The sequence below is a fragment of the Scyliorhinus canicula genome, chromosome 18 (genome assembly GCF_902713615.1).
Source record: "Scyliorhinus canicula chromosome 18, sScyCan1.1, whole genome shotgun sequence".
Classification (NCBI taxonomy): Eukaryota; Metazoa; Chordata; class Chondrichthyes; order Carcharhiniformes; family Scyliorhinidae; genus Scyliorhinus; species Scyliorhinus canicula.
Window position 1 is genome coordinate 96,209,057 of NC_052163.1, and position 288,358 is coordinate 96,497,414.

Consider the following 288,358-nt stretch of genomic DNA (forward strand, 5'->3'; position numbering starts at 1 on the left):
TAGCCATCTCTTTTATCACTCCCCAATTGTTTTCTGTTCAGGGTCTATCAATTATATTGTTCATATCATTTATGCTTTTTATTATCAAACCCACATGCATTAGTGTGTCTATCTAGATTTAAATAAATTCAAGCCAAATAATTAAGTCTAAGTCTCTGTAAGGGTAATCAGTCTTCCTTTCTGTTTGTTACACGTCTACAAAACCTGTCATCAGCAAATGTAATACTATTACTGTCCAAATCATTCACTAATATTGTAACTATCTCTGGAGCCATAACACATCCCTGCAAAATGCCACTGGTTACTTTTCCCAGGCATTATTTTCCACTTTCCACAACTCTGCCTATTGTTGCTGAATCAATTTTTAACCCATTGAGTTAATTTGTCAAATGATTGTGAACTTTAACCTTCCCTACTTGCCTCATAAGAAGGATTTTTACTCTTGTTCATGGTTTATTTACCTTTGTAGTTAGAAAAGAGTTTTTAAAGAAAGGTTTTCCCTCTCAATATTAAACTATATCTCAATATTGTACTATAAACATCATGTAGGTTCAGCTACTATTTCTGCAATAGGGAGAATGAAACAAATCCCAGTAGTAAAACATCATATAAAGATTGTAGTCAGTATGAGTGCAAGATTAATTGGATGCTGAATTATATTTTTTAAACTGCATCGTAGAAAGTTTACTGTATTTGTGGCTCATTTTTAAAAAGTTTATTTTAAAAATGTCAGATACTCCAGATATGTACAAAGTTCTCAGAATCAGAAATGAGAGAACAGACAACTTGAACAGGAGGCACAGTAGATTGCAAACATTGTGATGGGATCAGATATTCAAAATGCTCCAGTCAATCAAACCACATGTCAGATAGGCTTAAAGAGCAACAAAAGCGTTAGCCATTCTAAGGGTGAGAACTATGTTACATGATCAGTCACTTCACTAACTGCATAGATGCAGCAATTCCAATTGTTGACCACACTCTGGAATGCCCCAAAATAGAATGTGGGTCTATGCCTGTGACTTTCACTATACTGAGCTCTTGATTTCAATATGACACTGTGGAAGTTGTCAAATAATAGACAAGCTCCCCACAGGAAGAGGGGAACCAGGATTCCTTTTGAACTCTTAAATCCTATGTGAATTCCAGGATAACCACACTTGCTAACAGTATCATTGTTTGGTCAGAGGGTTGACCTGCAGTCCTAGTGATATTCCACAACTGGATAATACCATCCTAGGTGACAAAATGAGTCCATTATTGAGACAGAAAATGTTTATTGTGCTTCGAGTACAAGCCTCAGGCTTTTGGGTTCAATCAGGACAGGGCATGCTTCACAACCTGTAGAGAACTGGAAATGATTATGTCAGTATTTGAATGTCCAAGCTGTCTGTCTATGACTCCTCATGTGTCCACCACAGAGCTTCAGACCAGAGACAAGGTTTAAAGCCATGTTTCTTTTTGTTTGCCGATACACAAGATACTCACACAACAGATCTTAACCCCAATGTGGCAACAAGAGAACAGCCCTTTCCAAATCTTACAGTTCACAAAGTTCAAACAGGAAAAGCCTATGAAGAATTGGAAGCACAGGGTTCAAGGGGCCATATGTGGAATAAATATGTAGGGCAGTATTGTACTTACAAATAGGTTCTCAAAATGCAGACCAAACAAAGATGAAAGGAATATCTTCTCCAAAGAAAATGTCGCCTGGGCCCCCAATCCCAAAATTGAGTTAATCTGGAAAACGTATACTGGGGCCATTACTAGTTTGAGGAATCAACATAGTTAACAGGCCAACAAGGACGGTATAAAAGCAGATCGAGAAACATCGGACTTATCTGGACCTGACTGCGCAAGTGGGAAGAAGTGTGGGACACAAACACCCTGACCTCTGAATTCCGCAAAATACTTCAAATTAAACAGACTCCTAAATGGGACCACAACTGGAAATGCTTGACGTACCAGTACATTTTACCAAGTCTGTGAATGTCTCTATTGACATAATACCAACAAAAAACTGACTCTGGATGCCACATAATTTGCAGTACTTTCCCACTCCATCTGTTGCTACTTATGACTGCTTGGTCAGAACTTGCACTGAAAAATCATACAGGTCTCTATTGATCTTCTTCAAAGTTTTCACTTCATCTTCCAGCTCAACCACTCTCATTTTTGTGTTCTCGCCATCTCCCAGCATATGCTGCAAAGAAAAAGAAAAATGTATTTGAACAATTTATTATAGTCTTTGCCATATTTTTATATTAATTGTAAATATTTTAATGAGCTAATTTGAAAAGATAAATAATATTGAATAAAATCATAAAGCTGGAAGTAAAATCCAGTTTTTGGAAATTGAAACAGGAAAGTGTCAAAACCAGGTTGATCCTTTGCACTAGAATGTTTTGATCCTTGGAAGGCTTTGCACCCAAAACATTCTAGTGTTTCTCTTTAAAGATGCTGATCGACTTGCTGTTAATTTCCAGAATGCTGCATTTGTTGCATAAGAAACTATTCCTTGGCCATGAGAGAAACAAATTTATGTAGAAAAAATTTCTAAGTGAGATATAATGACTGTTGGGAGAACTTTTGACTGAATTGACCTGAATTGCCAAGCAACTTATATTCGGAAACCCATCAGAAGGGTAGCAACATTGTTTTACAAGCTTGTCAGGGAAGGGAAGACCAAGGCAAGTGAGGATTTCTGCATCTGGTGTCCTAGGTGGCAGTTAGGTAAAGCTTGACCTCAACACAGTGAGGATATAGGAAAGGTGATTATTGTGTGGAACACATTATTTAAAGCTTACAGAAAAAGAGGAAATATAGGTATACAGTAGTCCCCCGTTATACCGCGCTCCGCAATACCGGGGTTCGCGATATACGGCGGGGGGGCTTATGGACCCTAACTTACTTGACTCATTTTAAACTCTTTTTGAAACAGCACCTTTTTTAGCCGCCATGATTAGACCGATTAGCAGCGAGGATTACCCGCGATGATTAGACCGATTAGCAGCGATGATTACCCGCGATGATTAGACCGATTAGCAGCGATGATTACCCGCGATGATTACTGTAGAACGATTAGCCGCGATGAGTAGCCGCGACCGATTAGCCCGGTTACCCAGCCATAAAAGGGATACCTTTTCCAGTGCAGGTATCTTCGAGTTCAGTTACTGTCGTTCAAAATGTTTAAGCGCAAGTCTTACACGGTGAAGCAAAAGATACATTTGATAGACCGGCTTCGAAACGGGGAAACAAAGGCAAAATTATCCAGAGAGACTGGTGTACCAGAGTCAACCCTCCGTGGGTGGGTGAAAGATGAGCCCAATTTAAGAACATATGTTGGGACAGTTTCTCAGAGTGAAGGGCTTACCAGGAAAAAGGCAAGGAACGCTAGTGACATTAACTTGGAGAAGGCTGTGTTCACCTGGTTTGTCCAGGAACAGTCTGGTGGCACCCACCTATCTGGACCTATCATCAGGACTCAGGCTGAGAAGTTCCATCACCAGCTCAACCCAGAGGACAGCAATTTCGTAGCCAGCAAGGGTTGGCTCCATCGGTTCCAGAAAAGACATGGGATAGGTGCAGTTACCATCAGTGGTGAACAGAGATCCGCCGACTCAGGAGCAGCAGCAGCCTTTCCCGACATCCTCAAGAACTACATGGTGCAAGAGGAGCTGACCCCAGAGCAACTCTACAATGCAGATGATTCAGGGCTCTACTGGAAGATGCTGCCTGACAAGACCCTAGCTGTCAAGGATGATGCCCACAAGACTCTGGGGTACAAGCAAGCCAAGAACAGGCTCACCATCCTGTTTGCCAGCAATGCCACGGGAACACACAAGCTGAAGCCATTGATTGTGGGCAAATTCAAGTCTCCTAGATGCTTTCACCACATCAACATGGAGAACCTACCCATTACCTACCGGAACTCTGGCAAAGCCTGGATGACAGCTTCCTTATTTGAGGAGTGGTTCTTCAAGTTCTTCGTACCCAGTGTCAGGGACCACCTTAGTGCCCGAAACTTACCGCAGAAGGCCACACTCCTACTGGACAACTGCTCAGCCCACCCTCAGGGAGATGTTCTCAAGACCAGGGATGGGCAGATCCAAGTGCTCTATCTCCCAAAGAACACCACCAGCAAGATCCAGCCATGTGATGCTGGCATCATTCAGACCTTCAAGTCTGTATACAAAAAGGAACTGATCCTGGAAATGATAGACTCTCCTCTCACTGTCCCAGATTACCTGAAAGCCATCACCATCAAGGATGCCTGTTATCTGGCAGGGAAGGCCTGGGGAGCTGTGATGGAGAAGACCATCGCCAACTGCTGGAACAAGGCCCTAGGAGCAGCACTCCCACGACCCCAACATTACCCGGATGAAGAGGACTTCGTAGGCTTTACTGAAGCAGAGATCAGGGCAGCTGAGGAGAGGCTAGAGGACCACCTGGATGAGAACTTAACACTCCAGGATTGGGTGAACAGGTGGGCAGCAGCAGAGGGTGACATGGCACCCGCAGAAACATTCACAGAGGAGGAGATCATCGACCAGGTCACCCAAGAGGAGGCAGAAGAAGAAGACCCCCAACGCGCAGTGGCAAAGAGCCACTCGGATGCCATCACGCACCTGAAGTGGCTCATAGCATACACAGAGCAACAGGACTTCGACCCGATATACATCCTACACCTGAAGAACCTCCAGAGGCAAGCACAAGTCAAGATGAGGAAGGGGGTGTGCCAGAAGAAACTCACAGACATTTTTAAATGATTTTTAAAAATATGCTTGTAAGTACAATTTTAAGTATATTATTGTATGTATATATTATTGTATATATTTTAATAAATTTAAAACTTGATTTAAGACTTGAACGGACTTTGATGTTTTTTATTTAAAACACCCTTCCATTCAGCAATGTTCAGCACAGTCAGCGATGTTTCCTCTCGTTCATTCATTTGGATATCCGCCATCTTGGATATCCGCGGCTCGGATACAACGCGGGTGGCTGTCTTGGACCCGAACACCCGCGGTATAACGGGGGACTACTGTATAGAGAAATACAGCACAGAACAGGCCCTTCGGCCCACAACGTTGTGCCGAACTTTTGTCCTAGGTTAATCATAGAATTTTGGACACTAAGGGCAATTCATCATGGCCAATCCACCCAACCTGCACATCTTTGGACTGTGGGAGGAAACCGGAGTACCCGGAGGAAACCCACGCACACACGGGACGATTGAAATATAGTTCAAAGTTTTCAATGCTGTTGCTAAAATAGCAAGAAACAAAAATACTGAGATGGGGAGAACAATGTTGAGGATAAAAGAGAAAAGTATCAAATTACTATAGAAATAGAGTTAACGTTTCAAGTCTAATATGACTCCAGATGAGTCATATTGGACTCGAATGTTAACTCTTTTTCCCTCTCCACAGATGCTGCCAGACATACTGAGACCTTCCAGCACTGTGCTTTGCCAGAGATGCTAGAAGAGCCATCAAAAAGTACAGAGTTTTGCATGCATAATGTGCCTTCATATGGAAAGGTTTCCCCCCCGACAAGTTATCCTTTATATTGTTCAACTGATGACGAACTCAGATGTTTGGGTTGAAGAACTGAAATATGTTTTCATATGGTATGTTTTGTATTCTTCAAGGCTAAGTGAAAGGGAATGCTTTCTTACTTCAGAGACCCATGATCGCCAACAAGCACTCTTATGTCAAGTGTGGCACGTTTTACATTACCCATCAAGCACATCCTAAGCCAGGTGAAACACATATCAGATGAAGAGTGAACTCCTTTTCAGCTCCAATAAAGTACCTTAGGTCCACCCGGAAAAGGGTGCCCACTGTAACGCAGGTGATATTTTTTCATTGCCATGGAAATCATTGTGTTTTCTCAGTGAGATTGCCTGTCAATGCTGAATTCAAGCCTGTTTTGTTCTGAGGACCAATGTCCACTCGAAAGTCCATTCAAACTGCGGAAACTAATTTAAAAAATAATCTTTGGAATCGACTGAGGAAGAATCTGGTACAGAGTTTAATCTGCACATGACAAAGAACCTATTAAAGCTAAACCAACCTTATCTGCAGCAGCACACATAACAGAATACAACTCCTCAGCTTTTTCCAGGTAACTTTCCTGAGCCTCCTGTTGAAAAACAGAGGAAAAAAAAATCAGCATTGAATTTTGAGTGATTTACACTCTAATTGAGAGTAGAATTACTCCAAAGGAGCTGTTGCATGATGCATTATACTCAGCAGAAAATGCCCAGATCACCGAACAGGCTATAAGTTACAGTCAGATATGAACATCCTGTTGAACAATGTTTGGATGTTGGTGAGGGGATTGTTTCCAAACAGCAAACAATCTTTAACACTTCAAAACAAAGTTACTTCTTGAAGCTGATGGGGTGGGAGATGACCTCTTCTAAGTGGTTTCACAAATTTTTGCTGAAATTGAATCTCACTGTGATGATGGTTATTACTTCCGGTTTTACTCCAGCAAGAACTGGCACCCAAGGGACTGTACTCCAGAACTGTATCCCTTTGGAGTTTCAGAATTTTGAGAAGATTTTTGGAAAAGAATGAATAAATTACAATCAGAGATGACACAGGAGGAGGAAAGTGACAGTGGTACTTAGTGTTATTTGGAGATTAAGAGGAACAAGATGAGAAAGCAGAGAAGCAATGACCATAATAATATTGCTAGAACAAAAATAGAGACGTGTGTGACAGGTTAAAATAGAGAAAAGTACAAGTCTCTGCAGAAACTAGTAATCTTTAAAAAGATATTAAGTTATTAGCTGAATGACCCGCGTTTTAAAACTTTTAATGTAGCAAATGACTAAACTATTGGCGAAACACTATTCTTTTTGTAGGCAACTTGTACAATAACTACAGAAACTGGCATTCCCTAACTATATTTCATAGAATCCCTACAGTGCATGAGGTGGCCATTCGGCCCATTGGGTCTGCACCGACCCTCTGAAAGAGCACCCCACCCAAGCTCACTTCCCCCACCCTATCCCTGTAACCCCACCTAACCTGCACATCTTTGAACTTATCACCCATGGCACACACCGCAGAATTAGTCTTTTCAACAAACAGTCCACAGCTGCTCCTAGCTTCCTGTATCCTCGCTTCATGTATCCAGCCTCCCCGAACAGGCGCTGGAATGTGGCGACTAGGGGCTTTTCACAGTAACTTCATTGAAGCCTACTTGTGACAACAGGCGATTATTATTATTATTCATTTAGTAAATTATTTTTAAAAAAAGTTTTCATTCGTTTTCATATTTTGCGTTTCACACTTCAGTTCATAAGTTACATGTTGCATACCCATGCACAAAAGGGAAAATTAAAATCACAAACAAAAGAGGGAGAGAAAAAGGGAGGAAAAAGACAAAAATAAATTATCACATATATGGACATATCTCCTCTTGCTGTGGCTGTGCTCGCCTTTTAGCCAATCTGCTTCTGTTATAATCCCCAGTGTGGCCTGAGCATGTATTTACAGGTGTCTTCACCTTTGCTTTGGTTTTCAGCATGCCCTCGGGCCCGTCACCTGTGTTTTTTTGTTTCCCTCGTCTCTCTTGCCTACTTTGGTTGCTTTTACCCCCCCCCCCCCCCCTCCTCCCTCCGCCCTCTCCTTCTCCCCTTCTCCCCTTTGTCTCGCGGCTTGTTTGCAACTCCCCTCCTGGCCCCTCCACCTACCCTCCCCTCCCCTCAGTCGACTGGTTGCTGGCTGTGAACAGATCTTGGAACAAGTTGGTGAATGGCTTCCATCTGGAAGCCCTGTTCTGATCCCCGGATGGCAAATTTTATTTTCTCCAGCCTGAGAAATTCCACCAGGTCAGACAGCCAGTCTGCAGTTTGGATGGTGCTGCTGATCGCCATCCAAGCAGGATTTTCTGGCGATTAGGAAGGCAAAGGCAAGGGCGACGGCCCCCTCCCCATAAACAGTTCTGGCTGCTCTGAAACCCTGAAGACTGCCACTTTTGGGCATGTTTCCACACTCATCCCCACGAACTTGGATATTGCCTCAAACTAGATCATCCAGAACCTGACAAGTCTGGGGCAGGCCCAGAGCATGTGGGTGTAGTTAGGCGGGCCTCCCTGGCACCGTTTGCATTTGTCCCCACCTCCAGAAAGAACCTGCTCATTCGAATTCTGTTTAGTTGCACTCTGCGCACCACTTTAGCTACGTTAGGCTCAACGTTAGGAGGCGGTGTTTGCCTTGTGCAGTGCTTCGATCCAGAGTACTCCTCCTGCTTCTATGCCTAGTTCTTCCTCCCATTTTTCCATCGTCTCGTCCAGTGGGAGCGTATCTCCTCCAACAGTTGACCGTACAGGGCTCCACGGTTCCACAACCAGTGAATGGCCTGGTATCGGGGGGTACGTCAGCGTTTCCTTACAGAGGAACTTTTTGACGTGTCTTAGTTTGTTTCCTTTTGGTAGTTGGAACCTCTCGATGAGTTCCTCCAGGGTCGCTACTCTATCGTCCGTGTACATGTCCTTAACCATCAGTGTCCCATTGCCGCACCTTCTCCGCACCTTTAGGGGCCAAGCCCTCACATTGAGGGGCTAGGCCCGCGCCGGAGTGGTTGGTACCACACCGACTGGCGGCAAAACCGGCAACAACGGCCTTTGACGCCCGCGCTGGCCGAAAGGCCTTCGCCGGTTTGCGCATGCGCTGGTGCGTCAGCTGTGCTGACGTCACCACCGGCGCATGCGCGCTGGGGGATTCTCTTCCGCCTCCACCATGTTGAAGGCCGTGGCGGCGGCGGAAGAAAAAGAGTGCCCCCACGGCACTGGCCCGCCCGCCGATTGGTGGGCCCCGATCGCGGGCCTGGCCACCGTGGGGGCACCCCCGGGGTCCGATCGCCCCACGCCCCCCCCCCAGGACCCCGGGTGCTCGCTTGCGCCGCCGATCCCGCCGCCACCAGAGGTGGTTCAAACCACGGCGGCGGGAGAGGCCTCCCAGCGGCGGGACTTCGGGCCATCGCGGGCCAGAGAATCGCCGCAGGGGGCTCGCTGATCGGTGGGGCATGATTCCCACCCCCGCCAATTCCTGGGTGGCGGAGAATTTCTGCAACGGCGGTGGCGGGATTTTCGGCGGCCCCGGGTGATTCTCCAACCCTGCGGGGGGTCGGAGAATTTCGGCCCATATCACATGGCCCCCTTCATTCATCCTAAATTTAAACCTACAGTCGAACGTTTCCGACAAGACTTTCATATAGGATACTTATAATGCAAAGAGAGAAATGGGAACAGGGAAACAATCCGATTACAGCGGGACTGTGTAGACATGAATTTGAGTTAATCAATCTCATAGGAATGCAATTTTATGAAACTGCGTTGAATATTCAGAGACTCCAGCATTTATTGTTTTTAATTTTGAAACAACCTCCTGAGGGCTTATATATTCACAGCAATGTTAATTCTCTCTCAGTAAGCAATCCTTTAATTTCCCTCCCAATTTTCTTCCCTCTCCTGAAGTCACAGTTTGTGCCGGGATATGTGTTTCAAAGCTCTCTTTCTCTCTCTCCCCCCCCCCCCCCCCCCCCCCCCCCCCCACTTCTGCCCCACACACTCAGCTGCACGCGCACGCTAACTAAGTTACCAGGAAGACCAGCTATTTTTTATCGATAGCCTACTCGATTGAAATATGCTCCATAGCTGAATCTTATCTTGTCTAAAGCACAGTTTCCAGCAGGGGCCACTGGATAACAATAATGGAACATTCTGGTTGCTATTTTACCTCTTGGCCCAGCAGCATGGAGGGCATTGTAATGCACATTGACTATCCAGGCTGAGATAAGTTAACAGAGCATAGACCAGGAATTGAACTTGGATCCTACTGCTCATATGGTTTTATGCCCCACTGAGCAATGTCTTGATTCACAAGACAATCCTCTTGCAATAGCAATCAGCCTCATGGTATTTCCCTAAACTGACTCGCGTGCTTAAATTTCTTGGTGTGAACACAGTGCTCAAGTTGTAATCTAACCACAGCACTGCAGTTCAATTGTAACTTTTCTTGACTTTCACCCTATTGCCGTGCCTGTATATAGCTCAGCATTCTGCTTTAACGACTGCAATGATTGAATGTATTCAGCTGAAAAGCACCATATCTCAACACAGCACAGAAAGAGCGAGACCCAGTGCAGAGCCAGGAGGATAAAAGAGCCTGAGAAAGAGCGACTCTGAGTGCGGAGCGGAAGAGATTAAAGAGCATGAGAAAGAGTGAGATTATGGACAGAATCCAACAGCCAAGCTGCACCAGAAAAGCAGCTCGCTGCGCGCGGCTCAGCTTGGCCGTTGAAAGCCGGGAGACACGGCTCCCGGGATCTACGCTGCTCACCACGCCTTGGGAGATCCAATGGGATCTTGAGAACATTGCAATGTGAATCCCGCCACAAAAGCTGGATCTCTTTTTGGCAAATCTGCAAATTGAGCAAGGCAGTAAACCTCACTCTAATGTGCAGAATCCCGAGGCTTTGGGATTCCACCCCTTCGCCTCAGAGAGCTCGGACAAGCGCCGTTTAGCACTGGTCCCCACAAACGGAGAGCAGAAGGAATGGCACACGTGGGGGGTCTCCTCGGGGATTGGAAGCCCCCAGCTGCATGCCCTTTGAACAGGGTGGTTCCCTGGCACTGCTGGTGCCACCTGGGTGCCAGCCTGGTACTGCCAAGGTGCACACGTGGCACTGCCAGCTGGCATGGGCAATTCCAGGTTGGCATTACCAAGTTGGCATTTTCTTGCACGCATGATCGGGCCAGGGTTGCCCGCCGTGGGTGTTTGGGGGCTGGGAGAGAGAACGGGGGACCGTCGCATAGTGCATTTGGGCTGGGTAGAAGTCTGGAATCGTTTTGGGGCCCTCGGAGATCGGGATGCCATTTCTCTCACTACAATGGGGCGTTCAGGCGAGTGGGGCTCCCACTGCACAAAACGGGGATATGTGCGGCCTCTGCCATCCATTAGCTGTTCAAGCCCCTTATTCAACACGGGTCGGGTTGAATAGCCAGGTGTTTCTCAGCTCTGCGAGTGCCGAGAAACACGCTGCTAAACACACTTGCTATGGGACTATGTTCCCTTTTGTGAGAATCGTACCCCAAGAGTGAAGCAACGATGAGAAAAGAACATGAGAAAGAGCAAGGCAGAGTGTCGAGTTGAAGAGATCAAGGGCGCGAGAAACAGCAAGATTGAGTGTGGAACTGGGAGGGAGACCATGAGAAGGGGAGAGATGGAGAGTGAAACCAGAGGGGAGAGTACGATAAAGAGGGAGATTGAGTGTGGAACCGGGAGGGAGAGCGCGAGAATGAGAGAGATTGAGTGTGGAGCCAAGAGGATAAAATAGCATGACAAAGAGCAAGACTGAAAGTGGAGCCGGGGAAATAAAAGAGCATGAGAAAGAGTGAGACTGAAAGCAGAGCCAGGGAGTTAAAGAGTGAGACTGAAAGTAGAGCCAGGGAGATAAAAGAGTTTGGTAGGTGGTACTGGGTCTCAGTTGCGAACTGGATTTGGAGAAAATCAAGTGTGATATCATAATAAGAGATTGGTTGGTGAGTATCTTACTTGTTTTCCTTATGTATCTTTTAATACTGATATAATTTACTGGCAACTGTAAAGTGGTCTTTAAAACAATATTATTTTAAATTTAGTAGTGTTTAAAGTACAAGAATCAAAGTAAAGTCGTCTGTATATATATCTAATATTATTTAAACCAGAGGGAGTAAAGGTAAAGGGAGTAATTTAAGGCAAAGAGATGGCAGGGCAGATCGGCCATGTTGAATGCTCCTCCTGTGAGACGTGGGAAGTCAGGGACACTTCTAGTGTTCATGGCAACCACGTGTGCAGTAAGTATCCAGCTACAGATAGTCTGTGTTTCAGAGCCATAATAATGGCTGGTGTCACAGTGGAGAATCCACAAGACTGAGATCTTTGTGAATAGCCTTTACAGTGACATGGTCACACCACAAGTAAAGAGTCCATAGGTAAAGAGTGCAGAGGCATAAATGGGATGAGTGACAAATATACAGAATAATAGCACGAGTCAAGGAGTGTAGCAGGCCCCTGGGTCTATCTCCGTATCCAACGAGTTTTCTGTTTTAGATACTTCTGGGGAAGATGTTGTCTCAGGGGAATACAGCAAGAGCCAAATTCATGGCACCATGAGAGGCTACTCAGTCGGACGGGGTGGGGGTTGTGAAAAAGAGTGTGAGAGTAATAGTGATTGGGGATTCTATCATAAATGGAACAGATTGATGTTTCTGCAACTGCAGATTTGACACCAGAATGCTGTTGCTTCCCTGGTGCCAGGTGCAAGGATGACACTGAGCAACTGCAGGACATTCGGAAGGGTGAGGGTGAACAGCCAGAGGTCATGGTCCATATTGGATACCAACGATGAGTAGAAAGAGGGGCTGGTTTAGCTCACAAGGCTAAATCGCTGGCTTATAAAGCAGACCAAGCAGGCCAGCAGCACGGTTCGATTCCTGTACCAGCCTCCCCGGACAGGCGCCGGAATGCGGCGACTAGGGGCTTTTCACAGTAACTTCATTGAAGCCTACTCGTGACAATAAGCGATTTTCATTTCAATTCTGGTCGCCACACCACCAAAAGAATGTCAGGGCTTTGGAGAGAGTGCAGAAGAGATTTACCAGGATGATACCTGGTAAGAAGGGCAATAGTTATGAGGAGAGGTTAGATAAACTTGGTTTGTTCTCACTGGAACGACGGAGGTTGAGGGGTGACCTGATAGAAGTCTACAAAATTCTGAGGGACATTTACAGAGTGGATAGTCAGAAGCATTTTCCAAGGGTATTTACCAGGGTCAAGGGTCAATTACCAGGGGACATAGGTTTAAGGTGACAGAGACAATGTTTAGAGGAGATGTGCGAGGGAAGTTTTTTTTACACAGAAGGTAGTGGGTGCCTGGAACTCGTTGCCGGAGGAGGTGGTGGAAGCAGGTACGATAGTGATGTTTAAGGGGCATCCTGACAAATACATGAATAGGATGGTAATAGAGGGATACGGGCCCTGAAGTGTAAAAAGCTTTAGGTTAGATGGGCAGCATGGTCGGCGCAGGCTTGGAGGGCCGAAGGGCCTGTTCCTGTGCTGTACTTTTCTTTGTTCTTTGTAAAGCTAGCCACATCACTTTATCGGGATTTAAGCATTTAATTTGAAATGTAATTTCCTCAAAAAAATCAACGAGGTTGGTTAGGCCAAATTTTCCCTTTCCTAGCTCATGCTCAAGCTTTTAGTTAGGATATTACTGTAGTTAATAATTGCATTATTTTATACTCTAAAGAAGATTAATGCATCCGGACTAGATTGCATCTGCTTCATTATTCGTCTGTTATTAATCTACTGGAACTTCTCCAGTGACTCCATAGCACAATGGTTGATGCCTCACAGTTCTTGCCTCTCTCAAGACCCTGTGATAAATACCTATTATCCCCAGGGATTTATGCAAATACATTAAATTGCCTGAACCTTAAAAGGGGAGCATATGGCTATCACGATAGGAAAAAGAGCAGTTGGTAGGCAAGACTATAAAGGAAGTTCAAAGCAGGCCAACAGATGAATAAAAGGGATCAGTAAAGACTTTTATTAGTTGATAAAAAAAACTAACAATTAAAGAGTGGCACCACTCAGGAATGTAAAAATAAATTTAGTCATGCAGATGAAGATATGGCACATATACATAAATTAGGTAAACATTTAAAAAAATAAATTTAGAGTACCTAATTCAGGGGCAATTTAGCGTTGCCAATCCACCTACCCTGCACATCTTTGGGTTGTGGGGGCGGAACCCATGCAGACACTGGGGAGAATGTGCAAACTCCACACGGACAGTGATCCGGGGCCGGGATCGAATCTGGGATCACGGCGCCACAAGGCAGCAGTGCTAACCACTGTTAGGTAAACATTTTAAGGGAGAATTTATATGAGGTTTCACCACTGTAATTTTGGTGGAATCAGTGGAAAACATGAAGAAACAGATGATTTTAGCCATTTGCAGAGATTTCATTAATCTCCAGCGAAGAACTCCTTCACAAGTCCTCAACGCCGGGGTCACTGTTCACAATTGACAAGGGATGAGAGAATGTAGCTGCATGAAAGAAAAATATGAAACAATTGTCAGTTGCAGACAACCAGAGCCTATAATTCATGATAAAATTATGAGTTTGTTTGTATGAGTTTGTTAATGGTCAGTTGTGCTTGACAAATTTAACTGCTGTTTTTCAAGCTATCAACCAAGTAGACAAAAAAAAGGAAAGCAGTAAATGCGCTGCATAATAAGCGTCGGAATATGTTCCATAATGTGCCTTACAGAAAGCCTTTGGATAAAAGTTCAAGTGTATGGTAAAATAAAAAGGTGGAACATGGATAGATGGTTAATGGACAGAAAATAAAGGTGAATCAATGTTCCCTGGAATGTAGAATGCTGCCGATGCAACCCCAGAGAACAATGTTGGGCTCATTTCTGTACCTGCTATATACATATAAATTAAGAATGTAAGAAAATAAAACTGGAAATTCCCTACTTTTGTGCCGTCAGCAAATTTGATGCTATGCCAAAATCCAAAATAAGTTCTGAAAAGACTTCACTGAGGAGCTGCTACAAGACTGTTTCCTCTGGCCTGAAGAGTCTGTAACTAGGGGTCATAATTTCAGGATGAAAGGTTGGCCATTTAGTTCTGAGATGAGGCGAAATTTCTTCACTAGAGGGTTGTAAATCTTTGTAATTCTCTACCTCAAACCAGAGGAGTAGGTCATTCAAGATCCTTGAGCCTGCTCTTCCATTCAACAAGATCATGGCTGATTTTTCACCTCCATTCCACTTTCTTACCATATTCCCTTTCGCATGGATTCCAACGTGTCTGAAAATGTATCAATCTTGAGTTCAAATATACTCAATGACACAGTCCTCTGGAGACAGGGAATTCCAAAGATTCACAACACTTAAATGAAGGAATTTCTCTTCATTTCAGTCCTAAACAGCCAACCCTTTATCTTGAAACCATCCATGATCGCGAGGGTTTCAAGTTCCGGGCTCCTGAGCTTTGGATTCAGGGGCTACCCAAAAGATGTACTGGGGAATCCCTCTTGGAACTTCTCAGGTGAGCATTTGCAGGGCAATTGTCCAGAGCGCTAAATTCCTCTGGACAATTGTGCTACGCTGGGAACCATCTGACAAAACGAGATAAATCACTAACTTTGGATGGTTCTGCCAGGGTTACACTCAGTTACTCAGAAAATGTTCGAAGAAATAAACCCTCTTACAACTATGGCGTAACTGTTTTAAATACCCAGACTGATGATTCCCACACGTGGCTCTCTCCACACCCCTAGGTCCTCCATCACCCCTCCATGCTATTCCCTCACCACAACCTTTGACCCACCTCGCCATTCCCCACACACACTCGACCTCTGACCCGCCCACCCTCAATTGCCATCCACTTTACTTGGACACTTATCTTCCCCCAGCCCCGTCAATTTCACTGGGCCCTTTATACGTACCTGCTTTACGGCAGCTTGGGCAGTAAAAAGTGGGGCACGGTCTTCTTGAATCCCAACACTGCTGAGCCTGTAGAGACACTTTTGATGCACCTATTGGAGGTTTCAGCACAGTTTTCAAGAGCAGGTAATGTGCACTTTAAAGTTTTGTGATTCCAGGTGGCCATCAGTTTCCAACGATAGTTTTAAGTTATGGCCGTTAGTTCCAGGCTCTGCAGCCCGAGGAAACAACCACCCAGCATCTACCCTGTCAACTGGTTAGCCCTGCTGTCTCACGGCGCCGAGGTCCCAGGGTCAATCCCGGCTCTGGGGCACTGTCCGTGTGGAGTTTGCACATCCTCCCCGCGTTTGCGTAGGTTTCGCCCCCACAACACAAAGATGAGCAGGGTAGGTGGATTGGCCATGCTAAACTGCCCCTTAATTGGAAAAAATGAATTGGGCACTCTAAATTTATTTTTAAACAGGCAGGTGACAGAAGTGTGAAATGTTGGGTGGGATTCTCTGGTCCCCCAGCCATGTGTTTCTTGGCAGTGTGCCGTTCGCAGGTGGCGGGACTGTCCCTTCCTGCCGCTTGTCAATGGGAATCCCATTGAAGCCACCCCACACCATTGGGAAATCCTGCGGGTGGTGGTGCGCTGCCAGCGGAAAAAGAGAGAATCCCAACGGCTGGAGAATTATGACTGTTTTAGATGATTCACAGATTGCTGGAATACAACTTCTAGTTTGGGATTCAGGTTTAAAAAAAATAAGAGAATGGAAGCACCTGGTTTGGGAAGTTGGTAAACAGATTTGAATTAATTGCAATTCAAAGGCTGGCATATGTTTATTTGATAAGGACAAAGTTGCAAGTGTGAAAACACAAAAGAATGGGTGACCCGAATTTGAGATTTGTAATGGAGTCAATAACAGATTACAGTTGTCTCCAAAGAGATTTGAATTATTCACATGGGTTCCCAAAACAAAGGACATGCTTATAATTGGAGGTATATGGTTCTACAAAGATGCAAGAAAGCAGACAAGATCCCGAAAGGGCTACAGATCACAAACCCACCAAAGTCAACCTACAACACAGACCAAGCTGAGAGACTCAGCTCTCTCTCACACTCCTCAACCACCTCGTACACCAGCTCAACAGCAGACGCCGCAACCTGGAAACCAAGATAGACACCGTATTCTCAACTTGCGTTCAGGTCGCAGCAGACCAGCTGCGGAACACCACCAAACAGATGAGATAAAGATACTACGCCACCTATATGCACACCAAGAACAGGTAGTTTGAGAAACTCGGCATCACCACCAGAGGCAACCAAGCCTCTCCCGGTACACAGTAGAAAACAACACAGGGAAAGCTATTGTCAACTTGTCGGACTACACCCTTCAACCAGACGAAATCGAAGTCCTCAGCAGAGGGCTCAATTTCTGCACCAGCACCAAAATGGACCCCATCAGTCTCGCGGCTGACACGGAGAAATTCATCAGGCGAATGAGGCTCCGGTGGTTCTTCCACAGACCAAAAAAGGCTGACAATGAACCCAATGAGTCAACCAATGAACTGGAACAGCAGACCGAGACATCTGCGGTGCGGCAACCGAAGAGGAAACAGTCGAATTGGACCCCTCCGGAAGGCTGCTGCCCTAGACTCGACATGTATGCTCAAGCCGTCAGGAGTCGTGTCAATGCCAGATTCATCAGTCGCATTCACAAGACAGCCCCGAATGTTACCCAAGCACAATGCAACACCATCCGCTCTCGAGACCAACCGCAACATCGTCATCAAACCAGCAGACAAAGGAGACACCGCCATACTGAACAGAACGACTACTGCAAAGAAGTGTACCGACAACTCAACAACCAGGAACACTACAGCCAGTTACCCACAGATCCGACCAAGGAACACACCCGCGAATTCAACAGACTGATCAAGACCTTCAATCCAGACCTTCAGAGCACCCTACGTGCTTTCATCCCACGTACTTAGAACATAGAACAGTACAGCACAGAACAGGCCCTTCGGCCCTCAATGTTGTGCCGAGCCATGATCACCCTACTCAAACCCACGTATCCACCCTATACCCGTAACCCAACAACCCCACCCTTAACCTTACTTTAATTAGGACACTACGGGCAATTTAGCATGGCCAATCCACCTAACCCGCACATCTTTGGACTGTGGGAGGAAACCGGAGCACCCGGAGGAAACCCACGCACACAGGGGGAGGACGTGCAGACTCCACACAGACAGTGACCCAGCCGGGAATCGAACCTGGGACTCTGGAGCTGTGAAGCATTTATGCTAACCACCATGCTACCCTGCTGCCCCCCATGCTACCCGCGTTGGAGATCTCAACACCGACAACTGCCAATCTCCAGGCGCAATTCTGCAATTCATCCGCTTCATTCTGGATCACAACGTCTTAACCTTCGACAACAAGTTCTTCATCCAGACGCATGGAACAGCCATGGGGACCAAATTTGCACCTCAATATGCCAACAACTTCATGTACATGTATGAACAAGACCTCCTCACCGCGCAGGACCTTCAACCGGCGTTATACAACAGATACATCGATGACATTTTTTTCCTTTGGACCCACGGCGAAGAATCACTGAAACCACTACACAATGATATCAATAAGTTCCCTCCCACCATCAGACTCACCATGGACTACTCTCCAAAATCGGTTGCATTCTTGGACACACTCATCTCCATCAAGGACAGTCACCTCAGCACTTCGCTTTACCGCAAACCCACGGATAACCTCACAATGCTCCACCTCCAGCTTCCACCCTACACACATTAAAGAAGCCATCCCCTATGGACAAGCCCTCCGTATACACAGGATCTGCTTAGATGAGGAGGAGCGTAACAGACATCTACAGACGTTCAAAGATGCCCTCGTACGAACGGGATATGGCGTTGACTCATCGATCGACAGTTCCAACGCGCCACAGCAAAAAACCGCACCGACCTCCTCAGAAGACAAACACGGGACACAACGACAGAATGCCCTTCGTCATCAGGAGCGGAGAAACTACGACATCTTCTTCGCAACCTTCAAAACGTCATCAATGAAGGTGAACATCTTGCCAAGGTCATCCCCACTACTTGCCTTCAAACAACCGCGCAACTTCAAACAAACCATTGTTTGCAGCAAACTACCCAGCCTTCAGAACCGTGACCACAACACCACACAACCCTGCCAGGGCGATCTCTGCAAGACGTGCCAGATCATCAACATGGGTACCACCATTACATGTGAGAACACCACCCATCAGGTACATACACAAATGTACATACTTGTGCGACTCGGCCAACGTAGTCTACCTCATACGCTGCAGGAAAGGATGTCCTAAAGCGTGGTACATGGGCGAGACCATGAAGACACTGCGACAACAGATGAACGGACATCGCGTGACAATCACCAGGCAGGAATGTTCCCTTCCAGTCGGGGAACACTTCAGCTGTCAAGGGCATTCAGCCTCTGATCTCCAGGTAAGCGTTCTCCAAGGCGGCCTTCAGGACACGCGACAACGCAAAATCGCCGAGCAGAAACTTATAGCCAAGTTCCGCACACGAGTGCGGCCTCAACCGAGACCTGGGATTCATGTCCCAATTCATTCATCCCCCACCATCTGGCCTGGGCTTGCGAAATCCTACCAACTGTCCTGGCTTGAGACAATTCACACCTCTTTAACTTGGGTTACTCCTATCTCTGGATCTGTAAAGACTTAATTACCTGCAAATGCTCACATTCAAAGCATTGTCTTGCATCTTTGACTTTGTCTCGCTATGTTTCTGGAACATACCTCTTCATTCATCTGAGGAAAGAGCAGTGCTCCGAAAGCTAGTGTTTGAAACAAACCTGTTGGACTTTAACCTGGTGTTGAGACTTCTTACTGTATTCTATTTTGTGTTCATCCTTAGTTTCAGCTTTATCTGAATGTTGTTTTGTGGTCCTCTCCTCTTCCCCAATTGCTCCTTCACTGCTTTAATAATTTTTATTTTTTTTATAAATTTAGATTACCCAATTATTTTTTCCAATTAAGGGGCAATTTAGCGTGGCCAATCCACCTACTCTGCACATTTTTAGGGTTGTGGGGGCGAAACCCACGCAGACACGGGGAGAATGTGTAAACTCCACACGGATAGAGACCCAGAGCCGGGATCAAACCTGGGACCTCAGCGCCGTGAGGCAGTTGTGCTAACCACTAGGCCACCGTGCTGCCCCACTGCTTTAATAATAAGATGTCTTACTGTTGTGTTATTCCTCTGCAGCAATCCTACTTTCTTTCTGGCCCTCTGACCACCCTTTTAACTTGTTTATAAACCGTCCTATTTCCCTAATGAACCTCCAAACCATTGTCCAACGTGGTTTTGAAGAGGTTCTTCCCGTTTTGCTTCTGATTCATTTATTAATCCATTTAGGGTCAGATATGCTAACACCTTTAAAGTTATCCCATTTGTCCTCTTACTTACATTCCCATTTAATTTATCCAAACTGCTCCTATTTTGTTTAAAGTTATTTTTAAAAAAAATTATATACCTGGTTCCTGGACATTGGTATTTGAGTCCCTGATCATGTTGAGCTCGATCATCTATCATCTAGTCCTAAAGGGGACTTTGAATTTTTTAATTTTTACTGCATCGCTACTCTTATCAAGTCAAGATTTGTATTGCCTCATTTGGCTTCCCAGACAAAGTGGTCCATGAAGCAGTCCAATTTGGACTCTGACTTACTTGGGCAACTCCAATTTATATTTGATTGATTGCACGTCTCACTGAAATAACTTTCCACTATTGAAAATAATGCTCAAATGTTATCTGTGTTTTTTCTTTCTCAGTCACCAGTTTACTAAATATAGTCAAGAGGAAGTCATAATTCAAATTCAAGGACTATTTGCATTTTGTAATTTTGGCTTGGGGGAAAAATAAAAAGATATCACACTGCTGCATGGTTGGAACTGACAAAGCCGTTGGGGCATAATACAGGGACTTTACTGTGCAATAAATGGGCTAATATTGATGGTGAATACTGATTATGAGATTAGGTGCCTCATTCCACTGCATTACCATTCCTCATCTGAAAGAGGGCAACATGAGGTTAATTCAATGAACTTCCCTGGCTGGAGGGGAAGTTAGCATGAGTTGGAGAATTTGTTACAAATATATATAGCCCTAACTGACCAATATACAGTCTTATGGTGCAGCGCCCAGCTGGAAGCATGTTGTTATTAAATTTGTTTTTACACTTTAGCTTCGCAGTCATTTGCACCTGCGAGTCAGAACTGCAATACCTCAGCATGTAATCTGGGATGACAGTTTAGTACAGCAATGATGGAATGTTGTGTCATTAAAGGTGCCATTTTCTGGGTGAGAAATTCAAACCTATCAGCTCATTCAGGTGAACAATAAAGAAATATGGTACTATTTGAAGTGGAGTAATGCCTCATGTCCTGGTCAACATGGACCCCCTCAACTAACATCTCCAAAAAAGGTAATTTATCTCAAAGGCTGTCTGTGGGACTTGGTGTGGCAAATAATTTGTCGACTGTACAGTGTTTCAAAGGTAATTAATTGGCTAGTATTTTGAGTGTCAGATTAGGTGCAATACAAATTCAAAATATAGGAGATCACATTAGAACAGGGCCTCGGTCAGCTGCCCACCGAACGGAGGTAGGCAGCCAATTATCATATTTAAGAGAAAGTATTAATTCCTCTCAAGGGGAAACCGAAGATAACAGTGGGGAACAAAACATACGGCAGAGCTCTTGCTCCTGATCACGGGCCCTATTGGAAAATACCTATGTACTGTGGCTGAGTAAGAAAGAGACCAAGTTTGATTGTGACGGCATGCAGAAATGCACTGCCTGCTGATGCTCACTGTGGTCTCACAGAGCCTAATTTGGAAGTAGAACCAGCGCCTGTGGGTCAATAATTTAGGGCAGCAGACAAAATTAAAAGGAGATTGTATTTTTCAAGCACAGGAATAATACCAATTGTGATAAGACATGGGATTGGTTTGGCTTGGGATGGGGAAGAGTTGGAAATGTCATCACAAACTTAAAAAATGAACAATAGGATCAAAACCTGTTGCAGCCCAAACCTTCCTACACTCCAGAAAAGTGCATCCACCTCAAAATTGGTGTGGAAAGGGCCCTGGCCAATAAGTACACAGTGTTTGTTTGTTTGTTTGTTTGTTTATTGACCGTCCTCCTGACTTTTATTAGGTTGCTGGAGTGATTACCATAACTACCCCTGTCCTACAGCTAATGGTATAGCAAATAAACTAATAACGTATTTACTCTACTAACCACTAACTGCTGTGTAGCAGTGTTTTTATGTTACCTGTCTGATGAGTGATAGTTTGCAACCCGTGATATACTGTATTAGTGGTTGCGGATTTCTAATGAATTGGATATTCATAGGATCATGAATTAAACTGTGAAAACTGCAGGGCAAACACAATGAGAGGCTCTCCAGATCAATGTTGCAAAATGTACCAGTGCAAGATTTGAATCTTTTAAGCTCTGCTCAGATTAACTGCCTGGTCAGGGCATACTTTCCTTTTACATCCCCTCCTATTGATTGGAACAGTTTTTGCAGTTGTAATGAGGGTGAAACTGTCAGCATTTGCACTCATTACCTGTGCAAACGATAGCAAATTCTCATGTCCACACATGTGCAGTTAAACTTGCAATCCAGTAGTTGCTCTGAGTGATTCTCCACTCTTATACAGGGTGTGTTCTTGGAAGAACATTGTAGATAGTGATCTCAGAAATGATAGAAATTGATTTGAATTTCCATTTTTACACTATAATCTGTAATCTATAATTATAATCTATAATCTATCATTTATAATTATAATCTATAATCTATAATTAGGGCAGCACGGTAGCATAGTGGTTAGCATCAATGCTTTACAGCTCCAGGGTCCCAGGTTCGGTTCCCGGCTGGGTCACTGTCTGTGCGGAGTCTGCACGTCCTCCCCGTGTGTGCGTGGGTTTCCTCCGGGTGCTCCGGTTTCCTCCCACAGTCCAAAGCTGTGCGGGTTAGGTGGATTGGCCATGCTAAATTGCCCGTAGTGTCCTAAAAAGTAAGGTTAAGGGGGAGTTGTTGGGTTACGGGTATAGGGTGGATACGTGAGTTTGAGTAGGGTGATCATTGCTCGGCACAACATCGAGGGCCGAAGGGCCTGTTCTGTGCTGTACTGTTCTAAATTCTAAATCTGGCTGTGAAAGCCTCTGAAAATGTTGAGCATTGTTGAATGAGATGTTACTGGGCTTTTAATAGTGTTCTAAATCATAGTAGCTGCTGTACAAACCCTCTGGCCTTGAAAACTGCATATTCGTGGAATGTCAAATTTCTTCATTATGAATAACATTCCATGGATTTTAAAATATATATTTGACTTATCAGTTTCAACCTTAATCCCGTTGCGATAACTTGAGGCAGGTTTACATTTGTTAGCAACAGACCGGCTCCTGTCTCAAATGATCACACTCAATCATTATTTTGCTTTCTGTACAATTTATAAAAAGTGATAAAATTACTTCCTGCTTTGCCGTCTGTGTAAATTCTTCAATCCTACTGGCTACTTAGCCTGTTTGATGGCATGATTGTTGTTGGACACCTGGAAATCCCTATGCATGACATCAGAATTACATGAATGTCGGGAAAGCTGAAACCCATGCCACAGAATTTGCTAGATCAAGGTCGGCTCTGAGCACAATCACTTGACCGTGGACTGAAAAATCTGGGCCATTTGCTTCTTTGTTAGTATCCCTTGGGGACAGGTCTCTTGCCATCAGGACCTCACCCTAATGGTCACATTCATGCGTGAGCCTAATCAGTTGCTGTTGGCAAAGATATATGATCGTGGATGGCTTTAGATAGAAGCCCATTACTGCCCTCACCCAGTGCCTGTAAGCATACTTGTCCCAGTGAATCACTAGTGGTCGGGAACTTGACCTCTAGCTGTTTTTTTTTTGCTCCATTGTCAGGATCCTGAGGTCATTTGTAACATTGCTATCGCTTACCCAGTTGAAATTATGCGAGCATGGAAACTGGGATTTTGCTAGTTTATGTGGTTCTAAATTTTTCCAGATTCCACAGAGAAATTGGGGAGTCAAGAGTAACATTTTCTTTGCAAAATATGGTCAATGCCAACACAATGCTGCTGTGCCCCAAGGGCAAGATGATGGCTTACTAAAGCAATCTATCAGTATGTGGTGCCGTAGACTGGTGGACGCAGTTAGAATCCAAGACGTGACACAAACATGCACACTGTCTCCTTAAGTTAAAAAAAACCCTGCAGTTATTTACATAGTTCCTTCAACTACATTAGGGCATCCCAGAGCACTTCATAGTCAACTAAATAGTTCTCAGGTGTAGGGAAATGTAAAATCAGTGTGATGATCTGGGCGAGTTAAAGATTTGAATTTACAAGAGTCCACCTTTGGAAGAGGATGAAGATTAGAGATTAATCCCAATATTATCAAAATGCGTGCTGCGAAGAGGAGTCAGAAGGATACAAATAGAATTAATGTCAGAAATCAAGAGTACCCCAAGGCCTTTTTTTCACTGGATCGATCATAACAGTGGAACTTTTCAACTTCACATATCTTCCTCTCCTCCTGGCAAGGAACTACAACTCCCTGATTTACCTCACTTGCTCTTTCTCAGCCATGGTGATATACTGCACTATGGATATAAGTCATTCAACTAAGATTTTAATAACACAGCAACTTGCATATATATGTATCAAACCATTAATGTAGTAAAATCATTCCAAGCCACTTCACAGGAACAATTATCAATCAAAATTTGACATGCAGCCACATAGAGAGCTTCGGACAGATGCCCAAAGACTTAAGCAAGAGGTGGGCTTTCAAGCGCAACTTAAGGAAAGGTGTAAAGTAGTGAGGCAGAAAGGTTTGGGAAGGAATTCCAGAGAATAGGGCATTGGCAGAGGAAGGCAGGTCACCAATAGTAGCATGTACTATGGGTAAGCGTTATAGGGGTTCAAAGATCTCGGATGACTGTGCAGTTGTTGGGGGTTGCAGAGACAGGGACGGACAAGGCCATGAAACACTTGAACACAAGGACAAGATTTTTAAAATCAAGACATTGCTTAACCATCAGCCACGATTGGTCAGCAAGACCAGGAGTGATGGGTGGAGAGAGCTTGTTGCAAGTTAGGATATAAGCAACAAAAATTTGCATGAATTTGGCCGGAGTTCTCTGGCCATTGGAATTCTCTGTTCCTGCCGGTAGCACAAGCCTGCCCACGGGTTTCCCAGCAGCGTGGGGTGGCTTCAATGGGAAATTTAATTGACAAGCGGTGGGTGTAGAAAATCTCACCCATCAGTGAATGGTGCGCCGCTGAGAAGCAGGTGGCTGGTAAACCGGAGAATCCAACCCTTCAAGGTGGAAGATTTTTTTAAAAATGTGATCTTGGGATGTGGATGTCACTGGCTGGACCAGCATTTGTTGCCCATCTCTAACTGCCCTTGAACTGACTGGCTTACTAGGCCTTTAGGGAAGGCAGTTGCAGTGATATTGCCACTGGACTAGCAATCCAGAGACCAAGGGCATGATCTAGGGACCCGGGTTCGAATCCCACCATGGCTGATGTTGAAATTTGATTTCAGTACCAATCTGGAATTAAAAGTCATGAAGATGATCATGAAACCATTGTCGATTGTTGTAAAAAACAAGCTGGTTCACTAATGTCCTTTAGGAAAAGAAATCTGCCGTCCTCACTGGGTCTGGCCTACGTGTGACTCCAGATCCACAGCAAAGTGGTTGATTCTCAAAAGCTTTCTGAAATGGAGGACAGACAGGGAACAACAAATGCTGGCACAGTAAGCGATGCCAACAATGAAGGTCATTAGTGAACCAGATGGGTTTTAACGACAATCAGCAATGATTTCATGGTCATCATTAAACTTTTGATTCCAGATTCTTACTGAATCGAAATTCCACCATCTGCCAGCTTGGGATTTGAACCGTTTCCCCAGAGCATTACCTTGAGTCTCTGAATTACTAGTCCAGTGACAATACCACTACGCCACCGCCTCCTCTGATGGGGAGACAGCGAGGAGAATGTGGGAACTGTTACGTTTAGAAGTATGGAGGCATAGTTGATTTCAGCAGTGGATGAGCTCACCCAGGGGCAATATTACAAAGACGGAAGTAGGAGGACTTGGAGATGGCAAGGATATGAAATCGGAAGGAATACGATATATTGATTTGAGATCTGTAAATAGCAAGAGGGTACAAGTGACCACTTACAGACCATACTTAAGCTTCACTTTCTTTCTGAAGCATAATGAGTTTCATAAACACAGAACCTGAGTCAGCAAGAAAAAACTGAATTAAATTTAAGTCTAAATCCAAGCTCTTACTTTTATTAATCAAGAATATTTTATCTTTTGTTTAAAATCCAATTTTTTTCATGTCCCCACAATAAATGCCTCAGGGAAAGTAAATTAGCAAATACTTTAGTTAACCTGATTAAGCAGAAATATGTTCTGAAGTCCATCATTGTTTGAACAAGTTGACAATAAACAATGGTAAATGTTAAAAAATGCAAGTCACTGCAGCATTTCTAACAAATAACCATTGTAGCTTTATAAAGACAAAATGTGGCTCATGTTCCAATTTTGTTATTCTGGGAAATGGCAAGAGAGACAGCGATGACTGTTTGTTGGAGAATTAATGCAGAATCAGCATCCTGATGTGGTGCCTGGCACATTTGGCATTCTGAAAACCTGCATGCATCCGAGACATGGACAAGAAAATTGTTACATGGTCTAAACCCTGCAATGGTGTAAAATGTTCAAGCAGTAAGATCGCAAACCCTCCCACCCCCAGTATTTCAATTTGAAACATTGTGTATATTAATACCTTTTTTGAAGCTCTGCCTTACTGTTCGCTTGTTTTTGGAACATGGTTTGTTGGCACATTCAGTGCCAGTGATTGAGGAAGGGGATTTTAAATCCAAATGCTGGGGGCCAGTGCACCAATATAGATCATCGAGGGCTCATCTACAAATTGATAGCTATTAAAAAGCCTGATGCCACAGAGACAATCAAGGGAAATGGCAAAGTATTCCAGCCGTGCAACATCTGTATACTCTGCACTGTAACCACTGTCATGTGAGAGTGCCTTTAAGAAATGGGTGTTTATAAATGGGTATGTATATAAATATCTGTAGTGAGAGTACCTTTAAGAAATGAAAAAAAATGAAATGGAAATCGCTTATTGTCACAAGTAGGATTCAAATGAAGTTACTGTGAAAAGTCCCTAGTCGCCACATTCCGGCGCCTGTTCGGGGAGGCTGTTCTGGGAATTGAACCGTGCTGCTGGCCTGCCTTGGCCTGCTTTCAAAGCCAGCGATTTAGCCCTGTGCTAAACAGCCCCTAAACAGAAATGGGTGTTTACCACTGCAGTGATGTCAGAGAGTGAGTGGAGCTGGGCTAACTGTCAGCTTTTTACTTTCATTATAGGCTGTTTGCTGCAGGGTGTGTTTCAGTTTCGTTTTCAGAGCTGGATAGCTGCAGTCACAGCGAGAAGATGCATGCATCTCTCTCTGTAATCTAAAGACTGTAAATCGATACTGGCGATTTAAAACTAATAACAGTAATGACTTTAACCTGATGTGTTTATGGTAAAAGGTGTTTCAAGTAATACGGATGCTAAAAGAAAGCAAAAGGATAACTTAGTCTTGTATTCTTTGGCGGTTGTATTTGAATTAATGGTTGCTAAGATGTTCACTGTTTGTTTTAAAAAGGTTAACTTGAATTCATAGAATAAACATTGTTTTGCTTTAAAAAATACTTTTCCATTTCTGCTGTACCACACCTGTAGAGTGGGCCTTGTGTCCCCCATACCACAATCTATTAAAAGTTGTGGGTCAGGAACTCCATGCTACACTTTGGGGTTCTCTAAACCCTGGCCCACAACAAATTGGGGGCTCGAGGGGGATAAAAGTCCATCTATTGGACTGGCTTAGTGAACTTAAAGACAGTGAGGGGTGAGCATATTGTGGTTGCTTTTCAGGTGTGGTATATCAGTTAAGTAGGGAGGTGTGTTGTGGACAATAGCTCTTTCAGAGGCTCTGACATTTTTGTGGGTGGAAACTGTCACACGCAGTACCTTACAGACAGAGACTAAAAGCAGACTGTTAGATTTGGCAAAAACATTGCAGTTAACATTACCTGACAAAATGCGAAAAGATGAGGTAATTATGGCAGTGGTTAACCATTTAAAGTTGCCTGAGATACAGTTTCACTCACTGGAAATGGCAAAAATTGTTACAAATTAAGCAAATGGAACATGAGAAAGAATTAAAGCAGCTTGAATACGAAAGAGAGGGAAAATAAGAGAGCGGAAAAAGAAAGAGAAGAGAGAGAAAGGAAAAATAAAAGGAGAGAGAAGAAAAGAGAAAACAAATAATAGCCCTAGCAGAAAAAAAAGAAAGGGAAATACAGATCAGGGAAAAATATAAAGAGAGAGTTTGAACTTCAGAAAATGGCCATGAAACATGACAGTCAGTTAAAATTGGCAGACGTAAAGGGAAACGTAGTTGGTTGATAGTAATGAGGATAGTGAGAAAGAGCGTCATAGTCGGGAGGCTTGGTGGGGATCTATTTAAATATGTCCAAGCATTGTCAAGGTTTGACAAGAAGGAGGTGGAAGCCTTTTTCATTTCATTTGAGAAGGTAGCTAAACAAATGAAATGGCCACAGGACATGTGGGTATTACTGATTCAAACAAAGCTGATATGTAGGGCTTGTGAAGTGTTTGCATCACTACCGGAGGAGGTATCTGGGACGGATGAGGTGGTGAAAAAATCCATCTGAGGCGCATATGAAATAGTGCCTGAAGCTTACAGACAATGGTTTAGAAATTTAAGGAAATAATTTGGTCAAACATACATGGAGTTTGAAAGGCTCAGAGTAATTTTGATAGGTGGATAAGGGCTTTGAAAATAGACCAAACGTATGAAGCTCTCAGAGAAATTATACTTTTGGAGGAGTTTAAAAATTCAATTCCTGATGTAGTGAGAACTCATGTGGAAGAGCAGAGGGCTAAAACTGAGAGATTGGCAGCAGAAATGGCAGATGATTATGAATTAGTTCATAAATCAAAGCTTGGTTTCCAAAATCAGTTTCAGCCGGTGAGGGATAGAAACTGGGGATATGAGAAATACTCAAGTGGTAAAGGTAAAGGTGATCTGATGGGAGATAATAAGGAGTGTATCTCAGATTAAAAAAGAAATCCAGGAGGGTGGAAAAGAAATGAAAAGTTTCAAATGTTTTCACTGTAATAAACTAGGCCATGTAAAGTCACAGTTTTAGTGGTTGAAGAAAAGCTCTAGGAAGGCTGATGTGGTAAAACAGGAGAAGACAGTGCGGTTTGTTAAAGTGGTAAAGGAAAGCCCAAATGAAGTGAAGGAGGGGCAAAAGATTGTACAGCCTGATCAAGAAGTGATTGATAAGAAGGTGCCAGATCTCTTTAAAGAATTTACTTGTGTGGGTAAAGTTTACTCATGTGTATCAGGAGGAGCAGGTAAAGAAGTCACAATTTTAAGAGATACGGGAGCTAGTCAATCTTTAATGGTAAGAGATGAGGAATTAAGTAGTTTGGGAAGAATGCTGCCAGAAAAGGTGGTAATATGTGGAATTCAGGGTGAGAGGAGTAGTGTTCAATTATATAAGGCAAGGTTGGAAAGTCTAGTGAAGAGTGGTGAAGTAGGTAGTAGGAGTAATAGAGAAACTATCTTGTCCAGGAATACAGTTTTGGGTAATCTTGGGTAATGATATAGCTGGATCGCAGGTGGGAGTGATGCCAATTGTGGTTGATAAGCAATTGCAAAATCAGACAAATGAAGTGTTGAAGGACGAATACCCTGGGAGTTTTCCGGATTGTGTAGCAACAAGGTCGCAGGTTAAGACAAGAGGAGAAATCAAAGAGTGAAGATGAAGTTGAAGTGCAATTATCAGAGACGGTTTTTGATCAGATGGTTGAAAAAGAACAAGAACAGGCGGAAATTTTTAGTTCAGGAAAATTGGCGGAGTTACAACAGAAAGATATAGAAATAAAACGGATGTATCTGAAAGCATACACAGAAGTCTATACCAGAGTGTTATTACCGTAAAAGTGATGTCTTGATGAGAAAATGGAGACCATTACATATGCAGGCAGATGAAAAGTGGGCAGAAGTTCATCAAGTAGTATTGCCGGTAGGGTACAGAAAGGAGGTGCTGCGAGTTGCACATGAGGTACCAGTGGGAGGTCATTTGGGAATAAGGAAAACTCTAAGCTAAAATCCAAAGCATTTTTATTGGCCTGGACTACATGAAGATGTAGTTAAATCTTGTCAATCATGTCACACATGTTAAGTGATAGGGAAACCTCAAGCAGTGATAAAACCAGTGCCCTTAATACCCATTCCAGCATTTGAGGAACTTTTTACAAGGGTCTTAATTGATTGCATAGGACCACTTCCGGAAACGAAAAGTGGGAATCAATATCTTTTGACGATAGTGGATGCGTCTCCGAGGTTTCCAGAGGCCATTCCAGTATGTAATATTACAGCAAAAGGAGTGTGGAGGAGTTACTTAAATTCTTTACTAGATATGGACTTTCACAGAAATACAATCGGATCAAGGATCAAATTTTATCTCGAGGTTAGTCAAAGAAGTTATGGATAGCTTAGGAATAAAACAATTTAAATCAACTGCGTACCATCCAGAATCGCAGGAAGCGTTAGAAAGGTGGCATCAGACATTAAAGACAATGTTGGGGGCTTATTGTCAAGATTATCCAGAGAACTGGGATAAAGGAATTCCATTTGTACTGTTTGCAATTAGGGATGCACCGATTGAGTCAATCAAATTCAGTCCTTTTGAACTAATTTTCAGTCATGAGAATTGATTAAGGAAAAATTGGTGAGTGAGAAATCAGAAATTACATTATTGGATTATGTGTCAAAATTTAGGGAACGATTAAATAGAGGTGAATTGGCTAGACAACATTGAAAAGTTGCACAAAATGTGATGAAATGGGTAGCGGACAAGAAATCCACAGTTCGTAGTTTTGACAGTGGAGATAAAGTTTTAGTGTTGATCCCACTGGTAGGTAAACCTTTAAAAGCAAGGTTTTGTGGACCGTATCAGATTGAAAGGAAATTAAGTGAGGCGAATTTTGTGGTAAAAACACCAGATAGAAGGAAGACTCACCAAGTGTGTCATGTGAATATGCTTAAAAGGTACTTTGAAAGGGAAGGAGAGAAAAAGGAAGTTTTTATGATTCTAACTCAAAGTGACGAACCAAATCCAGATGACTTGGAATTTGACATACCTCAATTTAAATTGGAAAACGTGGATGTTCTTAAAAATTGGGATAAATGGTCGAGTTACTTTCCGGAGGAAAGACGGACTGACCTGAAAGAGTTATCGATATCACGTGGACAGGTTTTTAGAGATAAATTGGGAAGTACTAAAATGGCTATACATGATGTAGATGTGGGAAATGCTGTTCCAATCAAACAACATCCATATAGACTTAACCCGTTAAAATTGGCACAGATTAACAAAGAGATTGAGAGTATGCTTAAAAATGACATAATTGAAGTGGAGCTCACTCATAGTGATGGTACCTAAACCAGATGGTACCCAACGGCTGTGTGTGGACTATAGAAAGATTAATGTTGCTACAAGAACGGACTCTTATCCTATCCCACGTTTGGAGGATTGCATTGAGAAAGTGAGACAATCAGTTATTATTTCCAAATTGGATTTACTTAAAAGGTTACTGGCAGGTACATTTATCCGAAAGGGAGAAGGATATTTCAGCTTTTGTGACTCCAGATGGTATATACCAATTCAAAGTTACGCCATTTGGCATGAAAAACACACCAGCCACATTTCAATGGTTAACTAACAAAGTTGTTTCAGGATTACCCAATTGCGATACATCAACGATCTGGTAGTTTTCAGCCAGACATGGACCGAACATTTGAAACATCTGATGGAGTTATTCAATCGACTTCAGGAGGCGGGTTTGGTGATAAACCTAGCCAAAAGTGAATTTGGAAAAGTCCAAGTCACTTTCCTTGGCCATACAATTGGACACGGTCGAATGGTCCCACGGGATGTGAAAACAAAAGTTATTGGGGAGTTTCCGATACCCTCGACACAAAGGGAAATAATGCGATTTCTTGGTATGAGTGGATTTTACCAGAAATTTGTACCCAATTTTAGCAGTGTGGTCGCTCCACTGACTGACTTGCTCAAAAAGCGTAACAAATTCCAGTGGACAGCGTAGTCTCAACAGGCATTTGACGGCCTGAAGGCTGTGTTAACCACTGCTCCTGTGTTAGCCATCCCAAATTGTACGAAACCATTCAAAGTGGCAGTTGAAGCGAGTGATGTGGGTGTAGGTGCGGTGCTTCTAAGATGACAACGAAGGGCTAGAGTGGCCTATTGGTTATTTTTCAAAGAAATTGAATTCTCACCCGAAAAAGTATTCCATGATTGAGAAGGAGACTTTGAGTTTGGTTCTGGCTTTGCAACATTTTCACATTTATGTGACCAGCAATCCGTCTGATCATAATCGGTTGACGTTTTTGGAGCGATTCCGGAATAACAATGCAAGGCTGTTAGGCTGGAGTTTATTGTTGCAGCCATTTCATTTTAAAATAATACATGTCGCGGGACGAGAAAACGCGATAGCCGATGCTTTATCACGAATGTGATGAACGGAAGCAGTTTCATTTGGACGAAGAAGAATGAAAAACAAAAGGACAATATTGTTATACCTGCTTGCGTGTTTTTTGAAACAAAAAAGTATATTTACTGTGTGCATTTCTTAAAGAATAGTGAAAAGATGAAAAATGAAACTATCTTGAAGTTGATGGGTTTTCTTTTTCCTTTGGGGGGGGGGGGGGAGGTGTCATGTGAGAGTGCCTTTAAGAAATGGGTGCTTATAAACGGGTATGGATATAAATATCTGCAGTGAGAGTACCTTTAAGAAATGGGCGTTTACCACTGCAGTGATGTAAGAATGGGTGGAGCTGGGCTGTCTGTCATCTTTTTAATTTCATTTTAGGCTGTTTGCTGCAGGATGTGTTTTAGTTTCGTTTTCAGAGCTGGATAGCTGCAGTCACAGCCAGAAGGTGTATGAATCTCTCTCTGTAAGCCAAAGACTGTAAATCGATCCTGGTGATTTAAAACTAATAACAGTAGTGACTTTAACCTGTTGTGCTTCTGGTAAAAGGCATTTTAAGTCATATGGATGTTAAAAGGAAAGCTTAAAGGATTACTTAATGTTGTATCCTTTGGGGGTTGTATTTGAATTAATGGTTGCTAAGATGTTCACTGTTTGTTTTAAAAAGGTTAACTTGAGTTCATAGAATAAACATTGTTTTGCTTAAAAAATACTTTCCATTTCTGCTGTACCACACCTGTAGAGTGGGTCGTGTGCTCCCCATACCACAATCTATTAAAAGTTGTGGGTCAGGTGAACTCCATGCTACACTTTGGGGTTCTCTAAACCCTGGCCCATAACACCACGCTCCAATTCGATAGAAATGTCAGCTAACCCTATGCTATAAATGATGGAAAAAGCAGGTGGTGACCAATGATGCATCCAGGAGGAATTCCAGAAGTGAGAATGTAGGGGTGTGAGAAGTTATTGCTGGATTTGCACTGAGAATTCAATAGCAGCTCCATGAAGCTCTGTTATGGCTCAGGTGGCAGAATAAGGTGTGGTCACCCATGTTGACCCATGGAGGGCAAGGGTGGGTAAGTTTATCATGTTGCAGTCAAATTGGGGGCAAGTGGACCAGAAGCATACCAACAGCTTGAGATAATTAATATTAAGAGTTGAAACTGAATCACCACAGCATTCCAGTTCTGCTCTCACGTGATTGTTAAAAATGCTGAAAAACTTTAGCAGCTCAAATACCCATACGGTTCTTCAAAATATATCTCACATTACATGGGGCATCATAATGTGGGTTGATGACCCTTCATATCAACTGTCATTGTTTTTGGATATGGTGGATGGATTTACAGCCAGAAGGATTATTTCCCTGTTGCTAACCCTTCCCATTTATCCAGGCTGGAGGTCGGCACAAATACAGACTGATTATATATTCAAGGGGGAACTACTTTGAATTGATAATGCATATACATTCATACACTACCCTGCGGTACTCATACATATACATTGCTTTATATGTTTCAGGAATGTCATGCTACTAAGTTGAAGATGTGTCACTAAGGCCACAGTACAATTATTTTTAGATTAGATTAGAAAATGCTCTACGTTTTAGACTGCAGCAAATCTATCCAGTATTAAATGATTTTCGGTTAGAAAAGCAAAACAAAAAGCGCAGTGCCTGGGCTGTGTAACAGGCAGTAAATATCATGCAGTATCCGTCAAGAGTGGCTCAACCAAGTAAAATGTCCCAAAATGCTTCACAGATTTTCAAACAAAATTTGACACATTGGGATATTAGAACAGATCACCAAAAGATTTGTTAGAGATAGGTTTTAAGGAGCGTCCTAAATGCTAAAGGAAAGGCAGGGAAGTTTACGTAGGGAATTTCAAAACTTCAGCTACAAGCATCAAGGGTGGAATGATTAAAATCAGGGATGCCCTTGAGAAACGCTGATATCGCAGAAGATTGTACGGCTGGAGCATGTCACAAAGATGGGGAAGGATGAGGCCATGGAATGATTTAAAAACAAGGATCATAGAATTCTTAGAATTTACAGTGCAGAAGGAGGCCATTTGGCCCATCGAGTCTGCACCGGCTCTTGGAAAGAGCACCCTACCCAAGTTCAACACCTCCACCCTATCCCAATAACCCAGTAACCCCACCCAACACTAACGGCAATTTTGGATACCAAGGGCAATTTTGGACACTAAGGGCAATTTATCATGGCCAATCCACCTAACCTGCACATCTTTGGACTGTGGGAGGAAACCGGAGCACCCAGAGGAAACCCATGCACACACGGGGAGGATGTGCAGACTCCGCAAGACAGTGACCCAAGCCAGAATCGAACCTGGGACCCTGGAGCTGTGAAGCCATTGTGCTATCCACAATGCTACCGTGCGGAGTTTAAACGTCAAAGTGTTCCTTAACTTGAGTCAATGTAGGACGGTGAGTATTGAGGTGAGTGATGAACTAAACAAAGTGCAAATTACGATGCAGATCACAGATTTTTTAGAAGATATCAAGTTTATGGAGCATGGAAGATAGGTGGCTGGCCAGAGGTAGAAAGGCATGGATGGGGTTTGAGCAGGAGTTAAGTGGAGGCTCTGGAAGTAGGCAGCCTTAGTGAGGTTTGGAAATGTGGTTGGAAGCTTATCTCAGGGTTCAATACAACATCAAAGTTGTGAGCAGTCTGTTTCAGCTTCAGACACTTGCTAGGGATGGAAAAGGAGATCATGGTTTCAGTTTCCCAATTATTTAATTGGACGAGCAGCTAAAGAATGTAGAGACAGTGGAGTGGTCAAACGTGGTGGGTTTAGGTGCCAGCAGTATGCATGTGGAACCAGATGTTGCTTAGGGGAAGAATGTAGGGGGTGAAGCCATCGCAGGTAACTGCAGTTCCACAAAGTTGGACAATGGAAGAGAGACATTGGAAGACTGGGGCATTAAAAAAAAAATCAGTTCATGGGATGTGGGCGTCACTAGCTGGGCCAGCATTTACTATCCATCCCTAATTGGACTCGAACTGAATGACTTGCTGGGAAATTTAAGAGTTAACCACATTGCTGTGGGACTTGAGTCAGACCAAACAGATTTCCTTCCCTAAAGGTTTTTACGACAATCGATAATCTCATCTTGACTTTTAATTCTGCCAAGTTGGGATTTGAACCCAGGTCCCTGGAGCATTATTCTGGGTCCCTCGAGCATTACTCTGGGTCTCTGGATTACTAGTCCAGTGACACTACCTTCCATCTGGCACACAGGTGGCAGGCAATGACCATCTTCAATAAGAAAGAATCCAGACATCACCCCTTAACATTCAGGCATAGCCATCACTGATTCCCCCACTATCAAAATCCCGAGAGCTTACCATTGACAAGAAACTTAACTGGACCAGCCATATAAAATGTGGCTAGAAGAGCAGGTCAGAGGATGGGAGTCTTGCGGCGAGCAACTCACCTCTTGACTCCCCAAAGCCTGTTCGCAATCTACAAAGCACAAGTCAGTAGTGTGATGGAATACTCTCCCCTTGTCTGCATCAATGCAGCTCCAACAATACTTAAAAAGCTTGACACCATCCAGGACAAGGCAGCCCGCTTGATTGGCACCCCATCCACAAACATTCACCCACCTCACCAGCGACAGCAGAAGCAGCAGTGTGTCCCATCTACGAGATGCACTGCAAGAACTCACATCTCCTTAGACAGCATCTTCTAAACTCACAACCATTGTCATCTAGATGGACAAGGGCAGTGAAACGTCAAAAGATAATATGGAGTAAAATCCTACCTTGTTGTTGTGCTGAAGGCGTAGAGTAACAACACCTCCCTCTTCATTCTCTGTGATTTCAGAGGTGTGTACGTGCCTGCTAAATTTTGGGAGACTTATACTGGGCTTGCTGTCAGGGTTGAACATATTAGCCGAGGCAACCGTCAGAAAAGCATTTGTCACTGGCCCTAGGGATAAATATGAGAGCATTGTTAACGTGGACAGTATTTAACATACTGCATTGAAAACCTATTAATTATTTACCAGGGCTTTGATTCAAACCAGTAGTTACAGTCAAGCATTATTATTTTTTTGTCAAAAATTAAATATAGTCAGATAACATCTCATTTAAAGAACAAGCTTAAATTCTCTAACTTTTGTCTTCTTAATGCATGATGCAAATTAAATTTTGTGATTTTTTAAAAGCAGATCATGTTACTGCTGAGAAAGGAACAACGCGGAGCAGCGAATGGAAGAAAAGGGATATTAATATTGGGAGATATGACACTTTACCATTTCAGGTGCCCAATATCAATGTAGAAAATTCCTAGATCAGTTTCGATAGAGGAATGGACGTTTTCTGTGCTCTCTGACATTGATGTGTTGCTGAATTGATTGTAGTTCAATGCATTAACCCATATTCCTACTTTTCTTTCCTAGATCTCAACTTAAGGAATTGGCACCAGTGGTTTGCAGCTCTCTACTATCCCACCTATGGTCATTCATCAACTATGAATTCATGCAACATATATCAACTGGTTACTTGACTTTGGGGCAATATTGGATAAGTCCTATCTTCACCTATCATCCATCCATATTGTATTTTCAGCTGTGAACACAGGAGAGCATCTGGGAGACAGATAGGAGGAAAAAAATCAGAACCACAGCTCATCTTTCAACTCCTCAGCTAAATCATGGGGTAAATGCTGCCTCCTACTGCTCCCCAGTTCAGCATAGATCGGGTAATGAAACTGGGACCTTCTAACCCATTAGTCCATCAGAAGTGCCATTCAATAGGACTTTGAAAAGGATTACAAACATTTCCACCAAAGTTCTTAAGTCCAGACCTTCAGAGCAGTGGCAATGATTGTCGGATTGCTACTGAGGTTGAAAATTCCCTGGTCTTGATGTTGCTACACATTTCTACCGGGACTTTTCAAGCCTAGTTTCCCTGGAAGCATGTGGTGCAGCATCCATCGAGGAGCTCTGTCAAAACGAAGTAGAGTCAGGGGAAGACAGGAAAAAATCCTTTTTACAACACTAGTTGCCTGATGATAAGTTTAAAGATCCAGTTTGAATGTTAGTGAACAAATGTTAGTGGAAAGGTGAATGAGTGGGTGGGCGAGGTAGGTAAGAGGATAGGTAAGTGGATGAGGTGGCAGGTAGCAGAGGTGCCAGGGGTTAGTCAGGTCTGAGGAGGGTCAGGTGTTTGAGGCATAGTCAGGTAAGGTTGGGTCGCAGGATAGTTAGGCGGGTGAAGGGTTCTCAGGTCAGGGGGTTGGTTGTGTCGAGAGATTCGGGTGTTTGGCAGATAGTCTGATTGTGTTGGTGGTGTGGGGGGAGCGGGTTGGGGAATAATTAGGAGGGATCGCTTGTGGAGTTATCCAGATGTTAGACTAGGTTTTAATCTAACATTTCATAGGCGACTATCAAGGTAAAAACCATGGAACTTTCTGACCCTAGCTCAGAGATCGGGACTTTAGGGAGCAGGGGAATTTCCCATCAAAAGTTGATACCTCTTAGGTAATTCCCACAGACGTTGGCATGTCAGGTCAGAGGGCTCCAATGTGCATCTTTAGTCATATGTCTGGCAGCTGTACGTCCAATGTCTGATGCTTCAAAAATCATAAGATTTGGAACTTAATATTTCATCAAGTCTCACTTACCAGTTCAATATTAATTCACTCCTCTGTAGGATAGAACTTTGTTTAAACTCTTTCTGTTCAGTTTATTACCCAGTCTTACACACAGGGCATGATTTAAAGGAAATGAAACAAAGTCCTGTGTCAAGGACATTTAGCTGGGTATTTCCATCCGGCAGTGCCAGGGTAACAGCCAGGTGCCAGGGTGCCCAGGTGGCATCAGGTGTGTCGGGTACCACTGTGCCCAGAGCCTAGCCACCCAGGGACCCCTGATCCCGAGGCTTCTTGTGAGATTTACCGGCCGCGTTGCACCCCAAGTCGGGCACAGTGCGGCCGTTAGATCACGTCCATAATCTTTCTATGGTGAACAGAGAAATAACTTGGAGTATTAAAAGAACTACAAATATACATCAGTCGGTATTTGAAAGATATTAACTTTATGTTCTTGGTGGAAACTGTCTCCTACAGTTAACCCATTTCTGTTGCTTAAGTTCTCTGTTAATTATGAAGGACCAAAATGCTTGATCACATTCAATTATTGATGAAAGTCAGGTGAACTCTGTTTCAGTTTTATACACACTTAAGTGCAGCCTCTAAAGCTCAGTGTTAAATAAATTAGTTTGCAGAATTAGCACCTGAATTTTTAATGATCTGGAAAATACATTGCCATCTGTATTTTCATTTCTACTTCTGTTAGTTTTCTCTCTTCTTCTAAAGGTGTTGACTCCTGCTGGGCTCTAGTTCCACAGGATTTCCTTCAATACCTTGTCCATGTGACCATGAATCTAGGCAAGTATCCCCAACTGATAATTGTATGGGACATTCCTCCAGTGCCCGATCCTGTCCTCTGTTGACATACACAATCACATGCTTTCCACAGCATGTCACTGGGCATCAGTCCAGAGAAAAGTTCCTGACTAATTTTGAAACACCCCTAACCCAGTGGCAGCAAGGCATTATCACTGTAGGCGAGATACTGACCAACAGCATAGACTGCGAATCACCCCTGGGGGCCTCCAGCATCAAGTCCACATTCTCCATGACTTAATATAATAACCTGTTATACAGAAACTCATTCAACCTCCGTATTAATCCAACATGATGCCCAGTTAGCAAGAAACTAGTCAAAATTACACAGGGTAACTATAAACATCAAGTCATCCCCAAAGGCATAAGGAACCTATATGTGAAGCTGGTGTCAGAGATACTAACGTGACATGGATCTATCTAATCTAACAAAAGCATTAGGCGCAGCATCAGTCCAATAACCAGCTGTGTTTGATTACCCAATTAAAATTAAACTCAAGACATATAAACCTGGAGTCGATAAAGAATGCTTAAATGTATAACTTTTCTGCTCTCTTGTGTATTAGGTGTTAAACTTATTTAATTAGACATTAGCAATAAGCACATCGAGAGCGGCACGGTAGCACAATGGTTGGCACGGTTGCTTCACAGCGCCAGGGTCCCAGGTTCGATTCCCGGCTCGGGTCACTGACTGTGCAGAGTCTGCACGTTCTCCCAGTGTCTGCATGGGTTTCCTCCGGGTGCTCCGGTTTCCTCCCACAAGTCCCGAAAAACGTGCTGTTAGGTAATTTGGACATTTTGAATTCTCCCTCTGTGTACCCGAACAAGCGCCGGAAAGTGTTGACTAGGGGCTTTTCATGTTAACTTAATTGCAGTGTTAATGTAAGCCTACTTGTGACAATAAAGATTATTACTTTAAGTCAGCAGAGAATTCAACCTCTCAGAAAATACTTAGTTCTTTTGCACATGCTAAGTTACAGTTTTTTCAAAAGAACATACTTAAGGTGACAGAACAAGGCTATTTGCCTTCTGCATGGCCATCCGGAAAATATCTAAACCCATCGCAAATGTAATCTAGGGTACAATGCTGCTGGTCATTTCCGTAAGCAATCTAAGTATCTTGCATTGGTTGTGTGGCTGTCCTGCTCAATATCTTGCATGATAGCATAAATCAAGGACCTGGACTTCCTCGGAGTGGTAACCAGCATTGAATTGCCAATCCATGTCCAAATGGTACATCACTTTTCCCCCAGTCTGTCTCGCTACCTTCTGCTTCAGGCTGGATGAGATTCAGGCAATGCAGCACTTACCCGGGCCCCAGCGTTGAAGTTCAGTAGAGTCAAAATTAATGAGCCGCTATAAACTAAGCAAATTTAAAGATCCGTTGAAATTTAAAGTTCTTTGACAGGATGTGGACGAGTACCTAAGATAAGTAGATAGGATTTAGTGGGGTGTATTGGGCGTTTGAGGGGGTGGGGATGGTGGGTGGTGAGGGAGGGGGGGGGGGGAGGAGGAGGAGGTGTATCGCAGGTCAGGGATAAGGATTGAAGGTCGTGGGGAATGATCAAGGATCGTTGTGGGAAGATCAGGGGTTGACCTGGGGAGAGGGAGATCGGGGGTCGACGTTGTGGTGGGGGGGGGGGGGGAGAAAGAGAGGATCGGGGGTCGGCCGGGGTGGGTCAGACAGGGGGCCTTCCGAGGTCGGGTTGGGGGCTTCTGAGGTCGTCAGGGTTGGGATTTCTTCAAGCACTCAGTGGAGCACAGGCTGCTCCTTCTAAAGAGAAAAATCTGAATCCATTAGTTGATCTTAGGGGCTGTGGTGGGGATGTTAAAATTGGTCTTCACACACTGGGCGAAGATTATGGTCGCCAAGACCTCTGCTCCTGACTGGAAACTGCAATATGTGTTTATACCAAGTTAAGACAAGTTTGGCTTCAGCTCTGATGCCTCCTTCCCACAGTGGAATGATGGATAATCACTTGGAAGAGGTGCTCATAAAGCCAATACAGTGAAGAAAATGGGAGAAAACCAGCAAAATAAAATATTCTTCCTGGATAAGATCCAAAAGTGGTTTTGATTATGAGGTATATATTAACAGTCCTAAAAATGTCTGTGGAAAAGGGTTTACATCACCAGTCTCCATGTTTGGGGGCATTAACCATTTAGCTGCAGAAGATGTGGGTATGATTCATATTGACGCATTACTGCAAAGTTAAATGGAGCCCAAAAGATTTAAGGTTCCCTTTCCAGCATAAAGATGGGAATGGAGGGTGAAGGAGGGAGGAGAAATTGTGTAGAATATACAGCACAGTAACAGGTCATTTGGCCCAACTGGACCTAACAGACATTTATGCTCCACAAGAGCAACAATCAAGATAAATCTCTATTCCCTATATCCAATATCATCCCCACAATTTGATGTCATCTACAAACTTAAAATTGTGTTTTTGTTTCCAAAGGCTTTGCCTTCTATTGATTAATATTATCCTCTGTGAGCTATCGAAGCCTCATCATGTTGGGTCAACCTTATTCATTTTGAAAACAAGAGCTAGTTGTTGGGGACCTCCACCAGGAGCAGACAAGGATAGTGTTGGCGTCAAGCCCACAATTTCCTGTTAAGAGGCAATCATTTTTATGGGGTATCCATGGTAGTACAGTGGTTAGCAGAGTCCCAGGTTCGATCCCTGGCTTGTGTTACTGTCTGTGCGGAGTCTGCATGTCCTCCCGTGTCTGCGTGGATTTCTTCCAGGTGCTCCGTTCACTCCCACAAGTCCGGGAAGACGTGCTGTTGGATAATTTGGACATTCTGAATTCCCCCCTCAGTGTATCCAAACAGGCACTGCAGTGTATTGACCAGGGGATTTTCACAAGCCTACTTGTGATAATAAAGATAATTTAAAAAAAAACACATGCCCTGTGTAAGTCTTACAGAGTGGAGTAGATTAGCAATCCAGAGACCTAGACTACTGCTCTGGAGTCCAAGGTTCAAATCCCGCCACTGCATATGATGAAATTTGAATTCAATAAAAATCTGGAATTAAAGGTCTAATGCTAACCATGAAAGCACTGTCAATTGTCATAAAAGTCCATCTGGTTCACTAATGCCCTTTAGGGAAGGAAATCTGCCATCCTTACCTCGTCTGGCCCACATGTGACTCCAGACCCACAGCAATGTGGTTGACTCTTAACTGCCCCTCAAGGGCAATAAATGCTGGCACAGCCTGCATGAACGAATAAAAAAAATCTAATGACTGAAACAACATAGCTTTTGATTCACAGCTGACGTCGAAGATGTTTTGATACAATGTGGAAAAGTGTAGTAACTTGGGAGTCAAATGGTTAACGCCCCCAAACAATGAGATACTGAATAGTTCGGGCGAACACTTGATTAGACAAGCTGTGGAGCTGCGTAATTTAATATATTCAAAGTTGAGATATAGCTTTTTGAACTAGAGGATGCAAGGATAGGGGGAGCAGGCAGGAAAGTGGAGTTGACACCAACATCAGATTAGCTATGATCTTACATTATGGTAGAGCAGGTTCGAAGAGCCACATGGCTTATGCCTGCGCCTAATGTTCTTATGTTTTATGGAAGGTCTGTTTATAGGAAAGATCATAAAATATTTTTAAAACCCTGAAATTTATTACACAGAAACAACTCCTGTGCTAATATAAAACAGAAAGGCATTCAGAAAGAAGAATTGCATCTAAACATCTCACACAATGAATTACGTTCAGCAAGGTCAGTGAGAAAATGATTAGAATCTCTGCTGATTATTTTCTCAGCGCTCCCAAATTTCATGCCTCCCCATAAGGCATCTCCTCCCTCACAAGGATGCCATTGCATTGCTGTAGGTTGCCGACCTTGATGAATGGGTATATTAATAAATGAGCTTTGACAATAAGCTATTCATCGAGCGCCACGCTCACTGAATCAATCAATCAATCTGGGTCTGCTGTGTACCATTCAGTAGCAAGAGCCCCAGAGATTTGCCCCTTCCCTAATCAAGAGGACTAATGGCATGTAGGTATCCAATACAGACAAGGAACCAAATCAAAAAGTCTGACTGGATCCTATGTTTCAGAAACCGAGTCAGTGGGATGACAGATCAGCACTTTTTTCAAAATTTCTTTACTGTTCTGAATATGACTGCTAAATTAACTATCATCTTAGGGAAGACATGCCCTGTGCCCAAGCAAAATGAAACTGTAATGAGGAGTTTAACCAGGCACCATCCTTATTTAACTTTCAATGAATGCATCAAATGCACTTAGGAATCTGTCTTTTTAAAGTTAATGGCTTGGAGACACTATCAAACATTGGCAGCAGGCAGGACTGGTGATGCAAGGTGCATTCTGTAAATTTAGAAGACTATTTTCATCTCTCTCTACCTCAGATCAGAAAACAATTTGTTTCAAGGGAAGCAATGGGCAGCACGGAAGCGCCACAGCGCCAGGGTCCCAGGTTCGATTCCCGGCCCGGGTCACTGTCTGTGTGGAGTCTGTATGTTCTCCCAGTGTCTGCGTGGGTTTCCTCCGGGTGCTCTGGTTTCCTCCCACAAGTGCCGAAAGAAGTGCTGTTAGGTAATTTGGACATTCTGAATTCTCCCAGTGTGTACCCCAAATGTGGCGACAAGGGGCTTTTCACAGTAACTGTTCACTGCAGTGTTTATGTAAGCCTACTTGTGACAATAAAGATTACTTTGCTTTAAGCTCAAGTGGATGAAGCTAATCTCAAAACATACATTTCTCCTTTTAACTGTGATCTATTCCCAGCTATCCTTCGGCTCCGTTATCTTCACAATTAAAGAACATTCAGTTTTTGGACAGCAGTGCATGCAGATTGCTTTCTTGTTTGTTTACATTTGAAGCAGGGAGCTGATCGCCACCAACGTACTGGCTTCCATATTCCATGTGAAGCCTGAGTAGACAGCAAAGGAATAAAAGAACAAGAAAATGTGGATGCTGGAAATCTGGAATTAAGACAGAAAAATGCTGGGAATACTCAGCAGGTTCATCAGTATTTGTGGAAAGAGAAACAGAAGTTAACATTTCAGGTCAAAGACCTTTCATCACAAATGGGGAGAATTTTGAAATGTAATAGGTTTTAAAGCAGCTTAAATGGGGAAAAAAGAACAAAGGGGCATAGCTGTGATAAAACAGGACTCTAATCCGTCCCCTGAAGAATTAGTTATGCAGGGCAAGGAATGATAATGGGACAAGAAAAGAAACCAACAAAACAAATGCTATGGAGGGAGGATGTGTGAATTAGAATTGCAGCCAGTCAAAGGTATAAAAAAATGTCTGCCCGAAATGTGCAAAGAAAAAGAAACAAAATGGAGGCAAAAATTACTGGCTGAAATCATTGAACGCAATGTTGAGTCTAGAAGACTGTAGAGTGTCTAATCGAAAGTTGAGGTGCTGTTTCTCAAGCTTATGTTAAGCTTCACTGGAGCATTGAGGACAGAGAGAGCAGCAAGAGGGCAAGGTGGAGAATTAAAATGACAGACGACTGGTAGCATGGAGTCATTCTGTGGACAGCAATATTCTGTGAGATGGTCACTCAATCTGCATTTGGAGTTTGGGGCCTTGGCCAGTGAGGAGAGGAGGTAGAAAGGCAGGTGTTGCATCTTACACATGCATGGAAAGGTGCTATGGAACGCTGTTCAAGACCACAAACATTCCTTCCAGGTGAAATTGCAATTTGCATGCACTTCTTTTAATTTAGCGTACTGTATTCACTGTTTACAATGTGAACTGCTGGACACTGGGGACCAACACTGCATCTCGTAATTTCAGCCCATTATCTCTGCCCCCATTTTAATAGGACTGCAGTTGTTCACACCAACTCTAAGCACATCTTGTGTTTCTGTACTTGCCCTTTATCACTCCTTTTGTCCTGCTGCATGAAACTCTCAGGTCTTCCACCTGATCACAGACCTTCCCTTTCTCCTGTTTGCCACCCTCCCTCATTTCATCTGCTTAAAATCTATCACATTTCTAACTTCTCATAGTTCTGATGAAAGATCATTGACCTGAAACATTAACTCTATTTCTCTCTCCACAGTTGCTGCCAGGCTTGCCGAGTATTCTCAATCTTTACAGCAAAGGAGTAAAACCAGCTCAATTATCAATATGAATAAATTGCATGCTCACATTTTCATGATCCTTTCTGGAATATGCAAAGTGTGGACGTTGGGCTAATGCAGATTGGAACTGCTCCAATGGTCAAACATTTTGCTGGCAACCACTATTACACTTTGAATAAAATACTAGAAATTTGGGCAAGGTACCAGAAAGTTGTGGTAGAACCAATATCGAGTAAGAGTCAGAACATTCAGAAGAGGGGAGAATATTCTAGATGAAATGAATGAAAAACAAAAATCTGCACAATATTCTGCTGCATCATAGGTAACTGGAGGGTACTTTCAACTGTGATCCAAATTTCATTGTTAAAAACCCTTATACATTGACCACTCCTTCATTCTGATTCCAACAACAATAAAAGATGGCAAGAGAAACATGGACAAAATGATAAGGACCAAGAAGGGGAAAGAAAAAAGAACTAGCACTTCAATATGAAAACTGGGCCACTGATTCACAGTGAATGAATGTCAAATTCTGTTCTTTAATTATATGGAATTATAAGATTAAGGGGTATTTTAAAGATAGAATTCTGGAAATCTGTATTTTAAAAAAAGTATAAATCTGCATCTTGAAATGAAGACCAAATATTGCTGATGGGACAAATGGTTGTTTTATTCTGAAATAGAATACTTGGCAATCTTGAGGTTATTGGCCCCTTGCCTGTCAGTGGAGTATTTTTCTACTCCAAAACGTGTACTTCTAAGTGATCTATACATTGCACTTGGCAAGTATGAATTGTATCTGCACTGCCAGTTTAATGAGCCTTCCAAATTCCAATGGCGTTTTAAGGATCAACCATCAGCCTCCTGAGGGACACCACAACTGAAGGTCTTGGCTTCAATCCCCAAGGACTCCTGCTCTAGTTTTTAGCGTTGCATGGGGTTTAAAAAGGAATTTTCCAGATTCCTCTCTCCCTAATTTGCCATATAGATTTTTAAAATCAGCCTCTCTGGGGAATGTGCGGCTGTTGGCAAGTAGGGGGTGGCTAATCATGATGCTTCAGGCATGACAACTGTGTGGACCAGATGGTCCTTTGGTAACTTGTCATATTCATATGGCCATTTTAAGTTAATCCACTTTCAATATTCTAGGCACAAACATATGTTGGACTAAAAGCTCATTTCCTACACCTCCCTCCCCCGCAAATCATCAATTGGGACTTAAGACAACCAGGTGTGAGAGCCAAGTCCCAATGTGACATAACCACGTATTCATTGGAACTAATTTGGACACCTGCAGTGTAGAGAGTTATATGCAAGAAACTCCAGCCCTTTTCTCCCAGTCAGTACATTTTGCAATTGAATCTTAATGATCAGTCTATAGAAACAGCTTCTTTATGGTGACAAATTAGCCATTTGTAGATGTCATAACCTGCCGCAAGGGACTTATGGGGTGGGGATGATGGTCTTCTCCTTGTCCATTGCGGAGTACAAGCTCCCTCACTAAGGGGCGGGGAACTTGTATATAAGGTCGTTTAGCTCGTCACCGATCGTTAAGACCCAGTTGGGAGCTGCGTATTATAGCCTTGTAAATAAACTTACGTTTCTTTGATATAACTTTATGTGGACTCTTCATGACCTATAAAAGTAAGCTTTTTTTTCTTGAAAGATATTTTTATTCACATTTTCAACATTTTTCCAACTAATAAACCCAACCCCAATGACGGCAACCAGATCCCCAAAATATAACAAATCTCTGGTGGACCGCTCATTTGCCCCGCCCAGAGCAAATTTCAACCGTCTCCAAATACAGGAATTTCATTAGATCCCCCAGCCATGCCGAGGTAAAGGGGGGGGATAAGCTGACCTCCATCCCAACTGGGTCCGCCTGCGAGCAACCAACAAGGTGACGGGTAAAACATCTGCCCTGCATCCTTCTGCAACTCCGGCAGGTCTGACACCTCGAATATGGCCTCCAGGGGACCCGGCTCCAAATCCATTTGCAGAACCTCAGACATAATGCTGAAAAATGACCTCCAAAATTTCTCCAACTTCGGGCAGGACCAGAATATATGGACATGATTGATTGGGCCCCTCCCACATCTATCCTCCATCCCGTCAAACAGCCGGCACATCCTCACCTTTGTTAAGTGTGCGGGCCCGGTACACTACTTTTAATTGAATCAACCCCAGCCTCACGCACGAGGCCGAGGCATTGACCCTTCAAGGCACCTCGCACCATAATCCTTCCTTCAATATCATTCCCAAGTCTTCCCCCCACTTGGTCTTAACCCCTACATAGACTCCTTGTCCTCCTCCATGATCCTACCGTAGATTGCCAAAACGACCCCACTCTCCAGCCTCCCCGCCGCACTTCCTCCAACAAGGAGGACGGGGCCACCAGAAAGTTCGGAAAGACTTTTCTTGCGAAATTCCGCACCTGCATATGCCTGGAGCCTTCCTCACACTGGAGCCCAGACTTCACACCTAACTCCTCCAAGCTTGCGAACCACCCCTCCAAAAACAGATCCGTCATCTTTTTCACTCCTTTCTCCTGCCATCTCCGGAACCTCACATTCATCCTCCCTGGCTAATAATAATAGTATTATTATTATTATGAATATCACCCTTGAACCTGCCCTCAACTTGAATGGCTATCGGAATTGTCTGCAAATCTTCAGTATGGCTACCACCACAGGAGTACCTGAATATTTCCCCCGGGGTGAACGGTAGCTGCACCGTTGCTAGCGTTCACAAACCCGACCCTTTACAAGGACGTGCCTCCATCCGTAGCCACAAAGCCTCCGTCTCTCTATTCCAGCCCCGCCTCCGCATTCGCCGCCCAGTAATAGTGTAACAAGTTCAGAAGGACCAAACACCCCCCCCCCCCCCCCCCCCCCGGAATTCTTTATCCTAGCTACTTCCCTGCCCACAACAACGGGACCAGCCTATCCACCACTTTGGTAAAAAGACCAGCTCAGGGCAGCACAGTGGCGCAGTGGGTTAGTCCTGCTGCCTCACGACGGCAGAGGTCCCAGGTTTGATCCCGGCTCTGGGTCACTGACCGTGTGGAGTTTGCACATTCTCCCCGTGTTTGCGTGGGTTTCGCCCCCACAACCCAAAGATGTGCAAGATAGGTGGATTGGCCACGCTAAATTGCCCCTTAATTGGAAAAAAATTAATTGGGTACACTAAATTTATTTTTAAAAAGACCAGCAGACACTGAAACAGAAATAAGAGCCTTGGCAGAATGTTCATTTTTATTGCCTGTGCCCTGCCTGCCAGCGACAAAGGGAGACTATACCATCGCACCAAGTCCTCTTTCACCCTCCCCACCAGGTTCCTGAAATTAAGCTTACGAAGTCGTGCCCGGTCCCACGCTACCTGCACACCCAAATAATACAAATGAGTTGTCGCTAGCCGGCATGGCAACCCTCCCACTCCCGTCCCTACACCTGGAGAAGGCACCACAAAGTATTTGCTTTAACTTATAACTTATATAATTTAACTTATACCTCGAAAACGCCCCAAATATTCTTAGCAACCCCATTATGGCCCTCATTGATGAGCTCGGGTCCGAGATGTATGGCAGCGGATTGTCCGGGTGCAGAGACACCCTATGCTCCGCCTCCCCCTCACTATCCCCTTCCATAAGTCTGAGTCCCACAACGCAATGGCCAATGACTCAATCGTCAGTATGAACAGAAGAGGAGACATGGGGCATCCCTGCCTCGTTCCCCAAAATAGTGGAAAGTGCTCTGAATTTCGTATCATTCTTCTGCACACAAGCTGTCGGGTCCTTGTATAACAATTTCACCTATGCCACAAACTTAGGCACAATCCCAAACTTCTCTAGCAACGCAACAAATAACTCCACTCCACTCTTTCAAATGCCTCTTCTGCATCTAATGCCACCACCACCAGCTCCCTCTGCTGGAGAAAACACCGCATTCAGCAGCCATTGCACATTTAACAGCTGCCTGCCCTTGACGACCCAGTCTGATCCTCTTGCACCATATCTGGAAGGCACTCCTCCAACCTCACCGCCAACACCTTCGACAACAGCTTAGCATCCACGCTCAGTAGAGAAATGGGCCTGAACGACCCAAACTCCACCAGATCCTTCTCATTTTTGAGTAATAGTGAGATGGATTTCGGTCTCCAGCAACACTCCTTTTACCATTGGGTCCTCCCCCCCCCCCCCCCCCCCCCCCCCCCTTCCCCAACGTGTCGGTGAAGTACTCTGTAGGCCTCCGGCCCTCCAACCCCTCAGGCACAGCCATGATCCTCAGAGTCTGCCTTCAGGACCTGTTCTTCAGGTCTTCTACTTTGGCTCACAGCCTCCGTTGATCTCTGCAACCTACCGCAATTCCTCACCCATCGAGGTGATTGGTCGCTGTGCCGTGACAATGCCTCCTTCACCCCCTTCAATTTTCTCTCCTCGCTCCCGCACCCCAATCTTCACCAACCCCTCTCTCATCCCGACTAAATTTTAAAAACAAAAAAAAACAAAGGGAAATGTGAATTTCTCTACTGTATTTCACTACCTGAGAGTAAGATAACTTGGAGAGATGCGGTCTCAATTCTGTTTTGCCGTTAAGTGATGGGAAACTAATCAAGATTGGTAGCAACTGGTTGATTACAAATCAACCTGCCCCAGCAGGTATTCAGGTCACTTGTCAACTTTTCCCTTTTTGTTTCAAATGTCAAGTGCCACTTGGGATTCTGTCAACTGTAAATTGAGCTCAAATAGCTGTGAAACTTGCATAAACCTAGTACCAGGGCGAACCCAAGACCTTGCAGAATTATTAAGCAGATGAGACAAATCAAATTAATGCTCAAAACTTCAATATGATATAAAAGACGCCCTGTTGACTTTTTAATTTCTTGTAAGCCAGCACTTCCGAAAGGGAGTCTAACTTCCTGCTATCGTCAGTTCAATGCTGCTTACCTCTCTTCGTTACTCCTAAAGACACTGATTCTTGATATGATTTGGGATCTGGAGACCCTCAATAATTTTCTTTCTCTTGTGTCGCTCTTTGGTAAACATCAGTTTCATTAAATTTTGAACTTTTCCCAGCTCATTTAAGTGGGCACCTGTCAAGTGTGAGAATGGGTGCCAATGGGGCTGGTTTAGCTCACTGGGCTAAATCGCTGGCTTTGAAAGCAGACTAAGCAGGCCAGCAGCACGGTTCGATTCCCGTAATAGCCTCCCCGAACAGGCGCCGGAATATGGTGACTAGGGGCTTTTCACAGTAACTTCATTTGAAGCCTGCTCGTGACACTAAGCGATTTTCATTTCATTTCATTTTCAAAGGTGTCGGTGCTAATAACCTTGCTTTTATTAAATTTAGCATTATAAACATTTAGAATGCTCCAGTTTTGGGCGGCATGGTGGTGCAGTGGTTAGCACTGCTGCCTGAAGGTCCTGAGGACCTGGGTGCGATCCCAGACCGGGTCACTGATCCTTGTGGAGTTTGCACATTCTCCGTGTGTCTGCAGGGGTCTCACCCCACAATCCAAAGATTTGCAGGGTAGGTGAACTGGCCATGCTAAATTGCCCCTTAATTGGGGAAAAAAAATGAATTGGGTACTCTGAATTTACATTAAAACAAAATGCTCCAGTTTTAATTTTCTAGATTTATAGATTTAAAGTTCAAAATTTAATGAAACTGATGTTTACCAAAGAGTGACACAAGAGAAAGAAAATTCGTTATGGCGAATGGTTGAAATGAGCAGCATATTAAAATCACGGCTCAGTGGTAGCATTTTCAACAGAGTAAAAAAAAAATGGAGGACTCAAGGTCCCTCCAGAATTTGAGCATATAGTCTAATATGTCACTTCAGTACTGTGGGGAGGAAGGTGAGGTACTGTTAGGGGATTCTGTCTTTCAGACTACAATAAACCAGGACCGTGCCTGCTTTATCAGCTGGATGAACTAGGCTCCATTCAAAGAGCATGGGAATTTGCCTGGTGATGTGGCCAACATTTGTTCCTGGCCATTTAAATCACTGCTGCTTGTAGAGCTTTGCTGTGTGCAAATTATCTCCAATTTTATGCAGTCCTAAATTTTTTTATATATAAATTTAAAGTACCCAATTCATTTTTTCCAATTAAGGGGCAATTGATGCTGCCAATCCACCTAGCCTGCACATCTTTGGGTTAAGGGGGCGAAACCCATGCAAACACGGGGAGAATGTGCAAACTCCACACGGACAGTGACCCAGAGCCGGGATTGAGCCTGGGACTTCAGCACCGTGAGGCAGCAGGACTAACCCACTGCGCCACCGTGCTGCCCTTGTAGTCCTAAATTAATGGATTGCAAATGTTTGGGATGTCCTGAGGACCCAAAATGTATATTAATGCAAGCTCTAGTTTATTACTGTACTAGCAAACTGCATTGAAACAGAAAAGATAAATCATTATACAGAGATAGACAGAGAGTAATGCATAATATCTGGAATGAATTTGCTGCATATTAAACCGCTCGATTGAACTCATCCTGACTGCTTTGGAATCATAGCCTGTGAAGTCAATATAGAAGTTCCTGTACAAACAGAATGCTGTTTGTATTCTTCAAATAGACTGTGCCATTCGGTGAATTTGCTGCCACATCCTATTCTGTTACAATGATGTGCAGCAGCTGAGTGTTGTGAGCTTACTAGCATCTCTCAGCACCTTGTCAGAACGATGGAATGCTTGACACCAAATGCATTACTAGAAAATGCAATCTCTTGTGTCAGAATAAATAATTCCTCTACATAATGTACCACAACTGACATGCTATTTGTATTCCTTGCTCCCAAAGGTGAAAGGATGAGGAGCTTGAGAATGTTCCAGGCACTTCTCACAAGGGACAAATGCTCAGAATTGGAGCCAACACATTCTAAATGCTCACTCCTGGCAAGTCTGAGTTCCTGTGCAAAAAGGCTGGTGAGCTAGTGCTCTGGATGCATTTGCCAAGAAGCAGAATGATGTTGTGCCTTTGTAATTCTCCACAGTAAATTCCTGAATTCAGCTGAGGTGCACAAATGATCGAGGTGTAAAGAAAAAACGATGTGCAAATTGCTATCCAATGACCCAGCTGAAAATGTAATGTTCTAATTCTCAAGACTTTCGGCGAGGGCAAAATGAATCACGGTGGAAGGCCAGTGACTGAGGGGACAATTTAGGAATTTAGGTAATTGTGTTAGAGAAATTAGACAATATACATATATATCCTGCAGCAATAGAACCATCCTAAATATTGCTGAGGTCTGTTAGGCAGTCCACTGACATTTCACTATGAACTCAACAGTGACTGACTGGTAAGCCAGCACATTCTTCATGCTTGCCTGGAATTTGGAGCATAACAATGATATTTAGCTCCTAAATGACCCACTCCTTTAAATCCTTGCTTTAGACAGGTAAATACAGGTAATTATAGCTACTTATAAACTGCATGCCTGAACACAATGGCCCAGGTTTTGCAGTGAGTAGCAAAGGAACGTCGTCACCATTTATCACTCTTATTGCCAGCTTCCCACAGACTTTTCAGCATCAATTTACCACCCTACATATCATTTTTCATAGCAATGCCTTCTACAGGGGATCTATAGTGAGAGCAGATTCAGCAAACAATGCAGTTTGTCAACCATGCCCAAATCTCATGAACGAATAAAAAAAAACAGATTGAAGATTCATCGACACAGAATCTGAACCACGATTTTTTATTCAGATATTTAATTCATTACAAAATCATACAGAAAATAAAATAAAGAGGAAAAGAAAGATGGAATAAGAGAGATAAGTGACAGATAAAAAGATAAATGTTATTTAATTTTTCTAAAATGCGACGATAATTACATTCTGAAGAAATGAGACTCATTTAAGAAATTAAAACTTTAGCACGAGATAGTTTGGCAGTCAAGGCTTACTTGGCCAATAAAATCAGAGCAAATCGAACATAAACTTCCAGATTTCTATATTTAAAAAAGCCTATGAGTGGACTGAGTTGTTGTCCAATTTCCAAGGGTGGCATGGTGGCACAGTGGTTAGTGATGCGTTGGGTAAGCTGGATCAACGAGGACTGCGTTTGATGCAGTAGAGAGAGAGACAGGCTTCCAACACTTGAAGAAATGCAAAACAATTTTATTGAACAACTAACTAGAATACATGCTTGACTGTGGGTTGACACTATGCTGACTTGACGGGAGACCTACGGTTAACCTGACCAGACTATCTTACTACCACATGGTGTTTGTTCTAGTTGCTGCTCACGAGCTCCAACTGTCTCAGAGGCTGGATCCCGAGAGAGCAGGAAAACTAGTGCCCTCTGGCTTTATAGTGGTCGTGTCCTGTCTGGTAATTGGCTGCTGTGTTCTGTGTGCTCACTTGTCATCCTGTGTGTCAATCACTGCCTGTCTGCACACCATCATGTACCTGGATGTATATTATGACAGTTAGCACTGCTGCTTCACAGCTCCAGGGACTGAGGTTCAATTCTGGCCTCGGGTGATCGTCTGTGCGGAGTTTGCATTTTCTCCCAGTGCCTGCGTGGGTTTCCTCTGGGTGTTCCAGTTTCCTCCCACAGTCCAAGAATGTGCAGGTTAGATGGAGTTGCCAAGATAAATTGCCCCTTCGTGTCCAAAAGGTTAGGTGGGGTTACCGGAATAGGTGAAGGCATGGTATTAAGAGCCGGTGCAGACTCGATGGGCCAAATGGCCTTCTTCTGCACTTTAAATTCTATGAATTTAGCTACATAACAATGGTGAATAGCAATAGCCTCAATATCTAAAACATGCCTGTGCCACTTCTGTTTCTACTGGTTTACAGACACAGTATACCATAGATGATCTGTTGATCTTTCAACTGGTGGGACTGTAAATATTTGCACCCAAAACCAAAATAAACTACCATTTTTGGCCATCATGCAAGCACAATAACATGACCGTCAACACACAATCATGGACTCAGAAACAGAAATATGTCATTTGGACCTTTGAGCCTGCTCCACCATTCAATAAGATCATGGCTGATCTAGATGTGGTTTCAACCCCATGTTCCTGGCTTCCCCCCAATAATCTTTGACTCCCTTGTCTATCAAAAATCTATCCAACTGAATATATTCAATAACAAACTTCCACTGTTTTCTGGGGACGGGAATTCCACATACTAACAAGCTTGAGAGAGAAAATTTTTCATCTACTTCTTATAAAGTGAGACCTCTTTTTCTTGAACTGTGTCCCCCTAGTTCTGGTGTCTCCCCAACAGGAGGAAACATCCAGTATCCACCCCATCAAGTCCCCTCAGGATCTTCTGTGTTACAGTAAGATTATCTCTTCTAAACTCCAATAGGTATAGGCCCACCTGTTTAACCTTTCTTCACAAGATAAGGTCTTCACCCCAGGAATGAGTTAACTATCTCTGAACTGCTTCTAACGCAATTATATCCTTTTCCAAATTAGGCCAAAGCCGTACACAGTACGCCAGAAGTGGTCTCACTGAGGCTCTGTACAGCTGCAGTAAAATGTCCCTACTTTTATATTCCATTCCCCTTGCAATAAACATCAACATTCCATTTGTCTTCCTAATCACTCACTGAATGTGCACACTACCCTTTTGTGATTCATGTACCAGGACACCCAGATCCCTCTTCCACAGAATTCTGCCTCATCTCCATTTAAATAGTATTCTGCTTTCCTATTCTTCCTAATTCTAATATATTACCTCCTACACCATCTGCTCTTACTTTTTTTGAAGCACCCTATCAAACCTCTTTAGGAAATCCAAGTACAGGCACCCCATTAATCATGTTACTTCCTCAAAGAATACAAATAAATAAGTCAAACATGATTTTTCTTTCACAAAACCATATTGACTGCCTGATTGCTTTAAGATTTTATATCTGCCCTGCTATAACCTCCTTAATAATAAATTCTAGCATTTTCCCTATGACAGATTTAAGCTAATTAGTCTGTAGTTTTGAGCTTTCTGTCTCCCTCCTTTCTTGACTAGAAGAGTTCCATTTGCTATTTTCCAATCTGATGAGACTTTTCCAGAATCCAGGAAATGTTGGAAAATTACAATCCATGCATCTATCATCTCCACAGCCACTTATTTTCTGACCCGAGGACAAAGTCCATCAAGTCTTCGGGACTTGTTGTCCTTTAATTCTAATAGTTTTTTCAGGTCTTCTTCCCAGCAAATTGTTTTAAGTCCCCCCCCCCACACCTTTACCTCTTGATTTATAAGTATTTCTGGGATGTTGTTTGTGAAGACAGACACAAAATATCTGTTCAATACTTCCGCCATTTCCTTATTTCCCATTATTAGTTCCCCAGACTCAATCTCTAGCAGACCTGTTCTTTTTAGTTATTCTTTTTCCTTTTCAAATATTTGTAGAAACTCACCATCTGTTTTATATATTTCTGGTGAGTTCTCCCTCATATTCAAATCTCTCCCTCATTACTTTTTTTCATCATTCTTAACTGCTTTTAAATTCTGTTTGATCTTCTGACCTACAGCTAATCTTCACAGAACTGCACATTTTTTCTTTTAATTTGATACAATCTTTAACTTTCTTAGTTAGCCACAGATGGTGCATCCTCCTCCTAAGAGTCTTGCTGTCTGACTGGAATGCATCTTTTCCAAGTGTTATAAAATACCTCCTGGGCAGCACGGTGGCACAGTGGATAGCATTGCTGCCTCATGGGGCCGAGAGCCCGGGTTTAATCCCAGCCCCGGGTCACTGTCCTTGTAGAGGTTGCACATTCTCCCCGTGTCTGCGTGGGTCTCACCCCCACAACCCACAAAGATGTGCAGGTTGAATTGGCCACATTAAATTGCCCTTTAATTGGAAAAAAAGAATTGGGTTCTCCAAATTGAAAAAAAAATCCTTAAATACCTGCCACTGCATCTCCATTGTCCCACCCTTAAAGCTAATTTTCAAGTTCACTTTAGCGAGCTCTGTCTTCATACCCTTGTAATTGCTTTTATTCAAGTTTAAAATACTAAATCATAGAACACTTGGAAAAGATGCATTCCAGTCAGACAGCAAGACTCTTAGGAGGAGGAAGCTCCATCTGTGGCTAACTAAGAAAGTTAAAGATCGTATTAAATTAAAAGAAAAAATGTGCAGTTCTGTGAAGATTAGCTGTAGGTCAGAAGATCAAACAGAATTTAAAAGCAGTTAAGAATGACTAAAAGAAATAATGAGGGAGGGATTTGAATACGAGGGACAACTCACCGGAAATATATAAAACAGATGGTGAGTTTCTACAAATATTTGAAAAGGAAAAGAATAACTAAAGAGTGCAGGAAGCCAATAATCCCATCGAGTTTGCATCGATTCTTCAAAAGACCATTTGGCCCAATTCCCTGCTCTATTCCTGCAACCCCACCCTAAGGGGCAATTTAGCATGGCCAATCCACCTAACCTGCACATCTTTGGATGTGGGAGCAAACTGTAGTATCCGAAGGAAACCCACACAGACACAGGAAGAATGTGCAAACTGCACACAGTCACCTGCGGTTGAAATCAAACTGGATCCCTGGGGCTGAGGCAATAGTACTGACCACTGTGTCACTGTGCCACCCCAGTCTTAGACAAACTAGTCTCAGAGCCGCTCTTCTCTCCCTCCTTAGGTTCTGCAAGTGGGCTCCCTGTAGCATTTACTTATTTCTTTATAAAGCCTGTGAAATCACATTGCCTTCCCTTCCGTTTCATTTGGCAATCTCACTTGGGTCACAGGATGGCCGGTGTGGGAAGTGAGGAAAATGCTGCACTGGCTTGGTATGGGATGTTTGTCCAGGGTTAGTCTCAGGCAATTACGAGGATAATGTAAAATGAGCCGAATCATCTATCTGACCTGTGCTGAACATGATTTGAGAGTGTTTGATGAGACATTGGGAAGGGAGTTTTACCACAACCATATTAGCACAGTGGGCTAATCAGCTGGTTTGTAATGCAGAACAATGCCAGCAGCGTGGGATCAATTCCCGTACTGGCCTCCCCGAACAGGCGCTGGAATGTGGTGACTAGGGGCTTTTCACAGTAACTTCATGGAGGCCTACTTGTGACAACAAGCAATTATTATTATTATTGTGTCTGGACTGTGAGACTCCATGAATGTATATGATGTTTGAAACGGGGAAATATTCTATTCTCTGCACTTATCTTGATGAGCAGGACATTAACAAAAAATGGGCATTCCACAATTATTGTCACAAATAATTTATACTACAATTAATGTGAAAATTAGAATGAGAAGCCCCAAAGGTTATTTAAGTGAATTAATTACACCATCACCACAAGTTTCTCGTCGGTGACTCATTCAGTTAAATATCCTGCCAGCAGTAACTGCACAAGCTCGCATATGAAGAACTGTCACTCGGATGAAGTATTAGAGCTGGGCCTCAGGTACTGAAGCCCGATGAGAAACTGATGCTGCAGGAAAGGTGGGGAAAAACTGGAAGGAAAAGAAATTAACTACTAGCATGCACAGCAGAAGTGGCCAAACCCTCTCCAATAACAACGTCACAAGGAAAACTACTGCCAGTGCAGTCAGGTAAGCTTAGCAGGTTTATTAAGACCAAAGGTACGAGTGTGACTGCAAATTGGGTGAATAGTTTTCAACTTAACATTTCCAAGAAGAATCAGCAAGGAAACAAAGTTCATTAATCCTTTCAAAGTTACTGACACAAAATTTATATTGTTCCCCAAGTAGAAAAACAATTTCAACATGCTCATACTAATGTAAATCCAATTTAACAAATCAAGCTAATGTGTTTAATAATGCAGTGTCTAAGCACCTTATTTGGCTTTGACAGATTAACTACAGAATCTGAATGTATTTGTATCACTTTGGCTAGGCAATTGCTCCCAATCCAGATGTCATAAGCAGCGGTATTTCCCGATTGATACTGCAACAGGGCAGAAGATGCAGGTAGGAAAAAATATAGGAATGGTACAATTCTGTAGATTACAAATGAAGACAAATGGACATCTACAAATGCTAGACATATGAAATAATAACAGAAAATGTTAAAACCTTTAGCCTGATGTTCTCATAGTTGCTGAAATGCTATTGAAAGACATAAACCTTTGATGCAGTCAGTTGACTACCAAAAGCCAATTGAGGGTTGTCTTTTTCAAATTTCAAGATGTGACTAATCAATCACATCTAGCGACAGATCTGCCTTTTATGAACAAGAAGGATCACATTAAAATGAAAGCCATACTTCAGAGTGAATACAGAAGTAGGCCAGAGGAGCCACCCACCCAGGCAGAAGGCTTCCAAGGTCAGTAAAGATTGACATGGAATGTTAAAAGAACAAAAGATTCAGACGTTGATGGATGAACCGAGGCTTCAGAACAGAAACAACATAACTGTTGAACAAATTTTAATTAAAACATTGGACCACCACTGGAACAATCAACATTTTCAATTTGGCTCACTCTAGGTTTTAGTGGCATTTGGTGAAGAACCCAAAGGTTGATATGCAGAACATTCGAGATCTGCAGCTCCCGCTCTATTGCAAATTTTCTTTCAGTCTCCTTTTCCTGTCGTTTAAACCATAGAATTCCTACAGTGCAGGAGGCCATTTGGCCCATCGGGTCTGCACTGACCCTCTGAAAGACCACCCTACCTAGGCTCACTTCCCCATCCGATCCCTGTATACCCATCTAACCTTTTGGAAACTAAGGGGCAATTTAGCATTGCTACTTCTCCTAACCTACACATCTTTGAACTGTGGGAAGAAACTGGAGGGCCCGGGGGAAACCCATGCAGACACAGAGAGAACCAAGTTCCACACAGACAGTCACCCAAGGCGGGAATTGAACCTGGGTTCCTGGCGCTGTGAGGCAGCAGTGCTCATCAGTGGGCCACCGTGCAACCATTGCAAAGCACTGTATAAATAACTCTTCATATTCTTGCAAAGTTTAGAAGCCAGATGAACGCAAGAGATTCTTCATGGCAGCAGTTATTAATGTCACTCTGTGACTTCAGGAACGCAATTCAAATAGATAATTTAGATAATGACAGTTACCACAGGATAGCTATCTACACATCTCACCCCACCTAGTAACCTGGGCAAAAGAAAATTGATACACCCATGATGACCACTGGTCAGAGCATACCGTGTGAGGATTTTACAGAAAGGAAGGAAGCAAAGTGGGAAAATCCTGCATTTTACATAATGCCTTTTCATATCCTCATGGCATCCAAAATGTTATGAAGCCAATTGGATATTTTTGTGCAGTCACACTTGTTTTGAAGGCCATAGCCCAGTGGTTAGCACTGTTGCTCCACAGAGCCAGGGTCAAATGTTGGATTCCTGGCTTGGGTCATTATCTGTTCAGAATTTGCACGTTCTCCCTGGGTTTCCTCCGGGTCCTCCAGTTTCCTCCCATATGTCCCGAAAGACGTGCTGTTAAGTAATTTGGGCATTCTGAATTCTTCCTCTGTGTACCCGAACAGGTGCCAGAATGCGGCGACTGTCATAATATGCACCCATGCACATCATGAGGTAAAAGCAGGCAGTGACAGACACCCAGATGAGCCAATCAATATACAGAATAGAGCACGACGAATCACCAGACAGAACACCCGAGGGGGGCTTCCAACTATAAAACACACGAGACATCAGCACTCTGCCTCTTCCACTGCTGACAACCGTAGTGACAGTCAGGGTGTACAAATCATTCAACATCTTCTACACGTGGATCAGAGGTAGCCTGGTCTAGATAGTTAGAGTTAATTTACTTAGAGTAGTAGAGAGTCAACCCACAGGCAGCTGTGTGCTTCATTACTGAAGTTCAATAAATCTTATTGAACCAACGCCTACGGTTGGTGTATACTTTGTCATTTAGCTGCATCGTGTTGCAGTCCGTGTTACCCCAGGGTGAATAACACAACATGATACCAGGAGTCGCTACTGCTTCGAAATAATTTACCTATGAAAAATTCACTGACGTCCAGCAACTGCCTTCCAGTGGCATGGAAAAGATCCAGGCACCTGCACAGCCCCGGATCTCTGGGAACGTTGGTGCCAACTGGTGGGTCTTCAAGCAGAAATTTTCAAAAGTACGTTCGATGCCCGAAAAATCGCACTGCTACTGTCGACTGCGGGGGACCAGGCCATCCAAATCTTCAATTCGCTCACTTTTGCCGACGGTGAGGCCAAGACCAAGTTCCAGACCGTCTTAGCCAAATTCGACAGTCACCGAGGTCGAAACAAGCAAAAACTTTGAGCGTTATGTATTCCAGCAGCGCCTTCAGGGTAAGAATGAGCCTTTTCAGTCTTTTCTCACTTCAGCTTCGCATTCTAGCACAGTCCTGCAACTACGGTGATACCGCTGACTCCCTCATCAGGGATCAGATCACGTTCGGTGTCTACTCAGACGCCCTGCGGGAGCAGCTTCTAAACAAAAAATATGACCCCGGCAGTAGCCATCAAGACGCGCAAAGTTCACGAACAGGTGAAAAGTCGCTATTCCCGCCTTAAGTCGGCAGAGCAGGACCAACTTGCCTCCCACGAGGCTGAGAGTGTACAGGCCATCGCCCGAATGCGGCGCCTGAGCATCGATGAAGACGGCCATTTTGCACGCTTTTCCAGGGGTCCCATGCATGCGCACCACGGTCAGGAGAACGAAGCAGCCGAAGACTACACTGCGCAGCTGCGAGCGGCGGCTGACCGCACTGCGCATGTGCGACGACGCACCGAGTTCACAACATCAATGTAATGATGTGCCCCAACTGCAGCACTGCCCATTTAAAGCGGCAATGACCTGCAAAAGGAAGGCGATGTCTCAACTGCAAGAAGCCTGGCCATTATGCGGCTTTGTGAAGGTCTGCACCTCCGATAGGGGGCCAGCGATCCCAGTATCAATGTGTTCTAAGTGTGCAGCAAGGGCTGCTGGATTTGGAACCTGATACCCTCACGGATCCGGGGGACGACTGCCCGGAGTCCCCATATCGAGTGGGCATCATCACCATGCATGACAAGGCCTCCTCGCATTCAGCAACACACACACCCATCCTCAATGTGGATTCTGCGGACAAGTGGCGTGCCACAGTACAAGCCAACCATTGTAGCATCCGGTTTAAGCTGGACACCGGTGCTTCGGCCAATCTAATATCCCAAGCAGATCTTGCTCGCATCCAAATGCAGCCAACAATTCTTCCGCCGGCATGCCAATTGCTCGACTACAATGGAAATGCCATCACGGCATTAGGGTCCTGTCACCTGCATGTATCCAACAAGGTCATCAAGGCCACTTTGCAGTTTGAGATCGTCAAGCCCGGCAAGGCTTCTCTGCTGGGTGCCCATGCATGCAAGCTACTCCATCTAGTCCAGCTTATACATACCATGTCCTCTGCCAACAGCACTCTTCAAGCCGACATTGAGGAGCTACTATTGCAATACCCGGATGTGTTCAGTAGGATGGGAATGTTGCCCTACCGCTATAAAATTCTGCTCAGGCCTGATGCCATGCCTGTCATCTATGCACCACGCCGGGTGCCGGCACCCCTAAAGGACCGTCTAAAGGCGCAGCTGCAGGAGCTCCAAGATCAGGGTGTAATATCCAAGGTGATGGAACCAACTGACTGGGTCAGTTCGATGGTCTGTGTCAAGAAGCCCTCTGGAGAACTGCGCATTTGTATCGATCCCATGGATCTGAACCGTCCTGAACCATAACATCATGAAGGAACACTACCCGATCCTAAAGCGGGAGGAGCTGACGGGTGAGATGGCACATGCCAAATTCTTTACAAAGCTGGATGCATTGTGTGGCTTCTGGCAGATACACTGGACGAGTCCAGCAGGAAGCTCTGCACGTTCAATACACCTTTCGGAAGATATTGCTACAGCCGCGTGCCATTTGGCATTGTTTCGGCCTCTGAAGTCTTTCATCGAATAATGGAGCAAATGCTAGAGGGCATTGAAGGTGTGCGGGTTTATGTTGACGACGTCATCATCTGGTCCACGACCCCGGAGGAACATATTTCTCGTCTTCAACAAGTCTTCAGACGCATAGATGCCAATTGCCTGAAATTAAATAAAACCATAAGCTCCTTTGGCATGTCGTCAATTAAGTTTCTGGGTGATCAGATCTCCCAGCACAGCGTGCAACCAGACTCGTACAAAGTCAAGGCCATCAACACAATGAAGACCCCAGAGGACAAGAAGGCGGTCCTGCACTTCCTGGGTATGGTAAATTTTTTGGAGAAGTTCATTCCCAACCTTGCGTCATTCACCACGGCCCTCAAGTCATCTGGTGAAGAAGTCCACCACTTTTCAGTGGCTACCCGGACATCAAGCAGAGTGGCTTGAGTTGAAAGCAAAGCTAACCACCACCCCTATTCTAGCTTTTTTTGACCCAGCGAAGGAGACTAAAATCTCCATAGATGCCAGCTAGGACGGCATTGGGGCGGTGCTCCTCCAGAAGGACGACACCTCGTCCTGGGCTCCAGTAGCCTATGCGTCAAGGGCCTTGACCCCTACTGAGCAACGATATGCTCAAATAGAGAAAGAATGCCTGGGCCTTCTCACTGGCATCGTGAAATTCTATGATTATGTCTATGGTCTCCCAACCTTTACAGTAGAGACGGACCAGAGACCCCTAGTTCACATTATACGCAAGCACTTAAATGACATGATGCCCAGGCTCCAGTGCATTCTCCTTCGACTCCGCAGGTATGATTTTGAACTGGTTTACACACCTGGAAAGGAGCTAATCATCGCGGATGCCCTGTCGCGTACCATCACCTCGCCATGTGAGCAGGTAGACGTCACACACGACATGGAGGCGCAGGTGAAACTGTCTGCCAGCACCCTCCCGACATCCGACGAATGACTCGTCATCATTCGAGTTGAGACCGCCAAGGACCCTCTTATGCAGCGGGTCATACATCACCTCACAAATGGCTGGCAGAAAGGGCAATGCCCCCAATACTATAATGTAAAGGATGACCTAACTGTTGTCGAGGGGATCCTCCTGAAATTGGATCGCATCGTCATTCCGCGCAGCGTCCAGAGCTTGGTGCTTACACAGATACACGAGGGGCACCTCGGTATTGAGAAGTGCAGGTGTCGGGCCCGGCTGGCTGTCTATTGGCCCGGCATCAACTAGGATATATCAAACATGGTCCTCAATTATGCGACCTGCCAGCACTTCCAGGCTGCTCAGCCAAAAGAAACGCTCCACCAGCATGAGATCATGACCTCTCCGTGGTCTAAGGTGGGAGTTGATCTTTTTCACGCCAACGGGCGTAACTACGTCCTGATAATTGATTACTTCTTCAGTTACCCCGAGGTAGTGAAACCGTCCGACCTAACATCCAGGACTGTCATAAAGGCATGCAAGGAGGCATTCGCCAGGCATGGAATCTCACTCATGGTGATGAGCGACAATGGTCTCTGTTTCTATAGTCAAGAATGGTCCAACTTCGCAAAGCAATACCAGTTCCAGCGCATCATCTCGAACCGCATTACCCGCAATCTAATGGGAAGGTCGAAAAAGGGGTGCATATCATGAAGCAAATGCTCTGGAAGGCTGTGGACTCAGCTTCGGACTTTAATCTTGCTCTTATGGCGTACAGGACAACCCCTCTGTTCAACGGTATGTTTCCAGCACAGCTCCTTATGAATCGTAACCTGCGGACGACTGTATATCCATGTACCTGACCTGGATCACCTTCCAGTGCTGCAAAAGATGCAACAAATCAGAACCTGGCAAAAGCTGACATATGATTCTCATGCTACTGATCTGCCCGCGATCTCTCCGAAGGACGCTGTTCGAATCAAGTTGCCTGGTGGAGGCTGGTCAGCTCCAGCTGTTGTTGTTCGACAGGCTGCTCCCAGGTTGCTTGTGGTTCGCATGGCTGATGGATCTATTGTAAGGCGCAACAGAAGGGCACCACGCAAACTTGCCTGCCCACCACCGGATCTCACGTTCCCAGATGTTGTTATGCCTTACCCGGACACCTCGCTCCACAAGGCCATCAATCTGGCTGCATGCCAACCTGTCAAGACACCATCATCCCCACCTCCACCTCTCAGGCGGTCCACAAGAATCCGACGACAGCCCCAACGGCTGGACTTATAAATAGTTCCTTTGTATATATACAAATATATATGCACGCTAGACACCTTACATGTACATACGCATTCACTCTCCAATTGCTGTAAATAGTTACTTTTGTTAATATTCTGGGTATGTTCTAAGCAGCCGACAATTTTTTTTTTTAAAAAGGGGGATGTCATAATATGCACCCATGCACATCATGAGGTAAAAGCAGGCAGTGACAGAAACCCAGATGAGCCAATCAACATGCAGAACAGAACACGACCAATCACCAGACAGAACACCAGAGGGAGGCTTCCAACTATAAAACACACAAGGCATCAGACTCTGCCTCTTTCCACCGGTGACAACTGTAGTGACTGTCAGGGTGTACAAATCATTCAACACATTCTATACGTGGATCAGAGCTAGCCTGGTCTAGATAATTAGAGTTAGTTTACTTAGAGTAGTAGAGAGTCAACCAACAGGCAGCTGTGTGCTTCGTTACTGAAGTTTAATAAATCTTATATTGAACCAACGCCCACGTTTGGTGTATACTTTGTCGTTTAACTGCATCGTGTTGCAGTCCGTGTTACCCCAGGGTGAATAACACAACAGCGACAAGGGGCTTTTCACAGTAACTTGATTGCAGTGTTAATGGAAGCCTACTTGTGACAGTAAAGATTATGATTTTAAAAATGTGGCAACCAATTTGCAAGGTCCCTCCAAAAGCAGAGATAAATGCCATGTTATTCTGATTTTTTGTATTATTGCTTAAGAATAAACAAAATATAAATAAAATAACTCCCATTATCTTCAACAAATCGTGCCATGGGATCTTTCAAGTAAAAGGATGGCACAAGTTGGATTTAACATTTCATCCAAAAGATTGAACTCTCAATAAAGCAGCACTCCCACAGTATCGCATTGAAGTGTTACTCTCGATTGTCTGATACTACTCTTGAAGTGCCTCAGGTCAATTAGTTTGGTAATAGGTTCATCAATCCTACATTTAATAAAAGACAAATTGGTTTGTACAGCAATTCACTGAAGATGGTGTATTTTGTGAAAACTGAACTTAATCCATTTGATAAACTCAGCAGCACACTGCCACTACAGCTCTCTCCAACAAGAAAGTAGAGCTGTATGGTCGGCACGGTAGCACAGTGGTTAGCACTGTTGCTTCACAGCACCAGGGACCCGGATTCAATTCCCGGCTTGGGTCACTGTCTGTGGAGCCTGCATGTTCTCCCCGTGTCTTCATGAGTTTCCTCTGGGTGCTCCAGTTTCCTCCCACAAGTTCCAAAAGATGTGCTTGTTAGGTGAACTGGACATTCTGAATTCTCCCTCCGTGTACCCGAATAGGTGCCGGAGTGTGGCGACTAGGGGATTTTCACAGTAACTTCATTGAGGTGTTCATGTAAGACTACTTGTGACACTAATAATGATTATCATTTTTGTTGAGTTGAAGCAATAGCTGCAATCAACTTCAGTACCTGTGGAGACCGGGAGAAGATAAACAAGACAAGTTACCGACACACCATCCAAAAACTACTGATGTGAAATATGTGTACTGAAGTTGCCAATCCTCACTGTCTTCACATGGACAACGAGTGGCTCTTGTGAAAAATGAAAATGAAAATCACTTATTGTCACGAGTAGGCTTCAATGAAGTTACTGTGAAAAGCCCCTAGTCACCACATTCCAGCGCCTGTCCGGGGAGGCTGGTACGGGAATCGAACCGTGCTGCTGGCGTGCTTAGTCTGCTTTAAAAGCCAACGATTTAGCCGAGTGAGCTAAACCAGCCCCTGTGACAGATCACACAGGATGTCAGGTGTCTGTGAAATTGGATCACAGAAAGGGAAGGAAATATATACCTTATGCTATCCCACCTAAATAAGGATAAAACAGGGACATTTTTTGTTTAATCGCATAATTCAAGCTACAGATAAAACCATTTTACATCAAGACTCAGTTTGAATAGGAAAATTTAAAAATCCTGATCTTAACCAAAATATGTTTGGGCAGCATGGTAGCATAGTACCAGGGTCCCAGGTTCGATTCCTCGCTATGTCACTGTCTGTGCGGAGTCTGCATGTTCTCCCCATGTCTGCATGGGTTTCCTCCGGGTGCTCCGGTTTCCTCCCACAGTCCAAAGGTGTGCAGGTTAGGTGGATTGGCCATGCTAAATTACCCTAAGTGACCAACAAGGTTAGGAGGGGTTATTGAGTTACAGGGATAGGGTGGAAGTGAGGGCTTAAATGGGTTGGTGCAGACTTGATGGGCCGAATGGCCTCCTTCTGCACTGTATGGTCTATGATCTATGTTACGATTGAGTTCAATTGTAACCCATGCTTTGAAGGTATCAAAGCAGTTTAGTCTCATTTTATGTGCAACCACAATATTAATGCTTCTTGGACATTGTGACCTCCTGCAGACGTGGGCAACACCCCAAGCCTTGACCCTGGAGGGGCAACATTACCTCCATCACCAAATGTCCAGGTCCCCACGCCACACAGGCATGAGTGTGACCCCTACCCCAAATTCCATCTCCATTGGGGAATTCCTCATTACCCTCCCCCACCCCCCCAAAGTGAGTGATATCCTGCTATGGGCCATGAGAGCCCCAACCCCCTTTCAGGCCCTGTTCCCCCCCCCCCCCCCCCCCCCCACCGCATCAAGATTATGGCCTCTTTTAGGCCCCGCCCCTCGCCAAGTACCCCCTAGCACCAGCCATGCTGGTGGGGCGGGCTCTGATTGAAACCAGCCTGTCAGCAACTTAGTTCTTAAAGATTGGGATGCTGTTTTTAAATGCCGCCCCGATGCACAAAGGTTAGCGGCAGGATTCCCGTTATATTGCTGGCAGGGAGCGAGGACAATTGCGCTGAGATTTCCCACCGAGGTAAAATGCATTTTGGGTCTGTCACACTTCCGTCACCAAACCTACCCAAGAAGAATGGAAACGGGGAAAATTCCAGAATGTCCCTGGCAAGTCCACTCATATTCTCTTTCCTTATCAATGTCCTGGTCCTCCTTTGTTGAGTTCTAACATCCTCAGGTTACTGCTGTTTTGGACACCATTGTAAGTCGCTTTCTTTGATCTAATATTATTTTTAAACTCTGCCCACAAGCTACAGTTGGACCACTTTTCCTGTGGAGTTTTTTGAAGAAATGTATGGTTTAATATAAATTTTGTACTAATTCTCCTACCTTTTAATGTAGTTTCTTGATCCACCCTAACCAATTCTGCTTTAATTAGATTTTAAACTATAGTTTCAGACTTTACTAAATCATTTTCAAACTCAAATAAAATTCTTGCATACGATGATCGCTCACCCCTAGAGGCCCCCATATTGCAAGTTAATAAATTAATCCCCTTTCAATGCACAATATTAGATCCGAAATAGCCAGCTCCCTTGTAGGTTTCTTAACATACTGATCTAGAAAACTCTGGTATACATTCATGAACTCGTCCTCCAAACAATTACTGCAAATTTGGTCTGCCCAGTCTATATAAAGGTTAATGTCCCACACAATTACTGCATTGCCCGTATTACGTGCACCTTGCTGACTTATACTCTTGGCCCTGCAACACAATTTTCATAGAATCCCTACAGTGCAGAAGGAGGCCATTTGGCCCATCAAGTCTGCAACGACCCTCGGAAAGAGCACCCCATCCAGGCCCAATCCCACATAATCTTTGGACACAAAGGGGCAATTTAGTATGGCCAATTCACCTAACCTATACATCTTTGGACGGTGGGAGGAAACTGGAGCACCCGGGGGAAACCCACACAGACACAGAGAGAATATGCAAACTCCACATAGACAGTCATCCAAGACTGGAATTGAACCGCAGTTCCTGGTGCTGTGATGCAGCAGTGCTAACCTCTGCCCCAACATGCTGGCCCTTACTGTTATGGGTTCTGAAAACACCTTCCTTCAATGTTTCCTATCTTCACCATTCCTTAGCTCCACCCGACTGATTTGCCTTTATTTTCTGAGCTGAAATCCTTTCTCTCTACTCTCCCCCATCCAACCTTTCCTACCATTTATCTTACTTATCTTTTCTAAAAGATAACTATCTCAAAATTTCCAGTCCCAATTTTGGTCAGTTTGTTCAGTAATGTTTGTTAGGTCAAGCCCATCAAGTTTTATCTGTTATCAGTTAACCTAATTTTCTGCAAATACTTTGTGTCTTCAGTTTTGACTTTTAATTTTTTTTTCCTGATATCAGTTTAGTCACTAATGACCTATTAACTTTCTCATTCTCAATGTTCCTTCCTGATTTTTTTTGTTCTCAAGCTTTTGACGCTTCCCTTGCTGCTTTTGAATATACCCTTTCCCGAATCCTCCCACCTCCATTGCAGCTCCTCCCCCACAGCCTCCACCAATTTGTTAGCTTAAAGCCCTGACTCCTGCCCCAGATAGCCACTTGCTAGGACACTGGTTCCAGCCCAGTTAAAGAGGAGGCATTCCAAAAGAACAGCTTCTTCTTTCTCCAGTTCTGGTGCCAGCAGTCCAGGAAGTAAAACCTTCATCTCAGATACCACAACTTCAGCTATGTATTTAAGATTCAAATCAACTTATCGCTATGCGAATTGACATTATGGCTCAATTAGTGACTTAGAGATTATTACTTCCGAGTAAAAATAAAATACTGCAGATGCTGGAAATCTGAAATAAAAATAGAAAACACGGGAAAATTTAAGTAATCTGGAGAGAGAAATAGAGTAATTGTTTTGAGTCTGTATGACTATTCAGAGCTGAAGAGAAGTAGAAAGGTGATTGTTTTTTTTTACTATTGAAGAGTGTGAGTGGAGCAAAATGGAAGTTCAGGGATAGGTTTTTAAAAATTTGTTCATGGGATGTGAGCATCGCTGGCTGGGTCAGCATTTATTGCCATCCCTGAGGGAATTTAAGAGTCAACCACATTGCTGTGGATCTGGAATCACATGTAGGCCAGACCAGATAAGGATGACAGATTTCCTTCCCTAAAGGACATTAGTGAACCAGATGGGCTTTTAATGACAATCGACAAGTTTCTTTTGGTGGGGGGAGGGGGCAATACATCAAAATGGAGGTCAGAGTTTCCTCAGCAGAACATCATTCCTAGATCTACTTAAATAGTTGGTTCCTACATGAACCAAGACAACTGAATCCTCCCCCTTCCACTCCCAAGTACTCTAAAGACAGAAGCGATATCTTTGCCCCAGGCAACACAACCTTCACAGCTGCTGAAAACAGTACCTATTCCCCAGAGTGTAGTATCACCTATCACAAAGACCTTTTCACAACCCCTACTTGAATGTCCTCTGGCAGCCTGGTGTATGATCAGTTTTCCCATCTACCTTGCAATGCTTGATCTCATCTGCGCACGTAGCAAATACCTCATATCTGCTAATATGAAGAAAGAAAAGCTCTTCCAGATTACATCCTGGATTTCCATACCTGCCTGACTTCTGTCACACCCTTTTGCCTCTGGCCATTGAACAACTCCATAACATAAGAGGGGGTGACTGCTGCCTGGAACGAAGTGTCCAGGTATTCCCCCTCCTCCCTCGTGCACCGAAATGTTTGCAGCTCAGACTCGAGCTCATCAGCTGAGCTAAAGTTCCTCAAGTTGCAGACAGTTACCATAGATATGGCTGTCTGGGATAGCAATACCGTTCACAAACTCTTACATGCTGCAGTTCAGACGCACCATCTGTCTTGAATTGTTTATATAATCTTATGTATTTATGTAATTGTTCAATTAACATTTTTATCGGGGCGGGGAATTAAAAAGCGACACCTCCTTTTTGCTCTGCACCAAAATATCGATATTAGCATTGTTAAAAAAGCACTCTTTCAGGACCAAGATGAAATCTCTCATTTTGAGCAAAAAAACTTTATAAAAGATTTATAAATGCTTCTTAATGTAATAAAATATCATCAGCTGCTTCAGAGAACAAACATGGAAACATAGAAAATAGGAGCAGCAGGAGGCCATTTGGCCCTATGGGACTGCTCCGCCCTTCATTATGATCATGGTTGTACATTCAATTCAATAGACTGATCCCCCCCAATACTCTTTGATCCCCTTCGCCCCAAGTGCTATATATAACTGCCTCTTGAAAACATGCAATGGTTTGGCCTCAACTGCTTTCTGTGGGAGTGAATTCCGCAGGTCAACCACTCTCTGGGTGAAAAAATTTCTCCTCATCTCAGTCCTAAATAGTCTACCGTATCTTCAGACTGTGACCCCTGGTTCTGCACACCTCTTCTTGCCCTGTCTCGTCCTGTCAGAATTTTATAGGTTTCTATGAGATTCCCCCTCATTCTTCAGAACTCCAGCAATGCAATCCTAAATGACTCAATCTCTTCTCATAGGTCAGTCCCATCATCCCAGGAATCAGTCTGACAAATCTTCTCTGCGCTCCCTCTTGAGCAAAAAAATCTTTCCTCAGATAAGGAGACCAAACCTGCACACAATATTCCAGGTGTGGCCTCACCAAGGCCCTGTATAATTGCAGCAAGAAACCTCCGCTCCTGTACTCAAAAACCTCTTGGGAAGTAGTGGAATATTTAATAGGTGACCCAAAGTATGTACAAAAAGATCATCAGTTTTGATGAAACTTTTAGAAGTGAAGGTGGAACTGGCAAGTGGTTTAAGGAGAGCATTTCAAACAACATGGTTCGGATAGTTCAAAGCTCTTCTTCCAAATCTTAAGAGCACAAAGACATCAGCTCAAATATAACTGAATAGTCTATTTTAAAGAGTAGTGGACTAAAATTCTCCGAAGCCTAATATTTTCTTCGATAAAATGTGACAGCAGACTAAACAGAAAATATTCATTGCTTCCCCTGCAAGAAGCAACTAGTTTTATAAAACCTTTTTAAAAACATTTTTTAAATTAAGGGGCAATTTAGCGTGGTCAATCCACTTACCCTGCACATCTTTGGGTTGTGGGGGCGAGACCCACGCAGACACGGAGAGAATATGCTAACTCTATTAAAAAAAATTTTTGGTTACCAATTCATTTTTTCCAATTAAGGGGAAATTTAGCGTGGCCAATCCACCTACCCTGCACATCTTGTGGGAGCGAAACCCACGCAAACACGGGGAGAATGTGCAAATTCCACACGGACAGTGACCCAGAGCTGGGATCGAACCTGGGACCTCAGCAACATGAGGCAGCAGTGCTAACCACTGCACCACCGTGCTGCCCTGAGAATGCAAACTCCACATGGATAGTGGCCTGGGGCCGGGATCAAACCCGGGTCCTCGGCGCCATGACTGTGCTATCGTGCCGCTCTTAGTTTTATAAAACGTGATCTGAATTCATAATCAATCTGGGCATAGACAATCACGGGATGGGGAGATAATGAAGGTGTGAGGTGGGGTTGATACGGTTATACAGTTGGGACAGGAGGGAAAATGCTGGTTCCTCCCGGCCCACAAGCAGCTTTGCAAAGAGATTCACCTGATGGATCGGGCCCTTCTCACCCCCTCTTGCCTGCTGAATTTCCCAAAACAACATGAACTTATGATGATGGCATACAGCCTCCTTAAAGGTTTCCATAACTGACCCATCTTTTCACCAGGAATGATCACCTACTTCTTGCCCTGCCTTTATTAAAACAGTTCAAGGTGAGTTGGAATATTGCTTTGTTTTTTTTTTCATTATAATTTCCTAAATGAACCAAATCCACCCATTTTTGGAGGGTAAAATTACCCCCAATATCTTTCTCTGATAGGTTTCTATGCAGCCCTGAACATAAGACACTGTTCAACGGCGCAGCTTCCCTCTGGACTCCGCACAATTGTCTCCCAGCTTACTAATGTTTTAGTCCATTTTCAATACTTACTTTGCCAAAGCAGATTTTTCTCAGTAAAATATTGTAAAGATTCTTCCTGTTTCTTCCCTGTTTATTCCCTTATTTTCCCAGTTATTTTGCTGTTACATTTTTGATCCATGGATTATTTATGGACATGTGTCTTTAAGACAGCCTGTATCTTTAATTCAAGCAGAAGGAAGCAGTGGCCTGTTCCTTTAATTCAAGCAGAAGCCTGTGCTGGTTTAAACTGCAGTATAGAGGGCTGGCACCAATGACAAGAGATTGGCTGAGTTATCCGTTTGATTGATTTGGCTGATGGCTAATGAATTGGCCCAGAAGGATGTGTTGGTCAGGTAACAGGGGGTGATTGGATCTGATCCTAATGGAATGTTTTCAGAATCACAAGGTTTTCAGTTTGACTCTTGGCAGCTTAGAGAGAAGACTCTCTCTCTTCTCTCCATTTTTCTCCAGAAAAAGCTGTGTTTCTGCCCTGGCAGGGAGCTTGGACGAATCAGCTTACGGGAGAACCATTATAGGCTGTGCAGGCAAAGTTCAGAATTTGCTAACTCTCCCCAAAGAAGTTGGTGTGAATCGACTATCTTTCTTCAGAAGGCCGGTTGCCTGCGAGTTCTGCCTTTGATGAATCAGGGCCGGAAGACAGGCCACAAACTGAAAGCAAAGTTTGATGAAACAGGGAATCGATCTCTCCAGAAAAGGTGCGATTATAGTGCTTTTTAAAATTCCAGGAAAACCAGAACAGGCTACAACGTAAAGACTGTAATCTACAAGCCTATTGTGAAGAAAGCATGCTGGGAACCATTATCTGAAGCAAAGATTCTTTCCTCTTTCAGTCACCTCCTTCCCCCCCTTTCCAACCCTCTATGTTTGTCTGTCTGTGCAGAGGTGGTTGTGAGTGTGTAAAGGGTGGGAGTTAAGTTAAAGTCGGAGTTAAGTTAAAGTCGTAGTTAGGTACTTATTAATATTTGACCAACTGTATCTACTGCGTATTTCATCACATTCTTGATATAAATAAACATAAATTGTATTTACAGTTATAAACCTGGGCAGCACGATGGCACAGTGGGTAGCAGTGCTGCCTCACGGCGCTGAGGTCCCAGGTTCAATCCCGGCTCTGGGTTACTGTCCATGTGGAGTTTGCACATTCTCCCCGTGTTTGCATGGGTTTCGCCCCCACAACCTAAAACATGTGCAGGGTAGGTGGATTGGCCACGTTAAATAGCCCCTTAATTGGAAAAGAATTAGCTACTCTTAAGTTTAAAAAAAAATTTACAACCTTGTTGACTGTAAATTATTGGGCAGCCATCAGCCAAAGACTTCGGGTATTTTTGTTCAGAATTATTGGTTAATTCATTTGTGTTGTGACTCCAGGACGAGTGGGGCTGGAACTGACTGCACACTTGCCCAGGGTGCTGTAACAATATATGTTTAAGACACATTGTATTATGGGAGCCTTGCATTGTTCCATCAGGTTACTGGTGATGTTGACGAGTTTACATAAAATTACCAATAAATGCAATTCTTTTCAGAAGTCCAAAAATTAGAAGACAGAAATACTGTTGTATTGTTCAAAAGACTGCAAACGCCTGATTGATAAAATCTGCTGAGATAGAATTGTACATCAACAGCTACAATTCTAGAGATGGACTCAATGCGGTATTCTTTCTTTCCCTTGTTGAATTTCTTACTCTGAATCGGCTTCATTTCATGGATACTTATCAGCACTGTTTCTTTACCCAAGTGACAAATCGATTGTGACCCTAGACTGAGTATTTAGGTTATTTAACTGTGCACAGTATTGTAGTCTAGCTTGAACCAGCTCTCAGACATTGATCACATGCAGTCACTTTCAACAGAGGTCACATTATAGTAAACAGGAGCAGAAATTATTATTGAATCCCTCCTTCCTCCCCACATTTCACTAAACTAGGGATGGCAGGCAACGGTAGCATCCTCATCACTACCTCAATCAGCAAAATGAGCAGTGACCTTGGATGGAACCTGGGACTTGCCTGATCTGATGCATAATTCCACGCTGAGCTCATTTATTCATCAAATTATCACAGAGGAACTTGCTTCCATACAACATTTGAAGCAAACACCCATGGAGCTATGAGAAAGCTCCAAATTTTCAGGAAAAACAAAATGAAAATGAAAACTCAGACAAACACAGATAGACAAACATCAGTCAAGGAAGATAAGATCAGCAAAGGCCACTTGAGACAATGTAGAAAATAGTTAATCTAACAGATTCTGCCCAATAAGAAACAGTATCCTACTTATCACAGAATCCCTACAGTGCAAAAGGAGGTTGAATGACCACACTACCGAGGCCCAATCCCCCACCATATTCTTGCAACCCCACCCTAAGTGGCAATTTAGCATGGTCAGTCCACTTAACCTGCATACTTTCGGTCTGTGGGAGGAAACCGGAGCACCTGGGGGAAACCCGGGGTGAATGTGCAGACTCCACACAAACAGTGACCCAAGATTGGAATCGATCCTGGGTCCTCAGCGCTGTGAGGCAGCAGTGCTAACGAGTGCGCCACCCCCAGAAAATTCCATTCCTGACGTATTCCCAATGTACATATGAATCAGCTTAACTGACGGCGTAAACATTTGAATTAGGACAAAAATATCAGTTCCGTAATTAGCACTAAATCATTATAGCCCTTTAAGGTTGCTTTGTAAAAAGCCAAATCTTCTGAACAGCAATCAGCTGTAAAATACTATCTCATAAGCTTTGTTAAATATCAAACAATCAAACAAAATCATCCCTGGAAAACAATAGTGCCTTGAAGGTTTGTATTTAATCATTCAGCCATCAGATTACTGATTAATTTAATACATTCCACAAATTACATTTCCACAGTTATCTCTGAAATTACATTTCCTCATTTTCTCAGTTTATGAAGCCAATAAAGCTACTTACGATAAGAACTGCCACCTGGAAGCTAATCATTTTGTCAAAATAAAATTTAATATCACATCATTTAGGACAAAAATACTGTGATCAAAATGCAGCAGTACAATCTGCATAATACCCTTGTATTACAAAAAGTACGAGCAGGGGTATTTTATAGTCCTCTGTTGGTTTCTTCTATCTCACTTATGAAGGTGCAGATTCTGACAGGCTATGGGTTGTGTGTGTTTCAGCTGCCTTCTTCAAGTACCAGTCTTCATCTATAAGCCAAGATAGTATTTGGCAGTTATTAACTGTAAACAACTAGCCAAGTCCAGCCAGGTCCTGATTCAATGTTTATATGGAGGCACATTTCAGCAGGAGTCCATCTGATTTTAATCAGGAACAGTAACTGCCTCTTTATTCTCTCATTAGTCCTCAAGTGAATGTCAGTGCCCTAACTGAGGTCAGCTAAATCAGCTGAGACAATGCATCACATCTCTGACTTATGTCTGCACAGCTTGTCAGAACTGTAGCATTCTCCATTTGCGTCCTTCAATGCCAAAATTGTAATTTATTCATCGGTCAGTTTGTCTTCCTCCATTTTACAAATGGTAGCTTGGAAAAAGTAATTATCTCATTGGTGTAAAAGGAGCATGCTTTTTGTGATCCTGTCTTAAACTTAAAATAATCCAGTGGAGCTGTAAGGAGTTAGAAATAACAGGCCACCACCAAGCAGTGGAGACAAGAATTGAAAGCAAGATTCCAGCAAAGAGAGGAGAAGGTGGTATCCATTGTTTGTTCCTCTGAAAAAATTCTGTTTTTAAAATGGCGCTTGAAATATTCTGTTTATCTGTCTACATGTAGTCAGAAGGCTCTATGGCACGTAAATGCTTTTGGACATTCCTGGCTTTAATTTGGGAAACCATTCAGGGAACTAATAATGATGCATCACATCAGAGAATAGTATCTTCGTATAGGGTTAGTGGCACCAATTAAAGGCGCGCTAAGAGTTGCCTCCATGCTAGTTACTTTAAATTAATGGTACAGAATTATGCCACACCGCAAAATGAAGCAGCGCATTCAAGAATGCGCAATGGGGTGAGGCCAAAACAAATTCAAATTGAAGTTGGCAAAATTTTAATAATTCCAGGTCTTTCGCCAACACACCTTTGAGCAGTAATCACTGCATAATGATCAGGATTAAAAGCCATGACTGATGTTTTTTCTCCCTTCCAGACTTTGGCCATGTGCTTCCCTGGTGTTCAACAAGACATTTAGACAATTCCATTTCCAGAGAGTACATACTCAGCATGATCCAAACCATCAGACATCTATTCTGCAGCTGAACGGCAATTAAAAACATAACGAATGTCATCTGGAATTACATAGCAATTGGTTAATACCCAAATGATTAGTGCTGCCCTGTTTATCTGAAATAAGACGTGAGATTGGTGAAATGACCTGAACAGTGAAAGCAGGAATCACTGGGAGCATTCCAAACTTGGACCAGGATTGTTCATTTGATGACTGTTAAGATTCTACTGAACATAAGTGAGGACTATGGAATTACATGAACTGAGTGTTGGAACAAGCTCCCCTGCAAAAGTGCACAAATAATACCACAAAATGAATGTGAAGCTCTCAAATGTGCTCAAACACCTCCATTTAACAAACATTGTAGCTTTACCTTTATGATTAATTGTTCGCAGGCACTGCTTGCTTTGAACATCCCATAGTCTCACTGTCTCATCGTGTGATCCTGAAATGAGCAAAGTCCCATCCATGGAGACCGACAAACAAGTCACCTGGTTTCTTGAAGAAAAAAAACAGTTTCCAGTTTAAGTTCAATGTCGAGCAACTGCAGGATTCAAATAATTTCCCCCACCCTCTCCTCACTATTTTCTCTTCCTCTCCTGCCCTTGAACCTTAATGGGGTTTGGTTCCAGCAGCACTAACCGCCCTCACCCAAACAGCCACTTTCCATGTATGAGCCGAACTGCAAGTGATAGGTTACTGTACCATGAAGAGAATCACAATAGAACCCAATACTATCCTCACATGCAAATAGGTCAATAGAAATGTGAATCTTGGATGATTCCTCGCTCCCCACCCAAGGTTCTGGGATTGAGTGACTTTCTTACTCCTACTCTAAGCAAGGCCAAACGACTAATTCAGTGCTGGCAGGGTGGGCAAAAGGAGAGAGAGGGCAAGGAATAAACATGGAGTAAACTTCCAACCCATTATCCTGACATAGAAGTGATGCTGCAGATTGACCACCAAATCTAGAAACCACATGAATTGATTTGAATGGGAAGGAAAAATGAGCAAAGCCAGTTTCCCGTTCAAGTGGCAAACTGAAAATCTGTTCCTGAGAGATTTAGGAGAATGTAACAGGGCACAGAGGGAAGAGAAGGAGGAAGAGAGATGAAAGGAAGAGGGGGCAGAGAGATGAAAGGAAGAGGGGACAGAGCAAGTGTCAACAGAGTAATGTTTTTAAGTGAGTTGGAGGCCTGGTCACTGGAGGAGATGTAGGAATTCGGATCCTCTTTCAATTTTTGCATCTTTAGAAAGTTAATTTGATTTTTTTCACGATTAGCATGTTAAACCTATGCTCAATGCCCCTTTTTAAAAAATAATTTTACACTGAAACAGGCTAGAAAATATGCTAGCATTCCACTGGCCCATAGACTTGGCAAGCCTGTGTACCACTTTAGCTGCGTCAGTTAATGGAAAGTACTACAGAATTAATGTATTATAGAGAACATAGAACATAGAGAAATACAGCACAGAACAGGCCCTTCGACCCACAATGTTGTGCCAAACTTTTGTCCTAGGTTAATCATAGATTATCATAGAATTTTGGACACTAAGGGCAATTTATCATGGCCAATCCACCCAACCTGCACATCTTTGGACTGTGGGAGGAAACCGGAGCACCCGGAGGAAACCCACGCACATGTATGACAATGGTGCAGATAAGGAGTAATTAACATGAAACTGCCCCTGAAGTCCTAGTTAAATGTCAGAGTCATAACTTGGGATGGTGTATTTGGGTCAGTTACCAGAGGACTGTTCTCAGGAACAGATTTTCAGTTTGCCACTTGGAAATTGGCTGATTATAAAGGCTGGTATCCTGAATGCAGTGAAGCTGTTGCACTTTATGGAAAAAGGTCAACAAAGTGACCTAATTTGGACAATAATGAATATTAGCTATTTAGATTTTTCCTGCTTTGAATCCTGGGATGAACAAGTTGCCTTGTGAGGAAAGGTTGAGCAAGTTAGGTCTATAATCTTTGGAATTTAGAAAAATGAGAGGCGATCTGTTTGAAACTTCTCGAAGCCTGAGGAAGCTTGACAGGGTAGATGCTGAAAGGATAGTTCCCTTCATGTGGAAATCTAGACCTAGCTAATATTGTTTCAAAAGAATGGGTCGCCCAATTAGGACAGAGATGAAGATGATTTTTTTCACAGTCATCAGTCTTTGAATTCTCATCCACAGAGAGCCATGGAGGCTGGATCATTGAATATATTCAAGGATGAGTTATACAGTTTTTTGACTAGCAAGAGAGTCAAGGGTTTGGGAGTGTGGCAGGCAATAAAATGGAGTTGAGGCCACAATCAGATCAACCGTAATCTTATTGAATGGAAGAGCAAACTCGACGGCCATATGGCCTGCTCCTGTTCCTAAGTTTTTATGTTTACAGTAACATTACGGGCTGGCACGGTGGCGCAGTGGTTAGCACTACTGCCTCACAGCACCAAGGATCCGGGTTCGATCCCGGCCCCAGATCACTGTCCATGTGAAGTTTACACATTCTCCCTGTATCTGGTTGGGTCTCACCCCCAACCCAAAGATGTGTAGGGTAGGTGGATTGGCCATGCTAAATTGTCCCTTAATTTGAAAAGAATAATTGGGTACTCTAAATTTATTTTAAAACACCACAAGCGTCAGTCTGGCTCAGTTGTTTGCACTCTCACTTTGAGTCCGAAAGTTCTAGGTTGGAGTCCCATTTCAGAACTTAAACATATTCTCGGATGACATGCTGATGTAGTACTGTGATGCAATGCCAGAGTTTCTGTATTCACATAAGATATTAAACCAAGGCCTGTCGGCCTTCCATGATGTTTCTGGTGGATGTGACATTACACCAACTTAAAAGAACTAGCAAGTTCACCCAATGTCATAGTTCACAATCCTCCTCAATGAACATCAAATACAGATTACCGTCATTCCTCTTTTGCTGCCTGCAAAAGACATGGTGTTCGCCAAAATAGAAAGTTTTGCAGTACTTTGAAGTCATTCAAATAAATCAGAGGATGTGATCAGATGCCATATACATGCAAATTTTACCTTCAAATGAATAGGGGATTTAAAATATTTAAAACGTGCTTTTGTATCATTCTGTAGCTACTAACTCCATAATATGGGCCTCCCACACTAGTAAACCCGTTAGAATTTCATGCAGACATAATGGGCCAAATGGCCTCCTTCACTATAACATTTCTGTGATTGTTAGTTTTTTTTTTAAAGTGAGAAAGATTCTTTTTTTTCTGGGTCACCCCAGTTGACATTAGTGTTAATGGGACAGTAAACACACTACTGCACCATCATGCACAATGTGATTATTGTTTTACTCAATGGTCTCTGCATGCTACTCAGAACATCTCTTTTTCCACAGGTTTAATTCACGATTTAAAAACAAACTTGGGAGTGCTGCACCATAAATGTAAAATGGACATTTGGGCAAAGTACATTTGGGTCGGACTCTGGCATCTATGAACTGCACCCAATGAAAAATCGGTGCCTTCAGATGGGGCAAGAAACAAAAGTAACAAAAATATGCAAGCTAATGCTGTGCTAAACTCTGGAAGAAATTGTTACAATGCAGAATGTATTGTCACAATAGTGAAGATTCATTGTCAGTGTCAGCAATGTAATAAAGCAAGGCGACCAGAGGGGTAGAGATGGGAAACTAGACACTTAGTCATGCCTCCCAACAATGATTAAAGCAGAGACATTTTCAGAGTTTTGAATCATTTGCCTATTTCCCCAGCTGGAGACGGAGTTGGGCTACAATTAGTCTGAGGTGTACTTTAATTTCAGATATGAAAACACTTTACAAATGCCACTTTCCAGAACATTCTATTGGTTATAAGGCAGCAAAAGTATTCTCTTAATACCTCCGGCAGAAAGTTTGCAGACTTAAGAGTTGAAATTTTAAAAGATCAACTCGTCAACGGGTACTTTTGCTACAGGCTATCCTGGCGAGTGAACAGTAGAAAGATGTGTGTAAATTTAGAAAAATGGATAACATCTCTGCTGAAGATTCCAATTCCCACACTTCAAAATACCATGGCTAAGCAACATTTATAAATCTGTGCACCTGGCTTTGTTCTTTATAAGGAAGGTGTGGAATCTGGTTATCAGACATCTCAAAATTAAAGTAGAATTTTCAACCAACTTTTCCCCTCCCTGCATTTCTATTTGCTGTCCTATTGAGATAAATAACCTGTACCATTTATGTTTTAGTACTGGACAGCATGTGAGTGAAGTCTGGGGTGGTGTGCTGGGTTTTTGTTCAGTCCTACATACCACTGCAGCACATACCTAACTATTTATGTACCTCAGATGAAAGCAAGGAGCAATATCAGTATTCTCAAGTGTTTTAATGTTCCCAAAATTTCAATTCCATTTTTCTCACAAGACTGAAGAAATGACCTGGAGTTTTCAAACAATAGATTCTGATTTGTTACGATGAAAGAGGATTGAATAGTTTCCATATAAAAAATTCCTAGGCATGCTAGTTTGATAGAAGAAAATAGGACCTACTTTAACTTTTTAGCAATATCAGCAATAAATTCAATGATGCAATGTCCAGCAGATGATAGTGGAGAAAAATGATCGTGCCAAAAATTATTTCCTTGGTAGTATGGGTGGGGAGGAGGAGGAGGAGGAGGAGGAGGAGGAGAGGAGGAATGTATTGGACATTCATTCTATCTTGTCCAAAGTGAAACTGCCTGCAAGCTTTATTACTTGGAGGGACCCCCTAAGACATTGGTGAAAATTACTCAATTGCAACATTTATTTAGGCTACGTATTTGGATTGTCATGATGAAAAATTAATAAACAATTCTTTACCGATGTCCCTTAAAAATCTGGCTGCCACCTTTCTCAGTCTGAAAGCTCTTTTCCCTCTGATCAGGCTGCAAACAAGCACAATTCATTATTAACGTATCAGTTGTGGTACGAGTCAAATGTTTATGATGAACTTGCATGTTATCAGAAATTAAACAAACACACTGTTTAAACAATAATTCAGAAGTTTCACAACACCACAGTTGCTGTGATGACCACCAACCTAAACATTGCAGAATGCGAATAATCCCAACCAGTGTAACATACTCTCCCCACTTCTCCCCACGCCTCCCCCCCACCCCCAAATCGCTTTGAGGAGTACTCGCAAAGTCTGCAACAGACCAGTCGTCCCTCTTGGGGTGTGAAGAAGAGAAGGGAAAAACTGCATGGGCAGTATGCCCACAATCAGGAGAGCCTACCTTCCCACCAGAATTCAAAGATGAGAGATAATTGAAGCTAAGATCCACTTGTGCTGAGTGTAATGCTCAGTCAATTCAACTCCTGTCTCCCATTCTCCCAAGGTAAAATTATACTTTTACTACTTCCCAGCCAGAAATGGCACAAATTGATCAATTTATAAATAATACAACTGCCTTTAACTAGAACAAAATGCAAAGCTACAAAAAGTGAAACAATTTCTTTGAAAGAAGCAAAAGTATTTCCAAAATTGAAGAATTAAGAAAATCAGGTGGTTTTCTGCAACTATGAATTGCACCCCAAGATGAGGAACAAATGTGGACTTTCCTCAGGAGTAAGATATGCACTTAAGTTATTTTCAGTAAAGAGTTATGAGGTTTCAAAGGATGTTGGAAAAAATATCACATTATCATGAATTCTCAACAGCTTAAAAAAGGGGACACAAGAAGATAGTGAAAGTGAATTAAAAGAGATCTGCTATTTAAAATTGGCATTCCCTGCCACCTCAGACGTCTTTCCCCAGTCCCCATTTCCAGGTTATTTCTCCTCATCTCACTATTTCAAAGCAAAGGCTGACCAACACATTTCACTTGCAGGATCGGTCTGCTTTTGTGCCCCCATATGGTCAGTGTCCCTCTACTAATTCCAAGGAACTGCCAGCCCTAGTCACATCACATCACACAGCGGGTGGCACGGTAGCACTGCTGCCTCACAGCACCAGGGACCCGGGTTCAATTCCGGCTTTGGGTGACTGCCTGTGTGGATTTTGCATGTTCGCTCCGAGTCTGCATGGGTTTCCTCTGGGAGCTAGTTTCTTCCCACTGTCCAAAGATCTGCAGGTTAGGTGGACTGGCCATGTTAAAACTGCCCCTATGTGTCCAAAGGTTAGGCGGGGCTATGGGGATTGGGCAGGAGAATGGGCCTAAGTAGGGCGCTCTTTCAAAGGGCCGTTGCAGGCTCGATGGGCTGAATGTCCTCCTTCTACACTGTCGGGATTTCATCAGTGCTGTCTCCCAACCCTCTCCCACACCCACATACACCAAGCAATTCAGGATTAGTTTTGGGGGAGTAAATGAGCATGACAGGGAGCTACAGCAGCTGCACAAATCAAAAACTAATCATCACAAAGCACAATCCCGACACTCCAACAACAGTGAATGATAAATGGTTACAGTTTCTGACTTCGTTATACCACTGTTCAGAATGAGAGTCAGTTCAGTCCCAAGCATAGTAGTTCCTGTCTGAGCAAAATATAAAACACTTATTCTGCTTCATTTTAACCTTCTTTAATCCACATTGCACGACTCCTTCTTTAGTTCAGCACTTCCATTATCCAACTTTGATCTTTTGATTATCTGTCATCCTATGTGTTTAACAGGCCACTTTCATCACTATCATGTATTTGCCTTTTCAGCTCTTCTGTCACTCCCTCAGCAGTCATAAGAACATAAGAACATAAGAACTAGGAGCAGGAGTAGGCCATCTGGCCCCTCGAGCCTGCTCCGCCATTCAATGAGATCATGGCTGATCTTTTGTGGACTCAGCTCCACTTTCCGGCCCGAACACCATAACCCTTAATCCCTTTATTCTTCAAAAAACTATCTATCTTTACCTTAAAAACATGTAATGAAGGAGCCTCAACTGCTTCACTGGGCAAGGAATTCCATAGATTCACAACCCTTTGGGTGAAGAAGTTCCTCCTAAACTCAGTTCTAAATCTACTTCCCCTTATTTTGAGGCTATGCCCCCTAGTTCTGCTGTCACCCGCCAGTGGAAACAACCTGCCCGCATCTATCCTATCTATTCCCTTCATAATTTTAAATGTTTCTATAAGATCCCCCGTCATCCTTCTAAATTCCAACGAGTACAGTCCCAGTCTACTCAACCTCTCCTCATAATCCAACCCCTTCAGCTCTGGGATTAACCTAGTGAATCTCCTCTGCACACCCTCCAGCGCCAGTACATCCTTTCTCAAGTAAGGAGACCAAAACTGAACACAATACTCCAGGTGTGGCCTCACTAACACCTTATACAATTGCAACATAACCTCCCTAGTCTTAAACTCCATCCCTCTAGCAATGAAGGACAAAATTCCATTTGCCTTCTTAATCACCTGTTGCACTTGTAAACCAACCTTCTGTGACTCATGCACTAGCACACCCAAGTCTCTCTGAACAGCGGCATGCTTTAATATTTTATCGTTTAAATAATAATCCCGTTTGCTGTTATTCCTACCAAAATGGATAACCTCACATTTGTCAACATTGTATTCCATCTGCCAGACCCGAGCCCATTCACTTAACCTATCCAAATCCCTCTGCAGACTTCCAGTATCCTCTGCACTTTTCGCTTTACCACTCATCTTAGTGTCATCTGCAAACTTGGACACATTGCCCTTGGTCCCCAACTCCAAATCATCAATGTAAATTGTGAACAATTGTGGGCCCAACACGGATCCCTGAGGGACACCACTAGCTACTGATTGCTTTCTATTAATTAACCAATCCTCTATCCATGCTACTACTTTACCCTTAATGCCATGCATCTTTATCTTATGCAGCAACCTTTTGTGTGGCACCTTGTCAAAGGCTTTCTGGAAATCCAGATATACCACATCCATCGGCTCCCCGTTATCTACTGCACTGGTAATGTCCTCAAAAAATTCCACTAAATTAGTTAGGCACGACCTGCCTTTTACGAACCCATGCTGCGTCTGCCCAATGGGACAATTTCTATCCAGATGCCTCGTAATTTCTTCCTTGATGATAGATTCCAGCATCTTCCCTATTACCGAAGTTAAACTCACTGGCCTATAATTTCCTGCTTTCTGCCTACCTCCTTTTTTAAACAGTGGCGTCACGTTTGCTAATTTCCAATCCACCGGGACCACCCCAGAGTCTAGTGAATTTCGGTAAATTATCACTAGTGCATCTGCAATTTCCCTAGCCATCTCTTTTAGCACTCTGGGATGCATTCCATCAGGGCCAGGAGACTTGTCTACCTTTAGCCCCATTAGCTTGCCCATCACTCCCTCCTTAGTGATAACAATCATCTCAAGGTCCTCACCTGTCATAGCCTCATTTCTATCAGTCGTTGCTCTTAGAATAGGGAATAGAATAAAGGAGTAGCTGTAAACAAAAGATTGTTACGACATACACTTCCTGAATAACAATATCACACCCACACTATTCCAGCAAACAACACTAGGCCTGCACTCTCCCAGCACACCACCCCAGGCCTGCACTCTCCCAGCACACCACCCCAGGCCTGCACTCTCCCAGCACACCACCCCAGCCTGCACTCTCCCAGCACACCACCCCAGGCCTGCACTCTCCCAGCACACCACCCCAGGCCTGCACTCTCCCAGCACACCACCCCAGGCCTGCACTCTCCCAGCACACCACCCCAGGCCTGCACTCTCCCAGCACACCACCCCAGGCCTGCACTCTCCCAGCACACCACCCCAGGCCTGCACTCTCCCAGCACACCACCCCAGGCCTGCACTCTCCCAGCACACCACCCCAGGCCTGCACTCTCCCAGCACACCACCCCAGGCCTGCACTCTCCCAGCACACCACCCCAGGCCTGCACTCTCCCAGCACACCACCCCAGGCCTGCACTCTCCCAGCACACCACCCCAGGCCTGCACTCTCCCAGCACACCACCCCAGGCCTGCACTCTCCCAGCACACCACCCCAGGCCTGCACTCCCCCAGCACACCACCCCAGGCCTGCACTCTCCCAGCACACCACCCCAGGCCTGCACTTTCCCAGCACACCACCCCAGGCCTGCACTTTCCCTGCACACCATCCCAGGCTTTCACTCTCCCAGCACACCACCCCAGGCCTGCACTCTCCCAGCACACCACCCCAGACCTGCACTCCCCCAGCACACCACCCCAGGCCTGCACTTTCCCAGCACACCATCCCAGGCTTCCACTCTCCCAGCACACCACCCCAGGCCTGCACTCTCCCAGCACACCATCCCAGGCTTTCACTCTCCCAGCACACCACCCCAGGCCTGCACTCTCCCAGCACACCACCCCAGGCTTTCACTCTCCCAGCACACCACCCCAGGCCTGCACTCTCCCAACATACCACCCCAGGTTTCCACTCTCCCAGCACACCACCCCAGGCCTGCACTCTCCCAGCACACCAACCCAGGCCTGCACTCTCCCAGCACACCACCCCAAGCCTGCACTCTCCCAGCACACACCCCAGACCTGCACTCTCCCAGCACACCACCCCAGACCTGCACTCTCCCAGCACACCACCCCAGGCCTGCACTCTCCCAGCACACCACCCCAGGCCTGCACTTTCCCTGCACACCATCCCAGGCTTTCACTCTCCCAGCACACCACCCCAGGCCTGCACTCTCCCAGCACACCACCCCAGGCCTGCACTCCCCCAGCACACCACCCAGGCCTGCACTCTCCCAGCACACCACCCCAGGCCTGCACTCCCCCAGCACACCACCCCAGGCCTGCACTCTCCCAGCACACCACCCCAGGCCTGCACTCTCCCAGCACACCACCCCAGGCCTGCACTTTCCCAGCACACCATCCCAGGCTTCCACTCTCCCAGCACACCACCCCAGGCCTGCACTTTCCCAGCACACCATCCCAGCCTTCCACTCTCCCAGCACACCACCCCAGGCCTGCACTCTCCCAGCACACCATCCCAGGCTTTCACTCTCCCAGCACACCACCCCAGGCCTGCACTCTCCCAGCACACCACCCCAGGCTTTCACTCTCCCAGCACACCACCCCAGGCCTGCACTCTCCCAACACACCACCCCAGGTTTCCACTCTCCCAGCACACCACCCCAGGCCTGCACTCTCCCAGCACACCAACCCAGGCCTGCACTCTCCCAGCACACCACCCCAAGCCTGCACTCTCCCAGCACACCACCCCAGACCTGCACTCTCCCAGCACACCACCCCAGACCTGCACTCTCCCAGCACACCACCCCAGGCCTGCACTCTCCCAGCACACCACCCCAGGCCTGCACTTTCCCTGCACACCATCCCAGGCTTTCACTCTCCCAGCACACCACCCCAGGCCTGCACTCTCCCAGCACACCACCCCAGGCCTGCACTCCCCCAGCACACCACCCCAGGCCTGCACTCTCCCAGCACACCACCCCAGGCCTGCACTCTCCCAGCACACCACCCCAGGCCTGCACTTTCCCAGCACACCATCCCAGGCTTCCATTCTCCCAGCACACCACCCCAGGCCTGCACTCTCCCAGCACACCATCCCAGGCTTTCACTCTCCCAGCACACCACCCCAGGCCTGCACTCTCCCAGCACACCACCCCAGGCTTTCACTCTCCCAGCACACCACCCCAGGCCTGCACTCTCCCAACACACCACCCCAGGTTTCCACTCTCCCAGCACACCACCCCAGGCCTGCACTCTCCCAGCACACCAACCCAGGCCTGCACTCTCCCAGCACACCACCCCAAGCCTGCACTCTCCCAGCACACCACCCCAGACCTGCACTCTCCCAGCACACCACCCCAGACCTGCACTCTCCCAGCACACCACCCCAGGCCTGTATTCTCCCTGCACATCACCCCAGACCCGCTCTCTTCCAGCATACAACCCCAGACCCACACTCTCCCAGTACACCACCCCAGACCAGCGATCTCCCAGCATGCCACTCCAGACCTGGATTATCCCAGGATACCACCCGAGACGTTTTACAGCACAGAACGAGGATCTTGGGCATCAGCCATCAAGCATCTATCTATTAGCCAAGGACCCGGGTTCAATTCCGGCCTTGGGTGACTGCCTGTGTGGCGTTTGCACATTCTCCCAGTGTCTGTGTGGGCTTCCTTTCGGTGCTCCAGTTTCCTCTTTCAGTCAAAAGATGTGCAGGTTAGGTGGATTGGCCATAATTAATTGCTGTTTAGTGTCCTCAAAGATTAGGTGGGCAGAGGTAGAGTGCTCTTTCAGAGGGTCGGTGCAGACTCAAGGGGCCAAAGGATGTGATTCCACTAGAAAGGCTGCAGGGGCAATTCAACAGGATGTTCTTTGGGCTGGAGCTGTTTCAGTTATAAAAAGAGGCTGGTTGGGCTAGGGTCGATCGTCTTACAGCAGAGAAGACTGAAGGGTGGGGGGGGGGGGGGGGGGGGGGGGGGGCAGAGGGGCAGAGACCTGATTGAGCTGCACAGAATTATGAAAGACAAAGATAGGGTAGATAGGAAGAAACTTTCACCCATAATTGAGGATCTAAAACCATGGGGCACAGATTTAAGTAATGGGCAGGAGATTCAGAGGGGACTCGAGGAAAACCCTTTTCGCCCAAAGTGTGGTGGGAATCTGGAATTCACTGTCTGAAAAGTTTCCTTCTGCAGGGATCCATGTTCCATTCATGTTTCCCAGCACTTGGTCTGTAACCTTGTATGCTATGGAGTTTCAAATGCCCAACTAATGTTTCTTAAATGTTGCATGCTCCTGCCTCTACAAACCTTTCAGGCAGTGGGTTCCAGATTCCCACCACACTTTAGGTGAAAAAGTTTTTCCTCAAGTCCCCTCTAAATCTCCTGCCCATTACCGTAAATCTGTGCCCCCTGGGTTTTGATCCTCAATTATGGGTAAAGGTTTCTTCCTATCTACCCTATCTTTGTCTTTCATAATTGTGTACAGCTCAATCCGGTCTCCCCACTCCCCCCTCAGTCTTCTCTGCTTTAAGGAGATCAAACCCCAGCCTAACTAGCCTCTCTTTATAACTGAAACACTCCAGCCCAAACAACATCCTGTTGAATCGCCTCTGCACCCTTTCTAGTGCAATCACATCCTTCACTTTTTTAATAAAGTTCAGAGTACCCAAATATTCTTTTTGCAATTAAAGGGCAATTTAACATGGCCAGTCCACCTATCCTGCACATCTTTGGGTTGTGGGGGTGAGACCCACGCAGACAACAGGGAGAATGTGCAAAATCCACATGGACAGTGACTTGAGGCCAAGATCGAACCTGGGTCCTCGGCGCCGTGAGGCAGCAGTGCCAACCATTGCACCACCGTGCCGCCCCACAACCACCTTATGGTGTGGTGACCAGAACTGCACACAGTACTCTAGCTGTGGCCTAATGAGCGTTTTATACAGCTCCATCATAACCTCTCTTCCCAGCACACCACCCCAGCGCACAGATATCTATTCATAAACTCTCGAGCGGAAAGTTGTCCATGGTTTGCATCCAGAACGGAATTAAGAGAAAATCAAATTTAACTATTTTTAAGGTAATTGGCGAAGAATCAACAAAAAGGCAAAAGGAAATCTTCATTACACAGTGAATGGTTAGGATCTGGACTATGCTACCTTAAAAGGGTCAATCATGCCCTTCAAAAGGGTATTAGATAAACACCTGAAGAGAAAAGAAATTGCAGGGCAGAGAGCAAAGGGCAGATGAATGTTCAGTTTTGGTCTCTTTACCTGAGAAAGGACATACTGGCACTGGACGGTGTGCAAAGGAAATTAACTAGGTTAATCCCAGAGTTGAGGGGGTTGGATTACGAGGAGAGGTTGAGTAGACTGGGACAGTACTCATTGGAATTTAGAAGGATGCGGGAGGATCTTCAAGAAACATATAAAATTATGAAGTGAATAGATAGGATATATGCGGGGAGGTTGTTTCCACTGGCAGGTGAAAGCAGAACTAGGGAGCAGTGCCAACCATTGCACCACCGTGCCGCCCCACATATAAGTGGAAGTAGATTTAGGACTGAGTTTAGGAGGAACTTCTTCACTCAAAGGGTTGGGAATCTATGGAATTCCATGCCCAGAAAAGCAGTTGAGGCTCCTTCATTAAATGTTTTCAAGATAAAGATAGATAGTTTTTAGACGAATAAAGGAATAAGGTGTTTGGGCGGGAAAGTGATGCTGAGTCCACAAAAGATCAGTCATGATCTCATTGAATGGCGGAGCAGGCTCGAAGGGCCAGATGGCCTCCTCCTGCTCCCAGTTCTTATGTTCTTACTGGGAATAGTTTCTTGCAGAGAGTTGACTTGGTCTTACCCTATCAAATTATTGCTTTCTGCGGTGTGCTTATTCTATGGTTGTTTTGTGTTTCTTGGAACTTTCCTCATCTCTTCTTAACCGTAAATAGTCTGTCCTACGCATATCCTCCGCCCTATAACCTCATACCATTGAAATTCAATGTTACTGCATCACTTTGTGCTCTAACCAATTCTTTCCAAGGGCTCAAAACTATGAAAATCGCTATCTCCTTCAGTCTTCTCTTCCTCCTCCAATTGAAAGCTTTTCAAAACAGCAACTTAAGAGACAACGTCTTGATTTACCAGGACGGTGTCCTGTGCCAATTGCCTTGGCCCTCGACCTGGGTTTTAAAAATGGGCTCTTGTGCTGACATTGATAATTGGGTTCTGCTATATATCTCAGCTCAATATTTAAGCATTAAACCTTTGTCATTGAACTGCTAATTTCCCTTTTGCTGTTCCACTGATGTCGGAGGTTGAATAGTATAGGTTTATAGAGCGTGACATCAATATTTCTCTGCAAGGCATTGGAGACACGCTTCAGAAGGGACACCACCAGCAAGTTTGACATATGTGGATTAAAGTCTTAAATGTGCCTACTCCATGAGGGTCAAAGCTCCAGATTACCCTCCTGCAGTATTTGCATTTGCACTTAATTAGATTTCAAGAACCCCTTACAGTTCTGATTAATTCCACCCGGTCCTATTCCCTGATCTGTACCCAATATAGGAAGCTGCCAATACCTGGCTAATTTATGTACCAGATACAGCATTTCTAAGGGCAAATGTAATTGGAGGGTAAATAAGTTAATCATTCAAACATTCCATCAAATTCTACATTTAAAATGTTTAAAAGGAACAGTTTGCTGCTTTACTGGTCACAGGAGGAAGCTATAATGTGGCTTTTCTTCCTTTAGTATAATATTTTTATGCTTGTCCTTTTCCATCACTATTACTTACAAACATTCTCTGGCCTTCCAAATTATTTTACTTTTCAACAGAAATATTCCAAGATCAAATGAGCTCATTTCAGCTGGGTTGGGGAAATTATATTCCCAATGCTCCCAAGCTAGGATGGGGCAAAAAAGCCAGCAAGGGTTCCCATTCTTTACCACCACCCAATGATTCTGAGCACAAATTATTAGCGTTGATGTTGGGCAATGACGTAATTAGACCAATGTGATGCATCTTCTATGTATTTTACTATCATTCATTGTTTAGGATCACATTTTTAAAAAATTTTGAGTATCAAATTTTTTTTTCCAATTAAGGGCCAATTTAAGGGTCTGGTTTAGCACAGGACACAATCGTTGGCTTTGAAAGCAGACCCAGGCAGGCCAGCAGCACGGTTCAATTCCCGTACCAGCCTCCCCGAACAGGCGCGGAATGTGGCGACTAGGGGCTTTTCACAGTAATTAATTTGAAGCCTACTTGTGACAATAAGCGATTTTCATTTCATTTCAATTTAGCATGGCCAATTCACCTACCCTGCATACCTTTGGGTTGTGGGGTAGACCCACACAGACACGGGGAGAATGCGCAAACTCCACACGGATAGTGACCCGGGGCCGGGATCAAACCCGGGTCCGCGGTGCCGTGTGGCAGCAGTGCTAACCACTGCGTCACTGTGCCGCCTTTAAACTCATACATAAAACAATGACTATTTGGAACAATGATGTGGAGATGCTTGCATTGGACTGGGGTGAGTACAGTAAGAAGTCTGACAACACCAGGTTAAAGTCCAACAGGTTTGTTTCAAATCACTAGCTTGCGGAGCACTGCTCCTTCCTCAGGTGAATGAAGAGGTTAAGTTCCAGAAAAATTTATATAGACTTTGACTTTGTCTATATAAATGTTTCTGGAACTTACCTCTTCATTCACCTGAGGAAGGAGCAATGCTCTGGAAGCAAGTGATTTGAAACAAACCTGTTGGACTTTAACCTGGTGTTGTAAGACTTCTTACTATTTGGAACAAGTAATTGGAAGGTAAGAACAACACCCTTTAAACTTTACCAAGAATTGGTACCTTCAGAAGGGGAGAATCAGGGAATAAATTTTATATAGTGTTTCTAGAATTAGAACAGTACAACATAGATTTATTAATATTCTAGATCTCAGAGCAGTCCTTAAACTAAATGTATAAATAGCAGTGAAGTATTATCCCCCATAGCCTTAGAAACCAACTTTAAGGAACAGTCTCCAAATGCTCATCAAGGGACTTTGCAGCAGCAGTTTTGGCTACCGTGTCCTACCGCACTCATCACTTAATTTAATTTCACAATTTGGGTCTCTGTTATATCAACTCTATTGCTCCTGGCAGGGTGGTCCATAAACAATAGTTTACAATGCATTAAATAACAGCTTTGAGGTCAGCAATGATAGTCAAGCGCATGCAGTAAAATGCTACTAAAACCTTTCAACCTATGCTACTCTGCAATTTCCATCTACATTAATAAAAGTTCTGAAATCAAACTTGTACAATCTACACAGCTTAAAAATCTTTTAATTCACTGTGTCCTCCAAATATTTTTTTAAATGGAGGTGATATAATGGTACTTATAGCTACAGGATTCCTAAGGCAATTAAGTTAGTCAGCTGTTTATTTAAAAAATTAAGAAAATCCATCTGTTGTTTTGAATTATTTTAAAAGAAAATTAATTCATGTGATGTGGGCATCGCTAGCTAGGTCAGCATTTATTGCTCATCTCTAATTGCCCTTGAACTGAGTGACCTACCAGGCCATTTCAGAGGGCATTTAAGAGTCAACCACACTGTTGTGGATCTGGAGTCACGTGTAAGCCAGACCAGGTAAGGATGGCAGATTACCTTGCCTAATGGATATTAATGAACCAGGTGGGTTTTTATAACAATTGGCAAGGGTTTCATGGTCATCATTTGACTTTTAATCACAGATTGTTATTGAATTCAAATTTCACCATCTGCGGTGATGGAATTTGAACCCGGGTCCTCAGGGTCTCTGGATTACTAGTCCAGGGACGATACCACTACACCACCCTCAAATAAATTAACTGTGGAATGCAGCTTTCTCCAAATAGGTGTAAATATTGTTCCAGCATTGTGTCTTGAAAAGGACCACTCAAGCAAGACACTGGTTTGCACAAGGAACTACTTCACAAGTTTTCATCAAACTCTGTCCAATTATAAAATATATCATAATGAGATGCAGCGAGTGCCTCTGCATAATTTTGCGATTGACATCACAAGATTTGGATGTATCTAGGTGTGACAGAAGATCACGAAGGTTGAATATCTATGCTCAGAAGCCTGAAAACAGAGAATGTTGAATAATGCAATCTAGAGATGATAGAATACAGCACACATCTCGTTCCCATTAGTGTTCTTGCTTTCACTCCTCACCAACACTTGCCCAATTTTAATTAAGAAAGAATGCGTGAAAAAAAAAATACAATCCTCCTATTAATTTGAAAGATTTTCCAGTTAGAGGAGTACACAGCTGAAATCTGCAGAAACTAGGGGCACGATTCAAAGTTCATTTGTGGCGGGTTATTCAAGGAGTTTCCCGGTATCTCTGCCAACAAGTTCCTCACTGCTATTCAATGACATTTAGTCACTTGTTTGGGCCCGGGGGAGTTTCTCATCGGTTTAGCCCACACTTCGTATTTTCTTTTGGAATGAGATGAACTCAAGAGATCTGGCCACCATTTTGAAAGGGTTCCCCGATCTCTAAGTGAGCTTGTGGGTCCCCCACACCCCCCCCTCCCCACGCACGTGGCTACCCTACACCCCAAGTGAGGACACCCACTATTGTGGTTACCCCTCTTCAGGCCCCTCCCAGCCCACTAGCAGGGCCCCTCTCCTTCCAGGAACCCCAGCCGTCACACCCCCAACCACCCACAGGCCCCTACATACCTGCCCTGCACATAGCCACCCTTCAATTCCCCCCCCCCCCCCTCCTTTCAGGGGCTTGGCCCTCCTCGGACCTGGAACCTTGGCAGTGCCACCCAGGCACCTTTGCAGTGCCAGAGTGGCAGTGCCAAGTCACTAGTGGGCAGTGCCAAGGTGTCTGCATTCCAGGGGGAGGGCCAGAGCGCCACCCTGCACTGACCCTGACGACCCAGGGGTCTCCGATGGCCTGAGAAACCCCCTGGGTGCTGTTCTGCCTGGTCCACACAAACGCGTGGACCAGTGCTGAACTGCTTCCGGCTGCGGCCTTGCTGGGGAAGCTGGTGGATCTTGGGTAAGTTCGGAGAAGTCAGTTTAAATCCGGCTTCGGTGCGCGGCGTTTGGTCACGCCCGTGTGGGCATGTTTCTGACTCCAATGCCTAGCGGGGCTTGGTGGATCCTGTGAGGCGTGAAGATTTCTGGGAAACCGTGAGGCCTCTCCCGACATTCACTGGCCGAACCCGCTCAAACGCGAGTGCAATGCGGCTGGTGGATCTCACAATCATAGTGGCGACGTTCCAGCTGGCATTTACATCATGCAAAATGCAAATTGCTTTCTTATAATTCCCCTAATAAGGCTAGGTTGTGACAGTGCTAGACAATAAATGGTGCTTGGGTTTGGTGGGGTTAAGGAGGAGGGTAGGAGTGAAAAGAAAGGGAAGTGGGAGCAAAAACAAAATAAGTGAAATATATTGTGTAATCTTCCAACTTGCTAGTGGTTTTCCTGAACGTAATATTAATAACAAATGTAAGAATGACACAGCATACTAGATGTTTTTAAATTACATTTAGGACTAGATTTAAAGGTAACTGAGGTCTCCTGGCTTCAATGCAGTCCTGAGAAAAAGGAAACTATAATAATATCACAAGTTTGTTTGGGGACTCCCCTCTTTTATAATAGGTCTGCCATACCATTTAAGACCCAATATATTATTCTACTAGAATAGAGTGATGTTTAATCTTGTCTGTCCCTTTAAAGGCACAATGCTGAAAAAAAACAGCCACAGTCAATTATCATTTAAGCTGTATGGAGAAGGGAATTTTTCAAGGGCTGGTTTACAACAGTGGGCTTTACAGCTGGCAGAACAATGCCAGCTGCGTGGGTTCAATTCCTTTACCTGCCTCCCTGAACAGGCGCCGGAATGTGACGACGAGGGGCTTTTCACAGTAACTTGTGACAATAAGCGATTATTATTATTATTCTGATTGGAAGCGGCTTGGAATCTCTGCAGGTCAGAAAAAAGCAATCTGAATTAACTCTCACCTACATTTTGGCAGCACCTGTATATTTTTCATTTCATTCTGGAGAAAAAAAAGGGAGTTTTAAAATTCTTCTGACAACGTGAAGAGTAATCTCTGGACAATTGCTGTGGCATTGCGCATCAGGAGTCAGGACTTCAGGTGAAGTAGGTTAGGTAATCAACGTGTCAGGCTTTACAGACGGAGATAGTTTATTCTCTCCTTATTTTGGTATTTCCCTTATAAATTCCTTGTCCACATTTAAAACAAGTTGCCTCAGGAAAATTGTCATACCACATTTCTCTGCCACTGCATGTATACCGTGACAGAGAGCTACAAAAGTCAGGAAGACTGCAGATAGTAATATGCTGAGTAATCTGGCCGTAGCTATGGTGGTAGTAGAGATGCTGCAATTGGACTTGGATTTTCAATTTTATATTTCTTCCCATTTACAGCCCCACTGCTATATGGTGCACCCACTTCAAGCTCCCCCTCTTAGCCACCTTAGTTAGATCACTGGAGGTATGGCTTTACTGAAGGAAGAAAAATTCAACTGTTGATAATTCAGACATCACGGTATGACTGTGGAATTCATCCCACTTCAACATACTTTAAATATGTAGTTCTAACTTTACTCCATAAACTATCCATTGCCCCTCTGCTTAAACTAACCATTGCCCTTCTGCTTAATACATACAGAATATCAGATAACAGGTTATAACTGGCAATATACAAATGTAATACAATGCCCACAAGGCAGAAAACGACCCAACAACTCCTGACTGTCAAACTATGGCTCAACTAACTATTAAATAAATTCCTCCTCAGCCCAAAGGACCGTAGATCAATTGCAGGACTGACTTGGTTAACTTAATTAATGCAGGTGCTTTGGAGATTTTACGGTGGGTTTTGTGAGATGGGTGTTGTTTGTGTATATTTCTTTTTTCCTGGAACAAATTAAGTTGGATTTGGGTGGGGGGGCTGGTCGGCGTTATGAATTTTTGTTGCTATACTCTTCTCCTCCCCCCTCCCCTCAACCCCCACCCAGTTAACTGGAGCAGAGGGATAGAGTAACTACAGCTCATAATGTGGGGGTTTTTTTTCAGCATGAGCTTACATGTTTTGTTTTCATTTTGATTGGGGAAGGGGGGCAGTTCTTTGATGGTGACTGTAAACTTTGCTTTGTTCTGTCGTGATGGAGAATTGGCGGCCATATTGGTGTGTCTGGTGTCGGCCCTAGTTGTTGGACTGTCCCACAGGGGAAGAGAGAGGGAGAGGAAGAGAGAGAGATGGTAGTAGACGACTACCTATTCGGCTGGTCACTTGGAATATGAGGTTGTTAAACGCCCCGTAAATAGAGCTAGGGTGTTCGCACACCTTAGGAGTTTGAAAGCTGATGTGGTGCTGTTGCAGGAGACCCAGCTGCGGATTAAAGATCAGTTGGGTAAGGCGTCGAGCCCGGATGGATTCCCGATTGAATTTAATAAGAAGTTTGCAGGTCAACTGCCCCCATTGGTTTTCTTTTTAAAATATTTTTAATCGAACATTATTTAATGAATACAGAACAAAACAAAACAAAACACACCCTCAAACAAACCACAACCCCCCCCCCCCCCCACACCCTCCAACAGCTGATCGTGACTAGCTCTTTAAAAAACAGAATGAAAGGTTGCCACTGTGTTGTTCCTTGTGTCTTAATAAAGCTTGTAGTCTTAAAGTTGAAGTAGATGCTATATTGTAAGTTTGTTTTCTCTTCAGTGCTTAACTTAAAGTTACATTGATGCTGCTTGTCTATGTCTTGCTACCAGTTCCCGTTCTGTGAAGTGTGCCCTGACTTCCTGTTCGTCTGTATTTATATTTCTCCCGTGCTCCCTCTAGTGCTTGCTCAGTTGTATTGCATCTGCACAGATGTACAATTACCACAGCCACCTTTTATAAAACCCCTCAATTGTGACCCTTAACGTATATTGAATTTTACCAAGATGCAAAAACTCTTGACGGCGGCATGGCAGCGCAGTGGTTAGCGCCAAGGACCCGGGTTCGATCCTGGCCACGGGTCACTGTCTGTGTGGAGATTGCAGGTTCACTCCATGTCTGCATGGGTTTCACCTCCACAACCCAAAAATGTACAGGTAGGTGGATTGGCCATGCTAAATTGCCCCTTAATTGGAAAAAATGAATTTGGTACTCTAAAAAGAGGATGGGTGCGGAGTGAAGCTCTTCACAGAGTCAGATCCACCACATCTGCTAGGCTCACCTTGATTCAGTTCAAGGTGGTGCATAGGGCACATCTGACCAGGGCATGGATGAGTGGGTTTCCCCCAGAGGTAGAGGGTAGATGTGAGCGGTGTTCACGGGGTCTGGTCTTGCCCTAAACTTGAGCTTTTGGGTTTCCTTCAGGATTATGTCAGGAATTCTTGGGATTGAGTTGGTGGCTATCTCTGGGGTTTCGGACAAGTTGGAGCTGCAGACGGGGATGAAACCGATGATCTGGCCTTCGCTTCGCTGATAGCCCATTGGAGAGTTCTGCTTGGGTGGAGGGTTCTGTTTCCGCCCAGAGCTTCGTTGTGGTTAAGTGACCTAATGCACTTAGAAAAGATCAATTGTTAGGGGTTTGGCAGAAGGGTTTGATTTGAGGTGGCAGCTATTTATTTCTTATTTCAGGGAGTGGTCAACATCAGATATTGAGAGGTGGGGAGGTTCGGGATTTGTTTTGGGTTTCCGTCTTGGTTGTTTGCTTGGGGGGCTGGGGATGTTGAGTCTAGAATTGTAATTGTACTTGTACTTGTTATGTAATATGGTCTTCATGGCGTTATGTTGAAAAACAATTCTTAATATTTTTATTTTTAAAATCCAAGACATTTATATAAATTGTTATCAACTGAGCTCCAGCGCCGATCTCTGTGACACGCCACTCGTTACATCCTGCCAACAAGACCCATTTATGCCAACTCTATTCCCCGTTAGCTAATTTTTTATCCATGTCAATCTGTTAACCCCCACACCACGAGTTTTTTATATTCTGCAATAGCCTTGTGTGTGGCACCTTAACAAATGTCTTCTGGAAATCTAAGTACAGTGCCTCCACCAGTTCCCCTTTATCCACAGCACGTGTGACTCCTTCAAAGAGCTTCAATAAATTAGTTAAACGTGATCTCCCTTCCAATACATCACATTGATTCTTCCTGATTGCCTTCATTTTTTTCTAAATGCCTTGCTATAACATCTTTAATGATAGTTTCTAACATGTTCCCATTGACAGATGTCAATAGCCTGGAGTTTCCTGTTTTCTGTCTCCCTCCCTTTATTGGTCAAAAAGTTACATTTGCTATTTTCCAATCTAATTGAACCTCCCAAAATCAAGGTGAAATGTTACGATCAATCATTTGCTTCCAGCATAATTTCAATATAATTGGCCTCTTCTAAAAATTGTGAAATAAAAATTATCCAAGTTGTGGAACCTGCATTGTATCAAATCATGAAAAGATTAAACACCTAAAGTACAACCAATAAATATAATTTGTCATTCATCATGGACGCGGATACAAAATTCATTAAATTTCAAGCCTCGCTGATCATAAAGATCATTTGCACCATTTATTGGAGATTACCAGCATATTGTTATTGGTCTGAACCAGAACCCCAATTTTGGTTAAGATCCATGATTAGAACCCAACCACTTGCATTTGGTAAAACTGTGAGGAAATGTAACTGCACCACAGGAGCGATAATACTGATCAGTAGACAGCTTTTATATTAAAACACATTTGAACACAGAATTAAGCACATTAGCAACAAAGAAACAGCGTTACAGTTCATAGTTACAATATCTTAACTTGTTTCCTGAAACCTGCCTCTGCATTCCAATTAAGCAAGCCCATGTATTTCAAATACCGGTTATGTACAAAGTTAACAACCGGGTTTTAATTGCTTATCTTGGTGCAGAGTCCTTGGAGAGAGAAACTGATCAGGCTGAAAACCTTCTGCTCAGCTGAGCCCTGGAAGCAATTCCTTTGTCCAGACAGACTTGGCCCCTCCCATTAGCTACACCAACTGCACTTGAAGCACACAGCATTCTTTTTGTCTCTCATTACAAAATGTGCCTTGATTTGTTTAGCCAGGCTCAAACTATTACAACATTACATTACCTCTCTATTTGCAAACAAGTAAAATGGCTTTCAATATCTATTAGCAAACCCCTTCCCCTGCAAAAATCTGATTATCTTGCATTTAATCACAGCTCTAGCAGACATACTGTCTGAAAGCATTTTAACCTAGGTTTTAAGAACATTATTGCAAAAATACAACCATAAAGTATGCCAATTTCTTGTATTCATCACAATACGTTGACAGTGCATGCAGACATGTTTTTTAAGGAGTGCATCCTAATTGGCTGCATCTGATGCTGCACCTACAGCGGTCGGATCCGCCTCACATGTACAGTTAGAGTGCCTGTGATGTCATTAACAGTGATACGCAGTTCCCTGCATCAGAGATGATGTAGTTCAAGCAAAGAAAGAAAAGAACATACACGAGTGTTCTCGTTTCCTCCAGCTTGTCTCCACTCTCTTTGCCGCTCCGAGCATCTGCCTCCGATGTTGTCCTGCTCCTTTCACTACCCTGTCCCATTTCCCATTTATTTTGCTGCTCCCTCCTAACCCTGTTGTCTACCTCTCTTCGCCATTTGCTCCTGCTCCATCTCTCTTCGTTTTAGTCTTCCCCTCGCTGTTCCCTCCCATCCCTATTGTCTGCCCGCTCCTACTTCCCGCTCTCTTCCCTCCACCCCAGTTGTCTACCTCCCCTTGCCACTCTTCCCTGGTTCTTTTGCCATTCCCCGCACTCTCTTCCAATTCCCCTCATGCCTTCTGCTTCATACATCCCCTGCTCTCTTTGCTGCTTCCACCGACCCTGGTCTCCACCTCCCTTCATGGAAAGTGCAACAGATGGTAGCAAGCGGGAGGCCACTATAAGAGGTTTCAGGAAGTGGTGCACCATAGTGACATCAGTAGGAGAAACCATAGATACACCAGCGAACAGAGTAGGAGGCAAGTTGCTATTCTCCTAATCACAATCATCTGAGAATTGCAGCAAGCTGGTGGAAATAATTGAAAAAAATATAAATTTAAAACTATTTTTCCCATGAAGTTAATAGTTTGGTCATGGGATAAGAATTTGATTTAAAACACAATAACGATTGACACACACATTATCAACTTTCTGATTCCAACTCTTCACTATAACTATGGGTCAAATGTTGAAACATAGGTTGAGATTTTTATTGTGCATTATAACTCATCACAACTAGTAACAATGCTACCCGAAGAGCAAGAAAAGCTCTACAAAACAAGATATACTATGGCAGGATTTTGAATTGTGTTTACATAAATGTTAGTTTCATGTTTTACAGTCAATGTACAATCGTACAATGAGAACAGTGAAAATACAAGATTTGAAGCTGAAAATTTCTTCTTCTTTGGTAATCACGCACTAACAAGTATGATTGTCCAACTAAGAAATTCCGTGTTACTTATCATGGCTGATGAGCCCAATCTCAAGAGCCGCATCTTCAACCGTACACATGGCACGTGTTTCCAGGAGGTACAATCAGTCTTTGGACACTAGACCGTTGGTATTTCTTTCTCACGCTTCTTTGCCGGGCCTCCTCTTGCCATCGGTTGTCCTCGAAGAATTCTGTCCCTCCAATCAGGAGGTTCCTCCAAGTTCTGCTGAGCAAGAGTACCCAGGCGTTGACGTCTATGCTGCATTTCTTGAGGTAAACTTTCAGGATGTCTGTGAAGCGCTTCCTATGTCCTTTTGTTTGGAAGCCTTCCTTGAGCTGGGCAAAGGAGATTTGCTTTGGCAATCGGGACTGACAGCTTAAGCACATGGCCGGTCCTGTGGAGTCTCCACTCTCTCAGAAGAGAATCGCCAAGCCATGCTTGACACCTTCACGGAAGCATACATAGACATAGAATATACAGTGCAGAAGGAGGCCATTCGGCCCATCGTGTCTGCACCGACCCACTAAGCCCTCTTCCACCCTATCCCCATAACCCAATAATCCCCCCAAACCTTTTTGGACACAAAGGGCAATTTAGCATGGCCAGTCCATCTAACCTGCACGTCTTTGGACTGTGGGAGGAAACCGAAGCATCCGGAGGAAACCCACGCAGACACAGGGAGAACGTGCAGACTCCGCACAGTGACCCTGCGGGGAATAAAACAGGGACCCTGGTGCCGTGAAGCAACTGTGCTAACCACTGTGCTACCGTGCTACCAAAGAATTAGTCTCAGCTGTAACTTCAAGACGACTCTAATCCTTTACCAACATGCCCCAGGACAAGATTTGGTCTCTCCCTCCATCAAGATCAATGAAGAAATCCTACCAAACGTTGAACATTTCCCATACCTGGAGAGCTACCACTCCTCCAAGGCTGATATCGCTGCAAAGATCCAACATCGTATCCAATCTGTGAGCGCCCCCTTTGGATGACCAAGGACGAGAGTCTTTGACGACCACATCATCTGTGCTGACAGCAAGATCCTAGTGCACAACACGGTCATCCTCCCAACTCTTCTATATGGTTCAGAAACTTCGACTACGTACAGACTGTACCTCAAAGCCCTGGAGTTGTATCATCAATATTGTCAGAGACAGATTCTCTGCATCAGCTGGGAAGACAGGCGTACTAACATCAGTGTTCTTAGAGGTGCCAAGGGCACTAGCATCGAGGTCATGATCATTCGAGCTGAAAACTGACAAGAATGTAGAAGATGCACTTTTTCCATTCTTTCCCCCACCCCACCACCCAGCCGTCACTTTTGTTGTGTGAGCTAGTTTTTCTTTAATAAAATTACAAGCTGGTTTGGAACAATGGTTTTATTCCAAAAACCATGCCTAATTTGTGAGAAATCAGATCTCAAAATGAGATAGTATCCACATTCTTTGTTAATAAATAAAGAGGAACATGCAGCTAGAGGATTTCTATAGTGCACAAGCTGGACACATACATTAAGAAATTCTCACTACAGAAGAATAGCCAGGTAGCCAAGAATCAGGGGAAAGCAGCCAAAGCATGTGAGGGTGAGATAGACCGGGAGAGGGGAGGGGGGGACAGCTCAATCTGAGAGGAAGGAAAGGCGAACCACAGGGGGAGAAGAGACAGGGAACAATAGAGGAGAGCCAGGGAGGTAGGTTGTGGGGGGGGGGGGGGGGGGGGGGGGGGGGGGGGGGGGGAGAGAGACGTTAACTAACTTGACATCCACAGGAACAGAGAAAAAGGAGAATACAGGCCGGCTGAAGCGGCAGTGTGCACGAGAAGACAGCGGCGGCGAAATCCTTCCGGGAGAAGCAAGGGGCAACACCGGTACCAGACCCATTCGAGGATTGCCCTCCGGAATTGTCTTTCCGGCACAAACAGATGCCTACATATATATATATATCATATCCTGTGTACATAACGGCAAATATACTTTGTTCATAAATCCAATAAAAAACATTTATATAAAAAGAAAAGAAATTCTCACTACAACAGCAAATAGTATTGAGCAAAATCTCCTTTTTATTCACAACAGCAATCTCAGAGGCACCAGGGAGTGCTTAATAGCACAGAGCAGAGGGAATTTTATTCAGCATCGAGCCTGTTCTCGTCATGGCCCAAGAGTGCTAGGCAAATGTATGTAGATGGAGCTTTGTTCCAGGTCTGATCTATTGGCATGATGAACCAATTTTTCCCAAAAACTTAAATCATGCCGCACTTCATTTCCATTTGTGGTTGTTCTAAATTTCCGGTTTCAAATTCTCAGAGACACTCTTCTTATTAATGGACTGAAGTCACTTTAATGACTAATAAATATTGAAGTAGTCAATGTCAACGAAAGGAAGTGTCGCCCTCTGTCTGTTACTACAACAAATTTCTGCAGACCATGTTTCAATTAGACAGGAAGTAAACAACAACCTCTGATTCTCATCCAACTCTCATGAGGATTGACTATTCGAGCTATCATTTCAAGCTGCAACTACTACTTAGGTGTGGTGTCTAACAACTAACTCTACCCACTAGGCTCACATGATTGAATGGTGTGTGGATATACACTGGGTTATATTAATGAATCCTTGTTGTCTCAAACTGATATTAATTCAGGAAATGCCATTTTCTCCTGGTTCAACTGGATCTAATACACATTCCCAACTGCTGGGTATATTCTGTGCATTTGATGGGGTAAATTCTACTTTGCAGAATAACATTGATACAAATCAATGTAATACTCTCCATGGCCAAATAGTAAAAACAAATCAAAATATGAAAACAATCTTTATTCAGCTATATTACACCAACTTGGACCCAAGAGAGTTTGGTTGGTGTGTGGTGTTGAGCTGAAATGATCACTTCACTTTTAATATTATAAGAGTATATGACGGGTCAGCCAAAAAGGAAGGGGAGTACACATATCAGGGCAAGGAAGGGGTTCCAACTCCAACTTATGAACAATTAAATGTGGGAAAGTTGCATATCATCAGTCTCACTCTTGCATCCTGATCTATCTTAGTCCAGTGGCAAGGCACGTCTAGATGGTTGCAGATAGATCCAGATTCAGATCAACCAGTGGGTGATCAGGATATACTCTGTCTTGTCGAGCTCTACGCGTTCCACAACACAACGCTGACCAATATTCAAGGCTGCTGGACTTTCCTCTCATCTATCCAGTTTGTCAGAATCAATTTTCATATTCAAGGGTAGACAATCCCCAAGTCAACAAGGGTAAGAGACTCAATAGCTACCCTCACCTGGTTTGGCTATCTATCGAAGCAGTGTATCAGGCATGTGGTGAATGTCACATGCTAACAACTACATGGAGCTATGAGTGCTGGGTGAAGCCAAGCACCAATGCAGGGTAAGCTATTCCAAAAGTTGTGGTGAGACGGTCTGCGAGAGGTGCTATCCCTCACATACACCTCACTTTGTGATTTCCTGTTTGCCAATGACTGACACCAATTGCTGGTCCAGAGCAGGAAACTATGCACTTGTTCTCCAATGCATGAAGGATTCACTTAGGAGTTCTGATATTGACTTTGACTCCTGGCAGAAACTCACCCAGAATTGCTGCACCTGGTGCAACCCAATGAAAAACACACAACTCTCCTTTAAAAGCAAGTCCATACCAGAGGCTGAGGGAACACGCAAGGAGGAAATCCCGAGTAAGCAACACGCCCAAAACTGAATCATATAGAACATAGAACAGTACAGCACAGAACAGGCCCTTCGGCCCTCGATGTTGTGCCGAGCAATGATCAACCCCACGTATCCACCCTACACCCGTAACCCAACAACCCCCCCCACCCCCTTAACCTTACTTTTAAGGACACTACGGGCAATTTAGCATGGCCAATCCACCTAACCCGCACATCTTTGGACTGTGGGAGGAAACCGGAGCACCCGGAGGAAACCCACGCACACACGGGGAGGACGTGCAGACTCTGCACAGACAGTGACCCAGCCGAGAACCGAACCTGGGACCCTGGAGCTGTGAAGCATTTATGCTAACCACCATGCTACTGTGCCGCCCTTACTGCTATCATCTGCGGTTTCATGTCCTATTTTCAACAGAACCCTATGGGTGCAGATCTCCTTTAGTTGTCATCTATGTAGCACTGGAACCCGACCAGACGACTACGGTCATCGTTGCCTTGAAGGATGAATATGAACGAGTGAACAACACCCTAACTCCTTAGATCTCCACATGCTGACGGTGTCTTTCATAACACTATATTCAAAGTCAAATTGTCAGGTAGGGTTTTTCAGTATTAACAATCCAAACATTAAAATTTAGGTTAATGCTTTTGCCACCATATTCTGCACTACACAATATGCCTCTATTCGTTTTACCAGGAACTTTTGTGCCCTTGTTCAGGAGTAGGGGAGGAATCTACTGCCCTTCTTGCTAGCAGGATCTTCTGGTCCAACCGAAGTTGACTCCCACCGCGACACGGGCAATGGACACCAATCGTCATCGACTTCATCAAGACCAGAAGATCCCGGGGGGGATTCTACGCTAGGTCTTAGTATCAATGACATAAACACACTCCATCTGGGCATAAAATCCCTGCAGATTGTGGGTTAATACACATTACTCAAAGGATGAAAAGCAAATCAAACATGGCAGAGAGAGAAAAAGATGTAAAATCTTAGCAGAGTAAAAGGTGCCAGCAATGTCACTTTTGAGTGAAGAACCTGAAGCTCTCATTCCAGATTCAGCTTCTAGCAGTTTTGTTTATCCTTAAAGACAAGGTGACCGCTTGAATACTTATGGGCGATTATAACATTTCCTCCAAAGTGAAACTATAAGATTCAAACACAAGGAAATTGCATTAAAGGAAATCGCCGGAAAATACAAATGAGAATTATCCATGCTGCCAGATGACCAAAATATGTTGCCTAACAAGTTAATATCAGTTTAAAATACTTCATAATTTGGCACAGTGGTTAGCACTGCTGTCTCACGGCGCCAAGGACTCGGGTTCAATCCTGGTCCCGGGTTACTTTTCATGTGGAGTTTGCACATTCTCCCTGTGTCTGCGTGGGTCTCACCCCCACAACCCAAGATGTACAGAGCAAAGATTGGCCACACTAAATTGCCCCTTAATTGGAAAAAAATAATTGGGTACTACAAATCTAAAATCTCTTTCTGAAGGATTGCCAGATACCTCACTATGCCCCTTCCCCACAGGAACTTCACCTGGACAATAAAATTTGCTGTCAAGATAAACACTCGACACATAACATCTCAGAAGTGCTTTCTCCTTTTTGGGACTTTTATATATTTTTCAATAAGTTACCTGCTTTTTCATAGCTGGGTGGAGTATAGTTTTGAAATTAAGACAATTAAGTAAAGCAGAGGGATTGGGGACGACTGGATTAAGTCTGGCCCAAAGCTACAACAATTGCGTCTTTAAAAATGTCTCGAGACATTATTACGCAGGAGTTTTATCATATAAAATTAGACAACCAGCAATGTAAGGAAACATTCAGACAGATGAACAAAATTTTGATCAAAGAGATATGATTTAAGGAGCAGAGAGGTTTAGAGAGATTACCAGAATTATGAGCCTAGGCAGCTAAAAGCAGCGATCTTAGAGTATTTTAGGTCTAGTAAAAGTAGAGGTGAGGAAGAGCAAGGCACAAGGCTAATATAACATGTAGAAAGTAGAGTTACTTGTGCATCATAGCAATACTAAATAAGGGGCTCGTCACTTTGCCTTCCTTAAATATCAGTAACAAAATGGTCGCTCAAGACTAGCGCAGAGAAACGGTCACCATGTTCATCACCTGCTTGCCTTCCCATCTATTACACATCTCTTTTATCATCTTTGGTTTCTGAACCATTCATTTGACATCAGGAACTTAGTTGGGAATTCAATCGGGAGCAACATTGTATTTGCTTCAAAGTTCCAAAAAAGTTCATCGCATTTGCCCCAAGAACGTGAATGTTTAGCCCAGTGAATATTGGAGAATTTCAAAATCAAATTGAAAAAAGCTTACTATGTATACTACGTAACGTTATATAGTTTATAAAGGACCAGGTATGAAATTACACTGATATTGTATAAATAATCTTTGTACAAAATTCCATTGTGAATTTGTGTTCAAAATTTGTTTGTTTAAACTTATACTACACTACGATATCAACTCTATTGTACAAAATTATACTGCACTATGATATAAACCCTATTATACAAAATTATACAATGGAATATTATTGCACAAACTTGTGAAATCTCAGTTCTCCATTTTAACAGAAGCAAAAATCCAATTCAATAGGTGTTCACATCTATTAAATAGGCAAGTCCTTTCATACGGTTTCTACTGTGCGATTTCTAGTTGGAAGCTGAAACTCAAAGCTCCAAATTAGAACAATATCAAAGCTAAAGATGAGGTAAATCAATACTGATGAGATAATATCAAGTCTCTGTTCTGAAAACCTAGAGTGGGTGCTTCTCAAACTATTTTACAATGTGACCCTATTTTAACACTTGAAAATGAATGTAACCCTACAAACCAGCAGAAGCAAAACAGCACTAAAGCAGTATAGCAACATTCAGTGTTTCATTTTTAAAGTTTGAGTATTATTTGGATCAACAGATAAATAAATCATATAAATATGAAAATCTGTGTTCTAAAGTACTTGCCCAAATGAAGCCCCTCTCCCCACCACGCACATTTTCTCAACCCCCTTCTCCTCCTACCCTCACCAGCACACCCACCAGGCCTCCTCCCCCACCTTACGCACATGTACACACCCTGCTTTTCTTCCTAGCCCTCTCCACCCCACTCATACACACTCTCGAATCCTTCTGCCCTTCTTCTCTCTGGGTCCAGGTGCTGGTGAAGCAGAGTCGCTAGCCCGGGGTGGGGATCTTGTACAAAAGCAGACAGGAGCAGAAACATAACAAAGTTTGAAGTTGCCACTCACCTTCCCAGCTAAGCCATGTAACCTTCCAGTTTCCCCCACCCAGTCGTTGACTGTGTTACACTTGTTGGCCTCGAACTGCACCATGTCAGACTGAATCAGACCAAAAGAAGGTGATTTGGTTCATCAAGTTCACCCTTCACTGTAAATGCTATGTAAGGAATTCTCCTGAACCACCTCACTGTACACAGGGAAAATGATGACTGCTCCATTTCTGTCTTTCTGCAGTTTAAAAATGTCCTTTCATAATGGGTCTCATGTGAGTGGGTATTATGGGCTTTTTAGGGATCAACATGCTTCGACTTAATTAGTTTTACAGTCATGCATAATTGAAAGAAGATTAGCAGCTGATGAATTTCTTGCAAGACTGTCTTCATGTTGCTGGCAGAGGGTAACTGAATAAAATGTATCAATAACTCACACTGAGAACCAGATTTGTTTTTTGTTGCCAATCTTTCAGCTCCAAGATCACAGCAATCCATAAAAGTGACATGGATACAATGTCCAGCAACCTAACGCTGAGAATCCAATTTCTACCATTGAAAACTGTGAAATCGAATTTAATAATCAGATCATTTGTGGACCAGTGGCAGAAAGAAGGACCACATTGCTGATCACTATAAAAACCCAAATGTCCTCCAGGGAAGAATATCATAGATTATCATAGAATTTACAGAGCAGAAGGAGGCCATTCGGCCCATCAAGTCTGCACCGGCTCTTGGAAAGAGCACCCTACCCAAGGTCAACACCTCCACCCTATCCCCATAACCCAGTAACCCCACCCAACACTAAGGGCAATTTTGGACACTAAGGACAATTTATCATGGCCAACCTAACCTGCACATCTTTGGACTGTGGGAGGAAACCGGAGCACCCGGAGGAAACCCACGCAGACACGGGGAGGACGTGCAGACTCCGCACAGACAGTGACCCAAGCTGGAATCGAACCTGGAACCCTGGAGCTGTGAAGCAATTGTGCTTCAATATCTACCCAGTCCATTTAATAACCTCAGGACAACTAAGAATGGGCAATAAATGCTGCATTACCAATGTTACTCACATCCCACGAACAAAGGAGCAACCCAAAGTACTTTGCTCGCACTAGCCTTATACTCCATCTATTACAAAGTTGTTTTTTTATTTTAATGTTCATTTGAATAAAAAAAAAGGTAAACATATTCAAATTGACTGATGCCTCTAGGGTAATTGGCTAAACGACATATTTCTGTGTGTATGATTCTACCAGGTGAGGCACTACATTCATAGAATACATAGAATTTACAGTGCAGGAGGCCGCCATTCGGCCCATCGAGTCTGCACTGGCTCCTGGAAAGAGCACCCTACCCAAGGTTAACACCTCCACCCTATCCCCATAACCCAGTAACCCCACCCAACACTAAGGGCAATTTTGGACACTAAGGGTAATTTATCATGGCCAACCCACCTAACCTGCACATCTTTGGACTATGGGAGGAAACCGGAGCACCCGGAGGAAACCCACGCACACACGGGAAGGATGTTCAGACAGACACAGACACAGACAGTGACCGAAGCCGGAATCGAACCTGGGACCCTGGAGCTGTGAAGCGATTGTGCTATCCACAATGCTACCGTGCTGCCCTAAATTTATTCAACCGTAGGATTTCCTTCTTTCTCCATCACTATAGACTGTTGCCTGTCTGAACAGGCCACGTAACCCTAGAACGTGCTTAAAGCTGGTCACAAAGTAGTGAACATGAACAATCAAAATTTTCTGCTTCTGGTCCAGCTCAGAATGCAGTCTTAGATTGCAAGATAAATAGAAAAGATGATCAATCAGCACACCTTACTGCGTCCATTAAGGAAACCCTTAAAGTTCTTAACCAATCATCATTTTTGCTTCCACTATCTAAGGAAGCCCAAGAAACACTCTGTATTTCATTCTTAAAGCTGCCCTTTGTCCTCCAATCACTGTTGATTTTAGCCATGATATGGAGATGCCGGCATTGGACTGGGGTGAGCACAGTAAGAAGTCTTACAACACCAGGTTAGCAGAAGCTTATAGCCAAGTTCCGCACTCATGAGTACGGCCTCAATCGGGACCTACAAACCTGTTGGACTTTAACCTGGTGTTGAAAGACTTCTTACAGTGTTGATCTTAGAACAGTGTTATTATCTCCAACATCAGAAAATCTTCACCTATCTTTATCAAGTTTCATGCACTGCCCACCACAAGTGCAATTGTTTTTCTACAGAATGGATTAGCCTGATGCAACCTGTAAACAGCTCATACGTCCATAATGTCTGAAGCATCGGTCTTTTGCAATCCCATTTAGTTGAATTTGGAGCTAAAAAAATTCAACTTTTAAGCTGCCGCTGAGGTCAGGTTGATTTTTCATTTCACTGTGCACAATCCCCATGAGTGAAATTTAATCACTTACTGATCTAAACTCAAATATATCTCTTAAAACTCTTACCCCAGGAAACCAGTAAAAGAAAACTACCCAAGCGAAATTTTCTGATTTATGGATGTTTTAACTGTTTTAGGTGGGGGACTCCACACAAGCACTTACACTGTCCTGGGTGGATCTCTCCGGGTATTGACACACACTCTGGGAGACCCCCTGCAAATATAGACAGATTGCTGGAGATCCACATCCTAATTTCTAAACAATTTGAGCTAGTCTAAATAAAATAATAATTGTAGAAATTATTTAACAGTATGCAGCAATTAAGATACTGCACTATTCAACAAATACAAAAAACATAGAACGACGAACATGGGACCCATTATAGTCAGATAAACCAAATGAATTGTACTGCATTTACAGACATCATGCAGATTCCAATTTCAATGCAGTGCAGGCAAACAACCACTTGTGTATTGTCAATTCACCCTGGAGTCAGGGCAGGGGGCTCCCAGCTATGAATCCCAAACCTACAGCCAACACTTTTCAGAACTGAAGATAAAACCAATTTTTTTTTCATGTATCAAAGGGACAGGGACATCCACAGGGGAATAAACACAAGGACAGAGGCACACTGGCAGCATTTAGACTGCAACTGAAGCATTGCAATCAATACTAGTTCACTTACCATCAAAGGGAGAGGTTTCTGTCTATGGGGTGGTTATTTCTAGCAATACGGTCATGGATATTGCATCGGCAACAGGTAGATCAGCAAAGATGAGATCAAGCAGGTTTTCCCTCTTTGGTTCTCTCGGCACCTGCCGCAGACTCAGTCTGGAAGATATGCCCTTCAGACTCAAACAGTTCAGATGGTGATGGATATCGAAGTCCCCTACCCAATGTGTACTTTGCACCCTTGATAATCTCAAGCCTCTTCCAAGTGGTGTTTAACATGGAGTACTGAGGGCGGCATGTGCCATTCGTTAGCACTGGGACTCTGGCGCTGAGGACCCGGGTTCAAATCCCGGCCTGGATCTCTGTCCGTGTGGAGGTTGCACATTATCCCCGTGCCTGTGTGGGTTTCACCCCCACAACCCAAAGATGTGCAAGTTCGGTGGATTGGCCACGTTAAATTGCCCCGGAATTGAAAAAAAGATAATTGGGTACTTTTTTTTAAAAAAAGGGTCTTCCCTTCTGACGGGACAGCACATATCTAAGAGTGATGATCATAGGAGACATGGTACATTGGCTATAAAGTGTGATTTGGTCAGTATAACTATGTCAGACTTTTGCTTGAGTTGTCTATGGGATAGCCGTTCTAATTTTGGTACAAAACTTCAGATGTTGATGAGAACTTTCCAAGTTAATCTGGACAAGGTGCGTTTTTGTCGTTTCCGATGCCTAGGTCAATGTCAAGTTTTACTCTCAAACTTCTTTTCTGCAGAGTGTCATGGGAGAGTACCTTTAAGAATGGGTGTTTATAAATGGGTGTGTATATAAATATCTGTAATGAGAGTACCTTTAAGAAATGGGTGTTTACCACTGCAATAATGTCAGAGAGTAGGTGGAGCTGGGGTGTCTGTCAGCTTTTTACTTTCGTTTTAGGCTGTTTGCTGCAGGGTGTGTTTTAGTTTGTTTTCAGTGTTGGAGCGGAAGCCAGACAGAGCAGGTGTACTGTTGATCTCTCTGCCATGAAAAGACTATCTCTTGATCATTTGGTGAATTTAGAATTATAAATGTTCTCAGCAGTGAATGTAAATCTAATGTGCTTCTGTTAAAAGGGGTTTCTTAAGTCTTCTGGATGTTAAAAGGACAGCTTACGGATTACTTAGTGTTGTATTCTTTGGGGGTTGTATTTGAATTAATGGTTGCTAAGTTGCTCACTGTATGTTTTAAAAAAGGTTAACTTGAGATCATAGAATAAACATTGTTTTAATTTAAAAGTACTGTAAAGCTCTGTTTGCACCATACCTGTCGAGTGGGCCATGTGCTCCCCATACCACAATCTATTAAAAGATGGGGGTCAGGTGAACTCCATGACACACTTTGGGGTTCTCGAAACCCTGGCCAATAACAAGAGGTTTAATACAACTGAGAGCATTGTGAGACCGTTTCAGAGACCAGTTAAGAGTCAACGAGATTGCTGTTGGTCATGAGTCATAAATAAGCCATAATGATAAGGGCAGATTTCCTTCCCCAAAGAACATTAGTTAATCAGGTGAATGTTATACTTCCGGTGGCGGCTATGGAGGAGTCAGTCGCACATTTGATAGCTCTCGTTCCGGTCGGACTTTTGGACCTTTTCCCCCGACTTTTTTGTACCTTAGAGTGCTAGTTCGGAAGGCATACGCACTCGGGCACTGACTCCAGATACAGGTTTATGGAATTAAGAAGCAGAAAGAATCGCAAATAGTTGAAGAAGTGGGAAAACAAGGGCAGTGTAGAAGCTGCTGCTGAGGACAATATGGCCGATGCCGGACCCCGGTGCAGACAGCCCACCAACAATGGAGCATCTGTTGAAGGTCATCCAAGAGGGCTTTACTGCTTTGAAGCAGGACAGTTTAGACCCGGTTCAGAAGTCTATCGAGCGCCTTGAGCACAGGCTGGATGCCCAGCATCGTACAATCCAGAAGCTGGAAAAGGCGCTGGAGCAGCAGGAGGATCACCAAACGGTGGTAGAGGCCGAGGTGGAGAGGCTGAAGGACCAGCAGAAAAGGCTCCTGATAAAGGTGGATGACCTGGAAAATAGATCTCGTCGGCAGAATTTGAGAATCGTTGGTCTCCCAGAGGGGGCCGATGGAGAGGATGCCGCAGCGTAGGTGGCGGACATGTTCCAAAATCTGTTGGGGGAATTATGTCTTCCCGAGCCCAGTGGAGGTGGACAGGGCGCATAGGGTGCTGGCGAGGCAGCCTTGAGCATCCCCCGTCCCCGAGCGATGGTGGTCCGGTTTCACAGATTCCTGGACAAGGAGCGGGTGTTACAGTGGGCCAATTGCACGCGGAGCTGCCACTGGAATAACAGTGTCTTGCACATCTACCAGGACCTGAGCGTGGAGGTGGCCAGAAGAGGGCAGGCTACAGGCTAGTCAAAGAGATTCTGTTTAAGAAGCAGATGAAGTTTGGGCTGCTGTATCCAGCGCGCCTATGGGTCACACACGAGGGACGGCACCATTACTTTGGGGAGCCGAGGATGCGATGGACTTCGCCGAGAGAGGAGGGCTGGTGCCGAACTGAGGACTTTTTGGACTTGGGTTAATAAGACACGGAGCGATTTTTTCACATTTTTCTGGTGCTTTGTGTTTTTCTTTTTCTCGTCCTTGTTTTTCTGTTTCCCTCCTGGGATAAAAGAGGGAGGTTAAGGTATGTGGTTCTGGGGGCTTTTTGTGTTTGGATGGGGGGGGGGGGGGGGGGGTTTGGAAGTGCCTATTACTTATTCTGTTTTATTTGATTTGCACCAGCGCTGGAGTTCTCTTTGTTTCTCGTTTTGTTTGTTTCAATTGCTCGAGAATGGCTAGTTTGGGGAAGTGGTGTTGTTGGGTGGGGGGATAGGTCAGAGGGAGACTTGTTGGCGCCAGAGTTGAGAGCCACCAGGCTAGCTGGGTGAGCTGGTCTACGGAAGCAAGGTGGGGGGGGGGGGGGGGGAAGAGTGTATTTAGTTAGTTTATGGCAGGGGGTTAGGTTACAGGGAGTTGTTGCTGGGGGAGGGGTAGTTGTTCTGCTGATGAGAGAGGGACTTAGGTGCGGGATCATGGAGGAGGTCGGAGATGGGGCTGCCAGGAGGCGGGCCAGGGGAAGTGCGACACAGGGGCTGGGGGCGGCCCCAAGAAAGGGGATGGCTGATCGGCGGGGGGGAGAGAGAAGGCACCATGCCCCTCAAACAGGCTGATCACCTGGAACGTTAGAGGGTTAAAAGGGCCGGTAAAGAGGGCACGTGTGTTCGCGCATCTGAAGTCACGGATGTGATAATGCTTCAGGAGACTCATCTGAAAGTAGCTGACCAGGTCAGATTAAGGAAGGGCTGGATTAGCCAGGTTTTCCATTCGGGGCTGACAACTAAAACCAGAGGGGCTGCAATTTTGGCCAACAAATGGGTGCAATTTGAGGCAGGCAGCACAATTTACGATGGGGGGAGGCAGATTTGTCATGATGAGTGGCAGGCTTGAGGGGATGAGGGTAGTTTTGTCAATGTATATGCCCCAAATTGGGATGATGTGAAGTTCATTAAGAGACTGCTGGGGGAAGATACGTGACCTGGACTAGCACAGGCTGATTATGTGAGGGGATTTTAACACAGTTCTTGATCCCGCCTAGACCAGTCGTGTTCAAGAACGGGTAAGATGCAGGCAATGGCGAAAGAACTGAGGGGGTTCATAGAGCAAATGGGGGGGGGGGGGGGAATTGATCCATGGAGGGCTAGTTGGCTGACAGGGAGGGAGTTTTCGTTCTATTCACATATTCTTACGGTGTATTCCCGAATTGATTTTTTCATCATGAGCAGGGATTTGTTAGCGGGAGTGACGGACGTAAAATATTCGGCGATCGCTATTTCGGACCATATTCCGCACTGGGTTGATCTGCAGGTCTGCAAGGATAGTTTTCAGCGCCCTCAATGGAGGCTGGAGGTCGGTTTGTTGGCGGACGAGGCGGTTGTGTGAGAGGGTGAGGAAATGTATGCAAAACTACCTGCAGGTCAATGACACAGGGGAAGTCTCAGCTGCGGTGCTTTGGGAGGCGCTGAAGCCAGTGGTGAGAGGGAAGCTGATCTCGATTAGAGCACATAGGGGTAGGACGGACGGGCCAGAAATGGACCGGCTGGTAAGGGAGACCTTACAGACAGACAGACAGGAGATATGCGGAGGCCCTGAGGGCAGAGCTATTAAGGGAACGACGAAGGCTACAGACTGAGCTTGGGGTGTTGTCCACAGGTAAGGCTGTGGAGCAGCTTAGGAAGGTGAGGGGTGCCGGGGAGAAAACCAGTAGAATGCTGACACAGCAACTGAGGAAGAGGGAGGCGGCCAGGGAAAAAAAGTTCTCCGAGATAGTGGGCTGGTGCTGGCTAGGGTTTTTAATGAGGCAAGAGACAGAGGGATGTTACACCCGACGATGTCACAGGCCACCATCTCCCTGATATTGAAACGGGACAAAGACCCGGAGGCATGTGGGTCCTATAGGCCGATCTCTCTGCTCAATGGAGATGCTAAAATGCTGGCCAAGCTCTTGGCTGCTAGGATCGAGGACGGTGTGCCAGACGTCATTATGGAAGATCAAACCGGGTTTGTCAAGGGCAGGCAGCTGGTGGTCAAACTAAGGCGGCTGCTGAATGTGATTATGATGCCCCCGGGGAGTAAGGAGGTAGAGGTAGTTGTGGCAATGGATGCCGAGAAGGCTTTCGACCGGGTTGAGTGGGACTATCTATGGGAGGTGCTGGGACGTTTTGGGTTCGGGGAGGGCTTTGTCGATTGGGACGGACTGTTGTACCAGGCGCCGGAGGAGAGGGCGAGGACGAACAGGATGACATCTAACTATTTCAGACTGTACCTTGGGACAAGGCAGGGGTGTACCCTCTCCCCACTGCTGTTTGCGTTAGCAATAGAGCCGCTAAGAGCTTTTAGGGGCTGGTACGGGGGGGGGGGGGGGGGGGGGGGGGAACCACAGAGTTTCATTGTATGCCGACAACCTGCTCTTATACATTACGGATCCAGTGGCTGGGATGGATGAAATCCATGTTCAGGGAAACCTGAAGGAATTCGGCTGGTTCTCAGGGTACAAACTGAACATGGCAAAAAGCGAGATGTTTGTCGTCCAGGCGTGGGGCCAGGATGGTAGGTTGAGGGGGCTGCCGTTCAGGTTAGTAGGGGACAGTTTTAGATACATTGGGATACAGGTGGCGTGGGACTGGGACCGTAAGCACAAGTTGAACTTGTCTCGGTTGGTGGAGCAAATGAGGGCTGAGTTCTGGAAGTGGGATGTGCTTCTACTGACACTAGCGGGGAGAATGCAAATGGGTAAAACGACGATCCTCCCGAGATTCCTGTTTGTTTTCCAGTGTCTCCCCATTTTCATTCCATTGTCTTTTTTCAAGAAGGTTAATAAAATGATTATGGGATTTATGCGGGCGGGAAAGTCCCCGCGGGTGTAGCTCGAGAGGAACAGAGGGGAAGGGGGGCTGCGCTGCCAAAATTCAGTAATTACTACTGGGCGGCAACATAGCGATGGTAAGGAAGTGGATGGTGGGTGCGGGGTTGGTTTGGGGGCGGGTGGAAGCCGCTTCATGCAGGGGGACCAGTTTGGCAGCCCTTGTTACGGCACCCTTGCCGCTCCTGCCGGCACGGTACTCCACCAGCCCATAGTGGTGGCGACTTTGCGGATCTGGGGCCAATGGAGAAGGCACGTGGGGAGAGTGGGAGCATCGGTCTGGTCCCCAATCTGCGACAATCACCGATTTGCCCCAGGGAACATGGACGGTGGGTTCCGAGCATGGCGGAGGGTGGGGATTGAGAGGATGGGGATTTATTCTTGGAAGGGAACTTCCCGAGCATGAGGGCGTTAGAGAAGAAATTTGTGCTGACGCGAGGGAATGAGTTCAGGTACCTGCAGGTGCGGGACTTTCTACGCAGACAGATTCCATCCTTCCCACACGTGCCATTCAGGGGGATCCAGGACAGGGTAGCGTCCAGTGGATGGGTGGGGGTGGGGAGGGTCTCGGATATATATATATATATATATATATAAAGAGCTTATGGGAGCGGAGGAGTCACAGACCGAGGAGCTGAAGCTTAAGTGGGAAGAGGAACTCGGAGGTGAGATAGAAGAGGGCTTATGGGCGGAGGCGTTGAGTAGGGTAAACACCACCGCAACATGTGCCAGGCTCAGCCTGATTCAACGTCGTCCACCGGGCCCACATGACAGTGGCCCGGATGAGTAAATTTTTCGCATTGGAGGACAGGTGCGCCGATGTTCAGGAGGGCCAGCGAACCATGTCCACATGTTTTGGGCATGTCCAAAACTCAGGGGATACTGGCAGGGGTTCACGAATATCATGTCCCTCGTACTGAAAACAGGGGTGTTGAGGAGTCCAGAGATGGCTATTTTTGGGGTTTCGCAGGACCCGGAAGTCCAGGGGGAGAGAGAGGCTGATGTTTTGGCCTTTGTTTCCCTGGTAGCCGGTGACGAATTCTGCTGGCATGGAGGGACTCAAAACCTCCAAAGCTGAAGGCCTGGCTATCTGATATGGCGAGCTTTCTTGGTCTGGAGAAGATTAAGTTCGCTTTGAGAGGGTCACCGTGTGGGTTCACCCGGAGGCGGCAACCATCTATTGACTTCTTCGTGGAAAATTAATCGTCAGCGGGGGTGGGGGGGCGGTAGTTAGGCTGATCCATGTGGGAGGGGAGCTGGGTTTCTTGCACTATAATGATTGTTTTTTACACACTGTTTTATATTATTGTTGTTTATTGTGCCAAAATGTCTTAATAAAATTGTTTTATCAAAAAAAAATAATCAGGTGAATGTTATGAATATTAGTTTCATTGCAAAGGTACTGAGACTGGCTTGCAATCAGATTTATTAATTAATTAAATTTAAATTCTACCAGTTGCCATGGTCTCCAAAGCATTCTTCCTTTTGATTATCAAGTAATCATACCCATCGAGTAAAACTACCACTGTGCTACCATTCACGGAGGGGAGATGAAGAGACCCTGGGAAAGAATGAGGTGGAAGAAGAAATGTGTGGCAGCATGGTGGCACAGTGGTTAGCACTGCTGCCTCACGGCACCGAGGTACCAGGTTTGAATCCCGGCCCTGGGTCACTGTCAGTGAGGAGTTTGCACATTCTCACCGTGTCTCCATGGGTATCACCCCCAGAACCCAAAGATGCGCAGGATCGGTGGATTGGCCACGTTAAATTGCCCCTTAATTGCAAAAAATAATTGGGTACTCTAAATTTATTTTAAAAAAGAATAAGAAATGTGCGAACAGTCCACATTTCAACAACGAGAATGCAATTAAGTTATTATTTTGAAAGATATCCAATTTACTTTGCTGGCTATGCAAAAAAAATCTTTGTTAATAATGTGCCACACACTTCAGATAAAGGGTCTTGTTTGCAGATGATTTATTTATTTATTCTTCAGATACAGAAGGTTAAATTGGTAGGGTGTGAAGCCAATGCAGTTATGATGGATGCTTAACAAGTTCATCAGAGTGGCTTAGCCCTCCTATCTGGCTCAGTCTCAGAGTATGGTTTAAATGAAGTGCCGAGAAACGTGACATATCAAACACATGGGAGCTCAGATTCATTATTAGTTCAGCTGGCAGTATATATAAACCAATTAACTGCATAAATAATTATCAATGCCATTATCATTTTAATTTTCTCCTCATTAACACCTTCCAATATTGCTTCTGTGATGCCTAAAACAGTAAACTTAGTTGGGGGTTTCAGACCAAGATTTTTAAATTCTCAGTTTTAGCGCAATGTGTGAAGAGTGAGGGAGAGGAAGCGGGTGGGGGGGGGGGGGGGGGGGGGGGGAGAGGGGGAGAGAGAGAGAGAGAGAGAGAGAGAGAGACAGAGAGCGAGAGAGAGGGGGGGAGAGAGAGAGACAGACAATGGTGACGGAGAACAACTTGCAAAAAATGTAGTAAATTCAATAGGTGATCATCATCAACAACAACGGTCATTTATATAGTGTCTTTAATTAAGTAAAATCTCCCAGGGCACATTATCAAATATAGTTTGACATCAAGCCATATAAAATGAGGGCAGGTGACCAGAAGATTGGTCAGAGTTTAAGGAAGGTTTTAAAGGAGGAGGAAGAGAGAAAGACAGAGGTTTAAGGAGGGAAATCCAGAGCTTAACTGCGAGATAGCTGAAGGCATGACCACCAACTGTGTAATGATTAAAGTCAGAGATGAATAAGAAATTAAAATTGGAAGGGTTTAGATACTAGGGAGGGTTGCAGGTTGCAGGGCTGGAGGGGTTACAGGGATAAAACAGGCAAGGCACTGCTCAACTGGGAGCCAAAGTGGCCTGCAGTCTAGAGCGAAAATTATTGTTTTTCCCCCTTCCAAACCCAGCCAATACTGAGGCACTTAACACACTTTCTGACCCAACAAATGCCCTTAAAAAGAACAGATTTGGAAATTGCTTCACCCCAATACAGCAACAATGTGCCTTTATATAATGCCTTTAACACAGAGAAATAGCCCAAAGACATTTTACAGAGATACAATCAGCCAAAATTGGAAACAAAAACAAACAGAAATATATCTCGGACGGATTAATAAAAGTTTGGCAAGAGAGGGATTTTTTTTTCATTTAGAGCACCCAATTCATTTTTTCCAATTAAGGGGCAATTTAGCGTGGCCAATCCACCTAGCCTGCACATCTTTGGGTTGTGGGGGCAAAACCCACGCAAACACGGGGAGAATGTGCAAACTCCACACGGACAGTGACCCAGAGCCGGGATCGAACCTGGGACCTCGGCGCCGTGAGGCTGCAGGGCTAACCCACTGCGCCACCGTGCTGCCCAGGAGATGAATTTTAGGGAGAGGGAAGTGGAGTTACAGAAGGTTGGGGAAAGAATTCCAGAACATCCAGCCCCAGATTGCAACTGGTAAGCTGAGTTGAGATAGAGGTTAAAACCATTGAGGATGAGGAGTCATTCAATGCAGAGGATGAGGGAAGAACTTTAACAAATTATTGGTGACAAACTCTGGTGGATCTGCAAAGGAGCTGCAAGATTGAGAATATTAAAGTAGCTGAGAGTGGTGGAACAATGTGAGATGCTTGAAAAAGCAGAATGGACCAGTCGAATGTAGACTACGGTACAATTAGTGATGGGGCCAAAGTGATCATATGAACATATGGTAGAATATATAGCAGGATGTGAAGGTTTCAATAAGGAACAAAATATCACTGTTCATTAAGGAGAAAAAGCACAAGAGAATATTACAAGGGGAAACCATGCAAAGCAAAAAAAAAGACATAGAAGTAATGGAACAGAGGGTAAAATAAGCTCATGAATGGGCAGAGGCCATTAAAGACTACAAAGACTTGGCAAAGACTGGAGAGACATGTCAGAAGTTAATATGAAAGTGTCCAAAGGTAAATTCAACAGAATGTAAAATTGAAATCATAACAATAGAAGAACGTTTAGGTATATAAGGTGTCTATAAGGCTTAACAACCCGCTTCTTTCCAATTCAAAAACAAAGTACTGAAGTTGTCGGAAATCCGGAGAGAGAGAAAATGCTAAAAATACTCATCAGGACATGCAGCACGTGTGCAGGGAAATGGAATTGACATTTCAGGTCAATGACCTTTCACTGGGCCATAATCCTCAATGCTAGTTTTCCAAAAAACATATTGAATTGCCTCTTAAACTCATTTCTGCTTCAAAGTCCTTTGCCGGTAACCATTTACACAACTCAATTGTCCATTGCTTTAAAAAAAAGTCTTCTATCTACTTGCTATCTTCCTTTCCTACTCTTAATTTTATCCATAATCTACATCCCTGGACCTTTCAAATTCATATAACCCTTCTATTCTTATTTACCAAACTAAAGTTGACTGCACTCAACAATACAAGTCTGACATTTGCATCAGATAACGTTTTAATTGGAAGAAAAACTGAAGGAAGACAATTCTGCAATGTTCCAGCTGTAAAGTTACAGTGACTGAGCCATATTGACCAGAAGATTTGACTTGAGATTCCCGGTCTCTGCTAAATTGGCTGACTAGAGTTCCTGCTTGTAATCATGAAATTCTGGGACCTGGTTCAGAGAAACATGTGAGCTTTCAGCCTTGAAAGGAGATGAATGAGAGTAACCTTGTTCAGGTTAAATAAGATATTAAATAGTAATTGAGAAGGTATATCCAGGAACTTCCATCAACAAAACTGTGACAAAAACAGGTCGCATGTTAGTGCCCAAAGGAACAAGTTCAAACAAGGAATGAGCAAGCAAACTAAGGCCGGCATCAGGTTAAGAATGACCAAAGCATGGAATAAATTCCAAATGTTAAAAAATTCTGGAATCATTTGAAAAACAGCTGGATGCACTAATGGAGGAACTGGAGAGTCTTTCAGAATGAATAAAATAAGATTGTCCAGTGGCCTTTCTCAGCTTGTGATATCAGCAGGATGCAATAAAAACATGGCATTACTCCATCAAGTCCAAACTATGTTGGGCAGCTTTGTCTCAGCAAGTTTCAAAACAAACAAATAGTTAGAAGTTAACAAATGGTATTGTTTAAGACAAGTCTCACCAAGCGCTGGAATCTGCATAAAGTCCGGCTTTTCTTTTCTGAGAATTTTTCCTGACTTTTCTTTTCTATGTCGTGATGACCAGAATTGGAGAAGTGCACGTATTATCTAGCCCCAATACTAAATCGGTTGTACCATTAGTTTAATTTACTCCCCAAAATGGCTATTGTTTACCTTCGCTATAGGTAACCAGAATAAAAGTGACTTTAAGCAAGCTTCTATCTATAAACTCAGAACGATTGACTTATTAGAAAACTAAACTTATTTTTAACAAGTTGCAAGACTAGTTAACACGCAATTGTAATCAGGAAGTTTAATTATCTACCTCTTTTCAACAATTCTCCTGGGCGGCAAGGTGGCGCAGTCGTTAGCACTGCTGCCTCACGGCGCTGAGGACCCAGGTTTGATCCGACCCCGGTCACTGTCCATGTGGAGTTTGCACATTCTCTCAGTGTCTGTGTGGGTCTCACCCCACAATCCAAAGATGTGCAGGGTAGGTGGGTTGGCCACGCTAAATTGCCCATTAATTGGAAAAAAGAATTGGATACACTCAATTTTTAAAAAAAAATAATTCTCCTGCACTCACAAAAGACACACAAGCAGTCTCTGCAGAGATCAGCAGTTAGGAAAGAAAGCTTTACAAGAACAAAGTTCTCAGAGGTTTGATCCTGTCAATCTGGAGCTCCCTCATGCGAAGATCCAGTGCCGGTCGATGTTTGGAGATTCTCACCAACAAAGCTTTGGCATTATGATGATCCCGGACCAGATCCCAACAGAGGCTAGGATACGGGATAGAAACCCTAATATTTTCATTTTGCAAGACTGCGAGGATAGGACATCTCGCACCAGGAATGATCACTTGAAGAAATAGGGGTGTGGTATATTAAAACAAACTTTATTACTAACATAGTATTAACATATCTTTAACATCACAACAGAAAATAGCTTACAATTACCCCTTAAACAATGCTAATCAAACAGTGAATACAGTGACCCTTAACTGCTATCTTTATTATCACTCAAACAAGAAAGAGAAATCTCAGCGCTCAGTCAACTTTCAATACCATTAGCACTTGTGAATGCCTATTTTACAGAGATGCTGAATACTCAACTTTGAGAAAGAGAAATCTTTAAGAACCACAGAATTCCTACAGTGCAGAAGGAGGCCATTTAGCCCATCGAGTCTGCACCCACCCTCAGGCCCACACCCCCGTCCTATCCCCGCAACCGCATAACCCCACCTAATCTGCAAATTTTTGGACTGTGGTGGGAGGAAACCGGAGCACCGAGAAGAAAGTGCAAACTTCACAGTCACCCAAGGATGGAACTGAACCCGGGTCCCTGGCGCTGCGAGGCAGCAGTGCTAACCACTGTGCTGCCCTGCCTTGATACTGCTTCAAAGAAATGATCTGACTCCTGTCAGAAACATACAGCCACTTGCGGCTGTATTTCTTCAAAAGAGGCTTTTCAGCTTCTTTTAGCTCACCTTTCCAGCCACATTGCTAATTTGTCTACGGACGTATCTTTTAACTGAACTGCAGTAGGAGCAAAATCTTGACTTATGCTCACAGCTCCATCTAACTCACAACTGTACTCTGCTTGATACCGTGGCTCCGTCTTATCAAGCAGAAATGTAATGAACTCCACAGGGAATGCCCCTCCCTTAATCCAAACAAAACTGCATTAGCCTAAGCTTTTCCGATGCCTTAATTGGACCCCTGGCCCCCAACATTTCAAACCAGGATTCTTTAAAACACTTCTGCAGCACTCAAGCACACTCTAACCCGGCTTTTAACCCTGACTGCTCCACATACCTACAATACAGTATATCTGGAATTACCACATTCTTCACAGCTTAGAGGAGCATATAGAGATGGATCAATTCTTCTCATCTCAGTCTGTCATGTATCCAAATGAACACAAGTTACACTTATTTGAGGATTCTCTGGCTACAAGTTGATAACCACACACAAACTTCAGGCAAGGCAGGGAGATAGAGAGTCAATTATGGTAGCCTTTCATCTTAGCTTATCGCACAAAGACCGAGTTCAAAAGCAACAGGTCCAAAACTTAAAAGCTGGTTTCCGTCATATGTTTTCCAGTAAGTCACTAGCTGCTGCCTTTTTTCCCAATTTTACCCCCCCCCCCCCCCCCCCCCCCCCCCCCCCCCCCCCCCCCCCCCCCCAATTAGTTAAAGTGATCACACTTCAAAACAATCAAACAGCTCTTCCCATCAAGTATCATGCTGGTCAGGTGATTTCTTTGTAAATGAATTGTTGCTCCCAGTCCAAAGGTGAACTTATGATCCTTTCATTAAAAAAAGGTGTCCAAATAATGCAATGTACTTCCAAATTTTAAAAGGGAAACCAATTTGTGAAGATATGGTTTTCCTAATAATCAGCAATCTTACTTAATTGCTTCTGTTCGATGTCTTAAGCAGCATCAAAATATCGGTCATGAATTTTTAAATTTTTTTTTCAACGTGAATTTTGCACTCCCAATAGCACACCTCAGAAAATCAAAGAGGACCGCAACAGCTGTTCTTTACAATTCATATTTTACTAATGAGTAAATTATTATTCAAGCTTCCGATTGGCTTATTGGCTCAATGGTGTGCTACTGCTCAGCAATGTTATCTGGTCTGGGTTATTAATAGCAGGTGCTCTGAAGTTTGCCAGTCAGCCCTCAGTCTCAGCAGACAATAATGATTTAGTGCTTCCACCCCTCAGCACTATCCGGTAAGCCCAGCTGGAAGGGAGGGTAAGGGACAGCCAGACAGATTTGTGGGTGTCTGGTGAAGACCTGACCAAATTCAGTTGTAGTATTCCAATTGTCATATGGCACACCAGTACTATCGTCATTCAGACAACAGGCTACTTGGGTAAGGTATTGTCATTGACCATGGAACAATACTTTAGCATGTCAGTATCTTTAGAACAGAGGAAAGAAATATATATATGTTTCTGGATGAGTAACTCAGTGAACACAAATTCAAATCCTACTACAAGATATGACAGTTTGAGAATTTGAGTTTAATTTTTTTGAAATCTATAAACAATAGGGAGCAGTAAAAGTGACCATGACGCTGTCTCATTGGTGGTGTCCAGCTGGTTCATCATATCCAGATGAGAAGGTACATTAAGTCTAATATTTCAATCTAACACCTCATTCCAAAGGCAACGTTTCCGACAGACCTGACCCCACAACCTTCTGACTCAGAGGTAAGAATACTGCCACCGAATTACTGATTATGTACAGCTAGGAAGGCTCTGCAACACTGTGGGCCCAAGCCCGCTGCCTCCCCCAACACTCCATTCCCTTCTTGGCTTGGCATTGGAGGAAGTCCATTTCCCTTGGGTTCCAACTGGCAAGCTGCATCAGGTGTCTGATTGTTATCTGTAGTTCTCGTACGAGCACGCGCAAATAAACATATGAATTAAGAGCCGGAGTAGGCCAATCAGCACCTCAAGCCTGCTCCGCCATTCAATAAGATCATGGCAGATCTGATTGCGGCCTCAACTCCACTTTCCTGCTTACCCCCAATAGCCTTTGACTGACTTCCTTGTTAGTCCAGAATACCCTTAACTTCAAAATGTTCGATAACCCAGCCTCTCCCACTCCATGGGGAAGACAGTCCCACAGACTCACCACTTTGAGAAAGAAATTCGCTCATCTCCATCTTAAATGGGAAACTACTTATTTTTTTAAACAGCGTTCCCTAATTCTAGTTTTCCCCACAAGGGTAAATCCTTTCAGCATCCACCCTATTAAGTCCCCTCAGTATCTTATATGTTTCAATAAGATCATTCTTCTAAACTCCAATGGATACAGGCTCAACCTCATACGGTAAACTTCCCTCGTAAGCTAAGACCCCATATCCGAGGAATCAGTCGAGTAAACTTTCTCCAGTCTTATGCGGATGAGATTCGAGACCCTCAATTAAAATGAGCCTCCAGATGAGATCTTCAAATGCACATTCCAGCCGCACTGTCCATTCATGTGCATTTCCATGGTTTCACAAAGCTTACCCCAATCAATGCAAATTTCGGTGTTTAATTTGGATTAGTTGTATTTTCGAATTTGCCATTTAAATTTGATTTCATTTTTGCAAAGACTTTTTGAAAATATTTTAATAAATCTGTTTTTATTCTCCACTTAAATTGCATGTTAATGTGTGATAGACAGTTAAAATTATAAGCTTTAATTTTTGGCTTTATTCAAAAGCCTTTTTAATGGTCTTACTTTTGTGCAATGGACTTGTACTGTGGGGACTAGATAAGGCTGTCTAATATTGATAACACTTGGACCGATATAGCCAGCACTGCAAAGTGCTTTGAGCCACCAGTCTGGGATACATTCCAATTTCGCTTCAGAAGTGAAAAAAACAGTGCTGAAAGCCACCTCACCACCATTGATAAACAACTCAAAAATCAACTTAGTCAAATGTTGGGGAGTTCCCCAATTCTTGGCCAGCACACTTGTGAAAATGTGCCAGAAAAAGACAATTGATTTGTTATAGTTGTTCTATGCACATGTCCACCTACTTTAACTAAGTGGCTTGTTTCCATCGGCAGAATTTGAAATAATGCAAAGCTGGCCTTGCAAAGAGTTCTAATGCACAGTGAAAATATGTCAGTTTTGCATTGATTGTAACCTAAGCACATAACTATCCCATGCACTTAGTGCCTCACTGTGACTTAACGTGAAAATAAATCTAGGAAAACATCAGACCGCATTGCAGATTATTTCCTGAACCCAAAAGGGATACTGACAGGTTAAAAAAAGCAGAAGCAAATCCAGCAAAGAATCTGCTTCAGGGAAATAAGCAAAACGAAATGGTGGATCTGCATCCAAGCAACAGCCTAATGAAGGCACGTGTGAATTAAATTCCGAAAGCCACCGGTGCTAAATGAGCACCTCAAAATTGAAATTCCTCAGCCAGCCAGAGATGAAAACTTGCAGGTTTGATGCCTCATCAAAGTTAGCTCAGGGTGACTGTATAAGCGTCTCATAAGGAGTGTCAACGTCCTTGAAATGAGAGGCTGGGTAGCAATCACCCTGTTTTAATCAGCTTTGCAGATTGAAAAGTGTGTTTGTGCTTTTGGAAACTCAGTGGCTTAACAGATTATGCTAGTTAGCCATAATATGGTCTCTTCAGCTCTATCAAGCACAGGCTTGATAGATCAAGTGTCTTCCTTCTGTGATGGAACCATTCCATGGTTCTATAAAATGTCTCAGGGACTGATACTTTCCTACCAGATTCAATATAGTGCAGACTCCTCTCTGCGAAAACAACTCCCGGCACAAGGGGCATTTAATACAAAAACATGCAATCGTAAATATTTAAGCAGCATGATTAAAATATACTGGTTGATCAAAGTGCTTATATCTTAATTGAAATTGTGTGGGTCCACTTCAGATCTTGAGAACTTAATCTACATGGGCACTCCAGTGCAGAACAGGGGAATGTTCCAACATTGCTGTGATTCTTCAATAGGACACAAAACTGTTCAGATGGATATGAAAGGCTTTGTCAATATTTGAGGAGCAGTGAATTGTCAGTCCTGGCCAACAGCCCTTCCTCACTTAATACTACTAAAATTAGATCAGCTTGTAATTTTGTCCTAGTTGCTGCACGTGGAGTATTATTGGCAAAGAATTGCTGCTGTTTGCTTTCATGCCAAAAGCCACTGTACCCAAGTAATTCATTGTGTGAAGTGCTTTGAAATATTAACACAGCATGATCAGGATATACAGAAAAGTGTTTCCCCCCAAATGTACTTTTCTTCATTTCTCTAGCAGAACGAATTTCAGAGCATTGTGTTTTCTTTCTCTTAATCACATACAGGTGAAGGCAACATTTGCATGTTCTAACAAATAGAAATAGCAACTCTACTGCCTGCTTGAAACCACGCAGAGTGTTGAGATTTCAGGTTAGAAGCTCCTTCCTTCTCATATACACCTGAAGAAATTTCTTCTCTTATGCATCTGAAACTGGAACACACCCTACTGAAATTGGTTGACCAAAATTACCTGCCAGGTTGGATTATATTAATTTGCACTGATCTACCAACTTATCCTCGTGATTTTGGTCAGTTGTAAATTAGTAAAAGAACTAGAGCTGGCAGCAGAGGGGTCTCATTTACAATCTCCATGGTTCGCTGCTCTGTTTCATTCTGGTGCCATGGGCACAGCTTGACAGGTAACTACACTGGGGCGAGAAATAAATCATTCATCCAAACATTTTAAAGTAGCAGTCGCAGCGGGCGGCTGGCAGCGACCAAGGTTAAAAGTGTCAGAATTTATCAAGTCTTAAATTTTCAACCACAATGGAAGATGATGTTCCTGATTCACCAAGGCGTTCTCCATTTACAACAGAAATAGATTAAACCTAACCGTTACATTTGAATTGTTTCTTCTTTAAGAAATGCCCTAATTCACAAGAAATTTCAGTGCAAGGTCTATGATGAATAACTCCTCATAGCTTAGAAATGAAGGATCGGCACAAAACATATAAATTGACATTTAAACATACAAGTCTTCTTGTATCTTGTCAAAAGTGTGCAATTCCAGTCATTCAAACATTTTCAGTGTCCTTTCTACTCCACTGTCTCTAGATTAAACATATGTAAAAGCTTTTCCCGTCATCTCCTACACAAGAAAGAAGCACTTCATTGCACACAAAATACCTAATTTACTCACAATATGACTTAAAGTTGCAATGGGAAGTGCATAGAGCACAGCTGTCTAGAAGTTTGAATATAAATTAAACGGATGCTCCACATCTTTAGAATGATTTAACTCATCTTCAAGGCTTATGTAATAGAAATGGCAATCAATGGCTTCAATTACTCAACTCCTTGGTGATTCAGTGAATAACTGCACTAACCATAATAGAACTTAGTCAAATGGGCCAGAAGGGAGCAGAGTAATTCCCAATTTGTGCTATTAGGTATTCTCAGTCAAGGAAGCAGCATAAACCTCCAATTGTCCTCGTTCCACCGGCATTTGGGAAATGATGTGGGGAGAATAAAACCTGGAGTTCCATTTCCTAATCCGCATCCAACAACTATTGGAATTCACACATCATTCAGAGAAAATACTTTACTCAGCCCAACTAGTTCTCCCAGTGTCCATGCTCCACATAAGTCTCGCCCCATCCTACTTCATCTAACCCAATCAGTATATCTTCTATGCCTTTCTATCTTAATGTTTATCTAGGTTCCCCATAAATGCCATCTCAACTACTCCTAGTGTAGCAGATTCCTCATTCGAACCGCTCCCTGAGTAAAGAAGCTTCTCTTGTATTCCTTTTGGATTGGATAATGACAGCATTATATTTATGACCCTTGTTTTAGACTCCATGCATGTGGAAACATCATTGCTACATGGAGGCTTTTGGGGAAGGACAGAATTAATTTCAGGCGTCATTGCTTCTACCCTGCCCACAACCGAATATCCCGCCAGCACATGCTGAAACATGAGGGATGGTCCGTTGCAAACCTATGGAACTGTGCCACAGCACGAGTGGTGAAGGAGAAAGAAACAGTCTGATCAAAACAATCATAGACCTTCTTTTAACTGCAATCATGTCGAGACCTTCTTATAGATGGCAGAATATGGCAACATATCTGCTGCAGTTGCGAATGGTCACCTCAGGCATCTGGACTGTTACAACCAAGAGATGGTTATGTTTTAAACTGCTGCTTTAAATTTAAAGTAAGGCAGAATATCCTGGAAAGAGGAATGGTAATCATGTTGAAATCTTCCCAGAGCCATGCCTATGCAAACTGGTTGACATGGCACAGAGGTTCCGGTCAAAAGCAAATGTTGTTCGTGGTGTTTATTAATGATTTGGAAGAAAATGTAGCTGGTCTGATTAGTAAGTTCGCAGACGACACAAAAATTGATGGAGTTGTGGATAGTGAAGAGGATCGTCAGAGGATACAGAAGGATATAAACTGGTTTGAGTCTTGGGCGGAGAAATGACAGATGGAGTTTAATCCGGACAAGTGTGAGGTAATGCACTTTGGAAGGTCCAATGCATGGAGGAATGACACAATAAATGGTAAAACTCTTGCGAGTACGGACAGGCAGAGAGATCTGGGCGTGCATGTCCACCGATCATTGAAAGTGGCAACGCATGTGGATAAGGTGGTCAAGAAGGCATACAGCATGCTGGCCTTCATCGATCGGGGCATTGAATATAAAAATTGATAAGTCATGTTGCAGCTGTACAGGACCTTAGTTCGGCCTAATTTGGAATATTGTGTACAATTCTGGTTGCAACACTACCAGAAGGATGTGGATGCTTTGGAGAGGGTACGGAAGCGGATATTGCCTGGTATGGAGGGTATTAGCTATGAGGAGAGGTTAGATAAACTCGGTCTGTTCTCACTGGAACGACGGAGGTTGAGAGGTGACCTAATAGAGGTCTACAACATTATGAGTGGCATGGACAGAGTGGATAATCTGATGCTTTTTCCTGGGGTAGGAGATCAAACCCCATTAAACCTATGGGGACATAGGTTTAAAGAGCGTGGGGAAAAGTTTAAGAACAGATGTGCGTGGCAAGTTTTTTTTTTTTTTTTACACAGAGGGTGTTAAATATATGGAAAGTGCTGCCTGGGGAAGTGGTGGGAGCAGGTACAATAGCGGCATCTAAGGAGCATCCACACAAATATATGAATAGGGAGAGAATGGAAGGATATGGACTCCGCAAGTGCATACGGTTTTAATTTAGGCATGTACCATGGTCGGCGCAGGCTTGGGAGGGCCGAAGGGCCTGGTCCTGTGCTGTATTGTTCTTTGAAAGTAAGATGCAAGTTTTAGACACAAAAGAAGAGGCAACTGGCCTTGCTGTGTGCAGATCACAAGAGTCAGTCAGACAGATTTGGGGAAGACAAACAAAAACAGGTGGAATTTTCGCAAGCAGAGGAAAATGACTGTTTTTCCATTTACCACAAGCAGAGTACTGAAGAAGACAGATTCCCGTTTGAAGAGACGAGACTTTTGGAGATAAAGACTAAGGAGTCACCAGAGAGTTCCATGCTACTCAAAGCCCAGTCAATTACGCTTAGAAGATTAAGTGAAGGGTTTTCTGAAAGGACAATGGAAGATGTATGCTGATGGTGCAAGAAGACATCCTGAAGAAGCTGGGAGAAACATGGGACCTTATATACAAGACTATATTTCTGCTGAGAATGTTGTGTAGAAACTTAAAAGTTCCAGTATTTAGCAAATCACCTACAAGTAAATAGGCCCTACTCACCTCAGTAAACAGGTTGACATGAAATATGGATCCGTCATTTCCTCCACAGAACAGGTAATATTCACAAGGATCAAGGGTGACAGACATGATTCCAACGTCAAACAGCACAGACATCAGCAGCTCCCCACAGGATAGTTCCCAAAGCTTGGTTGGTCAGTGTGTGGCGGGTGGGGGGGGAGAAAGAGAAAAAAAAAATCAACATTAATGATGGAATAATTGAGCATCAGAAAGTTTCTAACGATCTGAGAGGAAGGGAGATAGAAAAGGATGGGAGGGGAAGCAAGGATGGGAAGATTTAATCTCAACCAAAGAGCTAGATTACTGGATTGTTATCATAAAAACTGGAAATCAGCTAGAATTTCTCAAAACAACCAAAGCAGAAATGTAATGCTGCATTCATATTCTGGAATGAGCTGAAGATTTGGTTCTGCAGCATTACTTCAGGGCCTAGCTGCTGTTTATATAATGCAGTAAATTCAAATGCAGTACATGCATGCTTGCAAACTCTCGCTCTTTGATTACTTTAGGCCAACATACATTCTTCAGTGGTTGGGTTATGCCATGTAGACTGGTGAACGCACAATTGCTTAGTTGGCTTGTATAGGTAGAAGCAGAAGGCAGAAAGCATAGCTGTTTCCAACAGCAGTGGTACCATAAAGTGCCTATCAATACCACTCCTTCTACTGGGCCTTGGGCCCTCTGGAGGCAGGTGCCTACATATATTACATTATTGGTTGTTAACAAAAATGCATTTTCCAGAAAAACATCATTGCTTAAAGCCGTCAGGGAATCCTATACTTGAGGAACAGGATTCCGCCATTCACCCTCATGTACCACAATTCAAGCAGAACATGGCTGCCAGTACTTCAATTACATATACCCAAGTTTGCTCTATTTCCCTTGATACCCTTATCCAATGACAACCTATTGATCTCAGTTTTGAAAATTTCAATTAACGCAGCATCCATAAAATCATCGAAACCCTGCAGTGCAGGAGGCCATGCAGCCCATTGAGTCGACATCTACCCTCAAAAAGAGGACCCTGCTACCTAGGTTCATTCCCCCACCCCTATTCCTGTCACCCCACCTAACCTGAACATTTGTGGACATTAAGGGCAATCTTAGCATGGCTAATCCACCTACACTGCGCATCTTTGGACTGTGGGATGAAACCGGAGCACCCGGAGGAAACCCACGCAGACATGGGGAGAACGTGCAAACTCCACACAGTCACCCAAAGCCAGAAGTGAACCCGGGACACTGGCGCTGTGAGGCTGCAGTGCTAATCATTGTGCCAACTTGCTGCCCTTTCTGGAAGAAAGGTGTTTCAGTTTTACCACCATGTGTGGAAAAGTGCTTTCTGATTTTACTCTCGGTCATGTAAATGGCGTCCTTCAATTAGCTCAGACTATTAAACACAAATAAACCAAGTGTCATCCTCACAATTGAACCATTTAAGCCAATTTTTGTTCATTTGCATTGTACTCTTCCCACAGCCAATACATCCTTTCTGCAGTGCAGTGTCCAAAAGCAAATCAAGTACTTGAGAGGGGTCTGAACAATGTTGTGTGTAACTTTTGTATTCCAGTCCCTCGAGATAAAGAACAATTATTCTTTTTGATAACGCTAGTGCTTCTGCAGTAGCTTGCAGTAATTTGAGTATATTGACACCAAATCTCTTTGCTCCACCACCAGCCTTAGTTTTTCACCACGTAGAATATATTCTGATTTGTCATTCTTGGATCCAGAATGAAATACTTCACAATTCCCCACATTGAACTTCATCTGCCACAGTTTTGCCCATTTAATCTGCTGATAGCCCATTGTAATTTCCTGCTCCCACCTGCACAGGTTATTGTGCGAATATGTGTAATCTAAAAATCTGGAAATGCAACCCTCCATTCCTTCAACCAAATAATCGGTGTATACGGTGTAACGTTGAGGCTCCAGTTCAGATCCATAGGGAACAGCATGAGTCACATTACATTATTCAAAGTACATCCAGACATAGGAACAGCTTCTTCCCCACAGCTACTAGACTCCTCAACGACTCCCCCCAGACTGACCTGTTCCCTATAAGGACATTAGTCATGACGCCCTATGCTGCTCTTGCTCATATATTTGCTTTGTCTGGCCCTTGTTCCGCACTGTAACCAACCACTATTTGTCAATGTACTTTGTTGATTATTCTTTTTCCTCTACCGTGTACATTCCCTTGACCGCAGAAAAATGCTTTTCACTGTACTTCAGCATATGTGACAATAAGTCAATCAATCAACTTTCCTCCTTTCTCCTTGTTCCCAGCCACACCACTTTAATTCTCGCCTATTCTTTATCCGTGGCTATTTTCCCCCTCTCCTCTTCTTTCTCCTCCCATAATTCCCCTTTCCACCTGCTCCTTGTTATCCCCATCCCCTAGCCATACTGGATCTAAATACTGGGCATGGTCTTGACTGTGCAAGGAACCTCATTTAAATTCTTGTCTGATCCTATTTCCCTTTAATGCCTCTCCTTCTTGGTTTTGAACTGAAATTCCCCATTCAAAGCTTCTATTTTGACCCATGCAAACCCTTTGATGCAGTGTGCTCTGTGGCATAGCTTGTGATTTCATTTTGATGGACTTGGCTGGCAGCCAATCCCCTCCTCTGAAACTCCAAAACATTTCTGTTTTCGATTGGGTTTGGTAGATCCTGGAGCAGAAGACAGATTCCATTTTTGCTTTCAGTTTCATTCTGCGAAGGAGCTGAGCTGAAGCCGGTAAAATATATCTTCCAAAACGGCTTGAACTTTTTCTCTTTCTGATATCTCAGCTGGAGTGAACAGGTCTGGACATGCTATTAGGCCGATGGGGCCTCACGGTAGCATGGTGGTTAGCATCAATGTTTCACAGCTCCAGGGTCCCAGGTTCGATTCCCGGCTGGGTCACTGTCTGTGTGGAGTCTGCACGTCCTCCCCGTGTGTGCGTGGGTTTCCTCCGGGTCCTCCGGTTTCCTCCCACAGTCCAAAGATGTGCGGGTTAGGTGGATTGGCCATGCTAAATTGCCCGTAGTGTAAGGTTAATGGGAGGATTGTTGGGTTACGGGTTACGTGGGTTTAAGTAGGGTGATCATTGCTCGGCACAACATCGAGGGCCGAAGGGCCTGTTCTGTGCTGTACTGTTCTATGTTCCCGATTTAAATGCTGCAAGCATCCTTTCCAGCCAGGCATTTCAAGTTAAACCTCTTTGTGAGGTAGGCTGGGAGAAGGCTGGGAGAAGCCTAGGCTGATATCTGGCATGAGAATCCAAAAAGGGTCCTGAAGTTCAAACCCGTTTCCCTTTCTCTATACCACAGTCCGAAAGTCTGCACAAAGAACAAGCATTCCCGAGGCAGAGTGGATGGAAAACCCCGCCTTTAAACTCTCAGGTAGAGAATTCTAGTACCATCTCAGTGAGACTGAGAGTCAATCTGATGAAGGCCTTACAGGAGGAGATGACTCCCCAGAGGAATTCCTGCAGCCCACGAGGTCTAATTGAAGGCAGATTCTAAAAGATCCAAACCAACCAATGATTTTGAGATTGGAGATTCCAAAGACTGTCACCTCAGCAGCAAAGATTCATCTCAACCCTTTTAATCCTTATTTTTTTTTAAACCTTTCCTTCCCGCCTGTGTGTCTCTCTTGTGTGCATCTGGGTGGAAGGTGGGACAGGGTCCGGGGAATGGTTAGATTAGTAGACCATTATTTTATTATTTCTATTACATGTTTATCTCTAAATTGGTTATAAATAAATCATTTTTTAATGTTTTACTTACAAATCTGGTGCCTGTAGGTTATTGGAGCAGTCAATGGCCAAATATTTCAGGAAAATATACAAATAATTGGTTAATTCACGCATGTTGGGACTCCGGGTCTGTTGGGCTGGATTGACCGATCAAAGAAGAACAAAGAACAATTACAGCACAGGAACAGGCCCTTCGGCCCTGCAAGCCTGCGCCGATCCAGATCCTCTATCTAAAACTATCACCTATTTTCTAAAGATCTGTATCCTTCTGCTCCCTGCCCATTCATGTATCTGTCTAGATACATTTTAAATGACGCTATCGTGCCCGCCTCTACCACCTCCACCTCCCCTTGCCCAGGGCGTCATAACAACCGTCTTATACATTACAACAGGAGTTTGACTATAGTAGCTTATAATAGCGAAATGGTTGAACTATTTGAAAGTTGAAAAAGCACATCGGAAACGGGCAGAAAATTGGGTCGAAGTCGATATCTTTTCAGAGAGGCAGGTCAATTGTAATGGTGTGAATGCCTCCCTCTCAGGGGTAAAGCTCTATACTTATACTGAGGTTTAATTATACTGCTGTCCACTGGAATCCTTTAGAAACAAAAATTATTTTCTCATAAATAATCTATCATTAATTCAGCATTTCAGTCCTGGTAAATACAATCACGACATACAGTATAAAAATGATTATATATATATACTGACAATAAATGTCCCAGCTTATACTGTGAATGCCAATTTCTATAACATTTTTGATAGATAAATGTTGAAGTATTCATTTGGTGATTGACGGAACATATCAAGTGTCTAAGTTCTCTAGTGTGTGGGAGGGACTCAATAAATCGAAACATCCACTGGCCAAATAATAGCTTTCCCAAAGTGCATTTATAATCTATGAATTATAGTGGTAGCTTCCAAGATCTGGAAAGTTCTGCTTCAATTCCATTCCCTGAAAGCTAGAGAACTAAATCACGTGTCAGTGGCAGGAGTTGAACAGTCCCCCCTCCTATAAAGCAAACAGCCTCAATCTAATATCTTGTATCCTTTTTAGATGACATAGTTTTCTGCTGTTGGCAAAAACACAAACGACAATGATTTGATGGGCCTTTGGACAGAATGGCGAAATTCCTTTTTTGCTTCTTGCCTCCAACTAAGTGTCACTAGTGGCAAAGTTCAACAGAACAAATTAGCAGCATCGGAGGTATCATGTCGACATGGGTATGTTGCTATCTCAGCCGCCCTGTACGGCCAGCATTGTACTTCAACTAAGTGCAGTTACATTATACAGGAACCGTGTCTCAAAACCGGCAACCTCAGGACTGAGACCTTGTCGGATTTCAGATTTTGCCCATAACCTGGTTGGGCGCGGTGAAGGGTTGCTTGAACTGCAAGAATAGAGTAGAAGGCAAGCAACAATGAGGATAACCAGTCAGGTGTCACGTCATGCCAATGCAGCATCTAGCTGAATTGTCGAGTTAAGTTTTTTTATTTTACTGAACTAAAATAGAAGCACAGCACATTTAAAAAATGTCCAATTTTCAGTCCACACCTTTTTTTTTTGAACAGCACATTTGAGATACTGTAATGTATTGTAACCTACTCTCACGTGACTGTGTTGCAATCCACAGCATTAATGAATACATTCTGCAACACAAACTGGAGCAATGTAGCACCAATGGGTTTAGCTCAACAATATTAAAAGGGGTATTTGGTGCTTTTTTGTTTGGATTTGTTAGAGCATTTGAGAAAAACAGTCCAAAAAATAATACAGGTCAGCTCAGTACAGAAAAGGACATCCTGCAGCAAAATAAATTTGGAGCCAGGATCTGGGTTAAATGAAAATTTTAGAATAGACCATCAAATTCAGACTGATACATGTTTTAGTAATACTAATCTAAACTTCCAGTGTTGCGTCAAATTTCACAATAGCTTCTGGGAATGTTGTGTTGCAGAAGGTAAACAAATTGACAAATTGGCCAAAAACGACATGGTGCTGTGTTTTCTTTTTGAGTCTCCCATGATTTTGCACATCAGGAATACCTACCCTATCAATGGCAGGTCAAGGATTTATTTTAATTTCTGTCTGGATTATCTGTAATTTTCATCTGAAGTGTGATGAAACAACTCACCATTCTTTAAAATTAAATCCCCCCCCCACCGACTACAACAACGATTTGTCCATTCCACAAGCAGGTTTCAGCAATTTGAAATAGCAGCAGTAATTAGCCTTGCTTCCATCCCAGGATATTTGATTTAGATTATTTCCTGCAGAAAGCCCTTGAGCATTTGCTTTAAAAAGGTTGGCTGGGTAATCAGCTAAAGGTCACAACCACGCTCAAATCCCCAGACTATGCCTGAGAAAACTACAGGAGAGCAATTTTTAAAAACTCTTTGGGCCACGTAAGCAAATCTGATGGGAAGGTGGCCATTGCTGACTATAGCTTGTGTCTAGTTGATTCCTCCAGTACTGATTCAGTATTGCACTGTAACCTTGAATAGATTAACAAATTAAAAATGACCAATAGAGATCACTAGGGAGAAAGAGCAAAGGGTTCACTGGAATGAATACAAGAGCATGCACATAGAAGTTAAACAGATCATCAAAGGAGACAAGACACACAAGTCAAATTTCCTTTTATTTATCTTTTCCCCCTTCTTTAATGTATTGTGGAATAGTTTCTTCATTAAAGATGGAAGTTGTTGTTGAAAACAGAAATCTCTATTGAACCATTAACCAAACACAAATATTAAATCAGCTTCACGTTTAGAATAAAAGGGGCAAATGAAAAAAATAAAACATGAGGATGCAGTGGAGAAAGAAAAAGAATCACGGAAAAGCTAAAGGAAGACATCATATTCATATTGTGGCTCTCATGATCTCAGAACTGCCAATTAAGTACTTTTGAAGTGTAGTCATTGTAATATTGTACCGCCGATTTGCACACAATAAGATCCTGCAATGAAAATTATTTTTTTTAATTTTAGAGTACCCAATAATTTTTTTTTCCCAATAAAGGGGCAATTTAGTGTGGCCAATCCACCTACCCTGCACATCTTTGGGTTGTGCAGGTGAGACCCACGCAGACATGGGGAAAATGTGCAAACTCCACAAAGACAGTGACCCGGGGTCGGTCCTCAGCGCCGTAGGCAGCAGTTCTAACCACTGCGCCGCCCCTAAATAATGATTGTTTTAGTAAAAATATTAAAAAGTTAAAAATATTGACCAGGATAAACTCCAATGCTCTTCTTCAAAATAATGCCCTGGGATTATTTATATCCACACAAGAGAAAAAGAGGAAAGAAGGGGCTCTGGTTTAATGTATCTCTTGAAAGATAGCACCCGTGGCTGTGCAGCACACACACAGTACTACAGGGGAATGTCACATTAGACAAGGTGCTCGAGTCCCTGGAGCAGCCTCCACTCCATTGGATTACGAGCCAGATGTCAGACGTGGAATGCTACTTCCAGCCACATGTTACACAGTGATCCCCTGGCAAATCGTTCATTGCAAGTTAAACAGATCATCATTTAATGCAAAGAGTATAAATATGTATAATAAAAATGTTATAACAGGTTATAAATGTTATAACATTGCATTACTCTTCTCTTTAAAGTTGCAAAATCTAACTGCTATTACATAATCCAGATTAATTAAGAGGATATAGATATTCCAGCTAAAATATTTTATGTTCCCAGTAATTTCTTTGTTTCTGGAAGGAGGGCATGACAGGTTTACATCAGAAGTATAGGAATTTATTACAGAATCACAAAAAAAAAATCGTAATTTTAAAATAAAAACTGAACTGCATTTCCATATCCTGGGTCCTATTATGTCCTTGACCCCTAACCCACCTTATGTGAAGACATTTCTTAATCTTGGCTCTGCACAGGGGACTAATGTACACTAATTTAGGGACAAGATAAAGCATTTATCAGAATGCAAGTGTAGTGTCACCGAAAATACACTTTCAAAGAAAAGTGTACAGAGGCTGAGGGCAAGAGAGACCAAAAGGTAGGCACATGAAGACATACACATCGTAAGAAAATGAGTGAGATATTCGGAGGATCGACCAGAGACCAAAAAGTAAAGATAACAACAATATTGGCAGAACTAACAGTTAATTATAATGGTAGAACAAGAAGTATTTATTAAAACACCAATAAAGCCCTGTAGAAAATAATCATACAAATAATTATTTTCATAGTTCAACTAAAATCTCGTTTGCCAGGGTCATTAATATATTGAGATACAAATCTAGAATCAAAAACAGAAAAAGACGACAACATTTTGCTGCGATCTAAACTTGCAGAGTAATGCATGTGTAAAATTATGCAGCATGCTGGAACAGCATTTATTTGAAACAGTCCCCAAGACACCAACTTGGTTCAGTTTCCAGCATTCTTGTCTCCAAGCCTGATTTCTATGGGATCCCCCTTGAGTTTGAATATGCCATCCAAGGTGACACTCCAGAACATCCTTGAGGAAATGCATCGCCAGAGCAAACATTGGTTAAGTTAATGAGCTATTCAAAGATCATGAGGTTCTTCCAGTACCCTGGCCCTTCCTCCCTGAACCAACATTAAGGTCATACATCTCACGTGTAGGTGCGGCCTTGCAAGTGCAAAATGTCTGCTATATTTTCATATATTACATGAAAGCTATGATACTTTTCAACGAGGCATACACTTGCGACAAGCCTGTAGTCAAGTTTTAAATACTTCGACAAGTTAGTGCCAAACTGGCACTGCAGCAGGAATACAGTACAGCCAGTTTGGATTTTTGACTCCAATATTTTTTTTCTGCTGGTTCCATAGCCAAATTAATAACTGCAGGATACTGAACAAACACTCCCATAGTCTTTGAATATCTTTAAGGCAGAACTAGATAAGATTATTGATTAGCTCGGGGGTGAACGGTTAGCATAGGGTAGGTGAGAATGTGGAATTGAGTTTACAATCATATCAGCCATGATCTTATTGAATGGCGAGCAGGCTCAAGGTGCCAAGTGACCCCCTCCTGCTCCTAATTTGTGTTCCTATGTTCCAAAGCCATGTGAACACAATAGAATTTTTGAGGGTTTCTAGCATTGAGTCTTTTTAGAATTCTTCATAATCCTTTTTCCTGTTCAACCTCTACTTAAATCAGAATAACTTACATTCAGAAGACTGATTAATCAAATAAATTACATTAACAGATTCAACTGCTAAAGTAACGTTACCTGCCTTAAGTATGAAGGGTGATCTGTTCAGGGAACCATTGCTAATTTACACCACTGAGTGAAATTACTAATTCTATTCCTCACTGTAGGGTACAAGCACTAGAAAGCAACTTAGCAGTAATATAAAATAGTCATGTTTTCGTCTGTTCTCCGAATTCCCTCCAGTGTTGCTGGGGGGAAAGATCTTCTGTCTAAAACCTCAGTATCATTCAGATAAAAGGGATTACAGGGATCATTATGCACGTTAGGTTTGACACACAGATTCTCGAGCACATAATCAAAAAGCCACAGAGCAGCCACATTACCAAGAAGATTAGACAGAACTGGTATTTCTTGTGTAAGGTTATCAACATGCAGCTACTTGCGGCATGCACTTATAACCTGTTCCTTCTCCAAAAAGAAACATTGCAGGTTAAAAGCGGTAAACTTTCCCGGAGGCAGAGAGCAATTCAACGTGTTAATATGCTTGCTCACTTTTAATTCAATAGCTTTTCAAAACTACAAAACAAATTCCACATGCACAACATTGTTTTGACTCAGAAAATAAAATTATGCACGCTCAAAATCAATGGTGTTCACTAATTTACAGAAATAATATATATTCAATTGCAGTAAGTGTGGGGAACTCGCTTCCATGGGGAGTGTTTGAAGAGAGTAGAATAGATGCATTTAAGGAAAGTTAGACAAACATTTCGGGGAGAAATGCCTGAGAACATCACCACCTGCAAGTTCCCCTCCAAGCCACACAATATCCTGAAATGTAGCGTTATTACCATCACTGTTGCTGGGTCAAAATACTAGAACTCCCTTCTTGGCAACATCGTGGCACCTACACCACATGTACTGCTGTGGTTCAAAGTGGCGGCTTATCAACACATTCGCAAGGGCAATCAGCGATGGGTAATAAATGGTAGCCTAGCCAGCAATGCCCACATCCCATGAATTAATTAATTGTACAAAGGTTTGTGGAATGCCATGGTATAGAGGGGTTTGGGTGTACACAGAACGTTAGCATGCAGGTACATCATGTAATTAAGGTGGCAAATAGGGTGCTGCCTTTAATTGTAAGGGAGGTGGAGTCTTACAATGACTGTTCAGGGCATTGGTGAGACCACACCTAGAGTAGTGTGTGCAGTATTGGTCTCCTTACTTAAAGTAGTATATACTTACATTGAAGCAATTTAGATAAGGTTCACTAGGCTAATTCCGGAGTTGAAGAGATTGTCTTATGAGAAAGGTTAAACAGGTTGGACTTATACTTATTGGAATATGTGCTGCCTGAGTATGTGATGGAGGCAGGTTCAATTGAGGTATTCAAAAGGGAATTAGTTGTTATTTGAAAAGGAAGAATGTACAGGTTACAGGGAGAAGATTGGGAAATGACACTAGATGAATTGATCATTTGGAGAGTTGGTGTAAACCTGATGGGTTAAGTGGCCTCCGTCTGTGCTGTTGTGATTCTGTGAATTTAGAAGAATGAGGGGTGATATTATTTCAGTTCAAAATCAGCAGTGTGGTCTTCACCCCTGATCTCTACATGTCTTTCTTCCACCACATTCATGGACCGTGGAACCTTCATAACTTCGTCAAATATTCAGTGTTTTCCCCACTATCTGCTTAAACCATTTACTCATTCCTTAAGACACATCTTTTACATCCCCCAATATCTTCCCCTTTTCCTTTGCATCACTTGATATTTAATTATCTCTTGTCCTCCACCAGATCAGAGACTTCTCCGTGTGTCTGCCATTCCAGCTTTTAAGTTGTTGCTCTGTAATATCTTTCAGTTCTTACAAATGATTGGCAACCTGAAGCACCAGCTCTGTTACACACTCTACACGTTCTGCTTGTTTTCTAGCATTTTCAATTTTTAAAAGTTTTCCAGCATCTGTAGTATTTTATTATACTCCATCATTAGATAGGCACAAATGGTACAATATAGTGAATGTTTGTACACAGCTTCCTTTGGGAGTGGCCCCAAATTTCCAGCTACATGTACCCCTGGTTTTTCATTATGTAATTGCTATCCCCAAGACACTGAACATTCATAATCTTAGATTTGGCAAGGTGAGTTCTATACCATCAATTCAAGATTATGCCTCATTGTTAGTACTATATGTATTATTGCAAAATATTAATACATTTTTAAAAATATATAAAATGCAGAGAGAAGGGAAAGCATTTGAACAAGATCAGCAAGAATTAATTTGGTCAAATCTGCACAACATTTGAAAAATGGATGCACCGCGCACCAATTAGACCGGGTGGCTACAATTATGCATTCATCTTGCCTGGCAGTTAAAAGCTGAAATTGAGTTGATGATTCAATTTAATTAAAAGATTGTGTTGAAAGCTTATTCAAAAGGTTTTTTTATTACATAATGCTGTAAAAAGATTAATCAGCCAAGAAGCTTTCTGTGGACTAGTTGCTAACGCTGAACCACTAAAATAAAGTGAACACACATAAGAACAACTGGCTGAGAATGTGACAGAAGACTGCACTGAGAAAGGGAGAGAGTGAGAGAGAGTGTGTGCACAAGATCATCAGTAAATGGAAAAAAACTAGTTTCGAGTAATTTATAACGGTCCTTTTTTTTAAAAAACAGAGCAAGTTGCTGAGATAGGCCATCTCAGCCAAAGATGCACTTGGGGACCTACATGTGCTCAGCCATACTTGTGTCATCTCCACACTTGACTACTCCAATGAACACCTGGCCAGCCTGCCACAAACCGAAGTACATTCTGCTGCTGTATTCTTACACACACCAACTCCTGTTCATCAATCATCCCTGTTCGCGTTGACCTACATCAGCTCTCGGTTAAATGCTTCAAAATTAAATTTATCATGTTCAAATCCCTCTATTGCCTTGACTCTCCTTATTTCAGTAAACTTCTCTAGCCCTATAACCTTCCAAAAACTCAGTCTTCCTCCAACTCTGGCCTTGTGCATCCCTCATTCCCTTTGACTCAACACTGGCACCCATGCCTTCAACTATCTAGGCTTTAACCTCTGAAATTCCCTTGTGGAATAGGTTTGTTTCTATCCCTTTTCTTTCCTTTCGGAGGTTCTTTAAAACATGCTTCCTTACCTATCCTAATGTCTCTTTCTTTGCTTGGATTAACTATTATCGGATTATGGGCTTGTGAAGCACCTTTCAGTGTTTCACTACATAAAGGGCACCATATAAACACAAGTTGTTGTTGGTTGCAGTCTGAGGTAAAAGGGGGGTTCGAGATTGTAATTCTGCTGACATTCAATTACATCCTCTGGAACTGTACATATGGATTTTGAGCGTTGAAGTAATTAGTATGGATGTATTTAAGAGAAAGCTAGAAAAAGACGCGAGGGATAGAAGTATATGTAGAAAGGATTAGGTGAACTCAGGTGGGAGAAGGTTTGTTTGGAACATAACACTGGCACAGATCTGTTGGACCAAAAGGCCTGCATTGCAAAATTCTATGGAATTTTATGCAAGCGAACGGTCAGTAGACACAGAGCATAACTTTAAACTAACAAATGGCAAATTCAGGATCTAGCTCAGGGGAAATCTCCTTCACACAAAAACTAATACAAGGAGTTAGCTTTGTGGCAATGCATTAGGGACAAATCTATCATTTCACAAACTCTCAGATGATCTGTTGGGAGGACAGGAGGGCCTTTCTCAATGCAAAAAGAGAAGATTAGTGAAAACAGCCTTCCTAGTTTTATCTTTCTGGAGATTACAAGGTAGAATTGCAAACCGTAGTTAATTCATACTCACCTCCTCCCAACAAAACACATTATTTTGTGGCACTCCTGAGCCATCAGGAAAGCAAGAAAACCAGTGCAGAAATTTCTCCATGCTTCAAATATACATTTGATGCTGAATTTGCCTTTCAGAATAATATCCGTGTTGAACATCAGTTGAATGGTAATGTTTCAAAATTTCAAAAAGGTTACAATTAAAATATTTCCTTAGTGTGGGGAAAAGTTCTATTTTGAACCGCAGCCATTCTGACATCAATAGATATTACAGAAGGAGTAAAACAACAGGATGACAACTGGAACCTAACAGCAATTTAAAATCAAGCACGAAGGAACTTGTAAATAGTTTTCTGAGAACCTCCCAGCTTAATAGCCTGCATTCATTTTCATTCCAAGTTGGTGACTGTAGCCACCTAGGGTGGCCACTGCCCAACACAAAATGGAAGATTGCAAGGAATGCAGGGAAAATGGACATGTTGTAAAGCAAGCAGCTTGCAAAGCGCTTGTATATTTGGACTGCTGCAGAAACCAGTTTTGACTGCTGCAGAAACCAGACAGCACTGTGAAAAGAAACCAGTTAACATACTAATGAGGCGATACCGGGCGATCCCCAGATACAATGGAAACAAGTTAAACACAGATCGATACATTGAATGGAAGGCCAGACCTTTCGGCGCCAGAGAAGCCCAAAACAATAAGTCCCAAGAACCGCCCCAGTGACCGAGGAACTGCCCCATTATTGGGGGATTCAAACATATTGATTGGGAAGAGACCCAATCAATTCCAAGCAGGTAAGGGAGTCCGCCCAAAGGGGCACGGATCCCCTGGGACCTATAAAAGACAAGTCCCACACATGGTTCAGTCTTCTGATCCAGCCCTTCTCTCTCTTTGACTAGCACTCCTCCGTGGACCAGCACCTCGACCAGCTTTTGCCAAGAAGGCCTTGAACGAGAGAGAGGAGAGGGTTCGGACAGTAGCCGCCAGCAAGTAAGTGCCTCACAACGATCGCTACCAGAGATAGACACTCCTGACCCCTTTTAACTTATACCAACCTGAAGTCTGCAGACCAGAGCAGAGCAAGAGGCCTTGTTCCCTGACCCGGCAGTTCCTTCGAGATAAGTATTAGTTTATTTAGCGGTAGGAATAAGTTTAATCCTTTTAGCGTGTGTATGGGTAGTTATTATAATTGTATTATAATAAACTCAGTTGTTTGGACTTACTAATTGGTGTATGGTTTTATTGCTTTGAACTTCACCTTGACCTTGTGGCGGTGTCTTAACGATACCTGGCGACTCCAGAGCTAAGTAAAGAAACAGAGCCAAATTGAGTGTTAAGCACATTCACCCAGAACGACCAACATGACACACGCAGACTCCCAAATATCACAGAATTGTTATGGTGCAGAAGGAAGTGGCATGGTGGTACAGTGGTTAGCACTGCTGTTTAACAGCGTCAGGAACCCGGGTTCAATTCCAACCTTGGGTGACTGCATCGGGTTGCATGTTCTTCTCATGTCTGTGTGGGTTTCCTCCGGGTGCTCCAGTTTCCTCCCACAGTCCAAAGATAAGCACATTAGGTGGATTGGCCAAATTAAATTGTCCCCTTAATGTGAAAGTTAGGTGGATCGGCCGTAATACAATTGCCCCTCAAGTGTCCAACAGTTAGGTGGGGTTATGGGATTACAGGGATGGGGCGGCAGAGTGGGCCTGGATGGGGTGCACTTTTCAGAGGGTTGGTATAGACTCGATGGGCCAAATGGCTTCATCCTGCATTGCAGGGATTCTATGATGAGTTATCTCTATGACGAGCCTAAGAGACGACCATTTGGACCATTGTGTCTGCATCAGCTCTACAAACAAGCATCATGGCTTGGTGCCATCCCCCTGCCTTTTCCCCGTACCCCTGCACATTGTTTCTATTCGAGTAATTATCCAAGGTCCTAAAATGCCTCGATTGAACCGGCATCCAACACATTTCCAGGCAGTGCATTCCAGGCACAGTGGAAAAGCTTTTTCTCACATCACATTTGCAATATACATGAGAACTGGCCTATCAAGTTTCAGCCACAAGGTACTTTCAGCTTCAATATATATTTTCTTTTAAATCTTTTGATTGGCATTTCTCATATTTATAAACAATTGGATATATACATTATACGTTTCTTACCCGTGTAAATTTACTTTATTGTACTGAGAGGTTTATTTTGTCCCTTGTTTAATTGACCCTATATACATTTTGCCGCCCTCTGGATCGGTTTATAGTTCTCCTCCCTCCCTTCCTCCTCCTCCTCCCTTCCTCCTCCTCCTCCTCCTCCTTCCCCTCCCTTCCTCCTCCTCCTCCTCCCTTCCTCCTCCTCCTCCTTCCCCTCCCTTCCTCCTCCTCCTCCTCCTTCCTCCTCCTCCTCCCTTCCTCCTCCTCCTTCCCCTCCCTTCCTCTTCCTCCTTCCCCTCCCTTCCTCCTCCTCCTCCTCCTCCTCCTTCCCCTCCCTTCCTCCTCCTCCTCCTCCCTTCCTCCTCCTCCTCCTTCCCTCCCTTCCTCCTCCTCCTCCTCCTTCCTCCTCCTCCTCCCTTCCTCCTCCTCCTCCTTCCCCTCCCTTCCTCTTCCTCCTCCTCCCCTCCCTTCCTCCTCCTCCTCCTTCCTCTTCCTCCTTCCCCCCCCTCCTCTTTCCCCCCCCCCTCCTCTTCCCCCCCCCCCTCCTCTTTCCCCCCCCCCCCTCTCTTTCCCCCCCCCCCCTCCTCTTCCCCCCCCCTCCTCTTTCCCCCCCCCCCCTCCTCTTTCCCCCCCCCCTCCTCTTCCCCCCCCCCTCCTCTTTCCCTCCCCCCCCCTCCTCTTTCCCCCCCCCTCCTCTTTCCCCCCCCCTCCTCTTTCCCCCCCCCCTCCTCTTTCCCCCCCCCCTCCTCTTTCCCCCCCCCTCCTCTTTTCCCCCCCCCCTCTTTCTCCCCCCCCCCCCCTCCCTCTTTTCCCCCCCCCCCTCTTCCTCCTTCCCCCCCCCCCCTTTGACTTCAGCTGTGTTTTGCTTTTATTTTCAGGGAAAGGGGGGACGGACGGGTTATCCCCCCACCTTTTCTCTTGTGGTTTCCCCATCTTTCTTCCATCCCCCATCCCCCTCCGTGCTCCCGGTTGCGCAGTCCTTTGGGTCCTCGTCTATCTTGGTTTTTCATTCTTAACCTACTCCTCGTTGCTGGCCTTGAGCTTCAATATACTTAATGCAAAGGCAGATCTATGGCATCCAAGCATCTTGCTGTTTGAATTTTAAACTATTCAATTGCACAGTATAGATTTTTAATGTTATTTTCAGTGATTTTAAAAGCAGAGTTTACTCACTGTTGGAAGGCATCCTTATGAATAATGCTCATTTTTAGTGAATTATTTGAGAGATTAGGAAAAGCAACACTGGTTCATTTTCATTTTCTAATCCAGGAGAACCAAGGCCCATCGACTGCCACCTGAAACACGACAAGCCTGGAAGCTACCTGTGCTGTCTAGCTCAGTTGTTGTGTCTTTACGAAAGCTGATACTTTGCAAGTCTATAAGTGCTTTTGTGAAACGCTTTTGTGAAACCAAATTGATCTAAAAGGTGAAAATTCTCTAACTGCCCAGGTATCTTTTGCAAAAGGTCAATGCAATTGATATTTTAAACTCCATCCTAATTGGACCAGGAAGAATCTAAAAGGTGGCTGAAAGTGCCAGTGTAGCACCAATTATTAATGCTGTGTCAGTTTGCTTATTTTCATTTTATAAATTGTGTTGTTACATTGCAATTATGGGATTAAGAAATAAAGACAGGAAATGTTATTTAGCCCATGGTCTACTGCCAAGAGGATTTACAATACCCCAGCTACAATTTAAAATAGATCGAGCAATTAATCGCCTTTGTGAATGCACTACCATTAAAAACATTCATGTTGCAACATATTTAAACGGTTCCCCGAGTGATCGTTCAAGTCCCATTTGAACCTCCAGAAGATAAGGCGGCACTATAGGTTCTTCATGTTTTGTAAATTTAGGTGGAATGGTTGCACAATGGTTAGCACTGCTGCTTCTCAGTGCCAGAGACCCAGGTTTGATTCCTACCTTGGGTGACTGTGTGGAGTTTGTACGGTCTCCCCATGACTGCCTGGGTTTCCAAAGACGTGCGGGTTAGTTGGTTTGGCCATGCTACGTTGCCCCTTAGCGCCCAAAGGTTAGGTGGAGATACGGAGATAGGGTGGGGGAAATTGACCTAGGTAGGGCGCTCTTTCGAATGATCGTGCAGACTTGACGGTCAAATAGCCTCCTTTTGACCAGAGCAGCATGGGGAGAGAAAGAAATGTACTTGTAATTGGGGATTGTTAAGGGCATTGGCACAGTTCTCTGTGACCAGGATCGAGAATTCTGAAATTTGTGTTGCCTGCTGGGTGCTCGGGTTCGGGATATCCCATCTGGGCTGTCGAGGAACTTGGAGTGGGAGGGTAAAGATCCATTGCCGTGGTCCACATAGGTACCAATGACATAGCTAGAACAGGAACAGAGGTTCTGCTAAGGGAGTATGAACAGCTAGGAGCTAAATTAAAAAGCAGAACCAAAAAGATAATAATCTCTGGAGTATTACCTGAGCCACAAGCTAATTAGCATAGGGTCAATAAGATTAAGGAGGTAAATACGTGGCACAAAGATTGGTGTGGGAGGAATGGGTTGAATTCATGATGCTGTGGGCATCACAGAGACATGGCTGCAAGGGGATCAGGGCTGGGATCTAAATATCCAAGGATATGTGTCCTATCGAAAAGACAGGTGGATCGAAAAGACAGGTGGATGGGCAAAGGGGGTGGGACTGCATTGTCATGAATGAAGTTAAATCGATAGCAAGATGCAATATAGGATCAAAAGGCACAGAATCTCGGTGAATAGAGTTGAGGAATCACAAAGGCAAAAAGACCCTGATGGGATTATGTACCTCCTAGCATTAGTCAGGATGTGGGCAGAAAATAAACCAGGAGATAGAAAAGGCATGTAAAAAAGGCAATATTACAGTACTCATGGGGGACTTCAATATGCAGGTGGACTGGGAAAATCAGGTTGGTAGTGGATCCCAAGAAAAGGAATTTGTTGAATGTCTAAGATGGTTTTTTGGAGCAGCTTGTGACAGAGCTCACTAGGGAACAGGCAATTCTGAATTTTGTGATGTGTAATGAGGCAGACTTGATTAGGGAACCCAAGATGAAGGAACCCTGAGGGGGCAGTGACCATAATATGATAGAATTTACTCTGCAGTTTGAGAGAAAGCTGGAATCAGATGTAACTGTATTACAATTAAATAAGGGTAACAACAAAGACACGAGGGAGGAGCTGGCCAGAGTTGATTGGAAGGGGAGCCAAGCAGAGAAGACAGTGGAACAGCAATGGCAGGAGTTTTTGGGGGTTATTCGTGAGGCAAACAAAAATTCATCCCAACGAGGAGGAAACATGCTAAGGGGAGGACGAGACATCCATGGCTGACTGACAAGGGAAGTCAAGGACTGCATAAAAGGAAATGAAAAAGCATACAAGGTGGCAAGGATTAGTGGGAAGCCAGAGGATTGGGAAGCCTTTAAAAGCAGGGAGAGGACAATTAAAAAAGCAATAAGCAGGGAGAAGATGAAATATGAGTGTGAGCTAGCTAGTAATATAAAAGAAGATAGAAGAGCTTTTTCAATATATAAAAGGTAAGAGAGGCAAGAATAGACATTGGACCACAGGAAAATGAGGTTGGAGAAGTAGTAATAGGAAACAAAGAACTGGCAGAGGAACTGAATAGTTACTTTGCATCAGTCTTTACGGTAGAAGACACCAGTGGGAAACCAGGACTCCAGGAGAATCAGGGGCAGAGGTGAGTGTAGTGGCCATCACTAAGGAGAGAAGGTTCTAGGGAAACCGAAAGGTCTGAAGGTGGATAAATCACTTGGAGTGGATGGACCACCACAGGGTTCTAAAGGAGATTGTGGAGTCATTGGTGGTGATCTTTCAGGAATCATTGGAGGCAGTGAAAGTCCCAGAGGACTGGAAAGTGGCTGATGTAACACCCCTGTATAAGAAGGGAGGGAGGCAGAATACGGGAAATTATAAGCCGGTTAGCCTGACTTCGGTCCATTATTAAAGATGAGATTGCGACTTCCGGTAGCTGTGATGGAGTAGGAAGCCACACATTTGGGAGCTCCCGTTTTAAAGAGACTTTTCGGCTCTTTTGAGAGCCCAAAACTGAAATTTTTCGACGTCTCCCGGTGGGGGAAGGTGTGCTGAACGACTTTCCCCGCAGTCCATGCCTCAAACTCGGAGTGGAAAGGGGGAAAAAACAGCAGCAGCTCCTCAGAAAAAATGGGGGAAGGGATCCAAGATGGCCACCGACAGAGCTCCAGAGGAATGGAGGCTCTGGGCCCAGGAGCAACAAACTGATCTCCTACGCTGCTTTAAAGAATTCAAGGATGAGGTACTGAGCTCTCTGCAGGAAACGAACAGAAGGCTGTCAGAGATTCAGTCCACCCAGGGTCCTGCCATCAAGGAGTTGCAGACGCAGGCCACTGAACGAGAGGAGGAGGCCGTGGTCCTCATGAGTAAGGTGGAGGGGCACGAGGCACTCCACAAGAAGTGGCAGGAACGCTTCGAGAAGCTTGATCACCGCATGAGGCGGAAAAACCTGCGGATCTTGGCTCTTGCGGAGGGGCTGGAGGGATCGAACCTGAGCCTACGTGGCTGTAATGCTGAATTCGCTAGTGGGGGCCGGGTCTTTCCATCTGCCCTTGGAGCTGGAGGGAGCGCACAGGGTGCTGGCCAGGAGGCCCAAGGAAGATGAACCCCCGCGTGCGGTGCTGGTGAGGTTCCACCGGTTCAGTGATCGGGAGTGCGTGCTGCGCTGGGCCAAGAAGGTGAAGAGCAGCAATTGGGAGAATGGGGTAGTACGGATCTACCAGGACTGGAGTGCGGAGGTGGCTAAGCGGCGGTCCGGATTTTAATCGGACAAAAGAGGTGCTTTATAGAAAAAAGATAAAGTTCAGAATGTTGCAGCCCGCGCGCCTGTGGGTAACTTATTTGGACCGGCACCATTATTTCGATTCCCCGGAGGAGGTGTGGGCCTTCGTGCGGACGGAGAAACTGGACTTGAACTAGGGGTTGGGGGTTGCGAGGTCGGCTGTAAGATATTAGTGCTGGATTCTGCTGTTGCTGTGTTCTCTTTTTCTTCTGGTTTTTTTCTTCTTGTTTTAGTACTTTTGCAATTTTGATATGGTTATTTACGGAGGGGTTGTTCTGCTATGTTCTTGTTCTTGTGCTGTGGGGCATTGTTTGGGCTGTGTACCTTGAGGGGAGGGGAGGGGGGGTCTGTTGTATTCTATGTCGGAGTGGGGGTATGGAGTGGGGCTGATATTTGGGAGCTGCGTCAGAAAGGTGTGGTGGAGCAGGGCGAAAGCGCGGGCTTTCCTCTGGTTTCCCGCGCTGCGGGGGTGGGGGGTGGAGACGGTGACGGGGGAGGCGGGGCCTTAACTGGTTCTTCCCCGCGCTGGAGCGGTGCCTGGAGGAGGGATAGATTGGGGGATGATCCCACTTCGGGAGGGGTCGGGCTATTGGCGGGAGTTTCCGGGGTCAGCAGAAGTTAGCTGACCCACGGAAGTACAATGGAGGACGGTTCGCGGCTGGTAGGGTCCCTAGCCTGGGGGGGAAGGGAGGGGGGAAAAGGGGAATACCGGGTTGCTGCTGGTAGGGTCAAGAAGGAGCTGGTGGGGGTTGGGGGGACAGAGGTGAGGGGTTGTCGCTATGGGGACGGGGTCGGGCAGGGGGTGCTGGCCTGGGGCGGGCAGTCGACGGGCTATGGCTAGCCGACGGGGGAGGGGGGCGGGACGCCCTCTGATCCGGTAGGTCACCTGGAATGTGAGAGGACTGAATGGGCCGGTGAAGCGGTCGAGGTTACTGGCTCACCTGAAGGGGCTAAAGGCAGATGTGGCAATGCTTCAGGAGACCCACCTGAGGGTGGCGGACCAGGTCCGCCTGAGGAAGGGATGGGCGGGGCAGGTTTTCTACTCTGGGTTGGATGTGAAGAACCGGGGAGTGGCGATTCTGGTGGGGAAAAATGTGTTGTTTGAGGCATCGGAGGTAGTGGCGGATAAGGGGGGTAGGTATGTTATGGTTAGGGGCAGGCTACAAGGAGAGAAGGTGGTACTGGCTAGTGTGTATGCCCCAAATTGGGACGATGCGGGCTTTATGAGGCGTATGTTGGGACGGATCCCGGATCTGGAGGCAGGAGGTCTGACTTTAATACGGTGTTGGATCCTTCAGTGGATCGGTCCAGCTCTAGGTCGGGTAGGAGGCTGGCGGCGGCCAAGGTACTGAGAGGGTTTATGGATCAGATGGGTGGAGTGGATCCATGGAGGTTTGGTGAGGCTGAGGGCACGCGAGTACTCTTTCTTCTCCCACGTACATAGGGTCTACTCTCGGATAGATTTCTTCGTGGTGAGTAGGGGACTGATTCCGAGAGTGGAGGAGGCCGAGTATTCGGCCATTGCAATCTCCGACCACGCTCCGCATTGGATAGAGTTGGAGATGGGGGAGGTACGGGGCCAACGTCCGTTGTGGCGGTTGGATGTGGGGTTGTTGGCGGAGGAGGAGGTGTGTAGGAGGGTCCGGGCAAGTATTGAGGGTTACCTTGAGGTGAATGATACGGGGGAGGTTCAGGTGGGGATGGTCTGGGAAGCCCTGAAGGCAGTAATTCGTGGGGAGCTGATATCCATCCGGGCACACAGGGAGAGGAGTGAGAGGCGTGAGAGAGATAGACTGGTGGGAAAGATGCTGGAGGTGGACAGGAGGTATGCAGACGCACCAGAGGAGGGACTGTTGGGGTGAGGCGCAGCCTGCTGGCTAAATTTGATTTGCTGACCACTAGAAAGGCGGAGGCACAGTGGAGGAAGGCACAAGGGGCAGTGTACGAACATGGTGAAAAGGCGAGTAGGATGCTGGCTCATCAGCTCCGTAAGCGGGATGCGGCTAAGGAGATTGCTGGAGTGAGAGACAAGAGTGGGAATGTGGTGCGGAAGGGGGTAGAGGTGAATGAGGTCTTCAAGGACTTTTACGGGGAACTGTACCGGTCGGAGCCAACGGGGGAGAGGAGGGGAATGGAGAGGTTCCTTGACAGGCTTTCTTTCCCGAAGGTGCAGGAGGAGAAGGTGGAGGGGCTGGGTGCGCCGATTGAGCTGGAGGAGCTAGTTAAGGGGATCAGGCAGATGCAGTCAGGGAAGGCACCGGGGCCGGATGGGTTCCCGGTGGAATTTTATAAAAAGTTTGTGGACCTAGTGGGCCCCTTGCTGGTGCGGACACTCAACGAAGCGTGGGAAGGGGGGACTTTGCCCCCGACGATGTCGCGGGCGCTGATCTCGTTAATTTTAAAGAAGGACAAGGACTCCCAGCAGTGTGGTTCATACAGGCCCATATCTCTCCTCAACGTGGATGCTAAGGTGCTGGCAAAAATCCTGGCCACCAGGATAGAGGACTGTGTGCCAGGGGTTGTGCACGAGGACCAGACAGGTTTTGTGAAGGGAAGGCAGCTGAACACGAATGTGTGGAGATTGCTGAATGTCATCATGATGCCGGCAATTGAGGGGGAGGCAGAGATAGTGGTGGCGCTGGATGTGGAGAAGGCCTTCGATAGAGTGGAGTGGGGGTACCTATGGGAGGTGTTGGGGAGGTTTGGATTTGGTGAAGGGTTCATTAGATGGGTAAGGCTGCTATATGAGGCCCCAATGGCATCCGTGGCCACGAATAGGAGGAGGTCGGAGTACTTCCGGCTTTACCGAGGGACCAGGCAGGGTTGCCCCCTGTCCCCCTTGTTGTTTGCACTGGCAATCGAGCCGCTGGTGATGGCATTGAGAGATTCAGAGAGGTGGAGAGGCTTGGTGCGAGGTGGAGAGGAACATAGGGTGTCGTTGTATGCCGACGACCTGTTACTGTATGTTGCGGACCCGGTGGGAGGGATGGAGTTGCTAGCCGAGTTTGGGACCTTTTCAGGTTATAAATTAAACTTAGGCAAGAGCGAGGTGTTTGTGGTGCATCCTGGAGACCAGGAGGAAGGAATTGGTAGGCTCCCGCTTAGGCGGGCAGGGGAGCGCTTTAGGTACCTGGGGGTGCAGGTGGCCAGGGACTGGGGGACTCTTCACAAGCATAACTTCACCAGACTGGTAGATCAGATGGAGGAGGAGTTCAGGAGGTGGGACATGCTGCCATTATCGTTGGCGGGGAGGGTACAGTCCGTCAAAATGACGGTGCTTCCGAGGTTCTTGTTCCTTTTTCAGTGCCTGCCCATCTTTATCCCCAGGGCCTTCTTTAGGGGAGTGACCAGCAGTATTCTGAGCTTTGTGTGGGCACATGGGACTCCGAGAGTGAGGAGGGTGTTCCTGAAGCGAGGAAGGGATAGAGGCGGGCTGGCGCTGCCCAACCTTCTGGGGTACTATTGGGCAGCCAATGTGTCAATGGTACGTAAATGGGTGATGGAGGGGGGAGGGGCGGCGTGGAAAAGAATGGAGATGGCGTCATGTAGAGGTACGAGCCTGGGTGCCATGGTAACGGCACCGTTGCCGCTCTCCCCTAAGAGGTTTACCACGAGCCCGGTGGTGGCGGCGACCCTAAGAATCTGGGGACAGTGGAGATGGCATCGGGGGGAAACAGGGGGCTCGATGGAGGCTCCACTGGGTGGCAACCATCGGTTCACCCCGGGGAACACGGATGGGGGATTCAGGGGGTGGCAAAGGGCGGGCATCAGCAAATTGAGGGACCTGTTTATTGGCGGGAGGTTTGCGGGCCTGGGGGAACTGGAAGATAAATTTGGCCTTCCCCAAGGGAACATGTTCAGATACCTGCAGGTAAAGGCGTTTGCTAGGTGACAGGTAGAGGGATTCCCTTTGCTGCCCTCGCAGGGGACGATGGACAGAGTGCTTTCGGGGGTGTGGGTAGGAGAGGGGAAGGTGTCTGACATCTATAAGGTAATGCAGGAGGTGGAGGAGTCGTCAGTGGAGGAGCTGAAGGCTAAATGGGAGGAGGAACTCGGGGAGCAGATAGAGGACGGGACTTGGGCGGAGGCCTTGGAGAGAGTCAACTCTTCCTCCTCATGTGCGAGGCTTAGTCTCATCCAATTTAAGGTGCTGCACCGGGCCCACATGTCCGGGACTAGGATGAGTAGGTTCTTTGGGGGTGAGGACAGGTGCACCAGATGTTCGGGGAGTCCAGCGAACCACGCCCATATGTTCTGGGCATGCCCAGCACTGGAAGAATTCTGGAAGGGGGTGGCGGGGACGGTGTCGAGGGTGGTTGGATCCAGGGTCAAACCAGGGTGGGGACTCGCGATTTTTGGAGTTGCGGTAGAGCCGGGAGTGCAGGAGGCGAAAGAGGCCGGTGTCCTGGCCTTTGCGTCCCTAGTAGCCCGTCGAAGGATTGTGTTACAATGGAAGGATGCAAGGCCCCCAAGCGTGGAGACCTGGATCAGTGACATGGCGGGATTTATAAAATGGGAAAAGGTCAAATTTGCCCTGAGAGGATCAATACAAGGGTTCTATAAACGATGGCAGCCTTTTCTGGACTTCCTGGCTCAGAGTTAGGTAACTTGGTCAATAGCAGCAGCAACCCGGGGGGGAGGCATTATTGTAGTGTTTATTCTGTAACTTTATAGTGTGTTAATTTGCGTTGTTGTTAAAATACTGGGTTGTTCATGGGTTGGGGCGAATGTATATGATTGTTAATATTATTGTTATTTTCGGTATTTTACTAAGGTGCGTCAATGTTGTATAAAATCAAAATTTTTCAATAAAATTATTTTTTAAAAAAAGATGAGATTGCAGAGTACTTGGAAGCTTGGTAGTGCATGATAAAATAGGACTGAGTCAGCACAGATTCGTCAAGGGGAGATCATGTCTGACAAATCTGTTAGAATTCTTTCAGGAGCTAAGAAGGAAGTGAGATAAAGGAGAACCTGTGGACGTGATCTATTAAGATTTCCAGAAAACCTTGACAAGGTGCCATATAAGCGGCAGTTAAGTAAGTTAAGATCTCATGGTGTTACGGGTAAGATGCTGGCATGGATAGAAAGATTGGTTGACTGGCAGAAGACAGAGAATGGGGATAAAGGTGTCTTTTTCAGGATGGCAGCCAGTGACTAGTGGTGTGCCTCAGGGGTCAGTGCAGGGACCACAAATTTTGACAATATCCATTAACGATCTGAAAGAAGGAACTGAGGGAATTGTTGTTAAGTTTGCAGATGACACAAAGGTATGCAGGGGGACAGGTAGTATTGAGCAAGCGGGGGGCTGCAGAAGGACTTGGACAGGCTAGGAGAATGGGCAAAGAAGTAGCATATAGAATACAATACAGAAAAGTGTGAAGTTATGCACTTTGGAAGGAAGAATGGAGACATTTTCTGAATGGGAAAATGCTTAGGAAATCAGAAGCACAAAGGGACTTAGGAATCCTATTTCAAGATTCCCTTTAGGTTAAAGTGCAGGTTCAGTTAGGAAGGCAAATACAATGTTAGCATTCATGTCGCGAGGGCTAGAATACAAGAGCAAGGATGTACTTCTGAGGCTGTACAAGGCTCTGGTCAGACCTCATTTGGAGTACAGTGAGCAGTTTGAGCCCCGTATCTAAGGAAGGATGTGCTGGCATTGGAAAGATTCCAGAGGAGGTTCACAAGAATGATCCCTGGAATGAAGAGCTTGTCATATGATGATGGACTCTGGGTCTGTACTCGTTGGAGTTTAGAAGGATAGGGGGGGGGGGAATCGTATTGAAACTTACATGATACTGTGAGGCCTGGAAAGAGTGGTCGTGGGGAGGTTGTTTCCACTAGTCAGAAAAGACTGAACCCGAGGGCACACCTCAGTCTGAAGGGATGATCCTTTAAAACAGATTAGGAATTCCTTGTGTTAGAGAGTGGTGAATCTGTGAAACTCTTTGTCGCAGAAGGTTATGGAGGCCAAATCACTGAGTATCTTGAAAATGTGGATAGGCTCTTGATTAATATGGGGATCAGGGGTTATTGGGGAGAGGCAGGAGAATGGGGAAGAAAAAAATATCAACCATGATTGAATGGCGGAGCAGACTTGATGGGCCAAGTGGCCTAATTCTGCTCCCATGTCTTATGGTCTTATACACTGGAGGAATTCTATAAATTATTTACTTTGGTGGAACTTCAAGTGGTGTTCCTTCTGTACATGGCAGTTCAATGGAAGAGTGCCAAAACCATACAAAAGCAATCACTGTGGAAACTGGAAATCAGAAATAAAAACAGGAAATGCTGGAATACCCAGTAGCTCTGGAAGCATTTATGGGAAGAGAAACAGTTAAATGTTCCAGGATTGTGACTCTGATGAAAGAAGTGTTTAAATTTGAGGTTTCTTGAATCATTGTGGTGTTATGGCCAGGCCATGTGCGGAATGTATTCAATTCTGGCCACTGAGGTCCAATCAAAAAATGAAGGCCTTAGAAATTATGCAAATGAAGGCCAAGAGACTGATCCCTAATATCGGAAGACTGAATCATGGGAAGAGATTAGAAAAATTTGGGCCTCTTTAACTGCATCCATGCCTTTGTTACCTTTAGGTTAAATAATTCCATATTTTCCTAACCAGGCCCACCTTACACCATCTATAAATTTGAGTTATCCAAAAGCCTATCACACTTATCCTAACTTCCGCCAAATGTGCAATGTTCACACCTTACCCACTGGGCTCACTGATCTAAATTGGCACCCGGTCTGGCAAAGCCACAATTTAAAAATTCTAATGCCCGTTTTGATAATTCCAACATGGTATCCATCTTGCTCTCTCCATCTCTGTAATCTCTTCCAGCCCCATAACCCTCAGAAATCAATGCTCTCCTTCTTGCTTATTCTATATGTCCTTTGCTCCATCATTAGTGACGGTGTCATCAGCTGCCAAGGTCCCACAATCTGGAATTCCTTCCCTAAAGCTTTCTGCTGTTCCACTTCTCTCCCTTCCTTTAATATATTCCTTAAAACCTATTTCTTTGATTAAACATCATTACCTGTCCTAATATCTCAATTGGTTCGGTGGTAAGTTTTGTCTCAAGCACCTTGGAGCGTTTTACTATGTTAAAGACTCTTTATGAATGCAAGTAGTTGATGTTGTTGGAACAAGAGTAAAATATAGCCTTAGAGGTATGTAAGATACCATGGGGTAGAAATTTGTCTACAATGAAACAGGTGATATCATATAGGCTGCCCATTTTATTCCTCACCGTTTGTTCAGTTCAACTGACTTCAACAGAGCAGAATACGGAGAGGAACAAGCAGCTCATGCAACACTGCTAGATTTAGCCCAGGTCAAATTTTTCAACCCAAGTGTCCTTAAAGCACTATATCAAGGGCACAGAAACAAAAATGGCCCACTAGATCATCTAGCCAAGGCAGCATGGAGTCAGTGGTTAGCATTGCTGCTTCACAGATTTGATCCCAGCCCCGGGTCGCTGTCCGTGTGGAGTTTGCACATTCTCGACATGTCCGCTTGGGTCTCACCCCCACAACCCAAAGATGTACAGGGTAGGAGGATTGGCCATGCTAAATTGCTCCTTAATTGGAAAATAAAGAATTGGGTACTTTAAATTTATTTTTAAAATCATCTGGCCTGTCCCATATGCATCATGATACAGATACAATAACTCTAGTATAAAATAGTAAAAGTCAGATGCAAATAATGCCTGGAAACACAAGGAGTGGTTGATATGTGGAATGATCATTTTGGGTGGGCTACTGGAAGCAAAGAATAACTTCATCATTCAAGATGGAGTTAGATCCAGTATTCACAAATGTAGGTTTTGCTGAAAGAATTAGCTATAAGAGGTCAATAGGGCATAAGTGAAAGTATTTTGAAACGTGCCAAGTCACCCAGACACTTGTCTTTCACTTCTGGGATTTCCGAAACAAAGTCTCACTGTCTGGCTCACCATTGATATACACTGAACAGCATAAAGTTGCTGCACTTCTACAGTAGATAAGAAACCAAACTTGCCCTAAAGGTTCTCATATATTTCAGTCTAAGACCTCTTGCAGCAAAATTATTAAGTATTAATTACTGCCAGTCACCAAAATGTAACCAACGTGAAGTCTCATTCTTTCAAGTTTCAGATTCCAAAAAGATAACATTAAAAACTTTTCTTTTCTATCTCTTCTCTCAATGCCATCTTCCTTTCCTTTTCTTTTTGTCCCCAATTTGCCTTGAATTCATCCACTTGGCTTCCTGCTCAGTCCTTGCACTACCAACTTCATTAGCTTTCAATTTGCTTTGTTCAAGAGATCCTCAACTGCTTGCCATGTTGATTCATATCCCAGATGTCCAATTTCCCTTGCTGTATTGCTATCATCTCGCATATCCGGAAACCTGCCTTGTAAAAAAAAAACCCTAAATGTACTAGTACAAGTCTAATGAACGGCAGGTACAATTAGATACACTCTTCCAAAGGCGGCACTGTGTACGGTGGTTAGCACTGCTGCCTGACGGCGCAGAGGACCTGGGTTTCATCCTGGCCCTGGGTCACTGTTCCTTGTGGAGTTTGCACATTATCCCCATTTCTGCGTGGGTCTCACCCCCACAACCCAAAGATGTGCAGGGTAGGTGAATTGGCCACGCTAAAATTGCTGCTCAATTGGAATTTAATTTTTAAAAGATACATTCTTCTCGCATATTAGACCAATGTGTGGAAATTTTTTACGTTGTAACAAACAAGAAAGGGCTGAGGTACAATGTAGATGAAACCTTAAACTGCATCTAACCTTGTATTATCTGATCTGCATTGTTAGTCCTGGCTGCTTTCTCAGAAAGAGAAAATGTTCCATTCCACAATGTTATTAGCCCTCACCTCAATGAGCACTAAATCCACAATTGAAAGCAGAACAGATATAAAAGATTTTTATAACACATCACCATTAAACTTGAGGCACTAAATGATCTGAATTCCAAACTATTATATGCTTCTGTACATTTCTACCATTGCGTTGTAAACCACTCAACACTGCTAATGGAGTTCAAGAGAAAAATGGGAGCTGATTTTGAACCAGATAAGGTCATTCAGTACAGTGGAAGCACTAATAACTATAAAACTAGTTTGGCAAGGAACAATGTGCGTGGATCAGCATTTCTGTAAATTGCTTATATTAAAGGGCCAAATTGTAATATTTGTACCCCTTGCCATTTCCGTAATCACTCATCCTCATGACTGACTTCATTACATGAATTACAATCTTTGACAATAATTTGCAGCGTTTGAATGACTGACACGTTTGGCAAGCTACATTCAATGTAGTTTAAAATGAACACTAAAATATTGTTACCATCGAGCGTTTCCTGTTTAATTCATAGTCATTGTATTTATCTGCTAATTCTTCTAATCTGAAAATAACAAAATAGGAATTATTTGTTAACTGAAATTCAATATTTCAACCCATTGCATATTTTGCACAGCCCAATAATCCCTTGGATTTAAAAGCAAATCATGTTTAATGATTGTTTGGCTTCTGTCAGTAACCCTTTCTGAGTGATGTCCCTGAGCTGTAAATAATCACACTTAAAATAACTTTCAGACAAAAAAAAAAATCAATATTGAGTGTTTTCTTCTCAATTTCAGTCAATGCTGCAGGTGTCCTGCGTGGAACTCACTTTAAAACTCCCTTTCTGGAGTCAGCTTGCCCACATTTGGAGTTTGACTACCGTCATAAATTTTAGAAACTACTGATCATCATCAGATTTTCAACAAAAGTGCAGAATACTGACAAAGGCTTGATGAAACTGAGGAAAGAATCCCGAAAGTCGAGAATGTAGCTTCCTCAGCTGAAGGTTCTGGAAGCAGTGAGGTGTGGTGGGACCTGGCTCCTTTTCCAGGACTCCTTGGCGGGGACACAACTGAAGTGTTGAGGCTTCGATGTAGTTAGAAAACAGCTCAAAGGAGCTGGAATGAATTATACCGTACTTTAGTTTGATAATTGCTAATGTGGTTGCGGTTTTATTTTTATTTTTGTTGTCTCGGGGTTTGTATGTTGTTGACTGAATCCTACAATGGTACAGACAACTCCTTTATCCGATTGAAGGACATGTGTATACACACACACACATGCACAAACCCCCCCCTCATCAATGCCATACCCAAAGTGACAATTTATTGGTACCTACAACAATTCTACATTTGTTATCCTTCTGCTCTACAGGTAGCATTGTGATCTCTTGTCTTCCTAGAGTTTTTACCCGAGGGCTTGCCCCCTCAATTAAAGCCATAGCGTTTCAACCTCGCTGCTTAGGGATAAAGCCTTTACTATATATATTTTTTTTTGAAGACTCAACTGATGAGTGAGCTACGCTCCAAAAGCTCGTGATTCCAAATAAACCTGTTGGACTTTAACCTGGTGTCATAAGACTTTTTACTGAACATAATTTTAAGGAGTTCAAGCTTTTTTACTTTGTTAATTCCTCTTCAGATATGGCCCCCCTCTGCTTAATGGGAGACCTGCAAGGCTTATGCTAGGGGGTTGGTTATTTGCTGTACAGTCAACAAAAGACAGAGAATGCTAGAAAACCAGCGCCAGTTAGAGATTAGATTGGCTGAAGTGGAGAAGGAATATAAGAAGAATCCTAGTCAGCAGTTGTTGAGAGACGTCAATGCACCTCAGATATCCTAGATTCCTTGCTGTCTCAGTGGGCTGAGAGGAGTCTAAAGTTATCAAAGCAAAAATTGTATGCGTTCGGGAATAAGCCGAGTAAATACTTGGTCTTTTTGACTCAGAAAAAGGCTGACTTTAGGACTATCCCCATAGTACATGGCTCTAGAGATAACAGATTAATGAAAACTGAAGCATTAATAAGGCATTTAGGGACTTACATTGAATTATATAAGTCGGGGCAGGCTGATTATGTGCTGACACGTGGGACGCGCATCTTCTCTTCACTCAAGATTCCTGTGGCTTCAGGGATCAAAGCTCAGTCCTCAATGCTCCTATTTCTAGATGCGAGATGGCTGCGGCCATCAGGGAGCTTCAGCCCAGTATAAGCCCTGGGCCAGATAATTTTGGGTGTGAGTTCTACAGAAAATTTAAGGACCTGTTAATAGATTCACTACTTGGTGTGTACTGCCATTCATTTGAGGCATGTCCGTTGCCACCAATGCTCTGGGAAGCAAATATTTCTCGGATTTTGAAATCAGGCAAGAACTGTGTGCTTGCCAAATGCCAATCTTGCTCTTGAATATTGATTTGAAATTGTGCATTGGTGTAATGGTTAGAGGGGTTCCCCGATGATCATCGGAGGGACCTGAATGGGCTCATAAAGGGTCAGTTTTCTAGCAATAATGTCAGACGGCTATTGAATGTGATCAGTTTTCCAAAAATGGGTGCTGGATGGTTTAGTGATCTCCCTGGATGCGGAGAAAGCATTTGACAGGTGGTGTGGAGGTATCTGAAATATACATTACGGAGATTTGGGTTGGGTGAGGAAACTGCTAAATAGATTCAGGTGTTGTGTCATAAAGCCTTTGGATATGAAATCTTGGCCTTCAGAGGGGAACTAGGCAGGGCCGCCCCTATCTTCCTTGCTGTTTGCTTTGTCCATGGTCTTTGGCGGAGGCTATTAAGCAAGATCCCTTAATATCTGGGCTGTGCTGTGTGGAAAGGAAGAATACAAACACACTTTATGCTGACGATGTGCTGCTATTTGTGTCGAAGCCAGATATTTCAGTTCCAACCATTATTGACTTGGTTGGTAGATTTAGGTGGTCCCCAACAGGGTTTACTATTTGGGTATTGTAATTACCCCAGCCCCTTTTTCAAACAACTATATGAGGCCAATTTCGCTCCGTTAATTGCATGTATTAGGTGGGACCTGACTCGGTGGTCCTCCTTGCCGATATCATGGCTGGGTAGGATTGCTTTGATTAAGGTGAAGGTTTTGCCTAGATTATTGTAAACCTTGCAGATGCAACCAATCTTATTGTCTGCTAGAGTTTTAAAGGAGATTAATGGAATGATTAGCTCGGCTATATGGAATAGAACCTCATCTGAAGTTCTCCAAAGTGAAACTGACTGAACCAAGGTACATAAAGCAAAGTTAGGGTAAGATCAAGGAACTCAGAGACGTGGCTGATGTCCCTGGCTCCTTCATGTGTGGGAAGTGTGTCCAGCTGCAGCTGTTGTTAGACCGCATGACGGCTCTAGAGCTGCGGATGGACTCACTTTGGAGCATCCGCGATGCTGACGAAGTCGTGGATAGCACGTTTAGCGAATTGGTCACACCACAGATTAGGTCACACCACAGATTAGGACTGCTGAGGGAGAAAGGGAATGGGTGACCAAAAGGCAGAGAAAAAGCAGCAAGGCACTGCAGTCATCTCCCTCCAAAACAGGTATACCATTTTGGATACTGTTGGGGGAGATGGCTCACCAGGGGAAGGCAGCAGTAGCCAAGTTCATGGCACCGTGGCTGGCTCTGCTGTGCAGAAGGGCAGGAAAAAGAGTGGAAGGGCTATAGTCATAGGGGATTCAATTGTAAGGGGTGTAGATCGGCGATTCTGTGGTCAAAAACGAGACATCCGAATGGTATATTGCCTCCCAGGTGCACGGGTCAGGGATGTCTCAGATCGGCTGCAGAACATTCTGAAGGGGGAGGGTGAACAGCCAGTTGTCATGGTGCATATAGGCACCAATGATATATGTAAAAAACGGGATGAGGTCCTACAAGCAGAATTTAGGGAGTTAGGAGCCAAGTTAAAAAGTCGGACCTCAGAGGTAGTAATCTCAGGATTGCTACCAGTGCCACATGGTAGTCAGAGTAGAAATGAAAGAATAGGCAGGATGAATTTGTGGCTTGAGAGATGGTGCAGGAGGGATGGGTTCAGATTTTTGGGACATCGGGACCGGTTCTGGGGGAGGTGGGACTACTACAAATTGGACGGTCTATACCTGGGCCGGACTGGAACCAATATCCTTGGGGGTGCTTTTGCTCACGCTGTTGGGGAGGATTTAAACTAATGTGGCAGGGGGATGGGAACCAAATGAGGAGGTTAGTGGACAGTAAGGAGGTAGTAACTAAAGCCTGTAAGGAACTAGATCATGAAGTCAGCGTGACTAAGGGGAAGAGTAGGCAGGGAGCAGATGATGAATGCAAAGGGACTGGTGGTCTGAGGTGCAAGAAGTGTAGTAGGTAAGGCAGATGAACTTAGGGCTTGCATTAGGACCTGGGACTATGATGTTATTGCTATTACTGAGACTTGGTTGAGGGAAGGGCATGATTGTCAACTAAATATCCCAGGATATCGGTGCTTCAGATGGGATAGAGAGGGAGGTAAAAGGGGTGGAGGAGTTGCATTACTGATTCAGAGAGGATATCACAGTTGTGTTGAAGGAGAGCACTATGGAGGACTCGAACAGTGAGGCGATATGGGCAGAGCTCAGAAATAGGAAGGGTGCGGTAACAATGTTGGGGCCGTACTACAGACCTCCCAACAGCAAGCGTGAGATAGAGGTACAAATATGTAAACAGATTATGGAAAGATATAGGAGCAACAGGGTGGTGGTGATAGGAGATTTTAATTTTCCCAACATTGACTGGGATACACTTAGTGTCAGAGGTCTAGATGGAGCAGAATTTATAAGGAGCATCCAGGAGGGTTTTCTAGAGCAGTATGTAAATAGTGCAACTCGGGAAGGGGCCATACTGGACCTGGTGTTGGGGAATGAGCCCAGCTAAGTGGTTGAAGTTTCAGTCAGGGATTACTTTGGGAATAGTCATCATAATTCCGAAAGTTTTAGAATACTCATGGAGGTAGCCCGGCAGAGGATTCTGTTGCAGTGGAAGGATGCGAGGCCCCCAAGAGTGGAAGCCTGGATCAGCCACATTCGATATGTGGGAAGCTTTTAAAGAGAGGTTGGTTAGAGTGCAGGACAAACATGTCCCTGTGAAAATGAGGGATAGAAATGGCAAGATGAGGGAACCATGGATGACAGGTGAAATTGTGAGACTAGCTAAGAGGAAAAAGGAAGCATAAGGTCTCGGTGACTAAAGACAGACGAAGCTTTGGAAGAATATTGGGAATGTAGGACCAATCTGAAACAAGCAATCAAGAGGGCTAAAAAGGGTCATGAAATATCTTTAGCAAACAGGGTTAAGGAAAATCCCAAAGCCTTTTATTCATATATATGGAGCAAGGGGTAACTAGAGAATGGGTTGGCCCACTCAAGGACAAAGGAGAAAAGTTATGCGTGGAGTCAGAGAAAATGGGTGAGATTCTTAACGAGTACTTTGCATCGGTATTTACCGAGGAGAGGGACATGACAGATGTTGAGGTTCGGGATAGATGTTTGATTATTCTAGGTCAAGTCGGCATAAGGAGGGAGGATGTGCTGGGTATTCTAAAAGGCATTAAGGTGGACAAGTCCCCAGGTCCAGATGGGATCTATCCCAGGGTGCTGAGAGACGTGAGAGGGGCAATAGCTGGGGCCTTAACAGATATCTTTGCAACATCCTTGAACACGGGTGAGGTACCGGAGGACTGGAGAATTGCTAATGTTGTCCGCTTGTTTAAAAGGGTAGCAGGGATAATCCAGGTAATTATAGACTGGTGAGCCTGACGTCAGTGGTAGGCAAACTGTTGGAGAAGATACTGAGGGATAGGATCTATTCCCATTTGGAAGAAAATGGGCTTATCAGCGATAGGCAACATGGTTTTGTGCAGGGAAGGTCATGTCTTACCAACTTAATAGAATTCTTTGAGGAAGTGACAAAGTTGATTGGTGAGGGAAAGGCAGTAGATGTCATATACGTAGACTTCAGTAAGGCATTTGATAAGGTTCCCCATGGTAGGCTGATGGAGAAAGTGAAGTCTCATGGACAAGCTAGATGGATAAAGAACTGGCTGGGCAACAGGAGACAGAGAGTCGTAGTGGAAAGGAGTTTCTCAAAATGGAGGACTATGGCCAGTGGTGTTCCACAGGGATCCGTGCTGGGACCACTGTTGTTTGTGATATACATAAATGGTCTGATTAGCAAGTTTGCAGATGACACTAAGATTGGTGGAGTAGCAGATAGTGAAGGGGACTGTGAGAGAATACAGTAGAATATTGATAGATTGGAGAATTAGGCAGAGAAATGGCAGATTTAATTCAATTCGGGCAAATGAGAGGTGATGCATTTTGGAAGATCCAATTCAAGAGTGAACTATACGGTAAATGGAAAAGCCCTGGGGAAAATTGATGTACAGAGAGATCTGGGTGTTCAGGTCCGTTGTACCCTGACGGTGGCTGCGCAGGTCGATAGAGTGGTCAAGAAGGCATACGGCATGCTTTCTTTCATGGGAAGGAGTATTGAGTACAAGAGTTGACAGGTCATGTTACAGTTGTATAAGACTTTGGTTCGGCCACATTTGGAATACTGCGTACAGTTCTGATCGCCACATTAACAAAAGGGTGTGGCTGCTTTGGAGAAGGTGCAGGGGAGGTTCACCAGGATGTTGTCTGGTATGCAGGAAGCTAGCTATGAAGAGAAGTTGAGTAGATTAGGATTATTTTCATTAGAAAGACGGAGGTTGAGGGGGGACCTCATTGAGGTCTACAAAATCATGAGAGGTATAGACAGGGTGGATAGCAAGAAGCTTTTTCCCCCCAGAGTGGGGGACTCAATTATTAGGGGTCACGAGTTCAAGGTGAGAGGGGAAAAGTTTAAGGGATATATGCGTGGAAAGTTCTTTACACAGAAGGCGGTGGGTGCCTGGAACGCATTGCCGGCGGAGGTGGTAGAGGCGGGCACGATAGCGTCATTTAAGATGTATCTACACAGATACATGAATGGGCAGGGAGCAGAGGGATACAGATCCTTATAAAATAGGCGACAGTTTTAGATAGAGGATCTGGATCGGCGCAGGCTTGGAGGGCAGAAGGGCCATTTCCTGTGCTGTAATTGCTCTTTGTTCTAAATGGAAACCAAAATTGAATGCAGATTTGAATGAGATATAAAAGGGAACCAATCTAGGTAAACTGGTAGGAAAAGATCTCACAAAATACATTTGGCAACCAAGTGGTTTAGTGTATAAACTAGGCATATCCTTATAGGAAGTCAAAGAGGAATGTAGCAAAAGGTTGATTTTCTTCCATCAATGAAGACATTCAAATTAAAAGGAGACGTAAAAAGGTATATCAGAAACAAAGGGCTGTAAATAAAAGAAAATCAAACAGTATAGCAAATATAGAGGATTAGCAAGAAAGGGTAGGGCTGCTAAAAGATGAAAGGGACAATTTTATGAATAGCTAATATACTAGACGAATACTCAGTTTTCACAGAATAGTTCAGTTGAGAACAAAACGGTACAAGAGGATGAATAGAGCATCTAATATAACTATAAAACAACACCAATGAAATGTTAATGTTGAAAAACAGAAAAAAACACTGGAATATGATGTTAACACATCTAAAATAATGAGGGAAGTTAGAAAGTAAATAAAAGAGGCTCTGTCCATAATTTTCCAAATCCCTTTGGAAATAGAGGAAATGCTAATTATTTGAAAGGCTGCCAATGTAACACATGCCAATGATCTGTAAGGGAGAAAGAAATAAACCAGGTAAATAAAAGCCATTCAGCCTAAGTTTCACCAAAAGGCAAGTACAGGATGAAACTAATGATCACCTAGAACAGATTAGCTTCATAAGGCAGTTTGCATGAAGTTATATAAGGGAAATCATGTTCTACAAGTATAAGGGTTCCTTGAGGAAACAACGGAATGTGTAGACAAAAGAAGTGTAGCGAATGTTACGTATTTGGATTATCAAAGGGCAAGTGACACGTAGGAAGCTTGTTGATAAAATAAATACATGTGGTAATTAAGGTAAATTGTCGAAGCACAAATATGAAGTTGATGGCAATACTAAGCCTATAAAAATATTGCTAGTGTTACAGTCAGAATAGTGGGCGAAATTCTCCGACCCCACGCAGGGTCGGAGAATCGGCCGGCAGCGGCGTTATTCCCGCTCCCGCAGGGTTTTTAAATCTCTGACCGGCCAAAAACCGGCGCTGTGCAAATCCCGCCGGCAGCCTCTGAAAACAGCTGGCGCCGGCGGGATTTCATTTTTTTTTTAGTTGCCACAAATCTCCGGCCCGGATGGGCCGAAGTCCCGCCGACGTGGCCATGGGTCACGTCGACGAAAATCACAGTTGCTTTAAAACGGCGTCAACCATTGACGATGGTTGACGCCGTTCAGTGTCGGGGGGTGGGGGGGGGGGTTGCGGCATCGGGGGGGGGGGGGTGGGTTGCGGCATCGGGGGGGGGTGGGTTGCGGCATCGGGGGGGGGTGGGTTGCGGCATTGGGGGGGGTGGGTTGCGGCATCGGGGGGGGTGGGTTGCAGCATCCGGGGGGGGGGGGGTTTGGGGGCAGCGGCGTGCAGAGAGGGGGGGGTAGCGGCGTGCAGAGAGGGGGGGGCGACGGATGCCCGGGGCCAACGCACCATCGCCCACCCCCTCTGTACGCCGCTGCCCCCTACCCCAACCACCCCCCCCTCACCACCCCTACCTCCCTCCAACGCCCCTACCCGCCTCCCCACCACCCCTACCCCCCTCCCCACCACCCCTACAACGCCGCCCCCCATCTCTCGCAACGCCGCAACCCCCCACCCTCAACGCCGCAACCCCCCTCATCGCCACAAATCTCCGGCATCACAGTTGCTTTAAAACGGCGTCAACCATTGATGATGGTTGACGCCGTTCAGTGTCGGGGGGTGGGGTTTGCGGCATCGGGGGGGGTGGGGTTGCGGCATCGGGGGGGGGTGGGTTGCGGCATCGGGGGGGGGGGTGGGTTGCGGCATCGGGGGGGGTGGGTTGCGGCATCGGGGGGGGTGGGTTGCGGCATCGGGGGGGGGGGTTGCGGCATCGCGGGGGGTGGGTTGCGGCATCGGGGGGGGTGGGTTGCGGCATCGCGGGGGGGTGGGTTGCGGCATCGGGGGGGGGGTGGGTTGCGGCATCGGGGGGGGGGTGGGTTGCGGCATCGGGGGGGGTGGGTTGCGGCATCGGGGGGGGGTGGGTTGCGGCATCGGGGGGGGGGGGTTGCGGCGTCGGGGGGGTGGGTTGCGGCATCGGGGGGGTGGGTTGCGGCAATCGGGGGGGGCGGGGGGGTGGGTTTGCGGCATCGGGGGGGTGGGTTGCGGCATCGGGGGGGGTGGGTTGCGGCATCGGGGGGGGTGGGTTGCGGCATCGGGGGGGGTGGGTTGCGGCATCGGGGGGGGTGGGTTGCGGCATCGGGGGGGTGGGTTGCAGCATCCGGGGGGGGGGGTTTGGGGGCAGCGGCGTGCAGAGAGGGGGGGTAGCGGCGTGCAGAGAGGGGGGGGCGACGGATGCCCGGGGCCAACGCACCATCGCCCACCCCCTCTGTACGCCGCTGCCCCCTACCCCAACCACCCCCCCCCTCACCACCCCTACCTCCCTCCAACGCCCCTACCCGCCTCCCCACCACCCCTACCCCCCTCCCCACCCCCCCTACAACGCCGCCCCCCCCCATCTCTCGCAACGCCGCAACCCCCCACCCTCAACGCCGCAACCCCCCTCATCGCCACAAATCTCCGGCATCACAGTTGCTTTAAAACGGCGTCAACCATTGACGATGGTTGACGCCGTTCAGTGTCGGGGGGTGGGGGGGGGGGGTTGCGGCATCGGGGGGGGGGGGGGGTGGGTTGCGGCATCGGGGGGGGGTGGGTTGCGGCATTGGGGGGGGTGGGTTGCGGCATCGGGGGGGGTGGGTTGCAGCATCCGGGGGGGGGGGGGTTTGGGGGCAGCGGCGTGCAGAGAGGGGGGGTAGCGGCGTGCAGAGAGGGGGGGGCGACGGATGCCCGGGGCCAACGCACCATCGCCCACCCCCTCTGTACGCCGCTGCCCCCTACCCCAACCACCCCCCCCTCACCACCCCTACCTCCCTCCAACGCCCCTACCCGCCTCCCCACCACCCCTACCCCCCTCCCCACCACCCCTACAACGCCGCCCCCCCATCTCTCGCAACGCCGCAACCCCCCACCCTCAACGCCGCAACCCCCCTCATCGCCACAAATCTCCGGCATCACAGTTGCTTTAAAACGGCGTCAACCATTGATGATGGTTGACGCCGTTCAGTGTCGGGGGGTGGGGTTGCGGCATCGGGGGGGGTGGGGTTGCGGCATCGGGGGGGGGTGGGTTGCGGCATCGGGGGGGGGGGGTGGGTTGCGGCATCGGGGGGGGGGTGGGTTGCGGCATCGGGGGGGGGGGGGGTGCGGCATCGGGGGGGGGGGTGGGTTGCGGCACCGGGGGGGGTGGGTTGCGGCCTCGGGGGGGGTGGGTTGCGGCATCGGGGGGGGTGGGTTGCGGCATCGCGGGGGGGTGGGTTGCGGCATCGGGGGGGGGTGGGTTGCGGCATCGGGGGGGGGTGGGTTGCGGCATCGGGGGGGGGTGGGTTGCGGCATCGGGGGGGGTGGGTTGCGGCATCGGGGGGGGTGGGTTGCGGCATCGGGGGGGTGGGTTGCGGCATCGGGGGGGGTGGGTTGCGGCATCGGGGGGGGTGGGTTGCGGCATCGGGGGGGGTGGGTTGCGGCATCGGGGGGGGTGGTTTGCGGCATCGGGGGGGGGTGGGTTGCGGCATCGGGGGGGGGTGGGTTGCGGCATCGGGGGGGGGTGGGTTGCAGCATCCGGGGGGGGGGGGGTTTGGGGGCAGCGGCGTGCAGAGAGGGGGGGTAGCGGCGTGCAGAGAGGGGGGGGCGACGGATGCCCGGGGCCAACGCACCATCGCCACCCCTCTGTACGCCGCTGCCCCCTACCCCAACCACCCACCCCCTCACCACCCCTACCTCCCTCCAACGCCCCTACCCCGCCTCCCCACCACCCCTACCCCCCCTCCCCACCACCCTACAACGCACGCCCCCCATCTCTCGCAACGCCGCAACCCCCCACCCTCAACGCCGCAACCCCCCTCATCGCCACAAATCTCCGGCATCACAGTTGCTTTAAACGGCGTCAACCATTGACGATGGTTGACGCCGTTCAGTGTCGGGGGGTGGGGGGGGGGGTTGCGGCATCGGGGGGGGGGGGGGTGGGTTGCGGCATCGGGGGGGGGTGGGTTGCGGCAATTGGGGGGGGTGGGTTGCGGCATCGGGGGGGGTGGGTTGCAGCATCCGGGGGGGGGGGGGGGTTTGGGGGCAGCGGCGTGCAGAGAGGGGGGGGTAGCGGCGTGCAGAGAGGGGGGGGCGACGGATGCCCGGGGCCAACGCACCATCGCCCACCCCCTCTGTACGCCGCTGCCCCCTACCCCAACCACCCCCCCCTCACCACCCCTACCTCCCTCCAACGCCCCTACCCGCCTCCCCACCACCCCTACCCCCCTCCCCACCACCCCTACAACGCCGCCCCCCCATCTCTCGCAACGCCGCAACCCCCCACCTCACGCCGCAACCCCCCTCATCGCCACAAATCTCCGGCATCACAGTTGCTTTAAAACGGCGTCAACCATTGATGATGGTTGACGCCGTTCAGTGTCGGGGGGTGGGGTTGCGGCATCGGGGGGGGTTGGGTTGCGGCATGGGGGGGGGGTGGGTTGCGGCATCGGGGGGGGGGGGTGGGTTGCGGCATCGGGGGGGGGGGGGTTGCGGCATCGGGGGGGGTGGGTTGCGGCATCGGGGGGGGTGGGTTGCGGCATCGGGGGGGTGGGTTGCGGCATCGGGGGGGGTGGGTTGCGGCATCGGGGGGGGGTGGGTTGCGGCATCGGGGGGGGGTGGGTTGCGGCATCGGGGGGGGTGGGTTGCGGCATCGGGGGGGGGGGGTTGCGGCATCGGGGGGGGTGGGTTGCGGCATCGGGGGGGGGGGGTTGCGGCATCGGGGGGGGTGGGTTGCGGCAGCGGGGGGGTGGGTTGCGGCATCGGGGGGGGTGGGTTGCGGCATCGGGGGGGGTGGGTTTGCGGCATCGGGGGGGTGGGTTGCGGCATCGGGGGGGGTGGGTTTGCGGCATCGGGGGGGGTGGGTTGCGGCATCGGGGGGGGTGGGTTGCGGCATCGGGGGGGGTGGGTTGCGGCATCGGGGGGGGTGGGTTGCGGCATCGGGGGGGGGTGGGTTGCGGCATCGGGGGGGGGGGTTGCGGCATCGGGGGGGGTGGGTTGCGGCATCGGGGGGGGGTGGGTTGCGGCATCGGGGGGGGTGGGTTGCGGCTCGGGGGGGTGGGTTGCGGCATCGGGGGGGGTGGGTTGCGGCATCGGGGGGGGGTGGGTTGCGGCATCGGGGGGGGTGGGTTGCGGCATCGGGGGGTGGGTTGCGGCATCGGGGGGTGGGTTGCGGCATCGGGGGGTGGGTTGCGGCATCCGGGGGGTGGGGTTGCGGCATCGGGGGGTGGGTTGCGGCATCCGGGGGGTGGGGTTGCGGCATCGGGGTTGCGGCATCGGGGGGGGGGGGGGGGGGTTTGCGGCATCGGGGGGGGGGGGTTGCGGCATCGGGGGGGGGGGGTTTGGGGGCAGCGGCGTGCAGAGAGAGGGGGGGCGACGGATGCCCGGGGCCAACGCACCGTCGCCCCCCCCTCTGTACGCCGCTGCCCACTACCCCAACCAGCCCCCCTCACCACCCCTACCTCCCTCCAACACCCCTACCCCCCTCCCCACCACCCCACCCCCCTCCCCACCACCCCTACAACGCCACCCCCCCCATCTCTCGCAACGCCGCAACCCCCCACCTTCAATGCCGCAACCCCCCCTCATCGCCACAACCCCCACCTCTCAACGCCGGGTCCCCCCCCCCCCCTCAACGCCGGTACCCACACCCCGTCCCCCTCCCTCTGAAGGCCGGTACCCACACCCCCCCCCCCCCTCTCCTCCTCCCCCCTTCCCTCCTCCCCCCGTTAGTGGGGGGGGGGGGGGGGGGGGGGGGGGGTGCGGCGTTGGAGGGGGGGTGCGGCATTGGAGGGGGGTAGGGGTGGTGAAGGGGGTAGGGGTGGTGAGGGGGGGGTTGGGGTAGGGGCAGCGGCGTGCAGAGGAGGGGGGCGACGGATGCCCGGGGCCAACGCACCGTCGCCCCCCCTCTGCACACAGCTGCCCCTACCCCAACCCCCTCCCCTCACCACCCCTACCCCCTTCACCACCCCTACCCCCCTCCAACGCTGCACCCCCCCACCCCCCACTAACGCCGCACCCCCCCCCCAACTAACGGAGGAAGGAAGGGGGGGGGAGGAGGAAGAAGAGGGGGAGGAGGAAGAAGAGGGGGAGGAGGAAGGAAGGGGGGGAGGAGGAAGGAAGGGGGGGAGGAGGAAGAAGGGGGGAGGGAGGAGAGAGGGGGGGGGTGTGGGTACCGGCCTTCAGAGGGAGGGGGACGGGGTGTGGGTACCGGCGTTGAGGGGGGTGGGGGACCCGGCGTTGAGGGGGGGGGGGGGTGGGGTTGCGGCGTTGCGAGAGATGGAGGGGCGGCATTGGAGGGGGGTAGGGGAGGGGGGTAGGGGTGGTGGGGAGGGAGGTAGGGGTGGTGGGGAGGGGGGTAGGGGTGGTGGGGAGGGAGGTAGGGGTGGTGGGGAGGGAGGTAGGGGTGGTGAGGGGGGGGTGGTTGGGGTAGGGGGCAGCGGCGTACAGAGGGGGGGGGGGCGACGGTGCGTTGGCCCCGGGCATCCGTTGCCCCCCCTCTCTGCACGCCGCTGCCCCCAAACCCCCCCCCCCCCCCCAAACGCCGGGTCAGTCTCTCTCCTCCTCCTCCTCCAAACGTATCGCGTCAGTCATCTGCTGGCCCCTCCGGGAACGGAGAATCGCCGCCTAAAAGAAGGCCCCCACGCCGGAGTCATCTACTCCAATTTTGCTCGCCGGAAATCGGCGTTACGACGGTCTGCAGAGAATTTCGCCCAGTGTGTCTATTGTTGGGCACACTACTTTAGGAAAGAATATCATGGTCATGAAAAGGTGCAGAAGAGATCCACTATGATCAAATGTTTCAGAGGCTATCATTATGAAGACAGACTACAGATCTTAAGGTTATTTTCACTAGAAGTAAGAAAGTTACAAGAAAATGTAGCGATTCCTTCCAAATTATGAATGGTTTGATAAGGTAAACAGGGGGGAAAAAGCTATTTTCATTAGTTATGTGAATCAGAAGGAGGACCCATATGTTTTATAAGGGATGTGAAGTTTTCAAGTATGGAGAAACGGAAGAAGGGATAAACGTCTTATTAAAAAGCAGGTACAGTACAGATAGGTCAGTTGAATTCTGTGCTCTAAAATTCTGAGTCAACGAAACAGCCTTATACTCAACAAGACAAAAGGATCACAAAAATGCTACAGCCAGAGGTAGAGAAAAGACTTTATTCCAATCAGTCTGAGTTAGAAATGACCTCAAATGCCAGAGGGAATCACGCACTCCCTAATCTATTATGGTACAAGGCAAATGAACAGCAAAAGAATCTGAAAGGACTCAAACCTGCAGCAAGAAGCAGGGTTTTTCACTTCCTCGGTTTTTACTCCAAACCTAAAATAACATTTATTTGCATATGAAACGAGTGAAACAATTTTCTGTAATTGTGTATTTTGCAGCAGAAAATGCAACAGAAAATGTTTTCCACAAAAATATTTTTTGCAACTGGTGCACTCTCTCTAATGGCTCAGTGGATTTCTCCAGTTAGTAGTTGATCCAATCAATACACATCATGAAAGGTCCAGGTCTGATCTCTGGGCAGCGTTGAATTCGCTATTTCAATAGGATGGCAGCTGCAGATTTGAATTTAGTCTCAAATGGCCCTGATTTATTTTGCAGGGTGGGTGAACAAAAACAGGAACTGGAGATGTTCATAAGGGATTCCTGCCCTCACAGTTATCCTATGAAACCTAATCAAAGTGCTTGCATGTAAACTGCAGGAAGAACAGTGTAAAGTTCATTCTCTACAGGCTTCCAAGTGAATAATGGTCACTTGGGGATGGATAGCAGGGTCAGTAATATATGTCGTTATATATGTGGGTTGTTATTGCTGTCTTGTGACATGGTCACTGATGTGTTGGGTAAGCTGGGTCTGCGTGGACAGTTTGACCACTTCGGGATAGTTGGAAAAGTAGTCCATGAGGAGGACATAGTCACGCCCCTTGGAATGGAACAGCTCAACACCAACTTTGGACCATGGGGAGGTCAAGATTTCATGCGGCTGTAGAGTCTCTTTAGGCTGAGCCGGCTGGAATCTTTGACATGTCGGGCAATTGAGGACCGTGCTGGAGACATCCTGGCTGATGCCCGGCCAATATGCTGCCTCTCGGGCTCAACGGCGACACTTTTCGACCCCCAGGTGACCCTTGTGGATTTGGCCGAGGACCAAATCTCGCATGCTCTGTGGGATCACAGTTCTGTCAAGCTTCATAAGGATGCCGTCTACCACTGTTAGATCGGCCTTGACATTATAAAAGTGGGGACACTGCCCCTTTTGCCAACCATCCGTGAGGTGCCGCATGACCCGCTGGAGCAGAGGATCCCTGGCCATCTCACGAATTTGCACGACCCTCTCATCAGTGGCCGGAAAGTTGGAGGCACAGAACTGCACCTGCGTGTCTATTTGACAGACAAAGTCAGTCTGCTCACACAGCGGGGTGATAGATCTGGAGAGTGCATCGGCAACAATGAGCTCTTTGTCCGGGGTGTACACCAGGTCGAAATCGTAGCGGCGGAGCTTGAAGAGGATACGTTGTAGTCGTGACGTCACGTCATTGAGGTCTTTTTGGATGATGTGAACCAATGGCCTGTGGTCCGTCTCGACCGTGAATTTGGGGAGGCCATACACATAATCATGGAACTTGTCGATCCCCATGAGGAGGCCCAGGCATTCATTTTCAATCTGAGCATATCGTGGGCTCTAGAGGCATATGCAACTGGGGCCCAGGAGGAGTCGTCGTCCAGTTGGAGCACTGCCCCAATGCCAGCCTGGCTCGCGTCGGTGGATATTTTCATTTCCTTGGTGGGGTCGAAAATTGCCAGCACCGGGGCCGTGGTGAGTTTCGCCCTGACCTCACGCCACTCTTGCTCATGAGCGGGTAGCCACTGGAAGTCCGTCATTTTTTTTACGAGATGGCGGAGGGCTGTGGTGTGTGACGCCAAGTTGGGGATGAACTTCCCAAGGAAGTTGACCATCCCGAGAAAGCGGAGGACCGCCTTCTTATCCTCCGTGGTCTTCATGGCGTTGATTGCCGAAACCTTGTCCGCATCTGGCTGCACGCCGTGCTGCGAAATGTGGTTGCCAAGGAATTTGATTTCTGATTGACCAAACGAGCATTTGGCTATGTTGAGTCGTAGGCCATGCTCCTGGATCCCGTGGAACACCCGCTTGAGGCGATCGACGTGTTCTTGAGGAGTTGTGGACCAGATAATGACATCGTCGATGTACACTCGCACCCCCTCGATGCCCTCCATCATTTGTTCCATTATGCGGTGGAACACCTCTGAGGCGGAGATGATGCCAAAGGGCATTTGGTTGTAACAGTAGCGACCGAACGGGATATTAAATGTGCACAGCTTTCGACTGGACGCGTCCAGCTGTATTTGCCAAAACCCCTTGGAGGCGTCCAGCTTAGTGAAGAATTCGGCATGAGCCATCTCGCTGGTTAGCTCTTCTCGTTTAGGTATTGGGTAGTGTTCCCTCATGATGTTGCGGTTCAAATCTTTGGGGTTGATACAGATTCGAAGTTCCCCTGACGGCTTCTTGACGCAAACCATGGAGCTAACCCAGTCCGTGGGTTCAGTGACCTTTAAAATGACGCCCTGGTCCTGGAGGTCTTGCAGCTGCTGCTTGAGGCGGTCCTGGAGGGGTGCCAGCACCCGACGCGGTGAGTGAACCACAGGAGTGGCATTTGGCTTCAATAGGATTTTGTATCGGTATGGGAGTGTGCCCATACCTTCGAACACGCTATGGTATTGCGCTATGATGTTATCGAGTTGAGCCTGGAAGTTATCATCTGGCGAGGCTGTTGCCTGTGCGGACGACATGGTGTGAACCCGCTGCACCAGGTTCAGGAGTTTGCAGGCCCGAGCACCGAGCAGGGAAGCTCTATTGGTTCCTACGATTTCAAATCGCAGCATTGCTTTTAATGACCTATTGGACACCGCATGCTGGCATGAGCCACTGGCAGCAATGGCATCGCCATTGTAGTCGAGGAGCTGGCAGGCCGGTGGAAGAATGCTTAGTTTGACACGGATGGTGTCGAGGTCAGACTTTGAAATGAGGTTTGCTGAAGCGCCAGTGTCCAGCTTGAAACGTATGCGAGCCTTGTTAACCGTAAGGGTGGCACACCACTTGTCGTCCGGATCAATGCTCAGAATTGGGAGTTGTTTCATTATCGTTGAGAAAGGCAGCGCATGCTTGCTGATGATGCCCACCCGGAATGGGGATTTGAGGCCCTCAGCGTCGTGATCTGGTAGGCTGTCGGGGTCGGAGTCTGTCACGGGTTGCTGTACTGACCGGACGCTCCTGCGCGATGGCTGGGATCGGTGAGTGCTGGGCAGTGGAGCAGATCTGCAAAGGGCTACGTAGTGGCCAAGCTTGCTACACTGGAGACAGCGTCGTGATTTTGCCGGATATTGCCGCTTTAAATGGGCGGAGCCACAATTGGAACACGTCATGACGCCCAAGTCAGGCCGTTCCGTGCGCCACCACGCATGCGCAGTGCGGTCGAACGACGTGTGCACTTGCGGGGGCTGGTCGTCGGTCTCACCGTCTCCTCGGTCGTGGCGCGCATGCGCTGGAGCCCGGGAAAAGCACGCAAAATGGCCACTCTCATCCAGCCTTGCTGTTTCTGCCGCCCTGATATGGGAGTACCGGTTGTTAGCGTGCTCGTGGAGGACGCAGGTTTCGATAGCGATGGTAAGGGTGAGCTGCTTAACTTTTCGGAGCTGCTGGCGAAGGGAATCGGAGTGGACCCCAAAAACGATCTGATCCCGGATCATGGAATCAGTTGACGAGTCATAGTTGCATGACTGCGCGAGGATGCGGAGATGGGTTAAAAAGGACTGAAAAGGTTCATCCTTACCCTGAAGCCTCTGCTGGAAAACGTACCGTTCAAAGCTCTCATTGACCTCAATGTCGCAGAGGCTGTCGAACTTCAGCAGGACCGTTTTAAACTTTGTCTTGTCTTCGCCTTCAGCAAATGTGAGAGAGTTGTAGATGTGGATAGCGTGGTCCCCGGCTGTAGAAAGGAAGAGTGCTATTGTTCCTGGCAATCTATGCGGCCTCGAGGTCGGTGGCTTCAAGATATAGCTGGAACGTCTGCTTGAAAATCTTCCAGTTTGCACCGAGGTTGCCGGCAATGCGGAGCTGCGGAGGAGGGCAGACGCTGTCCACGTTACTGGGTGGCTGATCGCTGGTCAAAGGCAGATTATCTCAAGGTAGGTCCGTCAAACTTCAGCATTACTCACTGGTACCATGATGTGTTGGGTAAGCTGGGTCTGCGTTTGATGCAGTGTAGAGAGAAACAGGTTTCCAACACTTGAAGAAATGCAACACGATTTTATTGATCAACTAACTATAATACATGCTTAACTGTGGGTTGACTCTATGCTGACTTGACTGGAGACCTGAGGCTAACTTGACCAGACTATCTGACTACCACATGGCGTTTGTACTAGTTGCTGCTCACGTGCTCTGACTGTCTCAGAGGCTGGATCCCGAGAGAGTGGGAAAACTGGTGCCCTCTGGCTTTATAGTGGTCGTGTCCTGTCTGGTGATTGGCTGCTGTGTTCTGAGTGCTCACTGGTCATCCTGTGTGTCAATCACTGCCTGTCTGCACTCCATCATATACCTGGATGTATATTATGACAGTCACTATAAGAGTTTAATCACATGATTGATCATCGGTTACTTTTCAGGCCTTGAGTCAGTCTAGACTAAGCCTTTCTACAGTTCACAAGCATCTAATGAACCTCTATTGATTAATGCGTTCAACCCATGTGCTTCAGCATTTCCATTATTTTATTCTGCAAGTCCAATACACCAATAAAATTTCCAAGTTTGCCGATCACACAAACCTGGCGGGAATGTGAGTGGTGAGAATGTCAAAGAGGTTTCAAGCGATTGAGACAACTTGAGCGAGTGGGGAAATAAATGTGATACAGAGAAACATATGGCAGAGTATTACTAAAATAGTGATAGGCTGTGAGATGTTGGTGTACAAAGGCAAGTTGGTGTCCTAGTATACCAGTCACTTAAGGCAAGTACGCAGATACACCAAGCAGTTAGGAAGGCAAATGGCATGTTGACCATCAATGCAAGAGGACACGAGGACAGAAGCAAGATGTCCGAGATTGGGTCGACTGGGCGTGTATTCACTGCAATTTAGAAGAATGAGAAGGGATCTAATTGAAATGTATAAAAGTCTGACAGGGTTGGACAGACTGGTGGCAGGGACGTTGTTTCCTCTGGCAGTGGGAGCCTAGAACAAGGGTCTCAGGATATGGGTCGAATATTTAGGACTGATGAGAAACGTCTTCATTCAGAGGGTGGTGAACCTGTGGAATTCTCTACCACTAAGACTATGGAGGCCAAGTCACAGAATGTATTTAAGAAGGAAGTAGATAGATTTCTACACTATTAAGGTAACAAAGGGCTATAAGGAGATCACGGGTATATGGCATTGAGAGGATCAGCCATGATCGTACTGAATGAGGAAGCAAGCTTGAAGGGCCCAATGGCCTACTCATTCTCATATTTTCTATGTTTTTATCCTGGAAGGATGTTGCTGAAGTTTCACTCATCAATCCAAGAGGAGAACGTCCTATTACATTCACATTCCTTACTTGTGTTTTGTAGATGGTGGAAAGGCTTTGGGGAGTCAGTTCATATATACATGTCGCTGACTCGGCCAGCATTTATTGCCCCGAGTAGGTGGTGGGGAGCTACCTTCACAGGCCTGCTCTTGTAGCTACAGTAATTAGATGGCTAGTCTAGTTAAATTTCTGAGTCATGATAACCCTCACAAGGATGCAGATGATGTGAGATTCAGGTGGCACTGAATGTCGAACGTGGTTAGATTCTCTTGTTAGAATGGTCACTGTCTAGCACTTGCATGGAGCAAATGTTATTTGCCATTTATCAGCACATGCATAAATGTTATCCAGGTCTTGCTGAATGGAGGCAGGGACTACTTTATCTCAGAAGTTGCAATTGGAACTGAACACAGTGCAATCATCAAGCATTCCCACTTCTAATCTTATGGAGAGAACGTCATTGATGAAACAGCTGAGGATGACTAGGCCAAATACATCACCCGGAAGAATTCCTGTACTGCTGTCCATGAACTGGCATTATTGGCCTCCAACAACTACAACCATCTTCCTTTGTGCTGGTAGATTTATGCCAGTGGCAAGTTTTCCCTCTGATTTCTGTTGATGTCAATTTTACTTGGACTCCTTTCTGACACAGCCAAACACTGTCTTCATAACAAAGGCAATCACTGCCACCTCGTCTCTGAATTCCACTCTTCTGTCCATGTTTGAACTATGCTTAGATAGGGTCTGGTGCCAAATAGTCTTGCTGAAACCCAAACTGATCAGAGGTGAGCAAATTATTGATAAATTCACTAACATGTCGACAAAATCTTCCATCATTTTGGTGGTGCGAATAAATTGACTGAAGGGGCTGTAGTTGGATTAGCTTTGGTCTGATTTTTGTGGCCAGGACATAGCACAGAAATTTCCAACTCTGAACTGAAATCCTTGTAAATGTAAACCGGCAAGGAGCTAATGTCTTGCAAAAGGAAAAACTGATTTGAAAAGTTCAAGCTGAAAAGGTTACTTATATTCTTGAAAGAGTAATCAACAATCACAGCACCTGCTGTCTACTTCATGCCATCCAGCTGGAGCTTATGAATATTTTACAAGGTCAAATTATTTGGAATCGACAATAGTGCTTCTTTTTACACAATAAATGGCAAATAAGGCAATAAGATTATTTCATACTTTATTCTGAATTACTGTAAAGATTGTGCATCCCCATATCTGCGCGAGTCTCATCCCCACAATCCAAAAAGATGTGCAGGGAAGATGAATGGGCTATGCTAAATTGCCCCTCAATTGGAAAAAAAAAATTGGATACTCTAAATTTAAAAAAATATATTATATGGATTGTGCAATTCTTCCAGTAGCCTGGGGTTGGTTGACAGTATGCTCGGGCCAAGTATAAGTATACATTTTCCTCAGACTGTTATTTTCCTGCCTCTCAATAATGGAACTAACAAATGAAAACCATTATTGATCACATAATGCAAGGGGATCATGCTGCTCCCAATTATAACTTAAGATAGGTTGTTTCATATGAATGTTTGAAATGCATCAGTTATAAGATCCATTATGAATGATGGGACCAGCAGACACATTGAGCTCTGATTTATTGAAAACTTCTCTACATTTTGGACAAGAGTGGAAATGATTGCACGGCGTTGACTGACTTTGTCTCTTCTCAGTCCTAAAGCAATAAATATCTATCCTATCAAAACATCAGTTATCCCCAAATATTAACATACTGAAGCTTTTAAAGGGAATAGCTATTTTTTTTTAAACTCATCTTTATATATCCATATTTAGCACTAATGGTATTTTTATTAAATGCTATTGTGTTCTATTGGTGCAATGTGATTTTTAAAAAATTAACTTCCTATTGTCAATTTCATGAGACATTGTCTAGCCCAATGGCTGCCACCTTTAATAACTGAAAAGCTTGTCACATTAGTTTAATACTAAAAAGTCCTGGTTCAGCTAAATTCACTGCCATCCTTGTTTGCGTCTGTCAGCTCTGGCGTAATAACTACTTAGTCTGAGGCTGGTTTTCAGTGTTGGCAAAGAGGTGAAAATGTGAACACCACTACTTTTGCTTGATTTCATCTCTAGATGACTCACATCATTGCATTCAGCATTTTCTTTTCATCCAACTTGGCTTACTCACCGCGTTGGATGCAAGAACTACCTGAAGTAAACTGAAGTATAACAAATACTGTACCTTGCTCACTCACGTGGAGATGAAGATACATATTTCTACACACTGTGTTTCTTCAACCAGTTCCTGCAAATACCAAGCTGAAGAGATGAAGAACCATAATCTACCTGGATGAACTAGTTATGGGAAGTTTAGTATGAGAAAGCCAGGGGGTGGTCACTTTTTTCAGGAATGCAGGATTCTGCAGCACCTCTTAAACACTAAGTCAGAGACCCGAGATTATCTGAATTAAAAATTACTTTTGAGAGTCAAATTAGTTGTTAAAACTGATTTCAGCCAATTTGGTGCCAGGGTTACATTCACAGAACCAACAAAACTTGTAACTTACTGAATCAAATCAAATATTAAACACAATGTAACTGCATCTTTTAAAAATCACCATAGTATCAAAAGGCCTTTTTACAGTTAATTATAGTTGGTTTTATCACTTTTATTTTATAGTTGGCGATAAAAAAAACTTTTTTTATCGCCAACTATGAAGTCCCTAGTATTATTATATCACTATATAATAGGTGACCAGTCAGCATCATCACTTCCTGACTTCTATGAAGCTGTCCAAAGCACCAACTTGCCCTTTACTGCAACAGTGGTCCTGGGCACAACGGTGGTTGGCACTCCTTTGTAAAACATTTCACTGGAATAGTGCCAGATGTGAGCAGAAAATGGGAACGGATCAGCACAGGAGAAGAATATTAGTCACTGCACTGAATATACCTCCTACCATCAGAGGTGGCCAGTTCTCTTTCTCAGAATCACAAAACAGTTTGATCCGTTGCGTCTTTGCCGGTTCCAATTAGTCCCACCCCCCACTTCTCATTGCAACTGTTCCTTCAAATATTTATCCAATTCCTTTTTGACCAAAACAATTGAATCTGCTTCCACCACCCTTTCAGGTAGTATATTCCAGATCATAATTCACTGCATAAAATCACTGCGTAAAATCAAATTCTCAGGACGACAGTGTGGCACAGTGGTTAGCATTGTTGCCTCACAGCGTCAAGGACTGGGTTCGATCCCAGCTCTGGGTCACTATCCTTGTGGAGTTTGCACATTCTCCCCATGTCTGCGTGGGTCTCACCCCCAGAACCCAAAGATGTGCAGGTTAGGTGGATTGGTCATGCTAAATTGCCACTTAATTGGAAGAAAAAAAACAAATTCCCATCCTTTTCCCTAAACACCTCCCATTCTTTTGCCAGTTATCCTAAATCCATGTCCTCTGGTCTCCATATTTACTTGATCAACATACTTCATTATAATCTGCTAAATCTTCCTTTAACCTTCTTGGCTCTAAGAAGAATCCCAATTTTAAAGTTTCCTCCACTTAACTAAAGCCCCGCATCCTTGATATCATTCATGTAAATTTCCATTGCACCCTCTCCAAGGCCTTAACATCATCCGCAAAGGATGACGTGCAGAATTAGTCCAATACTCCTGCTGAGCTGTGATTAAGATCACAGCATGTGGAACTAGGAAACAAGCAGCAGAATGGATAGCAAGCTGACTACAAAACACAAATCTGACAGCAAGGGTTAAGGGCAGCAACTTGGGAAGGCAAATTGATGAGAAGTGATGTGCCCTAGGAATTAATGGTGCTAGCCGTTCCCACTCTACCCGCTCCCACACCGACCCCTCCCCGACTACCCACTTCCTAACCATCGACATGTTAGCTGCCTAGTTATAGTTAATAAAGTTCGGAAGGGCCAGAGTGATAGAATCAAAAAGCAGAAAAGTCATGTTACCCATGCTATATAGCTTTGTTCAACTACACAGTGTTGTACACACTTCCTGTCTCAATATTATAAAACGGATATCGAGGGTGCAAAAAAAAAAAGGGTGGATATCTAAAATGAGGGGATACAATTATTACAAAATGATGGGATTAGAAAATGATAAGTCTTTTAAGATTATAAAAAGGCTGGCAATGGGGGTTGGGACAGCAGAGTGCATGCACATAAATGAGGGTGGCAAGACATATTGAAAGAGTGGTTAGCAAAGCATATGAGATCCTTGACTTCATAAACAGAGGCACTGAGTACAAAAGCGTGGTAGTTATGCTGAACTTGTATAGCACATAATCCACAACGACAGTACTGCCTCCAGTGCTGGTTACCTCACTTCAGGAAGGATGTGAAGGTCCTTGAGAAGGTGCAGAGGAGATTTACCAGAATGGTTCCAGGGTTAGAGGATGTTAGCTATAAGGTTTGGTTGGAGAAGCTGTGACTATTCCCCTTGGAGCAAAGAAGATTGAGGAGAGATTTTCTGGAGGTGTACATGATTGTGGCAGGTTTGGATAAGGTAGACTAGGAAAAACTGTTCCTATTAGGTGATGGTACCTGGACTAGGGGACAGAGATACAAGGGTTTAGGCAAGAGACACATCGGAGATGTGATAAAGAACCTCTTTTGCAGCGAGTGATAATGACTTGAAACTTGCTGCCCAGAACGGTAGCGGAAGCACAGATGATCAATGATTTCAAAAGGAAATTGGATAAACACTTGGAAGGAAATAAACTTTCAGGCATACAGGTATAATAGAGAGGGGAAATAGTAGTAAATTGCTCTATGGAATGCAAAAGTATGCTTAATGGGCTGAATGGCATCCTTCTGCGCCACAAATTACTCTCCCATTTTTGCACAAGTCCAAAACTAGAGGCCACAAATATCAAAATCTTTACTGAACAAGTGGTAAGCATATGGAATGCGCTGCGACAGAAATTTGGGGGAGGATTTTAAGGATGGTGAGCACCTAATGCACAGACATCGACTCTCGAACTCCCACTGCCATTTAACGCTCACTTGAGCATTAATTGGCAATGGGCAGGAGTTCCGTCCGTTCTTAGAAGGAAGTCTCACCCATGAGATTGGCCGAGAACTATTCATCCAGGTCCGGCACAGCGTTTCAATGGCCACAAGCAGCGCTGTGCCTGGAACCATGTCCTAGAACCTTTGAAAAGTGAATTCCCGGGGGCTGGAAGGTAGGGGGCGGTTGGGAGGGTCTGAGGATTGGGGGCAGTTTAGAATTCAGCAAAGAAGGATGAAGGGATTGATTAAGAAGGGGAAAGTACAGTACGAAAGGAAGCTTGCAGGGAACAGAAAGACTGACATGAAGAGTTTCTACAACAGATATGTGAAAAGAGATTGGGAACGAGAAATGTAGGCCCACTGCAGACAGAAACAGGGGAATGCAGAATAAGGGACATATAAGGAAGCAATTAAATACATACTTTGGTTCTGTCTTCACAAATAAGGTCACAGAAATGTTTGAGAATGAAAAGTTTAGTGAGAAGGAAGAACTGGGGGAGATCAATATGAGTAGAGAAATGGTGCGAGGAAAATTGATGAGATTGAAGACGGATAAATCCCCAGGGCCTGAGAATCTGCATCCCAGAGTACTTAAGGTGGCGGCTCTGAAAATAGTGGATGCATTGGTGGTCATCTTCTGGGATTCTATAGACTCTGGATTTGCCCATGCAGATTGGATGGTTGCTAATGTCACTCCAATATTCAAAAAGGTAGGGAGAGAGAAAACAGAGAATTATAGACCAGTAAGCCCAACATCAGTAGTGGGGGAAATTCATGAATCCATTATCAAGCACTTTATAGTGGAACATTTAGAAAACAGTGGCAGGATCAATCAGAGTCAGCATGGATTTATGAAGGGGAAATCATGCTTGACAAATCTGTTGGAATTCTTTGAAGATGTAACCAGTGCAGTTGACAAGGGTGAGCTAGTCAATGTGGTATACTTGGACGTTCAGAAGGAGTTTGACAAAGTCCTGCATAAGAGATTATTGTGCAAAATTAAAGTGCATGGGATTTTTTTTGGGGGGGGGGGGGGGGGAGTGTATTGAGGTTGATAGAAAACTGGTTGGCAGTGAGGAAACAAAGAGTATGAATTAATGGGTCTTTTTCAAATTGGCAGACAGTAACTGGTGGGGTGCCACAGGAATCGTTGCTGGGACCCCAGCTATTCACAATATATATTAATGATTTGGATGAGGGAACAAAATATAACATCTCAAAGTTTTCAGATGATACCGAGTTGGGTGGGAGGGTGAACGGTGATGAGGATGCAGAGATCCTACAGCATGATCTAGACAGGTTTGGCGAGTGGGCAATTCAATGGCAGATGCAGTATAATTTGGATTTGGATAGGTGTGAGGTTATTTACTTTGGAAGCAAATTTTGGAAGGCAGATTACTACCTGAATAGTTGTAAATTGGGAGAGTGGAGTGTGCAGCTGGACCTGGGTGTCCTTATGCACCAGTTGCTGAAGGTAAGCATGCAGGTGCAGCAGATGATAAAAAAAAGGCTAATTGTATGTTGGCCTTCATTGCGAGAGGTTTTGAGTACAGAAGCAGGGATGTGTTGCTGCAATTATACAGGACCTTGGTACGGCCACACTTAGAATATTGTGTGCAGTTTTGGGCTCCTTTTCTGAGGAAGGATGTTCTTGCTCTCGAGGGAGTGCAGCGAAGGTTTACCAGACTGATTCCAGGGATGGCATGACTGTCATATGAGGAGAGATTGACTAGGTTAGGATTGTTCCCGCTGGAGTTCAGAAGAATGAGGGGTGGATCTCATAGAAGCTTATAAAATTCTAACAGGACCAGACAGGGTAGATGCAGGGAATATATTCCAACTGGGAGGTGTGTCCAGAACCAGGGGTCACAGTCTGAGGATTCGGGGTAAACCATTTCGGATGAGGAGACATTTCTTCACCCAAAGAGTGGTGAGCTGTGGAATTCATTACCACAGGAAGTAGTTGATGCTAAAACATTGAATATATACAAGAGGCGGCTAGATATAGCACTTGGGGCGACTGGAATCAAAGGCTATGGGGAGAAAGCAGGATTAGGCTATTGAGTTGGATGATCAGCCATGATCGTGATAAATGACGGAACAGGTTTGAAGGGCCAAAAGGCCTCCTCCTGCTCCGATCTTCTATGTATCTATGATCACTTCCCTGCATGGTGTTCAGTGTGTGTATGCACAACTTTCAGCGGATTCAAAAATCAACTGTTCCATTCAACAAAAGCTACAAAATATAAACTTTTAATCAATGGAACAAAACAATAAAAAGGAACAAAATGTGCCTGGTAGGATGAAGAAATTGCCACAGGATAGAAATAATACACAATGTACCAGAAAGGATCAGAGGCAGAGGCAACCTTGTGGATTTTGGCTGTGGTGTGACTGTTCATCAGCTGACAGCTGGAATTAAACTGGGCTTGCAGGTTGCTCATCTCTGGGCCAACTCCATTTTCAAGGTTAGAATTTGGTCCAAGTAGGGATCGCTCTATTGGCCCTTTAGAACGCACTGGACAGCTTTAAGCACCATTACTCAACAATAAATCTAAATTCTAGCCACTTGTTCAGGTTGGTAGGTGCAAATTATATTTAAAAAGCCAGCAACAATCTTGAAATGCCCTGGATAATACTTTTTCCTGAGCTCCGGTATAATTAAGATTATAATCAAATTTCATTGGAATACCGAGGTTCCACATCAATCCCAGCGGGCAGTGTTTTCCTTCTGATCTAATTTGTAAGCAGCACTTCATGTGATAAGAGAACAGCAAGTCTCAGCTCTGAATCTCGCTTTGGTTTGTTGGTTAGTTGATCACAGCTCCCTTAGCGGAAAGGGAGGTATTGAAAAAGACAGAAAAAAGTTCTGGCTCCTGCTAGCTATGATGTAAGCCTGCTGGAACATGGTGCATAAGTAGACATGAGAAGGAGGCAACATCAAGCTCGGTTTTGATGCCCTCCAAGATGGAGCAGCCACCACTCCACTCGCAAAACAAAACATCATTGTACCAACCATCATTTTTTTTTGATTTGGTTCATTTAGTTTCATTTTTTTTTATAGAAAAATTTTAACATTTTAAACAAGGAGATCCAACAAACGCAACCCCCCACCCGGGCTCCCGGATCTCCCGACACTCCAAATATTGCCACCCCTGGACTTCCCGGAGTCACCCTCCCTTCTGGACCTCTGACATGACATCCGAAAATCCCTGTCAAAATCCCCTCAGCCTCGGACACACCCAAAACATATGCACATGATTCGTAGGACCTCCCCCACACCTGTCCTCCACCTCCTCAAAAAACCTGCTCATCTGGGCCACGGTCATATGAGCCCTGTGGACTACCTTGAATTGAATCAGGTTAAACCTGGTACACGACGAGGATACTCTCCGCAGGGACTTCTCCCATAACCCGAATCCCAGCTCCCCTCCCAACTCTTCCTCCCACTTCCTTTAAGTGTGCATTTAAAAATTTATTGGATAAGCATATGGATGATAAGGGCATAGTGTAGGTTAGATGGCCTTTAGATTTTTTCCATGTCGGTGCAACATCGAGGGCCGAAGGGCCTGTACTGCGCTGTATCGTTCTATGTTCTATGTTCCTCTTCACCTCCCCTACTGGAACCCCTTCCCACTCTATCAGTTCCTTATATATTTTCAAGACCCTCCCCTCTCCAAACCCTGTTTTTGACATCACCTTAGCCCCCTTAGTGGGATGCAAGGGAAGCCCGGGACCTGCCTCCGGACAAAATCCCGCATTTGTAAGTACTGGAACCCATTCCCCCCATGCAACTCAAACTCCTCCTCTAGCGCTTCCAAATTCGGGAAACCTTTCTCAATGAAAAGATCTCCAAATCTCTCGCTCCATGCCCGCTGCCATCTCCTGACACCCAGCCCCCTCAGGAGCGAACCGGTGGTTGTCATGGATCGGTGACCAGACCGACGCCCCCTCCAGTCTCATGTGCTGCCTCCATTTTCCCCACACCCTCAGGGCTGCCAGTACCATAGGGCTTGTGGAGTACCGCACCGGCAAGAATGGTGCCATTAACAAAGCCTTCAGACTCGTGCCTTTACAAGATGCCACCTCGACCTGCTCCCACACCGACCCCTCCCCCACTACCCACTTCCTAACCATCGACATGTTAGCTGCCCAGTAATAGTTAATAAAGTTCGGAAGGGCCAGCCCCCCCCATCCCCCGCTCAAGTAGGACCTTCTTCACATGTGGGGTTTTCCAGCCCAGACAAAACCAGAGATCACCGCATTCATTTTCCTAAAAAATGCCTCAGGGATTAAAATTGGGAGATACTGAAAAACAAACAGCAATCTCGGGAGGACTGTAATTTTCTCAGTCTGTACCCTCCCCACCAATAATAGTGGGAGCAAGTCCCACCTTCAGAAGTCCTCTTTCATCTGCTCCATTAACCTGCCACCGTTGTGCACAAATTTAATTTGTGCAGCTGACCCCAGTCCCATAGCACTTGAATACCCAGGTACCTAAAACTAACCCCCACCACCTTGAACGGCATCTCCCTCAGTCTCCTCTCCTGCCCCCTTGCCTGGATCACAAAAACCTCGCTCTTGCCCATATTCAGTTTGTAACCTGAGACCCGGCCAAATTCCTTCAATATCCCCATGATTCCTGCAAACCCCGCCAATGGGTCTGTTATGTAAAGGAGCAAATCGTCCCCATAGAGCGAGACTCTGTGTACCACCTCCTCCTCTCACTATCCCCCGCCAAATGTTCGATGCTTGCAGCACCATTGCCAAAGGCTCTATGGCCAGGGCAAACAGTAGTGGGGAGAGTGGACATCTCTGTCTCGTACCCCGACACAGACTAAAATATTTCAATCGTACCCTATTCGTCCTTACGTTTGCCACCAGTGCCTGATATAGCAACCAGACAAAATCCACAAATCCATGGCCGAATACAAACCTTCCCAGGACCTCCCACAGATATTTCCACTCCACCCGATCAAATGCTTTTTCTACATCCATGGCCATCACCACCTCGACCTCGTGCCCCTCGAGCAGCCTAATGTTGTACGCCAGGTGTCATCCCTTAACAAATCCCGTCTGGTCCTCCTCTATTACCCCCAGAACAGTCCTCTATCCATGTGGCCAAGATCTTTGCCAGCAATTTTGAATCCACATTTAGCAGGAAGATTGGCCTGTATGACCCACAGCTGTCTGGATCTTTATCCCGTTTCAAAATAAGGGAAATAGATGCCTGCGAGCACGTCGGGGGAGCACTCCCAACTCCTTTGCATCACTGAAAGCTTTTACCAGAAGCAGCCCGAACAGCCCAGAAAACTTTTTATAGAATTCCACCAGGTATCCGTTTGGTCCCAGAGCTTTGCCCGATTGCATCATCCCCGACCCCTCTATAACTTCCCCGAGCCCAACTGGGGCTCCCAGATCCTCCACCAACTCCTCATCTTTCCCCGAGAACTCTAGCCCCCCCCCCCCCCCCGAAATCATTTCATCCCTTCTTCCCCGGCTGGGAGTTCCAATTTAAACAATTTACTTAGAACTCCCGAAACTCATCATTCACCCCCGCCAGCATCTTACTAGTTTTTTCCCCATATTCATAAAACACCCCCCTTACCCTCCTCAGCTGTCCCACCGCCTTACCTGTGGACAGGAGCCCAAATTCTAGCTGCAGTCTCTGACACTCTTTCAAAACCCCATCATCCGGAGTCTCCGCATACCTCCTGTCCACCTGTAAAATTTTGCCTACCAGCCTGTCTAACTCCTCCCACTCAGCCTTCTCCTTATGGGCTCAAATTGAGATGAATTCTCCCCCAATAACCGCCTTCAGTACCTTCCCAAACCACCCCCGCCGACACCTCACCTGTCTCATTGAACCTTATGTATTCCCGAATGGCCTGTCTCACCCGCTCACAGGCCTCCTCCTCTGCTTGCAGCCCCACATCCAACCTCCATTGCGGGGGCTGGGCCTTTCCTTTACTAACATGCAAGTCCACCCAATGTGGGGCGTGGTCTGACACCACTATTGCTGAATATTCAGCATCTACCACCTCAGCCAACAGCGTTTTGTCCATCACAAAAAAAGTCTATCTGGGAATATACCTTATGCATATGGGAGTATAACGAATACTCCTTACGCCTTGGCCTCCCAAATCGCCACAGATCGACCCCCAATGTGCTCCATGAATCCCTGGGGCTCATTCGCCATAGCTGATACCTTCCCAGACCGAGAACTCGACCGGTCAAACCCTGGATCAAGGACAATGTTGAAATCTCCCCCCATAATCAGTCGATGTGAATCTAGGTCCAGGATCTTCCCAGTACCTGTCTCACGAACTCCACGTCATCCCAGTTCAGGGCATATATATTTACCAACACCACAGCCATTCCCTCCAGTTTCCCACGAACCATAACATATCTAACCCTTGGGTCCACGTCTGTATTCTCCACCTCGAATGCAGATTCGCACCAAGCCTCAAAATCGGGGGAGAAACAGAGAAAACTGGCAGCTGCTGACAACCGAGTGAAAAAACAGATGAGAGTATTAAAGCCGTAATGCATTTAAAGTGGTAATACATTTAATGTGGCAATGCACTTAAAGTAGCAACCACAAGAAGAATCAAACAGCAATGAACAGAAAAACTGAAGACCACAGATAGGGGTAACTCTCAAACAAAAGGTCTATAAACACTGAAAGATCCCGGAAGGAGGGTACTGAGCGACCCTGGAGGGATGGACTGAACAGCCCCAGAAGGAGAGCAACAGGAGAATTGCAGAATGGACAAGCACAAGAATCGATATGACAAAATGTTTGTGGAAAAGATGTTGAATTGAAATGTTGAGAAGAAACTTTATCACACGACCCAAGTACCAGAAACAGAGTACCGCCATTCCTTCACAAGTGACAAACCGAGATTGTGAAAAAACTGCCAAGACTATATTTTGAATTGTACACAGTTAAAGCCTACCAATAAAAGTGTTTATGTTTGAACACACAAGCCTGAAGATATCATCAATGAATCATCACCACTGAAACAATACTAATAAAACCATATTAAGTACATAATATGAAATTTGGGGTAGTGCATAAAGGACCCCTGGAGGCTGGGAGGCAGTGGCTTTGTGGCATTGTCACTGAACTGCTAATCCAGAGATCCAGGGACTCTGGGGTCCCTGGTTTGAATCCAACCATGGCAGATGGTGGAAACTGAATACAATATCTGGAATTAAAGGTCTAATGATGACCATGAAACATTACCGGGTAGGTACCAGTGTTGCAGGTGTACCAAAACGTCTTGCTTGGTTAGGAGCGCTGCAAGTTCTGGAGCAACAAGTCTTCAGTACTTTTATCGGAATATACTAAGGACCCATAGCCTTTACAGTATCCAAAACCTTCAATTGTTTCTTGATTTCACGAGGAGTGAATAGAATTGGCTGAAGACTGACATCTGTGATGCTGGAGGAGGCCGATATAGATCATCCACTTGGGTTCTATTTACACTGAACAGAATGTAACCACAGTCACCAATAAGGATCGTCATTTTGAAGCTCAAGAATAAAGGGTTAAAAGGGCTATTAACTTTGATATTGTGAATTCCAACAAGTCTAACAATTCTATTGTGCAGCGAGGAGAGCTGGAAATTGAAATGTGGGCAAAAAGTGTTGAAGAGAGTCAATTCATCCTTGTCATGTGCCAGGCTTAGCTTGATCCAGTTCAAGGTGGTCCACAAGGCCCACATGACGGCAGCCTGGATGAGCACGTTCTTTGAGGAGGTGGAGGACAGGTGTGGGCGGTGTCAGGGTAGCCCGGCGAACCATGTACATATGTTTTGGGCATGTCCGAAATGGAGGGGATTTTGGCAGGGATTCGCGGGCGTTATTTCAGAAGTCCTGGAAGGGAGGTTAACTCAGAGCGGGCAAATTTGGGGTATCGGAAGATCCGGGGGGGCAGGGGACATGGGCTGATGTCCTGGAGAGGGTTAATTCTTCCTCCTCGTGTGCGTGGCTTAGCCTCATCCAATTCAAGGTGCTGCACCGGGCCCACATGACTGGGACGAGGATGAGTAGGTTCTTTGGGGGTGAAGACAGGTGTGTTAGGTGCTCGGGGAGTCCAGCGAACCATGCCCATATGTTCTGGGCATGCCCGGCACTGGAGGAGTTCTGGAAGGGGGTGGCGAGGACGGTGTTGAGGGTGGTGGGATCCAGGGTCAAGCCAGGATGGGGACTCGCGATTTTTGGGGTTGGGGTGGAGCCGGGAGTGCAGGAGGCGAAAGAGGCCGGTGTGCTGGCCTTTGCGTCCCTAGTAGCCCGGCGAAGGATCTTGCTACAATGGAAGGATGCGAGGCCCCCAAGCGTGGAGACCTGGATCAATGACATGGCGGGTTTCATTAAGCTAGAGAAGGTCAAATTCGCCCTGAGAGGGTCGGTGCAAGGGTTCTTTAGGCGGTGGCAACCTTTTCTCGACTTTCTGGCTCAACGATAGGGTACGGGGACAGTAGCAGCAGCAACCCAGGGGGGAGGGGGGCAAGGGGGAGGGAAAAGGTGGGGGGGGGGGGGGAAAGCGGACGATGACTATGTTTGTTTATTTAATTTAAATTTATTTTGAAGTTCTTTTGTTGTTCATTGGGGTTGGGGGGGTGGGGGATGTGATACATGTGTCGATACGGTCTGGGGGTGTTACAGTTATTATGGGTTATTTTGTTGCATTTCATTGTTTGTCGTTATGTTTTATATTTTCTGTAAAAAATTCCAATAAAAATTATATTTAAAAAACCTAGCCAAAAATGAATTTGGAAAAGCCCAAGTCACTTTCCTCAGGCAAACAATTGGACAGGGTCGAATGGTTCCATGGGATGTGAAAACAAAAGTTACTGAGGAGTTTCCAATACCCTAGAGACAAAGGGAAATAATGCGATTTCTTGACACGAGTGGATTTGATCGATCATTTGTGCCAAATTTTTCTAACGTAATTGCTCCACTGATGGACTTGCTGAAGAAACGGCGAAAATTTCAGTGGACAGCGGAGTTTCAACAGGCATTTGACTGCCTGAAAGCTGTGATAACCAATTTTCCTGTGTTGGAGAATTACAAGAGGCTCTGTGGTCATATTGAACTAAAGTATCTGACTTGAAAGAGACTGTCAATTGAGAATGATTCCAGTTGGAGGAAGAACAAAAATGGACTATGTTATTATACCGGTTTGCGTATGTTGTTTTTTGAAACAAAAGAGTATATTTACTGTCTGCATTTCTTAAAGTGAAAAGGTGAAAAATGAAACCATCTTGAAGTTGATGGTTTATTTTTTTTCTTGGGGGGGGGAGGTGTCATGGGAATGTCACTTTAAGAAATGTTTGTCTGCTCAAGTGGCTGCAGGGATGTCAGAATGTGGGTGGAGCTGAGCTCTGGCTCTGCTTTTTAGTTTTGCTTTGAGGAAAAGCTTGGGTGTGTCTGTTTTTTTAGTTTTGTTTTAATGTTGGAGCTGCAGCCAGCCAAAGGTGGTGTAATTTTGATCTCTCTGCCATCTAAAGACTATCTCTATATCATTTGGTGAATTCAGAGTGATAACTGCTCTCAGTAGAGAATTTAAACCTGATGTGCTTCTGTAAAAAGGGTTTTTGTCTTATGGATGTTAAAAAGGAAAGTTTAAGGATTACTTAAGAGTGTTTTATTGTTTGGGGGTTGAATTTGAATTGATGGTTGCTAAGATGTTCACTGTATGTTTTAGGAGGAATCCCCCCCCCCCCCCTCCCAGCGCCCAAGTGTTGGGTATCTTGACGATTCTTCTTCTCCGTGATGAAGGGGTCTCACTGGCTGTGGCTTGCATAATCATCCTTTTTCATGTAGATGGGGGTAGTGCGCTGTCCCGAGTGTGGTTGGGGAAGTGCAGGACTGGTTGGGGTGTGGACTTTGAGATGTACTGGAGGTCTTGATCCCTGTATGTCAGAGTATGCTGGGTTAGGCCAGGTCCGGTGCAGTGGCTGGTATCCTGCTGCCTACTTGTGCGTGGAATGTCCTTTCTCAAAGGCACTTATTAAGGACATTCTGAGAGGTCGGATTTCGCTTCTTCGGTACATGGGGGCCTGGGATTTAGCTGAATCCTGTACTTTGGCTGATATCCTGTTGTCCTCCAATGGATGGGGCACTTTCTTGTTTGAACAAACAGCTTTTCGCCTCTTCATTTATTGATGATCGGCATGTACTGGGAAATATAGAGCCACGATTGTATCTTGATCTTTTGTTATTCTGTGATCCACTCTTGGTTTTCCTTGGGAGGCCCTGAAGGCATTGGTCATAATGCGGACATGGTGCTGCTGGTTCCTCCTGTATAAATGTATGGAATAATGTTGGTTCTGTACTGGACCTGAGACTGGAGTTAAGTTGAGTTGTGTGGCCTATTTTTTTACTCCCCTTTAGAACTGGGGTTTTTGTATGTTTTATTTGTTAATTCTTTTTGTAAGCGTGGGTATAAAGAATCCGTGATTGGCTCCTGCACGGGCGCAGAAGGGCCTGGCATCTGGGGAGAAGAGGCTATAATGTGTCATTTGTGCCTCTGGCGCTTCTGGAGTTGAGGGAGATATATACTGTACTCGTACAAGCCCGAACATGGCGCAAAATAATTTATCCTGAACTCGTGGTATTTGCGAGCAGATGCTGTTCTGGAAAGCTGGAAAGGCACCATTTTACCCTGTTTTCATGGCTTCATCTTGTTCCTCACTTGATCTCAAGTGGGGCTTATAGGGCATCTAGCCATAGTGATAGTGTTGAGCCAGTTCCACTGCTGTTCTCCTGTCCCTGTCTGTACTTATGTATGTTGAAACGTTTTTCTTTGCTTGCTGCGATGTACCATTTTTTAGATTTGTCATGTTGTGTGCAAAAATATAAAACCTTAACAAACATATATTTTTTTTTAAAAAGGGACAGCGGCAACATGTCCCATCTCTTGAACTCCTCCTCCATTTACTCCACCAGCCTTGTGAGGTTAAGCTTATGCAAGGCCCCCCAGCTCCTGGCCACCTGCACCCCCAAGTACCTGAAGCTCCTCTCCGCCCTTTTTAGTGGGAGCCTACCAATCCTGGTCCCCTGGGTGCACCACAAACAGCTCGCTCTTCCCCAAGTTGAGCTTGTACCTTGAGAAATCCCCGAATTCCCGGAGAATCCCCATCACCTCCGGCATTCCCCCCCCACCGGGTCCGCCACATACAACAATAGGTCATCCATGTAGAACGACACGCAGTGCTCCTCCCACCCCGGACCAGCCCCCTCCAATTCCCCGACTCCCTCAGCACCATAGCCAGGGTTTCAATTTCCAGCGCAAAAAGCAGGGGGGGGGGGAGACAAGGGACACCCCTGCCTCGTCCCTCGGGATATCCGAAAGTACTCCGACCTCCTCCTATTCGTGGCCACGCTCGCCATCGGGGCCTCACCCAACTGACAAACCCCTCCCCAAACCTTTCCAGCACCTCCCACAAGTACCCCCGCTCAACCCTATCGAAGGCCTTCTCCGCGTCCAGTGCTACCACTATCTCCACCTCCCCTGCTACCGCCGGCATCATTATAACGTTCAAGAGCCTCCGTATGTTGGTGTTCAGCTGCCTCCCCTTCACAAACCCAGTTTGATCCTCGTGGATAACCTGCGACACACAGTCCCCTATCCTCGTGGATAAGATCTTTGCCAGCAACTTGGCGTCCACATTCAAGAGCGAGATCGGCCTGTATGACCCACACTGCAGGGGATCCTTGTCCCGTTTAAGAATCAAGGAGATCAGCGCCCGAGACATCGTCGGGGGCAAAGCCCCCCCTTCCCTTGCCTCGTTAAAGGTCCTAACCAACAGGGGACCCAACAGTCTGCCTACATCTTGTATAATTCAACCGGGAACCCATCCGGCCCCGGTGCCTTCCCCGACTGCATGTTCCCTATCCCTTTGACCAGCTCCTCCAGCTCAACCGGCGCCCCCAGTCCCTCCACCTGTCCCTCCTCCACCCTCGGGAATCTCAGCCTGTCCAAAAAGCGCCACATCCCTCCCGCCTCCATCGGGGTTCGGACCGATACTCATAAAAGTCCCTGAAGACCCCATTAATGTCTACCCCTCTTCGCACCACATTTCCTTCATGATCCTTAACTCCACCAATCTCCCTAGCCGCATCCTGCTTACGGAGCTGGTGTGCCAGCATCCTGCTCTCCTTCTCCCCATATTCATATACCACACCCTGTGCCTTACTCCACTGAGCTTCCGCCTTTCTGGTGGTCAACAAGTCAAACTCAGACTGGAGGCTCCGCCGCTCCCTCAGTAGTCCCTCCTCCAGGGCCTCCACGTACGTCCTGTCCACCCTCACCATCTCCCCCACCAATCTCTCCCTCTCTCTCTGCTCCCTTCTCTCCCTGTGGGCTCGAATGGAGATCAACTACCCCCGAACCACCGCCTTCAGCGCCTCCCAGACCGTCCCCACTCGGACATCCCCATTGTCGTTGGCCTCCAGATACCTCTCGATACATCCTCGAACCCGCCCCCCACCTCCTCATCCGCCAGCAGCCCCACCTCCAAGCGCCAAAGCGGGCACTGGTCTCTCTCCTCCCTCAGCCCGAGGTCCACCCAGTGCGGGGCATGGTCAGAGATGACTATTGCCGAATACTCAGCATCTTCCACCCTCGCAATCAGCGCCCTACTCATAACGAAGAAATCAATCCGGAAATAGGCCTTATGCACATGGGAGAAGTATGAAAATTCCCTGGCTCTTGGCCTCGCAAACCTCCATGGATCCACCCCTCCCATCTGGTCCATAAACCCCCTCAACACCTTAGCCTACCCATCCCTTCCTCAACCTAACCTGGTCCGCCACCACCAGATGCGTCTCCTGAAGCATGGCCACATCCGCCTTCAGCCCCTTCAGGTGCGCAAACACGCAGGCCCGTTTGACCGGCCCATTCAGTCCCCTCACATTCCAGGTGAGCAGCCGGATCAGGGGACCACCTACCCCCCTCCCCCGTCGACTAGCCATCACCCTTCCGCAATCCACCACGTGCCCGCGCCCCCCGTTCCCCACAGTGACAGACCCCGATCCCGACCCCCTCTACATGCTCCAGCTCCTTCTTGGCCATTCCAGCAGCAACCCGGTAACCCCCCCCCCCCAGCTGGGGCCCCCCTAGCTGTGTAACCCCTTCCATTGCACTTCCGTAAGTCAGCCGACTCCTGCTGACCCCGGCTGCTCCCGCCACGCCAATGACCCTCCCCAGCGCAACACCATCACCTCCCCGGTGCCGGCCCCACCCACAATTCCTCTAGCGCGGGAGAAAACGGTGACAGTGCTCCCACGCTTCCATCCCAAGCCCCGCCCCCGACCCAAAACATGTTCGTCGCAGGGGAGGGGGTGTGAAAGAGGGGAAAAATCTGTACAAACTGTAACCGGTTTTGATACATGTTTGTAATAAAATACATTTTTTTTAAATAAATTATATAAATTATGGTCAACTGTGATCACAATCTTTGAGGGGCCTCAAATTTCACTTCATGCCAGTCTGAATTACTACCTTTTATCCATACCCAAAACTTAGTTTTTCAACTAATTAGCTATCCAATCTCTGACTTGCCATGCTCTGACCTTATTTATTAGTCAATTATGTGGTAACTTATCATGGGCCTTTTTAACCTACAGCATTATCCCTACCTACTCTCCTGGTTACCTTATCAAATAACATAATGGGTTAGTCAAGCAACACTTCCTTTTGAAACCCTTTTGAATATTCATTCTCATAGTTTTGGCCTTTCAAATTTGTTTTATTTTCTCCTTTATTAGGGATTCTATTATTTTTTAAACTACGGATGTTAAGCTGAATATTGTTCACTAAATGTTCTATCGCCTTGCTTAAATGTAAATGTTGCCACAGTCCCAGAGAACCATAGGCTGTTCACCCCTTTGAGAGCTGATTGGTGGTGAATTAACCTGAGAGTCACCAAGGGGCAGGGTTGAGAAGGTGGGGCTGCAGGGTAGCATGGTGGCGAAGTGGGTTAACACTGCAGTCTCATGGTGCAGAGGTCCCAAGTTCGATCCCGGCTCTGGGTCACTGTCCATGTGGAGTTTGCACATTCTCCCCATGTTTGCGTGGGTTTCGCCCCCACAACGCAAAAGATGTGCAAGGTAGGTGGATTGAACACATTGAATTGCCCCTTAATTGGAAAAAATGAACTGGATACTCTAAACTTAAAAAAAAATTAAAATTAAAAAAAGAGAAGGCTGTCATGAGTAACCTCAGCCGGTAGGGGAATTGAAATCATGAGCTGGCACTGCTCCACGTCATGAACCAGTCGCCCACCCAACTGAGCTAACTGACCTCACTTTTTCTTAAATAGAAGTAGAAAGTTAGATATCCGTTGGTCCTCTGGCATGACATCTTTTGATATATCTAATGGTACATCTGCTATATATTCCAAGGTTTCTTTCAAAATATGCAGACGGGGTTTTATCCTCTGGAGTTCGGTTAGTTTGAAAACATGGTTATATAATTTCTAATCTCATTTTATGCTATGGCCACCTGATCCATCTACCTGATAAATAGTCTTTTGGTTGTACAAAACTTGAAAAAGAGGCATTTTTAGTCAAAACTTTTCATCTTGCACTCATCAGGACATTTGCATGAATACAATGCAAGGGAATCAACATATTTATACCTGTAGGAGAGTGACTGGGTTGGCAAGTGGACTGTGATTGGTCGAAATATTGCCACAAAGAATGCACCAGCTTATGGTGACTGACAATTAACTGCCAAGCAGGCAGCTTAATCCTGATTAGTCAAGAGTTTGCCCGGATGCATTAACTAGAAGATAGCTTTCACTTATTTTGTTTAGCTGAAGACGCAATGAGTGTACAAGTTATTTCTGTCTGCAAAGTAAAGAACAGAGCCCTGCATATTGCACCACACTGCTAGCCCAACTGACAATCTTAAATTGGTTGTCAGCATTATTCTGAGCACACTGAGGATTATTTAATAAATGTTGTCCAGTCACGGAATCACATCAAATGTTGGACAGTTTGGAGTTTTGCAAGCGGAATATATTTTGTCTGGGCTCGACTGAATAACATTTTACATGTTTCCCATTGTTTTTCTACATCACCATTCATTGCTTTATTTTCTGAAGTCGCTCAAAAGACGTTTTAATTCAATCTATTACCCCGGTCGTGGTCATGCTCATGTCCTTCTCAATTATTTTCCTAAATTCTAAAGTATTATGATCATTATTGCCTAAATGTTCCCCTACGTTCTTCTCTGATCTGCCCAGGTTAATTTGCCGTTATCCGATCCAATAGTGAATCCTTCCTAGAAGGTCTGTATGAGGTAGAGTCAGTGATTCTTTGTTGTCTGTTTGGCAGGGTCTGCTTCTCGGCCAGTAGCTTGATTTGGGTTTGTAATTAGCAGCCCGTGTCCATTTCATTAATTCTTGAGGCCATCGGGGTAAAGCCAAAGGCTCCATGGGAATTAACTAATCAACCACACACCAGTTTCAGTAGAAGTGCACTCTCTCAGGTTCCTTGTTGTAAGGAGTATTAATGAAGGGTCACTCTAGTTAATCATTTTGTGTTCATGGTGGAATAGCAATGTTTTGTCAACTGCTGTCAACATACTTCATTACCTTTGATGCTGCAGACCTATTAAACCTAGACTGTACTTCAATACCTAAGCTCTGGCATTTATTGTACTTATTTATAAAATTCTGCAGATCACAGGAGGACTTGCAACATATCCAATCATTTAAATATAATGACAAAGGTTTCTTTTCAACACATGCGTTCACTACATCACCAGTTATCGATGTATAACGGCATGATCAGGTTCATACAGACTGAGGGTTCAATTACAGGATTGAGGCTTTAAATCATGGGCACTTCTACTCTTAAGGACACAAAGGACTTATTTCAAGAAAACAGGATGCCTGCTGTACTGATCAATATTCCCTCCTTTAACCATCACAAAATAAACCCATTCTTCAACATCTTGCTGTGTGCAAAACCATTGCTGCTGCATTTGTATTCATAATAATAATGCAAGCCAAGAATGTAACACGAGTACTTTTGGATGTCGTCAGGCACATTAAAAGGCTCTCTGTAAATATAGCTCAATATTCAATGATCTGCTGTCTCAGAAGCAAAGCATACGTTGGTATTCTATTTCAGTTGAAAGTTTTATTAAGCTAGTTTCAACTGAAGGAACATAGTCAGATCTAAGCTTTAAAGAGGACAAACTCACTTTAACAGTTTGATCAAGAGATGCTGTCGCAACACGAGATAGGGGGCCTCCAACTCCACAGTGTATGTCTGTCACTGGCAAGGTATGGCGAGACCAGATGTATCGGGGTTCAGGCATACGAGCAAAACTGACCTGTAAGACACTAATGGGGAGAAAAAAAAAAAAATCAACATTTCACTAGCTTGCTCCTTTCTACGTGGCAACTACGGAAGCCATATTAACATCAGAACAATACTTTAATATATCAATAAAAGACACTTTCAGTGGCAACCATGGAGTGAATGGTTGCACATTTTGTGGCTCCTGCTCAAGGTGGGGTTTGTTGATCCTTCCCCACCCATACGGGGGGAGGGGGGGGGGGAGGAGAGCGCGAGAGAGAGAGAGAGAGAGAGAGAGCGAGACTCCTCTGGTGAGGCTGGTGTATGGATCAGAGGACGAACATGCCACAGGAAAGTACAGCTGGAGCAGCAAAGTGTTTGTGGTGCGTCACAGGTGAAAATGGTGGAGGGCAAGGGGCCGCACTACCCACCCAGTGGGCTACGGAGCAGCTGGTGGAGTTTTTGAACGGCAAACACCAACACCAGAGGAAAGAGTCTTTGGAGGATTTGGCCAGGTGGAGGAGCCGCTCAGAGCTGCAATTGTGAGAGTGGAGTAGTCTGAAGGCTCAGGGCCTGCCGATCCAGAAGTTGGAAGAGGCGGTGAGACAGAACCAGAGGGTCGTCAGGATGTTGGAGGGCATCAAGGGAGTGGAGGCCGCCAAGTGTGTGACGGACATGCTGGAGAAGTGGATGGGGGTCTTCAACCAGCCCCTTGAGGTGGATTGGGCGCACAGGCACTGAGGAGGAGAAGACTCCCACAGGTGGGGGTGTCTCCGCGGGTGATGGTGATGAGGCTGCATCAATTAGTGGACAAAGAAAAGATCTTGAAAATAGGCGAGGCAGACCAGGAGATGCACCTGGGAAGGAAGTGAGCTGCGGGTCTACCAGGACCTGGATGCAGAGTTCACGAAGGGGAGGCCGGGTTCAACCAGATAAAGGCCACCCTCTTTAAGAAGGGCGAGAAGTTTGGGGTTTTGTACCCTTCCCACTTATAGGTGACACAGGAGAAGCAGGAGTTTTATTTTGACTTGTCAGAGGAGGCGATGAACTTCATGAAGGACCATGGACTGGGAGAAGAGTGAGGACATTGAACTTTGGAGAGGTGCATTGTGCTCGTTGCAAAGTGTTTGGGGTGGGTTTCGAAAGGGGAGCAGCGATGGTGAGTGTGCCTTTTGTTCTCTTTGTTGGTTCGGAGGATGGGGGTGAGGGGAAGTCACAGGCTTAGGCTGGGCCATCACGCTAGCTACGCGGGCAAGTTAACGCGAGTGAAGTGGGACGTTGCCATGAGAAGGGCGTGGGGTGGGGCAAAAGAGATGGGGTTGGTTCTTTTTTTGAAGGTGCGGGGAGGGGGGGTTTGCGGACATGGGAGTGTGGGCGCAGTTGAGGAGGGAGAGATGGTGGCAGACATCCGAGGAAGGGCCTGGAAGGCTGCGTGACCGGGCCGGCCCAAAGGGGTATGGCTGATCGGCAACGGTTGTATGTGTTCACGCAATTTTGGAGTCAGATGGCGAACGTTGTGCTTTTACAGGAGACGCACCTGAAGTTGGGGGATCAGACAAGGCTGAGGACGGGATGGGTTGGGCATGTGTTCCACTTGGGGCTGGATATGAAGACGAGGGGGGTGGGGGTGTTGGTTAATAAGAGTGTGGCGTTTCAGATGGGGAGCATTGCAGTCGATCAAGATGGTTTGCAGGAGTAGCAGGTAATTAAGGAGGAAAATTGAATTTTGTCCTTCATTGCTAGAGGGATGGAGTTTAAAAACATGGAGGTTATATTGCAGCTATATAGGGTGCTGATGAGGCCACATCTGGAGTACTGTGTACAGTTTTGGTCTCCTTACTGGCACTGGAGGGTGTGCAGAGGAGAATCACTAGGTTGAATCTGGAGTTGAGAGGATTAGTTTATGAGGAGAGATGGAGTAGACTGGGGCTACATTCATTGGAATTTAAAAGAATGAGGGGAAATTATGAAGTGAATGGATCGGATAGAAGCAGGGAGGTTGTTTTAACTGGCGGGTGAAACTAGGACTTGGTCAGCATAGCCTCAAAATAAAGGGGAGCAGATTTAGGACGGAGTTGAGGAGGAACTTCTTCACCCAAAGGGTTGTGAATCTGTGGAATTCCCTGTCCAGGGAAGCAGTTGAGGCTACTCGGTAAATGTTTTTAAGGCAAAGGTAGATAGACTTTTAAACAGTAAAGAAATAAAAGGTCAGTGGCAGATAAGTGGAGCTGAGTCCATAAAAAGTTTAGCCATGATCTTATTGAATGGCAGAGCAGGTTAAGGGGTCAGAAAGCCTATTCCTAGTTCTTGTGCTTTTATGAGTGTGTCAGCAGTGGTGAGGGAGCTGAGGGAGTTCATGAAGCGCATGGGGTGAACCAACAGAGGTTTGGGAGGCCGAGTGCAATGGACGTTTCATACCCGCGTGCACTGGGTTATTCCTGGGTTGATTTTTTTCATGATGGGCAAGGCACTGCTGATGGGGGTGGGCTGATGGGGGTGGTTTCCGACCATACGCCGCATTGGGCGGATTTGCAGATGGTTCTGGGGGAAGCACATTGGCCGCAATGGAAATTAGATGTGGGGCTGTTGGCAGATAAGGGGGTGTGCGAGGGGGTGAAGACTGCCTTTCGGGGCTATGTGGAGTGAACGACTCGGGGGGAGGTTACAGCCGGCACACTGTGGGAGACAATAAAGGATGTAGTCAGCAGGGAGCTTATTTTGATTCGGGCACACAAGGAAAGGGTGGAATGAGTGGAGAGGGCAAGGCTGGTGAACATAGAACATAGAAAGATACAGCGCAGTACAGGCCCTTCGTGTTGCACCGACATGGAAAAAACGAAAGGCCATCTAACCTACACTATGCCCTTATCATCCATATGCTTATCCAATAAACTTTTAAATGCCCTCAATGTTGGCGAGTTCACTACTGTTGCAGGTAGGGCATTCCACGGCCTCACCACTCTTTGCGTAAAAAACCCACCTCTGACCTCTGTCCTATATCTATTACCCCTCAATTTAAGGCTATGTCCCCTCGTGCTAGCCACCTCCATCCGCGGGAGAAGGCTCTCGCTGTCCACCCTATCTAACCCTCTGATCATTTTGTATGCCTCTATTAGGTCGCAATACTCCAAATGCGGCCGTACTAGAGTTTTGTACAACTGCAACATGACCTCATGGCTCCGGAACTCAATCCCTCTACCAATAAAGGCCATCACACCATAGGCCTTCTTCACCACCCTATCAACCTGGGTGGCAACTTTCAGGGATCTATGTACATGGACACCGAGATCCCTCTGCTCATCCACACTACCAAGAATTTTACCATTAGCCAAATATTCCTCATTCCTGTTATTCTTTCCAAAGTGAATCACCTCACACTTCTCCACATTGAACTCCATTTGCCACCTCTCAGCCCAGCTCTGCAGCTTATCTATGTCCCTCTGTAACCTGCAACATCCTTCCGCACTGTCGACAACTCCACCGACTTTAGTGTCGTCTGCAAATTTACTCACCCATCCTTCTGCGCCCTCCTCTAGGTCATTTATAAAAAAATGACAAACAGCAACGGCCCCAGAACAGATCCTTGTGGTACGCCACTCGTAACTGAACTCCATTCTGAACATTTCCCATCAACCACCACTCTGTCTTCTTTCAACTAGCCAATTTCTGATCCACATCTCTAAATCACCCTCAATCCCCAGCCTCCGTATTTTCTGCAATAGCCGACCATGGGGAACCTTATCAAACGCTTTACTGAAATCCATATACACCACATCAACTGCTCTACCCTCGTCCACCTGTTCAGTCACCTTCTCAAAGAACTCGATAAGGTTTGTGAGGCATGACCTACCCTTCACAAAACCATGCTGACTATCCCTAATCATATTATTCCTATCTAGATGATTATAAATCGTATCTTTTATAATCCTCTCCAAGACTTTACCCACCACAGACGTTAGGCTCACCGGCCTATAGTTACCGGGGTTATCTCTACTACCCTTCTTGAACAAAGGGACCACATTTGCTATCCTCCAGTCCTTTGGCACTATTCCTGTAGCCAATGATGACCTAAAAATCAAAGCCAAAGGCTCAGCAATCTCTTCCCTGGCTTCCCAGAGAATCCTAGGATAAATCCCATCAGGCCCCGGGGACTTATCTATTTTCACCTTGTCCAGAATTGCCAACACTTCTTCCCTACGCACCTCAATGCCATCTATTCTAATAGCCTGGGTCTCAGCATTCTCCTCCACAATATTATCTTTTTCCTGAGTGAATACTGACGAAAAGTATTCATTTAGTATCTCGCTTATCTCCTCAGCCTCCACACACAACTTCCCACCACTGTCCTTGACTGGCCCTACTCTTACCCTAGTCATTCTTTTATTCCTGACATATCTATAGAAAGCTTTTGGGTTTTCCTTGATCCTACCTGCCAAAGACTTCTCATGTCCCCTCCTTGCTCGTCTTAGCTCTCTCTTTAGATCCTTCCTCGCTTCCCTGTAACTATCAAGCGCCCCAACTGAAACTTCACGCCTCATCTTCACATAGGTCTCCTTTTTCCTCTTAACAAGAGATTCCACTTCTTTGGTAAACCACGGTTCTCTCGCTCTACCCTTTCCTCCCTGTCTGACTGGTACGTACTGATCAAGAACACGTGGATGAGATCTGGGGGGTGGACCAGGGGTGCTCGGTGGAACTGGAAGAGGGTTGTTGAGGGAGGGGCAGGTGCTCCAGATAGAGTTTGGGTTAGTGTCTCGTGGAAGGCAGTGGGGCAGTTGTGGAGGGTCAGAGGGACAGTGTATGAGTACCGGGAGAAGGCGAATAGGAGGCTGGCTTGTAAGTTGAGGAAGTAAGCAGCGGCGAGGGAAATTGGTGGGGCGAGGGACAAGAGTAGTACGGTGGTGATGGACCCAGACTGTGATAGTGGAGGACCAGACAGGTTTTGTGAAGGGAAGGCAGCAGGCGAGGAACGTGCGGAGGTTACTTTCCATGATTATGATACCCTCGGAGGAGCAAGAGGTAGAAATAGTGATGGCAATGGATGCAGAGAAGGGCTTTGATCAGGCAGAGTTGCCGTATTTGTTTGAGGTGTTGGGGCGGTTTGGGTTCGGACAGGGTTCATGAATTGGGTCCGGCTGCTGTACAAAGTGCCAGTGGCGAGTGCGCAGATGAACCAGTGCGTTTGGGGTACTTTGGACTACATTGTGGGACGAGATAGGGGTGCCCGCTCTCCCCGTTGCTTTGGCGATAGAGCCATTGGCAATGGCGCTTAGGGTGGCGAAGGATTGGAGGGTGCTGAGCATAAGGTTTTTCTGCATGCAGATGATTTGTTCGTATGTATCTCGGACCCGATTGAGGGGAATTATGGTAATTTGGGGTGAATTTGGCTGGTTTTCAGGATATAAATTGAACATGGGAAAGAGCGAGGTGTTCCAGATTAATGCCAGAGGGCAGAAAAGGAGATACGGGGAGTTGCCATTTAGTGTGGTGAGGGTGAGCTTCAGGTACCTAGGTATTCAAGTGGTGTGGAGCTAGGCCCAACTGCATTCATTGAACTAGGTTCGGATAGGTGCAGGACATGAAGGCAGATTTTAAAGGTGGAATGTTTTGCTGCGATCGCTGGCTGGGCACGTGCAGATAGTGAAAATAACAGTGCTGCCAAGGTTTCTGTTTGTGTTTCAGAGCCTCCCTATCTTTGTCCCCAAGTCTTTTTTTTAGGAAAGTCAATGGGCTGACCTTGGGGTTTGTGTGGGCAGGGAAAGCTGTGCGGGTTAGACAGACGTTTTTGTAACGGGGCGAGTTGTGTTGCCAAACTTGATAAATTATTATTGGGCGGCTAATATTGCAATAGTGAGGAAGTGGGCTGTGGAGGAGAGGTTGGTCGGGGGCGGCTGGAGGAGATTTCGTATAGGGGAACGAACTTGAGGGTCTTGTTGTTGTCGCCTTTGAGGTTCTTGTCGGCCAGGTAGTCTGTGGGGCCAGTGGTGGTATCGACTTTAAAGGTGTGGGGGCACTGTTGGCAGCATTTTGGGTTGGAGGGTATGTCATTCTGGGAGCCGATCTGCGACAATCATAGGTTTGTGCTGGTGGGGCTGGACGCGAGGTTTCAGAGTGGCAACAGGTGGGGATCAAGTATTTCAGGGACAAGTTTATAGGGGGAAAATTCATGGGGCTAGAGGAGTTGGAAGAATTGCATGAGTTGTCCAAGGGGAACTGATTTAAGCACCTGCAGGTTTTGTGGGATTTCGTGAGCAGAGAGGTATGGTCCTTCCCAGGACTGCTGCCTCTGGTGTTGCAAGACAAGCTACTATCGGAGGATGAGATAGGGGAGGGTGTCAGATATTTATAAGGAATTAATGGAGGGAAAGCATCTCAGTGGAGGATATTAAGCACAAATGGGAGGAGGATCTGGGTCCTTGATAGCCCGGAGACGGATTTTGTGGATTGGTGGGAGGAGGAGCCACCGAAAGCGGTGAGTGACCTGGCAGAATTCCAGAGATTGGACACAGTCAAGTTTGCTCTGTGGGGGTTGGTGGAGGGGTTCGCCCGGAGGTAGAAACCGTTCATCGATTTCTTCAAGGAGAATTGAGGGACCAGCCTGGCGGAGAGGGGTTTTGGGGGCGGGGGGTCTTCAATACTTCGAGACTCGACTATTCCAAGCTCTGTTACCCATGTCTTAGCTCACACCAAGTTCAATTTCCCATCATCCCCCCACGTTTGCTGAACTACATTCGCTTCCACTCTAGCAATGCCTTGATTTTAAAATTGTCATCCTTGTTTTCAAATTCCTCCATGGCTCACTCCTCTTTTTCTCTGTAATCTCATCCTGCCCCACAACCCTCTGTGATAACTGCACACCTCTAATTATGGCCTCTTGCGCATCCCTGATTTTAATTCCTGCACTATTGGTGGTCTTTGTGAACATCTAATAGGTTCTGTTGATGGATGTTAACTACCTCGTAGTTTAAGGTAATAAGTTGAACAGGTGTTGCGTATTGATTATTTAATTATACTCAGATGTGTATCTAAAGAGGAATTTAATTTTTATACTCATGAGTATATTTTTAAAAAGTCTGCCAGCACTGTGGAGATTATGTGTTAGAGTAGAGAATTAAATTCTGTGGTGAACAATCAACAGTCTCTATCAAATCATCCTAGTCCAAGTCTCCTTTTTATATCCAGTCTTTGGAATTTCCTCTGAAAGCTGTTCCTTCAGTTACCTCAATCTCGGGCTCTGCAATACCTTCTCCCACACCTCGCTCCCTTGCTTTCTTCCTTTAAGACACTCCTTAAAATCTCCTTCTTTCACCAAGCTTTTGGTCATCTGACCGAATAGGAGCATGTAGCTTGTTTTGTAATGCTCCTGTGCAGGAGCAATATTTCATTATGTTAAAGGCATTATATAAATGTAAATTGTTTCCATGACCACAGGATATCCCAAAGTCATTACAGCCAATAAGTACCTTTGAAGTGTAGTCATTGTTTTATGGTGTCGGAAACTCAGCACCCACCAACGTAAGTGATAATGACCAGGCAATCTGCTTCGGTAATGCTGACTGAGGGAAAATTATTGGCCATGACACTAGGGATAATTCTCCAGCATTTCTTTGAAATAGTGCCATATAATCTTTAACATCATCCTCAAAAGGCAGACATTCCTCAGTTTAACGACTCATCCTAAAGACAGCTCCTTTGGCAGTGCAGCACTCCCTTAATACTTGGGAGCGTCAGCTGGATGTTTGTGTTCAAGTCTCTGAAGTGGGGCACAACCTGCTGACTCAGAGACAGGAGTGTTACCAACTGAGCTATACCTGACACTAGGTCAAGACTCGAAACTCCACAGATTTTCCGATACCAGCAACGCGAGTCTCGAGACTTCTGCCACTGTTGTGCTTTGGGACTGATCAAAAGTCCTGACCATTGCAAATGCACAGTGATTGTCCAGGAAATTTAAACTTCTGATAGGTTGGCTTGCACTGCTGGAACACTATGGGAGCAACCCCGGGCTAAGGGTTGGAGATTTGGGCTAAATGCATGATATTTACCCAGTTTAACTACCAGTGAAACTCATTATTAACAGCTTAATCCAACCCACCACCCCCATACATACCCTCCAACCATGCCCCCAACCTGAGTACACATGTTCCCGGTTCGATCACCCACACCACTGGCCCAACTAGCACCTTACAAAACATACACAACCACCCACCCCACTGAAACCCTTAAGACCATTAAAAACCTATTTGAGCACAGCAGTTGAAGTTGTTAAAAATAGAGGGTATGTCCTCTGCACTTCCCCTCTTCACCATTACCTTCCATGGTTGGCTGCACTGAAGCATCGCTGCTGCAGGCAAGACCGGACGATCTGGCTACAAGCATGCCAGATGCAAGATAGGATCATAATTATCAGTGGCAATATCCTCCACATTGCCACTGTCCAGAAGATCTGGGCTATTTAAATCATTCAGGAATCAACCCCTGTAATGGAAATATTTAGGTTGAGATTTCAGAAAATGGGGTCAAATGAGTAATGGGATCTTATTCAAACAGTCATATGAGAGTACCTTTAAGAAATGGGTGTTTATTACTGCAGTGATATCAGAGTGGGTGGAGCTGGGCTGTTTGTCAGCTTTTTTACTTTCGTTTTAGGCTGTTTGCTGCAGGGTGTTTTTTAGTTTAGTTTTCAGAGCTGGATAGCTGCAGTCACAGCCAGACAGTGTATGAATCTCTCTCTGTAATCTAAAGACTGTAAATCGATCATGGTGATTTAAAACTAATGGCAGCAATGACTTTAACCTGGTATGCTTCTGGTAAAAGGTGTTTTTAGTCTTATGGATATTAAAAGGAAAGCTTAAAGGATTACTTAGTGTTGTATTCTTTGGGGGTTGTATTTGAATTAATGGTTGCTAAGATGTTCACTGTTTGTTTTAAAAAGGTTAACTTGAGTTCATAGAATAAACATTGTTTTGCTTTAAAAAAATACTTTTCCATTTCTGCTGTACCACAGCTGTAGAGTGGGCCGTGTGCTCCCCATACCACAATCTATTAAAAGTTGTGGGTCAGGTGAACTCCATGATACACTTTGGGGTTCTATAAACCCTGGCCCATAACAAAACAAAGTGAAATGATGTTTAACCTTACATAGAATTCTATATACACGCAGATTAAGCTCCTTCACACCCTCCTCTATTCTAATTTATACCTGCTAATTGAAGCTGGATCAAATGCAGGAGTGTAAAAGGAAAGTCTGGAAAAGAGAAGTCAAGCTTAAGCAGCAACAGTCATCACCTTGTGCCATTATGAACTCAGCAACTGTAACCTGCAGGCTCACAGCAGCAGAGCTCAGTATTCCAGAAAATCAGAACATTAAAAAAACCTCAAAAGGCAGACTATATTAATCATATTCCATTGAAACTGTTATGCTCACATGTGTGAATGAGAATTCTAAAAAAAATCGTGACTATAGCAAAGTATTACTTTTAACAGGGATCTACTGCATGCCTGCCAGCTGGATAATGTATTCCAAATGAAAGCTTACCATCAACCAGCCCATCGATACTGGCAATTATTTGGACTGCAGTATCTTTCAATTTGCCCCATCAAACCAATCATGCACTATAATGCTGAAAACATCTTCTGACAGATTCCAAAACAAGACGTCAAAGCAGAGATAGTTCATTAGCAGTGTAGTTTAGTGAATTCTGACAAATGTTATCAACTGCTCGTTCAAAATACCTATCAGCACCCAGATGCAAATTTCTCAAAGAGAACTCAATGCCAACAAACCATTCCCATCTTGACTGAATGGCCACGCCATAATTTAATTTAAAAGTAATATCTCAGATTTATCTTCTCCATTCCCTCATTTATCTTCATAGTCATCTCTTAGACACCCCATATTCATAAATTTCTCAAGTCTTTCCTTATATATCCACAGACAACAGGAAACACTTTTCAGCTGTTCTTTGCACTGCTTCCAGCACCTAACTGTTGTCTATGTTGTGTGGCACCACTGAATTTAAGGAGCAGTCTGAACAGACCATTATGTAGTTTGATCATAACCGGTTTTACACGATGATCATAAATTCCAACACCATTCCAAAGGAATAGCAGACAGCAAAAGTAATTGCCACACCAAAACCCAGAAAATACCTAATTCTTGCAACTAAATACCATCCAATCTCTCTCCAGTAAGTCCCATATAAAATTCTGGAAAGCCTCATCCTTCACCACATATCCCCAATCGTACAAATCCTTAGCGTTGACCAAGCTGGTTTCCACAAGGACCACAGCACAAGGGAACAGGTGCTGACCCTTACCACCAACATTGAATTCCAACAGGTTTGTTTCAAACACGAGCTGTCGGAGCACTGCTCCTTCCTCAGGTGAAGGAAGGAGCAGTGCTCCGAAAGCTCGTGTTTGAAACAAACCTGTTGGACTTTAACCTGGTGTTGTAAGACTTCTTACTGTGCTCGCCCCAGTCCAACGCCGGCATCTCCACATCATGACCAACATTGAAAACAGCTTTCAGAAAAACTTGAACACAGGTGCTGTACTCCTCTACCTCACAGCTGCAAAAGCATTGGAACACTTTGTTCAATCGAAGGTTCAGAGTTCACCTTGCACAGGCAAATAAGTACATGGAAAAGACAAACCAATGGACTGCCCCAAGGCTCAGTACTGGTTCCAACCCTGTTCAACTTGTTGACAAAGAACTTCCAAAAGGTACCTCCAAAAAATTCATGTATGCCGACTACATCTGCCTCGCAGGTCAAACCGCCGACTTCAACACCTTGGACTGGACCCTAATGAGGACTTGTCAAAATCTGAACAATACTGTAACACATGGCAACTCAAGCCAAGCCCTGCAAAAACAGTACATAGCTTATTCCATCTTTACAATGCAAAGCCAATGAAGCACGCACCGACACACTTGACACCCATCTGAATGCTAGCATGCGTATTGGGCCGATTTAGCTTAGTTGGCTAGACAGCTGGTTTGTAATGCAGACAGAAGCCAGCAGAGCAGGTTCAATTTGCGTTATTCATGAAGGCCTACCTTCCCAATATTGCCCCTCACCTGAAGTCTGGTGATCCACAGGTTAAATCGCCATCAGTCAGTTCTCCCCCACAAAGGGGAAAGTAGCCAATGGTCATCTGGGATTGTGGCGACTTTACCGTTACTCTTTATCGTGCATATCATTACTGGGGCACTACGCTCAACACTTGGCTCCCTGTCCTAACAAACATCACACCACGACATATCCACCAACTTACAACAGCCCACAAAAAGACAGAAAAAGTTTGTAATGCCCCCACCTGCCACTTAATGCTGATTTATTCAGCCCGCCCAAGGTACGACTCCCACCAAAGTTGATCTGCAAAAACCCTCCCACACAGGACTTCAATGCAAATTGTGGAAATCACTGGACTTGACAAACAAATATCTGGTCTTAAACCCAACCCAACAGCTGCCTGGTTTCAACCTTCCAAGTAAAGAGCAATCCACCCTCAAAAGGTTCAGGAGTGGCCACAGCTCTTGCCTGTCCAACTTCCACAGATGGGGCATTAGTGCCAGCCCCCTAAGTAGCTGTGGGAGAGAACAAACTATACACCACATCTTAGAAGAAGGTTCAATCCAGAGCAGCGGTCTACCCACACTCAAACACAGAAGGACCAGAAAAAACTGCTTAATTTGGGAACTTTGCATTCGCTAAATAAATAAAATAACTTTCTCTAAGCTAAGTTCAGCTTTCCTGGGCATATATAGTTGTTTATTGCTGGATTTTTTAAAAACCAAGAAGCATTCCTCAGATATGGACGTAACTAGCAAGGCCAGCATGCCTAATTGCCTTTAACAAGATGATGGAGAGCCCCCTTCTTGAACCACTACAGCCCATGTGACAGAACATTCACAATACTGTTAAATGCAGAGTTCCGGATTTTTGACCCATCAATAATGAAAGAACAGCAATAAACATCCAAGTATGGATGGCGTGTGACTTGGAAGGGAACTTGAAGGTAACGGTCCTCCAGGAGTCTTGGTCTTCTACAATTTCCTTAATGATTTAACACCTTTTTTTAGGTAGTAGGTCGATCACTCCTACCTCCTTTCTAGTTGTCTTACTATATATGTGTTTTGTCATTGTTCTGCCCATATACATATGTTAAACCCGTAATGTCAAACTAGTTGTAATTTCAGAGATGCATCCTTCAGTTCTACTGGGCTTCCTAGTTACATTTGCAGATGATGCAAAACGAATTTGCATTGAATTTCTGAATCCAGATTATTGATGTGAAAATAAGATAGTCCTAACAATCAGCCCTCTGCTCAGAACTTCTGCACAACCCGGTAAATAAATGAATGAAGCTGCAAATAGTGTAATGGAGCAACAGCAGCACCAAGCGATAGCAGAAAGGTACAAATTTCTTAAAAGACAGTTTTCCTTCCATCAATGACAGCAAAGGTTACCGGTACTTGGATGAGGATTAGGAGAAAATAAGGAAAAGTTGATATTTGTTTAGAATTGATTACTACTCTGCAGCTCTGAATTTTATGGGGATAGGAATGTAAACAGATATGAGAACAGTAAAATGCAACCAGATATGGGAATGGAGAAACATAACTTAACTGGGAATCACTACATGTTGGCTACATCATAACCCAACATTTGATTCAGATCAGTTAAAAATATTTTCCTAGAAATTAAATCTAGACAAGAGTGAATATTTTGTGGTGTCTCGGCCGGGGGGGGGGGAGAACACACACACACTCTGTCACTGGCATGTCGGGTACAGGCGGTTAAAATGAACGTTTATTTTCCAATGCCTGCCGATTTTTTAGAGAGACTGAAGGAATGATTACCTCATTCATATGGGAAAGGAAGGTGGCCAGTGTTAGAAAGGTGCTGCTACAGAAGGAGGCAGGCAGGGGTTTGGGTCTTCTGAACCTAATGTATTATTACTGGTGACAAATATGGAGAAGGTGCAGAGATGAGTCAGAGGGATTGATTCCCAGTGGGTCAGAATGGAGTAGAGTTTGTGCAGGGGGTCGGGATTGAAGGCACTAGCAACAGCACCGCTCCCGATGGCCCCGGGGAAATACTCAAGGAGTCCGGTAATAATAGCTTCATTGAAAATTTGGAGACAGTTTCAGCAACACTTTGGGTTGGGGGCAGGGTCAAGGGAAAAGTCGATTCAGGGGAACCACAGATTTGAGCCAGGGAAGTAGGACAGAAATTTCAGAAATGGGTCTGCAGGATTGAAGGAGCAGGGAGAGAAGTAAGGACTGGAGCAGGGAGAAATGTTTAGATACATGCAGGTTCGAGATTTTGCCAGGAAGGAGATACAGAGCTTCCAGGTGGAGCCGGCCTCCACTTTGCTGGAGGAGGTACTGACGACAGGGGGACTGGAGAAGGGGGTAGTGTAGGCAGTTTACGGGGCTTTTTCGAAGAGAAGAAGGCACCACTGGAAGGGATCAAAGCAAAGTAGGAGGAAGAGTTGGGAGAAGGTATGGAGCAAGGGTTCTGGTGTGAGGTGGTCCGGAGAGTGAACCCCTCCACCACGTGCGCGAGTTGGGGCTGATACAGCTAAAGATGGTATATAGAGCACACATCACGAGGACGAGAATGAGCCGGCTCTTTGATGGGTAGAAGATGCGTGTGAACGTTGGGGGGGGGGGGGGGGGGGGGGGGGGGGGGGGGGGGCAAACTACGTTCATGTTTTGGTCCTGTCCAAAACTGGAGGATTACTGGAAAGAGGTTTTTAGGGTAATCTCTAAAGTGGTGCACGTGAAACTGGACCCGGACTATCGGGACGCCATATTCGGACCTTTCGGGGCTGGAAACGGGTAAGGAGGCAGATGTTGTAGCCTTCGCCTCGTTGATCGCCCGAAGGCAGATCCTGATAGGTTGAAGAGCAGCCTCTCCACCCTGTGCTCTGGCGTGGCGGGGGGACCTGTTGGAATTCTTGACTTTTGAACTGAGGGGATGGATGTAGGGGTTCTACAATTCATGGGCGTTATTCATTATGCACTTTCAAGAATTGGACAACATCAAACATTATTGGGGGAGGGGGCTGGAGGAGGGGGACTATATGTGTTAATGGTGACTATGGGTGATTCCGGATTCCTTTTTGTTAACTGCGCGCAGGTAGTTGTTAGGGGGTTGGTGGGAGGATCGGATTGTTGTTGTTGATATGGGGCTTGACATTATATTCGTTACTGCTTATTGTCTATTGTTGGTTGCAAATTTGGGAGAAAATGTGAAAAAGGAGAATAAAAATACTCAAAAAAAAATATTTTCCAACCCGACTGCTTCAAGCTGATTAAGCTCAGCTCACATATAGCAGACAGTCGGAGGTGTCAGCACATCATTTGTTAAACCTGCAACCATTCATCTACAAAACCAATGAAATGTAGAGGGGGTTAATTAATTGATAGCAGCCTTACACATGGCCAAATTAATTGTAGAGTTGCCCATAAAACAGGGATGGGGAGGTGCTCTACATCAAAAAAATCAAGAGAATACAGAGCAGACCTTATCTAGAAAATTGAACGGTGGGTCGCCCATTCACAAAAATAAAAGCAAGCCTCAAATAGGGGAAGTTTTGGTAGCAGTGCTAATAATTCAATTCAGTTAGATTTAGCCGAGTAAAGGAAAATAACAAAGGTAGGCCATAAGTAAAAGTTCTCAATCAGGGAAAGCCAATTTTAGCAAACGAAGATGTGAACACCCCGAAGGTGTCACAGTAATGGGAGGTATTTAAGAAGAAATGGACAGGATTCAGAACAAATTAATATGTTCCCAGAATTAAAAAGGGTGGCGCTTCCAAACCCAAAGCCCCTTCGATATCACGGAGCACAGCATAGGATGGATGAGGCAAAACAGGGAAACTTATTCCAGACTGCAAAATCTCAGTACTACAACAATCTTAGAGAAGTATAAAAGTGCAGAGAGAAATGAAAAATGAAATTAGAAAAGCAAAAAAAAGTGAGATAAAATGTTGGCAAGTAAAATTTAAATAAAACAATTCATAACGTAAATAAATAAAGGAGCAAGAGGAGAACTAAGGAAGAGGAGGACCAAATAGAGACCAAGAACCTATCGTCTGTGTCGGATAGTTTGAGTACCCAATTCATTTTTTTTTTCCAATGAAGGGGCAATTTAGCGTCGCCAATCCACCTACCCTGCAAATCTTTGGGTTGTGGGGTTGAGACCCACCGAGAACGGGGAGAATGTGCAAACTCCACAGGAACTGGGACCGAGAGTTGAACACGGGTCCTTGGCGCTGTGCGTAGCAGTGCTAACCACTGTGCCACCTGGTGGGCATATATTTTAATGAATATTTTGCATCTGTTTTCACTGAAGAATGAGACAATGGAGAAATTATAGTTGTGGAGGAGCATAAATAATTGGATGAGATAAACATAGTGAGGGAGAAAATATCAAGGGATTTAGGATCTTTGAAAGGAGATATATTTACAGTTGCAGATTAATTGTATCCCAGGCTGTTAAGAGAAACAAGGGAGGAAATAGCACAGGCACTGACTAGCACTTTTCAATCCTCTATTGCTGCAGCCATGATTCCAGAGGACTATTAATATTTTATTGTTTTCAAGAAAGGGAAAGCCTAAGTATTTCCAGGCCAATCGGCCCAACCAATGCAGTGGGAAATTATTGGAAAAGTTTGGAGGTAAGTATTAAACATCAGGCAACGGTTAATCAAGGCCAGTCATCATGGATTTCACAGAATGGTTACAGCACAGAAAACAGCCATTTGGCCCATCATATCTTCACTATCTCTCCTTGGGAGCAACTTACTATGCGCCATTCCCCTGCCTTCTCGCTGTAGCCCTGAGAATTCTTCCTTTTCAGTTAATTCCCTTTTGAATGCTTCAATTGAACCTGTCTTCAACACATTCAGGCAATGTTTTCCAGATCCAAACCACTTGCTGCATGAAGCTTTTCCTCATGTCGACATGGTTTCTTTTGCCAGTGACATAAAATTTCTGTCTTGTTCTATATCAGGGGTGGGCAAACTATGGCCCGCGGGCCGCATGCGGCCCGCCAAAGGTCTTTATACGGCCCACCAAGTCAATTTTTAAGGTTAATGGTGGGTGGGGGTGGGGTGGGGGGGGGGGGGGGGGGGCGCTGTTGGGTTACTTACTGGTATAGGGTGGATACGTTGACTTGAGTAGGGTGATCATTGCTCGGCACAACATCGAGGGCCAAAAGGGCCTGTTCTGTGCTGTACTGTTCTATGTTCTATATGAGGCGCCCAGAATCATAACCGGGTGAAGTAATTATTTTACTTAATATACTATGCGGCCCTTTAAAATTGTGAATTTCTGAATGTGGCCCTTGCACGGAAAAGTTTGCCCACCCCTGTTCTATATCCTTCCACCAATGCGAACATTTCCCCCTTATCTACTCTGTTCAGCCACCTCACGGTACAAAATTTTAAAATATTTTTATTCAAACCATGAGTATACATAAACGTGAAAACATAATCCGTCAAAAACACAACATAATCCCCAGTTTGACAATTCTTTTCCCTTTTGCTCCCTTAACACCACCCCCCATCCCCCTCACAACAAAAGTCCTCAGACAGGAACAAGAACCACCAGCTCACCAAGAACCCCCCCCCCCCGGCTGAGGGCGAACGTAACCTTTTCCAATGCAAGGAATTCTACTACATCCCCAGCCACGCTGACACCCTCCTTGGCTCCACTGACTTCCACTCCAATAGAATTCGCCATAGGGCAATGAGAGCAACGAAGGCCACCACATCGGCCCTCTTTCCCTCCAGTAGCTCCAATAACCCCAAAGATCACCAGCAGACGGCCCGCCGACCTCGCCACCCCCAATATTTTCAACAATGCTTCAAATATAGGGCCCCAAAACCCCTCTTGGACATTACCAAAATTTGTGGAAATGATTTGCTGGCCCCCCTCCATATCCCTCACACTTATCCTCGAACGCTTTAAAGAACCCACTCATCCAAGCCCGCGTCACATGAGCCTCATGCACCACATTGAACATCACCACTTCTGCCTCCACCCTTTGATCACGGTGGTCCGTGACTGCCCTTTCCACCTCTTAGATTGTCGTACCTTGCAACTTCAGGCACTTCTCCACCCTCTCCATGATCACACGAAGAGGGGCTACGGCTCCTTCAATCGCCTTCGACCAATCCTCTTGCATCTCTAACCAATGCTGTCAAAGCTCCCCGTATTCAATCCTCATCAACTGCTCCACTGGGGAGGATGGCAGCAACAGCCCCGCCATGCCTTCTGTAACTGCACCATGCACCATCCACCTCTAGAGCAGTCACCTTGTTCAACTTCTGCTCGGTACAGTAACCCATCGACATTCCGCTTTGGAGAATTCAATTCCCACCACTTGCTTCGCATAATTTCCAACCAAAGAGCCCATAAATCGTCAGAAAGGACCAAAACCAAAGCCTTCAAGCAGGAGCCGCCCTGTGTGAGCCCGATCAGTAGTACATGGTTGGCACCGGAATTCTGCCCCCTCATAATTTTGAATACCTCCATCAAATCTCCTCGCAACCTTCTATTCTCCAAGGTAAACAGTCCCAACTTCACTAATCTATCTATGCCCGAATCTTTACTGCACTCTCTCTAATGCCTCCACATCTTTCCTAAGATACGGTGACCAGAACTGGTTGCAATACTCCAGCTGAAGTCAAACTAGTGTTCTATGTAAGTTTAACATAACTTCCTTGCTTTTATATCCTATGCCCTTATTTTAAAAAACCTAGGATGTTGTATGCTTTATTAATCACTCTCTCAACCTGTCCTGCCACTTTCAAAGATTTGTGCTCATAAACACCCAGGTCTCTTTGCTCTTGCACCTTTAATATTGTACCTTTTTTATTGTCTTTCCACATTCTTTCTACTAAAATGATTCACTTCTTTTTAACTAAGTTGATGGAATTTTCTGAGGAAGTAACAAGGAGGATAATAAAGATTAATGCGGGTAGTACATTTGATGTAATCTAAATGAGTTTTAGCAAGGTTTCTGTAAGGTCCTACATTGAAAACAGGTCAGTAAAGTAAAAATCCATGGGATCCAAGAGCAAGTGACACGATGGATCCAAATTTGGATCACTGGTACGAAGTAAAGGGGATTTTCATGATTGGGTTCCACAGGGTTCAGTTCTAGGTTCCTTGCTGCTTGTGATATTATATATATATATATATATATATATATATAAATGTTTTAGATTTAAAGCAGGGGGCATGATGAAGAAATTTATAGATTATATGAAAATTGGCTGTGAAGTTGATAACAAAGAAGAAAGCTTTACACTACATAAAGATATTAGTGAACTAGTCCCGTAGGCAGCAAAGTGACAAACAGAAATCACTCCAGAGAAATGTGAGGGAATGCATTTGGGAAGATAAGGGAATACATAATAAATGGTAGAATACTGAGAAGCAAAGAGAAGAGCACCTTAGAGTACATGTCTACAGATCACGGAAGATAGGACAGATTGAAAAGATGGTTACAACGGCATAGGGGATACTTTCTCGTATTAGCCGAGGCGTGTAGTTTACACATTCTCCCCGTGTCTGCGTGGGTCTCACCCCCACAACCCAAAAATGTGCAGAGTAGGTAAATTGGCCACGCTAAATTGCCCCTTAATTGGGAAAAAAAATGAATTGGGTGCTCGAATTTTTTTTAAAATAAAGCGGATAGTGTAGAGTAAAGGATTAGTGGTTATGTTAATGAGACTATGTTAAATGATAATGTAAGCATGACATCAAGGTCAGATGAACAGAGGCTCCAAGAGAACAAAACACAATAGACTGTATCCATGGAAACAGTGTACTTAGATGTTAAGTTCAGTAAATAAATACTTTCCAGAAAAAAACAACAAACCAACTATCTTAAATTACTCAACAAATAAGAGAAGCTTCATTGAAACGGGCAGGAAGGATCTATGTACCTTAGCATGGGTCAATTACCGGGGCCAGATATAAAGTAATTGGTAGAAGGATTAGAAGGTAATTGAGAAATTTCCTCACCCAGATGGTGGTGGAGGTAGAGAACACACTGCCTGAAAAGGTTGTTGAAGCAGAAATTCTCACTGCGCCTAGAAAGTACTTGAATGTGTACTTCAAGTGCTGTAATCTACAGGGCTATGGACCAAAAGCTAGAAAGTGGGATTAGGTTGAATAACTCTTTCGGCAGGCACAGACTCAAGGAGCCCTTGGCCTGTAAAAAATGCAACCTTTAATCAGATAGGGAATTCAACTCACATGGAGAAATCCTAAAATGGCAAACTTTAGACAGTCTAGGAATTGAAATGTAATAATCTCAGCAACCATGTCTCCTGAATGGTAAAATAAGCACTGAATGGAAAAAGGTGTCACTCCCAATTAACATACTCCCTTATGTCATGCAAGGCCACCAACTTTAAAAGTAAACAGTCTAAGGAAAAGAAACAGTGGAATTATTTTAACAATTCATCATGAGAGCAGTTATCTTTCTTTCCAAACCCACCCCTTCATCAACAGGGCTACAGCTCAGGCAGACCATTAATCATACTTGTGATGTTCAATTACAATAATAAATTACAGTAAGAGAATCTTTAGTCTCCAATCATGCAGCAAATTAACAGATCACCTCCAGTTTTCAAGTAGTTTTTTAAAAAAGTATGTTTATTAAGGTTTCACATTTTAACAAAACGCAACAAAACCACAAAAATGATACAGCACAGCAAGCAAAAAAACCAAGGTTCAGCATATATGAATACAGAGAGGGAAAGGAGAATAGCAGGACTTGATGCCTCTCTAAGCCCAACCAGAGAACAAGGGAGAAACAGGATACGGCCATGAAAACATAGTAAAATGGTGCACACTTTCCCACACAACGATTGCTCACAATTGCCACGAGAGTTCAGGATAATTTTTTCACACCATGTTCAGCCTCTCTCCACTCCAGCAGCACCAGAGGCAACAACTTTCCTTGGATACCAGACCCATCTGTACCCATGCAAGAACCAATCACAGATTCTTTATACCCACCCCTAAAAAAATAGAGGAAACATACAACAAAAAAACACAAGAACCCCAGTTCTAACCCAGCATATAGTCTAGATACCTTAATCTAGGTTCTTTAATATTATTAGCACAAATACCGTATATACTCACGTAACCTTCGATCTCGCGTATCATGCGACCCCTAAATTTTTGGCCCAAAAACATGCTTTTATTGTATACCTCATGTATCACGCGAGTCACTTTTTTGACATGACAGCTGACACTCAGGTAAGCTTTCCGCCTAAAACTGCTGAATGAGAAACAGCTGTTTTGCTGTTTCTAATCACGGAACTAAACCCGATAATAAACAGTCACGGTACCTAACAGGTGACACAATCGACCCTTAGCAAAAATGGAGAAAAGATCAGCGAAGAAATATACAGCCAAATGGAAACTGCAAGTTGTTGCCGAAGCGGAACAAAGCAACAATGTTAAAGCTGGAAACCTGTTTGGTGTCGGAGAAAGCTGGGTCCGAAACTGGAGAAAGCAAAAAGAACAATTGATGGCAAGTCCTTCCTATAAATGCGCAAATCGCGGGTCGAAATGTCATTGGCCGCAGTTAGAAGTTGAAGTCTCAAAGTGGGTGTCCGAAAATCGGGAAAATGGTTACATAATAACACGATCTAAAGTAAGACTTTATGCTTTACGAGAAGCTAGAAACATGGGCATTCGTGAGTTTACTGCAAGTCCCGGATGGTGTACGCGGTTCATGAAAAGACATGACTTTGTGTTAAGAAGAAAAACAAAAATAGCACATGAAAAAGGTTGGATGAACGATAATGGCTGCATCATTTGGCTGAAGAGAGTTTGGGAATCAAGAGCAGGTGGTTTACTACGCCAAAAAAGTTTACTTGTTTGGGATATGTTTAGGTCACATCGAGTGGATGCCGTTGTGAAAGCTGTTCGCAAAGCGAACACCGATATAGTGATCGTTCCAGCTGGCTTGACTAGCGTCGTTCAGCCACTTGACGTATCCATCAATAAGCCATTTAAAGACAATCTAAGGAAGAAATGGAATGACTGGATGATGGAAGGAGAGAAATCATTTACGAAGGGAGGGAATATGAAGGCTCCGGATTTGGCTCTATTGTGTTTGTGGGTAAAAGAGGCATGGGCTGGGATAGATGGCGATTTGATCGTTAAAGCATTTAAAAAATGTGGAATAGCAAATGCTTTGGATGGAAGTGAAGATGATGCTTTATTCGAAGATGTAGGAGAAGAGGATGAAAATATTGAAGATCTGGAAGATGATCAGTATGACGACTGCCTCGATGAAGAAGAATTCCAAGCTTTATTTGACGATGACGATGACAATGAAAGCGAATTCGAAGGATTTTAGTTTACCTGCATTAGTTTGTTTTAATGATGTTTTTACATTTTAATAAATGTTAAATAACCAATGTTTTCCTGTTTCATATATCATTATATGAATACCTGTATTCAAAAATAAATACCTGTATAACAGTTTCATTGACTACTGGATGCTATTTGACTTATCTTGGCCAGCACTTCACACCCGCAATTTTTGTATCTTGCGTATCATGCGACCCCCGAAATTTAGGCTTCAAATTAGGTGCTCAAAAGTCGCATGTTACGCGAGTATATACAGTATACACCTTAACCCAGGCTTTTAAAACAGTGCTACAATAGATATTAAACAATTTCTACATTCATCACAATTCAAAAAGTAGTGTTAAAAGATTCCAACCTTAAAGATGCTGTGCCCCTCTGCTGGAGTTAATACATTCAAAACAAAAAAACGAATCATGGGGCGTGATTCAGTTTACCAAAGTTAAAGTCCAGTTTTGGGCCCGTTTGGCGGAGGTTTCATGACGGCCACATTGGCAAGATCATGGCCCATATTCAATAGCACTTAGTGCTAAAAACTTAGCTCCTCACAAGATTCTCGACATTACTGGCTACCTCACTGTCTGATTCACCTGGTTCATGCCTCAGCAGCTTGCCGCTTACAGGGGTGAGCTGCTTTTAAATGCTCCCTCACTGCTTACTCTCAGTCAATATACAAGAATGGCCTGCTCATCACTTTAGGGATGCCGACTTCACAAAGTTTCTCGATGCGGTGGGTGAGAGGCGGAGCACCCTTTTTCTCCAAGGGGGTCAGAGGGTCAGCAGCAGAATGAGCATTGCCACCTGGGAGGCAGTGGCAGCAGCTGAGTGCAGGCAGCATGACAATGAGAACCGCCATCCCATGTTGGAAGACCAACCATCTCCAATGAGCTGCAAGGGTCAGTTACCACCTCTCCTGGCATCAGTTCCGCCTGCTGCCTCTCAAATTCGCAAACACCTCCCCCAATCTACTGGCTGACACCTCACACCCTCCCCACATCTGATCTTCAAACTTGTTCCTCGAAACCCTTGGTACCCTCCAGCCCAACCTCTTCCATTTTAAGAGTACCCAATTATTTTGCTTCCAATTAAGGGGCAATTTAGAGAGGTCCTGCACATCTGTGGGTTGCAGGGGTGAGACCCACACAGACAGGGGGAGAATGTGTAAACGCAACACGGACAGTGACCCGGGGCCAGGATCGAACGTGGGTCTACAGCGCCGTGAGGCAGCCGTGCTAACCACTGCGCCACCATGCCGCCTCACCCCGTCCTTTTCATGTCCATATTCATAGGGGCTGGTTTAGCACACTGGGCTAAATCGCTGGCTTTTAAAGAAGACCAAGGCAGGCCAGCAGCACGGTTCAATTCCTGTACCAGCCTCCCCGAACAGGTGCCGGAATTTGGCGGCTAGGGGCTTTTCACAGTAACTTCATTGAAGCCTACTCGTAGCGATTTTCATTTCATTTCATTTTCATTTCATGTCCAGGTGTGGTGTCCACACATGCAGCCTGCTATAGGCCCTCCTGACCCATTAAGCGTGTGGCTCACAATGCCCTCTCTTTGTTCTTGCAGGTGAAGATAGCCCATATTAAATGGGAAAGGGCCAAGATGGGGGAGGAATCCTAGAGATTCGAGTCCTCACCCCTTTTGAGGAACAGGCCCAGGAAATCACAGGGTTCCCGAGAGAGCAGTCACCGATTTGAAGGTTGACGCCAATCCATTGCCCCTTCATCCAGATGACCTGTCTCAAGTGAATTGTTCATGTCAGTCAAAACTATCCCTCACTCGACTTCCGATGGCAGCCATGGAGGAGTAGGTTGCACATTTGATAGCTCCCGCCTGGGACAAACTTTTGGACCCTTGTCCCCCCGGTTGTTTCCGGATTTTATGGGATAAATCGGTGAAGAGCGAGGCAGTAAAGAGAAATCACCCTCCTGTATGGAGAATTGGACCAGAAGACGACAAAGTCCTATAAGGGAGACGCAAGTAGAGCTGGTAACACGGGACAGCATGGTGGGACAGCAGTGCCGTGGGGAGACGACAGTGGTCGACGGAGCAGCTGGTGAAGTTTTTCGAGGTTTGCTTCGCCAAGCTGAAGAAGGACACACTGGACCTGATTAAGGCTTCGATTGATCAAGTGGTTCAGAATCAGGGAACCCATGGGAGAGTGATCCAGCAGTTGGAATAAAGTTGTCCGAGCATGAGAAGTACATAACCGTGCTGGAAAACAAGGTGGGGATGATGAACGACCACCAGAAAAGAATGCAGGAGAAGCTGGAGGACCTGGAGAACAGGTCCAGGAGGCAGAATCTCAGAATTGTTGGCCTCCCTGAAGGCAGTGAGGGATCGGATGCGTGGGCTTATGTGACGGACATGTTGGGGGCTGGGGCGTTCCCTCAGCCCCTGGAATTGGACAGAGCGCACAGAGCCCTCGCGAGGAAGCCCCAAGCGAACGAGCCGCCGAGGGCCATGGTGGTACATTTTCACCGTTTCATGGACAAGGAAGACGTTTTGAGGTGGGCCAAAAAAGAACAGAGCAGCAAGTGGGAAAACTGCGAGTTGCACATCTATCAGGACCTGGGAGCGGATTTGGCCAAGAGGCGAGCTGGGTTAAATCGGGCAAAAAACGACCCTCTTTAAGAAGGGAGTGAAGTTCAGGATGCTATACCCAGCCCGTCTGTGGGTCACACATGAGGAAGAGGACTTCTACTTTGAAACGCCAGACGAAGTAGGGCCCTTTATTTAAGAAAGGAAGCTGGAGGCGAATTAAAAGACACTGAAGCCTTAGAGAAGTACAGTGGCGGCGATTTGTTGTGCTGGATTGTATCAATTTAAGTAGCGCTATGTGAAATAATGGGCTGTTTGGATGGTTAAAGGTTGATCTGTCTTGCAGGGACCTTGTTTGGGGGGGGGGGGGGGGGGTGATGGGCTTTCAATTTGGTTCTGCTTTTTGGGTGACTATTTTTCTAAAGTGACTTTCTTCACTGTTTTTTCTGATGTTTGTTTACTGGGGAATGTGATGTTTTTAAAATGTTTTCCATGTGGGAGGAGAGGGGAGAGAACAACAGGGAGACAGACTGCTTGGTGCCAGGGGCGGGAGCTACCAAGTCAGCATGGGTCACCTGACTCTCGGAAGTGCAGTGGGGGGGGGGGGGAGCAGGTGCTATGCTGGAGCTGGACTTGGGTTTCTAGTGTTGTTGCTAAGGGGGGAGGGAGGGAGCTGCTTTGCTAACAGGGGAGGAACTATTCCTAGGGGACAAATGGGAGGTTGGGAACGGTGACTGCCCGAGTGGGGACTCGACACGGAGGGCACGAGCTTGGGGGGGGGGGGGGGGGGGGGGGGGGGGGGGGGGGGTTGGAAGCCCCCCGTCCAAGCTGATCACATGGAACGTGAGATGACTGAATGGGCCGGTCAAGAGGGCTCGCGTGTTCGCGCATTTGAGGGGGCTGAAGGCAGACGTGGCAATGCTACAAGAGACACACCTAAAGGTTACAGACCAGACGAGATTGAGGAAGGGGTGGGTCAGTCAAGTGTTCCACTTGCAGACCAGGGGGGTAGCGATCTTGATCAGCAAACGAGTGGCATTCGAGGCAGAGAGAATCGTGTCAGACAAGGGAGGTAGGTACATAATGGTGAGTGGGAAGCTGGATGGGGTGCGAGTGGTACTTGTGAACTGGGACGACGTGGAATTTATGAGGCGAGTGTCAGGCAAGATCCCAGACTTAAGAGTCACATAACCTGATCATGGGAGGGGACTTCAATACAGTCATTAATCTGGAATTGGACCGGTCAAAATCCAGGACAGGGAAGAGGCCGGCTGCAGCAAAGGAATTGAAGGGTTTTATGGAACAGATGGGGGGAGTAGACCCATGGGGGTTTGCATGTCCGAGGACGAAGGAGTTTTCCTGTTTTTCACATGTCCACAAGGTATACTCTCACATTGACTTTTTTGTTGAGCAGGGCGCTAATACCGAAGGTGGTGGATACGGCAATCGCAGTGTCGGATCATGCCACGCACTGGGTGGATCTACGGGTTAGTGTGGAGAGAGGGCAACGCCCACTGTGGAGACTGGATGTGGGGCTGCTAGCGGACGAATCGCTCCGTGGGCAGGTTAACAAGTCCATCCAGAACTACCTGGAAACAAATGATACAGGGGAAGTCTCTGCAGCGATGGTCTGGGAAGCTTTGAAGGCAACAGTCAGAGGGGAACTAATCTTGATACGGGCCCACAGAGAAAAAGGTGGAATTGGCTGAGAGGGACAGGTTAGTTGAGGAGATACTCCAGGTGGACAGGAGACACTCGGAGGCCCCGGATGCGGGGCTACTGAGGGAGCGGCGGAGGCTACAGGCGGAGTTTGGGCTGTTGACCACAGGGAAAGCACTGGAATAGTTGAAGAAGGCAAGGAGGGCGATCTATGAGTATGGGGAAAAGGCAAGCAGAATGTTGGCGCACCAGCTCAGAAAAAGAGAGGCGGCGAGGGAGATAGGTAAAGTAAAGAGTAGAGACTGTAATACTGTCCAGGACCCAGCGGGGGTAAACGAGGTGTTTAAGGACTTCTTTAGTAAATTATATGAGTCGGAACCCCCGGCTGGGGTGGAGGGGATGAGGCAGTTTTTGGATCAGTTGAGGTTCAAGGGTGGAGGAGGACCTGGTGGAAGGGCTGGGAGCCCCAATTGGGACTGAGGAAATAATCAAGGGGCTGAAGGGCATGCAGTCGGGCAAGGCCCCGAGCCTAATGGCTATCCAGTGGAATTCTATAAGACGTTTTCAGAGAGATTGAGCCCACTGCTGGTGAGGACATTTAATGAAGCAAGAGAGAAGGGAGTCCTCCCCCCAACAATGTCGCAGGCCTCGATTTCATTGATTCTGAAACGGGAGAAGGATCCGGAGCAATGAGAGTCATACAGGCCGATTTCTCTGCTAAATGTGGATGCCAAACTGCTGGCTAAGATACTGGCCACAAGGATAGGGGACTGTGTCCCGGGGGTGATAGGGGAAGACGAGACGGGATTTGTTAAGGGCAGGCAACTCTAAACCAATGTTCAAAGGCTTCTCAATGTCCTCAGAAGGAGAGGAGGTGGAGGTGGTGGTAGTGATGGATGCAGAGAAGGCTTTTAATCCCGTACCAGCCTCCCCGGACAGGCGCTGGAATGTGGCGACTAGGGGCTTTTCACAGTAACTTCATTGAAGCCTACTCGTGACAATAAGCAATTTTCATTTCATTTAATCGGGTGGAGTGGAATTACCTGTAGGAGGCGCTAAGAAGGTTTGGGTTTGGTGAGGGCTTCATTGACCTGGTGCGGTTGCTCTATCAGGCACCAGTAGTGAGTGTGCGTACGACCCGCCGAGGTCGGGGTATTTTAAACTACACCGAGGGATGAGACAAGGGTGTCCCCTCTCCCCGCTATGGTTTGCTCTGGCCATAGCATGGCGTTAAGAGCCTCTAGGAACTAGAAAGGACTGGGGGGGGGGGGGGGGGGGGGGGGGGGGAGAGAGAGAGAGAGAGAGAGAGCACCGGGTCTCACTCTACGCAGATGACCTGCTCTTGTACATTTCGGACCCGTTGGATCTTGGGGGAATATGGCAATTTTTCGGGGTCTAAATTGAACATGGGGGAAAAGCGAGATGTTTGCGATCCAGGGAAGAGGACAGGCTAAGAGACTGGGAGAGCTGCGGCTTAGAATGGTAGGGAAGAGCTTTCAATATCTGGGAATCCAGGAAATGGGAGGTACTGGCACAAGTTAAACCTATCCTGGTTGGTAGAACAAATGGAAGGGGACTTCAAGAGATGGGACATGCTCCCGCTATCACTGGCGGGGAGGGTACAGACCGTGAAAATGACGGTCCTCCCCAGATTTCTGTTTGTCTTTCCGTACCTCCCCGTCTTCATCCCTAAGGCCTTTTTCAAGCGGGTGAATAAGATCATTTTGGACTTTGTGTGGGCGGGTAAAACCCCAAGAGTGAAGAAAGTGTTGCTGGAGTGCAGTCGGGGGGAGGGTGGGTTGGCGCTGCCGAACTTCTGCAATTACTACTGGGTGGCTAATATAGCCGTGATTCGGAAGTGGGTAGTGGGGGAGGGGACGGCATAGGAACGGATGGAGGCGGCGTCATGTAAAGACATCAGTTTGGGAGCACTGATAACGGCACCTCTTCCAATCCCGCCGGGCCAATACTCCCCAAGTCCAGTGGTGGTGGCGGCTCTGAGACTCTGGGGGCAACGGAGGAGACATAAGAGATTGGAGGTAGCATCGATTTGGAACTCGATTTATAATAACCATAGGTTTGTACCGGGTAGGCTAGATGGCAGGTTTCGGAGTTGGCAGAGGGCAGGAATTAGAAGGATGGGGGATCTATTTATAGACGGGAGCTTTCCCAGCTTGAAAGATTTGGAGGAAAAATTTAAATAGCCAGCAGGAAACGGTTTTAGGTATTTGCAGGTGCGAGACTTCTGAGAAAACAGGTGCCGGCCTTTCCGCTGCTGCCGCCATGGGCAGCAGCGGAATAGAATTTACAGTGCAGAAGGAGGCCATTCAGCCCATCGAGTCTGCACCAGCCCTTGGAAAGAGCACCCTGCCCAAGCCCTCACCCCACCCTCCCCGTAACCCAACCTTTTTGGACACAGGGCAATTTAGCATGGCCAATCCACCTTACCTGCACATCTTTGGACTGTGGGAGGAAACCGGAGCACCCGGAGGAAACCCATGCAGACATGAGGACAACGTGCAGACTCTGCACAGACAGTGACCCAAGCCGGGACCCTGGAGCTGTGAAGCAACTGTGCTAACCACTATGCTACCGTGCTGCCCTTAATATATTATAAGTATTTGGGGAAGTAGGGGTTAAAAGCTTGGACTAGAGTGTGTTTGACTGCTGAAATCATGTTTTAAAAGATTCTTAGGTTGAAAGGCAACAAAGCTTTTGGGAGCCAGAGGTGCAATTAAACATTGCAATTTTGCTTCGATTAAGGGGATTCCCTGGGGAGTTAATTAATTTACAGCCTGGTGAGAGGATGTCATTGCTGGGTGGAGCGAAGGCATCAAGCATTTTGAGAAAGCATTTTCAGTTCAGTTCTGGATAAAGCTGGCACAAGTCAAGATTTGCTCTCTACTGTTCGTTAAAAAGAAATTAATAGTCTTTAAAGCAGTGCCGACTTGTCGGAGGACAAGGGCTGCTGAACCAAACCAGATTAAAAACAGCTTTTGAAGACAGTCAAAATTTCTGTCAGGGGTCAGATATTTTCTGTAAAGCTTTGTCAACAGATCTCTTCTCAAAGAATATCTTTGTAAAGCAAGTATTCCTCTGTGGATTGAGATGGTTTTTCTTTTGTTATTTAGTAGGAATAAAGATTGAGTATTTTATTTTTTTATGGGGTAATTGTAAGCTATTTGTGATGTTGGAGATTATAATACTGTGTTAGTAATAAAGTTTGTTTTACAATACAATGAGCGGGAATCTCTGGTCTCCCGACGCCAAAATCGCATTTGGCCGGAGAATCCCCATTGGCGCCGAAATCGGGGACGGCGCCGCTTTTGCGATGCTCCACCCCCTCCAAAACGGCATACTCGCAGAGTACGCCGCATGCCTTCGAGACGGCCTCAGGACGTCACCCGAGGCCCTCCCTCGATACTCCACCCCGATGAGCCGAGTTCCCGACAGCGTCAGTCACTCATGTTATTTTCTTTCGGGGCCTAATTATGCTCCAATATCTTTTTAAAGAGCCACAACATTCATTCCAGTCACTGCCCTATAATAGTGCAAATTTGTCACAAAGACCTGCTGGGAAGGTTGGAACCAGCATCACAGATTGGTAATGTTGTTGATCTGTGGTCAGAACAATTAGAGGACTGCCCATATGTAGGTTGCAGAGCTACTATGGTGACTCACTCTCTTCCAAATTTAAACAATACAGTGTGGACAGGGACGATCAATATTTTGCACTGCCAACTATACAAAAGTTATTCTGCTCATCTTATAATTTGCCTTGTAGAGGAAAATGATTGTGTGATTTCAGTGTTTTATTTTGCAGTTGTCATTATGCAGCCCACAAAACTCCACCATAAGCAATTGAGAGGCCTATGGAGAAAAATAATGATGCGTTCTCTCAGGGAACATACAATGGTATCGCTTGTGATTTTCCATCCTGTTAATTTTAATGGAAGAGCTAACCAGGGAAGCTGCCCCATATAAAGTATAATATGTACCTTTATAGCAACTTTATGTTGTAAAACATCCCGAAGTGCCTCACAGGAGCGCTATCAAACAAAATCCTATACAAAATAATATAAGATAATCAGAAGGCAGATGACCAAGTCTGATCAAAGAGGAAGAGATGTGCAGATGTTTAGGAAAGCTATTCTAGGGCCTCAGAAGAAATCACTAATGGACGGATTAAAATTGGGGACATACAAGAAGCTAACGAGGATGAAAAGTTTGAAACCAAGAAGCCAAAGTAAGTCAACGAGCGAGCATTGGAATGGTGGAGTACAGGATTTGGTGCAAGAGTTTAGGATTACCTCAAACTTGCCAGCAATGGAAGGCGTGAAGCATGCCAGGAATATGCTGAAATAATCAACTCTTGGAGTAACAAAAGCATGGACTCAGAATTTCAACTCAAATAGAAGATAATAAAAAGTTTGATTTTAAATATGTCCACCTCCTTTGGTCAATAACTTGAGGGTCTCTCAGTAGGCCTGTTACATTCTAGAATAGAAAATGACCAAGAATTACAGCTGTAGGTCATAACAGTAAGGAAGTATGAGTACCAGCTGCGTTAGGTGGCAGCCAAACTGTAGATCCCCCTCACTGAAGTCAGACACCCTTATAGCATCTCCTATTTAACCCAGTACCTGCACAAACTCCACACCAGCACAAGATTATCCTTCCCTCCCGAGATCAAGTGGCTGCTGTCATCAGTGAAGCGAATGCATGTCAGGTCCTGGTAATGCCTATTCAATGTGAGCAGAAGATTTCCAGTCGATACCTGAAAACAACAAAGCAAAACATTCGCACCATATATCCTTTACACTATTCACAATGGCACTTGTTCAAAAAGTACTGTGGACACAAGAAAGATATTTCCTGGGCCCAGGGCACAATTTTGTCGTAAACCTATAAAATCAAAACAGTCTTGGGTTATCACCTCCATATATTTCCTAAATAAGAACATAGCATCTGATCACTGCACCATTTGCACTTTCTACCTCTTCTCCAATGATTCAGCTGCAATCCAATTTACAATGTCCATGAGTGTAAATCCAAATACTTCCATCTCATGCCATGCTGCATCAAAATATTTTGATTCTATATTCACTTAAAATAATTTGAACTAAGAAAGCCTCCAGCAAAATTAACTTGAGAATATTAATTTGTGCGGAGTTAACCAACTACCAATCCTTTGCAAATTAAAAACATGCAATTCAATAACAAGAGGTAATATATGTGTGGTGCTTTCTACTTGTACTGAGCAATAGTGTCACAGAAATGAGCTGCTCATTTCGTATGCCCAAGGATCCAAATTTCTGACAAGACCACTGGTGAGTTCTGACTAAACAGCTCACCAAGATTCCACCTCCTCAGATTTTCAGTTTATTAGCTAAATGGAAGTACCAGTACGAGATTCTACACTTGTACTTTATTCCTGTGCAGAAACACACATTCACGATCTTCCCAAGTCTCTGACTTGTGCTGAGTGATGGGAGTGGAAACACTGGCATGACCAGTAGCTCTCACTAAAAAGATTGAGAGAATGTACAAGGATAGTTAGACAAATCCAAGTAGCTTAGAGAGGCTGAAGACAAAACAAAGGGCCAGGTCCTTGTTTGAGAAGGTGGGGGGGGGGGGGGATTTAAGCAATACAAACAAGATTTTTAAAAATATTAATTTATTGTACCCAATTATATTTTTTTCTAATTATGGGGCAATTTAACATGGACAATCCATCTACCCTGCACATCTTTTTGGATTGTGGGGGTGAGACCCATGCAGACACAGGGGGGAATGTGCAGCAATACAAACAAGATGCTGGAAATTTGCTATCCACATATGCTTCCTGACTAACTGAATGTTTCTGTCATTTTCTGTTTCTGCTTTAGATTTCCAACATCTGCTGTTTGTTTTCCATTTTGTTAATTCTGATTTCAGCTTCACTCGGGTTACCTCAATTAACAGCCTTGAACTGCACTACATTTAACCATTACAACTATAAAACAAAAAAAAATTAACCCCGATTAAGAATGTGAGGTAGGATTTTTTTCTGACTGAATGCGCAGAGTGCCACATTGTGGTTATTTTAAAGAACTGCTTCCAGTTACAGAACCTGGCAATTTATCCTGGTCCACCCACGTCGACTCTATCACCAAGATAGCACAACAGCGCCTTTACTTCCTCAGGAAACTAAGGAAATTTGGCATGTCCACATTAACCCTTACCAACTTTTACAGATGCACTATAGAGAGCATCCTCTCGGGCTGCATCACAGCCTGGTATGGCAACTGCTCGGCCCAGGACCGCAAGGAACTTCAGAGAGTCGTGAATACCGCCCAGTCCATCACACAAACCTGCCTCCCATCCATTGATTCCATCTACACCTCCCGCTGCCGGGGGAAAGCAGGCAGCATAATCAAGGATCCCTCCCACCCGGCTTACTCACTTTTCCAACTTCTTCCATCGGGCAGGAGATTCAGAAGTCTGAGAACACGGACGAACAGACTCAAAAACAGCTTCTTCCCCACTGTCACCAGACTCCTAAATGACCCTTTTATGGACTGTCCTCATTAACACTACAACCTTGTCTGCTTCATCCGATGCCAATGCTTATGTAGTACATTGTATATATTGTGTTGCCCTATTATGTATTCTCATGTATTTTCTTGAATTCTGTTCAATTCCCTTTTCTTCCCATGTACTGAATGATCTGTTGAGCTGCTTGCAGAAAAATACTTTTCACTGTACCTCGGTACACGTGACAATAAACAAATCCAATCCAATCCAATCCAATTTCAGTCAATTTAACTCGAATAACCAATCAGCTTCTACAAATTCTACAGCAAAGTGATCACTGATGCACCTCAAAAACAAAACCAGCAGGTCAAATTTTAATGTGATATTTTTCCATGACTATGTAATGACGTTTTCGATCAATCATAACTGGAATTGACAATTTAGAAACAAGACATTGGCTGGGATTTTCCGGTCCTGCTGTAGCAGGATCCGCTATGGGGGATCAGCCGGGACCAGAAGATCCCAACGACAGGCAAGGCCAGAAAATTGCAGCTTTCTTTTTCTTAACTGTTTAGCTTGGGGAATGCAAAATTTCTATTCACTTCAAGGCTTTTACAGAACTCGACACAAGAACTCTCTATAAATTAAACCTGAAGCTGCTTTTGTGTGTTTTTGTCCAAATCCCAATTCTGTATAAATGATACCTGAAGTCAGCAATCATTACATGGAAACTTTACAGTTTCAGTGTTCAAGAGGAAACATTTACCTCCCACAAGTAGATGCTCTCTCCAATCCCAGCAGTAACATGAAGCCCATTAGGTGATGCAGCGAGACAGGTCACGACCCCAGGACAAATGATCTTCTGCTGCAGCTGATCCTAAATTATGAGAAGGTAAAGGTGCTCAGTCACAGAACATTTCCAATTATTCTCCATTGAAACAGAACTCAACGGTCATTCACTGGTACTACTGTTAACAATGCATTAACCACAGAATCTTACTCTGAACCAAGGATTGCCATCAGTTTTCAGTGAGAAAAGACACGCCAAGACACATTCAAACATTGGTGCAATTTTTACCAAGGATAATGCATGAATTTTAAAAAGTTAATTTGAGATGCTGCACTGGATTTCAGAGCATATAAAGTAGGATAAGCAAAAAAAAGCTGACGTCAGATGTCAACGGCTCAATACTATGAGAAGCCTAAGGTAGTATAGAAATTGCAAGGGTGATAGTAAAAAGAAAACTAGGAAAGCAAGATGGAGGTATGAAACATTCTGGCAAGTAAAAGCAAGGAAAATCCAAAGATATCTTATAAATGCATTGAGAGCAAAAGGATCAATATTAATCTTTACTATTGTCAGAACTAGGCTTACATTAACACTGCAATGAAGTTACTGTGAAAATCCTCTAGTCGAAACACTCCGGCGCCTGTTCAGGACACAGAGGGAGAATTCAGAATGCCCAATTGACCAATCAAGCATGTCTTGAGACTTATGGGAGGAAACTGGAGGACCGGAGGAAACCCACGCAGACTCGGGGAGAACGTGCAGACTTCAGACAGGTGACCTAAGCCGGGAATCAAACCTGGGACCCTGGTGCTGTGAAGCAACAATGCTAACCACTGTGCTGCCGTGCAAAGGAAAGGGTCGGTCAGGGACCAATAAGGTAATTTGTGTAAGGAGACAGATGATGTGGGCATGGTTCTTAGTGAATACATAAGTGCCTGCTTTTGTAAAAGAGGAGTACAACAGACATAGTAGTTAAGAAAAACAAGTATGAGAAATTGGATGACATAAAATGAAGTGAGGGAGGAAATATTGAGTTGTTTAGCATTGTTCAAAGTGGAGAAAGCAACAGGCCTGGATTAAATGTATCCCCGCTGAGGGAAGTAAGGGAAGAAATAATGGAAGCTCTAACCATCATTTTCCATTCCTCTCTGCAGGGGACTGAAGGACTGCGAAATTGTACTTTTGTTTAAAAAGGGAGGAGGGGATATATTGAGAAATTACAGGCCTAGTCAGCCTAACCTCGGGCGTGGACAAATTATTGGAGAAAATCCTGAGAGGCAGTATAAATTGCCATTTAGAAAGGGCACCAATTAATCAAGAACAGTCGACATAGATTTGCCTGACTAACTGGATTGATTTTTTCGGGGGTGAAACAACAAGGGGGATGGATAAGGGTGATACATTTGAGGACATCTGCATGAATTTCAGCAAGGCTTTTGGACCCATGTGAAAGACTGGTCAGAAAATTAAAAAGTTTATGTGAACCAAAGGAATGTGGAATCCAAAATTGGCTCAGTGGCAGGAATCAAAGGGCTACAGTTGATGGATGTTTTCACGACTGGAAATCTGTTTCCAGTGGGGTTTTGTAGGGTTCTGTATTGGGGTCCCTTCTTGTTCCCCATTTCAATGAATTAGATTTAAATGTAGGAGGCATGGTTTGCTAAACAACTCAATATTTCCTCCCTCACTTCATTTTATGTCATCCAATTTCTCATACTTGTTTTTCTTAACTACTGTACATGGTTTGCAGATGATATGAGAATTGATATACGAAAGTGTGCAGCCTCGATGGCATTCCAGCTGAGGTCTTCCAAGTTAGTGGGCTTTTGCTCCCACCAAGACTCCAAAGCACTCATTGTACAAACTCGAGAGGAAATAGAACTTCAGGGATGTGCCAACTCTAACCATCTCCAAGACAGGAGGTAAATCAGGCTTGGAAACTATTTAATAGATTTCATAGAATTTATAGTGCAGGAGGAGGCCATTTAGCCCATCGAGTCTGCACCGGCTCTTGGAAAGAGCACCCTACCCAACCCTACACCTCCACCCTATCCCCATAACCCAGTAACCCCACCCAACACTAAGGGCAATTTATCATGGCCAATCCACCTAACCTGCGCATCTTTGGACTGAGAGAGGAAACTGGAGCACCCGGAGGAAACCCACGCACACACGGGTAGAATGTGCAAACTCCACACAGACAGTAACCCAAACCTGGAATCGAACCTGGGACCCTGGAGCTGTGAAGAAGTTATGCTAACCACTGTGCTACCGCACTGCCCTTGGCACTTTCCTTAATAAAAATAGAATATGCTGGAAAAACTCAGCAGATCTGGCAGCATTTGTGTGGAGAGAAATAGAGCTAACGTTTCAAATCCAATCTGATTTTTCTTCTCAAGAAGGGTCCGACTGGGCTTGAAATATTAACTCTGTTTCTCTCCCCAGATGCTTCCAAACCTGCGGAGTCTTTCCAGCACCCCTGTTTTTATTTCACATCTCCAGCATCCACAGTATTTTGGCTTTTATTGAGGTATTCCCTTCTTGTCCATAATAGGGAAAATCCTAACACACATTCTCCTGAAGTGCCTACTTTCTGTGGCTGAAGAAATCCATCCAGACAGTGTGGCTTCAGTCCTGCCAGAGGAACCTCCAACGTAGTCTTTATTGCCAGACATATCCAAGAAAACTGTTGAGAACAATGTCCGGGATCCTCCCCTACCCGGCGGGACAGAGTGGCGTGAACCACTCCGGCGTCGGGCCTCCCCAAAGGTGCGGAATTCTCCGCACCTTTAGGGGCCAAGCCCTCACATTGAGGGGCTAGGCCCGCGCCGGAGTGGCACCTGCTCCGACGGCTGGCACGAACGGCCTTTGGCGCCCCGCCAGCCGGGGCCGAAAGGCATTCGCTGACCGGCGGAAGTCCGCACATGCGTCGGTGCGTCAGCGGCTGCTGACATCATACCGGCACATGCGCTGGGGAGGGGGTCTCTTCCGCCCCCGCCATGGTGAAGACCGCGGCGGGGCGGAAGAAAAAGAGTGCCCCCGCGGCACAGGCCCGCCCGCCAATTGGTGGGCCCCGATCGCGGGCCAGGCCACCATGGGAGCCCCCCCCGGGGTCAGATCGTCCCGTGCCCCCCCTCTCCCTCCCCCCCCCCCCCCCCCCCCCCCCCCCCCCCCCCCCCCCCAGGACCCCGGAGCCCACCCGCGCCGCCAATCCCACCTGCACCAGAGGTGGTTTAAACCACGCCGGCGGAAATGGCCTGTCAGGGGCTGGATTTTGGCCCATCGCGGGCTGGAGAATCGCCGCGGGGGGCCCGCCGACCGGCGCGGCGTGATTCCCGCCCCCGCCGAATCTCGGGGGCCGGAGAATTCGAGACACGCCGGGGGCGGGATTGACGCCGGCCGCGGGCAATTCTCCGACCCCCGTGGGGTCGGATAATTCGGCCTAGTATCAGGAATCAATCTTCATTGCATTTCTACCTTGTTGCAAGGATAGAATTGGGGCTGGTTTAGCACAGGGCTAAAGAGCTGGCTTTTAAAGTAGACCCAGGCAGGCCAGCAGCATGGTTCAATTCCCATACCAGCCTCCCCGAACAGGCGCCAGAATGTGGCGACTCATGGCTTTTCACAGCAACTTCATTTGAAGCCTACTTGTGACAATAAGCGATTTTCGAATTGCATTAAAAAAAATCCAATTTCTAATTCTCCTTTTTCTGGCTGGATTTAAAAAAAACAATAAACTGTAATACTATTAAAATAATGGAAGAATGCTAGCCAGCCAGAATATACAATTAATATTTCACTCAGTTGGGATGTAATGGGAACAGACACTCAAACCCCAAGGAATGCGAAAGACCCTACCTCCTGTTGGATTTCATATCTTGAAACTCTTCAAATGTTTCAGAGATGAAACATCAGAATACAATTACTTGATCAACAAAATAATGACAACAGACATGGTAATCAAATTCCTCTGCAAAATACAGCCAGCGGAGCTTTTAAAAACTGTTTTACCAAGCCAAAAAGATCACAAAAAGAGATCAGAATGCTGTACTGAAAAGGTGGGCGCAATTCTTCCACCGACCGGCTAAGTGCCGACGCCGGTGTAAAAACGGTGTAAAAAAGAGAATCAAGTCCCGAGACTTGATTCTCTGGGCCACATTGGGGTAGCACGGCGCTGGAGCGGCTCATGCCGCTCCAGCTGCCGATCCCGGCGTGAACCTGGCACCAACTAGTGCATGTGCAGTGGCCTTCTTCCCCACGCCAAATGCGCAGGGCTGCAGGAGCTGGCGCGGAGGAAAGGAGGCGCCCCGAAAGAGAGACAGGCCCGCCGATTGGTGGGCCGCGATCGCGGGCCAGCCCACTACGGACCCCCCTCCCCAGGCCGCTCCCGGACCCTTCAACGCCGAGGTCCCGCCGGCTCAGAGGATGTTAGAATGGCGCCGGCGGGACTCGACTTTTTGGTGATGACCGCTCGGTCCATCCGGGACGGAGAATCGGTGCGTGGCCAGTGCCTGAGAGTCACCGCATACCCCGACCGGCGCCGCGCCGACCACACCGGCCCCGCGCCGACCACACCGGCCCCAGTGGCGCTGATTCGCCGCTCTGTGGAGAATCGCGCCCCGGGTGCGATTTGCGCGGCCTGCCAGCAATTCTCCGACCCGGCGGGGGGTTGGAGAATTCCACCCGCTATTTCTCTCCTTAAATTATTGCACATGGATTTGCAAAGCAATGATCCCAAGAAGAGAAAATTTACCCCAAACTGAGATCGTTGGGGATAAAATCTGCCGCATACAAGAAGGCAACTAAACAAAACAGTCACAACATTGAATCATCTCATCGAGACCAGCCAGTTAACCATATATATTTTTTGATTGTTCATCTTCTTCACAAACATCTTTGAGCCAATCTGCTTATTCTACCATCTGTACTGCTATGTGTATGGGCCCAAGGAATGTGTGAGGTGCAATTTATCTACCTTTTTTTTTAATTTGGGAAGTACTGTCTCGTTCTATGCATAAACTCAGAAACCTGTCTGGCTAGTCCTTTATGGTTTGAAAATATACATAGTGAGATTCTTGCAATATTGGCAAAGCACAACCCAGTTACAGTCAGACTTGGAGTTATTTTTACCCCTCCTCACGTGGTGGTAACAACCTGACCAAAGCATTTGACTCAGCAAATGGTGAGGTTCTGTGGATTGTGCTCCAAAGATTTGTTTGCCCAAGAACATAGAACATAGAACATAGAACAGTACAGCACAGAACAGGCCCTTCGGCCCTCGATGTTGTGCCGAACAATGATCACCCCACGTAACCTGTATACCCGTAACCCAACAATCCCCCCATTAACCTTACACTACGGGCAATTTAGCATGGCCAATCCACCTAACCCGCACATCTTTGGACTGTGGGAGGAAACCGGAGCACCCGGAGGAAACCCACGCACACACGGGGAGGACGTGCAGACTCCACACAGACAGTGACCCAGCTGGGAATCGAACCTGGGACCCTGGAGCTGTGAAGCATTGATGCTAACCACCATGCTACCGTGAAGAAACTTCACACAATCCTTCAATTGCTTTAAGATGCCACATCTCGTGTGTGTGACTCACTCAAGGTGATTGGAGGTTGACTCAAGGTGACTCAAGGTCACTCTGAGGTGATTGGAGGTTGTGGTGGCGGTGATGGGGAGGAAGGGGGTGGGAAGAGAAGAAATCCAGACACCCCAAAATCCATAATAGGTCAAGCAAGCAACTATACTATTTACATTCTACCCAACAGTGGTCAGATTCTGTTTTCTCAACTCCCAATTGGCCAACATCCAGGGATGGGCAACAATAATGTTTCAAAGATCTTTTCAACTCTGAAGCTCTCCTTGAAGCATGACAGCATTGACACTAATGGAAGAGCTTGCTCGTCAAGGTGCATCACGTCTTTTTTAATTTTTAAAAAATAAATTTAGAGTATCCAATTATTTTATTTTCCAATTAAGGGGCAATTTAGTGTGGCTAATCCACCTACGCTGCACATCCTTTTGGGTTGTGGGGGTGAGACCCATCAGACACAGGGAGAATGTGCAAACTCCACACGGACAGTGACCCAAAGCCGGGATCGAACCTGGAACCGTGACGCCATAAGGCAGCAGTGTTAACCACTGCTTCACCATGCAGCCATGGTGCATCACATGTTGAGTCACATCTTAAATGAGGTGTTACAGTGCCAGCAAGAATGAAACAAATGCTGCCCTACGTGCCCAAAGATCTGTGGGTCAAGAATCAGCCTGTTCAGGCACATGGCGACCCATGGGATAAACCCACAACTCTGTGCAGACATCAACTCAAGGGACAGCCAACAATGAGGGGACATAATGAGTTTGCAACTGCTATGAAAATTGGTTATGTGATTGTGAGCAAGAAAACAGATCCTTGAAAGTAACAGGACAGGTAGGTACGGTGGTCAAAACGGCATGCAAGGCCGAGGGCCAGAGATATGAACAGGACGTTATGCTAGAACTGTAGAAGACACTAGTTGGAACACATCAAGAGAGTGTTATGTATATTTCTGGTTACTGCATTGCAGGAAAGATGTGATAACATTAGAAGGTACAGAGGAGGTTTATGAGAATGTTGCCAAGATTGGAAGTAAACATTCATTTCTGGTTTCTCTGAATCGCTGCAGAGCTTCCTGCTCTAGATCCCTGCATTGCGACATTGCCCACACAATATGGAATAATGTATCGAATCCTGGGTTGTTGCAACCCTGGATTCCATTGCATCCGTCCAGGGGTTCCACGGTTTCCTCCAGTTTCCTCCCACAGTCCAAAAATGTGGTTAGGTGACGGGGTTCTGGGAAAAGGGCAGGCGAGTGCACTCAGGTGCCCTTTTGGGTGGTCAGTGCAGATTTGATGGGCCAAATGGCCTCCTTCTACACAGTAGGGATTCTATGAAAAGGTGGTAGAGGCGGGAACCCTCACAACATTTAAGCAGCATTTTAGATGACCACTTGAAACGCCATGACATGCAAGGTTACTGACCAAGTGCTGGAAAATGGGATTAGAATAGACAGCCGCTTGATGGCCGGCACAGACACAACGAGCTTCTTTCTGAGCTAAGCTGTAATGACTCATTCATCTTCTTCGGCGATCACTCGCTAACGGTATGATGTTCATCTAAGAAACTCAATAAATTTAGAGTACCCAAAAATTTCTGTCTAATTAAGGGGCAATTTTAGTGGGGCCAATTCACCTAACGTGTACATCTTTGGGTTGTGGAGGTGAAACCCACCCAGTCATGGGGAGAATGTGCAAACTCCACACAGACAGTGACCCGGGGACGGGATCGAACCTGGGTCCTCAGCACCATAGGCAGCAGTGCTCACCACTGATAATTTGCTTTGGCAATCGGAACTCGGACATCCTAAGCACGTCTGCCCAGCAGAGTTGGTTTTGGATGATCATGACCTGAATATTGGTGCATCGGCTCCTTCAAGTAAACAGATGTTAGCACGCCTGTCCTCCCAATGGCACAAGAACATAGAACATAGAATTTACAATGCAGAAGGAGGCTATTCGGCCCATGGAGTCTGCGCCGGCCCTTGGAAAGAGCACTCCACTTAAGCCCACACCTCCACCCTATCCCCGTAACCCCACCTAACCTTTCTGGACACTAAGCGCAATTTAGCATGGCCAATCCACCTAACCTGCACATCTTTGGACTGTGGGAGGAAGCCGGAGCACCCACGCAGACACCGGGAGAACGTGCAGGCAGCACAAAGACAGTGAACCAAGCCAGGAATTGAACCTGGGATCGTGGTGCTGTGAAGCAGTTGTGCTAACCACTGAAAATCTGTCTCAGTTTTGATGATACCTCTCCAGGTGGTGTCTGTACATAGTCCAAGTTTTTAAGTCATTTGAAGAGTTGGGAGGACAACCCACTAAGGGCCAGGGGACCTTGTACTCCAGGATCTTGGTGTCAGCATGGATGTCAAAGACTCTTGACCTTGGGCGTCCGAAGAGGTGTTCACAGATTGAATACGATGTTGGATCTCCGCATCAATGTCAGCCTTAGAGGAGAGGTGGCTCCAGGCATGGGAAATGTTCCACATTTGGTGGAGTTTCTCCATTGACCTTGATGAATGCAGAGACCAAATCTTGCCCGAGAGCATGTTGGTAAAGGACTTGAGTCTTCTTGAGGCTGAAGCTGAGACCGATTCTTTGGTATGCTTCCGCAAAGTTGTCAAGCGAAGCTTGGAGATTCTCTTGAGAGTGGAGGTGACGATGTAATCTGCATTCTGAAGTTCCACGAGCAATGTCAATGTTGTTTTCTTCTTTGATTTCAACTGGTCCATTCTCAAATATCATTGGACATTTGTTGAAAGCAAATATAAGAGACAGTTGCAGCGTCTGGTGCACTTTCAGGAGCAAGACCTGGAGCTGACCGTCACTAGGAACTGGCCTCTACTGTACCCAGTGACAACGTAAACCCTCAAAACATTAGGATACTTCCAGTATAAAACATTAAACTGGATTTGGTTTCTATTGTGCTGAATTTGAGTAGGTCACTCTGTGCTATGGCATAGAGGCTTCCTGCAACACAAATTGTACACATCCAATGTCTTACATTTGTAAACACAGCCTTAAAAACTAAAACTCATGCACCAGGGTTGGTAGTACCCACCCAACCTGTGACAGTAACGTTAGTTCTGTCATTAGTTTGGTCAGCACGGTAGCACAGTGGTTAGTATTGTTGCTTCACAGCACCAGGGTCCCAGCTTCGATTCCCAGCTTGGGTCACTGTCTGTGCGGATTCTGCACATTCTCCCCACGTTTGCATGGGTTTCCTCCGGGCGCTCCGGTTTCCTCCCACAAGTCACAAAAGACATGCATATAATAATAATCCCTTATAGTCACAAGTCGGCTTCAATTGAGTTACTGTGAAAAGCCCCTAGCTTGTTAAGCTTGTTTAGTTTGAAAAGCTTGTTAGGTGAATTGTCATTCTGAATTCTCCCTCAGTGTACACAATAGGCACCGGAGTGTAACGACTAGGGGATTTTCACAGTAACTACATTGCACTGTTAATGTAAGACTACTTGTGACACTAATAAAGATGATCAAAAGGGACTGGAATATAAGAGTCTTGGGGGCTGGTTTAGCACAGGGCTAAAAGAGCCGGATTTTAAAGCAGACCAAGGCAGGACAGCAGCACTGTTCAATTTCGGTACCAGCCTCCCCAAACAAGCGTCGGAATATGGCGACTGGGGGCTTTTCACAGTAACTTCATTTGAAGCCTACTTGTGACAATAAGCGATTTTCATTTCATTTCTTACTGCATTTGAATGGCACCTTGATGCAACCATGCCTTATGTACTGTGCAGTTTTAGTCTCTGTACCCAAGGAAGTATATACTTGCCTTCAAGGGATTGCAATGAAAATTTACCAGACTGGGTCAGAATCACAAAGAGATCAACCATTTAGGATGGAGATAAGGAAAAAAAAATCTTCACTCAAACTTTTTGTAATTCGCTATCCCAGTGGCTGTGGACACTCGTTTATTGGTTATATACAAGACAGAAACTGATGTTTTAAGAATAATAGAATCGACAGATATGGGTATAGTGTGGGAAGGTCTGTCACTGAGGTAGAAGATTAGCCATACATGATTTTACTGATTGGCAGAGGAGGCACAAGGTATGCTACTGCTATTTTTATGCAAATTCAGATAACTGCAAAGCAATGCGTGTTCCTGGCTGAGCCGTCCGCACACGTGTTTAGTGTCGAATGGATTCTGACTAGTTAAAACCGCAAGATCTCTCTGCGGACACTTAGCCGGATCTCATGACATGTTCCTGGGTGGAAGGAGTCCGAGTTCTCCAGCTGGGGGACAACTCATATCCCCACTGCAGCCGGCCACTCACCTTCCTCTGCAGCTCCCACACGTTGATAAAGTTTTTGCCGAGCTGCGCTCCAAGGAGGTACTCGCCAGCCAGCATGCACAGGCCACGAGCCGAGGTATTGCCGCCCCGGTAGCTGTTGAGCGTGGTCCCCGAGCGCGGCTCCCACACGTTGCAGTTCCATAGAGAGCCGCCGGCATCACAGCTCAACACCACCTCCAGCGCAGGCGCCGCCATCTTGTGAGAATTCCCACAATTCCCGCTGCCAACGAGCAGCTGGGCAAGAGAGGCCTAATGATCACCATGGCAACAGCCTAGCTGCGAGGCTGTTGTGATCACGCAGACTCATTTAAACACAGCGAACTGTGCTATTCGCCTTTTAAGGATGAGACTGACAATAGAGATATAAAATAGTTGTGGTATAGAAACTATCGATAGATTTGGAACATTATTTCAAATACCGTGGCAGTAGATACTTGGAGAAATAAAGCTGATGTCAAGCTTTCTTCAGTGATCAACTTGGTATTGAGTCCAAGGTGGAGTAGTAGACGTGAAATATTTTGTGAAATAGTTGGGCTTTTCTTGAATATTTTGTGAAATAGTTGGGCTTTGTAACGGGGTCTGTTGACTATAATAGGATGACGGACCTCAGACGGACCTAATTGTCTTCCTCATCCATATATCTCTATATCTGTAACCTGCCCCTGTTCCCCATTTATAATCGAGTACAAATTATCAAATAAAAGGGGATAAATTAAAAGATCAAATGAATAAATTATGCTATTTTGAGAAAACAATAATCAAATTACACAAGAATGAGAGGAGGTGACAGCCCATGATGGTGCACTGTGGCTAAAACAAAACATCAAAGGAAATTTAAGTAACTAAACCAAAATATAATTCCCAGGGTGATCCCTATTTATATGTGTCCAAAGACAATTAATAATCTTTATTGTCACAAGTAGGCTTACATTAACACTTCAATGAAGTTACTGTGAAAATCTCCTAGTCGTTATACTCTGGTGCCTGTTCGTGTATATACTGAGGGAGGATTCAGAATATCCAGTTCACCTAATAGCACGTCTTTTGAGACTTCTGGGAGGAAACCAGAAGAAACCCAAGCAGACAAAGGGAGAACATGGAGACTCCACATAAGCCGGGAATCGAACCTGGGATCATGGAGCTGTGAAGCAACAGTGCTACTCACTGCGCTACCTTGCCGTCCCCAAAGACAATTAATACCCATCACCTGTTTCTCTTAACCTTAACAATGCAATTGACATGACATTAGAATCCATAGCCTCCGTCTGTGCTCTAATCATTCCACGATTACTCTGAAATCAAGTCAGAGGAAAATGAACGTGTTTTCAGAGTTGATACCCAACAGCTCCAAAGTCTCTCCATTTGCAACAGTACCCTTCTTTAAAACAGATATAAAAATTGAAAAGTTTCTATAACTCCTCCAATGGAACAGTCAGTTTATAAATCATACTTCAAAGTATCAAAGAGAAAAATCTAGTAACCTACTTTTTTCTATCTTGGGGAGTAGCCAGGTACTTACAAACAGTTGGCAATCTTCTGAGAACCAATTTGCCTCCAAGTAACCTCAGGAAAATCACAATGACTTCCATTAATATCTGAACTGCACAAATAGTGAAGTCCCAGATTTGATCCCAGTTTGCGTGATATGGACAAACAATCAGTTTTAAATTTTACCGATCAACAAAAAGCAAACATTTCAAAAACGTTATATAAAATGCATAGCCTCATCTCCAGTGTTCAATTAATTATTCAAATGCTTAGCCATTTCCTGGAGCTTAAAACACTCACCAAAAGTTGCTGAGTAGAAACAAAGTTTTTTTTAAAAATTCGATGTCTACAAATGCCTAAGTAAGTAAGCCTCTCTAACTGCAGATATCCTATGTGTAATTCATTCAAAACAAGTGCAATGCTTGCTTTGTTGTGTTTGGAGTCTAGATGGGGATCTTTGGGGTTTGTCTAAGTGAGCTGCTAAAAACTGTAGTTATGAAAATTATTATTTATGTACAGCTCTATTTATATCTTAGGCAAGAGGTTGAATTTATCGTCCCCCAGATGTTAGTCATGTGTCATCACATCATAGTTAACAAATCAGCATCAGATGTCCCTTTACTCTACATTTACCCTGCAAGTCTTTATCCCAACTATATTTATCCTATTACATCTTCCCCAAAGTCTCAGACATCACAAGGTTAGTCTCAGAGCTACTTTGATCAATATCCCTGATCTTGTTCTGATTTCTTTCTCAGATTGAGGACGTTCTGCACTCTGTTTGTTTGATACAAGTAACCTTCTTCTGGGTCATGATGTGGAGCTGCCGGCGTTGGACTGGGGTGATCACAGTAAGAAGTCTGACAACACCAGGCTAAAGTCCAACAGGTTTGTTTCGAATCACTAGCTTTCGGAGCACAGCTCCTTCCTCAGGTGAATGAAGAGGTGGGTTCCAGAAACATATATATTGACAAAGTCATTGATGCTAGACGATACTTTGAATGTGGTTTTTTACAGGTGATTTAGTCTTTACAGGTCCAGGTGGAGCAACTGGCGAGAGGGATAATCACAGGTTAAAGAGGTTGAATTGTCTCATGCCAGGACAGTTGGTAGATTTCACAATCCCAGGCCAGATGGTGGGGGGGTGAATGTAATGCAATATGAATCCAAGGTCCCTGTTGAGGCTGTACTCATGTGTGTGGAACTTGGCTATAAATTTCTGCTTGGCGATTCTGCGTTGTCACGCGTCCTGAAGGCTGCCTTGGAGAACACTTACCTGAAGATCAGTGGCTGAATGCCCTTGACTGCTGAAGTTTTCCCGACTGGAAGAGAACATTCCTGCCTGGTGATTGTTGCACGATGTCCGTTCATCCGTTGTCGCAGCGTCTGCATGGTCTTGCCACTTCTTCTGGGTGGCTGTTGAGCTTCATCTTATTTCTTGTTCTTCGTCTTCATCTGGGTCGGAATACGTTTTCAAGTTTATATTGGCTTCCTTTCCAAGGCTAGTAAGGCGTTATGGTTTCTCAATCCTATAAGATCTCAGATGTGGAGCTGTGTCTTTTATTATATTTTCTTTTGGTTGGTCTTGTATCCATCCTCTCTCTGGGCAGGCCTCGTGCTGTGCCTGAAGTTGAACTTGCAAGTTTGTTTGTGATAATATAATAATATAATAATCGCTTATTGTCACAAGTAGGCTTCAAAGGGGCTGTTTAGCACACTGGGCTAAATCGCTGGCTTTGAAAGCAGACCAAGCAAGCCAGCAGCACGGTTCAATTCCCGTAACAGCCTCCCTGGACAGGCGCCGGAATGTGGCGACTAGGGGTTTTTCACAGTAACTTCATTGAAGTCTACTCGTGACAATAAGCAATTTTCATTTCATTTCATTTCAAAGAAGTTACTGTGAAAAGCCCCTAGTCGCCACATTCCGGTGCCTGTTCAGGAGGCCGATACGGGAATTGAACCCGCGCTGCTGGCATTGTTCTGCATTGCAAGCCAGCTATTTAGCCCACTGTGCTAAACCAGCCCCTGATTGTGTTCCTGCTCACGTTTTGTTTTAACTCTTGGTCAGTTGAGGGGACATTTGTTTCTAGTTTCTGTTGCAGAGCTCCAAGTTGCGTTTTCAGACATCATCACATTAACATCTCTCAAGATGAGAACCCATTTGTAGCTATGAGATTCAGTAACTGAGAATTGCTAAGTCGAGATCTTCATTTTTCTTCATCTAGTGTTAGACGGGTTGAACCCACCCCTCTCAGCTTGTCCATTCGATTCTGGATATCGAGGTGAGATAGTCATGGATATTAATCCATATTCCTTTGCAAAGTTGTGGAATAATTCATGACCAAATAGTGGACCATTGTCTGACACAAGAATGTCCAGATGTCATGTGTTGCATAGATTCTCTTGAGTGAATGATTGTTTCCATTGTGATGCTATGCAATCTGCTCACTTCAATCTATCTGGAGCAGTAAATAATGACCATAAGAAATATCTTGCCTTTAAAATCAAATAAATCCATTCTCAGGCACTGCCACGGCTTTGTTGTACAAGTGGAGGGTGACATTGGTTCTCTTTGCCCTTGGCTGCTCACTGCATATGTAAGGCAATTCGAAATTAGTTCTTCAATAGAATGGTCACCAGACTAGTTACTGGGCTCTCGCTCGATGTTTTGCTATCCTTAAGTGACCTTGATGAATTTTTTGGAGAATTTCAAGTGTTCTTAATGGCTACTCTGTCATTAGAAACTGGGAGATCATCAATGAGGTGCTCTCTCTGTTTGAAGTACTGTCATTCTACTGGGTCATAGGAGTATAGTGTGGCTATACTTCCAGACAGTATTCATTTATGAGGAAACATTTGTCATCTTGCTGTTGCACTTGTCTGTTTGGTACTGAGTGATACGTATGCTTTACCTCCTCAAATTCAAATGCTGTATTTTAGTTTCTTCAATTGGTGTTCTTGATAGTGCATCTGCTGTCAACGTGCTTAGTTGCTGAATCATAGCTCATCAGTCTCAGTCTGAACCATTGAATTCTAGGTCGCATCCTCGCAAAGAATGAAACTTTGAATCCTAGATAGCATCCTCACAATCTCATCCATGTTCAGAACAGTCACTAATAGCTTATCTGTTTCATTTTAAACTACAATCCCATCACATATTTTGAGAACCTCTCACATGCCCATGTTGCTGCCAATTCTTCCTACTCAATCATAGTACATCTTTTTTCTGTGTTTGAGTGATCTTGAGGTGTAATAAACTGATCTACATTTACCACCACTTTGCGCTTGGTCCACATTCTGGCACCACTGTTGACCTGCTCTCAACGGCACATTGGCTTCTGCCAAATTTGATTGGAACTTGCTTATTTGGTTGACCATTCCTAGGAATCTCTGTAGCTCTGTAATGGTCTTGGGTTGTGGACAATCTCTGATCATTTTTATTTTCTGTGTGTCACCTGAGGCTTACACAATGTGCTCTAAAAAATGCTAGGTTTTGCAAATTCACATTTCTCATTTAATGTCAAATATGTATCCTGTAGAACATTCAGAACTGCTCTCATTCCACAGTCACGCGCTTCCCTCATGGAGATGTGAACAAGCATGTTGTCCATATGGCATATTACTCCTTCCATATATTCTAGGGTCTGAGACATTGTTCTTTAGGATATTTCTGGACCAGACACAATTTCAAACCCATTAAAGTAACAACGGCCGAATGGTATTATAAAAATAGTCAGGGAGTGGCTGTCTATCCCTTTCGGCTCAAGTTGCGCTGGACAGTGAGCTGCAGGAAGATGATTGGAGATTTCCTGCTGTTTGGCACCTTGTGATGAATGCAGGATCTGTAATGAACTTCAAACTAAAAAGAGAACTGCAAGGTTTTGGAGATGACTATGAACTGACGACAGGTGATATCAAAGGGCTCCTGCTGAGTCTACGCTACTTCCAGATCATCATTTCCCTGTGGAATGTGTTCATAATGTTCTGTATGATTGTGCTGTTTGGATCTTGAAACCTGTCAATGCTGTAAAAATAATACAATTCGGGACAGGCCCCGAGAAATGTTCTTGTCGGGTGGCCTGATTTATATTACAAGGACACTTGTAGCTAAAGCTATAAACAATTTATTAACATTAACAGTGGGTCAGGCAGCACGGTGGTGCAGTGGTTAGCACTGCTGCCTCACGCTGCCGAGGTCCCAGGTTCAATCCCAGCTCTGGGACACTGTCCGTGTGGAGTTTGCACAACATTCTCCCTGTGTTTGCGTGGGTTTCACCCCCACAACCCAAAGATGTGCAGGGTAGGTGGATTGGCCACGCTAAATTGCACCTTAATTGGAAAAAATGAATTTGGTACTCTAAATTTATTTTTAAAAATTAACTGTGGGTCAACTATACACAAAAGAACTGTTGAATAACAGTGTTAACATGCACAAGCAACCTCTCTTCCTTGCTCTCCAGTCAGTCTGATGTCACCTGACTCTAACATTCACTTATATACTAATGAGACTCCTAGTGGTCAGTTGGTGAATTACAACACAACCATGATTCACCACACCCCGTTTCATTTGAAAGAATAATTATTACATTAGCATCAGTAATGTAATAATTTACATGTGATATCATTAGCCTGCGAGTGTAACTATTAATTTTTTTCTTTAAATTTTTAAAACTGGTTTAACAAATATATATATTATATATATATTATATATATATATATATATATATAATATATATATATTTACACAAGAACAGCAAGTATAGGGCGAAATTCTCCGACCCCCAGCAGGGACGGAGAATCGCCTGGGGCCGCCTAAACTCCCGCCCCCGCCGTGGCAGAGATTCTCCGCCACCCGGGAAGTGGCGGCGGCGGAATCTCGCCACTGCAATCGGAGAGGCCCCTGCGGTGATTCTCCGGCCCGGATGGGCCGAAGTCCCGCCGCTGGGAGGCCTCTCCCGCCGCCGAGGTTTGAACCACCTCTGGAACGGCGGGATCAGCGGCACAAGCGGGCCCCCAGGTCTTGGGGGGGGGGGGGGGGGCGGGAGGCGATCGAACCCCGGGGGGTGCCCCCATGGTGGCCTGGCCCGCGATCGGGGCCCCCCGCTCAGACTCCAGGCCAGTGCCCTGGGTGCACTATTTTCTTCCGCATCCGCCACGGCCTTCGCCATGGCGGAAGCGGAAGAGAACCCCACATCGCGCATGCGCCGGCAGTGACGTCAGCGGCCAGCTGCCGCTGACGTCACTGCCGGCGCATGCGCCGACCGGCGAAAGCCTTTCGGCCAGCCCCGCTGCCGGGGGCGCCATTTTTTTGCACCAGTCTTCTGGTGCAAACCACTCCGGCGCGGGGCTGGCCCCCAAAGGTGGGGAGAATCCCCACCTTTGGGGAGGCCCGACCCCTGAGTGGTTGGCGCTACTCCCCTACACCGCCACCCTCCGTCACGCCGGGTAGGGGAGAATGCCGCCCATAGTGTGTACAATTAGTCCAAATCTACAAATTGAGTCGATCAGGATTTTTTCTGACTCAGGTTGATCTTCTCAACGTTTGACCTTACTGCTCAGAAGTTGTAGATTCAATTTCCCAATGACATTCTCATGCAAGAAGTTCAATGACCTACATCAGGCCGCATGGGTGTGTTGGCATTGGACACCCCACTCCCCCCCCCCCCCCCACGCCCACGGGAATGCGCCTGGCAACACCCCTATCCAGTGCTGTGCTCTGTCTTGGCCCACCCATGTCACCCACATTATCCCCCCCAAACCATCTTCGCCACCCCAAGGTGAACCATGCGAGAGATTAACGATGCCCTCTCTGTGACCCCGCAGGAAAAGTTGTCCTACAACTGTCGGGAGAGGGCCCAGTCTGGTGGCGGGCTGGCAGACATCAAAATCCTCACCACATTCGAGGTACAGACCCTGGAGATGATGGGGTGGCAGAGGACAGAGCGGACACCAATATTGAGGTTGGCGCACAGCGCAGAGGTGAGGACCCACTGAGCCCCACCCAGATGGACTATCAAACATGAGTTGTTAATGCCATACAGAATGACCCATCCCTTCCACTGACACATGTCCATTCTCCCACAGGACTCCAGCCAATGTCGCCGGCCCATCAGAGGTGCCCCCCCCCCCCCGCCTCCCAAGAGAGTACCTCAAAGGAGGGCTCCGAGAATGCCACCGTTGATGCTGCACTGTTATCATCCCCAGCCTCCATCAGCGCAGAGACACGTACCTCGGTTGACAACTGTAGTGGTTGGGTTTCTGGGGCACATTCTGGCAAACACCACACAGTTGCTGATGTACATCAGGTAGAGGCAGGAACGTCAGGTAAGACAGCAGTTGGAGGTCTGCTGGAGCCCAGGACCCAGCTGAGTCCCAGTCAGATTCTGAGCTCTGGAAGATTTACCTGGAGCTGATGCAGACGATAGGGTGTGACCCTGGTACTCAAGAGAGTGTCAGCAACCCTCCAACAGGTCCACAGCTGATTAGAGGAGTCCCAGAGACTAAGGGTGCAGGCGATAGTGCCGACAATGCGTGGCACTGAGGCCAACACTGCTATGGTGGTGGTCACAGTGGAGAGCCTTGTGCACAACGTTGGCAGCATGAGTGGAGATATTCAAGGCATGGCTCAGTTGGTGATGGCCATGGCTGAGGGCCTCGGCAGAATGTCCGATTCACTGGGGCACATGAACCATGTGGACCTTGATAAGGTGCTGCGGGCCATGTCCAAGCCTCAGGTGGGCTTGGCAAGGCACTGTGGGGCATATCCCAGATGGGTATAGCCGAGACACTGCAGAACTTGCCCCAGTTGCAGTTGGACTTTGCCGGAGCGCTGCAGATAGTGTCCCATCACTGAGGAGCATCGCTGAGGCCATCAACACTATGCTGTAGACATTGGGGTGCTGCCAGGCTGGCAGAGCCAGATGACTCAGCCAGGGCTCGAACCAGCTGCCCTCCGTCTTATAAGTCCATAGGACCTAGGAGCAGAATTAGGCCATTCGGCCCATCGAGTCTGCTCCGCCATTTAATTATGGCTGATATGTGTCTCATCCCCATTCTCCTGCCTCCTCCCCACAACCCTGATCTCCTTATTAATCAAGAACCTATCTAGGTCATCTACGGCAAAGAGTTCCACAGAGTCACCACCCTCTTCCTGAATAGTTTCAAAGGATTATCCCTTCAGTCGGAGGCTGTGGCCTCGGGTTCCAGTTTTTCCTACTGGTGGAAACATCCTCTATCAAGGCCTCACAGTATCCTGTAAGTTTCAATAAGATCCTTCTCATTCTTCTAAACTCCACCGAGTACAGTCCCAGTGTCCTCAACCTCTCCTCATATGGCAAGATCTTCATTCAAGGGATCTCAGAAGTACACCACTGCTCTTGTATTCTAGCCCTCTTGACATGATTGTTAACATTGCATTGCTTACTAATTGCCTACTAAAACTGCCTACTAATCTTGAACTAGGTCTCCTAAGACCCTTTGTGCTTCTGATTTCCTAAGGGAAGGACGGGGGGGGGGGATGGGGGAGGATGGATGGATGGAAGGATGGATGGATTTGTTTATTGTCACGTGTACCGAAGATGGTTACTTACCTCGAGTCCCCAGAGCAGCCCCTCTGCCAGTTTCATGTTTTTATAAAGGAGCACTAATTGGTGCCAGTGTGACCACTTGCTGAGGTGATTAGATCACAGGAGGCCATTGGATGTTGGATAGCTCCCATAAATTGTATGGAGGTTGGGCTTAAGTGGTGATTACTGGTTTCTGGCCACGCTACGGCCAGATCCCGATTTCACCTTTGGGAGCGGGCCAGTTGGATCGCGAACAGATTGGCGCCAGGCGCGGTTCTCGTTTTTGACCTCTCCCGTGTGGTGATATACCTGTGAATAGTATTGTGTATAGTTAGCAATGCGACCTCCAACCAGGTAGTGGTGTCAGACATAGGATATGTGACGTGGAACACTCGCCAGTTGGTAGTAAGGCGTACAACAGGAAAGTCGCACATTGGGTAGTTCCGCAGAGTTCACAGACCTCAAATAGTAACCTAGTCTGTATAGTATTCTGTAAGTTAACCTTCCACGTATTGATCAATAAATCATCGTTCTAGTTAAATCACCAGCAGTTGTGTGTGCATCATTGCAACAGCAAGGTCACAGAACATAACATCCCGCTATTTAACCACCTCATCATGCTCTGGCTCGAGTGCATTGCAGCCATGGAATCGCGGCCAATAGCTCCTATGGCAGGATCCCGATTTTGCCCACGGGAGCGGGCAGTTGGATCGCGAATGGATTGGCGCCCGGCCCGGTTCTCGTTTTTGGCCTCCCCCACTATTTAATGGCCTTATCGCGCTCTCGCTCGATCGCAACGCAGCCACTGAATCACGCCCAATAGTTCCACAGCATAAATGTCTAACCCCTGATCCATTTGTTCTTTTTTCAGCAAACTAGAAGTGATTCTATACCTGGAAAGCTTCTTTCTCCAGTGTCCCAATGCTGAGCTTGTTGCTTCAGAAAGCTTCTGGGAGTGGCATTGTAGATTCCAAGCTTGCACCAAGCTCTGGACTTGTTGCTTATTTCACTGGTGTTGCTTGTTGATCCTGACCTGTGCTCACAACTGTCCGGATTTTGGGTCTGTACCTCAACTTGTATCTGCTGCACCTACAATGCTCTGGCTTTTTTGGTAGTCTTCAAACTGTTCTTTTGCCCCTCTTTCAAGGGTCTGTAGCCTTATCACTATTTTCTGGGAGTTCTGTAGGCTTATCAATCTATTCTTCAAGTTTTGTGGGTTTTTAAAATTTGCTGTCCACTGCCAACATGTTTTATTGTGTGTTCAATGTCTAAATGGGGTTCTTTGGGGTTTGTAAATTTTTCTTAAGTAACCTACTCAAGACTATAGTTAGTTAAAACCATTATTATTTATTTACAGTTCTATGTACATCTCAGGGACTCTGCACAAGTTGGACTTTTCTGCTCTCCAGATCTCTGTTACTTATACAAGTGATATTACATCGTACTTACATCAACAACAAATGCTTCTGATGTTGGTCCTTTGCTCCACTGTCTGTAATGGTGTCCAAAGCAGACTTCCATTTCCCAGATGGACCTAAAAAGTGTAGGAATGCTGACTTTATCAGCACAAACGTACCATGAAAAATGTTAACCCAACAAAGCTTGGGTTCTGTTTATTCAATGTTAACGTTTGGCTATATTTATGTTTGACTGTGAAACCTACATGGAAGGTAATGCTCCAGTGTCACATACCACAAAGTATTAAAGAGGAGTAATTGAAATTTTCAGCTGGTAGTTGAAAATGAAGTAAATGGAATGGAAAAGTGTGAACTGTAAACTACAGAGCTGATTTGAGGCTGCCCTTTCCACCTTTCTCTTCTGCAGACTGACAATTTCTTCCGCCCCTCATCACAACTACCCAATTTTCCACTGCCACTTTGCTCACTTTCTCTACCTTTTCACCTCTCACCACACCTCTACCCCAACATGTTTTTACATATTCATCCTCCTGTCCCTCACCACCTCTCCCTCTCCTTCTGACACTTTTCCTTTCCCCCTCCCACATTGTCTTCCCCATACCTCCTCTCTACTCCTTTGTGCCTCCCTCTTTCATCTTCTCTCATTGCTCACTCTCCCCATCCTCCCCGCGCTACATTTTATCTTTTCCCCTTGTCCGCACCTCAGTTTTCTCTCCCCCACCACCTTAAACTCCCTTCTCCAATTACCTCTACACATAACACACATTTGCCCTCACGTGCTGCCTTATGTCTCAATCTCCATGCAATGCCACTGAAGAAAGAGTAATATACTAAATTTGTGACTGAAGTCAGGGTTTTTCAAACTCAAGGTCACGATCCTCGGGTGGGTGTCAGGGGGGTCACACAGCAATTGGTTGCAGCATTCCCGAATGCAGGAGAAGCACCTAACAGCTGCAACCGGCTTTTAAGAATGCAGTCACGCGACTAGCCTTTAAATATAAACAATGGAGTCTTCCCGCCAGATACGGGGGCAGAGAGCAGGTCTTGAGCCCGGCACTTACACTGACATCACGTGCCCTGTATGTCAGTGCTTTGGGTCCGAAATCACGAAGGAGAGAGTCATTACTTTTGTAGCTGCCAGCAAACAAGCAACAGGACTGTGTGAAAATCTGAAGATGGGTCATTTTGTAATAAGGAAGAGAGGTTCAGAGACACAAACAGGTCAGGGACTCACAACTGAATCTGCTGGAAAGAGCTTTCCCAGGAGAGTCCACGGCAGGATAAAACAGTGCTGGTGTGACCTGTATGCAGAGCTCCAGAGCCTTTGTGAACAGCCAACAAAGAAAAAACTGAAATCGGGAACACAAAGCAGTATAAAAATGATATTTTAATAATAATAATCTTTATTATTGTCACAATTAGGCTTACATTAACACTGCAATGAAGTTACTGTGAAAATCCCCTAGTCTCCACACTAGAATGTCCAATTCACCTAACAGCATGTCTTTCAGGACTTGTGGGAGGAGACCGGAGCAAACCCACGCAGACACAGGGAGAACATGCAGACTCAGCACAGACAGTGACCCAAGCGGGAATCGAACCTGGGACCCTGGCGTTGTGAGGTGCAGCTTTGGTTTTTTTTTTCTTTTTTTTTAATAAATTTAGATTATCCAATTATTTTTTCCAATTAAGGGGCAATTTAGCATGGCCAATCCACCTACTCTGCACATTTTTGAGTTGTTGGGGCGAAACCCACGCAGACACGGGGAGAATGTGCAAACTCCACACGGACAGTGACCCAGAGCCGGGATCGAACCTGGGACCTCAGCGCCGTGAGGCGGTTGTGCTAACCACTAGGCCACCGTGCTGCCCAGGTGTAGCTTTGTTAATTGTGCCAATGCAAATCAGGATGCAAAGCTTACATGTGTTATATGCAGGGGAATACCGGTAAATTAAAATTAAAAACCTTTGAAACTTCAAAGGCATTTGAAGACTAAACATGGTGAGTTTGAGGACAAACCTCTTGATTTTTTTCAAAGGAAGCAAGTGAGAAGCAGCTGAAGTCTTTAGCAAAAATGTAACATTGAATGACAAAGCCAGTGAGATCGTGAGGACCAAGCAGACTCACCTGCTGCATTAAAGGTGAGAAATAATGGTGTGTCGCGAAGGTCGACCGGCGTGGGTCGTGAAGGTCCGCCAGTTGGTAAAAGTGGGTCCCGGGAAAAAAAGTTTGAAAGATAATGAATTTTTAAAAATATATTTTTTCTTATAAATTTAGAATACCCAATTCTTTTTTTACACTTAAGGGGCAATTTAGTATGGCCAATCCACCTACTACCCTTCACATCTTTAGGTTGTGGGGGTGAGATCCAGGCAGACACGGGGAGAATGTGCAATCTCAACACGGACAGTGACCCGAGGCCGGGATTGAACCTGGGTCCTCGGCGATGTGAGGCAGCAGTGTAAACCACTGCGCCACTATGCCGTCCTGTAAAGCATTTTAGCACACTGGGCTAAATCGCTGGCTTTTAAAGCAGACCAAGGCAGGCCAGCAGCACGGTTCGATTCCCGTACCAGCCTCCCCGAACAGGAGGCAGAATGTGGAGACTAGGGGCTTTTCACAGTAACTTAATTTGAAGCCTACTCGTGACAATAAGCGATTTTCATTTTTTTCATTGGTTTAAGTAATCAAATTCTATTCTATATCTGTTACACCTGTAGGTGGTGCTAAATACAAATTTTCAAACTTAAGGGATAGCTGAGGTATTCTCAACACCCAAATTGCTTATATGTTTAAATACGCATCTCAGCATTCGTGCAGTTCAATGTTACAAACATAGGATGGTTATGTAAAGCACTCTTTTAGTCTTTCAGATACGCTGACATTTTTATAAATGACCTGGAGGAGGGCGTAGAAGGATGGGTGAGTAAATTTGCAGATGACACTAAAGTCGGTGGAGTTGTGGACAGTGCAGAAGGATGTTACAAGTTACAGAGGGACATAGATAAGCTGCAGGTGGCAAATGGAGTTTAATGCAGAAAAGTGTGAGGTGATTCATTTTGGAAGGAATAACAGGAAGACAGAGTACTGGGCTAATGGTAAGATTCTTGGTAGTGTGGACGAGCAGAGAGATCTCGGTGTCCATGTCCATAGATCCCTGAAAGTTGCCACCGAGGTTGAGAGGGTTAGAACATAGAACAGTACAGCACAGAACAGGCCCTTCGGCCCTCGATGTTGTGCCGAGCAATGATCACCCTACTCAAACCCAAGTATCCACCCTATACCCGTAACCCAACAACCCCCCCTTAACCTTACTTTTTAGGACACTACGGGCAATTTAGCATGGCCAATCCACCTAACCCGCACATCTTTGGACTGTGGGAGGAAACCGGAGCACCCGGAGGAAACCCACGCACACACGGGGAGGACATGCAGACTCCACACAGACAGTGACCCAGCCGGGAATCGAACCTGGGACCCTGGAGCTGTGAAGCATTTATGCTAACCACCATGCTACCGTGCTGCCCCGTTAAAAAAAGTTTTTAATGATCACCCCACTCAAACCCACGTATCCACCCTATGCCCGAAACCCAACAACCCCCCCTTTAACCTTACTTTTTAGGACACTACGGACAATTTAGCATGGCCAATCCACCTAACCCGCACATCTTTGGACTGTGGGAGGAAACCGGAGCACCCGGAGGAAACCCACGCACACACGGGGAGGACGTGCAGACTCCGCACAGACAGTGACCCAGCCGGGAATCGAACCTGGGACCCTGGAGCTGTGAAGCATTTATGCTAACCACCATGCTACCGTGCTGGTTGTTAAGAAGGCGTACGGTTCGTTAGCTTTTATTGGTAGAGGAATTGAGTTTCGGAGCCAGGAAGTCATGTTGCAGTTGTACAAAACTCTGGTGCAGCCGCATTTGGAGTATTGCGTGCAGTTTTGGTCGCCGCATTATAGGAAGGATGTGGAAGCATTGGAAAGGGTACAGAGGAGATTTACAAGGATGTTGCCTGGTATGGAGGGAAGATCTTACGAGGAAAGGCTGAAGGACTTGAGGCTGTTTTCGTTAGAGAGAAGAAGGTTGAGAGGTGACTTAATTGAGGCATACAAGATGATCAGAGGATTAGATAGGCTGGACATTGAGAGACATTTTCCTCGGATGGTGATGTCCAGCACGAGGGGACATAGCTTTAAATTGAGGGGAAATAGATATAGGACAGATGTCAGAGGTAGATTCTTTACTCAGAGAGTAGTAAGGGCGTGAAATGCCCTGCCTGCAACAGTAGTGGACTCACCAACACTAAACGCATTCAAATGGTCATTGGATAGGCATATGGACGTTAAGGGAATAGTGTAGATGGGCTTTAGAGTGGTTTTACAGGTCGGCGCAACATCGAGGGCCGAAGGGCCTGTACTGCGCTGTAAAGTTCTATGTTCTATGACATCATCCAGCTCTACCTCATCACCCACTCTCCCAACCCCTCCAATGTCTTTAAAGTACCAGACTGCTTATCTAACACCTAATACTAGATGAACTTATCTAACACCTAATACAGATTTCCTGTGACTAAATATTTGAAAAGCGAAGCAGTTATCTTCGGACCCCGCCACAAATCTTGTTTCCAAGCTGGCTAGCCGCATTCCTCTCCCCTCTCTGCTCTAGTCCTAACTCACACCAAGTCCCTTTCACCTGTAACCCTGTGAATAGAACCCAAACCAGTGGGTAAAGTCAAATTCAAGGCACAGGGCTTTTCTTTACTGAGAGTGTTTATTGACTTTGTTCAGTCTCCTACTCCTTCCTATGCCCAGTGCCCCAGCTGTCCCCTATTTATATGATCTACCTACTTCTACATCTGCCTCGGGGAGGCAGTGATGTAGTGGTATTGTTGCTGGACTAGTAATACAGAAACCCAGGATAATGCTGTGGGGACCCAGGTTCAAATCCCGCCAGGGCAGATGGTGGATCAATTCAATAAAAAATCTGGAATTAAAAGTCTAATGATGATAGAACTTACAGAATTACAGAAGGAGGTCATTCGGCCCATCAAGTCAGCACCGGCCCTTGGAAAGAGCACACACCTCCACCCTAACCCCACCTAACCTTTTTTGGACACTTAACGGCAATTTAACATAGCCAGTCCACCTAACCTGCACATCTTTGAACTGTGGGAGGAAATCGGAGCACCCGGGGAAAACCTAAGCAGACACGGGGAGAACATGCAGACTCTCCACAGACAGTGACCCAAGCCGGGAATTGAACCTGGCACCCTGGAACTGTGAAACAACTGTGCTAACCACTATGCTACCCATGATGACCATGATACCATTATTGATTGTAGTAAAAACCCATCTGGTTCACGGTTCACTACTGTCCTTTAGGGAAGGAAATCTGTCGTCCTTACCTGGCCTGGCCTACACGTGACTCCAGATCCACAGCATAGTGGTTGATTCTTAAATGCTCTCAGGGATGGGTAATAAATACTGGCCCAGCCAGCGACGCCCACATCCCATAAACAAATAAAGAAAAAAAAACACACAATGCCCTTCACCTGTGTATCTCAATAATTTAATGTAATTAATATACCATTAATCGATTTGCCGTTTTTTCTTTAAATGATAAGTTTACAACACAAATAATTTCAAACAAATCAAAGGAAAAAAAGCAGAAAATGTTGGAAAAACTCAGCAGGTCTGGCAGCATCTGTGGAGCGAGAGAGAAAAACAGAATTAATGTTTAAAGTCCAATCTGACTCTTTTTCAGAACTGGAAACACAACTTCTTTGGACTCTTATTCGGAACATAGGAAAAAAATTATTTCCCACATTTCATGTAACCCATCATAATACAAGACATCCCTCCACTAGGATCTCCAACAATTTATCTCAGAGATCCCTTTTCTCTAATATTTATTTTATTCAAGGTCAATCCTTAACTTTTTCTCCATCTCGTTCTTTGTTGAATGTGCATCATCCCATAGAGAATGATTATCCACGTGGTCTTGTTGAACAAATACTTAATATCTGTCTTCACCCAAGAGAATGAGGACGTAGATATAGAACTCGGGGAGAGAGACTGAGGTTCTTGAGAAAATTGACATAAGGAGTATCAAGGTATTGGAGGTGTTTGCAGGCTTAATCTCCAGTTCCAGATATAATTGTGTCCCAGGATGCTGTGGGAAGCAAGGGAGGAGATTGCAGGGCCTCTGACCCAAATTTTTAATCCCTCTCTGACCTCTGGGGAGGTGCCAGAGGACTGGAGAACAGTTAATATGGTCCCCCTATTTAAGTAGAGATAAACCAGGGAACTATAGACCAGTGAGTCTCACATCAGTGGTAGGGAAACAACCGGAGAAAATTTTGAAAGAGAGAATCTATCTCCACTTGGAGAGACAAGGCTTGATCAGATATAGTCACCATGGCTTTGTCAGAGGGAGGTCATACCTAAAAAATTTGATTAAACTTTTTGAGCATGTGACCAGGTGTGTAGATGGGAGTAGTGCACCTCATGTATTTCAGATTTCAGCAAAGCCTTTGACAAGGTCCCACATGGGAGACTTATAAAGAAGGAAAATGCACATGGGATACAGGACAACTTGATAAAGCGGTTTTAAAACTGGCTTAATTGTATGAGACAGGGTGAAGACAGACAGCTGCTTTAATGACTGGAAGCCAGTGTCCAGTGGTGTACCGCAGGGATCTGTATTGGGTCTCCTATTGTTTGTCATTTATGTAAATAACATAGATGACTATGTGGGGGGGGGGGGGGGATCAGTAAGTTTGCAGATGACAAAAAGACTGACTGGGTAGTTTTTAAAAAAATGTTTTATTCTCCATTTTCACATTTTCCTCCAAAATTCCCACCCACCCCCAAACAGTAAACGGTAACAAATACAAAGTCAATCCCCTTAACAATAACAACAGCCCCATCCTCCCACCACCCCAAACAACGGCCCACCTGTCAATATAAGCATCCAATAAAACAAACCCTCCCACGGTGGAAACAAAAAAACAAAGGAGAAAAAAGGAGTCTGGGACCGCCCATGGTCACACTAGAGTCCACTCTCTTCCCCCCCGCCCCTGGTCACCCTAGAATCCACTCCCGCGTCCAACCTCCGAAAGAGTACCGTATGTGATACCCAAGAGTTGTAAACCCCCCCCCCCCACTCCCCTCCAACTCCTCCCGCCCACCACCTCTTGTAAAACTCCTCCCCCCAACCTCGGTTCCTTCCCCCCCAACTTTCCACTCCGGCTAGACCACTCGGACCCTGTTCTGCCAGGCTCTGATGGCCGCAGCCCCTCCCCCCACCTCACTCCCGTTCGCTGGTCGGTTTAAACCGGCCAGCGCGGAGGCCCCTGCCTGGGTCCCTTTCCCCCTTGCCCGGCCCTAGGAAAGCCCAGAAGTCCCCTTTTAGCGCACACACACCCCGCATATCCACCTACACCCCAAAGAGCCCTCACTTCGAGTGAAAGTCCCATCACTTCCCTTGTCCAAATACATACACCATTGGCTCCTTTAGCCCATACGCCCGGACGCAGTGAAACAAAAAAAAAGGAGACAAAAACGAAGAAAATACAGTCCTGAGGTTACATCGGCACATGGCCATTTCTCAATTCTGCCACAGTCCTTCTGCCTTCGCAAACTCCTCCGCTGTTTCCGCCGTTCCAAAATAAAAGTCCTTGAGCTTATAAGTCACCCTCAGCTTCGCTGGATATACAATACCTCACTGCACCTTGCTGATGTACAGTGCCCTCTTCACCCAGTTGAAAGCAGCCCGCCTCCTCGCCAGCTCCACCGTAAAGTCCTGGTACACATGTATACCAGCTCCAGCCCACAGCACCACCCACTTCTGCTTGGCCCAGCACAGGACCTTCTCTTTCATACAGTACCTACGGAAGCACAAAGTCACTACTCTTGGTTGCTCACCCGCCTTTGGTACAGGCCTCCCCGACCGATGAGCCCGATCCAGTTCATATCGGGAGGGATCCTCCCCCTCCCCCAATAGTTTTGCCAGCAAAGCGGCAAAATACTCCGTCGGCCTCAGCCCTTCAACTCCTTCGGGCAGCCCCACAATCCTCAAATTCTGTTGCCTGGACCTGTTTTCCAGGTCTTCCAATTCCCCCCCCCCCCCCCCCCCCCCCCCCCTCCAGGGGCTCAGACCTACACAGATCCCCAAAGAAGTCCCTAAATTATTTGTTTATTCTCACCGCACTCCGCACCGTATTCCCCCCTCTATCTCTAATTCCGCCAATCTCCCATTGCTTTCTCAGCCTGACCTGATCTGCCACCTTCAAGTGTGTCTCCTGAAGCATGACCACGTCTGCCTTCAGTCCCTTTAAGTGCACGAACACCTGGGCCCTTTTGACCAGCCCATTCAGTCCCCTCACATTCCATGTTGTCAGCCGGATCAGGGGGCTATTCGCCCCCCCCCCCCCTCCCCCGGACTAGCCATCCCCTTTTTTAGGTCAGCCACGTGCCCGCGCCTCCCGCACCCTCCAGTCCCCAGGCGGCGGACGCCCGCCCCGACTCCCTCTTCTACCTCCAGCTCCCCTTTGGCCAATACAGCAGCAACCCAGTTTCCACCCCCCCCCCCCCCCCCCCCCCCAGCCAGACCACCGTCCAGCCATTCCGCTCCCCCCATTACACTCCTGTAAGTCAGCTGATTCCTGCTGACCCCGCCCCCTCCCGCCATTGCAACGGCCCCCCCAGTGTGGGAATCCCCCCCACCTCCCCCTGATGAACAATGTGCGCTCTCCTCCAGCACCGCCCTTCCCCCCAGGCCCGCGCTTCCCCTCTGAGTCGGCCCCGCCCCCAATGGCGCAGCTCCTTTTTCGGCGACCTCTCCCCAGCTCCCCGACCCTCCAACTCCCTACCTTCATCAGCGGGGACCTGCCCCTACAGTACCGGCGCCCACACTCTAACACAGCCCCCACATCATATCCACTCACCCCTTCCCATGTCCACTCTTCCCAACCCGAAACCAAAAGAACACCCCGCCCCCCCCCCCCACAAACCCTCAGTTTGAATTCAACCTTTCAGTCTGAATAAAGGTCGACGCCTCATCTGGCGTCTCAAAATAATAGTGATTTCCTGAAACGTGACCCACAATCGCGCTGGCTGCAGCATTCCGAACTTCACCCCCTTCCGATGAAGAACTGCCTTGGCCCGATTAAAACCCGCCCTCTTCTTGGCCACCTCCGCACTCCAGTCCTGGTAGATACGGATCTCCGTATTCTCCCACCTGCTGCTCCGTTCTTTCTTCGCCCACCTCAGGAAGCACTCCCTGTCCATAAAGCGGTGGAACCTCACCACTACAGCCCTTGGCGGCTCGTTGGCTTTGGGCCTCCTTGCCAGGACTCGATGAGCCCCATCCAGCTCCAGGGGCCTCGGGAAAGCTCCTGCGCCCATCAGCGTGTTGAGCATTGTAACTACATATGTCCCAGCGTCAGACCCTTCCACTCCTTCAGGGAGACCCAGAATCCGAAGATTCTTCCTCCTCGAACTTCTCCTGCCACTTCTTGTGTAGCGCCTCGTGCGCCTCCACTTTCACCGCCAGGCCCAAAATCTCATCCTTGTTCACTGAGGCCTTCTGCCGCACCTCTCGAATCACCGCTCCTTGGGCCTTCTGGGTCTCCACCAGCTTTTCTATCGACGCGTTCATTGGCGCCAGCATTTCTGCTCTCGGCTCCGCAAAGCAGTTTTTGAGGAACTCCTGCTGCTCCTGCGACCACTGCGCCCACGCTGCTTGATCTCCACCCGCTGCCATCTTGCTTTTCCTCCCCCGCTCTCTCCGCTGCTCCAAAACCACTTTTTTTGATCGCTCCACTCCTGGTCCACTCCATACAGTGCTGGGGGAAACCTTACTATCACCTTCCCACACTGGGAACCGACGTACAAGTGCCGCTGGGGCTCCTCAAAAGGACCCAAAAGTCCGTTCTTGGCGGGAGCTGCCGAACGTGCGACCTAGCCAAGCATGGCCGCAACCGGAAGTGGGATGGAACATTTAAGTTATGAAGAGAGGTTGGATAGACATGCGTTGTTTCCATTGGAGCAAAGATTTAAGGGTGACTGGATTGAGTTATGCAAGATTATGTGGGGCACAGACAGGATGGATAGGGAGCAGCTGTTCCCCTTAGTTGAAGTGTCAGTTTCGAAGGGACACAAATTCAGGGGCAGGAGGCTCAGGGGGGGGGGGTTTGAGGAAAAACCTTTTTACCCAAAGGTGTGAGGGTGGTACAGGAGAGTTGCCTCACATCCTTTAAAAAGTACCCAGATGAACACTTGGCACATCATAACATTCAAGGCTATGGGTCAAGTGCTGGCAAATGGGATTAGGTAGGCAGGTCAGGTGTTTTCCATGTATCTGTGCTGTATTATTCTGTGATTCTGTCTTATGGTCATTCATTGTGCAAACGTTTCACAGAATGCCCTGAATCCCATACCAATTGCTTCTACTCAAGCCAGTATTTCTGCAGCTAAAGTACCTTTTGTTGTCCTTTCTATTCTCTTCACTTTTCAGGGCAATGGACAACATTTGCTATCCTTTCTCACAATACTAAACCTTGAATATCCATCAGGAGGATTAGCATTTGACGAATCGCTAAAAATGACTAATTTCATATTTTCTGGATCCCCCAAGGCTGGAAACCCGAGTGTGCATTTCACGGAATTTAATTTCTTTAATCGTAGACCTACAGCAGAAGGAAGCCATTTGACCCATCGAGTGTGCATCAACCCTCTGAAAACACACCCTGCCTAGCCCCCCCCACCCATTTTATCCCCGTTACCCCAGCAAACCTACACATCTCTGATCACTAAGGGGCAATTTAGCACGGCCAATCCACCTAACGTGCACATCTTTGGACTGAGAGGGGAAACCGGAGCACCCGGAGGAAACCCATGCAGACACGGGGAGAAATTGGAAACTCCACACAGACAGTCACCTGAGTCCGGAATTGAACCTGGGTACCTGGTGCTGTGAGGCAACGTGCTAACCACTGGGCCACCGTGCCACAAATAATGTTTTATTTCATCTTTGAAGTTCAACTGCAGAATGTTTCGTTATTGTTCTGCACTTCCCGCTCCAACAACACTCAAGAAGCTCATCACCAGCCAGGGCAAAGCAGCCTGCTTGACTGGCACCCATTCCACCAACAGTTTCTCCCACCACCATCGATGAATAGTCTCTCATAAATTTTATCCATAAATTTTAAGAGGTTATCCAAACCTTCATCAGTCTCCAAATGATGAGCCTCTAGCTCTGAAAATACTTTGCACCTGAACTTGCTTCTGGTGGGAAGCAACAATGTCAAAGCCATATTTTGCTTTTCCTTTGGTAAAGACGTAACCTGTGTCCATATATCCGCTTCAATTTTATTGATATAAAGTTCAGCTTCACAGAGCAACATTGGAAAATCCTCCCTTTTTTTCTTACTATGTCCTAGAAACCATTATCACTGTCCCTGGGAATGTACTGGATTGTCGGCAGGACAGGCTCACCAGGAGTGGTGGCACAGTGGTATACAGTTGGGCACTGCTACTAACTGAACCCTGAAGAACTTAACTGCTAGAATGGGTCTGCAGCAGGTTGAGAGGGAACCGACAAGAGAGAAAAACCAACTAGTCCTCATCCTCACCAATCTATCTGTTGCAAATGGACCAGAATGCTGAAGATGTAATATGTGAGGCCTTTTTGGCATTTAAGCCTCAATATAGACTTGGGAATTGTTCGCTAACCTATTGAACAATCAGGGGCCCCCAACTACAAGTCTGTCTAATGACCTTGATTTGTAATAATGACACTCACCTGGTAACTAAATTATATCCTAAAGAAGGTTATTATTAATTAATAACTTTTAAAATAACCTTCTTTTTCTGTTTACATGTTGGACTGGATTGCCTTTACACTCTCTGGATGCTCCCAAATGGATTTCTTTATAAATCATACTGGTGAATGTAATATTATAGGTGTCCCAAATTAAAATACCAAGGATAATGCCTTTATTTTCACAGAAGCTTCACAATGCCATCATCCTCTTGAAAGCTCCTAACCGAGAACCTGTCACAAAATGCTACAGTTGAAATTTCTTTATTTTCTTTTATATTCAGTAGTTAAATTAACCCCTTCTGACCTTTTGACTCCGTAATCTCCCGTCTCCTTCTTTGAGTGATGTACTTTAGTTGTAAACATAACCTGCAGCTGACAGCAGGTTTAATGTATAGTCAATAATCCGTCGCCATAATTTACTTTTAGTGGCAATTAAACAATTGTTGCCAATCAGAGCACATTTATATGACACATATGATTAATATTAATGGCTGTTCCAAATTAACTATTTTTCTTCAAGAAGATGAAGCCCTTTTACACTGACGTAGGAATTTACTTCAGAGTCGAATAAAATGAAGCTATGATTGAATTCGGTCAGTATTTTTTTGCAAAGGTTGAACAATTTGATAGGGGCCCGTCGCTAACCACAAGGACTGAAAATTGTTGAACCATTTCATGATCTTAAAAAAAATGCTCCCAATGAAATTGCATTGCTGGCTATCAAAGAACTAAAGGAATACTACAACAGTACAATATTTAGCAGGCATGCATTTGCAGTGAATAAAAGCATGGCCACTGTTTTTGATCCCCTTGATCACACATGCCTGAACATCACAAGCAAAAATCAGCATTTTAATCAATCCGTTTCTGTCAGCAGGTCTGGTTTTTTTTTTGGATTCTCACCTTTCCTGTTTCTAAGGTCATGGGTCAGCCACCTTAATCTTTGGGTATTAATAATATAATTGACTCGGGCCCCTGCATCTGAGGAATGAAGGCAGACTAGTCTTTTAAAGGGACCCGCCCTTCTGTGAGCAAGTATTTCTTCAGAGGTAGAAAGCAGCTGAATATTTGCGGCTATTTCCTATCTCACTGAAGGATTTTTCAATTTTGTATAATCAAAGCACAATGCTATGTTGCAATTTTAATTCCCTTTCTAAAACCCATTCTTCCTCTGAATGTCAGTCCTGTTCTTCAGCTTTTCTTCTACTTACAGTCTTGTCATTCCCCTCTCCTTGCTCCCCCCTCCCTGACCCCTCCTCGGCATCCCCTTTTTTCGGTCAGGGTGTTCTAGTCCTAGTTGCTATTCTCCACACACCCCTCTTCCCTTTATGTTTTCTGTTGCAAGGCTTGTGGGTTTGGGGAGGGAGCCTTCCCCCTGCCCTCCCCCAATGCTTCACCCTGTATTTCCTCTGTTTCCTACTCTCTTCCCCTCAGAGTTGTGTATCGCTCCCATCTCTCCCTTTTTCCTTATTCGCTGTTGGCTTCGAACAGGTCTTGGAACGAGCCGACGAACTGACCCCATGCTTTGAGGAAGCCTTCTTCTGACCTTTGGATGGTGTACATGATCTTTTCCATATGGAGAAATTCCTCCAGGTCTGCCAGCCAGTCTGCAGCTGTGGGTGGTGCTGCTGATTGCCAGCCAAGCAGGATTCTCCAGCGTGTGATTAGGGAAGCAAAAGCTAGGGTGTCGGCCTCTTCCCCATGTGTAGTTCTGGCTGATCTGACACCACTCTCGGGCATGGTTCCACAAACTGAGAAGGTTGGCCCTCGCTCCCATGTCGACCTTGCATCTGATCAATGTGGCATTCAGCATCACTGGAATTGTCCATCTGTCTTTGATGGTATCAGTAATACTATTGGAGTCATTGGTCAGTAAAACCTCTTCATTCTTCATATTCGGACTCATCGTGTCCTCAGTCTAAATCAGATCAACAAAGAACAGGTCTTCAATGAACATCTCATCAATCGCGTTTCTTGATCCTGTTTAGCCCACTGCTGGACGCAAAAAACATTGCTTTGCAAAATTATTTGTTCGGCCGCACTTGGAACACACCTTCCCAAATGCTGGACATTGCTGTGGCCCATGTCAATTGCCACATCGCTCGCATAAAATGGGGGATCCGGTCGGCTGCATAAAATGGCCGCCCGCACTGAGACCACGTTTCTTATTCGACTGCATCACAGTGCTGATGGTACTGCCGTCGTCTTCCAGATTGGTGCCAACATCTTTTAGATTGAGCATACTGATCTGTATGCAGCTAGCTGACTTGCACGACAAATCTTGATAGCATTTTCTAATTGAAGCTCTTTTCTTTTTTTTAAATTTTTTAAAATTCTCCTCTTTCACCTTTTCTCCCAAATTTACACCCACCAACAATAAACAATAATCAGTAACAAATGCAATGTTAATCCCCATATCAACAACAATCCCATCCTCCCACCAAACCCCCAAACATTAGCCTAAATGTTAACATAAACAAATAACAAAAAGGAATCAGGAACCACCCATAGTCACCATTAACACATACAGTCCCTCCCCGCCAACCCTTCCAGCTCCCCTGTTTGATGTAATCCAATTCTTGAAAGTGCAGAATGAATAACTCCCATGAATTGTAGAACCCTCCATCCTTCCCCTCAGTTCAAATTTGACCTCTTTTAAAAAAAATATTATTATGGTATTTGCAATTTTACAATAATAACAATAACAGCGACATAAACATGGTACAATAAACATTCCCCCTCCCCCCCCCCCCCCCCCCCCCATCACAATCTTCACATACCCCAACCATAAAACAACAGTCTGGCCCTCCACCCCTCCTACTTTGGCATTCTGCTTCTGTTGACATTTTAATTTCCCCCGAGAAAGTCGACGAACGGCTGCCACCTCCTGGTGAACCCTAACATTGACCCTCTTAAGGCGAACTTTATTTTCATGAGACTGAGAAACCCAGCCATGTCACTAAACCAGGTCTCCGCACTCGGGGGCTTCGTGTCCCTCCACATTAATAAGATCCGTCTCTGGGTTACCAGGGAGGCAAAAATCAAAACGTCGGCCTCTTTCGCCCCCTGGACTCCCGGCTCTTCCGACACTCCAAAGATTGCCACCTCTGGACTTGGCACCACCCGTGTTTTGAGTACCGTGGACATCACCCTAGCGAAACCCTCCCAAAACCCTCTAAGCTTCGGGCATGCCCAAAACATGTGGACATGATTTGTTGGGTTCCCCGCGCACCTCGCACACCTGTCGTCAACCCCAAAAACCTTGCTCATCTGCGCCACAGTCGTGTGTGCCCGGTGGACTACCTTGAAGTGTATCAGGCTAAGCCTGGCACATTGAGGATGTGTTAACCCTGCTTAAGGCATCCGCCCACAGACCCACCTCTATCTCTCCCCCAAGCTCATCTTCCCACTTGCCCTTGAGCTCCTCCTCCAGAGTTTCCTCCGATTCCAAAAGTTCCTGGTAGATATCTGATACATTCCCCTCTCCCACCCTTGTACTGGAGAGCACTCTGTCTTGTATCCCCTGTGGCGGCAGCAGCGGGTAGGCCGGAACATGCCGTCTCAAGAAGTCCCGTACCTGCAGGTACCTAAACACATTCCCTGCTTGCAGTTCAAATTTATCCTACAAGGCTTTCAACTGGGGAAGCTCCCGTCTATAAATAGATCCCCATCCTCCTAATTCCTGCCCTTTACCATCTACGGAACCCACCATCCAGCCTACCCGGTACAAACCAATGGTTATAATACATCGGGGTCCAAACTGATGCTCCCTCCACTCTCTTATGCCTCCTCCACTGCCCCCAGATTCTCAGAGCCGCCACCACTACCGGACTTGTGGAGTATCAGGCCGGCGAGAACGGAAGAGGTGCCGTTCTCAGTGCTCCCAAACTTGTGCCTTCACATGACGCCGCCTCCATCCGCTCCCACACTGACCCCACCCCCACTACCCACTTCCTAATCATGGCTTTATTAGCCACCCAGTAATAATTACAAAAGTTCGCCAGCGCCAACCCACCCTCACCCCGACTGCCCTCCAGCAACACTTTCTTCACTCACCCACACAAAGCCCGAAATAACCTTATTCACCCGTTTAAAAAAGGCTCTTGGGATCAAGATGGGGAGGCACTGAAAGGCAAACAGAAATCTGGGGAGAACCGTCATTTTCACGATCTGTACCCTCCCTGCCAGTGATAGCGGGACAATGTCCCATCCCTTTAAGTCCTCTTTCATTTGTCCTACGTGCCGGGATAGGTTTAATCTGTGCGGTGCCTCCCATTCCCAAACCACCTGAATTCCTAGAAATCGAAAGCTCCTTCCTACCATTCTAAACAGCAGCTCTCCCAGTCTCCTCTACTGTCCTCTCGCCTGTATCACGAACATCCCACTTTTCCCCCAAGTTCAATTTATACCCCGAAAAATTACCAAATTCCCCTAGGATCCGCATAACTTCCCTCATTCCCTCCAACGGGTCTGAAATATGCAAGAGCAGGTCATCTGCGTAAAGTGAAACATGGTGTTTCAACACAACCAAACCAGCCCCTTCCAGTTCCTAGAGGCTCTGAACGCCATGGCCAGTGGCGCTGTGATCAGAGCAAACAGTAACGGGGAGAGGGGACACTTCGTCCCTTGGTGTAGTTTAAAATACCCCAACCTCAACTGGTTCGTACACACACTTGCTACTGGTGCCTGATAGAGCAACTGCACCCAGTCAATAAAGCCCTCACCGAACCCAAACCTTCCCAGCGCCTCCCACAGATAATCCCACTCCACCCGATCAAAGGCCTTCTCCGCATCCATCGCGACCACCACTTCCATCTCCTCTCCTTCTGAGGGCATCATAATAACATTTAAAAGCCTTTGAACATTGGCCGTGAGTTGCCTGCCCTTTACAAATCCCGTCTGGTCTTCCCCTATCACCCCCAGTCACAATGCTCTATCCTTGTGGCCAATATCTTAGTCAGCAGTTTCAAATTTGACCTTCTCAAGAGTCAAGAATTCCAGCAGGTCCCCCCCCCCCCCCCCCCCCCCCGCGCCACGCCAGGGCACAGGGTGCAGAGGTTGATCTCCATTCCAGCAGGATCTACCTTTGGGAGATCAATAAGGCGTAGGCTACAACATCTGCCTCCGCACCCGTTTCCAACCCCGGCTGGTCCGACACCCCGAATATGGCCTCCCGAAGGCCCGGGTCCAGTTTCATGTGCACCACTTTAGAGATTACCCGAAAAACCTCCTTCCAGTAATCCTCCAGCTTTGGACAGGACTAGGAACGTGGTTTGCAGGGCCACGACCCGCAACGTTCACACCCATCTTCTACCCCATCACAGAGCTGGCTCATCCTTGCCCTTGTGAGGCGTGCTCTATATACCACCTTCAGCTATATCAGCCCCAACCTCACGTACGAGGTGGAGGCATTCACTCTCCGGAATACCTCGCACCAGAATCCCTGCTCCATACCCTCTCCCAACTCTTCCTCCCACTTTGCTTTGATTCCTTCCAGCAGTGCCTTCTCCTCTCCCAAAATAGCTCCGTAAACCGCCGACACTACCCCCCTTCTCCAGTTCCCCTGTCGTCAGCACCTCCTCCAGCAATGTGGAGGCCGGCTCCACCGGGAAGCTCTGTATCTCCTTTCTGGCAAAGTCTCAAACCTGCATCTATCAAAATATTTCCCTTTGTTCCAGTCCACACTTCGCTTCCAGCTCCTCCAATCCTGCAAACCGACCTACAAGAAACAAATTTTTTAGTGTCCTAATTCCTTTCTCCTCCCTTCTCCAAAAATTTCCATCCCACTTTTTAATTGCTCTACTGGGAAGCTCTGTATCTCCTTTCTGGCAAAGTCTCAAACCTGCATGTATCTAAATATTTTCCCCAGCTTCAGCCCATTCATCGCTTCCAGCTCCTTCAATCCCGCAAAACGGTCCCCAAGAAACAAATCTTTTAGTGACCTAATTCCTTTCTCCTCCCATCTCCGAAAATTTCCATCCCACTTCCCCGACTCAAATCTATGGTTTCCCCCAAATTGGCATTTCCCTTGACCCTGCCCCCAACCCAAAGTGCTGTCGAAACTGCCTCCAAATTCTCAACAAAGCTATTACTATCGGACTCCCTGAGTACTTCCCCGGGGCTATCGGGAGCGGCGCTTTTGCTAGCGCCTTCAATCCCGACCCCCTACACAAACTCTCCTCTGACCCACTGGGAGTCAACCCCTCTGACCCAGCTCTGTACCTGCTCCACATTCACCGCCCAGTAATAATATATCAGGTTCGGAAGACCCAAACCTCCTGCCTGCCTTCCTCTCTGTAGTAGCACCTTTCTAATTCTGGCCACCTTCCCTCCCCATATGAACGAGGTAATCATACCGTCAATCTCTCGAAAAAAAAATGCCTTTGGCAAGAAAATCAGCAGGCATTGGAAAATAAACCGAAATTGTGGCAACACGTTCATTTTAATCGCATGTATCCGACCCGTCAGTGACCGAGGGAGACCATCCCACCTTGCCAGATAAGCTTTCACCCTCCCTACCAAACTAGAAATGTTGTACCTACGGAGCCACACCCAATCCCGAGCAACCTGCACCCCCAGGTATCTAAAGTGAGTCCCTGCCCTACGGAATGGCAGCCTCCCCACCCCTGCCCCCACCCCCGGCCGAGACACTACAAAATATTCACTCGTCTAGATTTAATTTGTACCCAGGGAAAGACCCAAACCCCTGAAGCAGCTCCAGTATTCCCCCTATTGACACACTTGGTTCCTACATGTATAACAACAAGTCATTGGCATACAAGGATACCCTATGCTCTAGCCCCTCCCCCCCTCCCCCCGCACTATCCCTTTCCATAACCCTGAACTTCTTAACACGATGGCCAAAGGTTCAATCGTGAGTGGAAGCTCTTCTTCTCTTAATAACTTCTTCAACGTTGTCATTTGATATCCCAAACACTATCCGATCGCGGATCATCGACGACTTTAAAGTACTAAAGTTGCACGACTGCGCTTTCAACCGCAAGTCAGTTAAAAAACGATCAAAAGATTTGCCTGCTTTTTACATATACATAACGAAATATGTAACGTTTGAACGTTTTTCTTCAGAACCGATCAAAGTACTTTATTACTTCATCTAAGCTCTTGCTTTCCTCTTTTTTCATGCATTTTATTACAAACATGTATCAAAACAGGTCCCAGCAAATAAACACCCCGGGAAACATGCTTCCCTACAATAAACTACGCAGTCTGTACAGATTTTGTCCCTATTTCACCCGGCCCCCCGCCCACAACGAACAGCTCCTCAAACACAGTCACGGACATCGCCCACCCTTTCTCAACCCTTGATCGCCCCCCTGCAGAGCCCCCTGACTCATGCTTTATCTTCTCCAACCGCAGAAAGTCGTACAGGTCATCCAACCAAGCCGCTACCCTCGGTGGCGATGCCGACCACCACTCCAATAAAATTCACTGCCATGCAATCAGAGAGGCAAAGGCCACGACATCAGCCTTCCTCCTCTCCATCAGCTCAGGCTTCTCTGAAACCCCAAATATCAGCATCAAAAAGTCCGCGTCCACCTCCTCCTCCACTATCCTGGCTAAGATCGTGAACACTCTCACCCAGAATCTCTCCAATTTTTCGCAACCCTAAAACATGTGTGCGTCATTCACTGGCCCCCGCCCACACCTCCCACACTCATCTGCTACCCCCTGAAAGAACCCACTCATTCTCGCCCAAGTCATATGCATCCTGTGTACCACCTTAAACTGTATCAGGCTTGCACAAGAGGAGGTCCCCGTTTACCCTATTTAGTGCCTCACTCCATACTCCCCAATTGGTCTCCCCTCCCAACTCCACTTCTCCTTGATCTTCACCACCCTCTTGCCTCCCTGCTTACCCAGCCACTTGTATATATCCCCAATTCTTCTCTCCCCTTCCACATCCGGAAACAGCAGTCGCTCCAGCAGAGTGTATCCTGGCAACCTAGGGAATCCCCTCCAGACCTTCACGCAAAGACCCTAACCTGCAGATACCCGAATTCACTCCCCCTCAGCAGCTCTACCCTCTCCCTTAGCTGCTCCAAACTGGCGAGCCCTTCCTCCTAATACAGATTCCTCACCTTGACCAGCCCCACTTCCCTCCACCTTCTCTATACACTGTCATGTGGGAGTACCTTTAAAAAATGATGTTTAAGCAATGTACCTTTAAGAAATGGAGCAGCTCATATTACTGAAGTGATGTCAGAGTGTGGGTGGAGCTGGGTTTTTAGCTCAGCCATTTTGCAGTGTTTAGTTTCAGTTTGAGAGAGCAGCTGAAAACTGCCAGGCTGATTTGCTGTGAGCTGTTTTGAAAGGAGAAAGCCGGTTTGAGGAGAAAGCTGGGAATGCTTGTGTGTTTTGCAAAAAGCTGCAAGAAGTAAACACAGAACTAGTCTTGATTTCTCGAGGAATTAAGGGCTATGGGGAGAGAGCGGGTAAATGGAGTTGAAATCAACCATGATTGAATGGTGGAGTGGACTCGATGGGCCGAATGGCCTTACTTCCGCTCCTATGTCTTATGGTCTTATAGTCTGTTGATGTCTGAAAATCCAAAGACTATAAGTATATTGAATGTAACCTCATGTCTGTTGTTAAAGGTGAAGTCTTTTGGAGGTTTGAAGGAACATTTTGAGGGGTTATTTAGTGTTGTATAAGTTTTGGGGTTATCTTTGAAGTAAGGGGTGTTAGGGATCCAATGTTTATTTAAAAAGGTTAAGTTGAATTCATGGAATAAACATTGTTTTGTGTTTAAAAACCATAATTGTAATACCACACCTGGAGACCAAGCCGTGTGCTTCAAAAGCAACAATATGTTAAAGGAAAGGTTGGTTGAACTCCATGATACATTTTGGGGTTCTGAAAACGCCGCTCCCATAACAACACTATCCTTCCCCCTCCGGCTCAAACCCATGATTCTCACACAGCGGCATTAACACCAATATCCCTTCCACCCTAAAATGCCTTCACAACTGACTCCATATCTTCACCGTGGACTGCATCACTGGTTTCCTTGAATATCTACTCGGAGCCATTAGCAACGCTGCCCCTCTTCGCTGTTGAAGGAAAAGGTATTGTAAATTTCTATTGCTTGAGGGCCTGCAACCGTGAGCAGCAATGCAATATACCTCTTGTCAGGCTGTGCCTGCAGGCAAACGGCTGCAACATAGAGTCTGAATTGCTGCTTACAAACACGCCAATTTTCATCTACATACCGGTGACTTGAAGCTGGTGGGGTGCCTTCAAACCTTCGATCTCTAACTTCACAGTCCTTTCTTGTGTTACGTTTCAGTTGCCAATTGCAGTTTACCAGGTCGGCAGGAGATTTTTATTTTTTCTTTCTTCAGCCTGTTTTGTTCCATCTTTAATTGTTCAACACTCCTAGTACCATGTTATGTTCTGTGTTGTGGCTGTGGTACAGATGCACACAGAACATCTAGTTCTTTGACTACTAAGATAATTTATTAACAAAATGAACACGTGGAAAGATGACTAACTATGATACAAACTAACAAATAAATGAATTCAGTGAATTCCTCTGGAGCTACTTTGAGTGCGACTGTCCTCTTGTATGACTTACTACCAACTGCCAGATATCACGAGTCACATGGTAGGTCTCTATTGCCACCAGCTAGTTGGAGGTCGCATTGATAACCATATACATTGACAGGCAACTATATACAAAACTGTGCACAGACATATCACTACAGGGCTGGGGAGGTTGTTTGAGGGTTGAGGAGGAAGAAATACTGTTTTTTAATTTGAGTTTTAATTAGATAACTGTAACATTGCTTGAAGAAAACTGAGGATTGAACAGAAAGAGGGACTCGACTATTTTTCCCAATGCTAATGGTGGTCATGCATAATTTACATTACATTTTAATATACATACATTAGGGGGTGGTGGTGGCACAGTGGTATTGTCGCTTGATTAGTAATCCAGAGACCCGGGGGCCCCTGTTTGAAACTTAACAAAAGACCCAATAGAATATCTGGAAGTAAAAATCTAATGAAGACCATGAAACCATTCCCGATTGTCCTAAAAAGCCACCTGGTTCACGAATATATTTTGGGGAGGAAACCTGCTGTCTCTACCTGATCTGGGCTACATGGGACTCCAGAGCCATGTGGTTGACTCCGAAATGCCCTCTGAAATGGCCTTGTAAGCCACCCACTTGTATTTGACTGCTGCAAATGAAACAAAAAGGAATGAAACATGACAGACTACCCGGCATCGACCTAGGAACCAGAAGCGACAATGGCAAGCCCAGCCCCTGTTGACCCTGAAAAGTCCTTCTTACTAACAACTGGGACTTGTGCCAAAATTGGGAAAGCTGTCTCACAGACTAGTCAATCAACAGTCTGGCATAGTCACACTCACAGAATCATAGCTTACAAATAATTCCCCAGTCACCCCATTATCATTCCAGGTATGTCCTGTCACATTGGCAGGACAGACCAGGCAGAGTGGTAAGCAGTCAGGAGGGAGTTGCCCTGGGAGGCCGGAACATCGACTCTGAACTCTCTGAAGCCTCATGGCACCAGGTCAAACATAGGCAAGGAAACCTTTAGCTGATTACCACGTACAGTCTTTTCTCAGCTGATGAATCAGTACACCTCCATGATGAACATCACTCGGAAGCACTGAAGGTGGCAGGGCACAGAATATTCTCTGGGTAAGGGACTCAAAATGTCCATTCCAAGAGTGGCTCGGTAGTACCGCCACAGCCCAAGCTGGCCGGATCCTAAAGGATATAGCTGCTAGATTGGGACTGTGGCAGGTGAGGGATCCAACAAGTGGGAAAAACATACTTCACCTCATCCTCACCAACCTGCCTGCCACCGTTGCATCTGTCCATGGCAGTCTTGATAGGAGTGACCACTGCACAGTCCATCGTGTTATGTGTCACTATCACTGTGCGCAATAGGATAGACTTTGAACAGATAGAGTAGCTCAAAACCATCTGAGGGGCACTGTAAGCAATCAGCAGCAGCAGAATTGTACTCGACCATAATCTGCAACCTCATGGCCTGGTATATCCCTCACTCTATCTTCACCAACAAGCCTGGGGATCAAACTCAGTCAATGAAGAATGCAGGAGGACATCCCAGGAGCAACACCAGGCACTGCTAAAAGTGGGATGTCAACCTGGTGAAGCCTCAACACAGGACTACTAGTGTGCCAAACAGCAAAAGCAACAAGGAATAGAAAGAGCTAAGCGATCACTCAACTAACTGATCAGATCTAAGCTCCACAGTCCTGCCACACCCAACCGTTAATGGTGGTGGACAATTAAACAACTCACTGGAGGAGACTCCACAAATATTTCCATCCTCAATGATGGAGGAACCCAGAATCTTAGTACAAAATATAAGACTGAAGCATAAGTGCCGAGTGGGTGATCCATCTCAGCCTCCTCCAGAGATCCCAATATCACAGCTGCCACCCTTCAGCCAATTCGATTCACTTCCCCTGATCTCAGGAAATGGCTGGAGGCACTGGATACTGCTAATGCTATGGGTCCTGACAATATTCCAGCAATAGTACTGAAGTCTTGTGCTCCAGAACTTGCCATACCCTGAGCCAAGCTGTTTCAGAACAGCTACAATACTGGCATTTACCCAGCAATGTGGAAAATTGCCCAGATTCGTCCTGTACACGAGAAACAGGACAAATCCAACCCGGTCAATTACTGCCACATCAGTCTACACTCGATCTTCAGCAAAGTGATGGAAGGGGTTGTCATAATATCCACTCATGTATATAATGAGATGCAGACAGGCAGTGATTGACACATAGGATGACCAGTAAGCATACAACACAGTAGAGCCAATCACCAGACAGGACACTACCACTATAAAGCCAGAGGGCACTAGGTTTCCCGCTCTCTCGGGACCCAGCTACTGAGACAGTCAGAGTCCACAAGCTAGCAAGTGCAAACACCATGCGGTAGCTAGCAAGTCTGGTCAGGCTACTACAAGGTCACCAGTCAGATCGTATAGTGTCGACCCACAGCTGAATATGTATAGCATTTCTATAATTGAATAAAACAGTGTTGGATCTTCTCCAGTGTTAGACGTCTGTTTCTAACTTCCCTGCATCGAGTGCAGTCCACAGCGAACCAACCTGCCTAACACATCAGGGGTCACCAACCGTGCTATCAAGCGGCACTTACTCAGCAATAATCTCCTTACGGACACTCAGTTTGGGTTCTGCCAGTCAGCTCCTGACCTCATTACAGCTTTGGTTCAAATATGGACAAAAAAGTTGAACTCTAGAAGTAAGGGGAGTGTGACTGCCCTCAACATCAAGGCAGCATTTGATCGAGTATGGCATCATGGAGCCCTCGCAAAACTGGAGTCAGTGGGAATCAGGGGGGAAGCCGTCAGTTCGTTGGTGCATCATACCTGGCACAAAGGAAGATAGTTGCGGTGAGTGGAGGTCAATTATCTCAGCTCCAGGACATCACTACAGGGCTTCCTCAGGGTAGTAGCTCCTAGGATCAACAATCTGCAATTGCTTCATTAATGATATTCTTTCCTTCATAAGGTCAGAAATCATGATTGCACAATGTTCAGTATACTTTGAACTCCTCAGACACTGAAGCATTATATACCCAAATACAGCAAGACCTGTATCCAGGTTTGGGCTTACAAGTGGCAAGTAACATTCACACCATAGTGCTAGGTAATGACTATCTCCAACATGAGAGGATCTAACCATCATCCCTGAATATTCAATGACATTACCATCACTGAATCCCCCACTATCAACATCCTGGGGTTTACCATTGATGAGAAACTGAATTAGACTAGCCACGTTAATACTGTGGCTACAAGAGCAGGTCAAAGGCTCAGAATCTTGCGGCGAGTAACTTAACTTCCTGACTCCCCAAGCCTGTCCACCATCCGCAAAGCACAAGTCAGGAGTGTAATGGAGTAATCTCCACTTGCCTGGATGAGTGCAGTTCCAGTAACACTCAAGAAGCTCAACACCATCCTGGACAAAACAGCCCTCTTGATTGCTACCCTTTCCACAAACATTCAATATCTCCACCACCGATGTATAGGGGCAACTGTGTGCACCATTTACTAGACGCACTGCAGGAACTCAGTTCCTTCGACAGTACCTTTCAAACCCACGACTATTACCATCTAGAAAGACGAGCAGAACATACCTGGGAACATCACCACCTGGAGGTTCCCCTCTAAGTCATTCACCATCCTGACTTAGAAATATATCTCCTTCCTTCATTGTCAATTCCCAGAACTCCCTACCCAATAGCACTGTGGGTGTACCTACACCTTAGGGACTGCAGGAGTTCAAGAAGACAGCTCATCACCACCTTTTCAAGGGCAACTAGGAATGGCAATAAATGGTGGTGCAGCCAGCAACACCCACATCCTGTAAATTAATATAAAAAACGTTATACACGAGCAAGAACTTGAGCTCTATATATGGGAATTTATTATTATGATTGCACAAACAACGCACATTTCTGGATGGTGTACCCTTGGTTGCAGCTGTGGAAAATGTGAATTATCCTTTGTTCAAAGCTTCATTTTAAACCATTCCTCATATGTCTGCTTTGCAAGACAGCCAATTCCATGAAGGGAAAAAAATCCAGGGATACTTGGCTTACTTATGTTACTTAGAATTAAAGCCTGGCACGCACGTACCCACATAAAATCATACATTTTAAAATTACCACCATAATTAATGATTAAACTCCAAACCTTCTGGTGGAAAGCATATACCAATCCACTTAGTGATACATTAAACAAACTATAGATCTAAATTCTCACATTCTATTAATATCATTTTACATATTTCATGTATGACTGCGAAACAAAAATTTGGTTTTGAAACCTCCCATTGGTTAGTGAATTGCCCGTCATTTTATACAATACATTTCTCCAAACAGTATACTTAAGTGGGCAGCTGCAAATACAATATTTGCGATGAAATAAGGTATAAATGAGTTAAAAGATCCAACATAGTCGAATGCCTTATTTTTCTGAGTTGTACATGATTTTATCCTTGGACTTTTTAAATAATAAATTTAAGGTAATACAAGTATTCTGACCATTTTACATCGCTTATAACAATATATACATACAACAAATATATCATCAATATTTCCTTCCTCCAATTGCAAGCTAATTGCCTGCATTTTACTCTGCTATCGATGCTGAAGCTATCAGAATTCAATGTCATTGCATTAGCAAGAAGCTATGCCTCTCCCAGAGTGCACACTTCCTTTCATTTTGGCTTTTCCCATGTTACATGCAGTTGCTACAATGCTGGCTGATCACTTCCCATCACTGTCAGTTATTATGGATTTGACAGGTGGTTTTACAGCCGGATACTCTCTCCAGGTTGAGGGGGACTGGATGAGCGATTCACTTTCAAGCACGGCCTGGTCCATCAGAATTTATCATCTTCAGATGGCTTACTGTGTCATCTACAATAATTCCCAGTTTACTATCTCATCTGAACTGATTTGCCAGATTTCAGCATTGGAGCTCAGATTGGAGGTATAATATTACAAGTTAATCCAACAGCAGTGTGAGGTATTCAGGCATATGCGAACAACCACAACATTTTAATTACAAGGTAATAAAATTAACGGCATGTGCCCACATTTTCAATCTGTGCTTTTTGAGACCTTCAATCTCTCCAACCCATCCACAAACCACTGACAAATGGTTTCAACCTCCTTGGCTTGTGAAAAATTAAGCAATCAATGCTGCATGTGATAGTTTTGGAATGCCAAGTGAGGATTGGATTAGGCTCAACTGTAACCACGGGCACTCATTGTCCACATCCATTACAATAAGCATGCCCAGATAGATAAATAGCCTACAAAACTAACTCAGTACGAACCACCATTTCCTGGGAGGGTGGAGGAAATAAGAGTTGGAAGAGGAAAAAAAATTCATGAACAATATCACATGCTCCACAATAAAATTACAAATAGAATTCTTAAAATGGGCTCCAGCTTTGGCTCAGTTTGTTAAGGCGGTGCGGTCCAGGTTTCCTACATATTCAATATTGATTTAAAAGTTACTCCAGCCCCTGGCAGTTAACCAGCCAGGATTCCTCAGCCGGGCAGAGATGGACACCCAAGTAGAGGAGGCTGGTCCTGCTTCAGGTGAAAAGCCCGAGTTCCTCTGGGAGGAGGTCATCTGCCACGGACCGACCAGGAGTGCGGAACATTTGGCCCAGTTGATACTGGCAGAGACGCAGCAGAGTACACAGCCTGGCATTCTCGCATCCTCCACTTGTTAGCAGGGTCGGCAAACATCATCAGTGTCCGGCCCATGCAGAACAAGTCAGTCAACCTCCTCTGCAGCAGGTGCAGGAAAGGCTCCATGCAAATAGAATAGATTTGGCCAAAAGGCGCTACTACAGAGAGGAAGGCAGGCAGAGGTTTTGGACTTTCAAACTTTATGTATTATTACTGGGTGGCAAATGTGGAGACGGTATGGAACTGGGTCAGAGGGGTTGACTCCCAATGGGTCAGAATGGAGGAGGGTTTGGGTAGGGGGTCGGGATTGCAAGCGCTAGCGACAGTGCCACTCCCGACGGCCCCGGGGAGATACTCAGGGAGTCCGGTAGTATTGGCTTCATTGAGAATTTGGAGGCAGTTTCGACAGCACTTCGGGTTGGGGCAGGGTCAAGGGAAATGCCAATTTGGGGGAACCATAGATTTAAGCTAGGAAAGTGGGATGGAAATTTTCAGAGATGGGAGGAGAAAGGAATTAGGTCACGAAAAGATTTGTTTCTTAGGGACCGTTTTGCAGGATTGAAGGAGCTCGGAGCGATGAATGGGCTGGAGCAGGGGGAAATATTTAGATACATGCAGGTTTGAGACTTTGCCAGAAAGGAGATACAGAGCTTCCCAGTAGAGCAATTAAAATCCTCTTGCAGGATGACACACTTGCCCATGGCGATGGTGCCCAGATGAGTGGGCACTTGTTCGAAGAAAGTCATCTACTGCTGGCCGGCCTGAGGAGCGTAGACATTCACAAAGGGAAGTACTTGGCCCCACTCGCGGACCATCAGGTGCAGCAGCCAGCCTGGCACTGGCTCCTTGACGCCCAAGATCTCCGACTGAAAATGTGGGGTCTACAGGATAGCCTTCCCACCTAAGCATGAGGCCAGGTGACTCATGTAGACCCCCTCGTCACTCCAGAACCAAGTGGCTTCATCTCCCAGAGTGGTGGGAGTTTCTTGCAAGAAACATGCCGCATTCTTCACCTCCCAGAGGACCGAGAAGCTCTGGAACCTGCGAGCGTGTCTCCTCTGCCGTTGAGGCTGGCTGTGGTCACCTCCACATCAGCAGTAACATGCCACCTTCTCTGTAACCTTTTTACTGCTCAGAAGGAGCAGAGGAGTGCGTGCCCCACTGCTCCCTCTGGAGCCAGCGAGGAAAGATTTAAGCCAGTGCTGCTCAGTTGCAACCGTGTCTCCCACCTCTTTAACGTAGTCACGGGAAGACTCAACGAGCAGCGCCAGGTCCAACAACTGGCTGCACACGGTTTTTGCGACCGTGGTTTGATGTAGAAAATCCCAGTCTTCCCCTCAGGAGATGATTCGGTGTCAGGCACGAGGGAGTCACCGCCTCGCTACAGATGGATCCAAATCAGCACCTGTATCCTCCACCGAGCAGACGTCCGCCTCTGAGCAGTCCCTGGATCATCGACAGACCGGTTTCTCACGGGCCTCTCTTGGGGTAGAGGGCCAGAGGGAGGTGGCAGCTCAGATCCCCTCTCCTCTTGCGACGCCGGGCCACTGGAAAGATCTGGGAAAAGCTCCAGAATGGATATTGAGACACCCGGCATCGGACTTTGGGGCAGAGGGGCGGGGCCTTCCACGCTACCACCGCCCAATGAATCAGAGGTCAGAGAACTGCCGCAGTCCTAAAGCGTCCTATAAACAAACGCCTCCAAGGTGCAAAGTTGAACCGGGTGGAATGAGCCCTCGGGGGTGAAGCTTGCACCCGGCCCTGAGGCGTCCTGCTCGGGGGCTGTGACAGCTCAGGGGTTAAGACATGCTGTTCCTTTTCCATTTTCTTGCGGGGTGAGGGTGCAATGGTGAGTGGCAGCGGTCAGGGCGGCACCCTCTCTGCAACGGGAGAGGGGCAGGGTCATGATGATTTTCTCCCACTCCCCCAAGGAGTCACGCCATCTCTGGGGGGGGTGGGGGGGGGGGGGGGGGGGTGGGAGAGAACCCCGCCTTGCCTTCTTATGGGCCTTGTGGCCTGGCAGATGCTCTCCCTCCTCCACGCCGGCAGCCGATTTGTCAGGAATGGGTTGTGGTAACGTCAGTGGAGGGAGAGGGTGGAACTGCCAGCGGCGGTCACCTTGGTGTGGTGGTGGCTTTGGAGGCGATGTAATTCTTTCACACATGCCCCACCTTTTTACAGGCATGGCACCTCACACCATCTGCTGACCCAAAAATATGGCGAGTTTGCCCTTGATGGGAGACTTCGCATCCCCCCTGTAATACCTCCTCCTGGACCAGGAGGTTGAAAGCCTGGTGCCGGTAGGAGTAGATGTGCCTGAGGGGGGGCATCCTTCAAACCAAGTGGAAGCGGAGCCAACTCGGCACGCACCTCCCTTCAGTACTTGGAGGTGGGGGAGGAGAAGCTCCATAGGGAAGTAGGGCGGGACGTTAGCAAGTATGATCCTCTCGGCAGTGGCCTCAAGAGGGTTCACCACCACATAGGTCCCGCCGACCATGATCAAGGGCGAGGTGGACCGCCTGCTCGACCCTTAGGAAAAACACGACCTTCCCATATTCACGAGAGGTGGCTACAATGGCCAAGGGGCCGACGACCCCGGCCATTGCGTGAACACACACCTCTATGGTCATGGTGGGGTGAGTGTAGCACTTGAGCCCCGCTTCCGGTTAACAATGGGAAAGGTGGCAGGGCTGCGAGAGTAGTGGAGGCCGAAGAGGCCACCATCCCTGCATAGGTGACTCTGCACGACCCTGCCACCGGCATAGGCGGAGTGGCCATTAGGGCAAGTGCCAAGCCCACCCCAATGTAGGCTTTGTCATGTCGGTTAGTCTTTAAGGTAGATAGAGGAGGGGTTGGGGATTCGGGGAAGAGTGAGTTGGGATAATGCACTATCCCCCTAAGAAGGTATGCGGAGGAACGAGGAAAGGAAGGGAAGAGAGAGCATGTGACACAGCGGGAGGAGGAGCATAGCGCCACAGGAGGATGGAGCACCGTGAATGGGCTAGTGCCGGAGATGAGAGACTCTTGTGAAAATGGAGGGTGGAAAGATAGGGGAGCAAAACGTAGACCCCCGGGAATGTGCCCAACAATGACAAAGTCCATATTCACACCCTCAGACGACCACACTGATATAAAGTAGGTGCTGGTATGCGAGGTCTTCAGCCTGGAAGGGGCCCAGCAAACAGACAGTCCATACTCCCACCTTAGGATGATCGCCACCCTAGGACGATCGCACCATTGTCAAAGGAGCTGCTGGTGTGTGATTTCTTCAGCCCAGGAGGGGCGACCAAACACACCGTCAACTGGATCCCCCTGCGCTGGAACAAGCTCACCTGATGGAAGAAGAAAAAGGCCTTGTCCTCACTGAAGGCAGATGTTGATGGGCAGGAGGACCAGGCCAGGCAGGGCCCTCAGCCCGGGAGGGGCCCAGCAAACAAGCAGTCCAGGGGGCTCTGCTCCCACCTCGGTCTTGGAAGTTGCCTTCTTGTCCTTCTCTCCTTCCTCCCCTCCCTTCTCCAATCAGCTCAGCAGTAACTACCTTGAATTTGGCCAGTGGTCAGGGACAGGAGGGTGTGGCTGTGACTGAGGCAGGTAGAGGGATCCTAAGTTCAGGCACGGAGGAGCCTCAGCTCTCGACCTTGTCCAACAGGTAGGAGGTACTTGCTCCCATGTAGATGAGGAAAAGGAAAAGTACTGTAGGGAGGATGAGCTAGCTGACCACTGCACCATGGTATAGGAGGCCAATCAAGGGGGGGGGGGGGGGGCACAAAAAGACAAGTGAACGTTGTAGGGAATTCTATAATTAGGGGGACAGATAGCATCCTTTGTAAGCAGGATCGAGAGTCCCTAATGACATGTTGCCTGCCTGGGATGGGGGGGGGTTAACCTACAAGAAGTAGAATGGTTAATGGGAATCAGAGCAGCAGGTCAGCATTCGGCATGTGAGGAGAAGGTAGAGGGCAATAGAATGAACAGGCGGGGCCAATCTCACGACTACGGAGTGGTAAGAAAATGTAAAAAATTTAAAAAACAAGGTGACTGGGGGGAGTAAAAGTTGGGGATGAGGCTGAGTGTTCTCAGAGATTAATAAAGGAGGTCAGAATGTGTGAAAAGTGCAGTGCACAAGAAAATACTGCAAGGGAAAGACAAAGCAGCAAGACATATTTAAAAACCTTGTACCTAAATGTGCACATATTCAGAATAAAGTCAAAGAGTTGACAGCACACAGAGACAAATGGGTATGATTTGGTGGGGATCACTTGCAGGAGGACCAAGACTGGGAGTTAAATTTCCAAGGATACTTAGTATACCGAAAGGATAGACAAATAGTAACAGGAGGTGGAGTTGCTTTGTTGGTTAAAGATGACATCAAGGCTGTACTAAGGACTTCTGGTGGCGGCCATGGTGTGAGTGGTCACACACAGGGCAGCTCTTGCACGAATGCATAGGAAAGAGCTCTTTTTACTAGATATTGGGTGTAATTTCGACAAAAAGGTGTAGTTGAAGGTCGGAGGAGTAGTTCCACCCCCGGGAGTGGTATATCTGCTGGTTACCAAACCCGGCAGAAGACGGTGAGAGATCTGGCCAAGGAGTTGGAGGAAACCCGTGGCGCAGCAGCCAGTGGAAGGATGGCGGAGGTGGAAGGGCTTGTGCAAGTCGGAAAGCCCCAGATGGAGCATTTGATGGCCTTCACCAACGAAGAGTTACGCCAGCAGAGGAGGGAGATGCAGGATTGCTCAAAGCCATCAAAGGGGTTGTGGCACCCCTGAAGGGCTCAATGGAAAGGGTGGAGAAATGTTTGCAGGCGCAAGGGTTGCAGATGAGAGATCGAAAGGGTGATGTCTTATCACAGCTATTGAGTGGTGGCATTGGAGGTGGAGGTGGGCTCTTAGGGGACTTTTGCAAGACGCTGAGGGCAAAGATGGAGAAGCAGGAGAACAGTTCAAGAAGGTAGAACTTGTGGATAGTGGGCCTGTCTGAAGGAGTGGAAGGTGTGAGTGCCACGAGATACGTGTCAAAGATGCTGGCGGGGCTGAAGACGGAGGGGCTGCTGGATAAGGCCCCAGAAGTGGACAGAGCGCAAAGGTCTCTGAGGCAGAAGCCTAAAGCTGGGGAGCCGCTGCGGGCGGTGATCGTGAGATTCCACAAGTTCGTGGACAAAGAGAAGATCTTGTGTTATGCCAGGGAGAAGCGTAACTGTGAATGGGAGGGACATTGGGGTGGAGTTGGCGAAGCGGTGTGCAGAGTTTAACAAGGCCCAAGGCTGTATTGGCAGATCAGGTTTGGGGTGCTCTACCCGGCAAAATTGTGGGTGACGTTTGAAGGCCGGAAATATTACTTTGAGACCCCAGAAGCAGCCGAGGACTTTATCAAGCAGCATAAACTGGGGGAGAACTGAATTGAGCAATTCTGGTGAACTGAGGTGCTGGCACTGTGTAATGGTTGGGCATATGGGTGGAGTGGGGGTAGGGATTGTTTTTTTTTCTTTTCCTCCGATCTGGAGGGGGTTCTTTTTCGTGTTTGTTATTTACTGTTGGGTTGATAAAGGGTAGCAGGGGTGAAAAGTTTAACCGAAATGTCCACTATGGCCCCACCATCTGCGGCAACCACAGGTTTGCGCCAGCCATGCTAGATGCCACCTTTAGGAGTTGGAGTCAGGGCGGGGGGGGTGGGGATGCTGACAGTTAGGGACTTCTAGGACAGCACGGTAGCATAGTGGTTAGCACTGTGGCTTCACAGCTCCAGGGTCCCAGGTTTGATTCCCAGCTTGGATCACTGTCTGTGCAGAGTATGCACGTTCTCCCCGTGTCTGCGTGGGTTTCCTCCGGCTGCTCCGGTTTCCCCCCACAAGTCCCGAAAGACGTGCTGTTAGGTGAATTGGATATTCTGAATTCTCCCTCTGTGAACCCGAACAGGCAAGAACGCGGAGAGAGGTGCGAGACCGAAGGCAGATTTATTATGGTTAGTGGGAAATTGGAGGGATTGGCAGTGGTGTTGGTAAATATATATGCCCCAAACTGGAATGATGTGATGTTTGTCAGGAGGGTGCTGAGAAAGATCCCGGACCTTGACTCGCACCGGTTGGTTACGGGGATGGGTGACTTCAACACGGTCCTAGATCCGAGAATGGACCGGTCGAGTTCTAGGTCAGAGAAGGTATCAGCAATGGCTAAAGAACTGTGAGGTTCATGGAGCACATGGGAGGGGTTGATCCGTGGAGATTCGAGAGACCACGGAGCAAGGAATATTCATTCTACTGTCATGTGCACAAGGCATACTCCAGGATAGATTTCTGTTAGCGGGGGTAGAGGACACCAAGTACTCTACAATTGTGGTGTCAGAGCACGCGCCACATTGGATAGATATGCGGGTAAGCACAGGAAAGTCGCAGCGCCCGCAGTGGAGATTAGATGCAGGGCTGTTAGCGGAAGACGAGGGGCGGCATTCTCCCCTACCCGGCGTGACAGAGGGTCCCGGAGTAGGGGAGTGGCGCCAACCACTCAGGGGTCTCCCCACCTTTGGGGGCCAGCCCCGCGCCGGAGCGGTTAGCACCAGAAGACTGGCGCAAAAAACTGGCGCCCCCGGCAGCGGGGCTGGCTGAAAGGCTTTCACCGGTCGGCGCATGCGCCGGCAGTGACGTCAGCGGCAGCTGGCCGCTGACGTCACTGCCGACGCATGCGCGATGTGGGGTTCTCTTCCGCTTCCGCCATGGCGGAGGCCGTGGCGGCCGTGGAAGAAAATAGTGCACCCAGGGCACTGGCCCGGAGTCTGAGCGGGGGACCCCCGGGGTTCGATCGCCCCCCGCCCCCCCCCCCCCAGGACCCCGGGGCCCGCTCGCGCCGCTGATCCCGCCGTTCCAGAGGTGGTTCAAACCTCGGCGGCGGGAGAGGCCTCCCAGCGGCAGGACTTCGGCCCATCCGGGCCGGAGAATCACCGCAGGGGCCTCTCCGATCGGAGTGGCGAGATTCCTGCCGCCACCACTTCCCGGGTGGCGGAGAATCTCTGCCACGGCGGGGGCGGGATTTTCGGCGGCCCCAGGCGATTCTCCGACCCTGCTGGGGTTCAGAGAATTTCACCCGAGATCTGTGAGTGAGTGAGGGAAGCCATTCGGGGGTATATAAAGAATAACAACATGGGAGAGACCGACTGGGGTGGTGTGGGAGACATTGAAGGGGGTTATTAGAGAGCAATGTATTTTGATTCAGGTCCAGAGGGAGAAGACTGAACGGGTGGAGCTGGACAGGTTGATAGGAGAAATCTTACAGGTGGACAGGTGATATGCGGAGTCTCCGAATGAGGAGCTCCTAAAGGAGCGTCAGAGACTCCAAATGGAATATGGGCTCCTTTCCACAGGTAATGCAGAGGGACAGCTGAGGAGGGTAAAAGGGGCAATATATGAATATGGGGAATAGGCTAGCAGGATACTGGCGCATCAGCTGAAGAAGCAGGAGGCGGCGAGAGAAATAGGGAAAATAAAGGATATGAAGATAAGGTAGTGATGGACCCGGGGGTAATTAACAACGTGTTCCGTGAATTCTATAATCGACTATATGAGTCGGAACCCCCGGTTGAGGAGGAGGGAATGAACCAATTCCTGGAGAGGATAGAGTTCCCGAAGGTAGATGAGGAGCTGGTGGAAGTCCTGAGGGGCCCAATTGGGCTCGGGGAGGTGATAGACGGATTGGGGCAGATGCAATCGGTTAAGGCCCTGGAACCTGATGGATTGCCAGTGGAATTTTATGAAAAGTTTTCTGGGCTACTGGGGCCTTAAACGAGTCCAAGGAGCTGGGAGTGCTTGCCCCAATGCTATCGCAGGCATCAATCTCTTTTGTCCTGAAGTGAGGCAGGGACCCGGAGAGCCGTGGATCGTACAGACCAATTTCCATTTCGAATGTGGAGCTAAATTGCTGGCAAATTGGGCACGATTCTCCACTCCCCACGCCGGGTGGGAGAATCGCAGGAGGGCTGGGCGACTCACGACACGCTCCCCTGCCGCCCCTGGAGCCCCCCCGCGATTCTCCCACCCCCTCATTCGGAAGAATCGCCGCTTTTCACGGCGACCGGCGATTCTCCGGCCCAGATGGGCCGAGCGGCCTGCCGTTCCCGACCGGTTCACGACGGCGGCAACCACACCTGGTCGCTGCCGTCGTGAACATGGACGGCAAATGTTCGTTTGAAGCTTGTGGGGGGCAGAGAGGGGAGTGAGCACCACGGCCGTGCTCGGGAGGGGACTGGCCCGCGATCGGTGCCCACCGATCGTCGGGCCGGCGTCTCAAAGCGACGCACTCTTTCCTCTCCGCCGCCCCGCAAGATCAAGCCGCCACATCTTGCGGGGCAGCGGAGGGGAAGACGGCAACCGCGCATGCACGGGTTGGAGCCGTCCAACCTGCGCATGTGCGGCTGACGTCACTTAGGCGCCGCCGTCACGTCATTCTT

General features: G+C 45.9%; 1 protein-coding gene and 1 pseudogene across 1 annotated transcript; one reads left to right on the plus strand and one right to left on the minus strand.

Annotated features, from left to right (window-relative positions):
- Window positions 1-700: 700 nt before the first annotated feature.
- Window positions 701-242,570, minus strand: wdr18 (WD repeat domain 18). The gene is made up of 10 exons (XM_038777006.1): window positions 242,333-242,570; window positions 232,398-232,508; window positions 229,759-229,892; window positions 199,397-199,538; window positions 129,685-129,828; window positions 80,719-80,783; window positions 76,267-76,391; window positions 36,050-36,216; window positions 6,079-6,147; window positions 701-2,203 (listed from the first exon to the last, which is right to left on the minus strand). The coding sequence occupies exons 1-10, from the start codon at window positions 242,543-242,545 to the stop codon at window positions 2,075-2,077; spliced, it is 1,299 nt and encodes a 432-aa protein (XP_038632934.1). The 5' UTR covers window positions 242,546-242,570; the 3' UTR covers window positions 701-2,074.
- Window positions 242,571-247,632: 5,062 nt separating this feature from the next.
- Window positions 247,633-247,850, plus strand: LOC119953707 (annotated as a pseudogene).
- Window positions 247,851-288,358: the final 40,508 nt, after the last annotated feature.

Bases quoted from the DNA above. Each gene is read 5' to 3' on its own strand.
- wdr18 (XM_038777006.1), bottom strand. From the start codon at position 242,545: ATGGCGGCGCCTGCGCTGGAGGTGGTGTTGAGCTGTGATGCCGGCGGC. The intron at 36,217-76,266 runs GTAAAGCTACAA...ATTTATCCCTAG, and splicing joins GCGAACAATTAATCATAAAG to GGCCAGTGACAAATGCTTTT. The intron at 2,204-6,078 runs GTTGGTTTAGCT...TTTTCTTTGCAG, and splicing joins TGTGTGCTGCTGCAGATAAG to CATATGCTGGGAGATGGCGA.